Raw genomic sequence first — 276,563 nt, forward strand, 5'->3', positions numbered from 1 at the left:
CATTGTGCTGCAACATTCAAAATGTAAGTTATGTCTGATAGTTTAGTGATTTAGGAGACAGACGCCTGAAGTCAGCGTGTCCCTCATTACTCTATGCTGCTTTCCGAGAGGGTAGCAAAGTCACTGACAGGTTCCCTTTAAGAGGAAACCATGAGCAGGTTCTTTGGAATCCTAGTTAGATGTACAACGCACTCAATAATTCGTCCCATTGTTGCAGATACCTTGTATTATAGGCTTCTTTATTGACCAGGCTCCGTTTGTGACCGGACAATTCCTCCCTAATTTAATCTGTGTATATGACTTGGATGAACTTCTCATTCCCATGTGTTCAATATGATATTACTTGAATAAAACTGCGCCCAACTACAGAAAAAAAAAAATGGAACAAATCTGTGTTCATGAACTTGGCATCCAACATCCAAAGAAGACAAAGTCTGAAAACCAGTAACTCTTAAAACAATTTATTGCACAACTAATAGTTACAAATAAAAACCCAAGGTAAAATTCACAAGTAAATTGTACAATAATAAACAATGTATACAATATCCAAAAGGCATGGCTTAATACCACATAAATACAGGCCAGAAAAAGCCTTTACATTTCCTATGCCATAAAGACTAGTATGAAGAAGCTTTAAAAAGGAGAAATCCAATTCAGGCTCATCGGGTAAGCTGGTCAGAATAATTGGTTTCCCTATCAATAACCAAGGCAACCCCACATCTAAAAAAATAAATTCAATATTTAGACATGTACGACGCATCGTTTGGCACAAGAGGTAACAATGCAAGTGGTTATAGTAGAAAAATGCTCTTCCATTAAAAATACACACTGGAAATGGGGGGGGGGGGGGGAAGAAAGTGCTAATAATACTGAAGAGTTCCTTAGGACCAAAGAAACTGGCAAGCAATGTTTACTGGTGGCATTCCAAAGCATATGACATTAGAATGCAAAGGAAAGAGAATGAGCTCTAATAATTTTTCACAGTGGTTATAAAAGTGTCGCGTACCTTTTATGCATAAACTATGACCTCAGAATAGGAAACTAAAGTGGATAAAATCATCTCGCGGAACTGCTTAATCTACTCAAAGGCATACAGAGGAAGACACGGAAGAGGTCTTGTTGGATGTTAAGAAAAAGGTGGTTCTAATGGCTTTTACTATTGGGGTATGTTCACACAACCTCTTTTCAGACGTAATGGAGGCGGTTTACGCCTGAAAAGACAGCTCCAATACGTCGGCAAACATCTGCCCATTGCTTGCAAAGGGTCTTACGATGTTCTGTGCAGACGAGCTGTCATTTTACGCGTCGCTGTCAAAATATGGCACGTAAAATGACGGCTCGTCAAAAGAAGTGCAGGACACTTCTTGGGACGTTTTTTGAGCCGTTTTCTCATAGACTACTGAAAACAGCTCTAAAAACGGCCGTAAAAAACTCAGCGAAAAATTCCCTTGAAAACAGCTCTGTATTTTCAGACGTATTTTGTTAATCGTGTGAACATACCCTTAAAGTCTTCCTATCGTAGCAATTATGGGGGAAAAAAATAAATAAATCTCTGCATGTATTAAGCATTCAATCTGTAGGCTGGAGCCGCCAGCCACGTATCTCCCCACACACTATTCAGATAACACGCATGATAATGGAGCAGTGGAGGTCGATCGCTGTTGGACAATTGGCTAACTGATATCTGTAGCTGGTTTGATTACAAAAAAAAAAGTGAAAAATCTTTAGCTGGATCCACATCTCAATTGTGGTAACATCTCTTTTAGTCTATAGAGCAGCTGGACGAGTTCACACGTATTCTAGCAGCATTTTACACTTTATTTTTTTTGGGGGGGGGGGGGGGGGTTGGAGAATACATCCTAGAGAGGGAAGAAAAACAATCAATAATACTAATAAACCCAAGATATTGTTCCTTAAACACATGGAAACCCAGTTTTCCCATAAGGTATTATTTTAGACTGCCTAATGAATATATCGGAGGCATACTGCTTAGCAACAGCAGATTCCCCCCACACAAGGGACTGATCCAACTTGGTCACTCACATGAAGAACAGCTCCCAGTAGCTCTGGATCGTGGATTGACAGGTAAGTTCTATTTTATTGGAACATGGCGCAGCTGGGGACTTTTTCCTTGGAAGCGTTTTTATTTAAAGTTTATGTTCAGCTTTGAAAGCCATTTTACGTTTTCTATATAGAAAAGAATCCAAAGAACTGCAATGACAATTCTTCTGACACAATGTCTATACAGAGCTTTCTCCAGTGATATACATTCTGAAAAGTGTCACTGTACTGCAATCTGATGTAGGCAAAACAAACTCTCCCACCAACATTAAAAGGAGCTCAGCTAAACTGTTGGGGTGTAGCTAGTGACTGTTTCCAATAACTAGCAGAATTATGAATGCAGCTCTGGAATATAAGGGTATGTTCCCACACTATCTGCTGTGGATTTTCTGCAACAGAAAATCTGCAGCAGAATGTGGGAAAAAACCCATGCAGATAAATCGGTCACAGAAATCCGCAGTAAATAGTGCGTTTTGGTTATGTATATTGCTGCGGAAACGCTGCAGTTCTAACTGCAGATTTAGTGTTAAACAGCGATCATAGCAAAGTATATGTTGCAAAATTGATGCTTTCCATTAATGTCTATTGACCAAACATGCAGCATAAATTGACATACTGTGGAAATGAAAGTCTGCACAATATTTCTGCGTTGTGTCCCACCACATAGCCTGTCTGCGACTTGCTAAATCTCATTCGCTTTACTGGTACTGTAAATGCTGCGGAATTTATACACAGAATTTCATGGCAATTCTGAAGCCTTTACGCTACATGGGAACCCGGCCTAATACAGAATGTAACTCAATGCATCGTACTTATTCTAACATATTTACAAATGTGCTCATTTAGATGTAAATTAAATCTATATTAGACAGTTAGGCAGGATTAACACGGGACGAAAAATCCAGAGGATTACAGTCCCAGCCATGTGGATTAGTATTGGACAAATCATATCCACTTACTGCAGAACATTATCTGGAGGAAGATCAGAGCATGTTTATTCTGTTCTGGATGGTCTCTGCAGATTTCACCCTTTTCAATGTAGTCGTGTAAAATCTGTAGAAATGTCCGCACATAACGTGCGGATATTGCTGCGTACCCTGCAAAAAAAAAAAAAATCTGCAGCATTTCCGTGCCGTGTAGAAATAGTCACTGTCAGCAAACTTATGTTTCATCACACACAATAGATGTTTAATCAATCCAACCTAATTAGTAACACTTTTAAAGAGTAGCTAAACGTCTGACATGCCATAGTGACATGTCAGAAGTTTGGATTGGTGGGGGTCCGAGCACTGAGACCCCCACCAATCGCTAGAACGAAGCAGCTGAAGCCCTCGTGTGAGCGCTGAGCCACTTCGTGTCTGTTTGGCTTTTTCCGGAGATAAATGTATCTGAGTACGGGCTCATAGACTTTCTATTGAGTCTGTACACCGATACATTTATTTCCGTAAAAAGCCGAACACCAAATGAGCGCCCACACGAGAGCTCCAGCTGTTTCGTTCTAGCGATTGGTGGGGGTCTCAGTGCTCAGACCCCCACCAATCCAAACTTCTGACACTATGGCAGAAGTTTGTCAAACGTTTAGCTACACTTTAAGATACCTCCACACTGCCATACCGGACTGCCAGTGATCATTTGCCATTTTTTCAACATACAATAAATGATTAAAATCAAGTCCTTTACAGAAAAGTTTGATGTAGAATAACAGAATATATAATCTACTAGTGGCATGGAAAGGGCAACACTGTGGACCTGATCATTTAATAAATTAACTGTTATGATCAGAAATGGGACATATTTGCAATGCACAAGAATAGATGCTGCTTGTGATTTATACACTGAATTTTAGATCTGGCTACTGCTGTATGTGACCCCCATATGGAGCTGTAATAGGTATCCCATTCAAGTGCATAGGTCCCCTACTTTGCCTCTAATTTCAGGTTTTTTTTCTGTTAGATTCTGTAAACATCCAATAAAACAAAACCACGAGGTGCTTTATCGCATACCATATATACAGAGGTGCTCATCACAAAGAATAGCAGACACCACTTAAATCATATAAATTAACAAGAGCGCTAGTCAACGTGTATACTAGAATCAGTATGGACTAACACGTGGTTTTCTTTTTATGTCAGATTGCACCTCTCTGGCAATATTGGTGTCTTTATTAGATCAAAAAACAGACCGGATAAAAAATTAAAACTGTATAAAATATGTACTGGACCCAAATCCTAACCCAGGTTAGGCTATAGGACAAACCCCACATGGAAAATAGAATACCAGACCATAGGCTATTTTGCCAGAGAGGTGCAGTCTGACATACGTGTTTTTCATTAGTATGTACGGAGGTACTCTGCCTTATAAGCAATAGCTCTGTACATATGGCGCCCAACTGAGCCTGTACAGCAGCACGTGGAGGCTTGTGTGGCTTTGAGCGCCCATTCATATGGTAGACTTTATAAGTGAAGATTATTCTCAGAGATCAACTCCAAGGGGTGTCTGGTAGCTGCTGCTAGACCCACAACAAAGATGTTAATAGGCATGATCAATTTAATATATATTCAGAGAGTCTATTCATATAACTTATATGTACATCAAATATGGATTATTAGCAAATTGGGATTACACCAATAGTATAGTTACAATTGTGGAAGATTCAGCCTTTTCAACTCTTGTCTAACTTCCTATAAGTTTAGCACATACAAGTTACTACTTTGTCAAAATCCTAACAAATTCTTTTGGTACAAAGTCTACGATTCCACAATTAAAGGGCCCACCAACAGCAGAAAACGGTCATGTTTCGATTGTGACCAATGGTAAAATGCCAGACCCTGGGATGAGGAGAGTCATTACCTGGATTTTAGATCTGGTCATTGTGGAGATCAATGAATGTCCATTTAAAATGCCTTGGCTGCTCTTCTGCAGCCACAAAATTAACGGTTGCGGAGAAGAAACCTTGCTATCTTCTATGGCATTCCTGCAAATCTCCATAGACAAAGTGGATTGCCTCTTATTTCTAATGTGCGTGTGGTATCTCTAAAGTTGTTGGTGTTTTTTAAATAACCGAGTCAGAACCCCACTTTTCACAGCACTCATAAGGCCTCACATACATTACTTTTATTTTCTAGCACCATTTATATGCATCATCAATGCCATTTTAAAGATGTTCTTTTAAAATAGTCCCAAAACGCAAGTTTCTTATTCCTGTATTCTTGTAACATTGAACATCGAGTCATCATACAAGAGGTCTATAAGAAAAAGGTCATCTACTGCCTGCAGTACAAACGTAGTAATAGTGGGGCAGGGGAATATTGCATCATCTTGTTGGATGGATCTCAAAACTTATACCTATGCTTTAACAATTCCATCATCCACCTGCGCAAGTCCTGAATAAAATGCAGCTTCTTAATACAGTACGTCAAGGATGACGTGGGATTTAGGTACCAAGATTCCATACCACAATATGAAAGTTAATATAAAGTACATTATCACTATATAATACAGATGCTCAGTCCTTAATTCGGTAAGTTCACAATAATGGCCACGGATCTGAATGTGTAACCTTATGAGAGAGTCATTGTAGTCAGTACAGGCACTTCTATTTAAAGAGGACCTGTCACCTTTACTGACAGGTTTGTTTTTAGAAAATACTTCCATTCCCCATGAAATAACAATTGTGGAGCATCTTTTCTTAGAACTCTATGTTGTGCGTTAATTTATTCATTTATTTCCAGGAGGAATAATAGACCACAGGGGATTAGCATCTTGTCAAATGGGTTCGTCCCGTCACATGGTCACTGGTAGCATTGATTGACAGTATCAAAGTGTGTAGGGACAACCCACATTGACAAAGGGAATAGTAGCAACCAGTTGTCAGTTTATTCATACATTTCCAGTAGGGATAACAGGGGAACAGCACAATTCAGATTTCCAAGAGTAGATTCCATAATTGCTTGTATTTACTAAAGCAGACATATCAGAACGACGGACAGGTCCTCTTTAAGAGGGCTTGTGACACTAATCCAAGTTCTACGGTACTACTCCTATATTAAATATCAGTGAAAAAAAAATAATCTAAAAAATGTGGTAACGAGTAAAGGAGTAGAAATTATATCCTGCGCGCTTCATGAAGATTATAGTAATCAAAACTCATGACAGCTGGACCAGCAACTGCACAGACCAGCATTACTGGAATCTTTCAGAAGCCAAAATGTTAAATCAGGATCATAAAATGGATATTTAAGTGAAGAGTCCAAATCATAAAGCCAGGATCACAAAGTAGAGTTCCAGCAATATTCTGTATGACATGAAAAAGGAGCCATCATTTTGTCAGCGATAGAAAAACACAGAATTATGTCCTCTGAATAATGGAGGATGGAGTACAATGCTTTTTGAATTGTCAGAAAATCCAGTTGACGTATAAGGCAAAAGGTTAAATGAAGATAGTCCAGAGAAACACTTAGAAGTAAAACATGCAAATAGTAATACTGACAGTCTTACGATGAACCTGCCTAAATATCAAATAAAACCTTTAAAGAAAAAAAGATCAAAGTTCCACTTCAGGTAAAACAAAAAGGTGACCACCATTTGTTAGTTTGTATTTTCTTTGGTTGTGATGGTGACCAATTGTTTAGCCGCCTTGGCGATGTCGTAGGCGCACTGAATGACTTGCTGTGTCACCAGCTGAATGTCGGAGCTTGGACTGGACTCTATCGGCAGGGCCTTTTTGCACTCTGTTTGCAGCCGATAAGCAGAGGACGTAAGAAGTCGTAGCGATGTTCTCACCATGTCGGATTTGGGTTTCTAATAAGACAGAAGGGGGCACAAAATGGTCAGACACAAATCTATTTTTCCAGGAATCTCATTAGCGGTCTGGTATAAACGCTACGTTTGCAGATGAAATGTTCTAACTCCTCAGTGACAAAAATTTATGTTTTGTGTGCAATTGCAGGAAAAACTCTCAGTGCTGGGCCTGAGGGGTGGTGGAGCATGACACGGGGATTCAGAGAACAGCAAGGAGAAAATCCCCGTGTTATGCACCACCCCAGAGGCCCTGCACCAGGTAGAACAGTGTTTTTGCCAGAGTGACCCTTTAGGCTGGATTCACACGAGCATGTTCGGTCCGTAAAGGACGGAACGTATTTCGTCTGCAAGTCCCAGACCGAACACACTGCAGGGAGCCGGGCTCCTAGCATCATAGTTATGTACGACGCTAGGAGTCCCTGCCTCGCTGCAGGACAACTGTCCCGTACTGTAATCATGTTTTCAGTATGGGACAGTAGTTCCATGGAGAGGCAGGGACTCCTAGCGTCGTACATAACTATGATGCTAGGAGCCCGGCTCCCTGCACGGTGTTCGGTCCGGGACTTGCGGCCGAAATACGTTCTGTCCTTTACGGACCGAACATGCTCGTGTGAATCCAGCCTTAGATTGCATGATGGAACAGAACCCTAAGGGTATGTTTATACGCTTAGCAAAAAACATCTGAAAATACGGAGCTGTTTTCAAGGGAAAAACAGCCTCCGATTTTCAGCAGTTTTTTGCAGTGTTTTTTAGGGCAGTTTTTGGAGCTGTTTTTCTATGGAGTCAAAACTGCTCCAAAAATGGCTCAAGAAGTGACATGAACTTTTTTACAAGGCGTTTTTTTATGCAGCCGTTTTAAAAAAACGGCTGCGTAGAAAACGCCCTGTTGGAACGGAACACCGTTTTTCCCATTGAAATCAATGGGCAGATGTTTGGAGGCGTTCAGCACCCACATTTTTAGCAGTTTTTCAGGGCGTTTACAGCCCGAAAACCGGCTGAAAATAGGCCGTGTGAACATACCCTTAATCTGGAGAAAACAAGTACTGGGCAGATATATCCCTCATCGGGGAGGTGTCTGATGTCTATGTGCAGCAGATGTGACATCCATAGTCTATGCAGACCCTCTAAGACCAACCAAAGTGTCCAACAGAATTATTTCTCAGAATCCTAGGTGGTTCAGGATTTTGCCGTACAAAAATCATGTCTGGATGCAAAGGAGTGGACACGGACAGACAATGTATTATGTATCATTTATGATAATATCTTAAAGAGACGGTCACCAGTTTATAACTGCCCTATCTTCTACCTAATCTAATAGGCGCTTTAAAAATAAGTAAGGTGTTTTTTTTAAAGTTTATTTTTGACAAAGCTGTGAGCATTTGTAGTGTTATGCAAATTTGTTAATGTCCAAGTGGGCGCTTTTTTTTTTACACTTGACCAAGTGGGCGTAGTAAGGAGAAGCGTATGACGCTGACCAGAGTAAAAAAAACAAAAAAAAAAAACGCCCACTTGGGCATTAAGAGCAAATTTGCATAACACTTAAAATGCTCATAACTTTGTCAAAAATAAAACGTAAAAAAAAATAAAAATACAAACACATTACTTATCTACATTAAAGCGCCTATGAGATTAGGTAGGAGATAGGGCAGTTATAAAGTGGTGACAGAGCCTCTCTAATATGTAGCTGCCTCTTTAAGGGCAGGATAGAATTGCAGGAGCTGCATCTTGACGTAATTTTTCATGAGTAAAGTGCATAGGGGTATTTTTAGATATAGCAGCTCTACTGACCAATTCATGTGACTCCGTGAAGGAGCAGGATACAGAAGCATTGCATCCTGTGCATTCATTAAGCGCGGTTAAAGCGACAGAACATGAACAAATACGATTCTTTTCTGGTCTTTGATCAGTGACCAGACCAGAAGCTGGAAGAATGTGAATACGCACTGTTTTCTGCAGGAACACGTCACATGTATATGCTATGTGGAGCAATACATTCTTTTTGCATATACAATTATATAGGCACAGAGAGTACTGCCTCCCTGTCTCTCCCGGTGTGAACAGTCACTCATCCACACTATACTTATCAATGGAAGCAGAAACTTCCTGCTAGGAATATGGTTGCTGGGCTCAGAAACGTAAAGATGAATTGCACATGAATATTTAGCTGGCTGAAGTATGAGACGGAGACAGAAATGGTTAACTAAAAGCTTCTCCATCTTTGGGCAGCCAGCAACCGGTTACAATTTGTATTCATTGGAATGGTATAGAAGTATTGTTGGATTCAGACTTCACTTTCAGGGTGGTAAGTTCTGTAATTCATGGCATCACTCCCCTGGTGGGCTGCATTTGGTTTGATATCAGAGAATTGCTTATGTTATTGTGAAGCCACGAGGACTGCAGGGTATATACTGGCAGCTCGAGGATGATTCTAGAAGGGTATATGAACTTTCAGGAGTAAACCGGGGATTTAGCATGGTCAAGATCACCAAGTCCAGCCTTAGACCTGAGATTACAAGTGCACAGCAACAAGCTTACCTTTGGGAAAAGGGCTGCCATTTCTGTCACTGCAACGTGTATTCTTTCTGAACAGGGTATATAGCTGTAAAAACAATCAACGAAATCTATGAAAATCAGCGCTCATTCATGCGGTAGATAGTAGAGGTATAATAAGATCGCGGATATCTGCGAAGCATGGCCATTTTTTTACTTAATTGTAATATAGGAAATCATACACTTTTCTAATATACACGTATTAGAAGTTCTGCTCACATACATTTCTTATAGTGCATGAGGCCCCTGTCACAAAAGAATGGTATAGCCCACAGATTAATCCTATGTAATGTATCCACAGGCTACCAGCATAGGACTAAATATGGCGCCAGTCATGTGACCCCCACATACACGATGTGTTGAGGCAACGTAGGAGGACACATCCACGGGCTAAGTGAATAGGAGTAATGGTGGAATAACGATGACCAACTGCTTCACTGCCTGTATTCACGGTCTCTAGATGGTCTAGAAAATAACTGCCCGTCTCTAAATGATGTTGTTAATAAAGTTACATTTAAAAAAAACAAAAAACGCAACACCACAGAGGAGACTGAGGAGCAGCTCTTACATTCTTCTCACTGATAGTGACACATGATGAGATGTTGCTGGAGGTAGAAATACTTTATAGGGCTCTGTTCACATCTGCGTTGGGGTCCCGTTCCGACGTTCCATCTGAGCTTTCAGTCAGAACGGGACCCTGAACAGACTCAAACTGACACAGACGGAAACCAGAGGTTTCCGTTTCCATCACCATTGATTTCAATGGTGATAGACAATGGTGATAAACGGGTTTCCGTTGGTCTCTGTTGTGCACCAGACCAGTCGTTTTTTCCGGAAGCAATACATGTATATTAGAAATCTGTATGATTTCCTATTCTATAAATTAATTAATAGAAAAAATAAAAAATGTGGACAACCCCTTTAACATATTGCAACCACACTACAGTGCCTTGGCGACAGCATCCAATGTCCAAGCCACACGAGGGCTGATGGCCATCACAACAGCAATTTTGCTCTGTATACGAAGTGAATACAGGCACTGTAAAAGGTCACCTAGGTTCTGTAGATGGGAACATAAATTGGATTTTCCCATATCGGTCCTATTATAGAAGTTCTAATGACCTATGGTTTCCAATAGAAGACATGAGAACTAGATTTACTTAGGATGTTACTTTCTTTCATCCGTAAAAGAAGAGCTCGGACTAGATACATGTTTTGTTATAATCATTTGTGGAAGGCCTTTTAGCAGAGTCGCACCTGGGCAACAAATCACAACATTCACCAGGAAGATTCCAGTATTTGTTGGCAACTATGACATTGAATATTGGGATTTCTTATCATATTCGATAACCTATGTACTTCAAACGTCACACACAAAGGGTGCACTAAATAAAAACATAATGCATTAGATGCAAACACCTCAAACACGTATACACAGCATTAATAGCACAACACCAGCAGAGCCGCACTCCAGGGATAGGACATCTGTCAAACACCAGGATTATTAGTAAAGAAGGACAACAATACGTGTGTGAATAACAAACACTCATGTTATGGTGCGGAGGTTGCATTTTTTTTCTCTGCTCCTAAATGACGTCATGTTCTTATGAGGGCCCGTTTACATCAGCGTTCGGTTCCATCAGGGGAAACCATCAACAGAAAGGCAAACAGAAACCACAGCTTTCCGTTAGCATTACCATTGATCTCAATGGTAACGCTTCCATTGCTAATGGTTTAGTTTGTCTCCGTTCCGTAAGGTTTCCGTTTTTTTGGGCAGAATCAATAGCGCAGTCGACAAAACCGCTTCAGATATCACCCTCGTAAGCCTAGTATCTCTATCCCCCCAAGTCATAATTACTGAGCCCCCCGATTACTTGGGAGGGTCCTCAGGCTCCGTTATGGAAATAAATGATATCACTGATCACCATTGTAAGGTCCCAGCCAAACAACCACTGCCATAGAATAGCAGCAAACAGCAGTGATGTGTGCGTGTAAATTAAAAGGGGGAATCGTGGAGTAACACCCCCTACAAAAGCCATCCCGAGTTCCATATATTGTAATACAGCTTACAAGAATGGACATGACTATACCTCTGGTACCCGCATGTAATGGCAAAAGCTTTACAATTAGTATGTAGTGTTTTACACTCTAAACAATGCATGATGGGAAAACTTCCTCTAACTACTATCTATAGCTCATAATGCAGCAAAACAATGGCGGATAGGTAAAGCCTGCAATTAGTAACCATGGCGAGTAGTACGACGCACCAGTCATAGGCATGCAATGAGTATTCATTAGAACATGACCAGAGGTAGAAGAAAAAACAGGGCAGTGTGAAGAGCAAGACGAAAGCCTGCCATCACATTAAATAGAAAAAGAACGAATGTCGTTACATTTCCATGGAAAAGGGTATGACATATTGGCATTATGGTAATTCGTTTACTTCCACCAATGGGCATGACAGCTTGCAGCAAAGAGAGACAGGCAAAAACAAAAGAAAAAATCGAGAGGTCACTGTGCCTGGGAAACAGGGACAGAGGCCGGAGTACCAGGAGGTAGAGTCTGGCGGCTGGAGGGTCAGTGGCTGCAGTGGGGCTTTCTCTGCCCAAGGAACCAATGTGCTAAAACAACCGAGGCTGTGCCTCAGCCTACGCACACTTTCACGTTCAAAGGGCCTGCGTCAGAATAAGCGAAGGACATGACAGAAAAACAATACAGAAACTATTTAGTGAATAGGTGAAGACTCTTAAAAGGAATAAAATATATAGGATGAGGAGGTAGTACTAGAAGAAAGCAAAACAGCTATAACAACAACCTGGCTCCGAAATGAACCTGGCTAACCCTAAAAAAACATATTCACTGTTCGATATAAAATTATTATTACAGGTTAAATGGCATTCTAGACATTTGGTCTATAATGTGTTTTTTTTATCATTTTGCCACATTAAAATAGGGGACATAACTTTGTCATAGCCATCGGATTGATCAGCCATGTTTGCCAGTAAGCTGCTTCTAGTTATCGTGGCATACAAGGAGCTAATAAAATATTGCATTCCTCCTTAGGCAGTAACAGCAATACACCAGCTGTCAGAGGGTAAAATAATAGAAGAAAAAACAGCAAACGTTAATTATTACTCGTATCCATTAACGTGGATGTCGAATGATGCTAAAGTGTGCACCAACTTGATCCATTGTGGCAAATCGGGTCCAGTCACCACCACAATTACAATAGGGAAAAGTTCAGATTATACCCTGAAATGCTGGATGCGCAAATAAAGCAGACCACTTCTGTCATACAAACCATGTAAAGTCGGGTTCAGCCGCTTTTACATGACTACACCAAAAGTGCACTGTGTGAACCTGGCTTAAAGGAAAACTGCAAAAAAAAATAAAAAAAAATTCGGTTTCCAATGCAATTACTATCAATCTTCTTTAACCCACCCAAAATTTTACTCATCGGGACATGGTTTCTCTCGGGCAGCTATACGGACTGTGCAGAACTAACAGGGAATGGTGTGATGCCTCCATTTTAGTGAAATCTGGAAGGTTTGCAGTGGTCATCCCCTTATGAATAAAACACGTGGGGCTGCAAGTGATGCAATTATTATTAAACCTTTTCAATTTGGTAAATTTTGCGGTGTCTCTCTGCTTGCTGTATTGTAATGAATGAATGTTGACAGTAAAGTCTGGAATTTAAGAAACCGTACAGCACGAGGGAGCTCATGATTCAACAATCATGGGTATTAATACTGCATGTAATATCAAATAGGCAGATTCAAACCACTTGTCCCCTATGCACGGTTGAGAAATGAAATCACAAGAAAAAAAAATACTTTCTATACACTATTTCAGATGTTACTGGGACAGGACTAGACAAAATTGTGTCACCAGGGAGACTAGTGGCTGCGATAACCTGGTTTTGTTCTCTTGTGATCAAAGGCTGAAAAAAAGAACAGTGACTGACATACGACTGTTTGATGCTTCTGTATCTGTCTCTGTGGCTTCTTCCATTGGTCTCTGCTAACATACAGTATCTGGCAATAGGCTGCTTGATTGTAGCTTTCTGCCGGCAGAGGGCACATTGCAGGAGCACCAGAATACGGGTCTACATGTGGGAGGCGCGAAAATCCTTGTTGTGACTACTAGGAGGAAGTTATTGCTGTGACTACAAAGTGGTGTCAAAGTCCTGCTCAGACTACTGGGAGGGGGCAGAGTCCTGTTCCAACTACTGGGAGGTAGGAGCTTGGGGAAGTTCTGCTGTGAGGACTGGAGAAGTAGGAGGTCTGCTCTGATGACTGAGGAAGTAGGGGGCAGAGTGGGGGACAGCTATAACCACCAAGGGGATTTTTTTTTCTCACTACAGGAGGGCTTGGAGTCAAAATCTTAAGTGATGTGTAAGACCAGGATTCCATTTTTCTGTACGTGCATCGACCACCCTACAGTAGGTCATTAGCTAGCTTGGGAAAAGATTTGTCCAGACCTGGTATAGGAAGCCTCAAATACACTATAATAGAGATATCAGTTTTCCTTTACTTTTCTAAAATAAAAGACAGCCACATTTGCCTGCCGCAGCGCAAAATCTAACCATTTGAAAAATCTTTTGCACATCCTTTTTTTACTATGACCATTGACTATTAACGGGTAAACACTGGTCAGAGATATTTGCTCATCCCATTACTTACTACAGAGGGCCAACAAGCTCTCGAAGACGTAACGGGGTATTACCATCTAAGACATCTATGGCATATCCATAGGATATGCCATAAATGTCTGATAGATGTGGGTCCCACCTTTGGGATCACTAGAACAATGTGAGGTGGCCACCGCATCCAGGCAGAGAATGAATTAAGAGGCAGCCAGAAAAATGGAAACAGCCGAGCTAGCTGCGCTACACGGTTTCCAGAACTCCCGTTCACTTCTATAGGCGTAATGGGACCCCTGTTCTAGAGATAGGTGCGGGTGCAAGAGGCGGAACCTGCATCTACTAGATATCATGTGGATATGCCATAAATGTCTTCGATGGTAATTCAAATGAATAGGAGCAGAGATGCAGTACTGCAGCATGGCCGCTATAAAGCTGTCAGAGCCATCTGCTTCCGGCACGGACCACTGCATAACTTACGGCAGCCAGACCAGCTGATCGACGCGGCATCTGGGTGTCGGACCCCCACCGATCATATACTGATGACCTATCCCGTGGATAGGTTATCAGTATGAAAAATAGCCCCATGACCAGATTAGAAGTGCCCTACCTCCTACATAATCTGATCAGCGCTGTGTATGACGCTGACCAATCAGCGTCATGCACTTCTCATTGTTCTAGTGTGATTGTGCAGTGAAAGAAGCTGGGCTGGACCAATGAGAAGTGTATGACGCCGATTGGTCACTGATTGGTCAGCCTCATACACTCCTCTGTACAACGCCCAGTTGGTCAAAAGTAAAAACAAGCCCAGTTGGTCATTAAGAAACTAATTAGCATAAAGCTAAAATTGCTCCTAACTTGCTCAGAAATGATCGTTTTTCAAAATAAAAACCACTGTTATCTACATTACAGCGCCGATCAGATTATGTAGGAGATAGGGCATTTATAATCTGGTGACAGAGCCTCTTTAAGCATATCAAGACATTTTGGACAGTTGTATGCTTAAGCATTAAGATTTCCCTTTACTGGAACTAAGGGGTCTAGGCTAACTCCTAAAAAAAACAACCCCACAACATTATCCCTCCTCCACCAAACTTCACCGTTGACACAATGCAGTCAGGCATTCGCTAAATCCAGATTCGTCCATCAAACTGTCTGATAGAGAAGTGTGATTTATCAGGCTTCCACTGCTCCAGAGTCCAGTGGCAGTGTGCTTTACACCACTCTAGCAGATGCCTGGCATTGTGCTTGATGATGTAAGGCTTGCATGAAACTGCTCGGCCATGGAAACCCAAGCAAATCAAGCCCCTAGCGCACAGTTTTTGTGCAGATGTTAATGCCACAGGAGGTTTTGTACTCTGCAGTTTTTAGTCAGAGCATTGGCAACGGTTATACATTATGCGCCTCAGCAATCAGCAACCCCGCTCTGTAACTTTACATGGTCTGCCAATTCGTAGCCAAATTGCTTTGGTTCCTAAACCCTTCAACTCTGCAATAACACCACTCACAGTTGATTGTGGATCATGAATGACTAATCAAACTGAACTTACCTATCATGTTTGTTTTCTTGTGCTGCCCTTAGCAGCTCTTGGATGTTTTTGGTGATCTGTTCAGTCTTACGAATTACATCCTCGGTGGTGGGCAGAGTGGAGCTTACAACTAAATCAGAGTCATCCATTTCAGGAATGGCGCCTTCTCCATGCCAGGCCATGCTTCTCTGTCTCCCCTTCCTACTTGAACTGTATAGACAGAGGCGGCTTAGAAAAGTTATTACTGTAGAAGTATGAAATTTCATTATATTATGTTCCGATACATTTTAAAGTACTAACTTAGGTGTACCTTACCGACATAGAAATCAGTTTAGATCAAAGGGAGCGAAAATTCAGGCTAGATTCATGTTCTAAATGTAGAAAGCTTATTTCGGACTACAATGGTTTTTAAATTACATTACTCATTTCCTGTGCACACAGGCTAAGCCACACAAGTGATGTACTGACTGTATATGAAATCTGCAAACTTGTGTAATGTATTTGCTGCTGCTACACGGGGAAAAAAAAAAGAACTTATTTGTAGATACATTTTCTTAAAGGTGTTTTCCAGCAGTCCAAAAAAATTCTAAATTAATTTTATTACATAAAATTACAGTCCTTACTAACTTAGGGCCTGTTCACATCAGCGTTGGCTTTCCGTTCCTGGGTTCCGTCTGAGGTTTCCGTCAGGTAAACCCCGCAATAGAAAGTCAAACTGAAACCACAGCTTCCGTTTCCGTCACCATTGATATCAATGGTGACGGAAACCTTGCTAATGGTTTCCGTTTTAACGACGGAATCTTATAGCGGAGTCGACTGCGCTACAGATTCCGTCGGAAAAACGGAAACCTGCCGGAACAGTGACAAACGGAAACCATTAGCAGTGTTTCAGTCACCATTGATATCAATGGTGACGCAAACTAAAGCTGTGGTTTCCGTTTGACTTTCCGTTGCGGGGTTCACCCGACGGAAACCTCAGACGGAACCCCGGAACGGAAAGCGAACGGTGATGCGAACAGGCCCTTAGTTGTATTGTGAAACATGCGTGGATCCACTGTTCCACTGCTCAGTTACATGGTACAGGAAGTTGTGAAGTTTCTTCTTCGGCTGTGGAGTATCGACACAGCACCACGTAACAGAGGGCTGCTTCTCCCTCCTGTTTGTGTGGGCGCATCACCGATCACGTGACCGCAACGGGCTTGAACAGAGTAAGATTGCCAGCCCCTTGCGGTCACGGAATTGATGACATGCCAACACGAACAGAAGGGGGAGGCAAGGGGTTGGCTTCATGCAAGTTAAAGAACAGAGTGCTAGTGCCATCCCCTTGCGGTCACTTGGGTGAAAGATGTGCAGAGTGGAAAGCAGAGGATGGCGGGATATGTAGTTTCAGAGCGTGCCAAAACTGCAAGTCCCGCCTCAGAGCCGAAAGTCAAAGAGTGTTTGCAGCGATATTGGGAGTTGGTAAGTACAGCAAAAAGAAACCTTTTGCAGTACGAATTACTAGTGTGCATGTTGGAAAGTGCATAAAAGTACTTTGGTTATTTTTTTATTATTATTATTCTGGACCACTAGATAACCCCTTGTTTAAGTGATTTTTGTATTGCTTTAGTTTTTAAGACCTGCTTTCTGTGACATGCCTGCTTTCGAGGATGCAAGTTCAGAGCACAGTGGGTGTTCCCTGTGAAGCATGCTCATTATCCCCACATATCTAAATAGTGTAGCCTACAGGGGTCAACAATCTTTTGTATGGTGTGTGGAAAGATAAAAAGATCACAGCTAAAGTTCTTAGCGAGCCTTGCAAACATGATCGTTTTATAAGTGCTAAACACAGGCTTTGCAGGGAGGGGAAAGGCTGCACGCAGGAGAAAGCAGCTACTGAACACCAGCTTGGGGTGGAGGACAGGTAGTGCACACAGGAGAGAGAGAGCTGCCAGAGATTTCCTTACCCAGAAGCTTGATTTCCATGGTAACTTTTTGTGCACGTGAAGCGCATCTTTTTTAGATTTACGTGTGATTTCAATGGCATATTGAAATCAAATGGAACTTACACTGGGTGAGAGCAGTGCTGCATTGTGTGCTTGCCAAGCACACAACACAGCGCCGCCTAGTGTTAAGAAGCAGTGCTGCTCTGTTCCCATGTGATCAGCGCCACCAAGCACATAATGTAGCACTGCTCTTTCCCTGTGTTCCGTGCCGCCAAGCAAACAATGGCGGTGAACATCGGGAAAGGGAAGGGTGCCAGTAAACTATGCCCCACATGCCAGCTGTTGCCCGGGTGCCACATGTCGACCCCTGGTGTAGCCAGTAAGCCTGTGTCACCCCTCCTCTCTCACATGGATATGGCTGTGCGAATATTAAGCTAGGAAGTATTTCTCAGGGATTTAAAACGTGTGAATTATACTAACCTGATCTGATCACAGGTGCCCTATAGTGCTCAAGAGTAGGTTGGAAAGAAGCAGGAGGGCTTAGTACATGACTGCAGCGTCAGACTACATACAGGGCAAGGCCCTATGCACACGACAGTATTTTCATCTATCCCGAAATACTGTCCGTAAATACGGATCAGAAGGCATCCGTATTTCATCTGTATATACGGAAGGGTGTCCGTAAATACAGTCCGTATTGCATCGGTATTCCATCCGTACATACGGATCAGTACAAAAAGAGGGAGGTTGCAAATGATGTCATCAAGATGTTGCCTAGCAATGCTCCAGTAAATACAGACGGTGTTCGGATGCACATCAGTAGCGGTCCGTATTTACGGAAGCTCCCATAGACTTCTGTGGGAGAGTCCTTGCCGTAATTACTGACAAAAATAAGACAGGTCCTATGATTTTTTTTCAGCACGGACACCAATCAGTAAAAATACTGAAAGGTGTCCGTGGCCAATAGAAATGAACGGGTCCATAATTCGTCTTTTTCATCCGTAATTACGGACAGTAAATACTGCCCGTCGTGTGCATGGGGCCTTTGCGTGTGGCCTGTAACGGTTGAGCAGTAGCTGTATGAAGCTGGTGCACATATGTCTGCATAGGAGCTGTATACACAAAACAGTAGGAGATGGTTAACCAAACCTCCATAAAGGGTTATTTCAATCTTATAAAGTGATGGCATATCACCAAGTTAAAAGTTTTCCCTGCACAGCAGTGCTCCCAGCTGTGCAGAGAACTGCAGCTGGCCCCACATCACTTGAATTGGGCCATACTGCAGCTCCCTGCACAGCAGGTGGCCGGGTGTGCCGTTGTGCAGGGAAAAACCAGTGAAGAGCACGCAGCGCTAAATCAGTGCTGCAGCCCCTTCATTCTCAAGATGGGCGAGGTCCCAGAAGTCAGACCCCTACCAATCATATAGGATATGCCATCACTTTATAAGACGGAAATTCGCTTTTAATTCTTTTACTTTCGTTAGGGGAAAAAAAATTGCCAGCAAAGTTGCTTATTACAGTTAAAATATTTTATTAATAAATTTTGGCCTTACCTTGTTTCCTCCAGCTCTGCATCATGAAGCGTATTATCATAGTCGCTTTCTGGTACACTGGTCTGCTTTTCTACTTTTGACCCCTAGAGTGAGCGAGCAGATACTGGTCTTTACATATTTATAGATTTAGGGCAGTCTGTAGGTGCTACTTCATAGACAGTACACAGACTTAATGACCGTATGCATTCCGCAGTAGGATTTACTGTGATTGGATCCCTCCAAGCTTCGCAGATACCTCACGATTGTAAACAGAGCCACGTGAATACATTTTTATTATACTCCCATAACCTTTCATATACATATTTGTGCGGGTAGGGGTAATCTTTACGCAAACTATGAAAACATTTAACACCAGTGTGTGAGTCTGTTGGTTTTGTGTGTTTAAAACACCTATAGTAAAAGCTCCCACCATGTCATTACACTTAAGCGTTCAGGAAGTTGAGGTCTGTGCCTATAGAAATGAAATGAGGGAGCAATGCGCTTACTGGTGCATTTATTTGCAGCTCTGCAGAAATGCTATTTTGTTATTTAAGGAAGGAAATTCACTGATAAATTCAAACAAGCCGTTTTAGGCCTCATTCATACATTGCAGATTTGGTAAGTATTTTTAATCCACTTTTAGCTTCCATATACGGATGCAAAATACTGACCAAATCTGCAATGTGTATATGAGGCCTTACAGTGCGAGGAGCCTACAAACATTAGCATGGGGCTCTACTTTTAGGAGTCCTGTGAGAATTATGCCGTGTCGTCCGGTTTCAGCAAATTAATGTTGTTTTTTTGTATAATTGAAAGTTATACAATTTTCCAATATAGTTTCTGTATTAATTTTTCATGGTTTTTAAGATCTCTGCTTGCTATCATTCAGTAGGAACCTTCACGGTTTACTTCCAGTGGATACAATTCTGTCCATGGTCATGTGACGTCACACAGAGCGGTGTCTTGTAAGGATCCCAGCATCTGATACACATACCACACCTGTGTGTCCATCACATGACCATGGACAGAATCTTATCACCTAGAAGTAAACCATGACTGTTCCTACTGAAGGAAAGTAAGCAGAGATCTTGAAAACCATGACGGATTAATACAGAAAGAATAATGGAAAATTGCATAACTTTAAATATGCAAAAAATAACATTAACTTGCCAAAACCGGACCACCCCTTTAATAATGCCAGTCAAACATTGATCTATTGGGTAGAGTATTTCTTAAACATTCCAGTATTACCATAAATCTAGAATAGTAGCAGAATCTTGAATTGGAGTACTTTTTTGTCGAGATACCATACTCACCTGGTTTCCCGTAGCGACGTGTCCCTGTATAGTCCCAATCACAGTCTGCAGCAGTCACATGGGACAAAACTACGTAAAATCAGGTGGCCACTAGGGACACGTCGCAGGAGCAGTCACATTGCACATAACGTAATCTCAGGACGACGGCAGGGACAATTTGCTACGGGAGACCAGCGGAGGGGAGTATGGCATCTTTTTATTTTAGGGGTGGAATCACAAGTTCCCCGATTGCCCTGTTTGACTCATGCCTTCTAGGACTGTATCCAAGTTGAATACAGTCCTAGAAGACATCAGAAAGACAAAGAGGGGGCAATCGAGGCATTTGTGATTTATCACCCATAGATTCCCAAGTTAAAATAAAAAAAACAACGTATACAGTGAGGTATACTTTTTTTGCGGGCTCTCTCAGGATAGAATAGCCTATACTATTCCATCCTTAAAAAAAAAAAGCAGGAGCCCAGCTGTAATTGACAGCCGGAATCAAATAAAATGCTCAGTGGTTAACCCCTGTTACTGTATTACTACTAAGTATTCCAAAACCTTAAACTGCAATGATTTGACCACTTGCATAAAGTCTCCTAGCATTAATATACTGGGTGCTATACTTCTATCCCTTGAAACCGACTGTTTAGTTTGTCAGATGACCATCTACTGCAAAGTTCTTGTGTAACCCACATTGATAATGTTAAAACTGTATGATGGGTGTGACCACCAGTTTACTTTCTTTGATGGGAACTTCAAAGCTGAATGAAACACTAACACATATAGGCCACAGACATAAGATTAACGTTGCCAGACACTAGCAATTTATACAGGTTTGTCCGACATGAATTGCTAACACCCTTTCGTTGATCTGTTAATCTTAACCTTTATTCAACTATTAATTTAACCTTGAAGGAACATTGTGCAAAATGGATACATTTTACTCATACCTGGTGCAGGGTCTGAGGGTAGTCAATGACATAGGGATTCTTGCTTTAGGGCTCTTTGAATCCCTAGATCATGCACATCCCGATGCACTAGGACAGTGTTTCCCAAACAGAGGGTGGTGACCCGCCGGGGGGTTGCGTTAAGACCTCCAGAGGGTCGCGAGCCACTCACGGATGTGCCGGTTTCAACTGTATCTGCGTCCTCAGGACGCAGATACAGTTGATTTCAATGCTGGAGCTAGGAGCGGACGGCGCAATGTAGTGATGTCATTGCGCCGGTCTGCGCTGAGCCACACTGCACGGACTGGAGAAGAAGGAACTCCTCCACCCGTAGCGGGAACGGGCATAGAAGCTGTGTGGATGCAGCTATGGGGCATTATACTGCGTGGGGGCAGTTGTGGGGCATTATACAGCGTGGGGGCAGCTGTGGGTGGCTTTATACTGTGTGGAGGGCAGGTATGGTGGTGGTTATGGGGATATTTTACTTTGTGGGGGCAGCTATAGGAGCATTATACTGTGTGGGCGCAAGCTTTACGGGCATTATACTGTGTAGGGAGGCATTATACGAAGAGGGGTCAGCTATAGGGGCACTATACAGTGTGTGGGCAGCTATAGGGGCAGTACTGTGTGCGAGCAGCTATAGGGGCATTATACTGTGTGTGGGCCTCTAAGAGGTCATTATACTGTGTGGGGGGCCCACTCCGATGTGTTTCACCCTCTGTGCTAAAGTCCTAGCTACGTCTCAGATGGACGGGTCAGGTCTCATGACCCACCATCAGCAGCCATAGTCGGGCCTCAGCGACAAACAGCAATAGGCTACCTTGAGCCTGCCACATACCCCTCCCACAATTATCATTGTTTTCGATGTTGCAGGGACTTAGTTTTTGAATGGAGCCAAGTACTGGCATCTAGCTACGAATGATGTTGACGTACATCAAATTGCCGCCAAGTACGATAGTGGGGGATCCCAAACAAAAGTCTAGGTCAAAAGTGGGTTCCTGCCTCAGAAAGTTTGCGAACCACTGCACTTGGCATAACGGTGTATAAGTTTTGCTGGGACGGTTAGTACAGATGGCAGACTGCCTTCTGATCGAACATTATAAAAAGAACATGTTTTAATACCTACCTCCAGTGTGGTTAAAAAAACAACAAAAAAACATGTATCTGATTAAATATTTGTAGTAGTACCCGAAACGCATAGACTTTTACCCAATGAGATGATTAGTTGATAATGGTCTGAAATCTGTGTGTGTAAAGCCACTTCCGTATTGCAGTATTTTGCACCAATATTTGTAAGCCAAAATTAAGAATGGAAAATAAAGAGTATAATGAAAGATTTTTCACCTCTTCTGTATTTTGAGACCTGCTACCTGGCTTTGGCTTACAAAGACTGAAGCAATATACGGACATAAAATACTTCCTGTGTGAAAGAGACCTAAAGCCGGGCTTCGTACACACAGAAAATGTTGAATTGTAGCAATAATGAGAGAAACAATTGTTATTATTACGGTCAAACAATTATAGGATGTATATGTATGTGAAAGAGGGTGTTATTTTGTTATTATTATAACTATCTTTCCTCTTTGTTGAAAACAAAGTTGTATATAAAAGAAGAGCTCCTGCCAATGTCCTGATAATTATTGGAACCTTTATCCCAGCTTTAGTCCCGGTCAAAGCCTGTATGGAGAACATGGAGTCTTTATACTACAGAGAATAGGTACTACGTGTGCCGCGTGATGCTTTCATAATTCCCCGTATTAAGGAGAATATCTCCGTAATCCGACATTTAATGGATTAGGCTGAAATTTTGTTTTACGTTTGATCCATACAGAATTTGACAGAAACAACTATGAGTGCCTCTGTATAAAATTGATGTCTAAGGGTGCCTTATTATGCTCATTACAACTCGGAGGTTGTATGAAATGGTAATATGGCAGGGTGCATGAGGCCTTACACAACTGTGTTTTAAAGCTTGGTTGACTTAATTTACATTGCTCTGAAAGAGGAAAGTGATATGTTAATTTTTCATTTATACATTTTCAGGAGGAAGAACAGAGGAATGGCATAATGCAGCGTTCTAATAAGAGATTCTCCAGAATTGTGATTTTATGAGAAATGAACATAAACATGTCAGGAGAGCAGACAGTTCCTCTTTAACATTGATGGCCAATCCTATGATGGCCTATCCTTAGAATACACCAATGTTTGATTGGTGGGGGGGGCGGCCTTCGAGACCCCCACCAATCAGCACAGTGAAGGGTCACTTGAATGAGATGAGCCGCTGTTTGACCCTTCACTGTGCCGATCAGCAGGTTCCCGGAAGTCGGCCTAAAGATACGTTATCAATGTTAAAATACCTTAGAAAACCTTAAGAGTTACAATTTCAGAAATAATGACAAGCAGTCTAAGAAAATTATCTCACGAGATGTGGGAGAGATCAATTCCTACCTTCTATTAAAAAGAAAAAACCTGCAATTGAAAATTGTGATTAAAACCTATGAACGAGGCCTAAGAGCCACAAATACAATTAGAAATATCAGACAGTGTATTTGTCAAATCTTGCAAGTGAGAGAGTGGATATAAGACCTTCTGGTGTGAAGATTAATTATATCGTGCCGGTAGCATTAAATGGTCGTGAACTGTACATGGGTAGAGGTGAATGAAGTTATATGAGGCATCGTTGCTTCATGCAGAGAAAGGACTGTTAGCAAAAAATGAGAGAGATGTGGGGCTCTCATGGAGAAAGTAAGGTCTCCATTGAGCAGAGCTAACTTAGAAGGTACTTAACCCTTCGTGTGCTTTCATCTCTTGACCAGGAAAGCATGGAGGGGAAGGAAGGCAGGGATGAAGAGGAGGTCACATATGCACTCCTCCCGATCTGAAGGGAAAAAGAAAAAAAAAACACTCGAGATCCCCGAAAATAAAAAATACACTTGTATGGAGGGTAAACTTAACACTCAAGATTCGAAAAAATGACAGAGTAAAAGAAAAATAAATCACCAGTAAATAGAAGTTAAACGATTTAGCAGTTTATAATTTAAAAAGGGAAAGATTTTTGATAACCAAAATAGATGCCATTCCCTAGAGCCCTGAATGCTATACAAGAAGCTGGCGATATATCACTGAACAGTTAATCATTCAGGAGTCACGGACGCCTCAGTGACAACCCCTCTAAGCCACTCAAAAATTGTATTGCGGCAAAGAATAACCAAGTGACTTTTCTACAGAGATGTGTGTGTCATTTGCTTATATCAGTATATTTTTTTATTATCATTTTACATTATTAATGTTGTTACGATTTATACTGGCCTATGCACCATGTTCTATTGGCCACAAAAAGTATTGCACGAAGATAAACGTGAATATTAATTTCTTACAGGGTCAAAAAATAAAATAAAATATAAAAAAAAAGTCAGGAAATCATTCCATTTATTCAGGCTGAAGATTGAAAGGGTAACTAAACTTTCAGAACTTCTGACATGTCAGAAATTTGATCGGTGTGGGTCCAAGCACTGACCCGCTTCATTCCGGTTTGGCTTTTTCCGGAAAGCTGATGTGGCAGTGTACGGGCTCATAGACTTTCTATCGAGTCCGTACACCGCTACATCGATCTCCAGAAAAAGCCGAACAGAAACGAAGCGGCTCAGCGCTCACACGAGAACTTCTGCAGCTTTGTTTTAGCTATTGGTGGGGGTCTCAGTGCTTGGACCCCCACCAAAACTTCTGACATTGACATGTCACTGTAACATGTCAGAAGTTTGTTGAACAATTAGTTACCCTTTAATCAAAACCTATATCACCCATGCAAAAAAGCAATTGCCCCCCAACTTTATAACTGGTTGTGTCACCCATGCCAGTAACAACTGCAATCAAATGTTTGCAATAATTTGAAACGAGTCGCTTACATCACTGTGGAGGATTTTTGGCCCAGTCTTCAAGAGTTGTTTTAATTGAGCTACATTGGAGGGTTTTCCAGCATGAATTGCCCAGTTGGTAATTTTTACCATAAATCAATAGTAGAAGCAAATATCAAAAACTTTGTAATATATCTAAGAAGATAAAAATGCTTCTCTTTCTCCACTTAGACTCTGCTCCCTTTTCCTCCTGCACTGATCACTCACTCTCAATTCACTGCTAAAATCCATATACACTGTCTTCATCTCTGCCTCAGAGTATATGGGTTTACAGATTATAATTTCAGTATACGCCGATGATCAACTACCACTGAAAAAGATTAATAGGCATATTGGTGGACAGTACATTTACCTATAGCAACTAGTGCCAAGCAGCTGCTACCAAGGCAAATAAAATCATGGGATGCATTAAAGGAACAGTGTCATCACAAATAATTTTTTTATATGTTAAAGATGTTAGTGCCTTAATATAAACGTTTATTTACATTTGTGTGTTTGTGTTTTACTGTTTCTTATTTTCACACTTTTTCTTCCCTATGGGGGCTGCCATTTTTTGTTCCATTTCTGTGTGTGTCGATTAACGACACACACAGACATGGAATACGGCAGCCACAGTCCCATAGGGACTGCGAACGGCTCCCGTCCCATTGACTGCCGTGTACGGCGTCTGTGTGGGAACTGCGCATGCGCCGCTCCCACACAGTCCTATTCGAAATTGGCGCCGTCCGGCGCCATTTTCCTGTGGACCGGAAGTCGCGGCTGGACAGTAATATTACTACTTCCGGTCGCGGCTTCCGGACAAGTGCACATGGAACAGCGGCAGCAAAGGGAGCGGACGGGCCGCGGCGGCAGGAGCAGGTAAGCGATTTCAATGTATGTTAGTGTTTGTGTGTGTTTACTACTGCATGTAAACCTACTACACTGTGGGTTACCTCAAAAAATGGCGACACACAGTGTAGGAGGTTAAACCTTTCAAACCCCTCGTTTATCCCGGCACTAGCCAGGATAAAGGAGGGGGGGATGCTGAGAGCTCACTAGAGCGATAGCTTTTAACCCAATGTTGCAATGCTGCAATTTTGGGAACTAGCTCCAAACAGCTCCATCTAGTGACCAAAAATGGGTAGTATTATAAATTTGAAAAAATTTATAATATTTCCTGACTCGCGAAAAAAATAAAAAAAATTTGAACAATGTTTAATCACCCACACACTAAATGTTTAAATTTTAAAAAAAAAACATGTTTTTGGGGCGACACCATGCCTTTAAAAGAGGCATATATGCTCGTGACAAGAACATAGTTCTATACAAATCACTAGTCAGACCACATATGGAATATTGTGTACAATTTTGGGCACCTGTGTATAAGAAGGACATGGCTGAACTAGAACGGGTGCAAAGAAGGGCGACCAAGGTAATTAAGGCATTGGGCGGATTGCAGTACCAAGAAAGGTTATCAAACTCTGGGCTATTCCGTTTAGAAAAGAAAAAAAGACGGCTTAGGGGGCGATCTAATTACAATGTACAAATATATAACTGGACAGTACAGAGATCTTTCTAATGATCTTTTTACACCTAGGCATGTAACAAGGACAAGGGGGCATGCTCTACGTCTAGAGTAGAAAAGGTTTCACTACTGTTACAGACAGGGATTCTTTACTGTGAGAGCAGTGAGTCTATGGAACTCTTTGCCACAGGATGTTGTGGTGGTTGATTCATTAAACAAGTTCAAGAAGGGCCTTGATACCCTGCTTGAAAAATAGAATATTACAAATTACTAGATTCTGGAGATGGGATGTTTATTTATTCGGATTTGGAGTCCGGGAGGAATTTTTACCCTAATGAGGCAATTGGCATCAACCTCAGGGGACTTTGACTTCCTCTGGATTAACACGGTAGGATTATAGGTTGGACTTGATGGACTTTGTCTTTTTTCAACCTTATCAACTATATGTAACTAAGACAGGAGACAGAGGCATTAGGTTACAGCTGCCCATAGACACAGAGATGGTGCAGTTTCTGGTGTTTTATCTTCACCAGTGCTCGATCCACAGCTACACTGCTTATTACTGCTGAATAATCTATACATTGCCACTTCTATTGTTTTACGGTCTCACTCAGTACAGATTTACTAGAAGCAGCGGAATCAGTCTGCGTCTCTCTCTCTCTCTGTGTGTGCAGATGCACCCTCCTTCCCATAGACAGCAGCTGTAACCTAATCCTTCAGTGAGCGGTCTTCATCTCTGTCTCACTGAATACATTCAGAGTGAATGATCTAATCCAGGGGTCTTAAGCATGCGGCCCCTGTCGCTGTCATCTGCGGCCCGCAGGACACAAAGCCGCTAGTACAGACTCTGCTCCGGGACTCCGGAATTCCCTGACATCGCTGTTCACATATGAACAGTGTGTCAGGGTCTTCCCCAGAGCGGAGTCCCGGACACAGCGCCAGTATAGGCTCTGCTCCGGGACTCTGCTGTCCATATATGGACATGGATGTCTGGGGCTTCCCCAGAGCTGGAGTCCTGGGCAGAGCGCTAGTATAGGCTCTGCTCTGGGACAGTCCCTGACATCGCTGTCCATACATCGACAGTCATGTCAGGGGCTTCCCCAGAGCAGGAGTCCCAGTGATGTCAGGAGCACAGCTGGAGTCACAGGAAGAGCCTACTAGCGCTCTGCCCGGGACGCCAGCTCTAGGGTTGCCCCTGACATCCATGTCCATATATGGACAGTGATGTCAGGAGCAGAGCTGGAATCCTAGGCATAGTGCTAGAAGCGGTTCAGCTCCGGAACTCCAGCTCTGGGCAAGCCCCTGATATCACGGTCCATATATGGACACTGATGTTAATGGCTTCCCCAGAGTTCCGGCGAAGAACCTATACTAGTGCTCTGCTCCGGGACTCCGGCTCTGGGGTTACCCCCGATATCACATTCCGGTCCAGGAGGATCCTCTGACATCACGGTGTATGGACAGTGACGTCAGGGGCTCCAACAGTAGAGGAATCCCCAGCCAAAGCGTCGGCAACGCTCTGGTTGGGGATTCCACTCCTAGAAGGAGCCCCAATGGAGCTATCTAATTGGGGTGTGCGTGGCATTATCCGCAGATGGCATGGTGGCAGCATCCAAAGGGGCTGCCCAATCTTGACGTGTGTCTGCCAAACACTGCCAACTGAGCCGCCGGACTGCATTTAGCGACACAAACTGGCAAACTGGATTGTTGAAATAAGCATGTGGAGAAATAGCTAAAATTTAAAAAAAATCGGTATTATAGTAATGTAGTATTATTATTATAGTAATATAGTGTTATATATAGTAGATCAAATAACTAATTAACAATAATTTTGTATTGCATCAAATTTGAAAGTAATGCGGCCAGTCAACTTCCCATTTTTTCTATATGTGGCCCACTTACCCGGCCGAGTTTGAGACCCCTGATCTAATCGGTGCAGGAGTGAGGAGAAGAGCCTGATCAGTAGAGAAAGAGGCATTTTTCTCCCGAGATAGATAGATAATCTCAATGCTTTTATATTCGCTTGTACTATTGATTTATGGGGAAAGAAAAGTGAACCGACGATTACATTTTAAAGTAACAACTTTTGACATGTCATAGTGACCTGTCAGAAGTTTTGATCAGTGGGGATTCAAGCGCTGGGACCCAAGGAAAGCTGATCAGAAACAAAAGCGGCACAGTGCTCACCCGAGCACTTCTGCAGCTTCGTTTTAGATATCAGTGGGGGTCTTCGTGCTCAAACTCCAAATGATCAAAACTTCTGTCACGTCAATATGACATGATTAAAGTCTAGAAGTTTAGTTATCCTTTAAGGTCTTTCCATAGCATTTCAATGGGATTCAAGTCAGGACTTTGACTCGGGCACTGGAAACCTTTAAAATTAGTTGTTTTTTTTAGCCAGAGTCGGACTTGCTTGTGTGCTTTGGATCATTGTCCTGCGGCATAACCCAAGTGCTCTCGAGCTTTAGGACACAAACTGACGGGCAGACATTCTCCTTCAGGAATTTCTGATCGAGCAGAATTTATGGTTCCATCAATTATGCAGGTCATCCAGGTCCTGCAGAAACAAAGCAGCCCCAGACCATCAAACTACCACCGCATTTGACCGTTAGTATGATGTGTTTACAGTGGAATGCAGGGTTATCTTTACGCCAGATGTAACGAGACCCATGTCTTTCAAAAAGTTCTACCGTTGACTCATCAGTCCACAGATTATCCCAAAAGTCTTGGGGGGTCATATAGAGGTTTTTTGTAAAATGTGAGACAAGACTGTGTTTTTGGTGAGCAGTGGTGTGCACCTTGCGAGTCCCCCATGGATGCCATTTTCCTCCAGTGTCTTATTATAGAATTATATACAATGACATTAACTAAAACAAGTGAGACCTGCAGGTTTTATTTTAGAGGTTTGTCTGGGTTCTTTTGTGACCTACTGGAGGAGTCATTGACGCACTCTTGGCGAAATTTTTGTAAGCTGGCCACTCCTGGGAAGATTCCACTGTTCCAAGTATTCTCCATTTGTGAATAATGGCTCGCACTGTGGTTTGCTGTAATTCCAGAGCTTTAGCAATGGCTTTGTAACCCTTTAAACATGTAGATTTGAATAACTTAGTTTGGCATCTGTATTGTAGTTTCTTTAGAACGTAGCATCATGTGCTGCTTTTTGAGACCACCTAGCTAGCTTTACATTGCCAGAAAGGTCCTATTTAAGTGATTTTTAGATTCAACAGGTCTGGCAGTAATCATGCCTGGGGGTGGCTAGTGAAATTGAGCCCAACTGTTAATTGCATTTGGTTAGACTGGTTGATTTAGTAGTTAAGGGGGCAATGATTATTTCACATATGTCCAGGTAGGACCGAGCTCCATTTTTCCTTCAAAAAATGAAATCATCATTTAAAAAAACTGCATTTTGTGTTTACTTGGGTTCTTTGGCTATTGTTAAGAAGTTTGAGGATCTGAAACATTCAAGTGTGACAAATATGCAAAAATAGGGAAGGGAGCAAATGCTTTTTAAGGCTGGGTTCACACGACCATGTTACGTCCGTAATGGATGGAACGTATTTCGGCCGGAAGACCCGGACCGAACACACTGCAGGGAGCCGGGCTCCTAGCATCATAGTTATGTACGATGCTAGGAGTCCCTGCTTCGCTGCAGGACAACTGTCCCATACTGTAATCATGTTTTCAGTACGGGACAGTAGTTCCACGGAGAGGCAGGGACTCCTAGCATTGTACATAACTATGATGCTAGGAGCTCGGCTCCCTGCAGTGTGTTCGGTCCGGGTCTTCCGGCCGAAATTCGTTCTGTCCATTACGGACGTAACATGGTCGTGTGAACCCAGCCTAAATGTGTGTGTATTTCTTTTTCTCTTCGGAACGTACTGGGCACATTGAAATACGTATAAATAAATTTGAACATTACTGGAAAAGTAGCAGTGTAAGATTTTTTTAATAAAAAACACGTTTCAGCTATCATATCCATATCTCATACATAAAGCCACTTTTTTATTTTATTTATTCCTTTTATCTTGGACGCATAGACTGGATCTCCAAATATACTTCTATTTATTAGACATGAAGTATCAGAATCTCTCCCTTTTTTAGCTAGAGGAATCCTATAATAGAGTAGGCCATGGGGAAATTAAACTCCCACAGCTTATTCATGAGTTCAGGCTAGACTAGACATTCTGCTGTCAATATTTTTGAAGAAAGATGGTGAGGAACTTAATTTCCCGTCGCAGCCATATTTTACCATCAAATCAAACCTTGTAATAAAGTTAGAGATTCCAATAGAAGCATAGGTGGCAATAACTCATACATACAAATATAAAATACATAGAAAAATAAAGATTTTGGTTAAAACACCTAAAATATTTGAGAAATTAAAGACATATGGTGGTACATCTAGGTGTATACCCAGCAGTGTTTTTGAACATCTGTAAGCTTACCTGCATTGCTTCTGTACTGTAAGATCATTCTTTAACAAGAAGTATACAGTTAAAAAAAAAATATATATATATATATACACACACACACACACACACACATACATATACACACACACACACACATATATATATACACAAATACATAAGGAGACATGCATTAGGTAATTTTTGCAGAAAGGCAAAGCATGCAAGGGGCAAGAGAAGCATTGAATTTACTTACGTGAGGTGGGAACGGCTGTAGTCTTTTAATGCTTTCTTCTGGGCAAGTGACTTCTCCCATTGGGAGGTAGGGCTTCTGTGCAGATCCCGTCTCATACATAGACATGGGCCTACTACCCCGTCCAGAAGGGCGCCTCTTTAATGAAGGTGGGTTGGCGAGGTCTGTGTATTCTGACCCAGTTGGGACCTGATATAGGTTAGTTGTAGCCTGTCGCCTGAGGTTGGTGTTCTCACATTGCAGTGTTTGGAGCTGAAAGAAAGTTTAGTAGTGGAACTTTGCTTTGAAATTTGGTTGCAGGGCAAGTAGGGTGACAAACAATAAGCTCTCGTAGTGTAGGTTTTTGAGCACAGTACTAGTAGACACGAATGGCTGTACTTCTCAGTGACAACTTTGAAAGGTAGAACACGGAATGCAGAATATGGTTACGAGCACAAGATTAATTGACATGGGAAATTAGTAGTCCCCTACAAATGTATAACTAGCCTAAACTAGAATATCTTCTATGGTAAAGAAAGCAAAGCATGCCAAATATATAAATGGTGGTACATAAATTGTCGAAACCTCTAAGAATTATGGCAATACAACTGTTCTGTGTGTTAATGGCAATGTAAAAAAAAAAAAAGCAGACATGCAAAGCAACAAAAGATGGTGCATATGCAAACAACCATTTAACCGGAGTCCAGGCAAAATACTTTCAAATAGGTTTTATTAAAATGTATACAGTTTATACATAAGAAAATTTTTTTTATTTATCTACCAAATATGCATTTAAGATCAAGGGTAAGTGGCCATTAAAATGCCTGGACAGTATGATGGTGTTAAAAAGTAGTTCCATTCGATCATATGAGGGGGGATGTCTGACCAACAATTCCCTTATACACTATTGTTATTATTCGTAATACACCTACCCAAAAAACGGTCTGCGGTAGTGAAGTAGACAGGAAGGAAGGGTTGCAGCTACACCGTCAGCTTTGTTTTTGTGAAACTGTATGCTGTGAGAGGGGAAGGGGAGCATCAGCAGGCAAACATCGGAGTGCTATTCACAGAACTATGGGAGGTGTTGACAAACCGGAAACTACAACAAAGGACAAACATCCCATCGGGAAGTGCCTGCTCACTCTGTAAACGTATTACTCTTGATTTTCACGTTTTCAAAAGGGGGGGCAAACAGACAAAATATGGCAGTTAGACACAAAATTGACTGCGGTGTATAAAATTCACATTACAGTTGCCTAGGGATTGTTTACGGTTTTCTTTTTGTAACGATAGGTATGCTTTAAAACAGCAAAAACATAGCCAAGAGCAGCAGGCTGAAACTCCAGCAGAAAAAGGACTGTAGGCTTCTACATGTAAACGTTAGATTCTAGATTTTCATCTGCAAAGTATAATGTAAAACTGTGTACACGAATAGCTTCAAATTCCGCAAGCACAAATGGTTGCTGGTGAATTGTAAAGTTTACAGAGGTCAACGTAACCAAAATAGGTCATCAACTAATGTCTTGTACGCTTTCCAGTCACTATGTGAAACTAGCCAAGATTGTCCGCGTGTGACTCTCAAAGTTGCATGTTGTAAAATATTTCCAGGTAAAAAAATGGTAACGCTTCAAAAGAAAATAAAAACATTCATGCCAATCATGGAAATGGTGGATGGAGTAATAAATCGCTATGTGTTCTTTTTTTTTCCTCCTCTTTTTTTGTTACAATAGGACTACTTTTGTTGCTTTGCCATTTTTTCTTCCATCCAATTAAAACTGGAAAAAGGCATAACTTTTGGCACTAACTCCAGTCTCTATTAACTCCTTCGTGAAGGATCAGTCTTATATTTCCCAAATGGAACCACCATTTAATAATTGGACGAGACCCATCCATTGCAGAATATTTTGACAGCAGGTATAGCGCCTCCTCTTCTTCACTTAGTCTCTTTTGCCAGTAACTGTGAAAGATTAGACACAGATCATGCTACCAGTGCGACTATGGAGTCTGGCTGAACATTCTCATTAAAAACATCACAGATGCAAGTGTCAAGTGTTCTAGTTCTCAGGTGTTAAAGGAAATTAATAGTAATGTGCTTAAATCGTATAATAACCGGGAGGGGGTTTCATGATCTATTACAGTAACTTTATTTAAAGCAGATCTGTCGTGTTTCCTATGTTACCTTGTCTGCGAGCAGCCTAGAATGGGGAAATGCAGAGCTCGGAGATGTATAGCATTTTATGATTTCAGTATTTCAATATCAGAAGCAGTTTAAATGCCGCCAGGACTCCTTTTGAAACCTATTTGCCCCTCCCACTCAATGATTGACAGCTTTTTCTGAGAGCGTTTGTTCAAAGGGAGACTTGTCAATCACTCTGTATGGGTGGGAGGAAGCAGGACAGTGTCTTTACGAGTCCTGGCAGCATTAAAACAGCCTATTGAATGAAATACTGCCTCAAACAAAAATCTATAATGTTCATGAGGCTCAGATGTACTTACTGAAGTTTCTAATACAAAGATATCTATTCTGAGCAGTTAAACTTTTACAAAACGTGGTCACTGAGGAGCGGCTTTAATTATAGGACATCTATACTCTCCCAAAATGCAAAAAAAACAAAAAAAAAAACAAGACCTCACACAGCAATATCAGCAAAAAAAGTTATATATATATATATATATATATATATATATATAACATTTCAGTACATGAAAATTTGAGTTTAAGGTTACATGAAATTTTTCTTAAGCCGACCTTTCCGCCATTTTTATTCTTTTGTTTAGCCTTAAAATATGGTTTATATTTATCGCATGGGTTGTCACTATTAAGAGGATATATAATGTATTTTTTTTAAAATATTTGATTAATTTTAATAAAAACGTTTATCAAAAATAATTGTGTTAATTCTTAGTCTTTTTGTCCCACAAGGGGACTTTTATATTACATTTCTTTATTATAAGGTATTTGAATAAATGTTCCCAAACGCATTACTGCCTGTGCATACCTGAGTAACCTGCCCTAACCGTGATTAGTTCATTGCAGTCTTAGACCCCATGCACATGGTCATGCCCGTAATCACGGCCCACGATTCCGGGCACGGCCGGCCACCCACATTTTTAGGCCGTGCCCCCATACAAAGTATGGGAGCACGGCCTGTAGAAACATGAAAAAACGGACATGCTCCATAATTCCCGGCACAATTCTACGGCACGGACACCCATCCGTAGCGATATGGAAAGGTGTCCGCGGCCAATAGAACTGAATGGGCCCGTAATTACGGGCGATTTTACGGTCGTGTGTAGGGGCCTTAAAGAGGCTCTGTCACCAGATTTTCAAACCCCTATCTCATATTGCAGCAGATCGGCGCTGCAATGTAGATTACAGTAACATTTATTTTTTTTTTTTAAACGAGCATTTTTGGCCAAGTTATGAGCATTTTTATATTTATACAAATGAGCCTTTCTTAAGTACAACTGGGCGTGTTTAAAGTTAAGAAAGGCTCATTTGCATAAATATAAAAATGCTCATAGCTTGGCCAAAAATCCTCGTTTTAAAAAAAACTAAAAACGTTACTGTTATCTACATTGCAGCGCCGATCTGCTGCAATAGGAGACCGGGGTTTGAAAATCTGGTGACAGAGCCTCTTTAAATGTCTGAAGAGTTGAAACTGAACTTTTTTAGATAAATTAAAGTACCGTATTTTTCGGACTATAAGAACGCGACGGGTTTAAATAACAGAAAATAGGAAAAAAAATTCATTTTACTTTTACAAAGAAAAAACTATTGGTTAAAAAAAATAAAAATTTGTTCGGTTTCACCACATTCTGAGAGCCATAACTTATATTTTTCCATCGTTTGAGCGGTGTGTGGGCTTAGTTTTTGCGGGACGAGCTGTAGTTTTTATTAGTACCATTTTTTTTGGTACATATGATTTTTTTTATGCCGTTCACTGTGGGAGTCAAATAACGTTACATTCTAATACGATAGGACTTTCACGTATGCAGCTATACCAATTTTTTTTGTTTTTACATTGTGCTTGGGGAAAAATGGAAAAAGGTGTTTTTTTTTAACTTAACACCCCTGAAAATGTATCTTTTTTTTTTCTTTTACACATTTTATTAGTTCCCCTAGGGGACTTGAACCAGCGATCATTAGATTAGATCCATATTATATTAGAATAGATAGATCAGCCATAACGTGAAAACCACCTGACTGATATTGAGTAGGTCCCCCTTGTACCCTCTGACTGGTCGAGGCATAGACTCCACAAGACCTATTAAGGTGTCCTGTGGTATTTGGCACCAAGACTTTAAGTCCTGTAAACCACGAGGTGGGACCTCCATGGATCGGACTTGTTTTTACAGCATCTGCCACACATTTTCGATCGGGTCGAGATTGAAGGCAGTCAACACCTTGAACTCTTGTCATGTTGTTCAAGCCATTCCTGAACAGTTTTTGCAGTGGGGCAGGGCACATTATCCTGTTAAGAGGCCCGTGCCATTAGGGAATACCGCTGCAAGTAAGGAGTGTACCTGGTCTTCAACTAGGTTTAGGTAGATGGTATGTATGCCAGGACCCAATGTTACCCAGCAGAACATTGCCCAGACCAAGCCGCCGCCTTCCATTGCTCCATGGTCCAGTTCTGATGTTCATGTTCCCATTGTAGAAGGTGGACAGGGTCAGCATTTCTGATACCTTTCCATCATAGGCAGCATTAACTTTTTAAGTAATTTGCGCTACAGTAGCTCTTCTGTGGAACCTGACCAGATGGGCTAGCCTTCAGTTCTTACGCCATCAATGAGCCTTAGGCACCCATGAACTTGTCAGCAGTTCACCGGTTGTCCTTCCGTGAACCACTTTTGGTAGGTACTAACCACTGCACACCGGGAATACCACACAAGATCTACCGTTTTGGAGATGCTCTGACCCAGTCAACCCATCACAATTTTGCCCTTTTCAAAAACGCTTAGATCCTTATGCTTGCCCATTTTTCCTGCTTCCAACACATCCACTTCAAGGACAGACTGTTCACTTGCTGCCTAATATATCACACTCCTTGACAGGAGCCATTTTCACACGGTAATCAATGTTATTCACTTCGCCAGTGGTTTTAATGACTGTCTGCGTCGTTAGGATGCGGATACAATGGATTTGCCTATCGCTGCCTGGCAAGGCACAGGTTGCCTCGCTATTCGGCGCTTTAGCAATGATGCAGTCGGTGCGATGACAATCGTTCTGCGCGGTGACAGATCAGCATGTAATGTTTTTTTCCTCATTTACAGTGGGCAGTGTTTGGGGCACTATCTACAGGGGGCTCTATGAGAAACACTTTGTGTGGTGCTTTACAATGTTTGACACAATTTTATTCAGGGGCACAGTGTATGGTAGCATTATATTCAGGGGCACAGTGTATGATACTATTACATTCAGGGGCATAGAGTGAGGTATTTTATCTTCGTTTATAGGTGCGGAGATGTTTGAAAAGGGAGAAGCCGAAGACATCTGAGCGGCAAACTATGCAGAAATGGGTCGTGGCCAGGAGTCGTCATGGAGCTCTGGACCGGATGGAAAAGAAAAGAACGACACCAATCTGAGAAGACGTCACATGTGTGTCACTAAATATAAATGTTTATTCTCCCTGTGACTGATCATTACTGTAGTCACTATATGATGTGCAGCGAGATGATGGGTATATAGTTATTTTTTGTGAAACAGCAACTCCACCATATCCTTACCATTGTTCAGGCTATACTGGGAGCTGTAGCTTTAGGTCTTATAAACATATATGGCAGGGGTTAAATTGAATTTGCAAAAGATCTCTGTACTGAGCTTGTTTCTAGTGCTGTATAGATATATACGGAGCTTGGTTCTAGTGCTGTATCGATATGTACGGAGCTTGGTTCTAGTGCTGTATCGATATGTACAGAGTCTGGATTTGGTGCTGTATAGATATGTACTGAGCTTGGTACTGGTGCTGTATATATGTACAATAGCTGGGAGATTTGTTGCGGCTTACTGCGCACGCGGCGCTGTCCTCTACCCTTCTCACAGTGCACAGCCTAACTAAATGGGCACGCTTGGGTAGGTCTGCATGCATAAGCAATCCAGTTAAACATTCTGGACATGGAATTTCTTTAGAGTCCACTTTAATATAGGTTGTATTTTGAATCTCTAATAGTTTTGACTATTCTAAAAATTTTCCATGACGCTATACTACATGAAACACCGCAGCCCCTCCCCACTCAGCACATATGTTTTTGTTGGCAAAACAAAGAACCTGCTAAAAATTTGAAATCCACCTCTGGACAAGTCTATTTTAGTAAAAACTTGTATTTCCATGAAACAATTCTGGAACATAATTTCTCTTAATAGCTCTGTGTAGCGTTGTTCCTTTGTTATTTCTCCTAGAAATGTATTAATAAATTGATAACTGGGTGTAACCATTCCTCGTCAGAGAGGTGTGTCCCTATACAGTCCCACTGTCAGCACTGATTGGACAGTGCCAGTCTATGTAAGGACACACCCCCAACTGGTAACACCCAGCTGTCAATTTTTGTGTCTACATTTTTTTAGGACGAATAAGACTACACAGTTCTAAGAAAAGATACTACAGAATTGTTGTTTTTTTTAATGGGGAATATATGGGGTTATCTATTGGTTAATCAAATTGGTGAAATAAAAATAAAAAAAGAAGGGTATAAGAATACATTCTCCAGTTAGTACATATTCCAGGGACGAATGTTGATGAAAATATAATACCCATGCCTATTAGCCAAAGTCTTGTGACAAACATGAAATAAATGGTGCGGTGCGCATGCAATGGAAACACACTGGTAAGTAGAGTGTTACTGATTGAACTATTTGTATTCAGAAGCAGCATACGGTAAATAAGTTACCTTTTTTTGCGTTATCCGAAGCTCATCACTGAGATTGCTATTGGCTTTCATTAACTGTTGAACTTTTGCTTCTGATAGAGTCAGGGCATTTTTAACTTCCAGAAACTCTTGTACTGTAAAGGTCCCATCAGATAAGTCGGATTCCAAACTCTAGATAAAAAATACATATATAGGAATACAGCTTTAAATCGCAGAAAAAGCCAATTCATTTAAAAAAGAATATTAAAATGACAGTCAACTATTTCTAAGAAGCGGAGAATGAAATGTAATTGGGTTTTTCGAGGAAAGTAAAGGTAGATCTACTGGCACTTCTACCACCCGCTGCAGGCCCCCCCCCTTTAACACAGCTTATATTCTTAATGGAAGGTCAGACCAAAAGGGGAAGCTAAGGATGAGAAAGTTAGGCAAGAACCTCTGTTCCTTTTTTTCGACAAGGATCCCATGGTTCCTGGCATCCACTCGGCAGTAATCCAGTAAAACGGTCAGCATCTTAAAAGCTAAATATAGTTAGCAGATCAGTTAAATTCATTAACTGTAGATCTGTAAACGACATATAACTTAATATGTTACCAGCACCCTGCAAAACTAAATTGTGCAAGATGAATATATCACTGCCTGTATGAACAATTAAAACTTGAATTTTATTATGATAATTAAAGAGTAAAAGAAGGCTTAACAGCCAAACAACTCTTCAGGCGTTAGCACGGCGACCAGACAGGGGGTGCAGAAAAGGTAACACACAACTATGTGCACCTCAAACGGCAACGTATTTTTCCCCCTTATTTATGATATAAACACCTGGTCATCCATGCCAGTAAATTTGCGTCCCTATGCGTTTCCACACCCCTAGTTTACAGGGTGCATCATCAGGGGGTCACACTAAATATTGAATTAAAACACCTAATGGCCGGCGAGCACGTGCTCTAACATTCACCCGGCTCATGCACGACGATGGTCGCCAAGATGCAGCATCGATCAAATAATTCCCTCACACAAAGCGTCGTCAGGGGTCCTCCTGGATCGGAATCCCCGGCCAGAGAGTTGCCGACACTCTAGCCATAATTCCGTTCCTGGAGAAGATAGCACCATTGGGGCTCCCTCTAGGAGCGGAATCCCCAGCCAGAGCATCGGCCATACTGTGGCCAGGGATTCCACTCCAGGACGAGCCCCTGACGTCACGGTCAATATATGGACAGGGACATCAGGGGCTCCCTATAGGAGCTGAATCCCCAGACAGAGTCGGCAAAGCTCTAGCTGGGGATTCTGCTACTAGATGGCGCTGCGGCGCCATCCACAGAGGGTGGGCGTTGCGGCGCCATCCACAGAGGGCGGGCGCTGCGGCGCCATCCACAAATAAAACTCATTCGTTTTTAAAACGGACAGTGAAAAACGGATACAAAACGGGTCACAATCATCCGTCAAAAACTAAAAATACAGAACGGATTCAAAACGGCCGTCAAAAACTGACCAAGATGGCTGCTTTTAGCGGCCAACACTCGGACCCTGTCGCGTGAATAGAAACAGCAATCCCCCGCATGGTGTGGGGGTAGGTAGGAGATGCGGGGTGGGATTGGGTAGATGTAAAGGCACCAAAAACTAGCTACTCTCTGAAATAAGCTAGTGGTGTCTTTGCAGGTTCACAAGGCTGCTTCGAAGATCTGTTCTGAGGCGAGTAGACAGCAGCTGCCTTCTCGGATCTCCCTCTCGGCACCGGCCTAAGCGCTGCACTGAATATGACATTACAATGTGTGTATCAGACTTCAGTGTTGCGCTGAGGCCGGAGCAGAGAAGGAGAGCCCTGAAACGCCAGGATCACGTCAGAAGTTTTGTGAAATGACAAGTACACAACAAGTATCTAATCTATCATGTATCCAATCTATCACAAAGTATGCACCACTCTGATAAAATTGGCACATTTGGTGGACGATTGGATAAGAACCGATGACACTTGATGGGTTTGAAGTAAAAAAAATTGTGAAAAAGCCTGATGGCAACTGATACATTTTTGCATCAGTTTTTGCATCAGTCGTAATCACTAGAGACATAAAAAAAAACAAAAAAAACTGATGCAACTGATATAAGTGAACGCACCCCAAGGCCTAGTTCACACAGTTAAACGCGGTTTTTGACCCAGAAACCATGCCAAAAAAAGACCGAAATTAATATTCAGTGGGAGGCATGGGCGTTTTTTTTCCCCGCGAGCGGAAAAAACGTTACGTGCCATTTCTTCCCGTGGTTCTGTCTCTGACCTCCCATTGAAACCAATGGGAGGCAGAGCAAGCGTTTTTTTGCCCGCGGCACTCAATGGCCACAGCCGAAAAACGCTGCGAAAGCCACGGCAAAGAAAGTGCAGGCAGGTAAAAATCTGCCTCAAATAGATTTTTCTGCCTGCAAAAAGTTGTGTGTGAAGATACCCTAAAGCCTCATGCACACTTCCATCACCGTTTTTCACGGATCCGTGTGTCCGTGATTGGGACAGTGTGCTTCCCGTGTATACCCCATGTACACTTCCGTGTTTGTTTCCAAGAGGAAACTGAAACCCGTTTACACTATGTACACGATATTGTGAGTGCCGCACATGCTATTCCCTGTCCAGCGGTACTCCCTGTCCAGGGTGCTGAAAGAGTTACTGCCGATCAGTGCAGCCCTTTAACTATTTCAGCACACTGAACAGAGACTACCGCTGGACAGGGAATGCCATGCGCAGCGCTCACAATATAGATTAATGGTTCATTAAAAAAAAACGCAACAAAAAGAAAAAAAAGTTACTACTTACGCAGAACTCCCTGCTTCTTCCTCAAGTCCGGCCTCCTGAGATGACATTTCAGAGCATGTGACCGCTGCAGCCAATCACAGGCTGCAGAGGTCACATGGACTGCCGTGTCATCCAGGGAGGTCGGACTGGCTGTCAGAAGACGGACGCGTCACCAAGACAACGGCCGGGGTACGTATGAACTTATTTTTCTTAATATCGCTGCGTTCCAGCACTGATCAGCAGCCTCTTCTCTCTATCAGTGCTGACAGAGAGAAGGGGATGCAGATTAGTGCAGTGCAGTATGTGTCTGTATGTGTACCTCTGCCCGTCCGGCTGTTGCTAGGCAACGGCTCCGTCACACACGGACGGCACACGGATGCCTTCCGTGTGCCTTCAGTTTTTTTGACGGCCCCTTTGACTTGCATGGGCCTCACGGTCACGGAATCTTGAACCAAAGTAGGACATGCTCTACGTTTGTCGGAACGGAGCAACGAGACCGTCAAAAAAAAGTGAAATGTGCATGGCCCAATTGAAATGAATGGGTCAGGGTGCTAGCCGTCTGAAAAACAGCTAGCACCCTGAAGAAAAAAAAAAAAAAAGACTGAAATGGGCATGAAGCCTAAGGCTGGGTTCACACCGAGTTTTTTGCAGGCAGAAAATCTGCCTCAAAATTCCGTTTGGAATTTTGGAGTGAGATTTTGCTCTGCCTGCACGCCGATTTTCACCTGCAGCCATTGAGCACCGTGGGGAAAAAAACGCAGCGAAATACGCTTTCTCTGCCTCCCATTGATGTTAATGGCAGGTCAGAGACGTAAACGCCCAAAGATAGGGCATGTCACTTTTTTTGCAGTCCAGGCTCATAGCAAATAATGCCCGTGGCCATGTGCATGGCCTGTGATTGGCGGGCGGCTCGCGGGCGATACTCCGCTGCCAGCCGACCCGAAAATCACGGCCGTGCACATGGCTACGGTCGTGTGCATGAGGCCTAAGAGTGTCCAATATACAAATGAGGCTTTTCACTGCCAAGTGGGCAGTGTTAACCACCCACTTGACAGTCAGAGGCCTCATTTGAATATCAGGCCCCAAAACATAATGGTACTGATCTCTCAGAAAAGACAGGGAGTAAAACAAACAAAAAAACGCCTTTAGCCGCTGGCAATCTAAGGGGGAGTTCACACTGAGTTTTTTGACGCGGAAACCGCGCCAAAAATAACGGCCGAAAATGCCTCCCATTGATTTCAATGGGAGGCGGAGGCGTTTTTTTCCCGCGAGCAGAAAAATCGGTTCATGGGATAAAGGGGGGACATGCCCTATCTTCGGTCGTTTACGCCTCAGACCTCCCATTGACATCAATGGGAGGCAGAGAAAGCGTATTTCGCTGCATTTTATGCCCGCGGCGCTCAATGGCTTCGGGCGAAAAACGCTCAAAAATCGGCGTGCAGGCAGAGCAAAATCTGCCTCAAAATTCCAAACGGAGTTTTGAGGCAGATTTTCCGCCTGCAAAAAACTGTGTGAACCCAGCCTAACGCAAATGTTAGCTGCAGTGTTTTGGGCAGGTGACAGGTTTTCCAGTGCCTAAAAATGTATGGCCTATCCTCAGCATAGGCCATCATTAACTGATCGGTCGGGGTCAGACTGCCGGGACCCCTGCCGATCAGCTGTTTCGAAGGGGCCGCAGAGCTCGTACAAGCGCTTCTTCGACTTCATTACGATCATTGCGCATATTGTGAATCGCTGACATAGCAGTAGCGGAAGTTCACTGTGTTACAACCTTCTTCCATTGAAGTGAATGAGAGAAGGCTAAAACACTGTCAACCGCCGCTACTGCGGTGTCGGTGATTCACAATATGAGCAGTGACTGTAATGAAGAGGAAGAAGCGCTCGTACAGAAGCTGTGGCCCCTTTAAAACAGCGGATCGGTGGGGGTCCCAGCAGTCGGACCCTGATCAATCAGCTATTAACAGCCATCAATTTTTAGGGACTGGAAAACCCCTTTAAGCTTTGTTTACAGAAGACTGGACAATCCCTTTACATCACTGAGCCTTGTTTAACACGAGGCATGAAATCAGATAAAATTAGGCCCAACAAAATCTAGAGGACCAAGAAATGTCCACATGTAACTTTCTATAAAAAGGTCAGAGCAAATAAAGAAATGGAAAATCCCGCCTAAACGTCATAAATCCTAGTAAAGGGTGTAATAGAGTGAGATTTAGTCCTCCATTATTTATTGCCTTTTAAATGCAAATTCTTTACAATATCGAAATAAAAATAGGCAAAATATACCTTTTCTCTATTAGAATTAGGTGGAACATTCTCCAAATCAGTTTCTTCATCAGATGCGACACTATCGTAGTCAGGCTGGTCACTTTCTTGGCTTTCATTGCTATGTTGATTTCTTATACTTTTTAAGACCAATTCCACATTATCTACAAGACATACAAGAGGATTGCTAATGTTCAATATGGAAAGCACACGTCAAGTAAGTTCACTCTGTGTTTAGAAATTAGATCCTTCAGGTTTAAAGGGTAACTAAACTTTCAAAAAACTCGGGTGAGCGCTGAGCCGCTTCATTTCTGATACACTTTTTCCAGAAAGCCGAGCAATTGGTGTAGGGATTTATAGACTTTCTATTGAGGAAAGCCAAATCAGAAACTCAGTGCTCAGACCCTCACCGATCAAAACTTCTGACATGTCACTATGACATGTCTGAAGTTTTTTTTGAAAGTTTAGTTACCCTTTAAATAAAGTGAGACTACCTAGGAAATAGCCCAGTTCTAAAAATCTAGAATTTAGCAATGCTGATCAAAGGCAGCGCGCAACTGCTATCGCAGGGTGAAGAAAGACTGACAGTGCAACATTGGATTGTGTGCTGCATCCACTATACATTACTCTATTCTGGATTTTGAGAACAACTGGCTATTCCTTAGGTAGATTTGCACCTTCAATTAAACCCATTTGGTCCATGTATCCTGGTCCTTTCACTTATGCAATGTCCAGTTACTGTATTCAAATCCTCAGGTGGGTACCACTATGTTTCTTGGTTTCTCTTCAATGCAGACAAATTGATAAAATGTCGAAAACAAAAATTACAAGTGGTCTCAGAAATGGCAGCCTTAGTGGATACTGATCTCCCTAACAGCCGGGAGAACAGCCCAGCTAGTAGTCGGCGGGATGGTAATGCAGGTAAGGCAAGACAATTGGTAGTTGTAGGGAATTCTGTAATCAGGAAGACGGATAGAATAATTTGTCACCAAAACCGCCTCAACCGAATGGTTTGCTGTCTCCCTGGTGCCAGGGTTCGGCATGTGGTGGAACGGGTGGACAAATTGCTGGGAGGGGCTGATGATGATCCAGCTGTCGTGGTCCATGTCGGTACCAACGACAGAATAAATGGTAGGTGGAGGAGCCTTAAGAATAATTTTAAAGAACTAGGCTACAAGCTGAAGGGAAGGACCTCCAAGGTTGTATTCTCAGGAATACTGCCTGTGCCATGCGCATCACAGGAAAGACAGCGGGAGCTCAGGGAGTTAAATGCATGGTTAAAAGGCTTGGTGCAGAGGAGAAGGCTTTGGGTTCCTAGAGCACTGGGCTGACTTTTCATTGGGGTACAAACTATATTCTGCAGATTTGCACCTAAATGGAAGGGGGTGCGCTGTGCTGGGGGAGAGAATACTAGCTGGGGTGGGGGAGTATTTAAACTAGGGCTAAGGACTGAGGTCAATGTAGAAAATAAAGGGGTAGTTAGGTTAGAGAGGGGTCAGACTATATTGGTGGGGGGAGATACAGACTGTGGGGAGAAGACTAGGCAACAAGATAAGGAGATCCTTTTGTTACAAAACAGCAATGAAAATAAAAATGCCCAAATAATGTCAAATAATCACATTTCCGATACTGAAAGTGAAACATTTAAAAAGGGAATGTGTCGCTAGAATTTTTTATTTTTTTCAGTTAAACAGCTAGTATATAAGTGATTACACATTGTTTTAATTTTTTTACAAGTCAGGAAATATTATAAATTAGATTCTAATTTATAACATTTCCATGTGCTGGTCACTAGAGGGAGCAATTCCCAAAATTGCAGCATTGGCAATGTGGTAAAGCAACCTCATTGCTTTATGCTGCAAATTTGGGGTAGACACACTCGCTCTAGTGTCCTCACACAATCCCCCCTCCCTTATCCTGGCTAGAGCCAGGAGAAAGGAGGGGGTTGTATCGTCAAACCTCCTACACTGTGTGTCGCCATTTTCTGAGCGAATGCACAGTGTAGGAGGAGGACTAGATACTGTGGTAATCAGACAGTATAACACGAACATAATAAACACATCACATACACAAACATAACTTACCTGCTCCTGCCGCCTTCGCTCCTCTGCCTTGCGTCTTCGCTGCCTTGATCATATGGCCGGAAGCCGCAACCGGAAGTCGTCATCTAACTGTCCGGCCGCAGCTTTCGATCCAGATGAAAATGGCGCCGGATTTCGTTCTACCGAAGACCTTCCTTTTGGTCTGTGTGGGAGTTGCGCATGCGCTGTTCCCACACAGACGGCGTACGCTATAATGAATGGAACGGCTCCCGTTCGCATTCTCTATGGAGATGTATGTGCCGTATTCCATCTCTGTATGTGTCGTTAATGAGACATTAGAGGGTGAAGATTGTGAGGAGGTTGAAACCTTGTGGGTGGAATTACAAAGGAAGGTAAACACTGAAAAACATTACTTTTGGTGTAATCTATAGACCCCCCAATATAACTGAGGAGATGGAAGTTCAGCTATATAAAACAGATGGAGCGGACGGCACAGGCAGGTACTGTAGTGATAATGGAAGATTTTAATTACCGGGATATTAATTGGCGTCATGGTTCGGCTTCAACTGCAAAGGGGAGAAATTTCCTCAACCTGTTGCAGGAAAATTTTATGGGCCAGTTTGTGGAAGACCCGACTAGAGGTGAAGCTCTGTTGGATCTGGTCATTTCTTTTTTTTTCTTTTCATTATCAAAGATTTTTATTTTGAAAATATACAAAACATAACAGCATACACATGGTTTCATAAATGTGCAAAATTCACACGCAGTGCAATATAACCACTTCAATATCGCATAAAATACACAAAGACATAGAAACAACAGTAGGAGGTAACCTCCTAATCAGTAAGCAAAAACTAAATAAGAATGCAATGAGAACAACAATACCATAAGTGCAGCAAAGATAGTGCATTATTTAGGGAAGCCAGTCCCCACAGTTGGATAAAAATTATCGCATATAAGTGCACACTATATGTCAGATTAACACAGACACAAGACAACAAGGGGAAACACATACAGACCTAGCACGCAAAAGGTAGGCTTATATAGGTGTTCAAAAGAGGCCATCCAGCCTGAGAGGTAGATCATTACCACCCCGGAATCCAGACCACACTGCCCAAGTGCGGACAAAGAGCTCAGCTTTACCCTGATCAGCAGACATCAACTCCTCCATCCTCATAATTCCGTTCACCTCCGTCACCCATTCCTTCAAGGAAGGTACAGTGCTGGACTTCCAATGACGAGGAATCACACTTCTTGCTGCGGTCAAAAAATGCCGAAAGACACTCTTTTTGAGGTGTGGGAGTGATCCCGGAACCATGGAAAGTAAACCAATGGAGGCCGAAGTCTGAACCTCAGTATGAAAAAGTTTGTTACCAAGATCAAAAATTTTTCTCCAAAAGGGACGAAGCTTGGGACAAAGCCACCAAATGTGCAGCATGGTTCCAGGAGCCTCCCCACACCTCCAGCACTCAGATACATCAGGGAATATCCTATGCAGCAAAGAAGGACAGCGGTACCATCTGGTGAGAATCTTATAATTTTTTTCTTGGGCGAAGCACGAGGTCGGTAGCTTATGCGCCAGGAAGAAAGATGTGCCCCACTCCTCAGCAGAGTGTGGAGTCCCCAATTCCTCATCCCATGCGGTAGTGAATGTCAGCTGAGAGTAATCGTATTTGGGTAGAAGGATCCCGTGCAAATAGGACAACACATGAGGGGGCAGTAGTAAACAACAAATAGTGCTCCAGAGGAGTCTTATCCTGCAGCAATACAAGACGGTCGCCCATGGAAGAAAGATAGGAGCGCAACTGAAAATGGGACCACCAAACCGGACGTCCCCCCGGGCAGGCCTCAGAGACAACAGACTGTGACAAGATTGTACCCTCAGGTGTAAGAGTCTTAGCCAAGAAACCACCGTCCTGTCTCTCCCAACAGAGGAATTAGAGGACCTGGACGGTGAACAACGTCCATCGTAGCAATGATCCGCTCCCAGACTACAAGAAACTGACGTGTGAGGGAAGGCAGAGAAGATGAAGGTCGCTGAAGAGCAGACAACCAAGGCAGAGATGACAGTGCTAGGGGAGACATAGCCTTCTCAATGCGCACCCATTGCTTACCCGCACCTGAGCGGAACCAGTCTACCAATCGCATGAGGACCGCAGCTTGGTGGTAGCGTTTAAAATCCGGCAATCCTGCCCCCCCCCCCCTCCACTTTCGGCCGACTAAGGACAGCAAAACGAACACGAGGCTTAGAGGAGCCCCAAACAAATTTAGTTATGGCCCTATGTAAGGTTTGGAAGAAGCTCGTTGGAATTATGATAGGGACGGTTTGGAATATGTATAGGAATTTGGGCAGAATGTCCATTTTAACCGCGTTAATGCGCCCAAACCACGATATGCGGTTCCCACCATATGACATTAAATCCTTCAAGGTGCGCTGCAGAATGGGTGTGTAATTTAAAGCGAACAAATCCGACTTGTGTGGGAATATGCACCCTCAGATATTTTAGAGATTTAGATTGCCATTTGAACGGGAAAACACGAGCAAGATGAGAGGCTAGAGCAGTATCGAGAGATATATTCAATGCCTCCGATTTAGAATAGTTGACTTTAAAATTACTCAAATGACCAAATCGCTCAAATTCCCCGGTCAAAGATGGCAAGGAAACCATGGGAGTCGTAATGTACACAAGGAGATCATCGGCATACAATGCTAGTTTGTGATGTTTCGCGCCAACACAGACGCCATTAACATTAGGGTTGTTAAGCAGTGCCACGGCCAGGTGTTCCATGACCAAAACAGAGCAAAGGTGAGAGTGGGCACCCCTGTCTCGTGCCATTAGTAATAGACAAAGAGTCAGATAACAAACCATTAACTCGAACCCGGGCCGTAGGCCCATGATATAATGCCATAATCCTATCCACCATAGTGGCGCCAAGGCTAACCTGTGTCAGGACACTGCAGAGAAACACCCAATGTACCCTGTCAAAAGCTTTTTCAGCATCGACCGAGAGTAAACACATCGGTATCTTATAGGATTGGCAGTAGGATGTTAAAAGGAGGGTCTTGTTAGTGTTGTCCCACGCTTCCCTACCACGCACAAACCCCACCTTGTCATCTGTGACCAGATCGTGTAAGAAAGGCCAGAGTCGAGAGGCCAGCAACTTCGCAAAAATCTTAACGTCTACATTTATCAATGATATTGGTCGGAAATTTGCACACGACGTCGGATCCTTGCCCGGTTTTGGTAAAAGGGTAATATGAGCCTCAAGGGACTGAGGTGCAAAGGGACACGAGGAAGACACAGAATTAAAAACTTTCGTCAGGAACGGAGCCAATTGATCCTTAAATGTCTTGTAGAATTTATTATTAAACCCATCGGGTCCCGGACTTTTGCCCAAGGGGGAGTCTCCCATAGCGCGCTCCACTTCCGTTTCCAAAAAATCTTCCTCAAGTCCCAAGGCCTCCCCGTCCCCCAATGACGGCAACGCAGTGTCGTGCACATACCGGTCTATTTTATCCCGCAACGCATCCGCCTGCATATCCTGAAAATGGCCTTTAAGATTATATAATGCCGAGTAATACTGTCTGAAGCAATCAGTGATGCCCACCGGATCATGAACCTCACCGCCCGAAGGAGAAGTAATTTTAGGGATATACGACGCCTGGGTGCGAGGATGTAGTATCCGTGCCAGAGACCTGCCACATTTGTTTGCAAATTCGTACGAATGTTTTCGCATCCGGTCCCTGAATCGAGCGTGTGACTGGTCTATCAGAGAACGCAAGGATTCTCTCGCTGTAGTAAGTTCCGCAAATATCTGTGAGGAAAGCACACGCTTATGACGGGATTCAAGGTCCCGTATCTGAGCAAGGAGCCGCGCAATGGCTACCCCTTTTTCCTGCTTCAAACAAGCCCCATGTTGGATCAGGACTCCCCTTACTACACACTTTAGCGCCTCCCACTGTAATGGTAATGGGGTGGTGTAATGTGTATGTACCTAAAAAAAAAACGGTTAGCGAGTCCTTAAGGGCTGACACACACACACACACACACACACACACACACACACACTGAGTCACGCAATAAATTATCGTTACGTTTCCAAGATTGGAAATTGGGTACCGAACTAGGAAACGTGAGTGTCAGAAATACAGGGGCATGATCCGACCAAACCATAGAGCCCACCTCAGGAGGTAGGATGCCAGGTAAGCAAATGGTGGCTAATAAGAAAGGCGTCCAGCCTACTGTACATATTGTGTAGCGGGGAGAAGTAAGTATATTCTCTTACCTGAGGATGCAGAATCCTCCACACGTCAATCAATTGCATGGAATGCATCACAGTTTTCAAGGTTCCCAAGTGGGACTTCGGAACCGCAGACCTGCCCGAGGAGGGGTCAAGCCTCGAATCGAACGTCAGGTTAAAATCACCGCCCACAATCAAAACTCCCTCCATGAACTCCTCCAATTTCCGCAAGTACCCGCAGCACACTCACGCCTGATCCTGATTGGGGAGGTACACATTAGCCAAGGTGAACAGCTTATTCCGAATGGACAGTTTAAGAAACACATACCGACCACCCGGGTCAACCAGGACATCTACCAGTTTATGAGAGAGTGACTTGTGAATACATATACTAGCACCCTTGGACTTGGATTCCGGGTTGGCACTGTGGAACCAGACTGGATAATAACGATTTATAAACTGTGGTGTGGCCCACCAAAAAAAATGAGTCTCCTGTAAAAACAGGATATTTACACGCTCTTTGTGCATGTTGTACAATATCTGCGAGCGTTTTTCCGGGACATTAAGCCCTCTAGCATTAAAAGGTACAGACTTTCAACTGTGCCATCTCCAACGCGCGTAGGTCTAGCAAGTCAAGAAATGTGCTACCACAATGAAGAGAAGGACAAAACAGACAAGGAAGGGAGACACGACAACAAGGACAAACAAGCGGGTGAAACAAGCACCCACTCCTTGATCTAATCAAGGAGAAACAATCCAATATACACCGGATATAACCAGTGAGACCCTAAGAGGAGAAGTGTCTAGCCAGGACAAGGTCTAGCCAGCGCCCCGCACCCCCTAACCCAGCAATTTTTATATAGCAAATAACGATATAACAGAAAAGAAAGGAAAACCAAGGCACTTAGTGTGATACCCAAAAATAATTAAATAAGAATATACATTGTTAGTAGGGCACTAAAAAAACCCCAGCAGAGAACACCCCTGAATACATTCATTGTCAGCATAAATGTACACACAGGTTAGCAATAAAGAAAATAAAAATAAACATTCACGATTGTGGCGTATTAACAGCAATCAACCGACAACATTAGCCACCAGGTCTCCAACAGCAATCACCTAAAACATAATGCAGACCCACACAGCAATGACCACATGAAACTCCGAATATAATTGCCTCAGCTGATGAACACAATAACCATTGTAATTAGGCTCCGACAGCAGGCTGCAATTAGGAGACATTAAAAGGGCATCACATCGGCTCCGCATGACGACCATCATGACGCCTCATAAGAGAAGCAGGAGAACGACCTCGCCTGCGTGATCGTGGACGCGGCGGCGGGATGGGAACATAAGGCCAATCAGGGAGAGAGACTCTAGACAAACGGAGAGCAGCGCAGAAATCCGGAATATCCCCCGGGTCACGAACACTCAGCAGTGCCCCGTCCCTGCGAACCTGCAACTGAAAGGGGTGACCCCAGGAATAGGAGATCTCATGTTCTCTAAAGACATCCAGCAAAGGACGTAGCACTCGGCGCTTGTCCAGAGTCATCCTGGACAAATCAGACAGCAGCTGGATCTTGACTCCATGTAATAAAACCTCGCCTTTATCCCGTGCCTTCCTCATAATCTGCTCCTTAAGAGAAAAGAAATGGACACGGCATAGCACATCTCTAGGCCTATCAGGATCCGGGTTACGCGGGCCTAGAGTCCTGTGAGCTCTATCCAGCTCCAGAGGATCAGCAGCAGGGCGCCCGAGTAATGAATTAAACAGAGACTGTAGAGCAGGAATGAGTTGACCCGGAGAGATATCCTCAGGGATGCCCCGAAGCCGAATATTATTACGGCGATTCCGATTCTCATGATCCTCAGCAAGGTTAAATAATGTGTGAATCTGGAGTGTTGATCCAATCGGTCGGCATGAGAAACTTGTTGCTGTGTAATACTGGATACATCGCTTTCCATCCGCTGTACTTGATAGGACAATTGAGATAAATTAGTAGTAAGAGATTGTATCTCTGATTTATACGACGTCTCAAGACGGTTTACATAACGTTCCATGTCCTGTTTAGTGGGCAATGCTGATAACTGTCGTCTCAGGCCCTGTAAATCATCCCCTAGGACAGCAGAACCACCTATATGAGAGGAGGGATGAACAGCCATATCTCTGGGAGAGGTAGAAGGCGACATTGCAGGCCCCACCACATGAGGGGAGGATAAGGGAGAAACCCGGCCGCCATGACAGGCACCACGTGGCGAGCAGTCCCGCGCAGGCAGCACCATCTCAGCCCCAGAAGAGCACGGCTCAATCCCATCCAGCAGGGAGGGAAACTGCCCCTGAGAGCCCGATATCGAGGGGAAGGTACTAGCGGTACCTGATGCAGCAGCACCGGCCGCAGATGATAGCCCCTCTGGAAGCAAAGTCCCGGCGCCATCTCACCTCCCCTCCAGCGGCGCCATCTTAGATGATGTTCCAGCTGCAGCGTCGGTCAGAAATCTCTGGATGGAGCCGGCTGAAGACATCTGCCGTGTACAGTAAGGAGTCCCCGTGGAGGCCTTGGATTTCCTGACCATCAGGGTAATAAAATGATGCTTATTAATGTGCTTATGATCGGGTTAGGGAAGTGCAGGAACGGAGCATTCAAGCAGCACGTCTGGTCAGCGCCATGCCCAAGCCACGCCCCCCGGATCTGGTCATTTCTAATAATGCAGAGCTTGTTGGGAATGTCAATGTTCGTGAAAACCACGGTAACAGTGATCACAATATAGTTATATTTTACTTATACTGTAAAAAACAAACACAGGCTGGGAGGGCAAAAACTCTTCATTTTAAGAAAGCCAATTTCCCCAGGATGAGGGCTGCAATTCAAGATATAGACTGGGAAGAACTAAATGTCAAATAATGGTACAAATGATAAATGGGAGATTTTCAAATCTACTTTGTATAATTATAGTGCAAAATTTATTCCTATAAGTAACAAGTATAAACGACTAAAATTAAACCCCACATGGCTTACACCTTCTGTAAAGAGGGCAATACATGACAAAAAAAGGGCATTTGAAAAATACAAATCTGAGGGTACAGCTCTAGCCTTTGTAAAATATAAAGAGCTTAATAAAATCTGTAAAAATGTAATAAAATTAGCAAAAATACAAAATGAAAGGCAGGTGGCCAAGGATAGTAAAACAAATCCCAAAAAATTCTTCAAGTATATAAATGCAAAAAAGCCAAAGTCTGAACATGTAGGACCCCTAGATAGTGGTTATAGGGAGTTGATCACAGGGGATCAAGAGAAGGCAGTTACTAAATGGGTTCTTCAGCTCTGTATATACAACAGAAGAAAGAGCAGCTGATGTAGACAATGCTGTGGGGAAAATGTTTGAGGGGCTATTGAGGGACTATATACAGAATTATGTGACAAATAGTAAAACCATGCTGGCTGTCACTTATAGTACTAAGGACAGAAGTTGTCAAACCAACCTGATTTGCTTTTATGAAGAGGTGAGCAGAAGCCTAGACAGATGGGTCGCTGTGGATATAGTGTTTTTGGACTTTGCAAAGGCATTTGACACTGTCCCCCATAGACGTCTAATGGGTAAATTAAGGACTATAGGTTTAGAAAATATAGTTTGTAATTGGATTGAGAATTGGCTCAAGGACTGTATCTAGAGAGTTGTTGTCAATGATTCCTACTCTGAATGGTCCCCGGTTATAAGTGGTGTACCCCAGGGTTCAGTGCTGGGACCACTATTATTCAACTTATTTATTAATGATATAGAGGATGGGATTAATAGCACTATTTCTATTTTTGCAGATGACACCAAGCTGTAGTATTGTTCAGTCTATGGAAGATGTTCATAAATTCCAAGCGGATTTAAACAAACTGAGTGTTTGAGCGTCCACTTGGCAAATGAGGTTTAATGTAGATAAATCTAAAGTTATGCATCTAGGTACCAACAACCTGCATGCATCATATGTCCTAGGGGGAGCTACACTGGGGGAGTCACTTGTTGAGAAGGATCTGGGTGTACTTGTAGATCATAAACTAAATAACAGCATGCAATGTCAATCAGCTGTTCAAAGGCCAGCAAGATATTGTCGTGTATTAAAAGAGGCATGGACACATGGGACAGGGATGTAATATTGCCACTTTACAAAGCATTAGTGCGGCCTCATCTAGAATATGCAGTCCAGTTCATAGAAAAGATGCCCTAGAGTAACGAAGCTAATAAGGGGCATGGAAAATCTAAGTTATGAGGAAAGATTAACCCTTTCAGGACCAAGCTCGTTTTGGCCTTCAGGACCAGCCCCATTTTTTCAAATCTGATGTGTCAATTTATGTGGTAATAACTCTGGAATGCTTTTGCCTATCTAAGCGATTCTGAGATTGATTTCTCGTGACATATTGTACTTTATGCTAGTGGAAAAATGTGATCAATAAATTCATTGCTTATTTGTGAAAAACACCAAAATGTAAAGACAATTTGCAAAAATTAGGATTTTTCTAATTTTAAATGTATCTGCTTGTAAAACAGATAGTAATACCACACAAAATAGTTACTATTTCACATGTCTACGTTATATTTGCATTGTTTTTTGAACATTATTTTATTTTTCTAGGACGTTACAAGGCTTAGAACATACAGCAATTTCTCACATTTTCAAGAAAATTTCCAAAACCTATTTTTATAGGTACCAGTTCAGTTCTGAAGTGGCTTTGAGGGTCTTATATATTAGAAACCCCCATAAGTCACCCAATTTTAAAAACTACACCCCTCAAAGTATTCAATACACCTTTAGGTGTTTCACAGGAATTAAAGCAAAGTAGAGGGTAAATTTACTAAATCTTTTTTTTGTCGGAAAATCCATTTTAATAAAAAAAATTCTGTAACACAAAAAGGTTTTACCAGAGAAACGCAACTCAATATTTATTACCCAGATTCTGCAGTTTTTAGAAATATCCCACACGTGGCCCTAGCGTGCTACATGACTGAAACACCGGCCTCAGAAGCAAAGGAGCACCGAGTGGATTTCAGGGCCTTCTTTTTATTAGAATATATTTTAGGCACCATGTCAGGTTTGAAGAGGTCTTGTAGTGCCAAAACAGTGGAAACACACCCAAAAAGACACCATTTGGCAAACCACACCCCTCAAGGAATTTATGAAGGGGTATAGTAGAATTATAACCCCACAGGTTTTTTGCAGAATTTCGTGGAATTAGTCCGTAAAAATGAAAAAATCTAAATAAATTTTTACAAGCAATAAAGAAGAAAAAGCGCCCCAAGAATTGTAAAGCAATTTCTCCTGATTACGGCAATACCCCATATGTGGTAATAAACGGCTGTTTGGACACACAGCAGGGCTCAGAAGCGAAGGAGTGCTATTAGGCTTTTGGAGATCAAGTTTACTCAATTGATTTTCGGGTGTCATGTAGCATTTGCAAAGCCCGAGGGACGAAAACAGTGGACAAACCCCCAGAAGTGACCCCATTTGGGAAACTACAGCCCTAAAAAGAATTTGTCTAGGGGTATAGTGAGCATTTTGAGCCCATAGGTTTTTTTGCTGAATTTAGTATAATTAGGCCGTTAAAACTTTTATTGTTTTTTTATTCTTTTTTTTTTTTATGGTGTTCACCATGCGCTATAAATTACCTATTTAATTTATTCTGCGGATCGATTGTTTTTTTATGTTTTATGGTGTTTGCACGATAAAATCACGGTTTTAAAAAAAAAAAATGTTTTTGCGTCGCCATATTCTAAGGCCTGGTTTACACGAGCGTGTGCGTTTTGCGTGATGGTGTGCGTGGGTGCGTAATGAGCGAACAGCGCACAAAGATACGACATGTCGTGAGTTTTTTTCAGCGGACTCACGCTGAGCAAAACTCACGGACTGTCTGCATGCCCCCATAGACTTATATAGGTCCGTACGACACGCGCGTCGCACGTACGTACGTACGTACGTACGTATATCACGCTCGTGTAAACGAGGCCTAAGAGCCACAACTTTTTTATCTTTCTATTAGGAAAGCTGTGTGAGGGCTTGTTTTTTGCGGAACAAACTGTAGTTTTTATCGGTACATGTGACTTTTTGATCCCTATTTATGCAATTATTTGGGAGCTGAAGTGACTAAAAATAGCGATTCCGGTATAGTTTAATAATTGTTTTTATGGCGGTCACCGTGCAGGATAAATTACATATGTTTATAGTTCAGGCCGTGATGGACGCGGAGATACATATTATGCATAGTTTCTTTTATTTTCTAATAATAGAAGGACTTTATAAGGGAAAAAAGGCGATTTTGAAATTATTATTGACATTTTTTGTAACTTTTTTTTTTTTTTAGTCCTACTAGGGATTTGAAGATCCAATTGTTGGATCGTTGTTATAATATATAACAGCTATTATACCTGTGAGTTTCACAGTGACAGGGGGCATATTAGGTCCTGCCTCTGGCAGGACGTAATCGCCTTCAATAGATGGCAGACCCAAAGCCTTTGTTAAAGCTTCCGATTGCCATAGCAATCGCCCCTCGCAACAATCGGCCCCCGCAATCGCGTAGCCGATGCTGCTAGAACAACTTAAATGCGGCGGTCGCTATTGACTGCTGCAATTAAGGGGTTAATCGGTTCGGATCACTGCTGTGATCCGACCCGATGTTTTCCCCCAGTATTAAGGCTGCTAGTAGCAGCCTGTACTGGGAGATGCCGGGCTGCAGGGAGCGCCTGTGTGCTCCATTAGTAGCACACGTAAATCAACGTGCTGCAGCCCGTTAATCTACGTGGGGTGGTCGGGAAAAGGTTAAAAGAACTAAACCTATTTAGCCTTGAAAAAAAGACGACTAAGGGGGGACATGATTAACTTATATAAATATATGAATGGCACATACAAAAAATCTGGTGAAATCCTGTTCCATTTAAAACCCCCTCAAACAAGGGGGCACTCCCTCCGTCTGGAGAAAAAAAGGTTCAACCTGCAGAGGCGACAAGCCTTCTTTACTGTGAGAACGGTGAATTTATGGAATAGTCTACCGCAGGAGCTGGTCACAGCAGGGACAGTAGATGGCTTTAAAAAAAGGCTTAGATCATTCCCTAGAACTAAAAATATTAGCTCCAATGTGTAGAAATTTTTTACTTCCCTTTTCCCATCCCATGGGTTGAACTAGATGGACATGTGTCTTTTTTCAACCGTACGAGCTATGTAACTATGTAAGTAGTGAAGAGTATGTAACTGCGGGAATTAATATAAGTATGTGAACAAAAAACGAGTAGGTATTTGGTGGAAATTGTAGAGTCCTAGCAGCATATGAACAGCTTTTTACATGAAAAGTAACATGTAGCCCTGAGCTTAGCATATTCTCCTCTATAATATGCGGCCTTTGGATGGGATAACATAGGCTTGAAAGATCCCCTTCCCGCAAATGGGAGTTACTGTATGTCCTTCTTAGCGGTGCGTTCCCGCAAATGGGCATACAGTAATGCCCTGAGGATAAGCGGGCACAGGAGCGGGGTGCCGATGGTTGCTATGGCAACCAGGAAGCCTAGCAACAGCTTCCTGTTTACCAGGTACGGAAGCCTATTAGGTCCTGCCCAAGGCAAGACCTAATAATCTGACTGTCTGTTGTAAAATGACAGTTACAATACACTGCACTACACTAGTGCAGTGTATTGTACTGGGAATCAAAAGATCAGATCTTCAGGTCCCCTAGTAAGTGTAAAAAAAAACAAAAACGTTTTTGGATAAATAAAAACTTTTACGTAATAAAAATTAATAATTGCCCTGTTTCCCTGATCAAGTCCTTTATAATTAGAAAACAAAAAAAACCTATACATAATAGGTATCGCTGCGTTCGTATCGGCCTGACCTATAAAATTATTATTTATGCCGCACGGTGTACACCGTAATAAAATAAAAAACCATGGCAGAATTTCCTTTTTTAGTTACGTTGTTTCCAAAAAAATTGAATAAAAAGTGAACAAAATAGGTCGCAAATACCCCAAAATGGTACCAATAAAAACTACAATTTGTCAGGCAAAAAACCAGCCCTCAAGCAGCTCTGTCGAAAAAAAAGATTAAAAAAAAATAAAAATGTTTTGGCTCTCAGGATATGGTGTCAATAAAACATTAGATTTATTTAGAAAAAAAAGTGTTTTTATTGTGCAAAAGTAGTAAAACATCAAAACGATATAAAATTTGGTATTGCCATAATCGTATCGAACCGCAGAATAAAGTAAACATGTTGTTTATACTGCACAGAGAACGCCGCTAAAAATGTATTAAAAAAAAGTTATGACAATTTCTGTTTTTTGAGCTCATCTCCCAAAAAATACTGATTAAAAAAAAAAAAAAAAAAAAAAAAACTTACCCGAAAACTATACTAGTAAAAACTACAGCTCGTTCCATGAAAATCAAGCACTCACACAGCTCGCCAACGGAAAAATAAAAAATTATGACTCTCGGAACGCAATAAAACGGTGGCCCAGACTAATTTATATGTGTAGCAGTTCTTCACCTAAAACCCCACATCATCATTTGCAGCCCCCACTGGTAGACCCTGTAAATGCAGTGGAAACTATGACATTTTGGGGTCTGCGCTACATATGGGGCTAGTGAAGAAGTCAATGATTAGGCAACGCTGGAGTGCGGATATTTTGTACAATACCACGGACACCCTTTAGAAATGCGACTCCTGCACCTAAAAATCCAGCCTGTACATAAAGGATTGGTTCAAAGCATACGTCACTAGCCATGGATAATTAATTTTATTATTAATTTACCCAGGGCCGGCCTTCGGTTGGATGGTGCCCTGTGCGGTACCCTCTATTGCCGCACCTACACAAACCAAACACTAACCACATATATAGACACGCACATACTGGAACATATTTATTGTACATACATAAAAACAGATATTTAGACATACAGGCAAATATACACACATCTGGAATATATGCATAAATATATACGACATACAAACACCGGCAGATAAATACGCAGATAGTAACATATACAAATACATAGAAGGCACATATATATACACAAGCACAAAAGACACATCCACAAACAGACCCATATATACCCAGTAGTAGATGTTACCAGCAGTCCTATGTAACACCACAGATAACACAGTGATAACTCTGAGAACAGACAATGCCGTAGATAACTATACCTACAGCCAGATATAAGACACACACACACATTATATATATATATATAGCAGAAAAAAATATATATAAGCATATATTATGCTTGAGAAAGGCCCCATGGAGTAGGGCTGAAACGTCGCATGTGGTGAATAAATCCACTTTTTTTCACTATCAAGGTGTGCTGTCTCGTATTTTGAAAGGATTTACTATATTATATATATATATATATATATATATATATATATATATATATATATATATATATATATATATATATTAGCAGTGCAGCTACTGGACAGTGCAGAAACTCTGGTTTTAAGCAACCAGGGAGCATGTACAGCAGTGAGGGGTTTTCTCTGTGGCTGCTTGGGTGTAATGCCTGGAATAGGGCCTGGTTTGCTGGAGTGTGAAGGAGAAGGGTGGGCTTCCACTCCATACAGACAGTCCGTGTCTTGGGCTGTCTGATGAGCTTAGTTAGGCTTCACCTGAGACGGCTCTTTATTTCAGGTGTGTACAGTTCACACAGCGCTCTCAGTCTGGGGAAGACAGGCATGCTAGCGTGTGAGAGCCACCACCGTGTGAGGTAAAGCTGTGACGGTTTTGAGGTGCTGGGCACAAGGCCCAGTGTCTCGTAGTGAGGGACACCGAATGTGTTAGAGGCTGGACGGCCTAGGGTTTATTTTGTATGTTTATTGTTGTACCACTGATTGCTGTTGTGAAGACAATAAAGCTAGCTGCGGCTGGTTTAAACATTTTACTCAAGGAGTTGGAGTGAACTTTCTATGTGTGCCAACCATCTCACCTGGGAGATGGCGATCCCATGACATAAGTGGTCCCCAGGTTGTATGTATATGTGTGTGTATATGTGTATGTATATATATATATATATATATATATATATATATATATATATATATATATATATATAGGCAGCACATATCTTTATCTGTTCTACTTTAACCCCTTCCCGACATTTGCCGTACATGTACGTCATGGAAAGTACTGACTTCCCGCATCTTGCCGTACATGTACGCCAAATGTTTGGGACCGGCTCAGAAGCTGAGCCGGTCCCATCATCACCGGATCTCAGCTGTATCTTACAGCTGACATCCGGCTGTAACGGCGGGGACCGAAATTAGCTTCGATCCCCGCCATTAACCCCTTAAGTGCAGCGCTCAAACGCGATCGCTGCACTTAAGGTGTTTGCAGCTCATCGGAACCCCAGTAATGAAATTGCCGGGGTTCCGGTGGCTGCAATGGCAACCGGAGGCCTAATACTGGCCTCCCGGTCTGCCTAGCACCGAAGCCGGTCAAGATCCGCCCGGCGGCGGAGCCTGATCGGCTTCCGTAGCTGTCGGCAAGATGGCGCCGGGTCAGGAGCTGATCCGGCGTCATCAGCGGTGGAAGTCAGCTGTACTGTACAGCTGACAACCACCTGTAACGGCAGGAACCGGAGCTAGCTCCGATCGCTGCCATTAACCCCTTCGATGCAGCAATCGAAAGAGATTGCTGCATCGTAGCGGTTACTAGCAGATCGCCAGCCCTGACAGGCAATCGGGACTGGCGACTGCTGTTATGGCAACAGGAGACACAATGGTCTCCTGCTCTGCCATTACGGAAGCCGATTTAGGCCCCGCCGGGAGGCAAAGCCTAATCGGCTTGCTGTCAGTGAATGACTGACAGATCTAATACATTGCACTACATAGGTAGTGCAATGTATTAGAAAAAAAAAAATCTGACCGTTGGAACTTCAAGTCCCCTAGTGGGACTTGAGAAAAAGTGTAAAAAAAAGTGTAAAAAAAAGTGCAAAAAATAAAAGTTTGAAAACAATAAAAGTTTCAAGTAATCAAATAACACACAATCCCCCTTTTACTCTTATCAAGTCCTTTATTATTGAAAAATAATAATAAACCATATGTATTTGGTATCGCCGCGACCGTAACGACCTCAGGTATCAAAATATTATATTATTTATTGCACGCGGTGAACAGCGTAAAAAAAAAACCGTAAAAAACGTTACCAGAGTTTCTGTTTTTTGGTCACTTTGCCCTACAAATATTAGAATAAAAAGTGATCAAAAAGTCGCACGTATCCAAAAATGGTACCTATAAAAACTATAGCTCGTCCCGCAAAAAACAAGCCCTCATACAGCTCAGTCGACAAAAAATATAAAAAGTTATGGTTCTCACAACTTGGCGACAGAAAAAATACATTCTTTTTACAAAAGTAATTTTATTGTGCAAAAAGTTGTAAAACATAAAAAAGTCCTATAAATTAGGTATCGCCGGAATCGTACGGACCCGCAGAATAAAGTTAAAATGTAATTTATAACGCATGGTGAACGCTGTATAAAAAAAACGAAAAAAGCTGTGCCAGAATTGCGTTTTTTTGTTTACCTGGCCTCCCAAAAATTAGGATAAAAGGTGATCAAAAAGTCGCATGTACCCCAAAATGGTACCAATAATAACTACAGCTCGTCCCGCAACAAACCAGCCCTCATACCGCTACGTCTATGAAAAATAAAATTAGTTATGGCTCCAATAAGTCAGGAAATAAAAAAATATGCAGTTGTGCCCGAGGGGAACATTTCTTCTGTTTGAAGAGGCGATTTTTCAAGGACCTAAAATTAGGGAACCAGGAAAGGGAGGGCCCAAACATATCCGCTGGAAGCGACGGTGCCCGTATTATACCAGGACAACACTTTCCCAGCAAAATTCCCCAAACTACAAAGGCGCGGAGTGTGGACCAAAAGGGGGATAAGAAAGGACGCCAGTTATCAGTGCGACACCGGCCTGTGCAGAAAGGATTGTGTCACAGCGTAACACACATCTATGGATTATTTTATTGTTTTTTTTTAACCCATTATTATACCCCCTGACTATGCCCCTTATATACTCCGCCCGGCTTACATATACCCTACATTATAAACGGAAACACCAGTAAGACTCCAAACAAAACTACTACCAAGCAAAATCCACGCTCCAAAAGCCAAATGGCGTTTCCTCCCATCTGAACCCTACAGCGTGCCCAAACAGCAGTTTCCTTCCACATATATGGCACAGTGATACCCGGGAGAACCCTTTTAGCAATTTTTGGGGTGTGTGTCTCCAGCGTCATAAGCTGGGCACGACATATTTGCCACTGAATGGCATATCTAGGGAAAAATATAAATTTTTAATTTGCACCATCCACAGCGCATTCATTTATGGAAAAGACCTGTGGGGTCACTACACCCCTTAATAAATGCCTTGAGGGGTGCAGTTTCCATAATGGGGTCACTTCCCAGGGGTTTATTTTTATTATTTCACATCTGAGCCTCTGCAGTTGTGAACCAATACTTTGTAAATCGCCAAATTAGGCCTCAATTTTACATGGTACCCTTTCACTCCTGAGCCTGGTCGACTGTCCAGGCAAGAGATTAGGGCCACATGTAGGGTGTTTCTAAAACCAGGAAACCCAGCATAATAATTAGAGAGCTGTCTCGTTATGGTGGCACAAGCCGGGCACCACATATTGTCCACATATCTGTGGAAAAAATCCAATTTTCACTCTGCAACATCGAGTTCACACTAATTTCTACAAAACACCTGCAGGGTTAACATGCTCACTACACCCGTAGGTAAAAGCATTGAGGGGTGTAGTTTCCAAATAGGGGTCACTTCTGGGGGGTTTCCACTGTTTTGGGCCCACAGGCGCCCAGAAACCAATCCAGAAACATCTGCACTCCAAATGGCGGTCCTTCCCTTCTGAGCCCTGCCGTGTGCCCAAACAGCAGTTTATGACCACATATGGGGTATTGCCGTACTCGGTAGAAATTGCTTTACAAATGTTGGGTTCTTTTTTTCCTTTATTTGTTGCGAAAATGAAAAAATTTGCGCTAAAGCTACGTCTTATTGAAGAAAAAGGATTGTTTTTATTTTCACTGCCCAATTCTAATAAATTCTATGAAACATCTGTGGGGTCAAAATGCTCACTACGCCCCTAGATGAATTCCTCAAGAGGTGTAGTTTCCTAAATGGTGTCACTTTTTGGGCGTTTTCATTGTTTTTTCCCCTCAGGGGCTTTGCAAATGTGACATGGCCGCCGCAAACCATTCCTGCTCAATGTGATCTCCAAAAGCCAAATAGCGCTCTTTCCCTTCTAAGCCAAGCCGTGTCTCCAAACAGCCGTTTATTACCACATGTGGGGCATTGTTTTACTCGGGAGAAATTGCTTTACAAATTTTGTGGTGCTTTTTCTCCTTCAGTCCTTGTGGAAATGAGTAAAAATAAGCTAAACCTACATTTTCTTTGAAAAAATTTAGATTGTCATTTTCAGGGCCTATTTCCAATAATTTCTGCAAAAAACCTGTTGGGTCAAAACGCTCACTATACCCCTAGATAATTTCCTCAATGGGCGTAGTTTCCGAAATGGGGTCACTTGTGGGGGGTTTCCACTGTTTTGTCTCCTCAGGGGCTTCGTAAATGTGACCTAGCCTCCACAAACCATTCCTGCTAAACTTGAGCTCCAAAAGCCAAATAGCGCTCTTTCCCTTCTCAGCCTCGCCGTGTCTCCAAACAACCGGTTATTACCACATGTGGGGTATTGTTTTACTCGGGAGAAATTGCTTTACAAATTTTACGGTGCTTTTTCTCCTTTAGTCTTTGTGAAAATGAGAAAAAAAATCGCTAAACCTACATTTTCTTTGAAGAAATGTTGATTTTAATTTTCATGGCCTACTTCTAATAATTTCTGTAAAAAAGCTGTGCGGTCAAAATGCTCACTGTACCCCTAGATAATTTCCTTGAGGTGTGTAGTTTCCCAGATGGGGTCACTTTTGGGGGATTTTGACTGTTTTGGCACCGCAAGAGCCCTTCAAACCTGACATGGTGCCTAAAATTTATTCTAACAAAAATAAGGCCCCAAAATCCACTAGGTGCTCCTTTGCTTCTGAGGCCGGTGCTTCAGTCCAGTAGCACGCTAGGGCCACATGTGGGATATTTCCTAAAACTGCAGAAACTGGGCAACAAATATTGAGTTGCATTTCTCTGGTAAAACCTTCTGTGTTATAAAAAAAATTGTACTAAAAATTTATTTCTGCAAAAAAATATGAAATTTGTAAAATTCACCTCTACATTGCTTTAATTCCTGTGACATGTGTAAAGGGTTAAGAAACTTTCTAAATGCTGTTTTGAATACTTTGAGGGGTGAAGTTTTTAAAATGGGGTGACTTTTTGGGGGTTTCTAATATATAAGGCCCTCAAAGCCACTTCACAACTGAACTGGCCCCTGTAAAAATGGCCTTTTGAAATTTTCTTGAAAATGTGAGAAATTGCTGCTAAAGTTCTAAGCCTTGTGAGGTCATAGAAAAATAAAAGGATGTTCAAAAAACGATGCCAATCTAAAGTAGACATATGGGTGATGTTAATTAGAAACAATTTTGGGTGGTATTACCATCTGTCTTACAAGCAGATACATTTAAATTGAGAAAAATGCTAATTTTTGCAATTTTTCGCTAAATTTTGGTGTTTTTCACAATTAAATACTGAACATATCGAGCAAATTTTGCCAGTAACATAAAGTCCAATGTGTCACGAGAAAACAATCTCAGAATCGCTTGGATAGGTGAAAGCATTCCGGAGTTATTACCACATAAAGTGACACATGTCAGATTTGAAAAATGAGGCTCGGTCAGGAAGGTCAAAAGTGGCTAAAGAGGGAAGGGGTTAATATAGAACACACTTTTACAAAGACAAACATATAGAGAGACACACACACATACACAGAGGTACAAATACTGTATACACACACACACAGAGATACATACGGTATACACAAACACATATATAGACATACACACAGAGACACATACACACCATCTCTCCTCGCTGACATGATCACAGGCTTCTTGCAGGACGGGCTGTGGGCGGAGCTTCCTCCTCGGCTCTTATTTAATCCGTGTGTTTAACTAAGAACAGAGCACATAGTAGAGGCAGAGCCAAGTGGCGCCCCCTACATGCTGGGAGGGTGCAGCGTCCTGTGCACTCGCACACCCCTTAGGCCGGCCCTGCAAATACCCCATTACTACATCATCCTATTATGACCTGATGTACTCTGCACAGCTTACATATATCCCGATGCACTCCGCCCAGCTTACATATGCCGCCACATTATAAACTCAAACACCAGTAAAAGACTAAACAAAACTACTACCAAGCAAAATCTGCTCTCCAAAAGTCAAATGGCGGTCCTTCCGAGCCTGGTAGTGTGCCCAAACAGCAGTTCATGACCACATATGGGGTATTACTGTACTCTGGAGAACCCACAACAATTTATGGGGTGTGTGTCTAAAGTGGCACAACCTGAACACAACACATTGGGCATTGAAATAGCAAATCTGTGGAACATGGCAATTTTCAATCTGCAACATCTATTGTGTCCTAATTTCTGCTCAACCTTTTGGGTCAAAATGCTCACTACACCCCTAGATAAATTCTTTGAGGGGTGCAGTTTGCTAAACAGGGTCACTTCTCGGGGGTTTTCACTGTGCTGGTAGCTCAGCACAATGCAACATGGCGTCAAAAAACTATTTTGTAGAATCTCCACTCCAAAAACTAAGTTGCGCTTTTTCCCTTTAGACCCTTGCCGTCTGTCCAAATAGCAGTTTACAACCACAAATGGGGTATTTCCTTACTCAGGGGAAATTGTGTAACAAATTTTGGGGTGGTTTTTTTCTTCTGTATTCCTTGTGGAAATGAAAAACTGAGCTAAAGCTCCAGGTTATTGTAAAAATCCATGTTCACAGCCCAATTCTAATAAAACCCTGAGGGATCAGAATGCTCACTACACCTCTAACTTAATTCTTTGAGGGATATATAGTCTCCAAAATGGGATCACACCTGGGGAATTTCAACTGTACTGGTACTTCAGGGTCTTCGCAAATGCGACATGGCCCCCAGAAACCAATTCAGCAAAATCTGAGATGCAAAATCCAAATGGCACTCGTTCTCTTCTGAGCCCTGCCATTGGTCCAAACGGCAGTTTATTACCACATATGGGGTATTGTCATAATCAGGAGAAATTGCTTTACAAATGTTGAGGTGCTTTTTCCCCTTTATTCTTTATAAAAATTTGAACATTCTATGTTTTTTCACAAAAAAAAAAGTAGATTTTCATCCACAGAGTAATTCTAATAAATTCAGCATAAAAACTGTGGGGTAAAAATGCTAACTATTTCACTAGATTTCTTGAGGGGTGTAGTTTCCAAAATGGGGTCACTTTTGGGGGGTTTCCATTGTTTTGATCCCTCCAGTGCGTTGCAAACGCGACATGGCACAGAAAAACATTCCAGTATAATCTGTGCTCCAAAATCTAAATGGCGCTCCTTACCTTCTGAGAACTGCAGTGGGTCCAAACAGCAGTTTATTACCACATATGGGCTATTGCTGTAATCGGGAGAAATTCCTTTACAAACGTTGGTTTGCTTTTTCTCCCTTATTCCTTGCAAAAATTCGAAAATGCAAAGTTTTTCCAGAAAAAATAGAGTTTCATTTTACCAAACTAATTCAAATAAATTTCGTAAAAAACCTGTGGGGTCAAAATGCTAACTATACCCCTAGATAAGTTCCCTGAGGGTGTTGTTTCAAAAAAAATAGGGTCACTTTTGGGGGGTTTCCACTGTTTTGACACCACAAGATCTCTTCAAACCTGACATTGTGCCTAAAATATATTAAAAAAAAAAAAAAAAGCTGCCACAAAATCCACAAGGTGCTCCTTTGCTTCTGAGGCCTGTGCTTCAATCCATTACCACACTAGGGCCACATGTGGGATATTTCTAAAAGCTGCAGAATATGGACAATATATATTGAGTTGCATTTCTCGGGTAAAATATTCTGCGTTACAGATTTTTTTTTATCACAAATGAATTTTGGCAAGAAAAAATGAAATTTGTAAATTTCATTTCTACTTGGCTTCAATTCCTGTGAAACGCCTAAAGGGTTAAAACACTTTCTGAATGCGGTTTTGAATACTTTGAGGGGTGCAGTTTTAAAAATAGGGTGTTTTATGGGGATTTCTAATATATGGGCCCCTCACAGCCGCATCAGAACTGAACTGGTCCCTGAAAAAACAGCCTTTTGAAATCTTAAAAATATGAGAAATTGCTGCTAAAGTTCTAAGCCTTGTAACGTCCTAGAAAAATAAAAGGACGTTCAGAAAATGATGCCAACATTAAGTAGACATATGGGAAATGTTAAAGAGGCTCTGTCTCCACATTATAAGTGGCCTATCTTCTACATAATGTGATTGGCGCTGTAATGTAGTTTACAGCAGTGTTTTTTTATTTAGAAAAACGATAATTTTTGACGGAGTTAGGACCCATTTTAGATTTATGCTAATGAGTTTCTAAATAGACAACTGGGCGTTTTTTACTTTTTGACCAAGTGGGTGTTGTGGAGAGAAGTGTATGACGCTGACCAATCAGCGTCATACACTTCTCCCCATTCATTTACACAGCAGATAGTGTTCTTACTAGATCACAATGTGCAGCCACATAAACACACTATAACGTTACTGCAGTGTCTGGACGGTGAATATACATTACCTCCAGCCAGGACGTGATGTGTATTCACAATCCTGACACCTCGCTAACGTTTGTGTGAGATTTACAGCAAGGCAAACAAAATCTCGTTTAAAATGACAGTTTACAGCGTAATCTCGCCGAAGTGTTAGGATTCTGAATAGACATCACGTCCTGGCCGGTAGTGATGTATATTCACTGTCAGGACACTTGAGTAACATTCGTATGTGTGTATGTGGCTGCACATAGTGATCTAGTAAGAACACTATCTGAAGTGTAAATTAATGGAATGAAGTGTATGACGCTGATTGGTCAGCGTCATACACTTCTCTCCACAACGCCCACTTGGCCAAAAAGAAAAACACGCCCAGTTGTCCATTAAGAAACTCATTAGCATAAAGATAAAATAGGTCATGACGCCGTCAAAAATGATCGGTTTTCTAAAAAAACACTGCTGTAATCTACATTACAGCACCGATCACATTATGTACAAGATAGGGCACTTATAATGTGGCGAGCGCCTCTTTAACCCCTTAAGGACGCAGCCTAGTTTGGACATATTTCACTTTATGTGGTAATAACGTCGGAATGCTTAAACCTATCCAAGCGATTCTGAGATTATTTTCTCGTGACACTTTGGGCTTCATGTTCGTGGTAAAATTTGGTTGATATATTCAGTGTTTATTGGTGAAAAATTGCAAAATTTGAGAAAATTTAGAAAAAAATTGCATTTTTCAGAATTTAAATGCATCCGCTTGTAAAACAGATGGTTATACCACCCAAAATAGTTACTAGTTCACATTTACCATATGTCTACTTTAGATTGGCATCATTATTTGAACATTTTATTTTTCTTGGACGTTACAAGGCTTAGAACATAAACAGCAATTTCTCATTTTTAAGAAAATCAAAAGCCTTTTTTTTTTAAGGTACCGGTTCAGTTCTGAAGTTGCTTTGAGGGGCCTATGTATTAGAAACCCCGATCAAACACCCCATTTTAAAAACGACCCCTCAAGGTATTCAAACCAGCAATTAGAAAGTTTTTTTTAAAACTTCAGGCATTTCACAGGAATTAAAGCAAAGTGGAGGTGAAGTTTGCAAATTTCATTTTTCTTGCTGAATTTCAATTTTATTCCATTTTTTTTTCTGTAACACAGAAGGTTTTACCAGAGAAACACTACTAAATATGTATTGTCCAGATTCTGCAGTTTTTAGAAATGTCCCACCTGTGGCTCTACTGCGCTCGTGGACTAAAACACAGGCCCCAGAAGCAGAGAAGCACCTAGTGCATTTTGAGGCCTCTTTTTTATTAGAATATATTTTAGGCAGCATGCCAGGTTTGAAGAGGTGTTGAGGTGCCAAAACAGTAGAAATCCCCCAATCGTGACCCCATTTTGGAAACTACACCCCTCAAGGAATTCATTTATGGTTGTTGTTACCATTTTGACCACAGTTTTTTCACAGCACCTATTTTAATTGGGCTGTGACATAAAAATAAAAAAATCATTTTTTCCAATAAGATGTAATTTGTGATCAAAATTTCCTATTTTCACAGGGAACAAAATACCCCATTTTGTTGCCCAATTTGTCCTGAGTGTGGCAATACCCCATTTGTGGTGATAAACTGCCGTTTGGGCCCATGGGAGGGCTCAGAAGGAAAGGAGCGCTATGTGTTTGTTGGGAGTCCAGATTTCGGGTGAAATGTCGCATTTGCAGAGCCCCAGAGGTATCAAAGCAATGGAAACCCACCAGAAGTGACCCCATTTTGGAAACTACACCCTTCAAACAATTCATTTATGGGTAATGTGACTATTTAGACCCCATAGTTTCTTCACAGAACTTATTTGAATTGGGCTGGGAATTAAAACAAAATTATTTTTTCCCAATAATATGTAGTTTTGGCTGAACATTTCTTGTTTTCACAGGGAACAAAATACCCCATTTTGTTGCCCAATTTCTCCTTAGTGCAGCAATACCCCATTTGTGGTGATAAACTGCCGTTTCGGCCCATGGGAGGGCTCAGAAGGAAAGGACCACCATTTGGCCTACTGGGGATTTTCGTATGCAGAAGCCCCTGAGGTACCAGTACAGTTGGAACCCCCAAGAAGTGACCCCGTTTTAAAAACGACACCCTTGAGGCATTCATCTAGAGATGTAGTGAGCATTTTGATCCGAGACATACACCCCATATACTGTAATGTGGGTTCTCACGGGTATGGAAATACCCTCAATGTGGCTGTTATCAGCTGCCTAGGCACGCAGCAGGGCTCAGAAGGGAAAGACGAGGGGGGATAAGCTGTGCAGAGTGCATCGGGGTAAGTAAAACTGGGGTAGATTAAAAATCAAGGGATGTATGATACATTTTGAAGCACTCTTTCATACGGAGCCTTAGTTTTTCGGGACACGTGTCACATTGATATATTGTGTCCTTCCTTATCCCCCTCTTATAGCAGACTTTGTACCTCTTGACTTTTTCCTTTCTTGCCAGTTTGGGGAACTTCTCCTGGAAAGTGTTGCCCTGGTACAATGCGTGTGGCCCCGCTTCCAGAAGTACTGGGTGCCCCCCCCTTCTTGGTCCCTAAAAATTAGTTTCTTGATAACCACCTCTTGAAATTCCAGGAAAGTTCCCCTCTGGCCTGTCCATCGACGTAGCACGTACGCATTTTACAATGCCATCTGTATGATGTGCCCGGCCAGCTTCTTATACCACACCTCATGGTGCTGTGAGGCTTCAGGACTTGATCCGACATGTCCACCCCTCCCATGTACCTATTGTAGTCCAGGATGCAGTCTGGTTTGGGGATCTCTGTACTGGTACCTCGTCCTGGTACATGGGTACTGGTGTGGCATCTCTCTTGTCCTTGTACTTGACACACAATATGTTGCTGCTAGATTGTGCCCTGCTCTCACCCCTTCTTGTTTGCCCAGGCAGAGTCTTAGGGAGGCCTCATATTTTTTCTAGCAGTGCCGCATTCCGCAGTACTTCTGGAAGCGTGGCAGTTGAAGAGTGGGACGCTGGTATAAAAATTATCCAAGTAGAGGTAGTAAACCTGGTCCAGCAGTGGGTGCACCAAATCCCACACAATTTTTGCATTAACACCCAGTAAGGGAGTCATTCTGGGAGCTGAATACTGGTGTCCTTCAATTCATATATCCTAAATTTGTAGGTATACCCTGATGCACTAGCACAGCTTATACATCTTCACGCCATACCTTGCCCTCTTAACCGGCAGGTACTAGCGGAATTGAACCCTCCCTTTAAAATCCACTAAGGACTCATCAATAGAAATACACTTCTTGGGGGTGTATGCTTGGGAAAACCGGGCACTGAAACGGTCTAATAGGGGTCTCCATTTATACAAACGGTCAAAACTGGGGTAATCTCGGGGTGGGCACGGCTCATTATCAGTATAATGTAAGAAGTGAAGTATTGCCTCATTTATTTATTTAGGTTCCAGTTCAGTTCTGAAGTTGCTTTGAGAGGCCCAGATATTAGAAACCCCTATCAAATACCCCATTTTAGAAACTAGACCCCTCAAAGTATTCACAACAGCATTTAGAAAGTTTATGAACCCTTTAGGTGTTTCACGGGAATTTAGAGCAAAGTAGAGGTGAAATTTACATTTTTTTTTTGTCAGAAAATCCTTTTTATACAAAAAAAATTTAACACAAAAGGTTTTACCAGAGAAACACAACTTATTTATTGCCCAGATTCTGCAGTTTTGAGAAATATCCCACATGTGGCCCTAGTGCGGTAATGGACTGAAGCACCGGCCTCCGAAGCAAAGGAGCACCTAGTGGATTTTGAGGCCTTTTTATTAGGCACCATATCCGGTTTAAAGATTTGTCTTGGTGCCAAAACAGTGGAAACCCCCCAAAAGTGACCCCATTTTGGAAACTAGACCCTTGAGGAATTCATTGTAGTTTTCATGGGGTGAATGCGACTTTTTGATCAGTTTTTATTCTATTTTTAGGTGACGTGGTGACTAAAAAAACAGCAATTCTACTATTCTTTTTTTATAAAAAAAATGTTTTACAGTGTTCACCGTGCGCTATAAATGACATTCACTTTATTCTGCGGGGCGATACGATTACGGCGATACCAGATGTTTAGTTTTTTTATGTCTTATGGCGTTTGCACAATAAAATAAGTTTTGTAAAAAATCATTCACTTTTTGTGTTACCTTATTCTAAGAGCCAGAACTTTTTTTTTTTTCAATCAATAAAGCCGTGCGAGGACTTATTTTTTGCTTAACGAACTGTAGTTTCGATCAGGACCATTTTTAGGTACATGCGACTTTTTGATCTCTTTTTATTCCTTTTTTTGGGAGGTGAAGTGACCAAACAATTGTGATTGTGGTACGGTTTATTATTATTTTCTTTTACGGCGTTCACCGCGCGGGATAAATAACGAAATAATTTTGTAGTTCAGGCAGTTACGGACGCGGCGATACCAATTATGTATAGTTTGTTTGCTTATATATTAATAATAAAAGGACTGATAAGGGAAAAGGGGGGATTTTGACTTTTATTACTTAACTTTTATTTTCTTATTTTTACACCTTTTTTTTTTTTTTACTTTATTACTTTGTCCCACTAGGGGACTTGAGGGCAGGAGGCCCTGATCGCTAATCTAATACACCGCACTACATGCGTAGTGCAGTGTATTAGAGCGGTCAGCTACTCACTGACAGCAAGTATAGTGGGTCCTGACTTAGTCAGGACCCACTAGGCTTCCGTCGATGGCATAGCCGGACGCCATTGTTTGGTGTCCGGTTGCCATAGTTACAATCGCTGGCCGCTATCGTGTAGCAGGCTGGCGATTGTAGCTTAACCCCTAAAAAGCCGTGATCGCTATTGAACATGGCTTTTCAGGGGTTAATCAGCGGGGACACAGCGATCGGTCCCCGCTGTAGGAGCTGCCGCAGCTGCTGTACGAGACAGCAGCTGTCACAGCTCCTGTATGTCGGAAGGACGGCCGAAACGGCCGTTACTCCCGCGACGTACTATTCCGTCGCTGAGCGCGAACGTATTGGTTAGCGCGACGGAATAGTACGTCGCTGAGCGCGAAGGGGTTAATTGGTAACTATTTTGTATGGTATTACGATCGGTTTTCCAAGCAGATACATTTAAAATTAGAAAAATTGTAACAAAGTACATGTCACGAGAAAATCTCCGAATCGCTTTGGTAGGTAAAAGCATTCCAATGTTATTACCACATAAAGTGATACATGTCAGATTTGAAAGAAATGGGGCCAGTCCTGAAGGCCAAAATGAGCTTGGTCCTGAAGGGGTTAAAGCACAATTCCAGGCAAAACTCAATCTGCCTCCATACCAGCTTTATTAAAATCTGCAGCCGCCGCTTTTCTTCTAACGTGGCACATATACAGGTGGCACCAGGGGCGTCGCTAGCACCGAACCGCTAGGGCCCAAGCCCCGGATATTTGGACTGGATCCCTAGACGACTGCCGCTACAGTGGTCGCAATTGCGACTGGGAAGCGGTCGCAATTGTGACCGGGCAGCTCCCCCCGAACCACGTCTTTAGAAACACTATAGTAACTTGGGCCATGATGTCATAAAATGCACGGGCCCATTACTATAGTTAAGACAAAATCTTACCCTCCTTCCCGAGTGCAGCGGAAGTCCTGACGTCTTCACGCCTCGTGACACTGTGCGCGGCGCACGACGTCCCGACGCTGGATGGTGTCGGTAAACATCCGCTGCACCGAAGAGCTGGGTAAGTAACACCATTACTGCCTGCTGGGGTCCTGTATCTAAGCCTGCCTTATGGTAAGCTTAGATACATGGTCCAACAGACCGTATCACACATGGGCCCGGTATCTAAGCCCAGGTGTGATGCTGTCTATTGGACCCTGTATCAAAGCCTGATACCTCAATATGCCCTAACAACAGGAAATATGTTCAGACAGCCCTGGGGTCCTTCAATGGATCGCGTCAGTTATTTTCTGTGACGCGATCAAAGTGCAGTCCCCTCTCGACCGCCGTGATCAGCTTTCATCACGGCATTCAAAGGGTTAACGGCGGTGAGAAGAGGTTTCTCTTCGCTGTCAGAGCGGGGCCGTGGCTGTGTATTACAGCCGTTTCCCCGCTCTCAATCGCGCGCAAAGACGGCTGTCACACAGGACGAGAATGCTCGTCCTAATGCGCCAAGTCCTGCGCATTCTCGTCCTGTGTTGGCAACCAGTTAAATACACATAAGTGGGTTGCTCCATGGCCTTATTCACACGGCAATATTTAAGTTAGTATTTTGCATCAGTATTTGAAAGCAAAAACCAGGAGTGGAACCTACACAGAGAAAAAAAACTAAAAATCGAAAAATGTAGACCTCTTCAATGTTACGGACCCACTCCTGGTTTTGGCTTATAAGTACTGAAGTAAAACACTGGTACAACTTTGTATAATGCCTCATTTAGACCAAAGTTTTTAGCCAAAAACACACACATTGTAAGAAGAAAAAAAAAAGTGACCTCCTGAATACAACAAATGACAGACATTTCAAGAATCCTAATCACCTTTGGGTGCAGCTACTGAATTTCCCTGTTGTCGTCTTTTGGCATCACTTAAAATGTCTATTACCAGGGTGGCAAATTCATGGGCATTGAAGCGGGCCAACTTCTGCCTTCCCTAAAACAAATAGGAGTTAGATAGTGGTAAAAAGTACGACAAAGTATTTGTGTTAAAAAAAAAAAAAAAAAAAAGTGTCTGAAACCTGTGGTTTGTCATCTGAGACTACAACTCATGAGAAAACAAACAAGAAGTAAATAGTGAAAATGTAAGTTAGGGCCTGTTGACATCAGCGTTGGCTTTCCGTTGAGGGGTTCCGTCAGAGGCCCTTAATGTAAAATTATTAGTTTATATACAGCTGTATTACAAAAACAAAAAGCACAATAAATACATCAAACAAAACATTGTAAAACGGTTTACACATTTGCTTACAAAACAGTTCAAATACATTTGCTAGTAATAATTAAAAAAAACAACCATTTAATTTTAAGCAATTACTTGCCACACAGGTTACCTGGTTACGTGTTGAGGAATATTCGGGATTCACAGGAAGGAAAGGTACTACAGTGGTCTCTGTGACAAGGGTACTGTGGTTCTGAGTAGCTAGCCAAACTGTAAGTCAAATTAGACAAATTTCAATCTAAGAAAGTGGTATAATTTGCTACATCATACCATCACATCTTATTTTTTTTAAAAACACAATTTTTTTTTTGTTCACATCATGTATATTTGCCTTATTCTGGATCAACAAAGTGCAAAACAGGATTTTTATACTTGCCAGTAAAATCCCTTCCTTGGTGGGTATACAGTACCATGGGTATAGGCCGCTGTCACTAGGAGGCAGATATTAGGTAAATATAAAAACAAAAAAAATAAATAAATAAAAAAATAAATAAAAAAAAGCGTGGCTATGCCCTCTGCTAGGAACTCCGCTTTATACCAAAAGTACAATGGGAAAAGCAAGAAGCCCAAAAATAGAATAAAAGAAATAGGGTGGGACCTGTGTCCCCCAGTGAATTCAATGAGAAAGGGATTTTACTGGTAAGTACAAAAAAAAAATCCTGTTTTCTCATTAATGTATTCACTGGGTGACATAGTACCATGGGACGTCCTAAAGCAGTCCTTAAGGGTGGGAAAAACAGAATCATAGCCATGCGAGCAGCCTAAACCACAGCTGCTTGCAATGCCATCCAACCCAAACTGGCATCAGCAGAGGCCAAAAAATTGATCTGGTGAAACCTTGAAAAAGTATGTAATGAGGACCAGGTGGCAGCTTTACAGATATGAAGGGCAGAAGCCTGATGCTTCACCACCCAAGAGGCCCTAACTGCCCTAATAGAATGAGCAGTGACCTGGAAAGGAGGTTCCCTACCCTTAGAGTAGGCCTTTTTAACTGCCAACCGTATCCAGCTAGCAATGGTCGCCTTTGAAGCCGGGCCACCCTATCGAGGGCCCTCTGGAACAACAAATAGGGAGACAGACTTCCGGAAGGACTTTGTAGCTGCAATGTAAACCCGAAGGGATCCAAGCAATGTAAGGCACGTTCTCATGGCTTACAAGGTTTAGGAGAAAAGGAAGGACAGTGTCCGCGTTAAGATGGAAGGAGGAAACCTTAGGAAGGATGGTACCGGACGTAGCACCACCTTGTCCCTATGAAAAAACGTAAACGGAGGTTTGCAAGGCTGCCAGCTCAGAACCTCTACTGAAAGAGGTGATCGCCACAAGGAAAACTACCTTCCAGGATAAGATCCGGAGAGGAACTTCCCACAAAAGGTTCGAAAGGTGCAGCCTAGAGAGCGTCATGGATCAGATTCAGATCCTAAGGTTTCAGAGGGGGAACGATGAGGAGGAGCACAATGTGTGAATCCCTGCAAAAAATAAAAAAATCTTAATTGGAGCGTGGAAAGCCAAAATGCGTTAGAAAATAATAGATAGGGCTGACACCTGCCGCTTTAGAGTAGCCAATCAGTCCCTGATCCAAACCGACCTGGAGGAAGGTCAGAATTCGATGGAATGGAAAAACAGAGGGAGTGGAACGGATTGGATTCACACCACTTAAAATAACCCAACCTAGTGCGACTGTAAATCTTTTCGGCTTCAGTCTTCCGGGCCTTAATCATGGCCAGAATAACAGGATCAGAGACACCTTTGAACTTCAAAACCACAGTTTCAACAGCCAATCCGTCAAACGCAGCCAAGGTAAAGCAGTGTGGAACATTGGACCTTGGGAAAGGAGGTTGTGCCGCAGGGGAAGCAGCCACTGGATGTCTGCTAACAGGAGCATGAGATCCGCGTACCAACCTATGCGAGGCCAGTCAGCGGCCAGCAGAAGGGCTGGGATAACTGCATCCTTGACCCTTTTCAGCACTCGAGGCAGGAGTAGAATGGGAGGAAAAAGAAAATAAGGAGGTTGAAGGTCAACCAGGAGAGAACCAGAGCATCGGTTCCTATGGCCCTGTGATGCCTTGTTCTGGTGACATAGTCCGGGCACTTGTGAGCGAGGCGAGTGTCGAAAAGATCCACGTCCAGCAAACCCCACCGAATGCAAATGCAGTGAAAAATCACTGGATGATGACCACTCTCCAGGATCCAGGCGTTCCCAGCTCAGGTAATCCGCCTCCCGGCGTTCTACTCTTGGAATGTGCACAGCGGAGACTTTTTGTTCCGCCCAGCGAAGGATCTTGGCGGTTTCCTTCCATACAGTCATGCTTATCGTACCTCTCTGACGATTGAGGTACGCCACTGGTGTAGAGTTGTCTGTCTGTAGCCACACTGGAAGACCCTGGAGACGAGATGTCCAGTGAGACACAGCAAGGAAGATGGTCCATCGCTCCAAGATATTGATCTGAAGAGGAGCTTCTGGGTCGGACAAGGTGCCCTGGACTGTGAGGCAGCAGAAGAACGCCCCCCCCCCCCCTGCCGGACCAACTTGCATCCATTGTGATGACTGGCCAGCGGAGAGCTGTGAAGGATTTTCCCTGAGAGATGTTGGGGAAAGAAATCCACTACAGAAGCTCCTTCTTGACTGAAGGGGGCAGACAGAGCAGATCCAAGTAGTCTGGAAACGTGTCCAAACAAGAGCGAATTGTCAGCTGTAGAGATCACGAGTGAAATTTAGCAAATGGGACTGCCTTGAAGGTTGAGACTACTGTCCAAGACGGTCAGGCAGAAGCGGATGGAGAAAGAAGCATTCCTGCAGAGTATGGTCACTCCCTGTCTGAGAGTGGAGATTTTGTACCTAGGTAAGAATACCCTGGCTGCATGTGTATCCAGGGCCATCCCTAGAAACTCCATTCTCCGAGAAGTAGGAGAGAGGGATGACTTGGTGTTGTTGATCAGCCATCCGAATCTGCGAAGACAATCCAGTGTAATGTTGAGGCTGTCCAAGTAGTTCTGTTTGGAAGGTGCTTTCACCAGAAGATCGTCCAAGTATGGGACAACCGCTATACCCCTAGATCTGAGGGGAGCCATGGGTGCCACCATGACCTTGAAGACCCTTGGAGCCGTTGCCAGCCCGAAGCGGAGGGCCACAAACTGGAAACGCTCGGAACCTACTGCAAAGCGCAGAAAACAATGTTCTTGAGCAATGGAAACATGAAGATAAGCATCTCGTCGACCTCAAAAGGAAGCAGCCACTGATTCATGGGAGCAGCTCCAATGAGGGCAAATTTTCAGGATGTGGAAGCATGCTGTGCCGGAGCAGGTGAAGCGGGTCTGCTGCAGGGCTGCCAGGAGTTTCTAGACCGATACTCTGCCCGACGTCAGAGGCAGAACTCGCAAGACTCCCAACCCTTCTGAGAGCAGTGACCTTCCTTCCGGTCTAGAAACTCCTGGCAGCCCTGCAGCAGACAAGCTTCACCTGCTCCGGCACAAGCTGGAAGTGGCTTTTGCCATAGACTCCACTTTGGCATCGATAGGATCCTTTAAGGCAGAAGAATCTGCAACTAGTAAGGTAGTATTTTCAGAAAGCCGGGCCATGGGAGCATCTACCTTGGGATGAGCTGACCATTTGGCAATACACTCATCAGGGAAAGGAAACCTACAATCCGCACTCTTGGACACATGCATTTCCATGAATCAGAAAACAATTTGTCAAAACCCTTATGATCTGGAAAGACAGGGGGGGGGTCACCAGTGGCAATGCAATAATGAAATGACTCATTCTGAGGGGATTCAGCAGGATCATCCGCAATCTTAAGCATATCCCTTACTGCCTGAATGAGATCCTTCATAGCAGGAGTGTATTCGCTTCTATTACACTCAAATACTGAATGGAGAGAGAGACGTCCCCTGAAGACGCTGGTTCAGATAGATCTCTGGAAAAAAAAGCTGCAGGCGTCCTTTGTTCTTTTCTTCCAAAAGATGAATCCGGTGAAGAATGAGATCTCCTCGATTATCTGGCCCGCTAGTGGGATGCACTGGGAGAATTAGAACGAGTGCATTCCAGGGAAGAATGTCTGGGGGCGTGAATGAACTGTGGTGTCTGAGGGGAGTCAGACAATTGGGACGCTAATTGATGAGGAAGGCGTTGTAAGGCATCCGCCGTGGCCGGAGAGAGGCGGACAAGATTATCCACGCCTGGGTGAGGGAAGCCGCCCACTGGGGGGTAATATGATCACTAACCGTGGGAGCTGGGGAATCCTGTGTTTTTCCCTTTGAAGACATTATGAGCCTTTTACAAAAAACACTATAGCCAATGGCTATTCTACCAGTCCACCTAGTTGTTGTGTCCCCCGTGAAGCAGGAATGTTTCCGGCACTGTATGACTTCTGTACGCCGCACAGTGTACTATGGCATTCACTACCGGTGATCGAGGGAAGCGTCTCAAGAGAACAGAATAAGCCCTCCCCTCCAGCCAAAAAACCGTGCACCACGCTGGTTGGACAGGGTGGGTATGTGACTCAAGTTCCGCCTGGCGACCAATCAGAACGCAAAAACTGTGGGGCAGTAGAGAACCAAAGCCAGGGCCTAAATTAATGGCGCCGCCGGTGGAGCCCCGGGGCTTGTATTAAAAAACAGAAGATAATGCTGAAGTATGTCCGTCAGCACATAAGGGTTAGAAAAACCATTCATAAGGACAACGCCTCACAACAGCACCAAAGAGGGGGAGGGAGGGACTTACCGGTCAGTCATCTTCAAGCACGGTCTGTCCCTCCTTGGGAAAACATACATGTAACGTGACTGTCCATGATCCTCTAACGCCGGTGCAGTAATAGGGGACTGGATGACCAAGGCATGGGGAACATCCACCACAGAAGTGGGCATCCACGGAGGTGGAAGGAGCATCCGCCAAATGGCAGGCATCCACTGAAAAAAATGTGAATTCCTTCTGCCCAGCACCTGCAGGGGAGTCACCAAGTAGAGCACACAAGGGACTCGCACCCTGCACCTGAAAAAGTAAAAAGAAATAAAATCTGGAATAAAAAAAAAAAATCTAGCAGAATTGACTGCAGTGCAGAACACGTCTGCCTCCCATGGACACTAGGCTAAAACAGAGGAGCGGATTGCTCAGCAGAGGGTATAGCCCACTGGGCAGAACCACACATACTTTTATATTTACCTAGTGTCAGCGGCCTATAGCCATGGTACTGTGTCCCCCAGTGAATTCTTGAATGAGAAACTACATTGGCTTGAACTGATGGACACATTTTTCAGCTTAAAGTGTCCCCTTTATGTCCCCTGCTGCTGCTCGAAAATCAGGCACTTTATCTACATCAAATTTGCACTGTGTGAACAAGGCCTAAAAAGGTAAACATACGTAATGCTACATTGTGTTTAGCGAGTCATCCCAAAACTTTCTATGCCTTTTACAAAAATTCTTCTATCCACATGTACTACTGATTTATGGGGAAAAAAAAAAAATTCTAACAACGGTACACCATTTATATTTAACAAATGGTACTGACAATGCCTGGATTATTTGGACTAATTGTTACATGTAAACAGGCCTTAAGTTAGTTTTCTTTCAGGACCAGAAAGGGAAACCAAAGCAAAACAGCTGCACATTTTACGACTTGTCCTCCTACATCCCTTTAGCGACTACACGTGAAATTATTTTCTAATGCGGTTGTCTGAAGGTAGAAAGTCATAAAAACATTATATAACGGTTAGGACTGTACTGTGTTGTCAGTGAGTTCACTTACCTGCATCTGTTTCTCGTCTGTCAACTTCATCGTAAACATCCATTGCCAATTCTTCAAACAAGTGGTTGCTTAACTGCAAAGAGAAGATGCGTATAAATACCACATACAAAGCCCTAGCTAGTGCTAGTTAACACTACTTTATACTTACCGACTGAAGTTTCTTCTTTGCAGCTTTAGCTAGTTCTGATAAGTCTAGACTGCTAAAAAAAAATAAAAAAAAAAAATGAGCTGCCATGAGTCATTTAAGCTTCACATCAAAGCAAATATATTAAAGCAAGAAATCTAGTGAAAAACAGATCTACCTGTGAGAAGATCATATTGGTGGTATGATCTCGGGCCACCAATGGTTTCCAGAATGAAAAGGTCTCAAAACCCCTTTGGCACTGCTCAAGTTGGTGGAAATTTGACACTACATTCTAAACAAAGGGTAATCCAAGTCAACGCCAGTGTGCTTCGAATTCTGGGTCCAATTTTCAGAAACTTAGATTTCTAAGCAGTTCCAAAGGGTGTTTTAGCTCCTCACAGAGCCCTTTTTTTTTTTCTAGAAATCAGTGGTGGTCTGGGATGACAGACTTCAACTCAAGAGGATCATTTTGAAAGGACTTCCCCTTTAAAAAGGACCCGTCAACTGTCCAGATAGGTCTGTTTTAGTAAATACTTGAATTATTCATAAAAGAAATTCTGGAGCACTTTCTAAGGACTGTGCGTTATGCTGACCCTCAGTTATTGTTCCTGGAAATTTATAACTAGACACCTGCGTGTTACCATTGCCCTTCGCAATGGAGCGTGTCCCTGCACACTTTGACATGGTCTGCTTTGATCTGACAGTGTCAGTGTGTAGGGACACACCCTACTAACAAGAGGAATGGTAACACCCATGTGTCAATTTATTCATGCATTTCCAGGAGTAATAACAGAGGAACTGCACAACGCAGCGGTCTATGAAAAGATGCTCAAGAACGGTTGTTTCATGGGGAATACAAATTATTTACAATAACACACATCAAGACAGCCAAAGGGTACTTTTTAAACAGCTGAATATACAGTGGAGGAAATAAGTATTTGATCCCTTGCTGATTTTGTAAGTTTGCCCACTGTCGAAGACATGAACAGTCTAGAATTTTTGGGCTAGGTTAATTTTACCAGTGAGAGATAGATTATATTTAAAAAAAAAACAGAAAATCACATTGTCAAAATTATATATATTTATTTGCATTGTGCACAGAGAAATAAGTATTTGATCCCCTACCAACCATTAAGAGTTCAGCCTCCTCCAGACCAGTTACACGCTCCAAATCAACTTGGTGCCTGCATTAAAGATAGCTGTCTTACATGGTCACCTGTATAAAAGACTCCTGTCCACAGACTCAATTAATCAGTCTGACTCTAACCTCTACAACATGGGCAAGACCAAAGAGCTTTCTAAGGATGTCAGGAACAAGATCATAGACCTGCACAAGGCTGGAATGGGCTACAAAACCATAAGTAAGACGCTGGGTGAGAAGGAGACAACTGTTGGTGCAATAGTAAGGAAATGGAAGACATACAAAATGACTGTCAATCGACATCGATCTGGGGCTCCATGCAAAATCTCACCTCGTGGGGTATCCTTGATCCTGAGGAAGGGGAGAGCTCAGCCGAAAACTACACGGGGGGAACTTGTTAATGATCTCAAGGCAGCTGGGACCACAGTCACCAAGAAAACCATTGCTAACACATTACGCCGTAATGGATTAAAATCCTGCAGTGCCCGCAAGGTCCCCCTGCTCAAGAAGGCACATGTACAGGCCCGTCTGAAGTTTGCAAATGAACATCTGGATGATTCTGAGAGTGATTGGGAGAAGGTGCTGTGGTCAGATGAGACTAAAATTGAGCTCTTTGGCATTAACTCAACTCACCGTTTTTGGAGGAAGAGAAATGCTGCCTATGACCCAAAGATCACCGTCCCCACTGTCAAGCATGGAGGTGGAAACATTATGTTTTGGGGGCGTTTCTCTGCTAAGGGCACAGGACTACTTCACCGCATCAATGGGAGAATGGATGGAGCCATGTACCGTCAAATCCTGAGTGACAACCTCCTTCCCTCCACCAGGACATTAAAAATGGCTTGTGGCTGGGTCTTCCAGCACGACAATTACCCAAAACATACAGCCAAGGCAACAAAGGAGTGGCTCAAAAAGAAGCACACTAAGGTCATGGAGTGGCCTAGCCAGTCTCCAGACCTTAATCCCATCGAAAACTTATGGAGGGAGCTGAAGATCCGAGTTGCCAAGCGACAGCCTCGAAATCTTAATGATTTACAGCTGATCTGCAAAGAGGAGTGGGCCAAAATTCCATCTAACATGTGTGCAAACCTCATCATCAACTACTAAAAATGTCTGACTGCTGTGCTTGCCAACAAAGGTTTTGCCACCAAGTATTAAGTCTTGTTTGCCAAAGGGATCAAATACTTATTTCTCTGTGCACAATGCAAATAAATATATATAATTTTGACAATGTGATTTTCTGTTATTTTTTTTATATAATCTATCTCTCACTGGTAAAATTAACCTAGCCTAAAAATTCTAGACTGTTCATGTCTTTGACAGTGGGCAAACTTACAAAATCAGCAAGGGATCAAATACTTATTTCCTTCACTGTAGAGTTTCTGATCGTGGTTTACTTCCGGCATAACTTCTCTTTCTGCTGACTATTGTTTAGCAATCCGGAAATGAACAACTCATGTATTCGATGAACGAGGGCCTTTTATGACACCAAATATATGCATGATGTAATCTCAATCTCCTCCCATCTAGAGCTGACAAGCGCCTATTAGTGTCCCTCCCCGCACCATGCTCAAATCTTGCACATGCTCAGTACAAGCTGCAGTTTCCCTGGCTCTGCAGTGGGAGAGCCTGTCTTCAAGCAGCAGTTTTAGTGTGGAACTATAGCTTCTAACTCCATCTGCTGCTTTATTTTACTGCAGAGACTACCATATGTCCCGAGTATGTGTGAGATTTCAGCATTTTAATACCAGGCAGGAAAACTTTAAAAATCCGTGTAAGGGTGCGTTCACATATATCAGTTGTATCAGCATCAGTTCTTTTGTCTCTCAAGTGATTACAACTGATGCAAAAACGTATGCAAAAATGTATCAGTTTCCATCAGGCTTTTTCATGATTTTTACTACAAAACCATCAGTTGCCGTTAGCGGTCATCAGTTTTTACCACAATGGTCCAAAAAATGGTAGTCTAGGCTCTGAAAATGTGCCCCTGTATATAGTGCCACAATACCCCCTGTAGATAATGTCACACAGCCCCCCTGTAGATGGCGCCACACAGATCGTTCCCTGCTTCAGTATTAAGTTCAACTGTGTCTGCATCTTGAGGATGCAAACACCGTTGACAGTGGGACATACCCCCGGCCACACGGAGTAGCGAGACACCGCCCGGAATCCGGGACTGTCCCGCTAAATCCAGGACGGGTGGGAGGGTAGTAGTCAGGGTCTCCGCCTGGAGCGGAATCCCCGGCAATGCTATGACCGGGGATTCCGCTCCTAGCTCACATCCACCTTCCCGCCGGGTGCTGCCGGAAGGTGAATGCGGCAGCATCCGGCCACAATTAAAATAGATAGGATACGACGCCGGACCAAAAAACGCTACAGGTAACGTTTTTGGATCCGGCTCCCAGGCGCCACAACTGATGTCCCCTGTGCCAGAACAGATCCCATAGAAAGCTATGGGATCTGTTCTAGCATCAGTTTGCCTCCAGCTTTTCTTAAACACGCCGGAGGTAAACTGAAGCGGACGCCAGACATAAGAATGGCTGTATAATCTTTTCTCAAAGTAAGTACACTAGTTTCATCAGGTCAAAGAGATCCATTTATTAACCTATGCAGTTTGTATTTTGAAATCTGTTACCAGATCCTTTTTTAGGTTGAGGCCCAGGCCTTTTTTTTTTTTCCTCCAGAGAGCGGTGGACCACAGATTAACTAAATTTTCCAATATAGATTGTAAAAGTTGTATTTTTTTTCTATTCAAAACATGGCTTCCCCTGGTCCATTATATCAACAGGTACATTCAGATTGTGGCGTAGCCTTTATGTAAGTAAATGTAAAATAATCAAATTGGTAAAAAGTGGCCACAGCATTCACAGTATATATTTGCAAGCCCAAAGCTATCTTGAATACACACATATATATATATATATATATAATATTCGAAAAAAAAAAAAAATCTTTACTTACAGCCTCCTTTTTCCACATGAGCAGCCGCAGAACAAAAAGGAGAATTAACATTATGTATGCATATTTAAAATGCATAGGAAAAGAAAAAAATCCACATTACCATGAAAGAGGTCTACACAACAAAGCTGCTATTTACAAGGGCTTTCTGCAGCTGCCCCGCAGCTGTCTCTCTCTTGTATGTTAAAAAAAAGAAAAAAAAACCTTCCTAACAGCTGAAGTTACTGCTTACAAGGACAGCCGCTAGAGGCACTTTGAAGTTAAATAGTTGCTTATAATTATGCATATCATTTCCAGGCGTATTTTGTTACATTAAATGATTGAAGGAAGATCATGGATTTCAATATCTTACTTATGATATATAAAAGAGAAAAGCTATCTACTTTCGCTGTTCTGCTCAGTCAGAGGAGCAGGACAAGGGAACGCCGGAAGCAAAAGGTTCCCTTCAACCAGACACCATCGGCGCCCAACGGAACCCATTTACTAATGGGTTCTGTCTGCTTTTCAACAGGGTGTCCCCATTTTTACATTGTTTCCTGTAAAACTACGAAGAGCTTCAGCACTCCAGTAGTGGTTTCCCTAGGACCGGGGACGTTCCTGCTGCGTGCACCCCCCAAATTGGGGAATTTATTCCTTCCTCCTTTTTTTTCGTTGATTGGTTGTGCTGCTGATATACTTAAGTTTACCAGAAACAATAGCACAGCATCTCTGCCTGATCTTCGACAGAGGCCCCTCCAACACAGATGTGAATACAGCCGTAAATCCCTACTAAATCCATTTCAATGTATGCTGGGGGGGGGGGGGGGGGCAGTCAATGCATACACAAAGCACAATCTTTCAGCAATTTGATCCTTACCTATCTGCCATGTGGGGGATGATAAAGTGCTGTCCGTTTCTGTGGTCTATAAAAAAAAAAAAAAAATTCAATACTTGTTATCTTCTCGAGTAATTACTAAAATGTCTCAACTTTTACTTCTGCTTCTTACCAGGTTTCCTCCCACAGAGATAGAATGCTAATCGGTCTGTCAATTCATGCTGAATTTCCACAAGACGATCCACTAATTCATGGTGGCCACCTTGTCTGTAGAAAAAGAAAAAACAAGGCTCTAATAAGATGGAGGGGGTGTTGACGGCGATTGGTTAGGGTAGGTTCAGACCTGCATTGGTCTTTCCGTATTTCTGCTCAGTCAAAATACCGGAAGAGGCAGTTCCATTGTATTACGCACAACACAGACGGCCGATGGAACCAATGGACTTTAATGTTATTTCCGGGAAAACCCAACGGAACCCAACGCAGCGTGCTGCGCGATGGTTTTCTGTATTTTTGGCCCGATCTGTGACAGAGGCTCCTAACGGAGCCCCCACCACAGACGTGAACAGGCCCTTAGATAATGCCCATAAAAGAAGCTCTATACATACATTATTTTGTAGACATAACCAACTTAATGTAACCAGTTTACCCCCAAGCTCTCCAGCAAACTGTGGAACTCCTCCAAGGTATGGAATAACTGTAGTCTAAGGCTCTGTTCACAATGCCAGTCGATCCCAGTGAATTCCACAGCGTTACGCTTGCTGTCAAAATAATGGAAACTGCTGATTTGCGGCAAAACCACATACTGCTTGGCATTTCGCCGCTACAAATGTCCTTACCCAAAGACAATATAGCTGAACTGCGGTAAACGACCATAGCTGTGCCGTTAATGCAGCCAACAAGGAAGATAATAAATAGCAGGTAGGCATTACTGAAGGCATGGACTTATATAGAATTACTAAGACCACAACTGGACATCTACTTCAAGGAGTTCCACCGACAGCTGAAAGAGAACCTTTCCCCTGCCCAAACATGTGCAGCATGTAATGGGCAGGGCTGCACAAACCCTGGGGCACTTTACATTTTTTTCCTACCCTCTTACGTTATTTAGATATCGGTGCCGTTATATTTGGCGCCCGATATTTAAATAACCCCCTGAACGGTCAATGGGGCGTGTAATGGCAAAGGGGCGCGCAACAGCGGTGTGACACTGTCCAGTCAGCCACGGACAGTGCAACAGCAAGAACAGGACAGAGGAGAGCGTGTGCGCGCTCTCCAGGTCTTGCACTGTCCGTAGCAGTGACACGTCCCCTTGCCAGTTCAGCAGACAAGTACAAGACTGATCTCTCGCGAGAGATCTGCTATCGGCAGACAAGGACAAGACTGAAGAGTGAGAGCGTACGCGCGCGCGCACACACGCTCTCCTCTCCAGCTCTTGCTGTGACACTGTCTGTAGCCGATTGGACAGTGTCACAGCCATGTTACACTCCCCCGTGCCATTACACGCCGCATTGACAGTTCAGGGGGTTATTTAAATATCGGGTCGCCAATATCTAAATAAAGGAGGAGGGTAGAAAAAATAATGTAAAGTGCCCCGGGGTTTGTGCAGCCTGCCCATTACGTGCTGCACATGTATAGGCAGGTGAAAGGTTCTCTTTAATGAATTCAGCCATCCATCTTTCACACATTTCCAGCATGTATCCCATTTTTCATCCATACAACACACAAGCATGTGAAGAATGTGGAATCTGATATGTTTGACATGGAAAAAAAAAACATGACGGCTCCTTTCTATGCATTCATTTTCAACAAAGCAACTAATGACATTTGCTATACATGTAAAGAAGAGAAAAAAAAACTACTATTACCCACATCAGGAATAGAAGGACGATTTTATAAAGCCATACAAAGATCCAAGTAATAAACTAGATTATTTACTAAGTAAAGGACTGGTGGAAATGTGCCAATAATATGGCCATACAGAGAAGGAGTGTATCTAATTACAATTATTTTAAGGAACTCAAATTGTGTGATGTCGGACTAATAATTTGTATTGGGGCCAGTAGCGAGTGTATCTGTCAAAAAACAATAACCAGTGTTTTGTATTTTTTACAGTTAAAGTTGATGGCAGCAGGATCCACCTGTAACAGCCACCCTTTCTTGCAATATACATGGCTTTGTAGTACGAAGAGGACATGCACATGGGAAATTCAAGATTTATTGATTTTATTTTTTTTTAAAGTTATTCACACCCTGCTTAGGTTGCTTTCAAACTGCGTTTGTGGTGTCCATTTTCGCCTGTGCATATATATATACATATATATATATATCCCAATCACCCAACGTTTTGTTAACTTGAGTCTATGGCCAACTGTTACTACTGTATGCCCATAAAGTGGCATGCGAAGATATACGTCAGGAAATCCAAACAACGTATACCTCCGACAGACACTGCAAACGCAGTGTGAGACTAGCTTAATAATAAGGTATACCTCTTCTATGTTGTTTGTAATAGGGCAGCCTGATGTGCGATTCCATACAGAGGCATCCAATAAAAAAAAACACTTATTTTGTTAAATTAAATCTTTTCAACATTGGAGCCTATGGGTGACGGATGCCGCTGTATGCCTATAGAATGCCATCTGTCAGGAAATCCTAACCACGTATACCTCAGACACTGCAAACACAGTGTGAAACCAGCTTAATATTTTGAGAATGTTCAGAATGTACAATTATATAAATAAATAGTAAATACAAAACTTTGATAGGCCATATTCACATTACGTTTGTAGTGCATGTTCAGGGTATACACAGAGAAAATCTCCAGATATATACACTATAGCCTATGGACATGCTCAAAGGGCCTGACATATTTCCAAAGTCTCCTTTTGCTAGACATCAGGTGTATCCCAAAAAATTATTCCAGCGTGTACCCGAAACATGCACCATAAAAAACGTCTACATTATTTGTTTCCATGGGGTTTCATGTATTTTTGACGGCAAGAATTCTGCAGTCTGCAGAGCTATTCTTTCTGAAACCTGAAGGATCTCATTATAATCCAACAGTATCGGTCAGGGTTTTTTGATATTAGTTTGAAAACAGATCCGGAATGGCGGTCATTGCTCTGTCCCTAAACAGAAGCCATGATGTTAATGTAAACAGTGTCTTAATGTATGAAGTTCGGGTCTGTTCACATCTGCATTTAGCATTTCCATTGCACTGCTTCGTCATAGGGGCAGAACAAAAATACCGGAAGTGCCGGATCCGTCACGACGTACACCAACAGTGCCCGAAAGAACTCTGACTTTAACGAATCCCGTCAAGATTCCATCATATTGTGTCGTTTTGCTGGACACAACAGTGCTCCAGCAATCATAAGGGGTCACAGTGGTCGGACCCCCGCCAATCAGACATTAGTGACATATTCTAGCAATGTGCCAATGTTTTTGATGAGACAATACATTTAAATGTGAGAAAGAAATTAGAAGGAAAAGCAAGTGAGAATAAAAAAAAAAAAAAAAGTAAAAAAAAAAATAAAAAAAAAATGAGTCAAGAGCCCAAATTTCATCTGGACATGGCAATAACATATGGTAAGCTGCAAGGTCATGGGATGAAAGAGCAATGTGACCCTGACCTTGCATAGTCAATGGGCGTTTTCCCAGCTGAATCGTGTGTGCCTGGATCTGCCCCATAGATGGCGAGCAGCTCCGCCTGTAGTATCTGCCCGGCTTTTGCTGCCACATGAAGAGGTGTACTTCCCTTTTCCTGGAAAACATTAAAGAGAAACATTACAATTCTAGGACTATTATAGCCATGCAAAAAGTAGGAATTAAAAACAGATGACTAAAAGTTAGGGGGTACATTGATTGTGAAAGTATAAAAAAAGTCAACTCTATCGGGAATTCGTTCACTCCTGATGAATCCTTGTCATAAATTACAAGAACCGCTTGTCTAAAAGAATACAGTATAAAAAAAGCCATTTAAAAGTCGACACGTAGTACTTGTATTGTTTTTCCTCGACTTTCAGAAAAGCCTCATAACATAACCGCAATGTGTGGTCTCTACTCTAAATCCTACACCAAAACAACCAAGTCTTGCCGAAAAACCTAACTTTTCAAAACCATCAGAGAAATAGTGGTCCTGCTGCCCGCTGTAACCGCCACAGCTCTGATTATCTAAACTGTACTACAAAAAAAGTGAAATGAGAACGCTGATTGGTTGACATTGGCAAAGTTTTCTCCAAGACCGTTACATATACACAAATACATAAGGTACTGCATGTTCTTCACGGGGCCACTGGGTACTGAAGTCCTGTTTCTATGGGCCATCAACACTGGGTTACAATGAACACGCACAGAGTGTCCCTGATTGTTAAGAGCTGCCCATACTTTAGGTATGTAAATAAATAATAACCCACTACATCTTGTTATATAACAAATAGAGCCTCTAAATTATGGTAATAAAAAAATAATAAAATATAGAGCCTCTGGCAACACTGGCACTAAATCCTACCCCATCTTAGAAAGTGATGGCATATCGCTAGGATATGCCATCACTATGATCAATGAGGGTCCAACCTCTGGGACGGAGTCTGATCACAGAGCTCGGACTTACACCGATCATACAGTGATGTCATATCCGGTTGTGTTTCATTTGGTATCCATGGGCTTTGTCCTTGAGGAGGATTGTGTGTTTTGGATGGTCACACCACATACCCACTTGGCTACACATGAGCATTTCAATTATTTTAAGAACACACGCAGCAGGTAAAAACACAGTAAACCGTTCTATCAAAAGGACATGTACCTTTGGAGCAGCACGGTCAATCACACAGTTTACATGTAGACGGTCGCTCACTGATATAACAATATAGTAGCAGTGACTAAAGCATTTCTTGTCACTACTCATAATCCTATTTACTTGAAGTGGTTTTAGTCCAAATTACTTAAATATAACACTTTATGTTTAAGTATAGCAACTTACCGGATTAAAAAAATTTGCTTGTGCCCCTAAGGATAAAAGCCGCAGACAGGTCTCCAAATTACCAGTCCTAACACTTGAATGAAGTTGCTAGATAGAAGGCAAAAAATAAAGTGAGTCTTCATAAAGACCGCAGTAAAACAAACATTCACACCAAATGCTGAGCAATGCAGATGAGTCGCCTGTCATTTCTGCCTAAGAGACCCACGCTACAATCTGGTATCCAACTTAAAGAGGCTCTGTCACCAGATTTTGCAGCCCCTATCTGCTATTGCAGCAGATCGGCGCTGCAATGTAGATTACAGTAACGTTTTTATTTTTAAAAAACGAGCATTTTTGGCCAAGTTATGACCATTTTCGTATTTATGTAAATGAGGCTTGCAAAAGTACAACTGGGCGTGTTGAAAAGTAAAAGTACAACTGGGCGTGTATTATGTGCGTACATCGGGGCGTGTTTACTACTTTTACTAGCTGGGCGTTGTGTATAGAAGTGTCATCCACTTCTCTTCACAACGCCCAGCTTCTGGCAGTGCAGCACTGTGACGTCACTCACAGGTCCTGCATCGTGTCGGCACCAGAGGCTACAGATGATTCTGCAGCAGCATCGGCGTTTGCAGGTAAGTCGATGTAGCTACTTACCTGCAAATGCTGATGCTGCTGCAGAATCAAGTGTAGCCTCTGGTGCCGACACTATGCAGGACCTGTGAGTGACGTCACAGTGCTGCACTGCCAGAAGCTGGGCGTTCTGAAGAGAGGTGGATGACACTTCTATACACAACGCCCAGCTAGTAATAGTAGTAAACACGCCCCGATGTACGCACATAATACACGCCCAGTTGTACTTTTACTTTTCAACACGCCCAGTTGTACTTTTGCAAGCCTCATTTGCATAAATACGAAAATGGTCATAACTTGGCCAAAAATGCTCGTTTTTTAAAAATAAAAACGTTACTATAATCTACATTGCAGCGCTGATCTGCTGCAATAGCAGATAGGGGTTGCAAAATCTGGTGACAGAGCCTCTTTAATGTCGGTCTCTAACAATGCTCAGTTCTAACAATGCTCAGTTCTAACAAATTTTACTACGGGCGTGTTCACATCAGCGCCGGCATGGGTTCCGTTAGAACTTTCAGTCGGAGAAACCCATAATCGGAAAGGCAAACGGAAACCATAGCTTCCGTTTGTTTCCATCTTTTTCGCGGAAATAGCGAAGTCGACTGCGCTATTGTTTCCACAAAAATGCAAACCTTACGGAACGTAAACCATTTGCAACGGAAGCGTTACCAAAAATGGAAACCAAATGCAAAGAATCAATGGTAATGCAAACGGAAGCTATGGTTTCCGTTCATGGGTTCCTCCGACGGAAAAGTCTAACGGAACCCATGAATGTAAGGGTGACACTGATGTGAACAGGCCCTAAGCAATTTCGGAAAACATGTTTCCTATAACCAAGACAGCAGGCTCATTGACATTCAGCGGACTACTGACTAATAATCTGCACTGCTGGGAACAGGTCATATTTGGGATCTGGCTTCTGAAGCATCTCTAAAATGTGTTTCTTTAGGACACTGGGTGTAACAGCAAAGCTGAAAACATGAGTACATTTCCTACACAAGAAAAATTACGAAAACCGGACATACGTGAAAGTGTTACATTAAGAAATCTGCTGCCTCCAGAACTTGAAATCAAGGTTCTGGAATGTCTCCACACATATAAATTAATATATTGCAGGACTTTAAAGAGGCTATCCAGTGACCTAAAAACACTCAGGATAGGCCATCAATATCTGACCGGTGGGGGTCCGACTACTGGCACCCCATGCCGATCAGCTGTTTGAAGGGGCGGCGATGGCTGCTTCCCAATCATCGCTTACACCGCTCCGCACTGCAGATCACGTTCGTAGCAGCTGTGCAAAGTATTACAGCTTCCTCCCATTCAGGTCACACGTGGCAGACTGTTCCATTCATCTGTTGAATGGAACATATTTACATTTTTCGCAAAAATTTCTGCAACAAGTCTGCCACACGTGAATATACCCCAACAGGAAACAAAAACAATTATCTGTTCAGGTTCGATGTGAACCGGGAAGCACACTGTACTAATAATTCAACTACAAAGTATGTCAAGAAAGGAATTTCTGAAGTAGCTCAACAATTTTACATCCAAAAATGTTATCGTGGAATTGTGTAAATTGTTGTTCAAAAGTGAACTTTTCCCCTTTAAGGAATTTCAGCCCTGTGTAAAAACAAACTCATTTAGGCGATTTAGCTGCAGCAAGTATTCAGAACAGTCATTTTGCGCATATTATGCTGAATATATTCTTTCACAGATCGCTGAGCCCGAGATCGGAATATTTGCTATAACAAGACAGTACGAGTCAATAGAACGATTACCAATGAGGAAGGTGTTTACCTTACTAAGATCTTTGGCCGTAACACTATCATCATCCCGACAGGGTAAACGGTGAACAAATGCCAGCATTTGATATTTCGCTCTTATAAATTCAGCTTTGTTTGGGCTGTCGGCAAACAAAAAATGTAAATAATAATTTTTTTTTTACAAAGTCACAAAAAACACAATTCGTTCTTCCTTTCTTAGAAGTACCAAGACCGTTCTAGCATTTTAGGACGACATACAAGAGCTGGTGTTTGCGTGGTTTAGTTATAGAACTGCTGCAACTATATGCGCACAAATGTAGTGGTCTTCTATACAGTTGCAGTCAAAGGAAGACCATAAAAGAAATATATACAAGATGTGCGACTCCAACCTCCAAGGCAAATACTTCTATACATTCCAGGAATTACTACAAGCTGGAAATACAATTCCACGCAATAGAAATCTATGGCATAATCAGTATGTAACGATCATCTTTTTTGAGTTATAATCATTGAATACAATATATCCTTTTTTTCCCCCCCCAGGAAACAAAGGGGTTTTCTGGTTTTATATAAAATCAAGCTTAATCACTGTATAAAAGAAAAGTTCCACAACTTTCTAATATTATTCGTTTCAGTTCCTCAGCATTTCAAAATAATTTTGTTTGCCGTCAGTAGATGAGAACACTCCGGTTTACATGCAGATACAGCAAACCCATACCTAGCCCTGCTCTCAGCTGAGAAGTGGATACAATTGTATCCAGTCTGGGGAATTCCCTGTAAGGCTGCGTTCACATCTGCATTGTGGCTTCCGTTCTAGTGTATCCGCCAGAAGACCACAAGAACAGAAGTTAACGTTCACATAAAACAAATAAAAAAAATTGAGGTCAATGGGTTTTATTTTTGCATCAGTTGTGCTCAGTTAAAGAGGCTCTGTCACCACATTAGAAGTGCCCTACCAAGTTATAACCCATTTTAGCTTTATGATAATGACTTTAATAGACAACTAGGTGTGTTTTTACTTTTGACCAAGTGGGTGTTGTACAGAGGAATGTATGACGCTGACCAATCAGCGTCATACACTTCTCCCCATTCATTTACTCTGCACAAAGTGATCTTACTAGATCATGATGTGCAGTCACATACACAAACATTAACGTTACTGAAGTGTCTTGACAGTGAATAGACACCACTTCCAGGACACGATGTCTATTCACAATCCGGACACTTCGGTAACGTTTGTGTGTGACTTACAGCACAGCAAGCGTAATCTCGCGAGATCTCGCTGTAATGACAGCACAGCGTGATCTCTATGTGCTGTGTGAGTAAGTCACACACAAACGTCACCAAAGTGTCGGGATTGTGAATAGACATCGCTTCCTGGTTGGACGCGATGTCGATTTACGGTCAAGACACTTCAGTAACGTTAGTGTGTGTGTATGTGACTGCACATAGTGAACAACGCAGGATCACTATGTGCGGGGCACATGAATGGAGAGAAGTGTATGACTGATTGGTCAGCGTCATACACTTCTCTCCACAACGCCCACTTGGTGAAAAGTAAAACATGCCCAGTTGTCTATTAAGAAAGGCATTAGCATAAAGCTAATATAGGTCATAACTTGGTGAAAATAGATCGTTTTTCGAAATAAAAAAAACCACTGCTGTAATCTACATTACAGCACCGATCACATTATATATGGGATAGGCCACTTATAATGTGGTGACAGAGCCTCTTTAACGTCCCAAGAAGTGACCTGCACTTCTTTTTCGCGGCCCATCGGAACAGAACGCAGTTTTTCCCATTGAAATCAATGGGCAGATGTTTGGAGGCGTTCAGCTTCCGATTTTTCGGCCGTTTACAGCCCGAAAAACGGCCTAAAATAGGCCGTGTGAACATACCCATAGGCTTTGCTTACATCTGCGTCAGGGCTCCGTTCCGACGTTCCGTCAGAGCTTTCCGTCGGAACGGAGCCCCGACTGACACAAACTGAAACCAAAAAGGTTTCCATCTCCATCACCATTGATTTCAATGGTGACGGATCCGGTGACAATGGTTTCAGTTTGTCTCAGTTGTGCAGGGGTTCCGTCGTTTTGACGGGATGAATAGCGTAGTCAACTACGACAGAACGGAGCCCTGACGCAGATGTGAACATAGCCTTATGAATTAAGTTTAACGGACCTGGTTTTTTTTTCTGCACATGCGCAGACTAAAAGTGAAAGCAAGAAAGATGCAAAGATGGATCCGTTAAAAACGGCGTACAACTGATGACAAACTGAAAGAAGTGTCAGTTTTTTTGTTTTGTTATTTTAACGGATGCGGTAAACTGATCAGTCAAAAACAAAACATTTTACCTTCTATTGCATTCAGTCTGGAATCAGTCAGTTTGTTTTTTTTCTTTTTCAACGCATCTGCTAGAACAGCTGCCACAACGCAGATGTGAACGAAGCCTAATCTGGATTTAAGACAGATACATTGTTACAAACCAGAGAGAGTCGTGTAGTTGCTGCTGATGTATTTAATTCAGAGAATTTATGGCAAATTCATTTGATAATTTTTGCCCCTGCCGATCCCAAGAATGAGAGTGCCCAGTGCCCATTCCTGGCAAAGAGACGCACACGTGTGGTCACTCTCCAAAAGACTCAGGTATACAGAAACCACAGCAAATGTTTATTCTGGGAAAACTCCTTTAGTTCTCTATTGCATAAGCCACTTTGTCCATGTGCTGCGCTAGTATGTGCTTGAAGCGGTTGTCCATAATTAAAAGTTTTTTTTCCAATATTCGACAAACCCATTGAGTTTTGAAATAAGTCTAAGGGCTCATGCACAAGGCCATATTAAGGCTCCATACAACCTATGAGTGTATAGGCTCTTACTGTACGGCTTTCACCCAGAGGCAGATCATATCATGCTCCATCTAATGCCGTAAGAACCATAGTCTCCTCTAGAAACATCCCTTGTAGTGGAGAATAGCTCCATACATGTATGGCACCTTACAGAGCATGGTACAACTCCCTACTTGCGGCGTGCACGAGACCATGAAGTGGCTGAATTTATTTGGCTTTTTACGTAATGGAGTACCAACTGTCCCACTTGCTTTAATTTATCTTGAAGGAGGCGTCGATTGTCCAGAGATGCCAATACTAAAACCTGGAGGAGATCTTAACTTATAAAACATAGCCATAAAAGTAGCAGAAAATTGCTTAGACTTACTGCAGTTTATCCTGGGGATTGGCTTTCCGCTTTCCACTCAATATGGATGCCGGGTCCAGCAAAGAATGTTCCCATATTGAATTTGCCCCATTACTATATAAGCTTTGTACCATCTAAATAAAAAAACAAAAATACACTTTATAAGTAAAGTATGGTGTGTATGGCTATGTTCACACAGAGTATTTTGGGGGAGGAATATCTGCCTCAAAATTCCGTTTGGAACTTTGAGGCAGATATTCCTCTCCCTGCACGCCGATTTTCGCGGCAATTATCGCGCCGTTTTTCACCCGCGGCCATTGAGCGCCGCGGGCATAAAACAGCGAGAAATACGCTTTCTCCTGCCTCCCATTGAAGTCAATGGGAGGTCAGAGGCGGAAGCGCCCGAAGATAGGGCATGTCGCTTCTTTTTCCCGCGAGGCAGTTTTACTGTTCGCGGGAAAAAGACGCCGACGCCTCCCATTGAAATCAATGGGAGGCGTTCTCGGGCCGTTTTTGCCGAGTTTTGCGACGCGGTTTCCGCGTCAAAAAACTCGGCAAAATACCCCGTGTGAACATAGCCTTAGTGTATTATAACATTACTGTAAATTCTGGACGAGCAAATAGCTGATGTCACTCATCCCATAACACTCGATATTGGATGAGGAAATGTTTGAAATAACCCTGCTGCCTCAAACAAGAGATAGGAAATGCCCCACAATAACTTAGGACGACAAATTATAGGATTTAGCGAGTGGGGTATACAACCAAAAGCTAAAGCCAGGATTCGGTGTTTTTTTTTTTTTAAATCAACGTTTCCGTCTCTTGTGCCGAAATATAATCCGCCTTTTAATTTAAAAAAAAAAAAAAAAAAAAAAAAAAAAAAAAAAAAAAAAAAAGGGGGTTCCAATTTTATGTAACTTGAGCTTAAATATTACATAATAGAGTTCTGAGAGTTACAAACAGACTGTATTTCTATACTTCACCACTTACAAGATCTGTTTCCGGTCGATGAATGGAAAGATTCATGGTTTACACCCAGAGGCTGAAAACCCTTACAGAACTTAAGGGATTTGTTCATGACGGTGTCTGCCAGAGCGAGAGACCCGGTAAAGTGTTAATGTGCCCCAATGACAACCCTTTTAATACTTTTTATAGCTGATAATTTTCCACAATTATCTAGTCAAAGCAATCCACTATGAGCTAAATACATCAAAATCTGTCTCGTGCCCTGATAGTTTACTACAATTTAATAAGTGTAAGATTACGTTTGCGCAGTTGTTAGAAACTGTTCCATCAGATTTGATGGTAAGATTAGAGCAGCATGCAGCACTTTTCTTGAAACACTGCAGCAATTATTTGGTTTTGCCTATACAGTGCAGCATCGGCTACTATGAAAGAATAACGTAGAAGCTTGTGTATGCCTCATCTATACCGGTTAGTTGATGTGCCTATTTATGGGCTGTCTGCCATCGTGGTTCCTGGTTCCCCTAATGCAGCCTACAATTCCCATGATGCTTCTTGCTTTACAGAGGCAGAGGGGGTGGAATCTCTTTACACTGAACTCGCTCCTGCTCTGAGTCCTAAGTGCAAGAAGTGATAAATGAATGACATAGAACTGCTGTCCCTTAACATTGCAGTGTGTATTCCTATGTGGTGCAGCTTCACACTGCTCTCCCTGCCTTCTGCTTGTGATAGGTTTCTTCATGTCATCTCTTACAAGCAGGAGGAAGGGGAGCGAGGTGTGGACTCTCTGCACACAGTGCACAGGAGACAGTGTGGTCATGTGATCGGGCCAGAGGAAGTGTAGTTCCACGAAACAGGCTGTTGCCCGCTGGGATCATCCTCCCTCACCCCTTGTCTATGGACATTTTATGAGCTGAAATAAATATAGTTTTCTGCAGGATGGTGAATTGCTGCTCCCTTTTAGGATTTTCTTTGTATTGATTTATTACTGCACTCCTGCTCCCTTAGATAGGGCAGAAATTATACCTTCTGCTGCACTCATGGGGGGACATAGAGGAACAAGGAAGGCAGAGCTTGGAGGGGAGGGGTCCAAGTACTGCCAGGAAGGATTTGATAGGTAATGTTATCCTGTAGTTCACAGAAAGTCCTTCGCACAGGTGAAATCACATGACACAGCTGCCCATAATAAAACTGGTTTCAAATGTATGGATGCAACTGAGCTGGGAAGTAACAAAAGATCGTTTTGATTTTTTCTGAGAGCCATAATGTTATTTGTATTTTTCCTTCAACATAGCTATGTTGTGGCTTTTATTCTATGTGGGACATGTGGAACTCTTTTTAACATCACTCTGGAGTAAATGGAATTTAATGATTTAATTTTTAATTCTGTGTTTTTTATTTATTTTATTACATTTTTGTGCATCATTCAATGTGCTGTATAAAGAACATGATAATCTTACTGTACAGGTTAAGATACCAAATGTTTATATATTTTTTTAGTTTTTCAGAATAAAAATATTTTGCAGTGGAATATCACTTTTCCCATCAACTTTCGTTTTCTTGTTTTTAATTTTATTTTTATTTTTTTTGTCCAATTAGGTACTAAAACTTTGAACACCTTTTTTAAAATAATTATTTGCAATGCTCCCGTGTTAAACTGACTGGCAGTCTTTTACCCAGGGCACAATAGGCTCGTGTACATGGTAGGCCTTGGGGCCGGTTTTGGGCTCCCAGTTGCCATGGCAACCAATTGGTACATGGCGAGCGAGTCGTAGGGGCATCGATTTGGCTTACAGAGGGTGCCCCCACACCGCACAGTAAATGCCTTTTTCTAAGAAAATGTAGATAAGCTAATCTTCTCATTTCCACAAAGACTAAAGGGGAATAAACATCACAAAATTTGTAAAGCAATTTCTCCAGAGTAAAACAATACCCCACATGTGGTCATGAATTGCTGTTTGGACACACGGCAGGGCTCAGAAGCTAAAGAGCGCCATTTGGCTTTTAGAGATTACATTTAGCAGGAATGGTTTGCGGAGGCCAGGTCACATTTGCAAAGCTCGAGGGGACAAAACAGTGGAACCCCCCAAAAATCGACTACATTTAGGAAACTATACCCCTTGAGGCATTCATCTAGTGGTGTAGTAAGTATTTTGACCCCTAAGGTGTTTCATAGAATTTATTAGAATTGCACAGTGAAAATTAAAACAATCCCTTTTCTTCAACAAGACGTAGCTTTAGCTCAAAATTATTCATTTTCTCAACAAAGAAAAAAAAAAAAAAAAAAAGAAGAACCCAACATTTGTAAAGCAATTTCTCGGTACAGAAATACCCCATATGTGGTCATAAACTGCTGTTTGGGCACACGGGAGGGCTCAGAAGGGAAGGAGCGCCATTTGGCTTTTGGAGTGCAGATTTTGCTGGATTGGTTTCTGGTCGCTATGTTGCATTTGCAAAGCCCCTGTGGGAACAAAACAGTGGAATCCCCCCAGAAGTGACCACATTTTGGAAACTACACACCTCAAGGTATTTACTAGGTGTGTAGTGAGCATGTGAACCCTTCAGGTGTTTTGCAGAAATTTGTGTGCACTATGTTGCAGAGTGAAAGTTGTTTTTTTCCATAGATATGCCAATATGTGGTGCCCAGCTTGTGCCACCATAACAAGACAGACCGCTCTCTAATTATTATGCGGTTTTTCCCGGTTTTATAAACACCCTAAACGTGGCCCTAATCTTTTGCCTGGACATTTGACAGGGCTCAGGGGTGAAAGAGTACTATGCGAAATCGAGGCCTAAATTTGGCGATTTACAAAGTATTGGTTCACAATTGCAGAGGCTCTGATGTGAAATAACAAAAGAAACCCCTGAGAAGTGACCCCATTTTGGAATAGACACCCCTCAAGGCATTTATTAAGAGGTGTAGTGAGCATTTTCACACCACAGGTCTTTTCCATAAATGATTGCGCTGTGGATGGTGCAAAGTAAAAATGTAAATTTTTCCCAAGATATGCTATTTCAGTGGCAAATATGTCGTGCCCAGCTTGTGCCACTGGAGACACACACCCCAAAAGTTGTTAAAAGGGTTCTCCCGGGTATGGCGATGCGATATATATATATATATATATATATATATATGGAAGTAAACTGCTGTTTGGGCACAGTGTAGGGTTCAGAGGGGAGGGAGCACCATTTTGCTTTCGGAGTGTATATTTGATTGGTAGTAGTTTTGTTTGAGCATTGCTGGTGTTTCCGTTTATGTGGGGGTACATGTAAGCTGGGCAGAGCACATCTGGGGCATAGTCAGGTGGTATAATAATTGGGTTAAAAAAAAAAAAAAAACACTGAAAAATAATCCATAGATGTGTGTTACGCTGTGGAGCAATCCTTTCTGCACAGGCCAGTGTCGCACTGATAAATTACGTCCTTCCTTATCCCCCTTTTGGTCCACACTCCGCATCTTTGCAGTTTGGGGAATTTTGCTGGGAAGTGTTGTCCTGGTATAATACGGGCACCGTCGCTTCCAGCGGATATGTTTGGGCCCTACCCTTCCTGGTTCCTTAATTTTAGGGCCTTGATAATTCGCCTCATGAAACAAAAGAAATGTTTCCCTCGGGCCGCACAACTGTATATTTTTTATTTCCTGACTTACTGGAGCCTTAACTAATTTGATTTTTTCATAGACATAGCGGTATGAGGACGGTTTCTTTGCAGGACAAGCTATAGTTTTTATTGGTACCACTTTGGGGTACATGCGACTTTTTGATCACTTTTTATCCTATTTTTTGGGAGGCAGGGTGACCAAAAAAACCGCAATTCTGGCAACGTTTTTATACACAGCTTTCACCACGCGTTATAAACTACATGTTAACTTTATTCTGCGGTCAGTCCGATTGCGGCGATACCTAATTTATAGCACTTTGTGTTTAACAACTTTTTGCACAATAAAATTACTTTTGTAAAAAGAATGTATTTTTTTCTGTCGCCAAATTGTGAGAACCATAATGGTTTAATTTTTTCATCAACGGAGCTGTATGAGGGCTTGTTTTTTGCGAGACGAACTATAGTTTTTATAGGTACCATTTCTGGATACATGCGACTTTGATCCCTTTTTATTCCAATATTTGTAGGGCAAAGTGACCAAAAAACAAATTCTGGTATAGATTTTTAAGTTTCTTTTTTACGCGGCTCACCGGATAGAATAAATAACATAATACTTTTATAGTTCAGGCTTTTACAGACACGGCGATACCAAATATGTATGGTTTATTTCTTTTTTTTCAATAATAAAGGACTTAAGGGAAAAAGGGCGATTGGGTTTTATTTTATTACTTGAAAATTATATGTTTTAAGACTTTCTTTTTACACTTTTTTTTCAAGTCCCACTAGGGGACTTGAAGGTCCAACGGTCAGAATTTTTTTTCTAATACATTGCACTACCTATCTAGGGCAATGTATTAGCTGTCAGTCATTCACTGACAGCAAGCCGATTGGGCTTCGCCTCCCGATGGAGCCTAATCGGCTTCCGTAATGGCAGAGCAGGAGGCCATTGTTAGGTCTTCTGTTGCCATAGCAGCAGTAGCCAGTCCTGATTGCATGGCAGGGCTACCGATCTGCTAGCAACCTCTAAGATGCAGCAATCGCTGCATCTAAGGGTTTAATGGCAGGAATCGGAGGTAGCTCCGGTTCCTGCCGTTACAGGTGGATGTCAGATGCAACATACTGTGGACATCCACCGCTGAGCCAGTGCCATCTTGCAGTCAGCTATGGAAGCCTTTCAGGCTCAGCCGCTGGGCGGGTCCTGGAAGGCTTCCGTGCTAGTCATAACGGGAGGCCAGTATTAGGCCTCCGGTTGCCATTGCAGTCTCTGGAAACCCCTGCAATTTCATTGCTGGGGTTCCGATGAGCTGCAAACAACTTAAATGTAGCAATCGCTTTTGACCGCTGCATTTAAGGGGTTAATGGCGGGGATCTAAGCTAATTTCGGTCCCTGCCAGTACAGCCAGAGGTCAGCTGTAATACACCGCTGACATCCGGCGATGATGGCCCCGACTCCGCTTCTGAGCTGGTGTCCACCATTTGTCGTATGGATATGGCAAAAATCGGGAAGCACTAGCTTTCCATGACGTATCCATACGGCAAATGTCGGGAAGGGGTTAAAAAAAATACAACTCGGCCCGCCCTCATATGGCTACAACGGTGGAAAAATAAAAAGTAATGGCTCTCTGAATGCGATTAACTCCTTAACGCCGAAGGACGGATATATCCGTCCTCAGCAGCTGCTAGTTCGCGCAGGAGGACGGATATATCCGTGCTGTGATGGCGCGGGTACTGAGACTGTACCCACGCGATCAGCGGCAGGAGCACGGCTGTTATACACAGCCTGGCTCCTGCTGCAACTGCCGGAATCGAAGCGCGCTCCGATTCCGGCAGTTTAACCCATTAAATGCCGCGGTCACTAGTGACAGCGGCATTTAATGTGTTTGACAGAGGGAGGGAGCCTATTCCCACCGCTCACCGTTAAATGCGAATACTTTGCCTGCATAAATGTTTAACGGCAGGATTTTCAGATAACAAAATACTGTAGATCTATGAGGCATAAAGAAAGACTGCACCTTCACAAAGGTCCACACTCCCCATGGGCTCTAATCCAGTCAGGGTTATGCAAGGTTCTTATGGCAACTGCAGTTTCTTTCCAGACTCGAAAAAACATAGAATAAAGATCACACAGACTAGCACTGCCTGAGCTTAACAGCGCTCACCAGAAAACCTGGCCATTACCTGTAGCAGGGTAGGAGGCCATGGCGTGTGCTTAAGATGCCTCACTTGAGAGATATGTCGCCCCAGGCTCCGATGTACACTACAGCACTCATCACATATCAGAACTCCTCTATTAATCGATGCCCAGCGAGGATCTGCAAATAAAAACAAAACATGCAGTAGTACATGCTTCAAAGTAATCAAACACAAAAGGGGTTCCCAGGTACTGTACATACAGGAAATTTAGGGTCCTGCGGAATTGCTTCCATGATTTGTACAGCTCAGGCTTATTCGAGTAGACGTATTCATTGTCCTTCGTTTATTAAACCCATACTACACATTGGCAGATAAAATAAAAGCAAGACCAACTGTCCTAAACTAAACCGCTATGTGATATTGCCAAGTCCTCAACTATAAAAAAAACAAACATTAAATTAAGTTACATTTAACTGGTTCCCGACCGCTGGATGTATTTTTACACCATAGACTTTTTACGGCGTGGGTTTTAACTTGCTGCCCGCGCGATCGGGCAGCTGAATGTCGGGTCTCCGGCTGTCAGTGACTGCCGGGGACCCTGAGGAGAGGATAGAAGCAGCTTTTGCTGCTTCTGTCTTCTCCGATCTCTTGTACACAGCGCTCAATGAACGCTGTGTATAGGAATAGAGACAGCAGCAGCGGCGCTCTCTCTATTGCTCCCGGTGTTCATGTGACTGGTCACATGATCGCCGGGTGCCGTTACTGACAGACTGCTGCTGGGTCTAACTAGACCCAGCACAGCCCTATTAGTGACAATCGTCACTATGAGAGGGCTGATTTCCCCTGTAACTGGGGCTGGTGTAAAAGAAAGAAAAAATATATATATAAAGTTCCCCAAAGGTCTTTTTATAAAAAAAGTAAAATGCAAAAAAACTTTCCCCCCCCGCCAATCATTGTTCTAACGCTAGAGCGGACCCCATTACCCGAATATAGACATGTAATATATTAAAATTTACGGTAGACAATGACGATCACAAATAAAAAGGTCTATTTTAGGGTAAAACTATGTTATTACCAAAAAAAAATAGCTGAAACGTAAAAAAGCTTATTTTTTTTACTATTATTTTAAAATTTTATGAATAAAAATTCTAAAATAGCAAAAAAGGTGTGTATAAAAAGGATAAAAAAAGAAACCTGCATTGTCTACGGAAAAAAACGTTGCAAAAATCACGTCGTTAGCCCAACAAATAAAAAAGTTATAGCCATTTAACGAACATGTGCTAAAAATTGCTATAAACTGTAGCCTGAAGGCGCAAAATAGCCCGGTCCTGAACTGGTTAAAAGTGTAGCTAAACGTTTGACATGTCAGAAGTTTTGATTGGTGGGGGTGCGAGCACTGAGACCCCCACCAATCGCTAGAACGAAGCAGCCTTCGTGTGGGCGCTTAGTGTGTGTTCGGCTTTTTCCAGAAAGACGATGTATTGGTGTACAGGCTCAGACTGTCTATTGAGTCCGTACTCCGTATTTCCGGGAAAAGCCGAACAGACACGAAGCGGCTGAGCACTCACACGAGGGATTCAGCTGCTTCGTTCTAGCGATTGGTGGGACCCCCACCAATCCAAACATCTGACATGTCACTATGAAAGGTCAGAAGTTTGTCAAACGTTTAGCTACACTTTAAGGCACCTTCTCCACCCAAAGAATACAGCTCTAATGAATTTGTTTGCGTTGCAGAGCTGCTCTTCATACGGTAGTGCTTATTCGCATGTCGCGGGATAGTCAAGTTTCTTTGCTTTGATTTTCAAAAAAATAAAAGGAGCTCTAGATACATTCCCTTCAAGGTTGTTCTTAGCAGGAAATCCAGAGCCAGCTTCATGAACACATCCTAGCAACTGTGTGTTGGCACGTGTTTCCCCTTACCCTTGAGATTGTGTAGCAAGTTCTGAAACAAGAGGAAGTTGATAATACGAGACGCTATGCTTGCAAAAATAAATAAAAAAAAGCAGCAATATACAGTAAGTTACAAATGAATGTATTAAATCAGGAGTATACAGGTACTGCATTGGGCAAAGTTCCCAGCAGAACATGGGTTATACATAAGCCGTAAAAGGTTCATGATAAAGATCTACCGTTTCTACAAAAATTAGATAGTCACTGGCTGATAAAAAGTCCAGCAACTCATTCGGATGTTGCCCATACATACTTGCCCTGATATGTATGATCAGCTGGTGCACTTATGTGAAGGACTATAGGAAGACGCAAATTACAGTGGTTTCAAATGACAGCTGCCTGCTGACTTGACTGCATTATACACAATCTCAAGAGGAGGATTTCATCAAGTGGTTTCTAGCGGCATGGCTGAGAGCCAGGAAACAGGAATAGATGCCAATAGGGTACAACATACACACAGCAAATGTAATTGCTTTGGACAGTACAAGGACAAAAACAATGACAAGGACAAAGGATGAGTCATTCACCAGCGTCCTCCCCTACTGACAAGATGTCAAAACTTAGTGAAAGGACATGAGTTCACAGGATGGATGAGTGCCGTTTTCTGTCTATGTTCTCCTGTTATGCTCTTGATCTCTACTTTCTGGAAACAACAAGTTAGACAAGTTACAGCAGCCATGTTTGGCTAATGTGGAGTTATGATTTTGTCACAGGGTCACATATTCTTCATAGAGTTTATTGAAGCATACTTCCCTCCCCTCTCCGGATCATCTTGCTAGGCTTTACCCTAAAAAGGTTACAAAGTTTGATCTAATCTCCTGGTTTGGGTCATTTTCTCACGGCTAGCCCTCATTTTAGATCATACCCAGGAGGTTTCCATCTCAGCTTCAAGAACTAGAAACAGTTCTATGAAGATCTGCAGATTACACGCATACAGCAAATCTGATCAAGATATGTACCCATCTGACGCACAGACTGTGTGCGAAGATATACATTTCTGAAAAACACACCCTTATAAAGAGATTTGCACAAGATAATTTCAGTCGAGCCATCTGCCAGTTATATCTTCTCTTGCCAGCCCCTGTAGACTATATTGAGTGTAGAATCGCTCACAGTAAAAGCCAATCTGTCAATCACATCAGTGAGGAAGGATAGGAACATTTGTTTCTTTCCTAGCAGCAATGGAGAAACCCAATAATGTCAATAAAAGAGGCTCTGTCACCACATTATAAGTGTCCTATCTCCTACATAAGGAGATGGGCGCTATAATGTAGGTGACAGCAGTGCTTTTTATTTAGAAAAACAATCTGTTTTCACCACGTTAGGAGCGATTTTAGTTTTATGCTAATTATTTTCTTAATGCCCAAGTGGCCGTGTTTTTACTTTAGACCAAGTGGGCGTTGTACAGAGGAGTGTATGACGCTGACCAATCAGCGTAACGCACTTCTCTCGATTCATTTAGTCAGCGCATAGTGACACAGGATTAGAAAAAAAATTAAATAAGTGTTCTTTTTTTTCCTGCAGAAACAGCGCCACATCTGTCCATGGGCTGTATTAGGTATTGCTGCTCATCACTATTCAAGCGAATGGGATAGAACTTCAAAGCACATCCAAAAGGATAGATGTTTCTTATCCTGAACACTCCTTTAACAAGGATAGGGTAAGATCTATACGGTGTTCTTTAAGTTACTATTCTCATTCCTACTAATGGTTATGAGGAGGGAGTGATCCTTAAAGAGACTGTCACCACATTATAAGTGCCCTATCTCCTACATAATGTGATCGGCGCTATAATGTAGATGACAGCAGTGGTTTTTATTTAGAAAAACGATCTATTTTGACCACTTTATGAGCGATTTTTAGCTTTATTGATTTTAGTTTTATGCCAATTATTTTCTTAATGCCCAAGTGGGCGTGGTTTTTACTTTAGACCAAGTGGGCGTTGTACAGAAGGAGAGTATGACGCTGACCAATCAGTGACCAATCAGAATCATGCACTTCTCTCCATTCATTTACACAGCACTAGTGATATAGCTATATCGCTATGTGCAGCCACATACACAAACACCAACATTACTGCAGTGTCCTGACAATGAATATACATTACCTCCAGCCAGGACGTCATGTGTATTCAGAATCCTGACACTTCTGAATCTTTTCTGTGAGATTTCCAGCAAGGCAAACGTAATCTCGTTTTAAATGACAGTTTACATTGTATTCTCGCGAGATTACGTTTGCCTTGCTGGAAATCTCACGGAAAAGATTCAGAAGTGTCAGGATTCTGAATACACATGACGTCCTGGCTGGAGGTAACGTATATTCATTGTCAGGACACTGATATAGCTATATCGCTAGTGCATTGTAAATTAATGGAGAGGATTGGTCACCGATTGGTCAGCGTCATACACTCCTCTATACAACGCCCACTTGGTCTAAATTAAAAACACGCCCACTTGGGCATTAAGAAACGAATTAGAATAAAGCTAAAAATCGCTCAAAGTGGTAAAAATCGTTTTTCTAAATAAAAAGCACTGCTGTCACCTACATTATAGCGCCGATCTCCTTATGTAGGAGATAGGACACTTATAATGTGGTGACAGAGTCTCTTTAACTCATATCCTAGGATAGGCTATCAAAATGTCAACCATTTAAGGTTATTTTAAAGGGATTTACGGCCAATGAAGGTGAAATTTACTATATAGCATTCTGCCCTGCATGGTCTCAGCATGTTCCAGTTCCATATTTCTTTTCAGTCAAAACTTGAGAACGAATGTTTTTAGGGGCAGTTTTTAATCTTTTTAGGATTTTATTTTTTCAGACTGGTTAATTGTGCGCGGGGTGACAAGAAGGGAGTGTCCAGATCCAGAGGGAAATACAGGGGAAATGTTTTTTATATCTGTAAACCATACAGAAAAACATCAGTTTATGGCCAGGTTCTGTTGACTGTTCCTCTAGACATATGAAACATTGCAGTGTGTATGGAGGGCTATGCAATAAAACACCTCAGCAAAAACTATGATAAAAACATAAAAAGTAAACCCGCCAGATCACGGTGGGCGTCTTCCTCAACAAGAATGATTTTAAACAGGTCTACATGCAACAAAGAGTCAGGCATTATAAAATTTATTTTTCGGTGATGGTTTATGTATTCAGGCTTGTCCAGACGGAAAAGAATTGCTGCGTATTTTCCGTCCGGAATTGCAGACGGAAAACACTCAGCAGAATACAGTAGCAGCAAAGTGGGTGAGATTTAAAGCGAAGGTGTCATGAAATTTATTTTATCATATTGCTTTTAATATGATATTAACAAATTTTAAAATTTCGTCCACACGCTGCGGAAAAATTCAATCCAGAAATTCACCTGCAGTGCTTAATTTTAGTGCTATCGCATGTAAATTCTTGTTGCTTAAAATGGACTGATTTCCTGCGTTTTTCTGATGTACTGCATAATTTGCTGCTGGAATCTCATGGTCTATGCTGGTACTATAGTACGATGCGGATTTGCCGCACATAATACGCATTGTGTGCATTGACCCTTATAGTGTTCAGGGATGGAATAGACTAGAATACAATTTGGTGGCAAACAGACAACTTTAGGGTCACTGAGGCTTTAGTAGCCCAGAAATAAGCTTTCATACACATCAAGGGCTTGTCCACACGTAACGGAATGGATATAGAAAGTTTCTGCAGAAATTCCAGAAAAACTAGGAGTTCCGCTGCGTTTTTTACTGCAGAAAATGGTGCGGACTTTGCTGCGTTTCTCAGAGGAGATGTCACCGTCTCCCAACATGGAGAAAAACGCATCAAAATCCGCAGGTCAATTTCTGTTCGGAAATTTTACGCAGTGTATGGATGAGATTTGTTAAATCTCTCCCACTTTGCGGCTACTGTGTTCTGCTGCGTATAATCCGTCCGGCTATGTTCACACGGGGTATTTTACCGAGTTTTTTGACGCGGAAACCGCGTCGCAAAACTCGGCAGAAACGGCCCGAGAACGCCTCCCATTGATTTCAATGGGAGGCGTCGGCGTCTTTTTCCCGCGAGCAGTAAAACTGCCTTGCGGGAAAAAGAAGCGACATGCCCTATCTTCGGGCGCTTCCGCCTCCGACCTCCCATTGACTTCGCTCAATGGCCGCAGGCGAAAAACGGCGCGATAATTGCCGCAAAAAAATCGGCGTGCAGGGAGAGGAATATCTGCCTCAAAGTTCCAAACGGAATTTTGAGGCAGATATTGCTCCCCCAAAATACTCCGTGTGAACATAGCCTAAAGCAGCTCTTCAGTTTTAGGTCTCCACAGAAAAGCACCATGTATCTCAGCTTCCCAAACCCCAATCCATTGAAGTAAACCTACGCACAGGTGTGGCACTGTTTGGCATCCCATTCCAAAACCATGAGTGTTTATAGGGAGTTGGGCCCCCTTATCGCAGCTATAGCAGTCTCCACTATTCTGGGAAGGCTTTCCACCAGATTTTGGAGTGTCTGAGAATTTTTGCCCATACACCCAAAATAACTTTTGTGAGGTCAGACAGGGAGATTGGACAGGAAGGTCTGAATCGCAATTGGCGTTCCAATTCATCCTAAAGGGGTTTGATAAAGCGGAGGTTAGTGTTCTGTGTAGGCAACTCCAGTTCCTTCACAGCTAACTCATCAGACCAAGGCGGGAATTTAGCAAGCATCAAACGCCAGTTTTCTGGTGTAGAAAAGTTGAAAAGGGCCCAAGAGTCACTATTAGCGTTGAAAATTTCGACTTTTGGCCATTTTACACCAGCCTTGATACTTTTGTAAAAAAAACTTCACTGGTGTTGAGTGCTGTATCATGTATAAGGCCCTAAAAAAAGAAAAAATTAAAGGAGAAGAGGCAGCACTCCATGTCTACATTTGGGAATCCACAAGTCGGATCCCTGGAGGATTTGTTCTACTGTGCTGCCCATATCTTTTCTGTTTGGACATACAAGGCCCTGGCGCTTGCTGAGGAAGCCTGAGGGGAGAAACGAAGAAAAGCAGTAAGAAGAGTAACAAATGGCGCACACAGGCCATTATCCCTCCTCCAGCAAATTTGACAGTAGGAACTATGCATTCCGGTAGGTAGCGATTTCCAGGCATCCAGCAAACCCAGATTCATCCATCAGACTGCCAGATAGTGAAACGCGTTTCCACCGCTCCAGAGTCCAGTGGTGGTAAGGTTCACAACATTCCAGCCGACACTTGCCATTGGGCCTGGTGATCTTAAGCTTCTATGCAGCTGCTCAGCCATGAAAAACTATTTCTCCCGACTCACTGTTCTTCTGCTAATGTTACTTCCAGTGGCAGCTTGAAAATTTGTGGTCAGGATGAAGATAGGCGATTATCACGTGCCACATGATTCAGGACTCAGCGGCTCCGCTCTGAGTTTGTTTGGTGTTCCGCTTTATAGCTGAATGGTTACCCCTTGACGCTTCAATCTCTAGCAGCTCAGAAATGTCACAAACTGACTTGTGGCAAAGGTGGCATCCTATGAAGGGTCACATTTAAAAGCACGGAGCTCTTCGTATGACCCATACTACGATCAATGTTTGTTTATGGAGTCTGCATGGCTGTGTGCTTGATTGTATGTACTGGTTTGCAACGGGTGTGGATACAATATCGGAGCTCAATAATTAGGATAGATGTCCACATACTATTGGCAATATAGAGTAGATTTTGAATGCCATCAGGGTTATTTCCTTCATTTAAATTATTGCCAAGAACTTCATCTTCATAAAAAATGAATTCTTGTGAATATTCCTAAAGTTGACAGATGTTCCTAAACTCGTCAAACCTGTATTTTCAGGTTTGGCTGGACTTGTCTTAACTATGTGCTTGTCTTCAGCAGCTCCCTGGTGGAAATTAGGAGTGCGCATTCCCTGGACATGACATATATAGATATTACATAGAAAAAGGAATCCTATGTATCTATATAACTAAAGCCAGCCGTTTTTTTTGGGGGGGGACGGGACAAGCCACCGCCAGATCTCGGCGGCGGAAGTGGTTTTTGTCCTTTAAGCCCATTTTGACTAGTGTGAAACACACAACATAGTACAAATGGGTATTGGATAAGGAGAATTATTTTTTTTTAAAAGAATAGATGTAGGCTGCTTATAATGTACAGGGGAATTAGGAAGACTGTCACGAATACAACCATGCATTGTCCAAAACTGAAGAGCTATAAACAATAGCATATCTGAAAAGCTTGCGGCGCAACAGAGATTGAATGTGAACAGCAAAACTTCATGTGTAAAGACTTCTGCAATCTTCTTCCTGTCTTGACCAACAATGGGTTTTATGTGCCACTTTTATCTGAAACTAAAACATAAGCCAATAAAAAAATAAAGCTTCTCAATGTAACAGTATGTCCTGTGCTCACTAACAACATACACAATGGGTCGCTCCGGCTGTATTCTGAATAATACAACAGACCTAAAAAGGGCATATTTGTGGCATTTGCTGTCAAAACATGAAGAAAAGACAGCTACTTCCTGTTGTAGTTCTATCTCACCAAGATTTCTGGTGCTCACCAAGCAGACGTTTACATGTATCCGCTCTCAGCAGGGAGCAATACGCTACCAACACAATACACACACTGTAAGGGTCTCACCTCCATCATGTGTTCTTACAACACTTGAGTAGTCCTCATGTCAAAATGTAAAACCAAAGCCATTTCTCATTTCTCTGGTCCTGGGAGAGCTGGGTGATAACAAAAAGGACTACTATTGATGATGCAGAAGCAGTTGTCACCCAGTTTTCTGAATGGCAAATTTGCCTAATGTTATTTCAGCATTATAAACACATAAAAGATATTTACGAATATACATTTAGTTCCAATATTGTGTCGATGCCCCGTTTGGGAACGCAGTCACATGTCTGGAAGTCCTGTAGTTCTGTCTGCCTTGATGATGCGCCGGCGCATACCCACGTGACAAAGCGGTCTCGCACTTCCATGGTGTCAGCGCGTCATCAAAGCATTCGCTTAAGTAAGCCAGCCCCATCTCCGACTGGCATCTCCCAGCAAATGCGCACTATCAGGCTGGGTTCACACACCCTATTTACGGACGTAATTATGGCGTTTTAGCCCCGAATTACGTCCGAAAATACGGCTCCAAAGCGTCAAAAGACAGCGCGTAAAAAAAGACGCCCGCGTCAAAGTAGTGCATGTCACTTCTTGAGACATAATGGAGCAGTTTTCCATTGACTCCATAGAAAAACAGCTCCAATTACGTCAGTAATGGACGCAGCGAAAAACGCCTGAACATGCCATTACGTCTGAAATGCCAGAGCAGTTTTCTCCTGGAAACAGCTCCGTAATTTCAGCCGTAACGGAGGCTGCTGTGTGAACATACCCTAACTGAGCGGGCAGGGATACAGGCCTGTAAAGGAAAAGAAGGGCATGAAGGGAACTGTAGTTTCAGAGTGCTATGAAACTGCTTGTCGCGCCTACCTGAAAGTTTTGTGAGCGGCTACATCAGAAGCGATGAGTATCGCAGAAGTGTGACTTTGTGCAGGCAGAGTAGTTGTAGTGTAGAAATGTGCTTATACAGATTTGTGGGGTTTTTATTTTTTTTTGCGGACCCCGGATAACCCCCTTTAACCAGCTGACGTCACAGCTCACAGGCTTATACTTACTGGTAATTGGTTGTCGTCGCTTTATTTATATCGTTAGAGATATTTCTCCACCTGCAGACTAGGACAAGATCCTGACACACCGGCAATTTGAAGATCACATGGAATTAGCACAATCCTAACCAAATTTAGGTGTGGTCTTTGCTAGGCATTACAATGGACAGCTGTGATTTGTGAAGACATTTGGAAGAACAGGCCACACACACAATATTATTTCTTGTATGGTCGTGGTGCCATCATTATGGACGTGTATGGAACGTCTTATGACAAAAAGACGTGTCCGAAGTTGTGATTGGTTAGCCAATATACAGTATACGACTGGAGGAAAGCGGAAGCTGAGGGGGCATGGCACCACAGTCACTTTGTTCTAGTGATCAATGGGGGTCTCTGGACCCGGACCTTAACCAATCTCAACTTCTGCCATGTTGCTATGATACATCAGAAATTGAGCAAAATGACAGCGATCCTTTAATAAGTTTATTAGAAAGTTTCTTGTATTTTTTTTTCCCAAAAGTTCCTGGGTTTCTCGAACTCCCCTCCATGTGACAACCAATCTAACATTTATGGCCGGCTAATCAGTATGTGCCCACTTTAAAGTGCAACTAAATGTTCAAACTTCTGACATGTCATAGTGAGAAGTCAGAAGTTTTAATTGGTGGGCGTCCGAGCACTGAGACCCCACCAATCGTTAAAGTGAAGCGGAAGAGGCGCTCGTGTGAGCGCTCAGCTGCTTAGTTTCGGTTTGGCTTTTTTTGGAAAGCCGATGTATCGGAGTACGTGCTCATAGGCTTTCTATTGAGCCCACACTCCGACAAGTTGATTTCTGGCAAAAGCCAAACAGAAATGAGGCGGCTGAGCGCTCACATGAGTGCTTTTCCCGCTTCATTTTAGGGATATGTGGGGGGGTCTCTGTGCTCAAACCCCCACCAATCAAAACTTCTGACACGTCACTATGACATGTCAGAAGTTTATTGAACATTTACAGTTCGGTCAAGAATTATTTGGACAGTGACAAGTTTTGGCACTTGAGCGGTTTACCAAAACATATTGAATATAGTGTTATATAATCAATATGGGCTTAAAGTGCAGACTCAGCTTTAATTTGAGGGTATTCACATCCTAATTTGAGGAAGGGTTTAGGAATTACAGCTCTTTAAAGAGGCTCTATCCCCAATTTATAACTGCCCTATCTGCTACCTAATCTAATAGGTGCTTTAGTGTAGATACGTTTTGGGGATGGTTTTTAAAACATTTCATTTTGACCAAGTTATGATCATTTTTAGTTTTATGCGAATTCTAAATATCGTTCTAAATGCCCAACTAGGCGTTTTTTGTTTTCTTTAACTTTTAACCAAGTGGGCGTTGTAAAGAGAAGTGTATGACGCTGTATGCCCAGTGAGATCACACTGACGGGACTTCCTCCCACAGGTCCCTCACCGGAGCCATGGAAGACTAAACAGACATCGCCTCCAGCTGCTGCAGATTCGGATAAACGTCCTGGCACGGCTGGATGTGAAAGACCGGTGAAAGACCTGTGGGAGGATGTCCCATCACAGCATGATCTCACGAGATCACGCTGCGCAGTGAAACAAGCTGGGAATGAAGAGTAGCGTATGATGCTGATTGGTCAGCGTCATACACTTCTCTTTACAATGCCCACTTGCTGAAAAGTAAAAAACAAACATCCAGTTGGGTATTTAGAACAAAATTGGCATAAAACTAAAAATGATCATAACTTGGTCAAAATTAACCCCTTCAGGACTGAGCCTGTTTTGGCCTTCAGGACGAAGCCGATCTTTCAAATATGACACGTGTCACTTTATGTGGTAATAACTTTAGAATCCTTTTACCTATCCAAGAGATTTTGAGATTGTTTTCTCGTGACATATTGTACTTTATGTTAGTGAAAAAATTTGGTCGATAAATTCAATAATTTATTTATTAGTAAAAAACACCAACATTTTGAGAAAATTAGCAAAAATTAGATTTTTTTTTTTTATTTAAACGTATCTACTTGTAAAACAGATCGTAATACCACACAAAATACTTACTAGTTTATATTTCCCATATGTCTACTTTATGTTTGCATCATTTTATTTTTCTAGAACGTTACAAGGCTTAGAACTTTAGCAGCAATTGCTCATATTTTCAAAAAAATTTCAAAAGCCTATTTTTTCAGGGACCAGTTCAGTTCTGAAGTGGCTTTGAGGGCCCTATATATTAGAAAGGCGTTTCACAGGAATTAAAGCAAAGTATAAGTGAAATTTACAAATTTCATTTTTTTTTGCCAAAATTCAGTTGTAATAAAAAAAAATTCTGTACCACAGAAGGTTTTACTCAAGAAACGCAACTCAATACTTATTGCCCAGATTCTACAATTTTTAGAAATGTCCCACATGTGGCCCTGGTGTTCTACTGGACAGAAACACAGGCCTCAGAAGCAAAGCAGCACCTAGTGGATTTTGGGGCCTCCTTTTTTTTTTAGAATATATTTTAGGCACCAGGTTTGAAGAAGTCTTGTGGTGCCAAAACAGTAAAGAACCCCCAAAAGTGACCCCATTTTGGAAACTAGACCCCCCTCAAGGAATCTAGGGGTATAGTTAGCATTTTGAAACGACAGTCTTTTTGCTAAATGTATTTGAATTAATATGTGAAGATGAAAATCTACTTTTTTTAAGAAAAAAAATAGAAATTTTTACAAGGAATAAAGTAGAAACACCCCAACATATGTAAAGCAATTTCTTCCGATTATAGCAATACCCCATATGTGGTAATAAACTGGTGTTTGGACCCACAGCAGGGCTCAGAACAGAAGGAGCACCATTTGGATTTTGGATTTTGCGGGAATCGTTTTCAGTGCCGTGTCGCATTTGCAATGCACTGGAGGGATGAACACAGTGGAAACCTCCCAAAAGTGACCCCATTTTGGAAACTACACCCCTCAAGGAATTTTTCTAGGGGTAAAGTTAGCATTTTGACCCTACAGTTTTGCTGAATTCATTGGAATTAGTCTGTAAAGGTAAAAATCAACTTTTTTTTCTGAAAAATCGTAGACATTTTTACAAGGAATAAAGGAGAAAAAGCACCCCAACATTTGTAAAACAATTCCTCCCGATTACATAAATGCGCCATATGTGGTAAAGTGCTGTTTGGACCCACAGCGGGGCTTAGAAGAGAGGAAGCGCTATTTGGATCTCAAATTTAGCTGAAATGGTTTTCGGGTGTGATGTCAAATTTGCGAAGCCCCCGAGGGACCAAAATAGTGGAAGCCCCCCAAAAGTAACCCCATTTTGGAAACTACACCACTTAAGGAATCTATCTAGGGGTATAGTGAGCATTTAGACCCCACAGGTCTTTTGCAGAATTTATTAGAATTAGGCCGGATTCACACGGCCGTGCGCGTTTTGCGCGCGCAAAAGGCACTTAACAGCTCTGTGTGTCATCACCATATGATGCGCGGCTGCGTGATTTTCGCGCAGCCGCCATCATTTTGACACTCTGTATGTTTGTAAACACAAAAGCACGTGGTGCTTTTCTGTTTTCAATCATACTTTTTACTGCTGTTGCGCGAAACACGCAGAAGTGCTTCCGTGTGGTGCGCGTGATTTTCACGCACCCATTGACTTCAATGGGTGCGTGATGCGCGAGAAACGCAGAAATATAGGACATGTCGTGAGTTTTGCGCAGCGGACACCCGCTGCGTAAAAATCACGGACTGTCTGCACGACCCCTTAGACTAATATAGGTCCGTGCAAGGCACGTGAAAATCACGCGCGTTGCACGGACGTATTACACGTTCGTCTGAATAAACCCTTAGGACGTGAAAATTAATATAAACATTATTTCCACTAAAACGTTGAGTTTTTTCAATTTCACAAATGATAAAGGGCGGCTTTTTCCTCCCAACATCTGTAAAGCAATTTCTCCCAAGTACGGCTATACCCCACACGTTGTCGTAAATTTTTCATTAGAAAGTAATTAACCCTTTCCGGACTGATCCACGTTTTGCTTTTTGTTTTTCCCTCCCCGCTTTCCAAGAGCCATAAGTTTTTTATTTTTCCGTCAATAGAGTGGTGTGAGGGCTTATTTTTTGCTGGACGAGCTGTAGTTTTTATTGGAATATACAACTTTTTGAGCACTTTTTATTCCATTTTTTGGTTGTGCCAAGGTGACCAAAAAAAAAAAAAACAGATTTTGCAGTTTGAAATTCTTTATTTTTCACGGCGTTCACCGTGCGAGTTAAATAATGGTATATTGTTATAGTTTGGACTTTTACAGACACAGCGATACCAATTTTGTGTATTTTTTTTTACATTACTTTAGAGAAAAATATGTGAAAAGGGGTTTTTTTGGACTTAATTTTTTTCCACTAATAACTATTTACTTTTGTTTTTATATATTTTATTAGTCCCCTTAGGAGACTTGAACCAGCAAATCATTAGATCGCTGGCACAATACACTGCAATACTAATGTATTGCAGTATGTTGTCATTTTTACAGGCTTCTGTAACAACGCGATCGCTGTTCCTGTCCATTAGTCCCGGGTATCAATTTTAATACACAGCTGACACCCGCAGCGTATGGCGCGGGCTCAGCACGTGAGACACTCCATATATCACCCCCCACACCACGACATATTAAGTCATGGTGCGCGAAGGGTTTAATGTGCAGCGGATGGTCCAGAGTGAAAATTACAATTTTCTACTGATGTGCCATTTTAGTGCACTATATGTTGTGCCCAGTTTGTGCCACAAATATCTCATAAAATGTTAACAGGGTTCTCCCAGGTATGGCGATGCCATATCGGTGGACGTAAACGGCTGTTTGGGCACGCTGTAGGACTCAGAAGGGAGGGTATGGAATTTGGCTTTAGGGAGCGCAGATTTAGCTTGGTAGTAGCTCTGGCGTTTTGCTGGTATTTCAGTTTATAATTTGGGGGTACATGTAGGCTGGGCAGAGTACATCAGGACATAATAAGAGGGTATAATAATGGTGTAAATAAATAATAACCCACAGATATGTGGCCAGTGTCGCACTTATAAATGGCACCTGATCCTATCCGCTTTTGTAACGCTCTGCACGTTTTGCATCGTCATATTCTGAGAGCCGGAACTTTATTTTTTCACCACCGGAGCTGTGTGAGGACTTATTTGTTGCGGGACAATCTGTAGTTTTCATTGGTACCATTTTGGGGTACATGCGATTTTTTTGACCACTTTTTATTCCATTTTTTGGAACGCAAGGTAACCAAAAACCAACAATTCTGACACATTTTTTTATTTATTTTTTACGCCGTTCACCCTGCGCTATGAATGAAGGTTTTATTTTATTCTGCGAGTCGGTACAATTACGGCGATACCATATGTATATCGGTTTTTTACATTTTGCAGCGTTTGCGCAATAAATTATTTTTGTCTCCCCATATTCTGAGAGCCATAACTTTTTTATTTTTCAGTCAAAAAAAGCTGTGTAAGGGCTTGTTTTCTGCGGGGCGGGTTGTAGTTTGTATCGGTACTATTTTGGCGTACATGCGACTATATGATCACTTTTTATTCTCTATTTTGGGAGGGGTGGTGACAAACAAAAAACTATGCCAGAATCACTATTTTTTTTGATTTTATTTGCAGTGTTCACCGTGCGGGAAAAATAATATTACAGTTTTATAGTTGGGGTCGTTACGAACGCGGTGATACCAAATATGTGTACTTTTGTTTACGTTTTCATTTTTTCCTATAATAAAAGACATATTATATGAAAAAAAGCAGTTCTTGTTTATGTCACTTATAACTTCTATTTTTACACTTTTTTTAAAATATTTTTATTCTTTTTTTTTTTACTTGTCCTACTAGGGGACACTTAGACTTGCAGCTCTAATCGCTGCTGGAACACATTACACTACCTGCGTAGCGTAATGTGTTCTAACTGTCATTGTGACGTGACAGTCACTCTGACAGGAAGCCTACGGCGACCAGAAGGCTGGTCCTCATAGGCTTCTGTACATGGCAGCCCGGAAGCCATTGTCTAGTGTCCGGTTGCCATGGGTACCATCACCAGCCCTCGTGATTTCACGTGGGGGCGGCCGATCTGCGCTAAACACCTTAAATAAGGCGATCACAATCAAACTACGCATTTAAGGGGTTAACTGCCAAAATCAGCGGCGATGGGCTGCTGATCGGCAACATGGACTGCAGGGCAAAAACATTGCACAGTTAACCGCCGCTGTGGTGTAGCGCCGCGTGACGGTTAACTCTCAAAGCACTGACGTAACTGCACGTCGAGGTGCACGAAGTTACTGCACAAATTGATCTGCATTAACGGCAAGGTGCGGGAAGGGGTTAAACATTTAAAAAACAAACTTATCTACATTAAAGCACCTATTAGATTAGGTAGGAGATAGGTCAGTTATAAACTGGTGACAGAGCCTATTTAATATGTAGCTGCCTCTTTTTCAAGGGACCAAAGGTAATTGGACAATTATCTCAAAAGCTATTTAATGGGCTGCATGGGCTATTCCCTCATAAATCCATCATCAATTAAGCAGGTAAAAGGTCTGGAGTTGATTCCAGGTGTGGCATTTGCATTTGGAAGCTGTTGCTGTGAACCCACAACATGAGGTCAAAGGAGCTCTCAATGCAAGTGAAACAGATCATCGTTAGGCTGAAGAAAAATTAAGGAATCCATCACAGAGATAGCACAAATGTTAGGAGTGGCCAAATTAACAGTTTGGTACATTCTTGGAAAAAAAAAAGAAAAGAAAAAAAAGGGAGCACACAGGTGATCTTGTGATCTCCAAAAGGCCTGGACGTCCACGGAAGACAACAGCGGTGGATGATCGTAGAATCCTTTCCACGGTGAAGAAAAACCCCTTCACAACATCTACCCAAGTGAAGAATACTCTCCTGGAAGTAAATGTATCCGTATCTAAGTCTACCATAAAGAGAAGACTTCATGAGAGCAAATACAGAGGGTTCACCACAAGGTGCAAACCATTAATCAGCCTCAAAAATAGAAAGGCCAGATTAGACTTTACCAAACAACATGTAAAGAAGCCAGCCCAGTTCTGGAACAGCATGAAACTAAGATCAACCTGTACCAGAATGATGGGCGGAAGGAAGTATGGAGAAGGCTTGGAATGACTCATGATCCAAAGCACACCGCATCCTCTGTAAAACATGGTGGAGGCAGTGTGATGGCATGGGCATGCATGGCTGCCAAAGGCACTGGGTCACTATTGTTTATTGATGATGTGACTGAAGACAGAAGCAGCCGGATGAATTCTGAGTTGTTCAGGGATATACTTTCTGCACAGATTCAACCAAATGCAGCAAGTTTGATTGGACGTCACTTCACAGGACAGATGGACAATGACCCAAAACATACTGCGAAAGCAACTCAGGAGGTTAAGGCAAAGAAGTGGAATATTCTGCAATGGCCAAGTCAATCACCAGATCTCAACCTGATCGAGCTGCATTTCACTTGCTTAACACAAAACTTAAAAAAAGTGTAGCTAAACGTTTGACAAACATGTCATAAGTTTGGATTGTGGGGGTCCGAGCACTGAGAACCCCACCAATCGCTAGAATGAAGCAGCTGAAGCCTTTGTCTGAGCGCTCAGCCGCTTCGTGTCTGTTCGGCTGTTTCCGGAAATAAATGTATCAGTGTACGGACTCAATAGAAAGTCTATGAGCCGGTACAACGCTACATCGGCTTTCTGGAAAAAGCCGAACAGACAAAGCGGCTGAGCACACAGACAAAGGCTTCAGCTGCTTCATTCTAGCGATTGGTGGGGGGTCTCCATGCTCGGACCCCCACCAATCCAAACTTCTGACATGTCACTATGACATGTCAGAAGTTTGTCAAACCTTCAGCTACACTTTAAGGCCTTATTTACACTAATGTGTTTAACGTCCGTGATACGCGCGTGAAAATCATGCGTGTCGCATGGACCTATGTTACTCAATGGGGCCGTTCAGACAGTCAGTGATTTTCACGCAGCGTGTATCCACTGCGTAAACTCACGACATCTCCTATACTTGGGTGTTTTTCACGTATCACGCACTCATTGAACTCAATGGGTGTGTGAAAATCACGCGCGGCACGCGGAAACACTTCCGTGTGTCGCGCGCGATTCGCACAACAGTAGATAAAGAAATGAAGGGAGAAATAAAAGCACTTCATTTTTTTCTAAACCTCAAAACCACATGTCATAAGGATGGTATATGCGTGAAAATCACACAGCCACGCAGCAAACACTTATGACACACGGAACTGCAACGCGCACGTTCGTGTGAATAAGGCCTTAGGCAGAAAGAGCCACAAACAAGCAACAACTGAAGACGCTGCAGTAAAGGCCAGTCAAAGCACCACAAAGGAGGAAACCCAGTGTTTCGTGATGTCCATGGGTTCCAGACTTCAGGCAGTCATTGCCTGCACAGGATTCTCTACAAAGTATTTAAAAAAAAGAACATTTTATTTATGGTAATGTCAATTTGTCCAATTGCTTTTGAGCCCCTGAAATGAGGAGGCTTTGTAGAAAAATGGTTGCAATTCCTAAACGTTTCTCAGGATATTTTTGTTCAACCCCTTGAATTAAACCTGAAAGTCTACACTTCAATTGCATCTCAGTTGTTTCATTTCAAATCCAATGTGGTGGCATGCAGAGCCCAAATCATGAAGATGGTGTCACTGTCCAAATAATTCTGGACCGAACTGTAGTTACACTTTAAAGTGAAATGAATGAGCTGCACGAACCACACACAATCCATGACACAATAGATGCCAGTTCCTCTAATAATACTGTATACCATGTCAGGGATCTCTACCCAGCTCATGAACTAGAAGAAGTTCTCTTTGGCTGATCCTGGGGGCACATTACAATACACATTCACAGACAGTGGTGTCAGACACGCAGGGCAGCAGTCTGTGCCAGGGATGACATGGTAAACATGGCACAGCTGTGATGCGCTATAGCACAGGACATATCCTTCCTGCCACGCGTGCCCCCATATAGTACGACCAGCCCAGGCTGCACACAGTACCCACCAGTGTCACGGGGTAGAAGAATCCAACACAAGGAGCAGTGTCATCAACATGGAGCCAGCGCTACACACACACACACCGGCCTCCCCAAACCACATCCCAGATATACATCATCTCCAAATATATCCCCATCTCCACCCCCGCCAGCCTCGGCGCTGGGATATCTTCTAGCACGCCACCGGGCCCGATATCCAAGACCGATGCCCACCGTGACCCTCACCACCCGCTTCGCTGTAGTCAGATGACAGCCGCCCGCTTACCCTGCACGCTGCAGTCCGCGCAGACCTCCAGGCTCTTCAGCCGCTTGGACATGATGGAGAGAGCCCGCGTTTCCGCTGTGAGTAGCGACGCAATGAATGAGGCAAAGACGCTCACACCGCCGCTGCGGTCCCGGGACACAAAGCCGGGCGTAGGGCTGAGCGATACTAAGCGGCGCTACATAGCCCGGACGGACTGTCTGACGACTAGACACGCCCACACAGCACGGCACGCCCCTTCCACTTGACGCGCGTACTAGAAGACGGGCTGCGGATACGCGCACCCTTCCCCCTCCGAGTGCCGCGCAGGAACGTCGAGCCGTTGTTTCAGTGTAAATATAGCGAGTGACGGCAGGATGAGAGTGTCCCCTCTACATTGTGTCACCTCACACACATCCGCTCCAACATCTCACTCACATATGAGACAAAACCCTGAAGAGACTGAAGACTTCACAACAGCCAGTGTCCATTAAAGAAAACCTCCAATGAGATTTCATAGCTGAGCTGTTTCCTAGGCAGTGGCCATATGTTACCTATGTTACCTGTTCACATCACCGTTCCTTTCCGCTGAGGGGTTCTGTCAAAGGTTTCCGTCGGGTCAACCCCAAAACCTAAAGGCAAACGGAAACCTTAGCTTCCGTTTCCCTCACCATTGAACTCAATGGTGACGGAAACCTAGCTGATAGTTTCAGTTTGTCACCGTTGTGACAGGGTTCCGTTGTTCTTGACGGAACCAAAAGCGCAGTCGCTATTAAAGTCAATGAGATCCGTCTGTCCGTGGTGCAATGGAACAGGTGTGTCCGGTATTTTCATTGCTCTGCTCCTATGACGGGAAATATAATGGAAATATTTATACTTTTTCAATTCTTTGTATCCACTCCTGATTTTGGCTTCAAAAGTCTGACCATATCTGCAATGTGTGAATGCGACCTTATTCATAGGAAAATGTAAATGTGTATACGGTAGAGCTTGGGGGACTTGCATACGACCGTAAAACCACGGACCGTGACATGGTCTGCGGTTTTACGGACCCATTCAGTTCTATTGCCCACGGACACCTTTCCGTGTCGCTACGGTAAGTGTCCATGCCGTAGAACGGTGACGGCAATTATGGGGCATGTCCTATTTTTCGTATTTTACAGACGTGCTCTCACGGCTCAAAAATGCGGGCGGCCGTGATTATGGGCACGGCCATGTGCATGGGGCCATAGGCTTCGTTCACATCTGCGCTAGTGCTCCGTTCCGACGGAGATTTCCGTCGGAACAGAGCCCTGAAAGACACAAACGGAAACCATAGGTTTCCGTTTGCATCACCATTGATTTCAATGGTGACGGATCCGGTGCAAATAGTTTCCGTTTGTCTCCATTGTGCAAGGGTTCCGTCATTTCGACTAAATCAATACCGTAGTCGAATACGCTATTGATTCCATCAAAACGACGGAACCCTTGCACAATGGAGACAAACGGAAACCATTGGCACGTTTGTGGCTGTCAGGGCTCTGTTCCGACAAAGCTCCGTCGGAACGGAGCGCTAGCGCAGATGTGAACGAGGCCTAAGACAAGCCAGGCCTAAGACAAGAAATCTCCTTACCATTCCTTGTACGTCTTCTGTCTCTTTTAACTTTGCTCTCTGGAATTCTCAGTCCGTGTACAACAAACTCACCTTTAGGCCTCATTTACACGAGCGTAATATACGCGCGTGCTTTTCACGCGTGTCGTACGCACCTATATTACTCTATGGGGCAGTGCAGACGATGCGTGAATCTTGCGCAGCGCGAGTGCGTTGTGTAAAACTCACGACATGTTCTTTAATCGTGCGTTTTTCGCGCATCACGCACCCATTGAAGTCAATGGGTGCGTGAAAACCACGAAGGTCGCACGGAAGCACTTCCGTGCGAACTGCGTGATTCGCGCAAGAGCTGTCAAACTGAATGTAAACAGAAAAGCACCACGTGCTTTTCTGTTTACAAACATCCGAACGGAGTGTCTTAGACATGAGCGAACCGAACTTTACCGGGTTCGGCCGAACTCGTTTTGACCGAACCCGGCAGGAGACAGTCACTGTGCAGGGTGCTGAAAGAGTTAAACTGGTTCAGCACCCTGGACAGTGACTTCCGATTCCAATATACGTGAACGTGTAAAAAAAAAAAAGTTCTGACTTACCGATAACTCCCGGCTTCTTCCTCCAGTCTGACCTCCCGGGATGACAATTCAGTCCAAGTGACAGCTGCAGCCAATCACAAGCCAAGCACAGGCTGCAGCGGTCACATGGCCTGCCGCGTCATCCAGGGAGGTGGGGCCAGATGTCAAGAGAGGCGCGTCACCAAGGACGCGTCACCAAGGCAACGGCCGGGAAGTTCTCGGTAAGTACGAACCTCTTTTTTTTTAAACAGGTTACTCGATATGGTGATCGGAATGCACTGTCGAGGGTGCTGAAAGAGTTACTGCCGATCAGTTAACTCTTTCAGCACCATGGACAGTGACTGATGTGGACTAGCCTCATCTCTATGATGGCGGATGACACACGGAGCTGTCAAGTGCCTTTTGCGCACGCAAAACGCTGCGTTTTTTGCGCGCGCAAAACGCACACGCTCGTGTAAATGAGGCCTTATTCATGACTTATTCCTTTCTAACTCTCTCAATCTCCTGGCTCTTACAGAAACATGGCTACACCTGTCTGACACTGCTTCCCCTGCTGCTCTATCTTATGGTGGTCTTCATTTCTCTCATGCCCCCAGACCTGAGAACAGGCAGGGTGGAGGAGTAGGTATACTTCTTTCCCCACACTGCATTTTTGAGGTCATTCCCCCGGTCCCCTCACTCACATTTCCCTCTTTTGAAGTCCACACCCTCAGACTCTTTCACCCTTTTTCCCTCAGAGTGGCAGTTGTCTACCGCCCCCCGTACTCACCGAGTCAATTCCTGGATCATTTTGCTGCCTGGCTTCCACAATTTCTATCCTCTGAAACACCCACTCTCATCATTGGTGACTTCAACATCCCCATTGATAACCCAATCTCCTCATCTGCCTCCCAGTTTCTATCTTTAACCTCGTCCTTAGGTCTGTCACAACTTACTAACTCCCCTACACATGAAGACGGGCATTCGCTTGACCTGGTCTTCTTCCGTCTCTGCTCAGTTTCTGACTTTACTAACTCTCCTCTCCTGCTCTCTGACCACAATCTTCTCTCCTTTACTATCAAATATTCTCTGCATTCTCAGGTCATCCCTACGTATCAGACATACAGGACTCTACATGCCATTAACACTGTGAAACTCATAGAGAGTCTACAGTCCTCATTGTCCCCTATCTCTTCCCTCTCCTGTCCCAATCTGGCTGCCAAACTTTACAATAACACTCAAAAATGCATTGGAGGAAGCAGCCCCCCCTACACTCCGAACCCCCCGACAAAGATGACGACAACCCTGGCACACGCCTCAATCCCGCTTTTTTCAGCGGTGCTCGAGATGTGGCGAACGTCTGTGGAGAAAATCGCATTTAGGCCAGATTTACAAGAGCGTGTGCGTTTTGCTCGCGCAAAAAACGTTGCTTTTTGCGAGCAAAAAATGTACTTAAAAACTCTGTGTGTCATCACCATATGATGCGCAGCTGCGTGATTTTCGCGCAGCCGCCATCATTATGACACTCTGTATGTTTGTAAACAGAAAAGCACGTGGTGCTTTTCTGTTTTCATTCATAGCTTTACTGCTGTTGCGCGAATCACGCGCGTCACACAAAAGTGCTTCCGTGTGGTGTGCGTGATTTTCACGCACCCATTGACTTCAATGGGTGCGTGATGCGTGAACAACGCACAAATATAGGACATGTCGTGAGTTTTACGCAGCAGACTCACGCTGCGCAAAAATCACGGACTGTCTGCACGGCCCCATAGACTAACATAGGTCTGTGCGAGACGCGTGAAAATCACGCGCGTTGCACGGACGTATTACACGTTCGTGTAAAAAAAGGCCTTAGCAGCAGATTTCCTCCATTACAAAGCTCGAAGCTTACAACTCTGCCCTTCACCGCGCAAAACAAGTCTATTTCACTTCTCTCATCTCCATACTATCTAAGGGTATGTTCACACGGCCTATTTTCGACAGTTTTTCGGGCCGTAAACGGCCGAAAAACTGGAAGCAGAACGCCTCCAAACATCTGCCCATTGATTTCAATGAGAAAACGGCGTTCTGTTCCGACGGAGCGTTTTTTGCAGGACACTTCTTGGGACGTTTTTGGAGCCGTTTTCCATAGACTCTATTGAAAAAAGCTCCAAAAACACCTGTAAAAAAACGCAACAAAAATAGCGAGTGGCACAAAAAACGTCTGAAAATCAGGAGCTGTTTTCTCTTGAAAACAGCTCTGTATTTTGAGACGTTTTTGACTCTGCATGTGAACATACCCTTATAATCCAAAACGCCTCTTTGATACTTTTCACTTCCTCCTTAGTCCTAAAGTGCAGAGACCGATCACAGATCTCAGTGCTGAAGACGTGGCCACTTTTTCTAAAGTTAAAATTGACAACAAGCCGGCATGATATTATCTCCCAGTCCCCTAGTAACATCGATCCCCTTCCCGCCCGCACTCCCTCTTCTTCACTTTCAGCATTTGACCCAATAACAGAAGAAGAAGTCTCGAGGCTCCTCTCTTCTTCTCGTCCTACTACCTGCTCTAGTGATCCTATCCCCTCACACCTCCTCCAGTCCCTCTCCCCAGCTGTCACTAGTCACCTGACTAAAACTTTTAACCTCTTTCTTTCTTCTGGTATCTTTTCCTCCTCTTTTAAACATGCTATTATAAACCCATTACTGAAAAAAACAACTCTTGACCCATCCAGCGCTGCCAACTACCGACCAGTCTCTAATCTGCCCTTCATCTCCAAACTCCTGGAACGCTTGGTCTACTCTCGCCTTATCCACTATCTCTCTGCTAACTCCATTCTTGACCCCTTACAATCTGGCTTCCGCACTCTACACTCCACAGAAACTGCCCTTACTAAAGTCTCAAATGATCTCTTGACGGCTCAATCAGACGGTAAATCCTCTCTCCTGATTCTTTTGGATCTCTCTGCAGCTTTTGACACTGTAGACCACAAACTCCTACTTAACATGCTCCACTCTATTGGCCTCAAGGACGCGGCTCTCTCTTGGTTTTCCTCCTATCTCTCTGACCGCTCATTCAGTGTGTCATTTGCTGGTTCCACTTCTTCTCCTCTTCCCCTTGATATCGGGGTTCCTCAGGGATCAGTCCTAGGTCCGCTCCTCTTTTCTCTCTACACAGCCCCTATTAGACAAACCATCAGCAGATTTGGTTTCCAGTACCATCTCTACGCTGATGACACCCATTTATATACCTCTTCCCATGACATCACCCCTGCTCTAATACAAAGCACCAGTGATTGTCTGTTCGCTGTCTCTAACATCATGTCCTCTCTCTATCTGAAACGGAATCTTTCCAAAACTGAGCTCCTTGTGTTCCCATCATCTACTAACCTCCCTAAACCTGATGTATCCATCTCAGTGTGTGGCACTACTATAACTCCTAGGCAGCACGCCTGCTGTCTTAGGGTTATTTTTGACTCCGATCTTACCTTTACTCCTCACATTCAATCACTTACACGCTCCTGTCACTTTCACCTCAAAAACATCTCCAGAATCCGCCCTTTTCTTACTGAGGAAACACGACCTATTTTCAGGCGTAAACTAGGCGTATTATGCCTCGATTTACGCCTGAAAATATGGCTCCAATACGTAGGAACACATCTGCCCATTCATTTCAATGGGTTTGCCGACGTACTGTGCCGACGACCTGTAATTTTACGCGTCGCTGTCAAAAGACGGCGCATAAAATAACAGCCTCGTCAAAGAAGTGCAGGACACTTCTTGAGACGTAATTTGAGCCGTTTTTCATAGATTCCAATGAAGAACAGCTCCAAATTACGGCCGTAATTGACGCCTCGCAAAACGCAAGTACATGCAATTACTTCTGAAATTACGGGCTGTTTTCTCCTGAAAACAGCTCCGTAATTTCAGACGTAATGGTTGTTATCGTGTGCACATACCCTTATTGTTGCTCTGATTCACTCTCGTCTTTTTACTACTTTTACTAGCTGGGCGTTCTGACGAGAAGTATCATCCACTTCTCTTCAGAACGCCCAGCTTCTGGCAGTGCAGACACAGCCGTGTTCTCGAGAGATCACGCTGTGACGTCACTCACTTCCTGCCCCAGGTCCTGCATCGTGTCGGCCACATCGGCACCAGAGGCTACAGTTGACTCCTGCAAACGCCGATGCTGCTGCAGAATCAACGGTAGCCTCTGGTGCCGATGTGTCCTCGCTCGTCCGACACGATGCAGGACCTGGGGAAGTGACGTCACAGCGTGATCTCTCGAGAACACGCTGTGTCTGCACTGCCAGAAGCTGGGCGTTCTGAAGAGAAGTGGATGATACTTCTCGTCAGAACGCCCAGCTAGTGAAAGTAGTAAAAACGCCCCGATGTACGCACATAATACACGCCCACTTGGACTTTTACTTTAAACATGCCCACTTGGACTTTTGCAAGCCTCATTTGTATAAATACAAAAATGGTCATAACTTGGCCAAAAATGCTCGTTTTTTAAAAATTAAACCGTTACTGTAATCTACATTGCAGCGCCGCTCTGCTGCAATAGCAGATAGGGGTTGCAAAATCTGGTGACAGAGCCTCTTTAATGCAGCAGCCAGGCTCCTCTTTCTCACCAACCACTACATCAACGCCTTTACCCTGTGCCAATCACTACACTGGTCGCCCATCCCCTTCAGATTTTAATTCAAACTTATTACCCTCACCCACAAAGCTCTCCACAGTGCTGCACCTCCTTACATCTCCTCCCTCATCTCTGTCTACCAGCCTACTCCCGCTCTACGATCTGCCAACGACCTTAGATTAAAATCCTGCATAATCCGAACCTCCCACTCCCGTCTCCAAGATTTTTTTCGTGCTGCCCCAGTCCTCTGGAATGCACTACCCCAGACAATCAGACTAATTCACAATATCCACAGTTTTAAATGTGCCCTGAAAACACATCTTTTTAGACAGGCCTATAACATTCCCTAATCTGACTCCTTTTCTTGGCCCCATTAGTCATCAGAATAAGATTAATAATAACCTATAACGAAACAGAGTCTATGACACTAATTATAAAGGTATACATTTTATTGAATCAAAAAATTAAAAGCACACATACCCTACCGTTCAAAAATTTGGGGTCACCCAGACAATTTTGTGTTTTCCATGAAAACTCACACTTCTATTTATCAAATGAGTTGCAAAACGACTAGAAAATATAGTCAAGACATTGGCAAGGTTAGAAATAATGATTTTTATTTGAAATAATAATTTTCTCCTTCAAACTTTGCTTTCGTCAAAGAATGCTCCATTTGCAGCAATTACAGCATTGCAGACCTTTGGCATTCTAGCTGTTAATTTGCTGAGGTAATCGGGAGAAATTTCACCCCATGCTTCCAGAAGCCCCTCCCACAAGTTGGATTGGCTTGATGGGCACTTCTTGCGTACCATACGGTCAAGCTGCTCCCACAACAGCTTTATGGGGTTGAGATCTGGTGACTGCGCTGGCCACTCCATTACAGATAGAATACCAGCTGCCTGCTTCTTCCCTAAATAGTTCTTGCATCATTTGGAGGTGTGCTTTGGGTCATTGTCCTGTTGTAGGATGAAATTGGCTCCAATCAAGCACTGTCCACAGGGTATGGCATGGCGTTGCAAAATGGAGTGATAGCCTTCCTTATTCAAAATCCCATTTACCTTGTACAAATCTCCCACTTTACCAGCACCAAAGCAACCCCAGACCATCACATTACCTCCACCATGCTTGACAGATGGCGTCAGGCACTCTTCCAGCATCTTTTCAGTTGTTCTGCGTCTCACAAATGTTCTTCTGTGTGATCCAAACACCTCAAACTTCGATTCGTCTGTCCATAACACTGTTTTCCAATCTTCCTCTGTCCAATGTCTGTGTGCTTTTGCCCATATTAATCTTTTACTTTTATTAGCCAGTCTTAGATATGGCTTTTTCTTTGCCACTCTGCCCTGAAGGCCAGCATCCCGGAGTCGCCTCTTCACTGTAGACGTTGACACTGGCGTTTTGCGGGTACAATTTAATGAAGCTGCCAGTTGAGGACATGTGAGGCGTCTATTTCTCAAACTAGAGACTCTAATGTACTTGTTAAGGATCTGCCAGGCACAGCTTCTGTATCCACGCCCATAGGTAATCAGTCTGCACCTGCTTCTATGTCTGTGAGACTGACTCCATCTTTCACCACTCAGGATGACAGGCTTAGGAGTGGGAGAGCCTATCACAGCCTGGCCAGACGGAACTAGCTCCCGCCCTCTGTCTATTTATACCTGCCTTTCCTGTTCCTCCTTGCTTGTGATTCTTCTCGTTTTGTTTCCTGGCCCTGCTGCAGCTTCTTGAACCATTTGACCCTGCTTCATATTGACCCTGGCTTACTGACTACTCTCCTGCTCTGCGTTTGGTACCTCGTACACCCCTGGTTTGACTCGGCTTGTTCACTACTCTCCTGCTCTGCGTTTGGTACCTCGTACACTCCTGGTTTGACTCGGCTCGTTCACCACTCTTGTTGCTCGCGGTGTTGCCGTGGGCAACTGCCCCTTTTCCCTTGCTTCTGTGTACCCTTGTCTGTTGGTCTGTCGTGCACTTATTGAGCGTAGGGACCGTCGCCCAGTTGTACCCCGTCGCCTAGGGCGGGTCGTTGCAAGTAGGCAGGGACTGAGTGGCGGGTAGATTAGGGCTCACTTGTCTGTTTCCTTACCCCCATCATTACATAATCACAAGCCCATATACCTACTCTACCCTGGTCCCACACACTACTATGGACACCCTTGAGACCCTGGTTCAGCAAATGCAGGGTCTCTCCCTACAGGTCCAGGCCCTGGCTCAGAGGGTCAACCAGCCTGATGCTGCCATGGTAGTGCCCCTCACCTCACCTCTTGAACCCCACCTCAAGTTGACTGACCTTGTTCTCAGGGGACCGGAAGACTTTTCTCTCCTTTCGGGAGAGTTGTAGGCTCTATTTTCGTTTAAAGCCCCACTCCTCAGGTTCTGAGAGCCAGCGGGTGGGTATAATTATGTCCTGGCTCCAGGAAGGGCCCCAATAATGGGCCTTCTCCTTGGCTCCTGATGCCCCTGAACTTTCCTCTGTTGATCTTTATTTTTCTGCTCTCGGACTCATTTATGACGAGACTGACAGGACTGCTTTTGCCGAGAGTCAGCTGGTGACCTTACGTCAGGGTAAGTGACCTGTTGAGGAGTATTGCTCTGACTTTAGGAATTGGTGCGTAGCTTCTCGGTGGAATGACCCTGCCTTAAGGTGCCAGTTTAGGTTGGGTCTGTCGAACGCCCTGAAAGACCTGCTAGTTAGCTATCCCTCTTCTGACTCCCTAGACTAGGTTATGGCTTTAGCGGTACGACTTGACCGACGTCTCAGGGAACGACAACATGAACGTTTTTGTGTTTTCTCCTCTGACTCCCCCATGATGCCTCCCGAGGTTCCGTTGCTTCGTTCTTCCACGGAAGACTCGGAGGTACCTATGCAACTCGGGGCCTCCGTGTCCCCCCAACAACGTAGAGAGTTGCGCAGGAAGAATGGTCTCTGCTTCTATTGTGGGGATGACAAGCATCAAGTGAACACCTGTCCTAGGCGTAAGAGTAAGCAGCCGGAAAACTTCCGCGCCTAAGTGATCATCGGGGAGGTCACTTGGGCGCACAGGTATTTCCCGTAAATATGAAACGTAATAAAATCTTGCTTCCCTTTCAGGTCTCTTTTGGTGGTAGGTCTGCTACCGGCAGTGCCTTCATGGATTCAGGGTCGTCTGCTAATATCATGTCTGTGGAATTTGCTATGTCTCTAGCTATGCCTTTGATTGATTTCCCTAAACCTGTCCCGGTAGTGGGCATCGACTCCACTCCTCTTGCTAATGGTTATTTTACACAGCATACCCCTGTTTTTGAACTCCTTGTTGGCTCCATGCATTTGGAGCAGTGGTAGAAAACAAGGGGAGGAATCCTCCAGCTCACCTGACACACTGAGTGTCGCTGTCTGCGCCTGGATTCTGTCCGTGTCGGCACACGTAGCAGAAGCAAAAATAGAAAGGAAGTTGGATCCAGCGCTTGGATAGGGGTAAAACGGAAGGAATTTCCAAGTTTAATTAAATTCTATAAAAAGTCCATTGAGATATGGTCCTGGTGTGTGGGTAATAGAAGGAAGATCCTGTGAAGCCTACGCGTTTCGGACGATAGCGACGTCCTTAGACTTGGCTGTAATAAAATTTGAAACTGGCGCCCTAGCCTTTTTGTACTGTGTCCGGTGAGAAACAGCTGAGTTCTGATTGCGTTCCACTGTTTGATACGTCACATGGAACGCAATCCGGAAGTAGGAGACGTCCGTATGCATATCTGGTAAGTACTGCTCATGTATATGCTATATGTATGACACCAACTTCTAGTTGTTATTTATAGGTAATATTAGAGATTAATATCTTATTTGTGCAGTATTACAGTATAAGTAAGATTTTGAGAAATAAACATGATTAATGGTCACGTGTGCGTTCCAGATCTTGTGGTCACATGGAACGCAAGATGCCGGACGAATCACTGGGAGCCGTCTGATCAAGCAGAGGTCATCCCATTTCAGCTGGCATGATGGGTAAGAGATTAATTCATTAATAGCGAACATAACTGATGATTAAATGATGTTTTCTATAATACATTATTCATAATGTGACCGGGAGTGTAAATATTATGATTTGCCGTGTGTGACGGAATGTATCATAATATAGGTACAATAAGGGAGAGCCAGTTGGAGATATTTGGCATCTTTGTAGTTCAATTATCACTGATTTACATCATAGGATCATGAGTGCATAAGTGAGGAAAAGGGAAAAAAAAAAAATGAGGTGAAGGCTAAAATCGGGGATGTGGGGAAATAATGCATGTCATTGAGCATATGTTGTACATGCACTACGGAAGGTGATGGTTAAAATTACGGGTAAATGGAGACTTTCTGGTTGGAGAGAATATCGGATGTATTTTTTTTATATATTATAAAAATATTGTGATGCAGTAATTGATGCCATATACTCTCGAATCATAGTGCACTGGTGGCTTTACATGTTCCTTAATACTGGAACATAAGTTCCTTTTTTAAGTTAAGGCCATCCGGAAATCTTGTTCTTAATCTATATATCCAGAAAGCTTCTCTGAGGTGGGTTTTATTGATTATATCTCCTCCTCTTTTCGGTAAATGGATTTTTTCTATAGCATAGCAACAAAAACTTTTAGTTGTTCTATTGTGTTTATGTATGAAGTGTTTTGATGCATTTGAAATATTGACAATATTCGGATTCCTAACATAACTGAGATGCTCCAATATTCTGGTTTTAAGTTTTCTATTTGTGCAGCCCACATATTTCAATTGGCAATCTCTAACCAAGGAACAAAATCAAGTATTATCATTAGGCCTAAATTTTGCACCAAGAAATAATTTCAACTTGTTTAATACAATACTTGATATTAATAAATTTATCCGTAACTTAACGGTCAAAAAACATTTCCTTGCATCAGGAATAACCAAGGAGGACTCTGACATTACGACATCTTCACCAAATACCACTAATATGACTGAAGAATCACCAACAGGTGCATCCCACGTCCAGTCTGAATTCTCATTCCAGGAACTTTCAACCATCGTGTGCCTAGAACATCTGTGCGCTGAACAACCTAATCAAACAGTGATGACTGCTGCCAATTTTGAAACATCAAATCCGAAGTTTTACCCAACCAGTTCACGGACAAATTCAATGGACGAATTCCAATTGGTACTGGAAAAAGAATTACAAACTCTAGCAGATGGACTTAAAACCCAACAACAACAAACCAACATGACTATGGGTTTGAAAAAAGCGGTCAAATCCTTACAGGATAATAAAGAAATAATTATCAAAATGTCGGATAAAGGTGGCAATGTCACGGTAATGAACAAACATGACTACAAATCATCAATCATGACTATGCTATCAGATGAAACAACTTATAAAAGTCTAGGAAAAAATCCAGTGGAAACAATTAAAACTAACATGAAAGAATTACTTAATGACGGTCTAATACAAGGATTTATTACTCAAAAACAGTTGGATTTCATTTATATCGAACAACCCATAACTCCGATAATCCACGCTTTGCCTAAAATACACAAAAATATTCTTCCTCCACCGATGAGACCAATAGTTTCAGGCATCGGATCAATACTAGAGAGATTATCGGAATGGCTCGACACACTGTTACAACCGCTAGTACAAAGAACACCAGGTTTTCTCAGTGATACTAAAAATGTTCTCAACTCACTGTACAACTTACGGTGGCAAGAAAATTACACATGGCTCACGTGTGATGTGGTCTCATTATATACTTCTATTCCCCATCAAATAGCCTACACTGCTTTGGAAGAATATCTATCCACACATAGCAGTTATGATAAAAAATTTCAAATATACATCTTAGAAGTCCTAGTATTCTTAATGACAAACAACTACTTCCAATTCGATGAAAAATATTATCTCCAATTAAGAGGGGTATCCATGGGGGCCAAATTTTCCTCCTCAGTGGCAAATTTGGTCATGTCGTGGTGGGAAGAGTCCCACATTTTCTCCAGTAACAACCAATATGGCATCTACATAGAATGGTACGGTAGATACATTGATGACATCTTACTTATATGGAAAGGGGACATTAATATCATCCCTGATTTTGTTGAGAGTCTAAATCACAATCAATGTAACCTCAAATTCACATATAATCATGACACCACTGAAATTGTTTTTCTGGACCTGAAGCTAAGCGGCATAGCAGGTCAAACCATATCCACTGAAACATACCGCAAACCCACAGCATCTAACAATATACTCCATGCCAAAAGCAATCATTCTAAACAAACCATTCGGGCCATACCAGTGGGAGAAATGCACCGCGCAAAACGAAATTGTAGCGCACATGATCAGTTCAAACTAGAAGAAGAACAAATCAAATCCAGACTCTCAAAAAGAGGATATCCCCAATGGTCACTCAAACGAGCGAGTGACATTATGTCTAAAAAATCCAGAACACAGTTACTCCAATACCATAATAAGACCCCCACCAAACAAACCACCAAAAGTCAGCCTACATTAATCCTCCAACAGAGCAATCAATTCTCCCAAATTAAGAATTTAGTTAACCAATACTTACCGATTCTTATGGAGGACGATAGTCTGCGTACCATCTTAGCGGGAGGTATTAGGGTGGTAGCTCGCAAAGCTCCATCCCTGGGTAGCGTCCTTTCTCCATCATATTTCAGCTCTAAAGACAAAACGAAAACAACATGGTTAGAAACAAAAGGTTTTTTCAAGTGTGGCCAACACCCCTGCAAAGTTTGTACCTATGCACACCCTACAAAAAACTTTTGCAACTCCACTCAAACAGAAACATTTATCATACAAAATTACATTAATTGTAACACAGAATCTGTTATTTACATAATTGAGTGTACAGATTGCCAATTGAAATATGTGGGCTGCACAAATAGAAAACTTAAAACCAGAATATTGGAGCATCTCAGTTATGTTAGGAATCCGAATATTGTCAATATTTCAAATGCATCAAAACACTTCATACATAAACACAATAGAACAACTAAAAGTTTTTGTTGCTATGCTATAGAAAAAATCCATTTACCGAAAAGAGGAGGAGATATAATCAATAAAACCCACCTCAGAGAAGCTTTCTGGATATATAGATTAAGAACAAGATTTCCGGATGGCCTTAACTTAAAAAAGGAACTTATGTTCCAGTATTAAGGAACATGTAAAGCCACCAGTGCACTATGATTCGAGAGTATATGGCATCAATTACTGCATCACAATATTTTTATAATATATAAAAAAAATACATCCGATATTCTCTCCAACCAGAAAGTCTCCATTTACCCGTAATTTTAACCATCACCTTCCGTAGTGCATGTACAACATATGCTCAATGACATGCATTATTTCCCCACATCCCCGATTTTAGCCTTCACCTCATTTTTTTTTTTTCCCTTTTCCTCACTTATGCACTCATGATCCTATGATGTAAATCAGTGATAATTGAACTACAAAGATGCCAAATATCTCCAACTGGCTCTCCCTTATTGTACCTATATTATGATACATTCCGTCACACACGGCAAATCATAATATTTACACTCCCGGTCACATTATGAATAATGTATTATAGAAAACATCATTTAATCATCAGTTATGTTCGCTATTAATGAATTAATCTCTTACCCATCATGCCAGCTGAAATGGGATGACCTCTGCTTGATCAGACGGCTCCCAGTGATTCGTCCGGCATCTTGCGTTCCATGTGACCACAAGATCTGGAACGCACACGTGACCATTAATCATGTTTATTTCTCAAAATCTTACTTATACTGTAATACTGCACAAATAAGATATTAATCTCTAATATTACCTATAAATAACAACTAGAAGTTGGTGTCATACATATAGCATATACATGAGCAGTACTTACCAGATATGCATACGGACGTCTCCTACTTCCGGATTGCGTTCCATGTGACGTATCAAACAGTGGAACGCAATCAGAACTCAGCTGTTTCTCACCGGACACAGTACAAAAAGGCTAGGGCGCCAGTTTCAAATTTTATTACAGCCAAGTCTAAGGACGTCGCTATCGTCCGAAACGCGTAGGCTTCACAGGATCTTCCTTCTATTACCCACACACCAGGACCATATCTCAATGGACTTTTTATAGAATTTAATTAAACTTGGAAATTCCTTCCGTTTTACCCCTATCCAAGCGCTGGATCCAACTTCCTTTCTATTTTTGCATTTGGAGCAGTGCTCTGTACTGTTGATGCAGGGATTATCGTACGATTTGGTTTTAGGCCTTCCCTGGTTGCAGTTGCATAATCCCACGTTTGACTGGAATACTGGGGAGCTTACCAAATGGGGTAATGAATGTGTAATGACGGGGGTAGGGAAAGGGACAAGTGAGCCCTAATCTACCCGCCACTCTGTCCCTGCCTACTTGCAACGACCCGCCCTAGGCGACGGGGTACAACTGGGCGGCGGTCCCTACGCTCAGTAAGTGCACGAGACAAACAGACAAGGGTACACAAAGCTAAGGGAAATGGGGCAGTTGCCCACGGCAACACCGTGAGCAACAAGAGTGGTGAACGAACCGAGTCAAACCAGGAGTGAACGAGGTACCAAACGCAGAGCAGGAGAGTAGTCAGTAAGCCAGGGTCAGTATGGAGCAGGATCAAAAAGTCAGAAGCTGTAGCTGGGCCAGGAAACCACACGAGAAGAATCACAAGCATAGGAGGAACAGGAAAGGCAGGTATAAATAGACAGAGGGCGGGAGCTAGCTCCATCTGGCCAGGCTGCGATAGGCTCTCCCGCTCCTAAGCCTGCCATCCTGAGTGGTGGAAGATGGAGTCAGTCTCAGAGACATAGGTGCAGACTGATTACCTATGGGCGTATACACAGAAGTTGTGCCTGGCAGATCCTTTACAGAATGCTTGACGTCATGTTTTTCTGTTAATTCTATTTCTCCCCCTGAGGAGGTGAACACGCTACCTGAGTTTGTTCAGGACTTCGCTGATGTTTTCTCTAAGGAGGCCTCCGAAGTGTTACCTCCTCATAGAGAATACGATTGCGCTATCGATTTGGTACCAGGAGCTAAGCTCCCTAAGGGTAGGATATTTAATCTCTCTTGTCCCGAACGTGAAGCCATGAGAGAGTATATCCAGGAATGCCTGGCCAAGGGTTACATTCGCCCCTCTACTTCTCCGGTAGGTGCTGGCTTAGTCTTCGTAGGGAAGAAGGATGGTGGTCTTAGGCCATGAATTGACTACCGTAACTTAAATAAGGTCACTGTAAGGAACCAGTATCCCCTTCCTTTGATTCCTGATCTCTTTAATCAGGTTTAGGGGGCCCAATGGTTCTCTAAGTTTGATCTACGGGGGGCGTATAACCTTATCCGCATCAAAGAGGGGGATGAGTGGAAGACTGCGTTTAACACGCCCGAAGGTCATTTCGAATACCTCGTCATGCCCTTTGGGTTGTGTAATGCTCCCGCGGTCTTCCAGAATTTCATAAATGAGATTTTAAGAGATTACCTGGGGGTATTTCTTGTAGTGTACCTTGATGACATACTTGTGTTTTCCAAGGACTGGTCCTCCCACATTGAGCATGTTAGGAAGGTGCTCCAGGTCCTTCGGGAAAACAAACTGTTTGCGAAGACCGAAAAATGTGTGTTTGGGGTGCAGGAGATACCATTTTTGGGTCAAATCCTCACTCCTCATGAATTCCGCATGGACCCCGCCAAGGTCCAGGCTGTGGCGGAATGGGTCCAACCTGCCTCCCTGAAGGCGTTACAGTGCTTCTTGGGGTTTGCTAATTATTACAGGAGATTTATTGCTAACTTCTCGGTCATCGCTAAGCCTCTTACGGACCTCACTCGCAAGGGTGCTGATCTCCTCCGCTGGCCTCCTGAGGCTGTCCAGGCTTTTGAGGTCCTTAAGAAGTGCTTTATCTCGGCCCCGGTGTTGGTTCAGCCCAACCAAATGGAGCCATTTATCGTGGAGGTTGACGCGTCCGAGGTGGGAGTGGGGGCTGTCTTGTCCCAGGGTACCAGGTCCCTCACCCATCTCCGTCCCTGTGCCTACTTCTCCAGGAAGTTTTCGCCCACTGAGAGTAACTATGATATTGGCAACCGCGAACTCTTAGCCATTAAATGGGCATTTGAAGAGTGGCCCCACTTCCTGGAGAGGGCTAGGCACCAGGTAACGGTCCTTACCGACCACAAGAATCTGGTTTTCCTAGAATCTGCCCGGAGGCTAAACCCGAGACAAGCTCGATGGGCGTTATTTTTTACCAGATTAAATATTTTGGTTACCTATAGGGCTGGGTCTAAAAATATTAAGGCTGATGCAATGTCACGTAGCTTCATGACCAGCCCTCCTTCGGAGGAAGATCCTGCTTGTATTTTGCCTCCAGGTATAATCATTTCCTCTATTGATTCTGATTTAGTCTCTGAAATTGCTGCTGATCAAGGTTCAGCTCCCGGGAACCTTCCTGAGAACAAGCTGTTTGTTCCCCTACAATTCCGGCTAAGGGTACTTAGGGAAAATCATGACTCCGCACTATCTGGTCATCCAGGCATCCTGGGTACCAAGCACCTCATTGCCAGAAACTATTGGTGGCCTGGGTTGCCTAAAGACGTTAAGCCCTACGTCGCCGCTTGTGAGGTTTGTGCTAGGTCCAAGACTCCCAGGTCCCGACCAGCGGGCTTACTACGTTCTTTGCCCATTCCCCAGAGACCTTGGACCCATATCTCCATGGATTTTATCACCGATTTGCCTCCATCTCAAGGCAAGTCGGTGGTGTGGGTTGTAGTAGACCGCTTCAGTAAGATGTGCCACTTTGTGCCCCTCAAAAAACTACCCAATGCTAAGACGTTAGCTACCTTGTTTGTCAAACACATCCTGCGTCTCCATGGGGTCCCTGTCAATATTGTTTCTGACAGAGGGGTACAATTTGTTTCTTTGTTTTGGAGAGCCTTCTGTAAAAAGTTGGAGATTGATCTGTCCTTCTGCTCTGCCTTCCATCCTGAAACTAATGGCCAAACCGAGAGGACTAATCAGTCTCTAGAACAATATTTAAGGTGTTTTATCTCTGACTGTCAATATGATTGGGTCTCATTCATTCCCCTCGCCGAATTTTCCCTTAATAACCGGGTCAGTAACTCGTCAGGGGTCTCCCCCTTTTTCTGTAATTTTGAGTTTAATCCACGATTCTCCTCCGTTTCACCTGGTAGTTCCAACAATCCCGAGGTAGAGGTCGTTCATCGGGAACTGTGCACAGTCTGGGCCCAGGTTCAGAAGAACCTAGAGGCGTCCCAGAGCATACAAAAAACTCAGGCAGATAGAAGACGTTCTGCTAACCCCTTGTTTATGGTCGGGGATCTGGTGTGGCTATCGTCAAAGAACTTGCGCCTTAAAGTCCCGTTCAAGAAGTTTGCTCCCCGGTTTATAGGGCCGTACAAGGTCATTGAAGTCCTCAATCCTGTCTCCTTCTGACTGGAGTTGCCCCCATCTTTTCGAGTACACGACGTGTTTCATGCCTCCCTCCTTAAACGCTGCTCCCCGTCCTTGGCTCCCTCGAGGAAACCTCCTGTCCCCGTTCTCACCCCTGAGGGGGTAGAATTCGAGGTGGCCAAGATTGTGGACAGCAAGATGGTCCAAGGCTCCCTCCAGTACCTGGTCCATTGGAGAGGATACGGGCCTGAGGAGAGGACTTGGGTACCCGCCCGGGATGTTCACGCTGGGGTATTGGTCAGGAGGTTCCACCTTCGTTTCCCCAATAAACCAGGTCCATCTAGAAAGGGTCCGGTGGCCCCTCATAAAAGGGGGGGTACTGTTAAGGATCTGCCAGGCACAGCTTCTGTATCCACGCCCATAGGTAATCAGTCTGCACCTGCTTCTATGTCTGTGAGACTGACTCCATCTTCCACCACTCAGGATGGCAGGCTTAGGAGTGGGAGAGCCTATCACAGCCTGGCCAGACGGAGCTAGCTCCCGCCCTCTGTCTATTTATACCTGCCTTTCCTGTTCCTCCTTGCTTGTGATTCTTCTCGTTTTGTTTCCTGGCCCTGCTGCAGCTTCTTGAACCATTTGACCCTGCTTCATATTGACCCTGGCTTACTGACTACTCTCCTGCTCTGCGTTTGGTATCTCGTACACTCCTGGTTTGACTCGGCTTGTTCACTACTCTCCTGCTCTGCGTTTGGTACCTCGTACACTCCTGGTTTGACTCGACTCGTTCACCACTCTTGTTGCTCGCGGTGTTGCCGTGGGCAACTGCCCCTTTTCCCTTGCTTCTGTGTACCCTTGTCTGTTGGTCTGTCGTGCACTTATTGAGCGTAGGGACCGTCGCCCAGTTGTACCCCGTCGCCTAGGGCGGGTCGTTGCAAGTAGGCAGGGACTGAGTGGCGGGTAGAATAGGGCTCACTTGTCTGTTTCCTTACCCCCATCATTACAGTACTTGTCTTGTTGCTCAGTTGTGCAGCGGGGCCTCCCACTTCTCTTTCTACTCTGGTTAGAGCCTGTTTGTGCTGTCCTCTGAAGGGAGTAGTACACACCGTTGTAGGAAATCTTCAGTTTCTTGGCAATTTCTCGCATGGAATAGCCTTCATTTCTAAGAACAAGAATAGACTGTCGAGTTTCACATGAAAGCTCTCTTTTTCTAGCCATTTTGAGAGTTTAATCGAACCCACAAATGTAATGCTCCAGATTCTCAACTAGCTCAAAGGAAGGTCAGTTTTATAGCTCCTCTAAACAGCAAAACTGTTTACAGCGGTGCTAACATAATTGCACAAGGGTTTTCAAGTGTTTTCTAATCACCCATTAGCCTTCTAACACAGTTAGAAACACAATGTACCATTAGAACACTGGAGTGATGGTTGCTGGAAATGGGCCTCTATATACCCATGTAGATATTGCATTAAAAACCAGACGTTTGCAGCTAGAATAGTCATTTAGCACATTAACAATGTATAGAGTGTATTTCTGATTTATTTAATGTTATCTTCATTGAGAAAAACTGGGCTTTTCTTTCAAAAATAAGGAAATTTCTAAGTAACCCTAAACTTTTGAATGGTAGTGTGTATATATATATATATATATATATATATATATATATATATATATAAAAATATGATGTACAAGATACATATTTATGTATCAACACAAGTTACAATCTTGTTCTCACATAGTTATTTTTTATATGCTCACTTGGTAGTAGTTTTATATATATATTTTCATTGATTCCATGCACTTGGTTTGTTTTTGTTATTAATGCTGCATAGTGGACTCACTATTTTTTGGTGACTCTAGGATATTTACTTTTATCAGAGGTATATGTATACTCAAAGCATATAAATAAATATCTTTGATTCTTTTCATACTGTATACACATATTTTGTTGTATTTCATGTATACACACATATAAAGCTTTCATTATTCTCATCATTTTTCCTTTTTTAGTTTTGCTAACACACTTAGCACATATTCTCTTTACATTTGTCGCATTTTTTCTTTATTTCTTTATTTTACACATCAACACATTTTCATGCACATTTATTTGGATCGACTGTCTCATGTATCATCATTTTTTGGCATGAGAGTTCTTATACTTATCTGCATAGGGATGATTTTCTTTTGTATAATATAGCTAATTCAAATATGCTTGTATTGCTACCATTTAGCAATATTGATGGTAGTGTAGAGGTTAGCACATTTGTTTTGCTCATGCCATGTCCTTGGTTCAAGGCCTGGTTGAACTTTCAACTTTTACCATTCATACCCTCACACATTATGGACTTATTTGTTTTGTGAAATATAGTCTAAGGCATATAAACCTATATTGCCTCACAGTTTGGTGTTGTTATTCGAAGTGTAGTGGTTAACACGTCAGCTCTACATAGTGACTGTCCTGGGATGATGTGTTTTTATTTGTTATATATATTTTTTTATTTTTATTTTTTTATTTGCTACATTATCACTTTTTTTACACACACAAACAAATTTTTATGTATTTACACGTGGATCGATTGTTTCAATTTTTGGCGTGAGAGTCCACATACCCACTGGCATGGGGAAAATTCCCTCCATGCATTTAATTCACCCTAGTTTCCGTTGTCTCACATTTTAGCAACACTATTTGTAGTGTAGTGGTTTTAGCACAGTTGCTTTATACATGCAAGGTCCCTGGCTATTAGCCTGGATGATTTTACAAAAAAAAAATTTCACTTATATTTTCACCTATGGGTTTATTTCTTTTGTTACAACACAGTTTAAGTTATATAAGCTTATACTGCATTATAGTTTCGCAATACTACTTGTAGTGTAATGGTTTGCACTATGTTCTATATAGTTAAAGTCCCTGGTTCGCGTTCCGGGAGAATGTAGCAACACGTATGCTTTTATTATTTTTACACATCATTATCACTTTATCAGGTTCTAATATGGTATGATTTTATTGAAATATGTATATCCATATTGTGTGTTTATGTATTATATAGAGAGGGAAAGATTAGGGACAGGTTACATCATGTATGTTTCTGAATGTGTGAAAAGTGTTTTGTCACTCCTACGGAGTTGTATATAAATGTGCTGATCTTGGGCTGTTAAATAGAGATACATATGGACAATATTACTCTTTTACATGTTGGTAAGTTTTTGGCAGATGCAGAGTTAGCCATGGGGTCATGTGACCATTATATGGTTGCTCCCCCTGCTGGAGAGACTGGCACAATTCTTTTGTGCATTTTTTTCTAGGAGGTGGGGTTGACACATGCGTACTCGCCGGCTAGCGGCGGTGGCCTCCATTGTCATGGATACGTCTCACGCATGACGCTTCGTTGCGTTTGACATCATCGGTGTCAGCCGGATGTCGCACCCCTGGGTACGGCGAGGATAACATGCGTCTCATACTGGCTACCTTCTCATTATACTCTACAGCTGCTACTTGGTAAGCCAACCACTTTTGATTGGTCTACGGACCTTTAAATAGTTTCCCGTGACTCTCTGGCACCACCCCCAGACGAAGGCCTGGAGCCGAAACGCGTGTCAGGGTGTGACGCCAGGTAGCCATCACTATTTTCTATGGGTAAGTTACTATTATATTACAATATATTGTAACGTCTATGGCCGCGGCCCGTCGTTCTGACTTACCCTCTGACGGCCGCGGCCATGGACGTGTGAGTTCTCGGCGGCATCTTCCTCCTGAGAGACGCCGGCACTCACTTCCTGGTTCAGAGACTGTATCCCACAGGGCGTGCACGGTCTTAAAGGGCCAGTGCGCGTCCAGTTGCAGAGAATCTGCAATGAGCCTAGAATGCTGCTGGACTATAAAAGGGGCTCCGCCCTGTTGATCAATGCCTGAGCGTTGTTGTGTTTCCTGAAGTTTGTTTTGCAAATGGTCTCCTAGTGTTTTCCAGTTCTCAGTGTTACCCGTTCCTGCTGCCTGTATCCCGTGCTACCGAGCCTCTGTGCCGTCTAGAGTTGAAGTCGAGTTGTGTCTCTCGCTGCATCTATTGTGTCACACCCGCCAGGTGTCTGTCTACTGCCGGAGCCTCATCTTAAGCCTGAATCATCGCTACTGTCTACATTGCCTCAGGTACCCTTTCTGGACTATAGACGTTGTATCATACCTGTTTGGCCAGCTGCTATCCCGCTACGCAGTACGGCCCAGTGGGTCCACACCCCGCACAGTGACATATATGCCATGTATACATTGTTATAGTTTATGAAAATGCCATTTAAATGACATTTAAGCTTCATCTAACAACTACAAGTTAGATGTAGAAGCATGCATGGAGATTGAGATGACATTATCTCTCACTTTGCCTCTGTACATGTTTTATTAATAGGCAAAAAAAAAATTTGTATAAAAGATGGCTGGCCATTGTATTGAACAAACACTTTTACACTTTGCGTCTCCCTTATTTCCTTTATAGATTGTAAGCTCTTGCGAGCAGGGTCCTCAATCCTCCAGATTATTATTATTCTTACTAGCTCCTGTTCATGCACCACAACAGAACGTGAATTTTATGCAAACAACTCTGCATTTGATAATGATTTCTCACAAGGAACTCACCTCTCTTTTTTGGCTCCTGCGCAGACTTTTTTTTAGCCTATAGCACAGACTTACTATAGTAGGGTATGTTTGTCTGTAGGTGCATGTTTTTTTTACAAATGAGGCCGAGTTCACATCGCGTTTTTGCCCTACATTTAGCGTGTGCATCGGGAAAGCTCCTAACGTACACGCTAAACGTGTCCATAGGGCTCCAATAGCTCGACGGAGACTAACAGAGCGTCCTTTTGGTCTCCGTCAGGCTGGTATACGACAGTATACCTTTTTTTTCAAGGATGGAATAGCGTAGTAGACTACGCTATTTTATCCTAAAGGATCTCTGAAAAAAAGTATACTGTTAGTTTTACGTTTTTTTTTTTAACATGGGAGCCTATAATTGATAGATGCCACTGTATGGCATCCATCACAGGAATATAGTATATGGATTCCCGAGCAGAGTATCAGGAGCACTCTGCCCATGGACTTTGGCCCTGGGGAAGCTCATGACATCTCTGTCCATATATGGATAGTAACATTAAGGGGAACCCCAGGGCCAGAGTTCCCAGCCAGAGTACTTCCAAAGCTTTGGCCGGGGACACTGCTATTGTAGTTCCTGACATCACTACCCATATATAGACACTGATGTCAGGGGCTTCTCCAGTTGCCAACCCTCTGGCCGGGGACTTGAGCATCACAAAGCTCCTGCTATCACTGTCCATATAAATCCATTTAATATGTTTAATGTTAAAACTTGATTGAAACAATATGACATTTCCTGATAATAGCGAAGCAAGTAAAGTTCATATTCACTTTGCATGATAAAAGTCGTTTTCCACTGTTGATGTGTATTTCTTGCAAATCACCAGCTTATCATTAAGGCATATTAAACTGGTCAACTTCTGTAATACTATTTTATTAGCTGTGGCAACTTATGACTGCTTCTAAGTGTAACTTTCTGGTGGCTCTTATTCGTGATAAGGGACCTTTTTATATCACTCAAGTCATGAAAAGCTAAAAAAAAGCCCATGACGTATACCTGTGACATATACCATATACTGGTCACGCATAGGCTCCCATGTTTAAAAAAAACAACACCTTTTTAAGGGATTCTGTTGTATGGAATAGCATAGGCTACTACACTATTCCAGATCTAAAAAAGGTATACTGACGTATACCAGCCCGATGGTGTCCAAAAGGACACTCTTTTGGCCTCCATCGGGATAATGGAGCCATATGGACACGTTTATCATGTACGCTAATAGCTTTTCTGACATAAACGCTAATCGTAGGGAAAGAAAGTGATGTGAACGGTGTATTCTGACCATAGACATTCAGGGCATCCGTAAGATAACCCCCCCCCCCCCCCCCCCCCCCCCCCCCCCCCCCCCCCATTGAAGTAATAAGAAGGAGGAGCAGGTCAAAGTGTGGCAACCATTCCACCGGGACCATCTCTAGCGTAAAAAGTCTTTAGGTTTTCCTGGCCCCAATCATCAGTTTGGGATTCGAGTTTCAGAGAACTGACTTTAGCAATGCCTTGTACTTCTGATTTCTAGAAAATGGTGGTTCTGGAAGCTAGAAATGATGCTTTAAAAATCTACAAAACCTCTGCACTTCAAAAACTACATGTAAAAACATACGATCAGAGCTTCTATACATAACCGCATTGTGGTCCAAAAACCGCAGTCGTACAAGTGACAGACTGACTACACTTATCATAGCAATCCTACACAGTTGACCTCCAGACATACCAGTTCTAACCAATCACTTGGGGCTGAAAGGGGTGGGCGTGGTTTGAATACTGTATAGCGAATGGAAGCTCAACGCAAGAACTGCAATGTGTCACGCTGTTGCTCCGCCTACAAACGGCGTCCGCACGTACAGCGAGACGTGAAACGCAAATTTTGGAACGCAAGAGGTTCTAACTTCCGTATGTGTCTTTGCTTCACCAAGCTGTGAAGGTAACAGAAGCTTGACGGTTGTAACGTTACATCGCTGCCGCCGCGCTGCTTATAGCAAGTGAAATATATGTGGGTGGGGGAAAACCTGCTGTGTAGGGCTTCTCACAACTGCGTATATTACTGGGGCCACACCATTACCAGGGATGAAGCTATGGCTCATGGAAATGACACCAGCACCTTGTAACCATATCGCGCAGCGTCGACATGATAGGTCGCATGCAGTGTTGCCTCTGGTTAGTAACGGTGACGACCGGCGCTTATGAGATTATGTACGAGGACGGGACAGCTCCTCCCCTGCACTATGACAATGGCCGCGTCCATCCCACGGATCGCACCATCTGCAGCACCTCCCAGCGGGGGCTTCCAGCTGCTGCGCTAGTATGCCGGCTGATGTAGGGGACGAGTGACGGTGGGGTGTGGCGCACTCCTGTGTGTACTTCTCAGCATCCTGCTATCTGCGCTCTGTGCGCCTGCGCCGACTATATGGTTATAGAGTGATGTCCCTGTTCTTGTGTCCCCCCTGCAGCTGTCACTTGAGACTCCCGGCACTTCCCTGTTTTGAAAAGTTGTATTGGAGAGTCCGGTGTCGCCAAGGCGGCCCGATCCGGGGGTGTTATCCGAGGGGGGTGATCCAGTCAGGCCCAAGAGCTCAGCCTGTCCTATAGGATGAATGCCGGAGAGGAGCCGCAAGCCGTGTATCCCCTGCATGTACTCGTCTGGAATAATGACTTCCGTGCCCTGGAGAGGGAGCTGGAAGGGAGGGTAAGCGCATCCTGTCTGTATCCTATATGTAGCAGAGTTGTCACGTTGTGGCTATTGTTGTTCTTTATCAGTACTGATCTTGTACTAGGTTACCCACATTAATATATATGAAGACTGGAGGTGACGTGTGTATGTATATATGTGTTTCTAGCCTTCTATGTAACCGAACCCATCCCCCGCTTTAAGATCCATTTTTTTTTTTACCCAATAGATGTTTATTATTCACACCCTATGGCATTTAATCCCCTTGTAACCCTTTTTGTCTCCCTAAATCTAACGTGTCCATATGTTACTCTATGGTTTCCCCATTCTCTTTATGCTTTACAGCATTGCTGATAGGATAGTGGTTTCTTGATGGTAATACCAGGTCAGCTTTTTCTGACACCCACTTGTGTTCTCTGAGCCTGGTTTTATTATTAGTTACTAGTTCTGATTTTTATCTTTTAAAACGTGGACAGATCCAGGAGGGAAAGTCTGATCTTCCCAGGATCTATTTATGCGTTTAGAAAAAAAAATAGCATTAATAACCTGGAGTGTGATCCCTGTTATGACAAACCCTATGATCTGTTCGTAATGGAGGAGGGGAGACCCGATCAACCGACTTGGTGGTTATGACAATGAATGAACAGTCTGCGTTCTCAAATCTGCACACTATAGGGCCTGTGACTAAGATGTGACCTGCGTATATTGCCGCTAGGTGTTTTTATAAACGGCGCGTTCTAAGGTCAGAATCTTTGGACATTGGAGAGTCCTAATTATCACTAGATATTTTGTGCTGTCCATGGTGTTGAAACCTTATTTTTACTGTTTCTTTTAGGCCTTGTTCACACATAGTATTTCATTGCTGTTTTTTTTTTTTTTTTCTTTTAAAAAAAATTATTTGCTATTTAAAAAAAACCATTGTCCACATGTCACTCACACACTTTTTGCATCTGAAAACGTTTATTTTTTTTTTGTATATCATATCCTATGTGCCACAGCTTTGTTTTGTTAGGCTGGGTTCACACGACCTATTTTCAGGCGTAAACGAGACGTTTTACGCCTCGAATTACGCCTGAAAATACGGCTCAAATACGTCGGCCAACATCTGCCCATTCATTTCAATGGGTTTGCCGACGTACTGTGCCGACGACCTGTCATTTTACACGTCGCTGTCAAAAGACGGCGCGTAAAATAACAGCCTCGGCAAAGAAGTGCAGGACACTTCTTGGGACGTAATTGGAGCCGTTTTTCATTGACTTCAATGAAGAACAGCTCCAAATTACGGCAGTAATGGACGCCTCGCAAAACGCAAGAATGACCAATTACGTCTGAAATGCAGGAACTGTTTTCTCCTGAAAACGGCTTCATAATGTCAGCCGTAATTGTCGATATCGTGTGCACATACCCAAACATTAAAACACCCGATCGCTGTTATCCGTACGCACAACCGGTTTGTTTCTGTAGTTGTGGCGCAGCTTTGTAAAGCAGTGCAATGTGTGAATGCTGTATTTTCCACTACTGTTCCAGAAACGAAATTAGCGGAAAGCTAAAATGGAATATCCCTGAATAAAACTGTATAAAAAGCTTGAAGCATGTGACATGGCTAGAATTATTTCAGGAGCCATGGTGGCCAAAGCATTATCTCTGGTGCCCATGTGCTTGGAGCCATTTCAGACGTTTTTTATGAAAATATGTTCTGTTTTCCAGTCTTTTAGAATTAGTGTTGGCTTTTACTTACCCCTTTTTTTTTTTTTTTTTTTTTTTTTTTTTTTTTTTTTTCTCCGATCAACCAAGACTTATTAAAAAAAGATGAAAAGTAAAAACTTGTCCATGAATAATTGCTAGTTTAGCTATAGTCTGCTAGGCTACATACGTACATAATATTAATCTTTATAGAGCGCCAACATGTTGCACAGCACTTTACAATTCAGAGGGAACGTGTACAGACAATATCAGACATTACATAGTGACAAAACGAAACTACAATTCAAGCAAGAGGAGTGAGGACCCTGCTCACAAGAGCTTACAATCTATGAGGAAATAGTAAGAGATACAAGAGGAGTGAGGACCCTGTTCACAAGAGCTTACAATCTATGAGGAAATAGTAAGAGATACAAGAGGAGTGAGGGCCCTGCTCACAAGAGCTTACAATCTATGAGGAAATAGTAAGAGATACAAGAGGAGTGAGGACCCTGTTCACAAGAGCTTACAATCTATGAGGAAATAGTAAGAGATACAAGAGGAGTGAGGGCCCTGCTCACAAGAGCTTACAATCTATGAGGAAATAGTAAGGGATACAAGAGGAGTGAGGACCCTGCTCACAAGAGCTTACAATCTATGAGGAAATAGTAAGGGATACAAGAGGAGTGAGGACCCTGCTCACTAGAGCTTACAATCTATGAGGAAATAGTAAGAGATACAAGAGGAGTAAGGACCCTGCTCACAAGAGCTTACACTCTATGAGGGAATAGTAAGAGATACAAGAGGAGTGAGGACCCTGCTCACAAGAGCTTACACTCTATGAGGAAATAGTAAGGGATACAAGAGGAGTGAGGACCCTGCTTACAATCTATGAGGAAATAGTAAGAGATACAAGAGGAGTGAGGACCCTGCTCACAAGAACTTACACTCTATGAGGAAATAGTAAGAGATACAAGAGGAGTGAGGACCCTGCTCACAAGAGCTTACAATCTATGAGGAAATAGTAAGGGATACAAGAGGAGTGAGGACCCTGCTCACAAGAGCTTACAATCTATGAGGAAATGGTAAGAGATACAAGAGGAGTGAGGACCCTGCTCACAAGAGCTTACAATCTATGAGGAAATAGTAAGAGATACAAGAGGAGTGAGGGCCCTGCTTACAAGAGCTTACAATCTATGAGGAAATAGTAAGAGAGGAGTGAGGACCCTGCTCATAAGAGCTTACAATCTATGAGGAAATAGTAAGAGATACAAGAGGAGTGAGGACCCTGCTCACAAGAACTTACAATCTATGAGGAAATAGTAAGCGATACAAGAGGAGTGAGGATCCTGCTCACAAGAGCTTACAATCTATGAGGAAATAGTAAGAGAGGAGTGAGGACCCTGCTCACGAGCTTACAATCTATGAGGAAATAGTAAGAGGTACAAGAGGAGTGAGGACCCTGTTCACAAGAGCTTACAATCTATGAGGAAATAGTAAGAGATACAAGAGGAGTGAGGACCCTGTTCACAAGAGTTTACAATCTATGAGGAAATAGTAAGAGATACAAGAGGAGTGAGGACCCTGCTCACAAGAGCTTACAATCTATGAGGAAATAGTAAGAGATACAAGAGTGAGGACCCTGCTCACAAGAGCTTACAATCTATGAGGAAATAGTAAGAGATACAAGAGGAGTGAGGACCCTGCTCACAAGAGCTTACAATCTATGAGGAAATAGTAAGAGATACAAGAGGAGTGAGGACCCTGCTCACAAGAGCTTACAATCTATGAGGAAATAGTAAGAGATACAAGAGGAGTGAGGACCCTGCTCACAAGAGCTTACAATCTATGAGGAAATAGTAAGAGATACAAGAGGAGTGAGGACCCTGTTCACAAGAGCTTACAATCTATGAGGAAATAGTAAGAGATACAAGAGGAGTGAGGACCCTGCTCACAAGAGCTTACAATCTATGAGGAAATAGTAAGATACAAGAGGAGTGAGGACCCTGCTCACAAGAGCTTACAATCTATGAGGAAATAGTAAGAGATACAAGAGGAGCGAGGACCCGGCTCACAAGAGCTTACAATCTATGAGGAAATAGTAAGAGATACAAGAGGAGTGAGGACCCTGCTCACAAGAGCTTACAATCTATGAGGAAATAGTAAGAGATACAAGAGGAGTGAGGGCCCTGCTTACAAGAGCTTACAATCTATGAGGAAATAGTAAGATACAAGAGTGAGGACCCTGCTCACAAGAGCTTACAATCTATGAGGAAATAGTAAGAGATACAAGAGTGAGGACCCTGCTCACAAGAGCTTACAATCTATGAGGAAATAGTAAGAGATACAAGAGGAGTGAGGACCCTGCTCACAAGAGCTTACAATCTATGAGGAAATAGTAAGAGATACAAGAGGAGTGAGGACCCTGCTCACAAGAGCTTACAATCTATGAGGAAATAGTAAGAGATACAAGAGGAGTGAGGACCCGCTCACAAGAGCTTACAATCTATGAGGAAATAGTAAGAGATACAAGAGGAGTGAGGACCCTGCTCACAAGAGCTTACAATCTATGAGGAAATAGTAAGAGATACAAGAGGAGTGAGGACCCTGCTCACAAGAGCTTACAATCTATGAGGAAATAGTAAGAGATACAAGAGGAGAGAGGACCCTGCTCACAGGAGCTTACACTCTATGAAGAAATAGTAAGAGATACAAGAGGAGTGAGGACCCTGCTCGCAAGAGCTTACAATCTATGAGGAGATCGGAGTGACACACGAGGTAAAAGGTGCTTGTTCAGTACAATGGTCCGGCCATCTTTTATACACATAGGGTATTACACATAAAGCTGCATGAGCCGGTCACCAGCCAGTATCCGTGTATGACGGATATGAAGTGTATTAGCGTGTGGGGGAAACTGCTGAATGAAGGGGTCAGGTTCTGAGAACTTATGTAATGGGCGGCAAAAAAAAAAGGAGTCAGATTAGGGAATGTAATAGTCTAAAATGTTTTTCCAGGGCATGCTTAAACTGTGGATATTGGGAATTAATCTGATTGTCTGGGGTAGCGCATTCCAGAGGACTGGTGCAGCATGAGAAAATCTTGGAGACGGGAGTGGGTGGTTTGGATTATGGAGGATTTTAATCTAAGGTCGTTGGCAGAACGTAGAGCACGAGTAGGCTGGTAGACAGAGATGAGGGAGGAGTTGTAAGGAGGTGCAGCACTGTGGAGAGCTTTGTGGGTGAGAGTTAGGCACTGTTCACACAGTTTTTTGACGCGAAAACCGCGACGCAAAACTCCATAAAAACCGCCCGAAAATGCCTCCCATTGATTTCAATGGGAGTTGGACGAGTTTTTTACCGCGAGTAAAAAAAACGCGTCGCGGTAAAAAGAAGCGTCATGACCCATCTTGAGGTGGTTCCGCCTCCAAAACCCCATTTCAATCAGTCAGAAAGCGGAAAAAAACGCCTCGACGAGTGTTTTGACGAGTTTTTGTCAAACCACTGTGCAAAAACCATCTGGAGCAGTTTTTGCAGGAGGAATTTTCCTCCTGCAAAAAACTCAGTGTGAACATAGCCTAATAAGTTTACATTTTATTCTGAAGGGAATGGGTAACTAGTGCAGTGACTGGCACAGGGTAAAGGTGTTGATGTAGCAGTTGATCAGAAAGATGAGCCTGGCTGCTGCATTGAGGGTAGATTGGAGAGGCGAGAGTTTAGTGAGGGGAAGACCAACTAATAATGAGTTACAGTAGTCAAAAAGCAAGTGAATCCGAAAGATAATGAGAGTTTTGGTTGTTTCCTCAGGAAGAAAAGGGCGTATTCTGGAGATGGTTTTTGAGGTCAGGTGACTTGAGTGTCCAGGGCATTGAATATGAGGGTATGTTCACACGCAGTGAGCAAAAACGTATGAAAATACGGAGCTGTTTTCAGATGAAAACAGCTCCTGATTTTCAGATGTCTTTTTAACAACTTGCGTTTTTCGCTGCGTTTTTTACGGACGTCAATGGAAAAACTCCTCCAAAAACGTCCCAAGAAGTGACCTGCACCTCATCGTTCCCAGCCAGCTTCTTTCACTGCAGACACACAGCGTGACGTCACCCACAGGTCCTTCAACCTTGGCATCGGAAGAGAGAAGACACATCGGCTCCAGGCGTCCGAGAGAGTACAGTTGAATCTGCAGCAGCATCACCGTGTGTAGGTAAGCATAGTGAACTCCCTAGAGACGAGCATATTAACTTCTCGGACGGCTGGATCCCATGTATCTTCTCTGTCCGACGCCAAGGTTGAAGGACCGGTGGGTGACGTCACGCTGTGTGTCTGTAGTGAAAGAAGCTGGCTGGGAACGATAAGTGCATGACATTGTTTTGTCAGCGTCATACACTTCTATTCACAACGCCCAGTTGGTAAAAACACAATACACGCCCAGTTGGTAAAACGAGAAAGCGCGCCCAGTTGTCCATTGAAAAGCTCATTTGCATAAATATAAAATTACTCATAACTTGGGCAAAAATGATAGTTTTTTAAAAAAGAAATAAAAAACCTTGCTGTTATCTACATTGCAGCGCCCATCACATTCAATAGGAAATAGGGATTTGATAATCTGGTGACAGAGCCTCTTTAAGACCAGGCTTTTCTGCTTGAAAATAAGGCGTGTGAACATACCCTGAGACAGCGCCGTGCTGCCTAGGAGTTAATGTAGTGCCACACACTGAGATGGAAACAACCGGTTTAGGGCCGGTTCACATCAGCGTTCGCTTTCCGTTCAGGGGTTCCGTCGGAGGTTTCCGTCGTGGAACCCTGCAATGGAAAGTCAAACGGAAACCACAGCTTCCATTTGCGTCCCCATTGATATCAATGGTGATGGAAACCTTGCTAATGGTTTCCGTTTGTCACTGTTCCGGCAGATTTCTGTTTCTTCAGCGGAATGAATAGCGCGGTCGACAAACGGAAACCTTTGACGGAACACCTGAAGGGAAAGCGAACGCTGATGTGAACCGGCCTTTAGATAGGTTAGTAGATGGTGGAAACACAAGGAGCTCAGCTTTTTTTTAAGGATTTCATTTCAGAGAGCGGACAAGATGTTAGAGACAGCGGACAGACATACATGCATGTTTTATTGCTACCTAAAGATGCATGTGGATTGATTAAAACAGGTGAAAAGGAAAAGTGAAGTACTGTGTCAGGTGACACATTTTGTTTCTCAGACGCCCTTTGAAAATTAAACCAGCAACCTGATTGGTTGCCATGAGCAACTTCTCCATTTACCTTTGCACCAGTTTTGATAAATCTAAACCATAGCCATAATCTAAATCATAACCATAACCTAAGTTCATAACTTAGATGTGATAGTTTACAGGTGGATCCTGCGTGTCAGTCACGCAAGACCCGCTGTCACTGAACCTGTCAGGTCACTGGGACTGACGGATTCAGTGAATAACGCTAGATACAGCTGCTCTGTATAGAGAATACAGAGCAGCTGTATCTAAAAAAAAAAAAAAAGTTAAGCACATTTTTAATAAAAAGTATTTGTTAGGCTATGTTCACACGGAGTATTTTGCCGAGTTTTTTGACGCGGAAACTGCGTCGCAAAACTCGGCAAAAACGGCCCGAAACCGCCTCCCATTGATTTCAATGGGAGGCGTCGGCGTCTTTTTTTCCCGCAAGCAGTAAAACTGCCTCGCGGGAAAAAGAAGCGACATGCCCTATCTTCGGGCGTTTACGCCTCTGACCTCCCATTGACTTCAATGGGAGGCAGAGAAAGCGTATTTCACGGTGTTTTATGCCCGCAGCGCTCAATGGCCGCGGGCGAAAAACGGTGCGAAAATCGGCGTGCAGGGAGAGGAATATCTGCCTCAAAGTTCCAAACTGAATTTTGAGGCAGATATTGCTCCTGCAAAATACTCTGTGTGAACATAGCCTAATACACCTTTTCTGTTAAAAACAACAAATAAAAATTTGCCTTTCAAAGGTGTACATAGCCTTTAATGTCCGGTACGTTGTGCTTTGTGATCCAAGTTAATATAATGCTAAATCTCCAACTGAAAAATTTGCAAGCAATGCCAGAGTTATAAATACTGGGTAAGCACAGGGCTGGAACTTCGGCCATTTTAGTTGTCACGTTTTGAATAAAGCAGCAGTGTATCGTTACGAGCATAGCCCCATCACGGTGCACAGATGACATGGCTCATAGCTCTGGTGATATACGTTGCGCTCACTGAGTTGTTAATAGTGTATTATTAAATGAAAAGTTAGCGGGTCCTATAAGTCCAAAAACGTGGACACCTCAGATGCATCTACTTCCTAGATGTGTTCTGTGGAATATTGCCGATTTGGTAGCGAAAATCTCTTAGATCACGGTGCATGGTAATAAACATTTATTTTATTAAAGTATTTCATGTAATATATTTAAAAAATGTTTTACGTTCATTTCTTATATTTAATTTCTAGTATTGACTGGTAATGAGCACACAGGTTGCCGCGCTTTCACTGCTGCATTGGAGGAATCCTGACGGGAATGGGGTTTCATATGGCAGCTGTGCGGATAATAACCATTAATATATTGGCAGGAATCCTATAATGTGTATACCAACATACTCAGGCCGGATTTACACGAACGTGTGCGTTTTGCGCGCACAAAAGGTACTTAACAGCTCCGTGTGTCACCCTCGTATGATGCGTGGCTGCGTGATTTTCGCGCAGCCACCATCATTATGACACTCCGTTTGTAAACAGAAAAGCACGTGGTGCTTTTCTGTTTTCATTCATACATTTTACTGCTGTTGCGTGAATCACGCGCGTCCCACGGAAGTGCTTCAGTGTGCTGCGCGTGTTTTTCACGCACCCATTGACTTCAATGGGTGCGTGATGCGCGAACAACGCACAAATATCGGACATGTCGTGAGTTTTACGCAGCGGACACACGCTGCGTGAAACTCATGGACAGTCTACACGGCCCCATAGAGTAACATAGGCCCGTGCGAGGCGTGTGAAAATCACACGCGTTGCACGGACCTATTATACGTTCGTCTGAATAAGCCCTTATACTAAAGATTTTTCCTCTGAAATCTTCTTATGTGTAATATTCCTAATTATTGTAATGCTCTTACTATTTACAAGAATTTAAGTGCGCCAGATTATACAAAATGAATCTCTCTTTTGGTTTTATCGTGCTGGAGGATTACCCAGTGATTTTAAAGAAAAAAGGGACATAAGATAATTAAAGGGGTATTCCAAGACTGCAGTGATTCTTGGTCTGTGGACTGCCGTAAAGTTTGCAATATACTTTCTGTCCCAAAAATCCCTTGCTTCGCTGCCATGACGGCTGCTAAGTTGCCACTAATAGGGTAAGTTCACATGGGTTGGATTTGCTGTGGAAAGCTCTGCAAGAAAATCTCGCTCAAATTTCATGTTTGGTTTGGTGCAGATTTTCGGTCGGATTTGCCGCTGAGAAGAAAGGATTTAAAAAACAAAACCTAAAAAAAAAACATACTTCCCTCATGTCCCTGCTCCCATTGGGTTGTCCCTGAGCTGGCTTTCTCGGATGACATCTTGCCCCACGTGACGCTGCAACCTATGCTTGGGTTCAGCGATCACATAGGGCCAAGATCAGCCTGGGGAGCAGGGACGTGTCGTTACGGGAGCGTCGGGATTGGTGAGTATGGTCTTATTTTAAAGTAGAAAAAGGGTTTTGTGTTTTTTGTTTTTTCTTTTCCTTCTAGTTGGAAATTTTTGCTGCATAAATGCATGCATTCCAAGCAAAAAACTCAACGTTTGCCATTTGTTGCAGATTGTTTTTCTTTCCACACAATGAACTTAATGGAAAAAAATCAGACAAATGCGCAAACATTCCGCAGCATAAATTGACATGCTGCATTACGGCTGGGCGATTTTGACAAAAAATTAAATTAGATTTTTTTTCAACCCTATGGGCGATCTTCAATTTTGAATCTCGATTTTCTTATTACTGATAAATAAACTGAAAAAAATACCAAGAGATAATTTAATAAATGATTTCCTTTTATATAAGTAACTTGTTATCATATATTACTATAATAATTCTATGTAACTTCATAACTTTTAACCAGTGCAAATACTTCATCAGAAATACTATTGGAAAAATGTTTATCTAATTGATTATAATTTGTGCTCCCCGGCAGGGAACAGGTTAACATAATCTATAATCCATGTTGCACTGTGTGCACGAACATCCCTCTCTGCCCGTCACCACCTCAGCCGGTCTTCGACATTGCAGATGAGAACAGTGTAAATTGCAGCAGGGCCAGGCAGATAGCGCCGAGCGGGCACTCTGCGGAGAGATTACATTATAGTGTCTGAAGTGTGTGCGGGACCCTGTGCAGTACCGGCCCCACCATGGAGGGTTACGTGGCATTAAGGCCGGATTAACACGACCGTGAAAAATGGTCTGTGTGTCAGCTGGATTTTCCCGACCCAAACACGGTACATGTGAACGGGACTTCTGGCATCATAGTCATTTAGGCTACAATCACACGACCGTGAAAAAAAATTGCCATTAATAACTGATCAACTGTCCGTTTTTCATGTCCATTTTGCATCAGTGTCTCCAAATAGATTTCCTTTGTCAGGGTTATTTTTTTATTTTTTTTTGTCCCAATCCCCTGAAAACCCCACAGTGCCCATGTAGATAGTGCCGCAATGTCCCTGTAGATAGTGACACCGTGCCCCCATATAGTGAGATAGTGCCACAGGCCTCCATATAGTAACCGTGCCACAGGGCCCCCATATAGTGCCACACACCCTTGCAGATAGCAGCCCCACCCCCTTCCTTGTAGATCGTAGCACCCCATCCTTCATGTAGATAGCGGTCATTGTAGCTGCCACTAGGGGCTGAACCCCCGGCCAGAGGTTTCCGACACTTTGACCGGGGATACAGCTCCTAGTGGGAGCTACAGCAGCGCTATCTACTGGAGGTGGTGGGGGGGGGGGGGGTGGTGCGATCTACAAGGGGGGGGTGGTTCTATCTACGGGGCGGTGTGGCTATATACTAGGAGTCTCTGCTTCCCCACGGAACTGCTGTTCCATACTGTATCATTTTGTCCACTACAGAACAGTTCCATGGGGCGCAGCTTGTCGGATGGGGTGAACAAGGTAGTGATGAGGTGGCGGGGCGGAGCTTCTTCCTCCAGCACGGCGCCACTACAAAAATCGATTTAACGATTCTGTTAAAAAAAACAAAACAGAATTGTCAGAGGCCTTAAGGGCAAATGAATCAAATTAATTTGGTTAATCGCCCAGCTTTATGCTGCAGATTCAAAAATCCACACCGCAAGTCAACTTCTGCACAAAAATTTTCTGCAGCGTATGGATGAGGTTTGGTTATTCCACATAAATGTCCGATAGATGCCCCCTGGGACCCGCATCTATCTTGAACGGGGCCACCTGAACACCGTCCTACCTTCTCCCACTATCGCTGGTCCCCTGCCACTGCGTTACGAGGTGGCACCTGAGCTCTGCGGTTTCCGTAACTCCCACAGCAGTGAATAGGAGTTACAGAAACAATGTAGCATAACGAGCCACTTTGTTTCGGGATCTCGGGAGAAATTACTACAACAAATTCTGCCTCCTGTAGATCCACACTTAGCCATAACCTGCTTACAGGTCTTAGTTGTGATGTGACATCACGTGACCGCAACAGTCAGTCTTGGCTTGAAAATAGATTACACATTTTTTTATTACCCTATTCCCAGCAAAAGTAAAGACGTTGCAGATTTTTTTTGTTGCAGACTTGCCGCAGATCTTACCGGTTTGCACTGCAAAGGGTAAAATCTGCAATGAAAATCCGCTACGTGTGAACTCCGCCTTAGTCTCGGAACACTCCTTTAATGGAGGAGATTTATACGTCAGGTTCTATCATTTCTCTATCTCATGTATATTGGAGTCTTCTCTACCACTAAGCCACTATAAATTAGAAGAGGGTTTCTTAATCGTCAAGGTGTCGTTCAGTAAAATAAGCTTTAAAATATGACCTGAATTATTCATACAGATGGTTTTGTTGGCGTATAATATGTTCAGTCGGGTCAAATAAAGAATCGGCCTTGATTTATATTTATGTATTGTTTTTTTAAGTGTACCTCTGGTTTTAACTTCCTTCTGATATGTTGTTGTTGAGAGCTGGAAATTGATGTTTAGAACCATTCGTTGAAACCGTATTTACATGCACATTAGTTACATCAAACTGGATAGAACTGCTGTCAATCTAGCTGTAGAGAGGCCAAAATATCCAAGCTCAAAGCAAAATGGACATAGAGAATGGTAGCAGTTGCAGTGTGTGCCAGCTTATAAACCCTAATAATGCTATATTCTATATTTAATTGAATGTATTGTTCGTATGAAGGAAATAACCATATTTTTCTAAAGTACTCAATCACATATTTCCTAACAGGATATTGAAGAGCTCGATCCACGGGGCAGGACACCATTACACCTTGCTGTTTCCTTAGGACATCTGGAGTCTGCTAGGGTTCTTCTCAGGCATAAGGCAGATGTCACAAAAGAAAACCGGGATGGCTGGACTGGTAAACAATCATTCATACTTCTTAATATTTTACACTGCTCTTCTCTCAGGCTAACAGAGAATCTCCCACTCTGGAGAACTTGATGCCGCCATGTTTAACATGGTTCCCCATTCATTTCAAGTGTAATATAAAAGTGCATCCACATGTAATTTCTTCAGCAAATCCGGTGACCGTCACAAGGAAATCCGCACCAAATCGTGTGGGTTTCCCTGAAGAGAATAGCCAAGGTCCACGCAAAAAAACCAAAAAAACATTCTCTGACGCAGGATCAGCATAAAAAAAAACGCCAGAAACCGCCGCCCATAGATTTTCAATGGAAGGCAGAGGTTTTTTTTTTTTTTTTCCCGCAACAGTCTTTAGCCACTAGCGGTAAAAAAAAAAAAAGCACATGCCCCTGAAATCAATGGGAGGCAGAGAAATAGTTTCTTGCGACGTTTTTTGCCTGCGGCGCTCATTGGTCGTGGGTGAAAATCACGGCAAGAATTTGCAGGCAGGTCAAAATCTGCCGCAAAAATCTTGATAATGTTAGGGCCGTTGTCATTCTTTCCTTCACTGGGCTTGGGTGAAGGGAAAAGAGTTTCTGCTTGGCTTATCTATTCATTAAAGCTGTAACACCGATGCAAAGCAGTCATCCAAACAAAGGATGGGTTTAGTAAACCTGGGCCTTAGACCTTGCACCTAAATCAAACATGGCACCTACGGTCCTTTTACGTGCTCGACCTATATACTGTAGAAAATATATTTAACTTTTATTGATATACATTGAAAACATGCATAATGGTTATAACAGACCAGGTACAGGCCACATAAACACAACGGGTGAGTATGATGAGCCAATATTTGGCCACATAAAGTGGGGGAAAAAAACAATTTTTTTTACCTATTCACCTATGACAGCACCCCTGGAGAGACGTCCCATCCGCTGGACAGGAAACCTGAGGATATAAAATGGACACACCTCTCCACACACCCAGTCAGATTTCCTGTCCTCCGGATGGAAGATTCTCCTGAGGAAAAAAGCACTTCTCCGGGATTGCAGACCCCCTAGATAGGTTTACCTTATTCCACTAGGGGTGCTCTGGAAAGGTATAAGTCTCCCCCCTGGGAGCAACCTTAGTCTGGGATAGGTACTCCCGCCTCTCCCGGTCCATCGTCCCCCTCCTGCGGCAAAACAGGTGGTGGTTTAAGGTCCACAGAGTGGGCCTTCCTCTGGCAGGGAGCGGATCCCCGGGGCTCGTTAGGCTTGGGGAAGGGCCGGACCAGACCCAGCGTTGGCGGCTTCCCGGCGCTCTCACTAGCATGTCCGGTCGCCGCGACGCGTCGCTTCCAGGCGCGTCCAACACTCCAGGGGGGCGGTGTTCCGGTGGCCCACGTGGGGAGGTGGTGCTGCAGCGTCCGGAGCGAGGGCCTCCCAGCCAATCCTTGGCCTATTTTAGCCCACTAACAGCAGGACTCGCTCTCCAGCTTCCACAGTCATGGAGTCGCCAGGAGAAGCTCCAGGACGCACTGAACGCTCGAATGCCAAGTCCTCCAGCCCGGTACTTAAGGACGCCAGAGTGGGGTAAGAGAAGGCCTCTCCCTTACTTAATGCTGTTCCCCTTTCTCTTGTACATTTTTAGGCCAGGGATTGTCCTAGGAAAAAGCAGGATAAGTCCCATAACAAGGAATGTGCGATATGCAAAAAGAAACTCGCATCTTCCTATAATAAAAGACTCTGTCAGAAATGTCTAGATAATATTATATCAGAAGAGTCCACAAATTTAGCCACAAGCATTAAAGATATTGTAAAGGCTGAAGTGAGGAGCTCACTAAAGTCCCTTAGAAAGAGAAGAGATTCTCTGGTCGCCTCTTCTAGCAGGTTGGATTCGAATTCCTCAGCTTAAGGGGACCCCCAGATAGGCGAAGAAGGGGAGTACAGCTCCTACGATTCCTCAGGTGAGGAAGAGGGAGAGAGAAATCTATTCCCAACGGAGGATGTTGACCTACTCCTAAAAACGGTCAGGGCGACTATGAATATAGATGACCCCAAAGAACCACGGTCCATCCAGGACATTGTTTCAAGGGCTAGGACCTAAAAAGAATAGAACCTTCCCCATCCATAGGAACATATCTAACCTTATTAAAAAGGAATGGGAAACTCCTGATAAAAAGACAAGCATTCCCAAGTTTCTCAAAAGGAAGTATCCCTTTGAGGAAGACGCATGCAGGGACTGGGATAACATCCCCAGGCTCGACCCTCCAGTAGCCAAGATCTCAAGGAAACACTCCCTTCCTTTTGAAGACCTAGGCTCCTTGTCTGACCCTATGGATAGAAAGGCCGAATTCTACCTTAAGAGAACCTGGGAAGCCTCTACGGGGGGTTTCAAACCAGCCATCGCAGCCACCTGCGTGGCCAGATCCCTGAAAGTGTGGCTCGCGCAACTGGAGGTACATCTGAAAGACCAGACCCCTCGGGATCAAATCTTAGCCTCCCTCCCAACACTTTATAAAGCAGCAGACTTCTTGGCAGACGCCTCAGACGCAGTACGCCTTTCCGCCAGATCAGCGGCCCTGGCGAATTCAGCTAGACGAGCTATCTGGCTAAAGACCTGGAAAGGGGACACTGGATCCAAAGGGAAGCTGTGCGCTATCCCCTGTTCAGGAGATTACCTTTTCGGGCCCCCACTTGATGACATGCTAGAAAAGGCATCAGACAGTAAAAAGGGGTTCCCGTCACAAACAAGGCCAACAAGAGAGTCCTTTCGTCCCAGAGGGCCAAGTAACAAAAGAGGGGGGTACGCTAACCCTAGAGCACAGGAATTTAGACCCTCGAGATTTCCAAGAAAAAACAAGTCCTTTTCAGGCCCCAGAAGGACCCTAAAAATAGGGACCAACAATGACGCCAAGGGGGCAGTGGGGGGTCGCCTTTCCCTGTTCCTCAAACATTGGCGGAAGATTTCATCGAATCCTTGGATTCTGGGAATCCTAAAAACAGGATACACACTAGAGTTCACAACCCTCCCCCCAGACAGATTCCTTCCCACAGGGGTCCTAAGGAACCCAATCCAACAAAAGACCCTAGAAGTAGAAGTTCTGTCACTTATAAAAAAAGAGGTCCTAATACAGGTTCCAGACACAGAGATAGGTCAGGGCTTTTATTCCCCCCTCTTCCTAGTGAACAAACCAGGAGGAAAACACAGGGTCATTATAAACCTAAAAAAACTAAACTGCTATCTGACCTACAAAAAATTCTGCATTGAGAGTATCACGTCAACTATAAACCTCCTCTCCAAAGACTGCGTGATGGCCTCAATAGACCTAGAGGATGCCTATTATCACGTACCCATATGTCACCGTCCTCAAAAGTATCTAAGGGTAGAAGTAACACTCAACGGGTCTGTATGCCACCTACAATACAGAGTCCTTCCCTTCGGCATCTCTCAAGCCCCAAGGGTATTTTCCAAACTGATAGCGGAAATGACCTCCTACATCAGGATGAACGACATTCTCCTTATTCCATATCTAGACGACTTCCTGGTGGTAGCAGAAATGGTTCCAACTCTGACCCTACACATACAGATAGTCCGGGATATACTGACAAGATTAGGATGGAACATAAATTTAAAGAAATCAAATTTAAATCCATCGAAAAGATGTATATTCTTAGGAACCCTGCTGGATTCCTCCAAACAGATGACCTTCCTCCCAGAAGAAAAAATGGGGCCCCTGATGAACAGGATATCAGAGATCTACCTGAACCATACGACCTCTTTCAGGGAAGCTATGTCCGTCTTAGGCTTCATGACATCATGCATCCCAGCCGTACTATGGGCTCACTTCAGGTCCAGACCACTGCAGTGGGACATCCTAGACCAGTGGGACAGGAGCAGTTTCTCCCTGGACCAACCCTTTCACATCTCTTCCACAGCAAGGCTGTCCCTCAGATGGTGGTTAAACAGGGCAAATCTCACATGGGGTATTCCATGGAGGTTAACCCCTACTCTCAATATGACCACAGATGCGAGTCCCTGGGGGTGGGGAGCCCATTACGACTCATCTTTTCTTCAGGGTCAGTGGGACCAGCAGACTGCTTTCAGATTCTCCAACTTCAGGGAACTAGCAGCAGTTCTTCAGGCCCTGAAGGGATCCATACAGGCAATCTCAGGTCAGCACCTAAAGATCTATTCAGACAACACAACTACAGTATCCTATATAAACCGACAAGGGGGTACGAGATCGGCCTCACTGATGGGCCTAGCAGCACAAATATTTTCTCTAGCAGAACACCACCTGTTGACTCTATCAGCTGTTCATCTCAGAGGGAAGGACAACCTGGTGGCAGATTTCCTAAGCCGGGAAAGGCTTCACCAATCAGAATGGTGCCTGAACACCACAGTATTTCAGGAGACCATTCTCAGATGGGGAACCCCATCCATAGATCTGTTCGCATCCAAAAGAAACAGAAAAACCCAGAGGTTTTTCTCCCTAAATCCCTCAGATCACCCAACAGCAATAGACGCACTCTCCCAGTGCTGGAGTCTAGAGACAGGCTACGCATTCCCCCCCCGAACCTACTCCCAAGAGTCTTAAAAAAGATCAGAGAAGACAGGGCCAGCGTGATACTGATAGCCCCCTTCTGGCCAAAGAGACCATGGTTCACGTGGCTAAGAAAAATGTCACACCAACCATTGGTTCTTCCAGACAGGCCAGATCTTCTATATCAGGGCCCAGTATTACACCCAGATATTCAGAAGCTCCACTTGACAGCATGGAAACTGAAAGGATAATCCTTAGGCAGAGAGGATTTTCAGAATCCGTCATCTCCACCCTACTAGCTAGTAGGAAACCGATTACCTCAAAGATATACCTGAGGTCATGGAACGCATTCTTAAACTTTGCAGGCAGGGAGGTTAATCCTTTAACCAATCCAGATATTCCCCTAATATTGGATTTCCTCCAGGCGGGACTAAAGAAGACCCTTAGGCCTACTACATTAAAAGTTCAGATTTCGGCTTTAAGTTCCTTTTTCAATTTTAAATTAGCAGAACACCCCTGGATCAAAAGATTCCTAGTGGCCGCCTGCAGACTTAAACCCCAGATAAGATCCCCTGTTCCCCCCTGGGACTTAAACCTCGTTCTACAGGCTTTGATAAAACCACCCTTTGAACCCATAGACTCTATTTCCTTGAAGATGCTAACACTCAAAATGACCTTTCTATTAGCCATTACATCAGCCCGTATATATTCGTACAAATTGATAGGTTGGTTTTCGTTCTATTAAATTATAAATTTACTGCCTGGTCGGAACGATTAAAAACAATTTTAATAAGTATTCATTAAAATGGGCTTATACAGCCAAATATAACCGGCTCAGTTATAAGATCAGCAGCAGAGAAGTGGCGCATATGGTGATAGTTATCATTCACCCCTAGACCCTTCTCTCCTCTTATTTTATATTAGCTGATACAAATTAACTGAATGGTTGTTGCGCTGTACCACGCTACTCCTTGCGCTACTCCGGCTTATTCAAAGCCAAATACAACAGGCTAAGTTTTGTAACCAGCAGCAGAGACAGAGCCTTTAAGGTGATAGGTAGCATTCACCCCTTCACTCTCCCCTACTTTTGTTTTAAATTTGCTGATACAAACTACCTCAATAATTATTTGCGTTAAACTACGCTCTTCCTTGCGCTATGTGGGGCATCATCAGGGATTATTAGTATGTTAAATTATTGTTCCACATCTGCTGCTGATCTTATAACTGAGCCTGTTTATATTTGGCTGTATAAGCCCATTTTAATGAATACTTATTAAAATTGTTTTTAATCGTTCCGACCAGGCAGTAAATTTACATCAGCCCGTAGAGTGAGCGAGATCCAGGTCCTCTCTGCCTTTCCTCCACATACCCTACTGCTAGACGATAGAGTCATCTTAAAAACCCTGCCAGAATTCCTTCCTAAAGTGGTTTCACCCTTTCACCTAAACCAAGACATTTGTCCTTCCCTCCTTTTGCGACTCCCCAAAGAATCAGAGGGAGCAACAGTTTAACTGCCTAGACGTAAGAAGATGTCTAGTCCAGTACCTAAAGGTTACCCAAGATCTGAGATCATCACAAAATTTGTTTATCCAGTTTCAGGGTCACAATAAGGGTTCAGCAGCCAGCAAAGCTGCCATAGCGAGGTGGATCAAGCAGGTCATACGGCTAGCCTACATAAATCAAAAACTCAAACCCCCAGAATTCTTCGGGGCACACTCCACTAGGGCCGTATCCACTTCAGGGGCAGAAAGAGCAGATGCATCCCTGGACCAAATATGTAAGGCTGCCACATGGAGTTCTCCTCACACCTTCTTTAAACACTACAGATTACAACTACATACAGCCTCTGACTTGGCCTTCGGTAGAAAGGTGCTACAAGCTGTGGTCCCCCCCTAGAAATAATTTATATTTTACATCTCCAGGGGTGCTGTCATAGGTGAATAGGTAAAAGATCGATTACTTACCGGTAATCTGTTTTTCAAGAACCTATGACAGCACCCCGCTGTTACCCTCCCATGTCTGTAGCACATGACCCTCATAAACCGGATCGCTACCCTTAATTTGAGCGTCCCTGTAAATATTGTACATATTAAGGTGTGAGAAACTTTCACCCAAAAAAAAAAACACACATACAAACTAAACTACTTCTCATCCTGAGTTCTTCCTAAAGACTGGGTGTGTGGAGAGGTGTGTCCATTTTATATCCTCTGGTTTCCTGTCCAGCGGATGGGACGTCTCTCCAGGGGTGCTGTCATAGGTTCTTGAAAAACAGATTACCGGTAAGTAATCGATCTTTTTACAATCCACAACACCTAAAAATAACAAAACGCGCGTCAGGTGTGGTGGGTATGGCCTTAGACATTTGCCTTCTAAATTTATTGTTTTGCTGGTAGGATTTCCAGGCTACTTTTATGTATTGCCTTGATATAGTTTAACTTTCTACTTCATTGGCTTTTGCATTCGGTCATCCTGCTCCTACTTTCACTACTTGATTTTTAGGTATGGTGGATTGTAAAAAAAAATATGATTATTTTTTCCACTTTTTTATGTGACCAGATATTTGTCCATCGTATTCACCCTTTGCTTCTCTGTGGACTGTACCTTGCCTGTTTTAACCATTATGCATGTTTTTATTGTATATCAAAGTTAATTTTTTTAATTTATTTTTTTACCGTATATGGGTCAAGCACGTAAAATCTATATCGGTGCCATATCCATTAAAGCTAGTTAAAGGGAATTCCTCACGGTTGTATCATAGAGGGATTCCCCTACTTGGAGTCCCCCGTCTATAAGCTAGAATGGAGAGTCGCTCTGTAATCCTCTGAACGGCTGTCACGTAATCCTACATTCCCCCTTTAGGAGAAATGCCTGGCGGACTATGGCTTCCCTCGGCTGTTTTCCAAGGATGCCAGGATCTAGGTATTCATATTGTAATGCAAACAGACTACCCATTCCTTTTTTTTAAAAGGGCATTCAGGCCAAGGCAAGTGCCCTAATTCCTTTGTTCTCATGGTCTAACTCCCACCAATCAGCAAGTGACAGTATATCATAGCGATATGCTGTCACTTACCATGGCCAGAGTGCCCCTTTTAGGTCTTATGAATTGAAAAGGTTTCCATCACCAGACAGGCCCCTTTTTTTAGGGCATACAGTACATAAGATACAGATACCTTTTTAAAGGTATTGATATACAAAAGAATGTTTAGGGTATTTTCACACGCAGAGTCAAAAACGTCTCAAAATACGGAGCTGTTTTCAAGAGAAAACAGCTCCTGATTTTCAGGCGTTTTTTGTGCCACTCGCGTTTATCGCTGCGTTTTTCGCGGCCGTTTTTGGAGCTTTTTTCAAGTCTATGGAAAACGGCTCCAAAAACGTCCCAAGAAGTGTCCTGCACTTCTTCTTTTTACACAGTGACCTGCAAGGCTATGTTCACATCTACGTTGTAATATTTCGTTGTTCTGCTCAGTAGGAGGATCAGAACAAGGGAATGTCAGAAGCAACGGTTCCAATGCGTGATGGACACCACCGGCGGCAGACAGAACCCATTGACTTTAACGGGTTCTGTGAGCTTTCTGTTGGGGTGTCTGTGATTTTACTAGAGGCAATAGCGCAGCATGCTGCACTATTGTCTTCGTTAATCTCGGCTGGATCTGCGACTGTGGCCCCCAATGGAGCCTCGGACGCGGACAGATGTAAACGAGGCCTAGAACACACTGGCTTGTGAAATTAATGTTGTTCATCAACCTCATTAAATGTGTTTTCAGAATGTCTGATCTTCTAAAGCGCCTGTACCTATATATGTAGTAGGTTTACAGTACAATGTTATGTCTTACAGTTTTGCATGAAGCAGTCAGCACAGGGGACCCAGAGATGGTGCAGATGGTTCTGCAGTATCGGGAATTTCACAAGGCATCCACGGCCCTTGGAGGAGTACCTGAACTTCTTAATAAAACGCTGGAGGTGACCTCATCTCATTCTTGCAACTCTACCTCATATAACTGCAATAATGAACCTGTTTTTACGGCATCTCTGCTTTTGCATCTAAAAACCATAAGGCTTTTTTTGTGTAACCTGTCTAGAACGTTACTTCTTAAAGAGGACCTGTGAGCTCTCTTGACCATTCTGTTTTAGTAAATAGTTGTATTCTGGAACATTTTTTCTTAGGGCCTGTTCACATCAGTGTTGCCCTTCCGTTGAAGGATTAACCTGACGGAAACCTCCGACGGAACCCCTCAACGGTTTTCCGTCAGGTTAACCCCTCATCGGAAATGTAAACTGAAACGTTGGCTTCCGTTTCCCTCACCACTGATCTCAATGGTGACGGAAACGTTCTTAATAGTTTCCGTTGGTCACGGTTGTGGCAGGGTTCTGTTTTGACGGAATCAATAGCGCAGTCGACTGCGCTATTGATGCTATGGACACTTTTTTCTTCACTGAAATTTTTAAATTGTTAATTTGTTTTCTAAATGCAAAACGAAGTAGTTTTTATTAAGATTGTGCTACATTTTGTTGCTGTAGAGTCTGTGCAGCTCCTGTACAAAGCTGGCTGTGCTGCTGCTTCTGATCTAGATCCGGCAGCACACTGCTCCTGGTTGCTGTTGGCTCAAGGCTGATATCTGCTCTCCCACTCCCCTTTTTCAGTGTTAGGGCATAGATAAGGAGTAGAAAACCACAGCAGAATCTGCAGGGGAAGAAGGTAGGACATAGGAGAGAACCCAAAGCAGAGTGTTCAGAAGAAGTACACAGGCTGTACTGTATAACAGTGAAGATAGAGAGGGGAGGACATAAAATAATCTTCAGGCAAAGGAGGTAGAGATGACCCACACAGGCTGCAGCAGTGTCTGTATAAGGCCTAGTTCACGCAGAGTATTTTGCTGGCAGAAAAAAACTCCCTCAAAATTCCATCAGGAATTTTGACCTGCCTGCACTTTGTGCTGCAGTGTTTTTCGCCCGAGGCCATTGAGGACTGCAGGCAGAAAACACAGCAAAAAACGCTTTTTCTGCCTCCTAATGATTTAAATGGGAGATCAGAGGCAGAACCGTGGCAAGAAAGAACAAGTAAATTTTTTTTTTTCCCCTGCTAGTGGCTAAAAGCCGCCACTGAAAAAAACGCCTTTTGGTGCGGCTTCCGACACTGTTTCCGCATCAATATCGGCACCAAAATACTCTGTGAACTGGGCCCAAGTGTCTCTAGAAGTAGAATACCGTACAGAAATGAAGCTGTGCTAAGACATGAAGGCATCCTAGACACACAGACCTCAGATTAAGCGTGCATTAGGCTATGTTCACACGGTGGATTTTGCTTAGTGGGTCCTGTCGCAAAATCCACTGCAGAATTTTTCCTGTTTTCAGCAGAAATTTTCCTACCCATTCACTTCAATAGGAGGTTTCGGCGGAATTCGTCCAAAGATCGGGCAGTACGCTTCTTTTGTCTGCTAGCTAAAAAAAAGACTCGTCCTCCTCCCTTTGAAATGAATAGGAGGCGGAATTTTGCGGCGGATTCCACGTGTGAACATAGCGTTGCTGGAAGGGAGACACGCACAGGAGAAAAGTCTGATGCTAGGAGTATGTTGCAAACTATATATCAGTGGGTCTGATAATCCAATCAAGTAATGAAGATTGCAGCTTTTAACTCCAGGTAACCACTAACATATGTAAAAATATTTTTTCTGTATCAAAGGTGTCCCTAACCTCCTCAGTCCTCAAATGATAATAAACCATAAAAGCAGCAAGGATCCAAACCCTAAATGCAAGTGTACGGCATAAAGTCAATAAACACATCAATCAATATATATCCAACCTACAAAAAATTTTTATGCTACCAAAAGAAGTTTAGAGAAATTGAAAAAAATCTTTATTGAAATGACCAGTAAAGCTACGTAACAATACAATTAAAAAGAATCCACAAACCTACAGAAAAAAAGGACAGCTCACTGTGTGACTCACAAGGGAAATAATGATTAAATAAGGCCCCATGACTGCACAGACCTGTGTATTATACGTAATATATAAATACCAAATGGTATGAAAAGACTACTATACAATGCAAAAAGCAGTCAGTGCAAAGGCCAGTCAAATATTCAAACCAGTATGGAGGGACATAACATACCCATAATAAGTTGTTCAGGAGTACCAACACAGGGAGCGTCCACCCGGACACGTGTTTCGGCGCAAGATGCCTTCGCCCCACCCCCACAAACAGTGAGCTGTCCCTTTTTCCTGTCGGTTTGTAGATTCTTTTTAATTGTATTGTCATGTAGCTTTTATTGGTAATTTCAATAAAGATTTATTCAAATTCTCTATACTACTTTTGGTAGCCTCAAAGAGTAATAGTAGTATAATAATAGTATAAAACAATAAATGGCAGACCGGGATGTAGCTGCAGCTTCTTACTCCGTTATTGATTGAAACCGGGCGTCAGGGGTGAAACGGTGTCGACCTTACATTCTACCAGGAAAAGCCCGCCTGCAAGAACGAAAACCATCAAAGGGAAGGAAAAAGCCCAAATATGCAGATATTATTTCTGGCAGCACTGTATCTAATATTTATCTACAGCTGCCCAAGTAGTGATTGGGGTTTTTGTTTGTAGTGGTATGTACTCTTTCAGTCTCTGGGTGTGTTTTCATTCACTGAGAGCAAACGGAGATCTTAAAAATGGTGAGGAGTTGAAATTTAAAGAAGCACTCCAGCAATGTTTTTATTTCGCCTATATAGTGCAGAATAAACTATTGTTAAAGAATAATGTAGAGGCTCCTGTATGCCTGTTTAAGTTGATGTGTCATTATGAGTTGTTTGCCAACTTGGCTTCTTCTATCCCTCTGATGTGGTACCCCTAATTCAGCCCACATTTCCCATCATGCCTCTGGCTTTGCAAAGGAAGTGAAGTCTTCTAATGCTGGGTTCACACGACCTATTTTCAGGCGTAAACGAGGCGTATTATGCCTCGATTTACGCCTGAAAATAGGGCTCCAATACGTCTGCAAACATCTGCCCATTCATTTGAATGGGTTTGCCGACTTACTGTGCCGACGACCTGTCATTTACGCGTCATCGTTTGACAGCTGTCAAACGACGACGCGTAAAATGACTGCCTCGTCAAAGAAGTGCAGGACGGAATTTGAGCCGTTTTTCATTGAATTCAATGAAGAACAGCTCTAAATTACGGCCGTCAAATACGCCTCGCATAATGCGAGGAGGAGCAATTACGTCTGAAACGACGGAGCTGTTTTCTCCTGAAAACAGTCTGTAATTTCAGACGTAAAAGGAAGCTAGCGTGTGCACATACCCTTACACTGCACCACACTGCTCGGAGCCCTATCTAAGTGCAGCAAGAGATAGATCAGTGACCCAGAACCTCACTGCAGAGTCTCGGTGTATTTGATGTGATAGATTTACAAGCAGGATGCAGGAGAGAGCAGTGTGAAGATGCATCTCATAGAAATACACTGGAGATTCTGCACTCAAAGATGGTATAGACAGTGTGATTCAGGGAAGGCTTATAACTCTGCAGCTGGTCATTGAATGGACTATATCACTGCACTCCTGCTCCCTTAGATAGGGCAGAAATGATCTCTTCAGCAGGTGTGTGTGTGTGTGCGTGTGTCCTTCCGTGTCCTTCCCCTTCCTGTCTGTGAGGGGACTCAGGGCTGCCAGGAAGGATTTGATATGTGATGATGTAATCCTGCAGTTCACAGGAAGTCAACCACACAGTAGACTTGACCTCCTACTGCGTTTTTTTTTTTTGTATTTTTTAATGTGGAAAATAGTGCAGATTTTTGCTGTGGTTTTCTTGGTACCTTTTTTTTTTTTTTTTTTTCAAGGGCTGTGTGATGGTGATATTTCTTCTTCGTGTGATGATCCACAGCACAGTGTGATTGTGCAGTGAAAGAAGCTGGGCTGGAACAATGAGAAGTGTATGTCGCTGATTGGTCACTGATTGGTCAGTGTCATACACTTCTTTACAACACCCACTTGGTCAAAAGTAAAAACACGCCCAGTTGGTCTTTAAAGAGGCTCGGTCACCAGATTTTGCAACCCCTATCTGCTATTGCAGCAGATAGGCGCTGCAATGTAGATTACAGTAACGTTTTTATTTTTTAAAAACGAGCATTTTTGGCCAAGTTATGACCATTTTTGTAGTTATGCAAATGAGGCTTGCAAAAGTCCAAGTGGGTGTGTTTAAAAGTAAAAGTCCAAGTGGGCGTGTATTATGTGCGTACATCGGGGCGTTTTTAATACTTTCACTAGCTGGGCGCTCTGAAGAGAAGTAACATCCTCTTCTCTTCAGAACGCCCAGCTTCTGACAGTGCAGATCTGTGACGTCACTCACAGGTCCTGCATCGTGACGGCCACATCGGCACCAGAGGCTACAGTTGATTCTGCAGCAGCATCAGCGTTTGCAGGTAAGATCGACTTACCTGCAAACGCTGATGCTGCTGCAGAATCAACTGTAGCCTCTGGTGCTGATGTGGCCGTCACGATGCAGGACCTGTGAGTGACGTCACAGATCTGCAAAAGCCTTTTATTTAAGGTACCTGTTCAGTTCTGAAGTGGCTTTGAGGGGCCTATGTATTAGAAACCCTGATAAAACACCCCATTTTAAAAACTAGACCCCTCAAAGTATTCAAAACAGCATTTAGAAAGTTTTTTAACCCTTCAGGCATTTCACAGGAATTAAAGCAAAGTGGAGGTGAAATTTGCAAATTTCATTTTTCTTGCTGAATTTCAATTTTATTCATTTTTTTTTCTGTAACACAAAAGGTTTTACCAGAGAAACACTACTAAATATGTATTGTCCAGATTCTGCAGTTTTTAGAAATGTCCCACATGTGGCCCTACTGCGCTCGTGGACTAAAACACAAGCCCTAGAAGCAAAGAAGCACCTAGTGCATTTTGAGTCCTCTTTTTTATTAGAATATATTTTAGGCAGCATGCCAGGTTTGAAGAGGTGTTGAGGTGTCAAAACCGTAGGAATCCCCCAATAGTGACCCCATTTTGGAAACTACACCCCTCAAGGAATTCATTTAGGGTTGTTGTTACCATTTTGACCGCACAGTTTTTTCACAGCACGTATTTGAATTGGGCTCTGAAATGAAAAAAATGTCATTTTTTCCAATAAAATGTCATTTGTGATCAAAATTTCTTATTTTCACAGGGAACAAAATACCCCATTTGGTTGCCCAATTTGTCCTTAGTGTGGCAATACCCCATTTGTGGTGATAAACTGCCGTTTGGGCCCATGGGAGGGCAAAGAAGGAAAGGAGCGCTATATGTTTGTTGGAGTCCAGATTTTGTTGGATTAGTTTTCGGGTGCCATGTCGCATTTGCAGAGCCTCAGAGGTATCAAAGCAATGGAAACCCACCAAAAGTGACCCCATTTTGGAAACTACTCCCCTCAAGGAATTCATTTATGGTTGTTGTTAGCATTTTGACCCCATAGTTTTTTCACAGAACTTATTTTAATTGGGCTGGGAATGAAAACAAAATTATTTTTTTCAAATAGTATGTAGTTTTGGCTGAAAATTTCTTATTTTCACAGGAAACAAAATACCCCATTCTGTTGCGCAATTTGTTCTGAGTGCCGCAATACCCCATTTGTTGTGATAAACTGCCGTTTGGGCCCATGGGAGGGCTCAGAAGGAAAGGACCACCATTTGGCCTACTGGGGATTTTCTAGTGCGAAGTCATGTATGCAGAAGCCCCTGAGGTACCAGTACAGTTGAAACCCGCAAGAAGTGACCCCGTTTTAAAAACTACACCCTTAAGGCATTCATCTAGAGGTGTAGTGAGCATTTTGACCGGAGACCTACACCCCATAAACTGTAATGTGGGTTCTCCCGGGTATGGCAATACCCTACATGTGGCTGTTATCAGCTGCCTCGACACACAGCAGGGCCCAGAGGGGAAAGACGAGGGGGGATAAGCTGTGTGGAGTGCATCAGGGTAAGTAAAATTGGGGTAAATTATAAACCAAGGGATGTATGATAAATTTTAAAACACTTTCATACAGAGCTCTGGTTATTCGGGACACGTGTCACATTGATATATTGTGTCATCCATTATCGCCCTCTTATAGCAGACTTTGCACCTCTTTTGACTTTTTCCCTTCTTGCCAGTTTGGGGAACTTCTCCTGGAAAGTGTTGCCCTGGTACGATGCGTGTGGGCTCGCTTCCAGAAGTACTGGGTGCCCCCCCTTCTTGGTCCCTAAAGATTAGGTTCTTGATAATCACCTCTTGAAATTCCAGGAAAGTTCCCATCTGGCCTGCACATCGACGTAGCATGTACGCATTGTACAATGCCATCTGTATGATGTGCCCGGCCAGCTTCTTATACCACACCGCATGGCGCTGTAGGGCTTCAGGGCTTGATCTTACAAGTCCATCCCTCCCATGTACCTATTGTAGTCCAGGATGCAGTCTGGTTTGGGGGTGGCCTTTCCTTCATATATCCTAAACCTGTAGGTATACCCTGATGCCCTCTCGCACATCTTATACATCTTCACGCCATACCTTGCCCTCTTACCCGGCAGGTACTCGCAGAATTGAACCCTCCCTTTAAAATGTACCAGGGACTCATCAATAGAAATACACTTCTCTGGGGTGTATGCTTGGGAAAACCGGGCACTGGAACGGTCTAATAGGGGTCTCCGTTTATACAAACGGTCAAAACTGGGGTAATCTCGGGGTGGGCACGGCTCATTATCAGTATAATGTAAGAAGCGAAGTATTGCCTCATTTATTTATTTTTTTAGGTTCCAGTTCAGTTCTGAAGTTGCTTTGAGGGGCCCATATATTAGAAACCCCTATCAAATACCCCATTTTAGAAACTAAACCCCTCAAAGTATTCACAACAGCATTTAGAAAGTTTATGAACCCTTTAGGTGTTTCACAAAAATTTAGAGCGAAGTAGAGGTGAAAGTTACATTTTTTTTTTGTCAGAAAATCCTCTTTATACCATTTTTTTTATAACACAAAAGGATTTATCAGAGAAACGCAACTTAATACGTATTGCCCAGATTCTGCAGTTTTGAGAAATATCCCACATGTGGCCCTAGTGCGCTAATGGACTGAAGCACCGGCCTCCGAAGCAAAGGAGCACCTAGTGGATTTTGAGGCCTCTTTTTTATTAGGCACCATGTCCGGTTTGAAGAGGTCTTGTGGTGCCAAAACATTGGGAACCCCCCAAAAGTGACCCCAATTTGGAAACTAGACCCCTTGAGGAATCCATTGTAGTTTTCTTTGGGTGCATGCGGCTTTTTGATCAGTTTTTATTCTATTTTTAGGTGGCATGGTGACTAATAAACAGCAATTCTACTATTGTTTTTTTATTCTATTTTTTTTACAGCGTTCACCGTGCGCTATAAATGACATATTCACTTTATTCTGCGGGGCGATACGATTACGGCGATACCAGATGTTTATAGTTTTTTTTTATGTCTTATGGCGTTTGCACAATAAAATACGTTTTGTAAAAATCATTCACTTTTTGTGTTACCTTATTCTAAGAGCCAGAACGTTTTTATTTTTCAATCAATAAAGCCGTGCGAGGACTTATTTTTTGCGTAACGAACTGTAGTTTCCATCAGTACCATTTTTAGGTACATGCAACTTTTTGATCTCTTTTTATTCCATTTTTTGGGAGGTGAAGTGACCAAACAATTGTGATTGTGGTTCGGTTTATTATTATTTTATTTTACGGCGTTCATCGTGCGGGATAAATAATGAAATAATTTTGTAGATCAGGCCATTACGGACGCGGCGATACCAATTATGTATAGTTTATTTGTTTGTTTATATATTTTTATTAATAATAAAGGACTGATAAGGGAAAAGGGGGGATTTTTACTTTTAAAAGTTTTAAATCTTTTATTTTCTTGTTTTTACACATCTTTTTTTAACTTTTTTTTAACTTTATTACTTTGTCCCACTAGGGGACATGAGGGCAGGAGGCCCTGATCGCTATTCTAATACACTGCACTACATGCGTAGTGCAGTGTATTAGAACTGTCAGCTACTCACTGACAGCAAGCATAGTGGGTCCTGACGTTGTCAGGACCCACTAGGCTTCCGTCTATGGCATAGCCGGACGCCATTGTTTGGTGTCCGGTTGCCATAGTCACCATCGCTGGCCGCTATCGCGTAGCAGGCCGGCGATGGCAGCTTAACCCCTAAAAAGCCGCGATCTCTATAGAACGCGGCTTTTAAGGGGTTAATCAGCGGGGACACAGCGATCGGTCCCCGCTGTAGGAGCTGTGACAGCTGCTGAACAAGACAGCAGCGTCACAGCTCCTGTATGTGTCGGGAGGACGGCCGAAACGGCCGTTACTCCCGAGACGTACTATTACGGCATGGAGCGCGAACGATACAGCTGCCATGACGTAATAGTACGTCAAGGAGCGGGAAGGGGTTAAGAAACTAAATCTAAAATTGCTCATAACTTGCTCAAAAATGATCGTTTTTCAAAATAAAAACCACTGCTGTTATCTACATTCCCGCGCCGATCAGATTATGTAGGAGAAAGGGCACTTATAATCTGGCGACAGAGTCTCTTTAAATAAAAACCTATTAACCCTTTCACTACCAGGGAAGTGTAAGGCTATGTTCACGCACTTAGCAAAAAAATGTCTGAAAATACGGAGCTGTTTTCAAGGGAAAACCGCTCCTGATTTTCAGAATTTTTTTATTTTTTTTTGGCAACTCTCGTTTCTCGCGGCGCTTTTTACGGCCGTTTTTTGAGCTGTTTTTCTATAGAGTCAATGAAAAACGACTTAAGAAGTGACATGCACTTTTTCACAGGCGTTTTTTTACACGGCCCTTTTTAAAAACGCCCACGTAAATAAAACGGCCCGTTGGAACAGAACGCCGTTCAATGGGCAGATGTTTGGAGGCGTTCTGCTTTCAATTTTACAGCCCAAAAAACAGCCTAAAATAAGCCGTGTGAACATACCCGTATACTAAATGACTTTAAACGCTTGCTGCTACTAGAATGTGAGTGCTAGAGCTGGTATAATATTAAACATCAGAATCTCCGTTATTAAATGATACCAGGATGACTAAAGCTGCCGCTGCATTTTTTAGGGAGGAAAAGTTGGGGAGCAGGATGAAAAGTTGTGCTTCCTGGTTGTGTCACTGTAAGGCCATGTTCACATTGGTCGGATTTGCTACAGTCATATTCAAGACATTTACTACAGAATCTGCGGCAGAAATTTGAGACTTCTCTGACTTTTGCTGTGGATGTGCCACGGATCCGCACGTGGATTAACCCCATTCAAGGGCTTATTCGGCGTGTGAGATCTGTTTTTCTATGCATAATCCGTGGGAATAAGTAGTATTGCTAGTTATTCTCTGGGATTTTTTTATGCACTTCAATTCACATGCATGGAATGCAGATTGTGTTCAGAATTGATGCAAAGTTCGGTTCGAAATGTTCGCCAAAATCCGTGTCAAAGCCAACAAGTGAACACGACCAAAGGGAGGGATAAAAAGGGGAAGTAAGAAAGAATACACCCTGTTACTTTAATCTTTCCCTGTGTAGCCCATCAGGTGACCCCAGGAAGTTCTGTACATGTTATCACCCTTTCACTTGGGCCCCAATGAGAGGACGTCTTTTTTTTTTTTTTTTTTGTTTTCCGACTGCAGGGGTGAGAATCTGAATGAGCAGTTGCACATCTAATCACCCCCTGCAGCTAATTTGTGACTCGGATGTTTACTACCATCTGGATGACAATTATTTGTGGTCTATTCTGTTCTGGTGAATATGTTAAGATATGTGCGTGCTGACATAGGCTTGTTTCAACTGCTTGGGTCAGAGTATTCGCCTAAATTCTTATGCATCTTTTAACAAAATTGCATGAAGGCGCACATGAGTGAAAAAGTTCTAATTGAGATTTTCACAATGTGCCATGTCTCTACTTACAAAAAAAAATGGTTATGTGGTTAAAATATTATATATTTTTGTTATCATTGAATATATCAAGTTAAGTTTGTGTATGTCAAGTGTGAAAAGTATCCCAGCAGTGAAAGGGTTATGGGTCTGCTATGGAAACTCTACTTTACACTCTAAATAAAGCAGGAATCCTATAAATATTAAATGTTTCCATTTATTTCTTACATTAACCTCTAGTAATTAAAACGTCAATCTGTTTATCCCGTATTGTGGCATAATTTTATTTTTGTTTTTTTCATCAGGCTTCTGATTTTTATGTGGAAATGAAGTGGGAGTTCACTAGCTGGGGTAAGCTGATACCAATTTATACGTGTTAATAAATTGTGGACTGTAAAATTGTATTTGTATTGTTTTGTCTTGGTTTTAGCCCCTTTTATCCAATCCCTAATTGAAAGCCTCTGTTCCTGATCCTTCCTTTTGTAAGTTTGGGAAGTCCTCCATTACTTGATCACTTCCCACTGATAACGTGATCAATTCTTAAAGAGATATTCCCATATCGAAGGATTTATGGCAATCCAATGGGATATGCCGTAAATGTCTATTAAATGCATGTCCCAGTTCAGCTGCTGCATCCAGACAGAGAATGAAACTAGAGCTGGCTGCGCATGTGCGTTGTTCTTTTCATTCATTTTTATGGGGGTTATGGAAACAGCTGAGCATGCGCTAACCTCTCCATTCATTCACTGCTTGAATCCGGCGACCGCTTCTCGACATAGGTGTGGATCTTAGAACTGGGACCCACACCTATCAGACCTTTATGCCATATCCTATAAATGTCTAACGTGGGAATAACCCTTTTAAAATAAGTCTATATTAGGGAATTATTGTAAATGCAGTATCCCATTATACAACCATAGGTTTGCCATAATCCACGGTAAGTTCAGATGAACCTATGCCTTGTTATGAGGGAATATATCTTTCATATATTGCATTTGTAGATGTTCTTAGTGTCTTGGGAAACCCAAATGTTTCATTTTTGTACTTATTACATTAAACCCTAAATCTTTCATAGAATGCGTTCTTAGTATTTAGTTATTACTGTACTCCTTCTTTTTCTCCCCCCCGTCCTTCCATCAAATTATCTTCACCCTTCAGTGGGTACTCCATTTAAAGTGTACCAAAAACATCTTTTTAGCAGGTCCAAAATTCAGTGCTGATTCGTTTCATAATTTATTTTTATTAGGTTTGTTGCGTGTTTTCTGACCCAAACCTTTAAATCCCCTGCGTCTTTCAACGCTGTCATAAAGTAAGATAATCCATTTGTTTGCCTGCAGTCACCACTAGGGGGAGCTTGCTGCATACACATTTCTCATTTAGTTCCCTGGCATCTTAATAAATCTATATTCCATAAGCTCCCATAGTTGTATTTGCAGGCATCCAGAATTTGATCATTTATGGCTGTGCGAAGGATATTGAGGATACAGGAAGCTAATGGTCACATTTCATATACAGCAATTTTGCTGACCTTATTTGTCCTAAGAACAAAATTTTGTGCTTTAGACTCTAAAGTGTAGATACATTTGTCCCTTCTCTCGCAGTTCCATTGTTGTCCAGAGTGTGCCCCAGTGATAATTGTCGAATATGGAAAAGTGGTGCCAAGCTTCGAGTTGATGCGACTCTGCTAGGTTTTGAGAACATGAGCTGGATCCGAGGGAAGCATAGCTTTATATTTAAAGAGGAAGGTGAGATCTGACTTTGTATTCACACGTTCTCTATATTGGTGTAAATTTAGTTTCAAGAAAGTTTCCCTTTTATGGTCAAAACATTACTTATAAGGGCTAGTTCACACTGAGTATTTTGGTGCTTTTTTTGATGCGGAAACAGCTCCAAAAAACACCGGAAATCGCCTCCCATTGATTTTAATGGGAGGCAGAGGCTTTTTTTTTTTTTTTTTTACCCCACGAGCAGTAAAATACGCTTGTGGGGAAAAAGGAGCGACATGCCCTTCAGGCGTTTTTCCGTCTCAGAGATCGCCTTTTTCACGGTGGTTTTTGCCCTTGACGCTCAATTCCTGAAGGAATTTTGAGACAGATTTTTCTGCCTGCAAAAAACTGTGTGAACAGGGCCTAAGAGTTGGGTTGACCATGTCTGTCAGGTTTAAAAAAATATTGTGGTGGTTTTTTTTTCTCCCACTGTTACTGGGAAAGCTAGCTAACAACCTGTATAGCTGCCATAACAGTTCAGGAACATTGCCATGTCTGTAAGAAAATCCATCTATTTATGCAGCGTTATGAGTGCATGGAGTGTATTGGTGCGTAACTAAGCTTTCCAGAAAAAATAGATAGTTTAAAGGGGTTGTACTGGATTCGAAAAACATCGATTTTATTTCAACTGCAGCTGACATCTCAGATTGCATGCGCCTCAGATTCTGACACTTTTTTTTTTTTTTTTTTTTTCTTCTAGTCCCCACCATTCATGAGATATCGGTGCTGTTAATTTTAGTCCCAGATATACAAATGAGGCCTTTGACTGGCAAGTGACTGGTGTAAACTGCCCACTTGACAGTCAAAGGCCTCGTTTCATATCGGCACCGATATCTTGGCAACGGTAGAAGAAGAAAAAAAGGCACCAGAATCTGTCTGAGGCACCGGCAATCTGAGATGTCAGGTGCAGTTGTTTGGGCAGGTTACAGGTCCTCTTTAACCAGTTAGCGACCGCCGGTTGTATATAAACGTCTGGCGGTCGGGGTCCTTAAAACCTGCGCCATAGAGTATTTATGGCACAAGTTTTAGCTTGCTGACTGAGCGATTGGGCAGCTGAATGACAGGTCTCCGGCAGTCAGTGACTGCCGGGGGGCCTGAGGAGAAGATAGAAGCAGTTTTTGCTGCTTCTATCTTCTCTGATCACTTGTACGCCGCACTGAATGAGTGCTGTGTTCTGCCTCTATCGGTCCTGATGATCATGTGACTGGTCAGGCTGATGCTGGGTCTAACTACACCCAGCACAGCCCTATTAGTGACAGTAGTCCCTATAAGAGGGCTGATTTCCCCTGTGGAAAGAAAGTGTAAAAGATGAAAAAATACAGTTTCCCCCCCCAAAGGTCTTTTCTGACCTTTTGATGGACAGACCATAATAATAAAAAGTAAAATCGTGCAAAAAAAAAACCTAATAATTACACACAAAATACCCGCCCAAAAAAACAAAACGTTCCAACCCCGCCAATCATTGTCGTAACGCTAGCCCAGACCCAATTACCCTAAAATAGACATGTAATACATCAAAATGTACGCTAGATACTGAGGATAACAAATAAAATGTCTATTTTAGGGTACAACTAAATTAACAGAAATTTTTTTTTTTTTTCCATTTTCAAATTCTAAAATATCAAAAGAAAAATGTATAGAAAAATGATGATAAAAAAACATGCATTGTTTACGAAAAAAAACCATTGCAAAAATCACGTCGCTAGCCCAACAAATAAGTTTTTTTTATAGCGGTTTAACGCATGCTAAAAATTGCTTACACTGTCTGCTCCTGAAAGCTCAAAATAGCCCGGGCCTGAACTGCTTAAGGCCTGTGATGGTTATGGGTGCAGCAGTGTCCTATTGGACTAGAAATGTTACGTTATTTATGATCAAAGTTTTAGAATAAGAGTCAGACAGTGGGTACTGCTGTTAGTCTATGGAAGAATTTGTTATACGGTGGTCTTTTCAGCTTAAAATCACACATTTTAGACATATATTTAAATGAGCAAATGTAACTTTACTATCGGTACAAGGATCATTTGTTATAACTTAAGCCTTAATGATCAGCTTTTCACGGCGGCCATTAAGTGTACTTATGCCAGAGCGCCGCCTTTTCACAGCGCTCTGACATAAGTCCGGCACAGGTGTCGGGCGGTCTAAAGATAGCCGGACACCTGCACTAATGAGTAGGATCGATTTCAACATCGATCTCACCCGTTTAACCCCTTAGATGTGTCGCATCCAAGGGGTTTTGGAGGGAGGGTGCTCCCTCTCACCCCATCGGCCACCTGCGATTGTGATCGCAGGGTGCCAATGGCTTCTATGGCAGTCGGGGGCCTAACAAAAGCCCCTAGGTCTGCCTGTAGTGGATGCCTGCTTTGCAGTGTATTATAAAAGCGATCAGGAGATCGCATAGTGAAGTCCCCTAGTGGGACTAGAAATAGTTATCAAAAAGTTTACTAAAGTTAATAATTAAATAAATAAAAATCCCAAATAAATAAAAAAAATAAATGCAAAACCCACTTTTTTCCTTATAAAATACATTAATATGAAAAAAGAAACCAAAAAAATTAAAATATTACACGTATTTGGTATCGCCGCATCCGTAACGACCCCACCTATAAAGCGATTACGTTATTTAACCCGCACGGCGAACGCCGTAAAAAATAAAATAAAAAACAATGCTAGAGTTGCTGTTTTCTGTTCATCCTGCCTTTAAAAAAAAAAAATTGATAAAAAGTTGCATGTACTCTAAAATGGTACCAATGAAAACTAGAAGTCGTCCCGCAAAAATCAAGCCCTCATACAGCTGCATCGGCGGAAAAATAAAAAAATGATGGCTCTTAAAAGATGGCGACACAAAAAGAAAGAATTTTGAAAATAAGTGTTTTTACTATGTAAAAGTAGTAAAACATACAAAATCCATATAATATTGGTATCGCCACAATCGTAATGACCCACTGAATAAAGTTATTATATTATTTATGCCACACAGTAAACTGCGTAAATCGAAGAAGCAAAAAAGTGGCGATATTTATGGGGTTTTTTCTATTCCCCCCCCCCCCCAAAGTTAATCAATAAATTATATGTACCCCAAAAGGGTGTTATTAAAAAATACAACCTGTCCCGCAAAAAACAAGACCTTATACAGCTGTGCCCACGCAAAATTAAAAAAGTTATAGCTCTTGGTACGCGACGATGGAAAAACGCAAAAAATAGCTTGGTCATTAAGGTTTAAAATAGGGGTTAAAATCTAATTTCCCAGTCAATGCTATGAAGAAACAAACAGACTTCCAATGTCCACAGATAACTGGGCAGAGCTGATGGAGATCAACCATGATGACCGGACCGTCACAAAGGAACGCTTTGATATCTCGCAGGAAATAGAGGGCATTACTTTGGATTCCATGCAGCCAGCAGATCGGGAAGTCAGCAAGAGACTCACCTCTCCCGTTATTAACACCTCCTTGGATACAACTTCAATTGCCTTTGAAAGGTAGTCCAGTGTACTCAAATATGCACTTGTCCATTTGTAGGATACCAGAAATGAAGGGGTTTGAAAATTGTAGTGAGTTTTGAGTGAGAAGTCCTCCACACCTTTGTTGTTTTTTATTGGGTTCCATCATGTTCTGAACACATTTAAGGTTCAGAAAAATTGTCACTTGTCTAGGGCATAAAGTTTGAATATATTCTTCTGCCTATCGATGCAGACCGTTTTAGGGCCTGTACTATTCTCCTTAAAGGGGTTGTCCACTTAAGACAACCCTTGTTAAGAAGGTCCCTTCACAATAGGCAGATCACAAAGTGCCCCCCAGCGATCAGCTGTAATCTGTAAAGCAAACTGGCAGTAAGTGTTCAATTTCCCTGCAGCGCCATCACTGGAGAAATGAAGTGTTACACAGTGCCCATTCTAATTAATGGATTGTTTGTTTGTGTAATGCAGGACAGGATCGGTCCTCCAGAAAGAGGAAGATGTTCTCTCCACTCTGGCCAAGGGATTAGAATCCTGAAGAACGGACCCCCTTTATCAACTCAGAATTCCCTGTTTTATAAAGCTGGACAATCCCTTTTAAGTCCCTGTTCACACGGAATTTTTTTTTGCATGCAGTAAAATCTGGCTCAAAATTTCTTAAGGAATTTTGAGGCAGATTTTTGACCTGCCTGCACTTTCTTGCGCCGTTTTTTACGGCCTTTTTTGCCCGTGGCCATTGAGCTTTCTCTGCCTCCCATTGATTTCAATATGAGGTCAGAGGCGCTACCACAGCAAGAAATGGCATGCCGTTTTTTTTTTGTTTTTTTTACCGCGAGCAGCTAAAAGCTACCGTGGGAAAAAACTCTGTTTTCTGTGCGGATTCTGACGTGGTTTCTGCATTAAAATCGGCCTAAAATAACTCTGTGTGAACTGGGCCTCAAGCTGACCAAACGCCATAGATAATTGTAGATGGAGTCTTATGTGTATGAGGGCAGCCTGAATGTCCCCTGACAACTGGAAGAGGGGAGAGGAGTGGGTGTGTTTGCTTTTAAAAATGAGAAAATTAAAAAGTTATGGCTCTTGGAATGCACCGATGAAATAAACAAAAAAATTGCTCAGTCCTGAAGGCCCCAAATAGACCTGCCTATTTAAAGGGTTTATTCTCCACCTTACCAGGCAGGATGGGGTTGGGTGATCCCAGTTATTGATAGGACCCGCCTCTATCTCATAGTTGTGGCATATCCTGTGGATATGCCATAAATGTCTATGATGGGAATAACCCTTTAAGGGGTTAATGGAGCCAATAATAACTGAACAGAGACCAACCAGATAAAGCGAGTGTAAACACAATATTTGTATATTCGGGTGCGGACACAGACAGCTGAGAGCGCCCATGCAAGAACTGTAAATGGGCCCCTTTCTCTGCACTATATCATCATCATCGATTGCCCCCTTATGTCTCCCTAACAATCCATCAGTAATTGTTAGCCATACAATTCATTATCTCAGGCTGGCGATCTACTAGACAGAAGAAAGCTTCTTTAAGGTAAAAGTGAGCCCCCGTATCTACTAAGCCCCTGTGCAGCTGCACAGGTTGCACCAATGGTATGTCCACAGGTCGAAATAAAATCTGCAGTGCTTTATAAAGCGGGTGTTTGTGAACATTTCAGGCGTTCCTAATACAGACTGCCTACTGTTTTCTTCATTGCCAATGATTAATTTCTTGCCAGTGGATAATCCTTACAACTTTTTGCAATAATTCCCCTTTTAGAACGAAGTCTGGATTCTGGGGATGGAGGACTGACAAAGCAGAATCCGTTAATACGTATGAAGCAAAGGTAATTTCCGTGTGTGTTACTTGTGTGTTGTCCATATGTATCTCTACAATGGTATTCGCAAGCTTTTCCTTAGTTCAGTTGTGTAAATAATAATTTTCTTTTCGTTAGGTTTACTCTGCAAATAATGTCAATGTTGTTACAAAAACGCGGACGGAGCATTTGACAGAAGAAGAAAAGTCTCGTTATAAAGGTAACGGAATCTGTTTTCCTTATACTAAGGTGCTGGAATTATGCCCATTATTTATTGCCTTTTATAAACCAGGATTCATCTTATTGTTTGACAATGTTATGTAAAAAGACAATCCCTGTATTAAATTCTTTTTAATATTAGTCTTGGGACAATTCGTATAGAATTCCTATATTGGCTGAACCGTTTTCTAACTTTTTTTGTTATGATGCTCCTCTTGCTGTACTAGTAATCTGCTCTCCATGCACAGCCTTCCTGGCAAACTAGTGGCGCGTGTTTGCTTATAAATAGCAGCCGATGGCTGCAGTGTAAAGCATCTGGGATACAGTAGCCTGAGCATCTGATAAAGTGGGTGCATTTCCGACTATTTAACACTCCCATTACAGTTTAGCTGTAATCGCTGCTCTTCGCTCTGACCCAATGGAGCACCGCTAAACGGCAGCCAAGACTGCCTATGATTGTATAATGTGTTTATAAGGACTGGATTGGTAAATCTTTATGAATTTTATATATATTTTTTTCTTTTTCTGTATGATCTGTTAGCTGACAGAAATTTCTTGGAGTCCTTATTGGGGACTGTAGAGCACCAATTTGGAGCACAAGGGGTGAGTAGTAAAGTCATTGTGTGTTGTATTGATGATTGCTTTGTTGCTATATGGATTTGAACAGCCTTACTATGCAATGATGCTCCTGTCTTATTTCATATTTTGTCTTTTTATTGTATAAGCCCCATGTCCTGAATGACATATTTTTTGTTTAGATCTCAAGAATTGCGGGCACATTGATCAAAGGAATTTTCTGGGACTTTTAAAAATCTTTTCTGGGGCAAGAAATGCTATAAAATAATTTATCCGATACTCACCCCATCCCAGAAGCTCCTGAAGCACCCATTGATCAGCCAATCACTAACCTCAGCGGTGATGAATGGCACATGACCGCTGCAGGTGCTTCCGGGAATGGAAGGCGTGCCGATGGAGTGGCAGAGGGGGCTTAACCCTCTTAATAACGGCCTAGATGCCGCGGTCACAATGAACTGCAGCGTCTAAGTGGTTAAACTGGCGGAGTCAGTTTTCTTCAATCCTGGGCCATTACAGTATGGTGTCGTCTGTAACATACATCCAATACCAGCGCTGTATGGAATAGACTCCGCCTCTAAGAACGCTTCGTACTCTTCCCCCCCCCCCCCAATCCCCTACTGACTGTCATGTACAGTTACGTACATTTGTTTCCCCTCTTTTTCTGCAGTCATAACTTTTTAATCTTTTTTTTCAATGTAGCTGTATGAGACCTTGTATTTTGTGGGACGAGTTGTAGTTTTCATAGGCACTATTTTGGCATACATATAATGCAAGTTTTTTTTGAGGGGGGTTGGAAAATAAACCGCAATTTCTCAATTGCTCTTTGGGATTTATTTTTACGGCGTTCACGCTGTGGTATATAATAATAACTTTATTAGACGAGTTGTCGCTATTACGACGGGTCTTTACGGATGCAGCAATACCAATTATGTATTTTCAATAATAACATTGTGTATACAAGAAAATTATTATTATTTTTTAACTTTTTTTCATCTTCACAATCCTTTTCTGCAAAAAAGAAAAGAGCCTTTAAGGTGTGGTGATAACATGAACAAAGTTACCACTCCCCTGGGGTCATATGAAGCGATACAGGGACAGGGGGAGGATCACGTTGTTGTTTCCTGCTGGTCTCCCTTCTGCTCTTTACACAGGCTGAAGTGAGTGCTGCAAATGTGTGCTGCTCTCACTTCAACTTGCTGGAGCTGGACTGCTGCTAGAGCCTTGATCCACATCTTGTGTTGAAGCAAAGATTCTTGGCCATTAGAAGCATCTCCCCCTGCAGTTACACTGCAGCTCGAGCTGTGTTTGGCAAAACAATAATGACCTTTTCCTCTTCCCCAAGCACCGTTTGAGATAAGCAATAGGGGAGTTGCTTAATATGCTCAGTTAGGCTTTCAATCTCCAATAAAGTATAAATATGTGGCTTTATTTACTTTGAGGCTTTTTTTTTTTTTCTTCTTCAAATTTTTTTATTGAGTTTTAGAACACAAACTTACAAAACATAGTGGAGGGAAGGCCTCCACACCTTAAATAAAAACGACAAACTAGGTCAGTGGACCAAAGCAAAAACAAAAAATCAATAATGGTCATCACATCTCCATATAAAGGATATTGGTCAGTATACAACAGTAGCATGAATAAGCCTAGAAGCAAAACATCAGGAGGTACAGAGAGGCCACTTAATACAAGCGGAGAAGGAGAGGCACCTTACCCTAGACAGGGGAAGAGAAAGTATAGAAAAAGGCCCCAAGAGAGGGAGGAATAGGAGGGAGGGGAGAGGACAAGGGGATCCTGGACTCCAGTTCCGGGGTATTATGAGTGCAAACAGCAGCTAGCAAGAACCGCAGTACACTTCACAGGGGCATAGGCCGACTCAAGTTACAGCCGTGAGGTAGGAAGGAGAAGAAAGGAACACTATCCAAGGAGACCACGTAGACGTGTATTTTACCACAGCTGCCGGGGAGTGAGCCACCAGGTGTTCCATTCGCTGTATCAAGGCAACCTCCCGAAACCACTCCTCTAATGTTGGGGGTATTGCCGTTTTCCACCTGCGCAGGATCACTGACTTTGCTGCCTGAAGGAGATGTCTAGTTAGGGAGCTTTTATAAACGTGTATTGGCATCGGGAACATGAATAAAAGAGCTGCTTCCGGAGAGTTGGGGACAGAGACTCCAGTAACCTCCAATATCAATTTAAGTACTGCATCCCAAAAACTCCTCAACAAGGGGCAGCTCCACCAAACATGAGACATGGAACCTCCTACAGCACCACAATGCCAACAATTGTCAGGCACAGACGGATACCATTTATGAAGAGCAGCCGGGACCCGGTACCATCTAGAGACAATTTTGTAACTAGTTTCCTGGGCCCTAATGGCTATAGAGGCTTTTTGAGAAAGGGAGAAACACTGCTTCCATTGTGCATCAGTAAATGTAGTATGTAATTCTCTCTCCCAGGCCCCGCAGAAAGAAGGGAGTTGTTGGGAACGCTGTGAAAGGAGTAATTTATATATTGTGGAGATGGTATGGGTAGGGGGCTGGGTGGAAACACATAGGCGCTCAAAGTCAGTCAACAACCGATGAAGATGTGCGCGTCGATTAACCGCTCCATAAAAATGCTTTAACTGGGCGTATTTATACATATGGCGAGTAGAGGGCACAGCATCGGGGCAGATGGAGGTTAGAGGGAGAAGAGCGGAAGCGGAGAGGACTTGGGCAAAATACATGGGGCCGGTGGACGACCTACCTAGGAAGGAGCGACTAGCCTTACCAGCAGGAAAGGCTGGATTATCCGTAATAGGAGTTAAAGGACCCAGGGGGTCTATAAGCATACTTCCAGGCCCTAAGGACCGCAACGCCAGGAGGGTATGGTAAACAACAAAGGAGGCTTGGGTCGGTCTGTTCCCGGACAGGGTCCACGGCAGGGATGATAGGGTACTGGAACATAGTTGTTGAGCCAAACAGACCCATAGTTTTGATTCATGGTTATGAAAAAAAATCGAAAACACGTGCGTGAGTTGATGCCAGATAGTAGAGCCGACAATCCGGCAGACGTACCTCTGGAACGAGTCAGAAGAGCCCGGCTCAAACGTGGACGACCAGTCGGCCAAATGAAGGAGCCAAAGCACCGCTGAAGCCGCAACCAATAGGAGGATGGAAAAGAGATGGGGATCGTCTGCAGGAGATAAAGTAATTGGGGATGGAGAGACATCTTAATAATATTGATACGGCGAAACCAGGAAAATTCAGTCTTATGCCAGGAATTAAGATCAGTACGAAACTTGGCCAGTAGGGGGAGAAAATTATTTGTAAACAATTGTGTAAGGTCACTACCTATACGGGCACCCAAATATGTAATACCCCTGGAGGGCCAAGAGAAGGGGAAATTACTTTGGAGAATCGACACTAACAGGACCGGGAGAGAAACATTTAGCTCTTCAGACTTCGAGAAATTGATCTTGAAATTAGACCATGTTCCAAAACGGGACAACTTGGACATCAATGAAGGAAGAGGGTCTGTGAGATAGACCTATAGGTCATCCGCAAATGCCGAGCACTTGTATTCCATCCCTCCAATGTTAATACCCTTAATATCCGTGTTGTTCCGAATGGAGGCCATGAGGTGTTCCATGACCAGAACATACAACAGGGGGGATAGGGGACAGCCCTGTCGTGTGCCATTGTGAATAGGGAAAGGTGCCGAGAGGGAGCCATTTATTTTTATTTGGGCCGAAGGCGTACGATATAATGCCATAATTTTTGCCAGGAGAGAGGGTCCTATTCCCACATGCCGAAGGGTTTGGTAAAGGGCAGGCCACGATATTCTGTCAAACGCCTTTTCAGCATCTAGGGATAGGATCATGAGCGGGATGTGGTTAGTCTGGGCGTGGTGAATGATATCAAACGTTTTAAGGGTGTTGTCACGGGCCTCCCGACCAGGCACAAACCCCACCTGGTCCGGGTGGACTAGACCAGGCAGGTAGTTATTCAATCTATTGGCGAGCAATTTGGCGTAAATTTTTAGGTCTACATTGAGCAAGGAGATGGGATGATAACTGGAGCATAGTTGAGGATCTTTGCCCGGCTTAGGGATAACCGCGACATGGGCCAAGATGGAGCTAGAAGGAAACAGGACCTCCAGGGAAATAGAGTTAAAAGCTGGCAGTAGAAGCGGTAGCAAACGGTCAGCCAACACCTTGTAAAACTTGGCAGTATAGCCATCCGGGCCAGGACTCTTTTCCCCCAGGAAGATCGGTTATAACCGCAAGGAGCTCCGGGGAGGTGAAGTCCATATCAAGTTCCTCAGCTATCTCCCTAGACAACGGTGTGAAGGGAGAGGAGAAAGAATCCCAGTCCGGCAGATGGGAGGGGGCAGGGGTGGGAGGGTCAAGGTTGTAAAGATCAGAAAAAAAGCTATGGAAGCAATCCGCTATCTCTGGGGTCGTGTGAACAACCTGGCCAGAAGGAGATTTAGTGTTTGGTATGTGTGACTGGGCAATCCTAGCCTTTAAAGCTCTGGCCAACATGCGTCCGCTCTTATTACCAAACTCATAGAATTTACTACGACAGACTTGAAGAGCACGCTGCTGGGCCATCTGGCGTCCTGTCGGGCAACCTGTAACTCCCGCAAAATCGGAAGAGACAGCGCACGCTTGTGAGCCAGTTCAAGAGCGCTAATTTTTTGGAGAGCAATTTTAAGGGAGTGGGCCCTTTCTCTTTTAAGGCGCGCCCCGTGTTTTATGAGGACCCCCCCCTGAGGACACATTTAAGGGCTTCCCAACGAACCAAGGGAGATGTGTCATCCTGGGCGTGATCAAGTGTGAAATGCTCCACTGTTTGAAGCAAGTCAGCATGGCATACCCCATCCAGGAGCAGGGACTCGTTTAGTCTCCAAGTCCAGGGGCCCTTAGTGATGAAGAGGAGATATAAGGTACAATATACCACAGGATACTGCCAATGGACGTAGAGGCGACCCAGGGGAGAGCATGTTGCTGAAGAAAAATGTAATCCAAGCGACTGTAGGTGCCATGCGGATGGGAGTAAAAACTATAATCCTTTTCAGTGGGATGTTGTAGGCGCCATGCATCACAGAGTTGAAGCTGTAGGAGAGCACGTCTCGCCCGCCTAATAGCACCATATGCAACACTAGGCCAGTAGAATTATCCACCGTCGGATCCAAAGTAAGGTTAAAGTCTCCGCACAGCACCACAGTCCCCCGGACCACCGGAAGGGCAGTTTCTATAAGTTGGAGAATGAAGGGCACCTGACCCTGGTTAGGAGCATAAGCATTAATCACCGTGAATTCCCTCCCACCAATATTAAGCACTAAGACGATGTATCTAGCGTCGGGATCTACAACAAGATTGAGAACCTGATGGGGGAGGGACTTGTGGAGAGCTATGGCAACTCCACACGATCTGGAAAGGGGATTATTATTGAAATGCCAAGTAGTGTAGTGTTTATGCTTAATGGTAGGGGTATGTCCCTCCTTAAAGTGTGTTTCCTGGAAGCATGCAATGTGTACCTTACGCTTGTGTAGATGATGTAGGAACCACATTGAAGGAGGCAATAGTAAGGTCAGCCATGGATGCAAACTAAACGGCTCGCTGAGGTATGCCGGCTAACGCACGAAGGGCCGGAGTCCAGGATCGCCAGGAGGGAAGAAGAGGAAGGAAACAAGCTAGGAGTAAAAAAACAGGGCATTAGAGAAAAACACAGACACATAGTCAAACAAAAAAGGCAGTAAGAAAACAACTACCGCACAAGCTAAACGCACAATTGCGGTAGACCAAAAATTCGGTCACTTTGAGGCTTTTTAACCCCTTCCAACATTTGTCGTATGGATACGTCATGGAAAGCCAATGCTTCCCGCATTTTTCCGTATCCATACGACAAATGGTGGACACCTGCTCAGAAGCTGAGTTGGTGCCAATATTCCCCCGTGTCAGCTGTATGTTACAGCTGAAAACCTGCTATAAAGGTGGGGACCGAATTAGGTCCGATCCCCGCCATTGACCCCTTAAATGCAGCTGTCAAAGGCGATCGCTGAATTTAAGGGGTTTGCAGCTCATCGGCACCCCGGCAATGAAATTGCCAGGGTGCCGGTGGCTGCAATGGCGACCGGAAGCCTAATACTGGCCTGCCGCTCTGCCTAGTGCGTAAGCCTTCCAGGCCTTGCCCTTAGGCGGGGCCTAAAATGCTTCCGTAGCCGACGGCAAGATGGCGCCGGCTTAGGAGCTGAGCCGGTGTCCTCAGCGATAAATGTCAGCTGTATGTTACAGCTGACATCCACCTGTAACGGCAGGAACCTGGGCTAGCACCGATCCCTGCCATTAACCCCTTAGATGCAGCGATCGCTGCATCTTAGAGTTTGATACCGGATCGGTAGCCCTGCATGCGATCGCAGGGCTTCTGACTGCTGCTATGGCGACAGGAGGCCTAACAATGGCCTCTTGCTCTGCCGTTACGGAAGCCGATTAGGCCCCGCCCGAAGGCGAAGCCTGATCTGCTTGCTGTCCGTGAACGACTGACAGATCTAATACATTGCACGACATAGGTAGTGCAATGTATTAGAAGAAAAAAAATCTGACAATTGGACCTTCAAGTCCCCTAGTGGGACTAAAAAAAAAAAAAGTTCTAAAAGTTTCAAGTAATAAAACAAAACACAATCGCTGTTTTTCCCTGATCAAGTCCTTTATTATTGAAAAAAATAAACCATACGTATTTGGTATCGACGCGACCGTAACGGCCTGAACTATAAAATTATGTTTATTCCACGCGGTGAAGGGCAAAAAAAAACCTATTCCAGAATTTCTGTTTTGTGGTCACTTTTCCCTAAAAATATTGGAATAAAAAGTAATCAAAAAGTCACATGTATCCAAAAATGGTACCTATAGCTCCGTCGATTAAAAAGTTATGGTTCTCACAACATGGCGACAGGAAAAATACATTCTTTTTACAAAAGTAATTTTATTGTGCAAAAAGTTGTAAAACATAAAAAGTGCTATAAATTTGGTATCGTCGGAAATGGTACTGACCCGCAGAGGAAAGTTACCATGTCATTTATAACACGTGGTGGTTACCTGGCCTCCCAAAAAATAGGCTAAAAAGTGATCAAAAAGTCGCATGTACCACAAAATGGTACCAATAATAACTACAGCTCGTCCAGCAAAAAAAAAACAGTTCTCATACCACTACGTCTATGGAAAAATAAAATTTAGTTAAGGCTCCAATAAGTCAGGAAAGAAAAAATATGCTGTTGTGCCCGAGGGGAACATTACATCTGTTTCGAGAGGCGATTTATCAAGGCCCTAAAATTAGGGAACCAGGAAGGATAGGGCCCAAACATATCTGCTAGAAGCGAGGGCGCCCGTATTATACTAGGACAACACTTCCGACAAAATTCCCCAAAGTGCAAAGGTGCGGAGTGTGGACCAAAAGGGGGATAAGAAAGGACACCGTTTATCAGTGCGACACTGGCCTGTGCAGAAACTATTGCTCCACAGCGTAACACACATCTATGGGTTCTTTTATTGTTTTTTTTACCCCATTGTTATTCCACCTGACTTTGCCCCTGATGTACTCTGCCCAGCTTACATGTACCCCCACATTATAAACTGATATACCAGTAAAACTCCAAACAAAATCCACGCACCAAAAGCCAAATGGCGCTACCTTCCTTCTGACCCTACACTGTGCCCAAACGGCTGTTTACTTCCACATATATGGCATCGCCATACCTGGGAGAACCCTTAACAATTTTTGGGGTGTGTGTGTCTTTAGTGGCATAAGCTGGGCACAACATATTTGCCGCTGAAATGGCATATCTAGGGAAAAAAATTGAATTTGTTACTTTGCACCATCCGCAGCGCATTCATTTATGGAAAAGACCTGTGGGGTGAAAATGCTCACTACACCCCTTAATAAATGCTTGAGGGGTGCAGTTTCCAAAAAGGGGTCATTTCTCAGGGGTTTCTTTTATTATTTTACATCAAAGCCTCTGCAATTGTGAACCGATACTTTGTAAATCGCCAAATTAGGCCTCAATTTCACATGGTGCTCTTTCACTCCTGAGCCCTGTCAAATATCCAGGCAAAACATTAGGTCCACATGTAGGATGTTTCTAAAACCAGAAAACACAGCATAATAATTAGAGAGCTGTCTTGTTATGGTGACACAGGTTGGGCACCACATATTGTCATATCTATGGAAAATAAATCCCATTTTCACTCTGCAACTTTGAGTGCACACAAATTTCTGCAAAACACATGCGGGGTTAACATGCCCACTACACGCCTAGGTGAATACCTTGAGGAGTGTAGTCTCCAAAATGTGGTCACTTCTGTGGGGTTTCCACTGTTTTGGTTCCACAAGGACTTTGCAAATGCGACAGCGCCCAGAAACCAATCCAGCAAAATCTGCACTCCAAAAGCCAAATGGCGCTCCTTCCCTTCTGAGCCCTACTGTGTGCCGAAACAGCAGTTTATGACCACATATATGGGGTATTGCTGTACTCGGGAGAAATTGGTTTACAAATGTTGGGGTTCTTCTTTTTTTTTTTTTCCTTTTTTATTTGAGAAAATTAATAGATGTTGAGCTAAAGCTACATCTTATTGAAGAAAAGATTTTATTTTTATTTTCACTGCCCAATTTTATTAAAGAGGCTCTGTCACCAGATTCTCAAATCCCTATCTCCTATTGCATGTGATCGGTGCTGCAATGTAGATAACAGTAAAGTTTTTTTTTTTTTTTTAAAAACTTTCATTTTTGGCCAAGTTCTGAGCTATTTTTATATATATATATATATATATATATATATATATGCAAATGAGCTTTGAAATGGACAACTGGGCGCGTTATTTTTCGTATGTCCAACTGGGCTTGTATTGTGTTTTTAACTGGGCGTGTTTATGTGTATGACGCTGACCAATTAGTGACCAGTCAGCGTCATACACTCTGTGAGATTTCCAGCAAGGGAAACGAAATCTCGTTTACCTCGTAATCTCGCGAGATTACGCGTGGCTTGCTGGAAATCTCACAGAAAAGATTCAGAAGTGTCAGGATTCTGAATACACATGACGTCCAGGCTGGAGGTCATGTGTATTCATTATCAGGACACTTGTGTATGTGGCTGCACATCGTTCTAGTAAGAACACTATGTGCTGTGTAAATGAATGGAGAGGAGTGTATGACGCTGACTGGTCACTGATTGATCAGCGTCATACACGTAAACACGCCCAGTTAAAAACCCAATACACGCCCAGTTGCACATACGAAAAAAAACACGTCCAGTTGTCAATTTCAAAGCTCATTTGCATATATATATATATATATATATATATATATATGCTAAAAATGAAAGTTTTTTTAAAGAAAACACGTTACTGTTATCTACATTGCAGCGCCGATCACATGCAATAGGAGATAGGGATTTGAGAATCTGGTGACCGAGCCTCTATAAAATCTAGAACACCTGTGGAGTCAAAATGCTCACTACACCCCTAGATGAATTCCCCCCCCCCCTCCCCCTGCGGAAGCATCCGCCGAGGGCACTGCGGCAGCATCTAAAAAGGGGCTGCCCAATCTTGACGTGTGTCTGCCAAACGCTGCTAACTGAGCCGCCGGACTGCATTTAGCCACACTTAAATTGGAAAACTGGATTGTTGAAATAAGCATGTGGAGAAAGATCTCAAATTTTAAACCTAGCGGTATTATTATAGTAATTTATTATTATTACAGTAATATAGTGTTATAGTAGTTTACAAAATTGTTAATCAATTAGTTATTTGTTGTATCAAATTTGACAGTAATGCGGCCCGTCAACTTCCCATTTTTTCTATACGTGGCCCACTTACCCGGCCGAGTTTGAGACCCCTGCTCTAGGTGCTCCTCTGCTTCTGAGGTCTGTGTTTGTCTATTAGCACAGTAGGGCCACATGTGGGATATTTCTTAAAACTGGAGAATCTAGGCAATAAATATGGAGTTGCTTTTCTCTGATAAAACCTCCTGTGTTAGCAAAATTTTTTTATTTCAAATATGAATTTCTGCACACAAATTTTTTTTTTTATAAATTTAACCTCTACTTTGCTTTAATTCTTGTGAAACGCCTAAAGGGTTAAGAAACTTTCTAAATGCTGTTTTGAATACTTTGAGGGGTGCAGTTTTTAACATGGAGTGACTCATGGGGGTTAGTATTGTATAGGCCCCTCAAAGCCACTTCACAACTGGCCCCTGTAAAAATAGCCTTTTGAAGTTTTCTGGAAAATGTGAGAAATTTCTGCTAAAGTTCTAAACCTTGTATCGTCCTAGAAAAATAAAATAATGTTCAAAAAACGATGGCAATCTAATGTAGACCTATGGGGATGTTAATTAGAAACAATTTTCTGTGGTATAACTCCCTGTCTTATAAGCAGATACATTTAAATGTTGAAAAATGCAAATTTTTGCAATTTCTCGCAAAAGTTTGGGTATTTTTCACAATCGAATACTGAATGTATCGAGCAAATTTCACCACTAACTTTAAGTCCAATGTGTCACGAGAAAATCTCAGAATCGCTTGGATAGGTAAAAGCATTCCAAAGTTATTACAACATAAAGTGACACGTCCGATTTGAAAAATAAGGCTCTGTCAGGAAGGTCAAAAGTGGCCAAAGCGGGAAGGGGTTCAAGTCTGGTTTGTCTGCCTGCGTGTTGTAACTGTAGAGAATGCTATACAAGCTGTAATATAACTTGAACAAGATCTCTTTACTCCGACGCACTGATGAATTTATTAACTTTTCTCTACAAGTATTCTGGCGTTTGAAAAGTTGCAAATGCATCAAAAGTCGCAGTTTACGTGAACATATTTTACTTTTGATGCATTTATGCCGCCCAGCTATCTTTTATATTAAGACTGGCGTATGAAACTCCAGTCTTCATAAATCCTCCCCACTGGGTTCCCTCTGACTACCAGGTTCCAGATAGATTATTTTTTTTTTTCTCCTGCATGCAGTAATAGCTTCTAACAGAATTTTCACTCATGGGGCATTAAATTTTGCTAATGGAACATGAGCGACATGGAATTAGGGAGGGGGAAGTAAAACATGGTATGTAAAGTGCTTGAGAAACAAGTGGAGAAGAGCTATGGGAATAATCTAATCGTGGCACACAGCTCTATAAACTACAATTACTAGCCTGCCAAATAAAAACAAAAAAGGGATCTTTGAGGCAAAACACCATTTTATTTTATAATAAATTTTTTTTCTCCCAGTTCATTTTTTTTTTTTTCAATATTTTTTTTAATTTATTTATTTAAGTTTTCTTTAAAACTAACAGTAATTGGGCCTCTGAGGCCACATGTACAAAAATACAAAGAGACTCTGATTTACCTTTTTAATTTCCTTCCGTTATTGGTGCTTTTTAGGATCTTACCACAGAATTTGCAACCGCCAACAATCCAACCGCTATCACTCCAGAGGAATACTTCAACCCTGATTTTGAACTTAAAAACCGGGACATTGGAAGACCTAAGGAATTGACCATAAGGACTCAGAAGTGAGTAGATGTGAATGAAGATTTGCATTCTCCCAACTGTGTACTCTAAATAGTGGTACTGGGGAGTTGGTCACAGGGGATCAAGAGAAGGCAGAGTTACTAAATGGGTTCTTTAGCTCTGTATATACAATGGAAGAAAGAGCAGCTGATGTAGCCGGTGCCAGTGCTGTTAATATATCCGTTGATCTACTGAATTGGCTGAATGTAGATATGGTCCAAGCTAAGTTAAATAAAATAAATGTACACAAGCCCCCGGGACCAGATGGGTTACACCCAAGAGTTCTTAAAGAGCTTAGTTCAGTTATTTCTGTCCCCCTCTTCATAATATTTTGAGATTCTCTAGTGACTGGTATAGTGCCAAGGGACTGGTGCAGGGCAAATGTGGTGCCTATTCTCAAAAAGGGCTCTAGGTCTTCCCCTGGTAATTATAGACCAGTAAGCTTAACATCCATCTTGGAGAAAATGTTTGAGGGACTATATACAGGATTATGTGACCAAAAATAGTAAAACCGGGCTGACTGTCGCTTATAATACTCAGAACAGAAGTTGTCAAACCAACCTGATTTGTTTTTACGAAGAGGTGAGTAGAAGCCTAGACAGAGGGGCCCCTGTGGATATAGTGTTTTTTGACTTTGCAAAAGCATTTGACACTGTCCTTCATAGACGTCTAATGGACTATAGGTTTAGAAACTATAGTTTGTAATTGGATTGAGAATTGGCTCAAGGACCGCATCCAGAGCGTTGTGGTCAATGATTCCTACTCTGAATGGTCCCCGGTTATAAGTGGTGTACCCCAGGGTTCAGTGCTGGGACCACTATTATTCAACTTATTTATTAATGATATAGAGGATGGGATTAATAGCACTATTTCTATTTTTGCAGATGACACCAAGCTATGTAATATAGTTCAGTCTATGGAAGATGTTCGTAAATTACAAGCTGTTTTGGACACACTAAGTGTTTGGGCGTCCACTTGGCAAATTAAGTTCAATGTAGATAAATGTAAAGTTATGCATCTGGGTACCAACAACCTGCATGCATCATATGTCCTAGGGGGAGCTACACTGGGGGAGTCACTTGTTGAGAAGGATCTGTGTGTACTTGTCAATCATAAACTAAATAACAGCATGCAATGTCAATCAGCTGCTTCAAAGGCCAGCAGGATATTGTCGTGTATTAAAAGAGGCATGGACTTGCGGGACAGGGATATAATATTACCACTTTACAAAGCATTAGTGAGGCCTCATCTAGAATATGCAGTTCAGTTCTGGGCTCCAGTTCATATAAAGGATGCCCTGGAGTTGGAAAAAATATAAAGAAGAGCAACTAAACTAATAAGGGGCATGGAGAATCTAAGTTATAAGGAAAGATTAAAAGAATGAAACCTATTTAGCCTTGAAAAAAGACAACTAAGGGGGGACATGATTAACTTATATAAATATATGAATGGCACATACAAAAAATATTGTCAAATCCTGTTCCATGTAAAACCCCCTCAAAAAACAAGGGGGCACTCCCTCCGTCTGGAGAAAAAATGGTTCAATCTGCAGAGGCGACAAGCATTCTTTACTGTGAGAACTGTGAATCTATGGAATAGTCTACCGCAGGAGCCGTCACAGCAGGGACAGTAGATGGCTTTAACCGGTTAAGGACTAGGCTGTTTTACAGCTAAATGACCAGAGCAAATTTCACAATTTTGCTATGCGCTTCTTTAGATGACTATAACTCTGCAGGTGAATAAAGTTCATCTTTGAATTTTACACTCTTTTTAAAGGACAGATAGGGCTTTGTTTTAGTGGCATTTGTCAGTATATATAATTTTTATTTTTTTCTCTAAAGTGGGCAAAATTGGAAAACAATGCAAGAATTTAGCAATTGCGTCAGTTTATGCCAGCATTTTTCACACATAGAATGGACCACGGACAAAATTCATCCCATTTCACATTCTTCCACTTCTCCTTTGCATGGGGATACCAAATATGTGTGCTTTATTCACTGTGCGGGCATGTGCCAGGGCTCGGCATAAAAGGAGGCTTTTTGGCCTTTTCGGTCCAGGAATTTTGCATTTGATTTTATAGCAGCATACTGTTTTCTGGGGGGTGTAATGCTGCTGAAACATTAGAAACACCCCATAAATGACTTCATTCACACAAGTAGACCCCACAAGGTTTCCTTCAAGGGGTTTATCATATTTTTAGACAGTCCAGTTTTCTTCTGAAAGTCTCTTGAATAAGATGGAACAAAATAAAATTAGCTTTTTTTTAGCAAATGCGTCAGTTTATACCAGCATTTTTCACACACGGCATAGACCACGGCCAAAATTCATCTCCTTTCACATTCTTCCACTTCTCCCGTGCATGGGGATACCAAATATGTCGGCCTTATTATCACATAGAGATGTAGAAGGGCGGATGATAGAAGCTTATTTCACAAATCGCTTTTTTTCAAAGCTGGTTTTACAAAACTCAACAGAGTTTCTATAACACTTCCAAAATATCTGCTCTTGAAGCAGAAATCCCAAAATATTCATCTTGGGGTATAATGGGAATTTTATTTTTTTGGGGTTTTCTAAAATAAGAAATTGCAGGTTTATGCAAATGGAGCTCTCCAGCAGATGAACTTTAGAGAACATGCAAACATGACATCCACCCCCCACCCATTCCCTCCCTCACCCTTGGAGTAAAATCAGGGGAAAAATAAAAAAGTAATGTAGGGAAAATATATTTTCAACGAATTAACTAAAATCTAATAATTCAGAACAGTGTGGTATTTTTTAAAACATGGCTCAATGCACAGGCCTGGTTATGAGGGACAGAAATATCGGGAATCTTTGCGGTGCCCGTCTTTTCTGCAGACGCGGCACTTTTTCTGGGGGTTGCTTCTGGTTGGTGTTGGGGGAATCCGACTGATGAAGTGTCTTTCAGTCAGTCGCGTGACATCCTCAGACTGGGGGCATTCTTGGTTGTCCTGAACATCAAATATGAGGCCTTCAATAATTTTTTCCTGGAAATCCAGGTATGTGTCTCTGCCTCTGTTTTTCTTGTAAGGCACAAATGAGTTGTGGATGGCCACCTGTAACAAATAAATGGCCACTTTTTTGTACCAGGTTTTAGTTTTTCGTTTTACTAAATAGGGCTGTAAAACCTGGTCGCTTAAATCAACCCCCCCCCCCCATCTACTGGTTATATTCGGACACGCTCACTGGTTTGTGCTTGTCCCCCTTTCCCTCACTGCCACTGTTCCTGCGGTATGAATCGTGCTTAGCACATACACATCTTTGCGATCCCTGAACTTGACCGCCAGCAATTCTTCAGATGCATAAGCACAGGAGTCCCCCTTTACCATGCGCTTCCCCACTAATTGCTGTGGAAAACCATTCTGTTTTTGCGCATGGTACCACATGCCCCAGTCCTTGCAGCATGCAAATGCCTAAACAGGGGCACACTCGAATAAAAATTATCACAGTACAGGTGGTACCCCTTGTGAAGCAGAGGCTGCATTATCTCCCACACAATTTTGCTGCTGGTGGAAAGATCAGGGGGGCATCCAGGAACATTTATTGAGCGGTCCCGCCCTTCATAAATTCTGAAGGCGGTGGTATATCCTGACCCGCTTTCACACAATTTGTAGAGCTTAAGGCCATATCTTGCCCTTTTGGAAGGTAGATATTGGCGAAAGCTAAGTCTTCCATGGAAGTTGAGGAGGGATTCGTCCACGCTTACATTCTGCTCAGGGGTGTAGAGTTGCAGAAATAAATTATTCAGGGAATTTATCAGTGGTCTAATTTTGAACAACCGATCCCGGTTTGCATCGGTACTTGGGGAGGCCTGTGCGTTGTCATTGAAGTGGAGGAACCTCATTATTGTCTCATAACGAGACCTGGGCACTACTGCAGAATATACTGGGGTGGCTTGGGCGGGTCTTGTTGACCAGTAAGACCTAATGGAGGGCTTTTTTACAATACCCGTATTTAGAGTGAGCCCCAAAAATTTTTTTTAATTCCTGCAAATTGGTGGGCGTCCAATATCTGGCATGGGTGGATGAAGGTTTCTGCCTTATATATTGAGTGGCATATAAATTAGTTTCGTGGACTATCAGATTTAGGATGTCGTCCGTTATAAATAAATGGAAGTAATCCATTTGGACAAAATTTGTATTGTCCACGGTTATGCCAGGAGTGGCAGTAAATCCGTGGATTCTAGGCCCAAAAGATGGGGCAGGTGCCCATACAAGAGCCTGGACTGGAGGGACCAGGCTGTCCCGTGCTACAGCGCTACTTGGCCCTGCGCTTTCATGTTCTGCAGTTTCAACTGCATCAGGGACAACGTCCCCTGAAGATGAACCTGAAGTGACGCTGTCATCGTCACTGCCCAAAACAGGTTCCATCTCTGACGCCATCTCCGACTTAGACCACAGCATGGCGTATGCCTCCTCGGCGCTAAACAACTTCCTCGCCATAACGTCACTAACACTAACTGCTATAGATATCTACACTACCGCTAACAAAAAAATAAACTGCTATTGCTATATATATTATATATATGTGGATATATATATAATTATATACTCCCTACCTGCCTATTCTAATAGAATAAAAGAAAGAAAGGTAGATAGATAGAAAATAAGATAGATGGATAGATAGATTTCTATCTATCTATACAGAGAATCTTTTAGAGTGTAACTGTATTTTTTTTCACAGTATTCTTCTGGCAGCGATTCTCCCGAGTCTCTTCTTCTCCTCAAACTGAAACAATGTTTGAGGAGAAGAAAAGAGGCAGGAGATTTACTGCCAGAAAAGTCAAAATAAAACAAATGTGGTCGCTGTGATAGGTTTTCACAGAGACCACATGTTCAGGGACCATCAGATTGGTCCCTGATACTCTGCCCAGTGCCCAGAGCTGTTGGTAACAGCGTGGGCACAGGGCTGTGTGCACGCGATCGCGTGCACACTGTTTTATACGTACAAATGCATGTGATCGCTGTGATTGGTTGTCACAGCAATCACATGTTCAGGGGCCAAAAGATTGGCCCCTGACATTCTGCCCAGTGCCCATGGCTGTTAGCAACAGCCAGGGCATAGAGCTGTGTGCACGGGATCGCGCGTGCACAGTCTCTGAAGTGCCGCCGTAATTAGTCTATACGGCGGACTTCAGAGACCGTGACCGCTGGCCGTATAAATACAGCCAGTGGTCGGAAACCTGTTAAAAAAGGCTTAGATAATTTCCTAGAACTAAAAATATTAGCTCCTATGTGTAGAAATTTTTCCCTTCCCTTTTCCCATCCCTTGGTTGAACTTGATGGACATGTGGTGTTTTCAACCGTACTAACTAATACTAATAACCTATGTTAGGGCCGGTTCACATAAGTGTTCGATTTCCGTTCTGGGGCTCCGTCGGAGGTTTCCGGCTTGGAACCCTGCAACGGAAAGTCAAACGGAAACCACAGCTTCCGTTTGCATCACCATTGATATCAATGGTGACGGAAACACTGCTAATGGTTTCAGTTTGTCACCGTTGCGGCAGGTTTCTGTTTTTTTCCATGGAATCAATAGCGCAGTCGACTCAATGATGATGCAAACGGAAGCTGTGGTTTCCGTTTGACTTTCCGTTGCAGGGTTCCACGACTGAACCCTTGAACGGAAAGCGAACAGTGATGTGAACAGGCCCTAACTATGTAACGGTCTGTGTTCGTAAATGATAGTTTTACAAAATATGTTCTCATCTGCGTGTATGTGCGTAATATTTCATACAAGAATATCTTCTAAGTTTATTCAGAGTGATGTCATCTAAGGCATGTCTTACTGCTAATATTAAGAAAGTTGGAATTGATATTGGATTTTTGCTGTCACTAGCATTTATAGTGAATTATTTATGTAGAAAAGGTGACATACATGATCTGATATATACATTAGCATTAGCTATTCTAATTCTTCAGTTATTCCTTATGACAGAAACAAATAGTTTTATATAACCTGTGTGTGTGTGTGTGTGTATATATATATATATATATATATATATATAATGTCTTCATTCGGCTTTATTGCTATATTCTGTAAAAAAATAATGTGACTTATTTACAGATTTAAAGGCACTCTGTGGATGTGCGAAGATTTCCCTCTTTCCCTAGCAGAGCAAGTCACTCCCATCATAGACCTAATGGCCAGGACAAGTTCTCACTTTGCTCATCTTCGAGACTTCATAACACTTCAGTTCCCCCCTGGCTTTCCAGTGAAAATAGGTGCAACTTTATATTCTATGTGTATTAAAAAAGAAAATGAACTATCCACTTAAATGGGTTTTCTGGTTTTATGTTGGTAAGGTTCAGTCATTGCATAATGAAAGGTTCTTCAACTTTCATATATATTTTCTGCTGCAATTCCTCAACATTTTCAAGATCTCTGGTTCTGTCAAAGAATAGGAAAGTTCTGGAGTCTAAAGACACGTGGATACAGTACCACTTTGCTCATAGCTGAGAGATTGTGACAATTGCTTTCCAGTCTAGGCAAGCCTCCGTGAGCTAAATACATCAGCAGGAGCAGAAATCTCTCTCCTGTCCCAGCGGTTTAAAGTGGCTCTGTCATAGTATTTCATATTCTAAATCCAGGTCCAAGGGTCTACTGTGAAAAATGGCCCCTTAAATATTGTGTGGTTTGTTTAATAACCCCATAGAAAAAATATAATAAATTGCAGCTCTAATCGTGAGAATAGCGCCACCTTTTCCCTACTGAGTAACTGCAGCCCTTGTATACAGCAGCCGTCATTGGAAAAAGATCAAGTGAGAACTAATGTGCATAAACCCAAAGCAACAATCCAAAGAACCTCGTTTAGGTCATGTTCACAAGCAGTCGTTACTTTTTCACAGCTGGTGAATGAGGATTTGTAAAACCCTATTTACAAACGTTGTACTAAGTTGCAAATTTTGGATTGAAATCCGCTTTGAAAATCTGCAACAAAAAAGTCTTGTGTGAACATGGCCTTATACAATTGTTGTTCTGCTCGCTGACTACAGTCACAAGAAAACCTTTACAGAGCCTTATTCTAATATGTATATGTCTTTTCTTTTTAATATTTTACTATATTGCAGTGTTATATGGTTTAATCCTTGTAGGTTAAATACCTTGTTTCTTACCACAGAAATCCCCTTATTTCATGTGCTAAATGCAAGAATTACATTTGGGAATGTGAACACTTGCTCCACGGCAGAGGAGAATTCTCCAACCACTCCAAAAGGAACACCAGATGAAGGTGAAAGCTCATAGCTGATAACTTTGTGCCTTTTTTTTTTTTGATATTTTGGTTGTATTTCATGTCGTTTGTCCATTCTTTCTTTACAGCCACTGCTGTTCCAAAATTTGAAGTAGATCAATCTGTTTTTGATATTCCGCCGTCCTACCACATTCAGGAAAATGGAAGGAGCCTACATATTCGTGATGAAGATGATGAAATCATGCAGTTTGCTATTCAGCAAAGTCTTCTAGAGTGCAGTGGAAATCAGGTCAGCTTTAGGCTGGAGCTACATGGCGACTTTGGCCGGGAAACTGGTCACATGGGCAAAGATTGCTGTGTGCCCCTGCGTGCATCGCCGATCACATTATGTAGAAGATAGGGTACTTATAATGTGGTGACAAAGCCTCTTTAATAAATTGGGCGCATCTATGGCGGCCAATTTTCAGAACATCTATTCTACAGCAGATGTGAGCTGTGGTTGATTTGCTCTTTAAATTACGTCCGTTTCTGGTGTAAATTATAGTAAACTCATCGGGCCACGGATGTCTCAGTCCCCTTTTATGAAGCCCCATCTACTTTTTGGTAAAGTGGCGTGCGAGGCTTTTGTGCTTTTTCTACGCCAGAAAACTGGAACCAATATGTATACAAATTTAACAGCAAAAAGAAGAACCCACGGAGTCTAGAAGTCAAAATGTAAAAAACAGTCTTTTTATTCCAGAAAATTATTACAATGGTTACAAGTTTCCTAAATGATAGAGATGGTTGTGAAGCCTCCTTTTGAATAGATCTCTTTAAATATCCATACTATAATGTCAAGGTTAGTCAAATCATACCACACTGGAGATAATGTACCTCGATCAAGTGCGCAGGCGTCCTTAGCAACTCACTACGAGCCGGTATCTTGATGTGCACGTGATCAGAGGCGCTGCCGTGATGTAATCACGCGCGCTCATCGCGTATCACATGACGCCCTCATCACGTGATGAAGGGCTACGGGCAAATGCGGACATGACGCCAACAATTGATCGAGGCATTTATCCAGTGCAATGTACACCTGGCCAATCGGTATGTGATTGGCTCTTATACAGGATAAATAGGAAGGATATACTTGTAAGTGCCACACCCAGACGAAGGCGGAAGCTGAAATGCGTTGGGGCAGGTCGCCATTACTCGAGTTTCAGCCACATGGGTCAGTACCTTATCCTCCATCTTTCGATTTTTTTTTGATCCTTTCCGGTCAAACCGTTTGCACTTTATTTATTGGTTTGTTGGAAATTTTATGGTAATTTATAGTATGAGCTCTATATTCGATTCTTGATTGTTTTTTACATTTTGACTTCTAGACTCCGTGGGTTCTTTTTTTTGGTGTTATATGATATAATAGGAGTATAGTCCTGTTACCTGGGAGGATTTATTATGTAAAATGATGCATGTGTATGCCCTTTGTATAGGTTCTATGTATACAAATTTGTGATTCACTTGAGATGGCAGAATTGCTGCAGTCCTGCATTGACTGTGAGAAACCGTTGCTGTAATATATTTATCTCCAATGTTTTCTCTGAAACACCATTACTATATAAAGTATATTAATTGCCATATTCTGTCTTTATTTTTATAGCAAATGTCACAAAGCCATTCGAATGGAAGTATCTCTTCAAATCAGGTGTTTGATGCTCAGTATGAAAGGTAAACTCATGAACTACAACTACCGTATATGTCGGCGTATAAGACGACTGGGCGTATAAGACGACCCCCAACTTTTACCCTTAAAATATAGAATTTAAGATATACTCACCATTTCGTGCAGGAGCGCTTCACTATGGCCATCGGCGGCAGGACCCAGGACTCTGTCTCTTTGAACTCGCGCATTCGCAGATAGGCGAGGTACATGATGGGGTTAATTACTATTAATGTGAGGAACATGGAGGGTAAATTCATCGCACCTCGCGCCTCACATTAATAAGTGAATGAAAGCCGTGTTTATTTCATTTTTTTACAGCGTACACATCATAAATGATGCAAAAACATTGTTGTCCGCGCCATTACTGAATGTGTGTATTTTATGTATTGAGACTTATTTTAATGTTTATTGTAAAAAAGGTGAATGTGTATTTTTTTTAAAATGTAACCATACTTTGTTTTTACTTTATTTTTAAACTTTAATGTACTGACATATATCAGATATGTGCCAGTACATTAGCCTGTGGACGGATAGCAAACAGGCTGTTGTTAGGACATACTTGGGTATATCCTAACAACAAGAGATATGGTCAGACAGCCCTGGGGTCCGTCAATAGACCCTGGGCTGTCTGCCCATATATGGTATGGCCCTCGATCGCGTCACAGGAATTCCCTGTGACGCGATCCAGGGGCATCCCCCCTTCTCACTTTCCCCTGAATGCTGCAGTCAGCTGTGATCGCAGCATTCACGGGAATAACGGCGGAGATGAGAGGTTCTCTGATCTCCGGCGTTATAGAGCGGGGCTGCGGCTGTGTAATACAGCCATTGCCCCGCTCCTGACAGGAAGTGCGCGCGCGGTCAGCATGAGGAGATGCGGCCGGCGCTGCACTAATGAGCGGCAGTTCAGGCACTGAAGACAGAACATGGGGGTGTTTTGTAGCGCGCCCGCCATGTTCTGTCTTCAATGCCGCAGATCATTAGTGCAGCGCCGGCCGCATCACATGATGCTGACCCCGCGCGCATATGTCAGGACTCAGGAGCGGGGCTGTGGCTGAATTACACAGCCGCAGCCCAGCTCTCATAGTCATGTGTACTATACTGAGCTGTGCGGCTGCAACGTGCATCCCTAATATCCGACAATATCCGGCATATAAGACGACCCCACACTTTTGACATTTTTTTAAGGGTGTAGAAAGTCGTCTTGTACGCCGATATATACGGTATATCTTTAAAGGGCATTTTCCCACGGAAGAGATTTTATGGTCTTTACACAAGATATGCCATAAATGTCTGATGTGTGGGACCCACTTTTTAGATCCCCCTTATTGGGAGACCCCCATTTGCCTGCTGAGATGGTGAGGGGGTTATGGAAACTATCGTATGTTAATTATTTTTTTTAATGATTTCTTTGTTTTTTCTGTTTTGTATCTACTCATGGTGTTTGGCTAAAAATACATCAGATGTGCATGGGTTACTGAAGCAGCTTGCAGTGTGTTGATCCATTACCAACGATGCATTTTGTCTCCATGCCAATGCACTGTAGTGACAGATTTTTCTTTTCAAAGAACTTTATATTTTGGCTATTGACCTTTTGTAATAAAAAGACGTTTCATCTATATCCATTAGGGCTCTGCAGGAAAGCCTACTTGCCAACTCTCAAAGTGCCCACTCGAGTCTTAGCAGCCATTCTCAGAGCTTTGACAAAGACTTACAATTTGCTATGGAACTATCTTCCAAGGAGCTAGCAGAACAGGAAAATATGCGACTCCAAGAAGAGGCTGAGCTGGCGGAGATCATACGGCTCTCTCTTTCGGAGAAATAAACTGTGAATTACAAAAAATATCACACTGGCTTGGGAACCTCTTATGATACGGGTCTAGCCTTCACCTTTCTAATGCCAGCAGTGAAGATGCCATGTGCGAGGGAATAAAGGTCACTCCACAGACTCTGTATCTACCAAAGAACTGTACATTTTTGATACTTATGATTCTTTTTTCTGTTCTTTTAAAGACTTGCAAACCGGGGACTCTGCCTCCTTATTTCCAGTAGTCCAATAGACCGTTTGTAATGAAGAACTATTGATATAAATGGCATAAATTATCTTACAGGTTTTCCCTTTTCAGGAAGCAGTACAGCAAAAGTGTCCTTTTTTGAATTTATAAATACAGATGTATCTAAAGTGAATGCAGAGCAGTGTAGACCCCCATGTGGCGTGTCACTGGTATGTAAATACTGTATACCTGGTGAGTCTTTTTGTTGAGCTAGAGCTTTATCAGAAGTTGGCACCAGTAGCTGCCACGTCTAGTTCATTAAAGTGCTATATAGAAATGAATTCATCGAACAAAAGGTTAAGTACTTTGTAACAATGGAACAAAAACACATTTCCTGGTCAGCTCACAAAGCCTGTATTGAAGGATTTTTGACAATGCAGACTTTTTATTTTGTACCAATAGACTTTTCTAGTTTCAGGCAGCCTGTACACCTTCTGATGTTACGAAACTGTTTCCATAAGGCCCCGCAAGCTAATAGAGGGTAGAGATCCTGTGGACGACTAAAGTTGCCTTTCCCTGTTGACTTTCGTGGTGCTATAGAGAAGATATTTTCATCACTCCTTTTAAAAATTTGAACAAATGTCACAAATACCTTTTGATTTATATTAATTTTTTTGCATTTGAAAGAAATTTACAGCTTTCCATGTAGGACTTTGCAGTTTATGTATGTCTGATTCCATTGAAAACGCTATATGCGCTCTCTATTAACTTTTACGGTATAGTTTCTATATTGTAGCGCCTAGTGGCTTTTATTTATTGTTTTAGACAGATGTTTTCACTCCACCAGAAAATGAGTCATTTGTTACCTATCCCTACGCAGGCATCAGGTGCATATAGTCATGTTCAAGCTAAACTCTTCCCTCAGTAGGAGACGCTTTGATTCACACATCATAGTAAAAATGTGCTTCTGCTGCAAACCGTGACAAAACCGCATCATTTTGCCGTAAAATCTAATCGCAATGGTGCCGTTTTGATGCGGTTTGTGGCAAAAAATGCATTTTGACCACAAGGTGTGAATCCGGCCTTTGTCGTAGCTGGAAATGATGCATCATTATGAGGGATTTTATATTAACACTCCAAAATTTTCAAGCTTGATTATCACTGATATCCTTTTAGGGTTTTATCATTGAAAAAAATATGATTGTGGTCTTTCTTTAAGACTATTCAATAGTTGCAAGACTCACTGGGGTTCATGTGCCAATACTGTCATTTTTACGACATGGATGACCTTGGAGAAAGCGGTGTTGTCATGTGACGTGAAAATATAACCCAATAATATTATTATATCTTGAAGTGACTTTGCTAGATTTATTATTTATTTCAGTTCCTTATATAGCGCCACCTATCTGTACAGAGGTCCTCCTTTTTTTTTTTTTTTTTTACACTGTCCCCATTGGGGCTCACAATCTAAATTCCTTATTGGTATGTTTTTGGGGTGTGGGAGGAAACCCATGCAAACACAGAGAGAATATACAAACTCACTGCAGATGTCTCCTTAGCTGGATTTGAACCCAGGACCCCAGTGCTGCAAGGGAATAGTGCTAACCACTGAGCCACCGTGCTGCCCTTGATGAGATTCTTTATGGTGTACATACAGTAACTAACATTGTATACGTATGACTATGTTGTAGTATTGTGACTGTCAAGTCTAAAGAACAAATGTCACATTTTCACCACTATTTTTACAAATTGTGGTCATTTTTGTATTCTATGACATGTTGATACATGACCCCAATGCATCTTAACCCATTATATGTAATATGATCAATGGGTAAAAACAACATTCAAAACATACAAGCTTTGTTCCAAACCTTTTTTTTTTTTTTTTCTATATTTCATTATTTTTGAATAGGTGGTGTATATATAACTTTTATTTTTTATTTTTTTGATCATTATTCTTGTAGGGTTTTTGTTTTTCTGAAAGTAACGTGACTCATACATTTCTTAATCTATAAATATATGCAAATGATTTACTGCTGATTTTGTTCAGCCCAGATATTTATGACCATGGGTTCGTTTCCTGTGCAGAAAGCTTTGGGGCCCACTCCTTCCAGAGAAGGAGATGAAATGGTAGGGGCTTCTGTTGTGTTGTATATGGAGTGCACGCTGTAAGAATAAAGCAGAACGCATAAAATCTTTTTATCCAATACCTGATGATGTGCTGTATTCTCTGTAAAAACCTATTTTACATTAATATTTTCTTTTTTTGTAAATTTATTTATTTTGCAGTTTTCAATTCAAAAGCGTATGAATCAGGGGTAGAAAAAGGGGACGACAACAAGAATCATAATAATAACACATATGCCAAATAGACACACAGGTCCAAAATATTGCATCAATACAACAGGCAAATTAACAGCGAGGAGAGGGGAAGGAGAGGAAATAGAAAAGAAGTGGGAAAAATAGAGGGGGGGAGTTTGGGAAGTAGAATGGGAGGTTTTGTGCACACACATGGTCCACTGCACAACTAAGGAGGTATGAAATCTATGCTGGTCCTATATTCTGGGGTGTCTTGATAGACAAGCCAATGATGCCATGTTTTAGAGAAAATGTCATGTCTATTAATAAATTGAGAAGTGAGGTCCTCCATGCATTTAATTTCCTCAATCTTGAGAAACCTGAGTCTGAGAGAGAGGGGGGGGTTACATGCTCTTCCACATAACTGGTATACAAGCTCGTGCACAGTTATCCAAATGTTGGAGAATAGACTTCTTGTATGATGGCAAAGGAATGTTGCTTAAATGAGGCAGGAAAAAGGGTGAGTGAAAGGTATGGTTTGGTCAGAAAAAGAGGAGGTAATTGTTCATACTTTCTGCCAGAAAGGGGACAACACTGGACAGTCCCAAAAAGTATGTAGAAGGGTACCTTCAGCAGACCGGCATCTCCAACAGTGCGTTGAGACATTAGGGAACATATCATGCAGTCTGGATGGAACATAGTACCATCGAGATAAGTTTGTATCCTGCTTCTTGGATGCGACTAGAGATTGATGACCCATACGTTAGATAATATATTCTTGTTAATTGGAAATCAGAAAAAGACAAATTCACATCATGCTCCCATTTGCTCACAAAAGGAGGTGGTGGTTGCGTAGAAGGGGACACAAATATGGCATAAATAGCAGACACGGCATGTTGAACCGGCCCTTTTTCAGCGTGGAGAGTTTCCAATGGCGTGTTGGAGCGGGAGAGGGAGGTTGGGGATGGAAGGGAGATATGGAAGTGATGAAGTGGATTCGCCCTCCAGAATCCCAATGGACAAGGATCAGGTGCGGAAATAAGAGATTCCAGGGATGGGCAAGCATCCCCCACCAGAAAATGAGTAGCTAGATATCGGCCAGAGGATGCCCATCTCTGGAATACAGGATCCGAAAAGCTCGGTGTAGAAGAGGGATGGCCCAATATCGGAAGAAGGATAGGGTAGAAGTTGATTCCCAGTGGACTTTTTGAGTATTGCGAAGGTAGGGGAAATGGTGGGGAGGGTAAGGAGAAGTTAGGTAACCAGGGTAATATGTGAAGAGGCGAGGAGCAAAAATGTGTTTCCAAGGGGACCCATAATTTCGTATCGAAATTACAATGCCAGTCCACTAACCTATTAAGGTGAGAGGCTCTGTAGTAGGCATAAATATCGGGTAACCCAATTCCCCTCTGTTGTTTAGTTCTATACAGTAACAACTTTGAGATTCTGGCTGGTTTGTTATTCCACACAAATTTGAAGAGGGAGGCAATTGCATTGAAGAAAGAGTGGGGAATATGAATAGGCAGGGTCTGCAACAGGTAAAGTATCCTAGGGAGAACATTCATCTTGAATATTGAGCAGCGACCAAACCATGTAAAGGTACCATGAGTCAATCTATCGAGATCTTTCTTAACCGAGGACAGTAGGCGAGGAAAGTTAGCTTGATAAAGTCCAGACGCATGCGGGGTAAGGTGAACCCCCAGGTAAGGTAGGGTAGAGGAAGACCATTTGAATGGAAAGGAGGATGATATGGATGTAAGGGCTGTGTGCGGCAAATAAATATTAAGGGCTTCTGACTTCTGTAGATTGATTTTGTAGTTTGATGATATTGCGTATTGAGAAAGTTCAGACATAAGGTTCGCAAGAGAGACTAATGGTCTGGATAAAAAAATAAGGTCATCGGCGTAAGTAGCAATTTTATGTGAAGTATCCCCGACTTGAACTCCCGTAATATCAACATTCTGCCGAATATGTCTAAGGAGGGGTTTTAATGTGAGGATAAATATAAGAGGGGATAGGGGACATCCCTGGCGGGTACCATTCAGGATAGGGAAGTTGTCCGAAAGAACACCATTAATACTAACTGCCGCAGAGGGGTGTGAGTACAAACTACCAATACACCGGAGCATGTTGGATCCAAGCCCTATGTGCTTCAAGATCTGGGTAAGAAATATCCAATCCACTCGGTCAAAGGCCTTTTTGGCGTCCGTGGATAGGAAGACAGCCGCAATAGAGGAGATGGAGAGGTAATGTAGGATATTAATAGTCCTAGTGGTATTATTCCTAGCTTCTCTGGTGGGCATGAAGCCAACCTGGTCACAATGGATATGTTGCAACAAGGGGTTAAGGTGGGTGGAGAGGATTTTTGCAAATAGTTTAAGGTCTACATTCAGGAGGGAGATGGGTTTATAGTTTGAGCAATGAGAGAGATCTTTACCTTCCTTGGGGATAACTGAAATGTGGGCCCTAAGAGTGCCCCAAGGAAGAGTAGTATTTGTAGTAAGGGAATTATACGCAGAAAGAAAATGTGTCTGAAGGTCTGGTAAGAATGTTTTATAGTAAATTAAATTGAGACCATCTGGGACTGGGGCTCTGCCCATTTGCGAGTCTTTAATATCAAGTTCAGAAAGTGTGATAGGATCCGAGAGACTCCTGAGGGAGAGTGGGAAGGCCGGCACGTTGCAAATAGTTATCTATAGAAGTTAGGCGCTCAGTAAGGGCTTGTGGATGGAGGAGCGGACTCCTTATAAAGCTTAGTGTAGAAAGACGAATGTGTCTGCAATGCGTGAAGAAAGGATATGTTTATGACCGTGATCATCCGCGATATGAGGAATAAATGAGCGTGCTCTCTGCAAACGCAGGGCCCGCGCCAATGTCTTCCCCAGCTTGTTCCCAAACTCAAAAAAGTGACAGCGACATTGAGCCGGGCACCATGTTTAATGAGAGTTCCTCGAATAAAACATTTATGCGATTCACAAACAATTGGGGAGGAAACATCTGGTGTTGCATTATTCGTAAAGAACTCCTGAAGGCTGTTACGAACACAATTCAACACTGTTTGGTCTTGCAAAAGACCCACCTCCAAGAACGTGGTTGAGAGGACAAGAGGGAGAGTGACATGGATACAAGGGCATGGTCTGAAAAGGAAATGGTATCAAGTATCAGCCGATTGCAACAGAGAGGGTAGTGTGGGAGAGGAACAAGTAGTCAATACGCAAGTAGGAATCATGTACATGAGAAAAATGTGAGTAATCTCGGGTGGCATGCGCCACGTGTCCATTAGTTGAAAATGCTGTAAGGTAACTTTAGCCTTTCTAAGGGAGACATACGGTAGATGAGGAACCAGACGAAGTGTCCTGTAAAGTGTCCAGTGTCATGTTGAGATCCCCAACCCCAAAGACAACCACCCCCTCCAGAAAATCCTCCACATCCCTGAGCATGCCATCTAAGGACAAGGGGAGGGAGAAAGGGGTGTAATGGGGAAAGAATGAATTGCCAAGTAGACAGGGAGATATAGACATTTCTCTGCAAATAAGATACCAGCTGCATATTACATCTAAGCCCAAGGTAGCTGAAATATGAGACCAACACCTATGTTAGACATAATAAAATTGTTCAAGAATTCACAGAGCAAGCGAGGCAGCTAAATCCGAGTACATTATCAACAGGAAAACACAAGATCTACATCCCAATAAGGAGAAAGTGCCATTGAAAAAAATACAACAAAAACTGTCCATGGGTGGAGGACATAGTACTCACAAAGTTCCATCGAATCTGAGGGGGAAATGTTAGAGTTCAGGCTGTAGGAGGGGTAAGGGGTTCCCACCCGGGGGGTCCCCAGCCATAGCACTGTCCACAGGATGGATCATGTCAACTTGTCGAGGAAGGGTCGGCGGTCTGTCCAAATTAGGACGTTGAGGGGCACGCAGAAAAAGTCCAGGGACTGTCCAGTCCAGGATTGGATACGGGGTCCGTCCCCAGAAAGGCAAAAGCGTTGTGTAGGTCTTCTAGTGATCCCACAGCAAATTCCGTGCCTGCCTTGCTTATAATGATGTGGAAAGGATGGCCCCAGTGATACGAGGCACCCTTCGTGTGTAATGGGACCCAAATCCCAAGCTTTTCGGAGAAGAGTCTCGTTTTGCTGATAGAAATGGACGCGGCAGAGGACATCACGCGGGCCACTTCTATTCCGATCCTGCAGCCTAGGGCTGTACAGCCTATGAACTCTATCGAGTTCCAGATCGTCGTCATCAGTTAAGTCCAACATCTTACAGAATAAGAGAGAAACAGAGTGCCACAAGTCAGCACTAGAGATCTGTTGAATGGTGTGCTGAATGGCGGAAATGTCTCTGGCGTGGAAACTGGGCCTCCAGCTCCACCCGGGTAGGGAGGGCCTGTAGCATGTCCCTGAGCTCCGAAAGCATGGGAACATCCGCCGCATGGTCCTCAACACCACTGGCTAATAAATCCCGGCTTTGAGTGGAGCAGAGCCGGTACAGGCTGTGCTTAGGGTGCAGGGGCTGGGCGGCCCTCGTAATGAAGGTTGTCTGCTCGTTGCCGGGAAGGGCGCCAGGACGGGACAATGAGAGGAGGGAGGGTAATATCCTGCAGTGTGACGGGAGAAACGCGCCAGCAAAGTACCTCGAGGAGCCGGAGGTTTAGGGTCCAATTTCTTCCCCTTTGGTGAGAGAATGAAAAGTCTCTGTAGGTAAGCTGTGATCTCGGAGCTCCAGAAGAAAGCAGCCTCACTCCGCCATGTCCAAGCCACGCCCCCCACATTAATATTTTTTGAAGGGTAGACCTAAGAAGCCAGTACTCGTGGAAAATTATTCAAATGATATTTAATTTAGCATTTTGAATCTTTATTACTTGTATATACCAACAAAGAATAAATTGGGCAAATACATGCCTCCCCCCCTGAGGTAGAGGGGGATTATGGTCGGTGTTTTGATATAGTATACCAACAAAGAGGCTCAATGTAAACAAATTAGCTGGTCATTTGTATCAAAAGTCATAGTATTTCCCATAGCAACCAATTAAGCTGCTTTCTTTCCAACCTGGTGTTTGTTCCCCTCCTCCTTGTTAACCTGTTCAGAATTGGGTGGGTTGATTATAGTGTCTTTGTAATATAGTAGATCTTTAACGAGTACAGCCAGCAGGTGGCAGCATCACCCACAGATAGTGTCATCTTTTCTAGTGATTCTTCCTTTTGCTCATACAGGTTTCATCCATGGGTCATAAGTGGAGTGCGTGAGAACCTATACTTGGGGTGTGATTGGCACTGTACCTGGGGGTCTTGCTGGAGGATAGATGTGGATAGACTGAGTGCTCCTCCTTCAGCACCACCTACATGTCCTTTTCACTTTAGATACCCTTGTTTACAGCCGCACTCTGAAAGGGAGTTACGGAAATAGCATAGCACAGTGAGCTACGCGGTTTCCGGATTCCCATCCTGTTGTGGATCTTTGCTGCCCCTGGTTGCGACGGCTAGTGGCCGCCTCACCAGTTAGGTGCAGGTCCCAGAGATAGACAGATGTTTATGGCATCTCCTGTGAATATAACAAAGGTTTGTGGTGACCCTACCCCTTTAACCCCTTAACGATTGATGACAGATGTCTTTGTCATGAGTGGGTGCTAGTTCATGCTCTGTGACGGATATATCCATCATAGGCATCTCGTGGGTACTGCTACACCTCAACTGCAACATCTGAATGGACCCACGTAGCGATACCCTCATATGGCCAAAACCCTGTTCACTTGCGCTGGCTAATGGCCCACGCTATTTTGCCGGGTAGTACTGGCAAAAATCGCACTGCCACTGGCCACTGCAAGTGAGTGGGATTTTGGCTGTATTCGGGTGCGGGTTCATGGGACTGTACTGTTAATTACCAATTAATTAACCTGTGTAAGTAGAAACGTGATGTGGGTCCCAATTTGGAAGATCTATGAAGGAGTATAATAAAAACGTTGAATGTGCTCATGCACATTCCTGTTATTAGGAGCTGTCCACATCTGCGTTGGAGGCTCCATTATTGGCCTCCATCGCAGATCTGGCAGAGATTACCGGAAACAACAGTGCAGTATGCATTTCAGGTAAAACCGCAGACACCCAGTCAGTACCCTTTAACCCCTTCCCGCAAATGGCCGTTACTGTACGTTCTCTTTAGCGGTGCGTTCCCGCAAATGAGCGTACACTAACGCCCTGAGGATGAAGTGAGCGCAGAAGCTGTGCTCGCTTCATCTTCAGCGGGTGTCGGCTGTAATATACAGGCGACATCCCACTGCTACGGCAGCGATAACAGTTCTCTCCAATCACCACAGTTTAACCCCTTAAATGCCGCTGTCAATAGCGACTGCGGCATTTAGGTGGTTGACACAGAGGGAGGGGGCTCCCTCTGTACCCCATTGGCCCCTGCGAAAAATTGCAGGGTAACTATGGTTGCTATGGTAACCAGGAAGCCTAGCAACGGCTTCCTGGTCGGCCAGGTACGGAAGCCTATTAGGTCCTGCCAGAGGCATGACCTACTAATCTGACTGTTGTAAAATGACAGTTGAAATACACTGCACTACATAAGTAGTGCAGTGTACTATACAGGGGAGCAGAAGATCAGATCTTCAAGTCACCTAGTAAGTGTAAAAAAAAAAAGTTTTTTTGTAATAAAAACAATAAATCTACATGTTTCCCTGATCAAGTCCTTTATAATTAGATTTTTTTTTAAAAAAAAACTATACATACTAGGTATCGCCGCGTTCGTATCGGCTTGAACTATAAAAATATAATTATTTATCCCGCACGGTGAACACAGTTAAAAAATAAAATAAAAAACAATCGCAGAATTTCCTTTTTTGGTCAAGTTTTTTTCCAAAAAAATGAAATAAAAAGGTGTTCAAAAAGTCGCAAGTATCTATCCTCCCCTGGTGATACCTTTCCTCACGTACTCTGGCTCATTCAGGAATTTGGGGAGATTAGTCACTACAAAGTTAATACATCTAAATCTTTAATTCTAAATATGGGTGTTCCCAAACGTACACAGTTGCAACTACAAAGTGAGTTTCCTTTTAATTTCTAAGGCTGGGTTCACACGACCTATTTTAAGACGTAAACGAGGCGTATTATGCCTCGTTTTACGCCTGAAAATAGGGCTACAATACGTCGGCAAACATCTGCCCATTCATTTGAATGGGTTTGCAGACGTACTGTGCAGACGACCTGTAATTTACGCGTCATCGTTTGACAGCTGTCAAACGACGACGCGTAAATGGACTGCCTCGGCAAAGAAGTGCAGGGCACTTCTTTGCCACGTAATTTGAGCTGTTCTTCATTGAACTCAATGAAGCACATCTCAAGATTTACGAGCGTCTCAGACGGCTCGCAAAATGCGAGGAGAAGCATTTACGTGTGAAACGAGGCAGCTGTTAACAGTCTGTCTTTTCACACGTAAATGCCTCTCATCGTGTGAACATACCCTTAAGGACGCAGCCTAGTTTGGACATATTTCACTTTATGTGGTAATAACGTCGGAATGCTTAAACCTATCCAAGCGATTCTGAGATTGTTTACTCGTGACACATTGGGCTTTGTTAGTGGTAAAATTTGGTCGATACATTCAGTGTTTATTTGTGAAAAATTGCAAAATTTAGAGAAGATTTAGAAAAAATAGCATTTTTCTGAATTTAAATGCATCTGCTTCTAAAACAGATGGTTATACCACCCCAAATAGTTACTAGTTCACATTTCCCATATGTCTACTTTAGATTGGCATAGTTTTTTGAACATTCTTTTATTTTTCTTGGACGTTACAAGGCTTAGACCATAAACAGCAATTTCTATTATTTTTAAGAAAATTTCACAAGCCTTTTTTTTAACCGGTTAAGGACTAGGCTGTTTTACAGCTAAATGACCAGAGCAAATTTCACAATTTTGCTATGCGCTTCTTTAGATGACTATAACTCAGCAGGTGAATAAAGTTCATCTTTGAATTTTACACTCTTTTTAAAAGGACAGATAGGGCTTTGTTTTAGTGGCATTTGTCAGTATATATCATTTTTATTTTTTTCTCTAAAGTGGGCAAAATTGGAAAAAAATGCAAGAATTTAGCAATTGCGCCAGTTTATGCTAGCATTTTTCACACACGGTATGGACCACGGACAAAATTCATCTCCTTTCACATTCTTCCACTTCTCCCGTGCATGGGAATACCAAATATGTGTGCCTTATTCACTGTGCGGGCATGTGCCAGGGCTTGGCATAAAAGGAGGCTTTTCGGTCCAGGAATTTTGCATTTGATTTTATAGCCGCATACTGTTTTCTGGGGGGCGTAATGCTGCTGAAACATTAGAATTACCCCATAAATTACTTCATTCACACAAGTAGACCCCACAAGGTTTCCTTCAAGGGGTTTATCATATTTTTAGCAAGTCCAGTTTTCTTCTGAAAGTTTCTTGAATAAGATGGAACAAAAAAAAAACAGCTATTTTTTAGCAAATGCGTCAGTTTAGGCTAGTATTTTTCACATACGGCATAGACCACGGACAAAATTCATCTCCTTTCACATTCTTTCACTTCTCCCGTGCATGGGGATACCAAATATTTGTGCCTTATTCACTGTGCGGGCATGTGCCAGGGCTTGGCATAAAAGGAGGCTTTTCGGCCTTTTCGGTCCAGGAATTTTGCATTTGATTTTATAGCCGCATACTGTTTTCTGGGGGCGTAATGCTGCTGAAACATTAGAAACACCCCATAAATTACTTCATTCACACAAGTAGACCCCACAAGGTTTCCTTCAAGGGGTTTATCATATTTTTAGACAGTCCAGTTTTCTTCTGAAAGTTTCTTGAATAAGATGGAACAAAATAAAATTACCTTTTTTTTTAACAAATGCGTCAGTTTATGCTAGCTTTTTCACACACAAAATGGACCACGGACAAAATTCATCGCATTTCACATTCTTCCACTTCTCCTGTGCATGGGGATACCAAATATGTGTGCTTTATTCACGGGCATGTGCCAGGGCTTGGCATAAAAGGAGGCTTTTTGGCCTTTTCGGTCCAGGAATTCTGCACTTGATTTTATAGCCGCATACTGTTTTCTGGGGGGCCTAATGCTGCTGAAAGATTAGAATCACCCCATAAATTACTTCATTCACGCAAGTAGACCCCACAAGGTTTTCTTCAAGGGGTTTATCATATTTTTAGACAGTCCAGTTTTCTTCTGAAAGTTTCTTGAATAAGATGGATCAAAATAAAATTAGCAATTTTTTAGCAAATGCGTCAGTTTATACCAGCATTTTTCACACACGGCATAGACCACGGCCAAAATTCATCTCCTTTCACATTCTTACACTTCTCCTGAGCATGGGGATACCAAATATGTGTGTCTTATTTATCACATAGAGAAGTAGGAGGGCGGACGATAGAAGAAGCTTATTTCACAAATCGCTTTTTTTCAAAGCTGGTTTTACAAAACTCAACAGAGTTTCTATAACACTTCCAAAATATCTGCTCTTGAAGCAGAAATCCCAAAATATTCATCTAGGGGTATAATGGGAATTTATTTTTTGGGGTTTTCTAAAATAAGAAATTGCAGCTTTATGCAAATGGAGCTCTCCAGCAGATGAACTTTAGAGAATATGCAAACATGACATCCACCCCCCACCCATTCCCTCCCTCACCCTTGGAGTAAAATCAGGGGAAAAATAAAAACGTAATGTAGGGCAAATATATTTTCAACGAATTAACTAAAATCTAATAATTCAGAACAGTGTGGTATTTTTTAAAACATGGCTCAATGCACAGGCCTGGTTGTGAGGGACAGAAATATCGGGAATCTTTGCGGTGCCCGTCTTTTCTGCAGACGCGGCACTTTTTCTGAGGGTTGCTTCTGGTTGGTGTTGGGGGAATCCGACTGATGAAGTGTCTTTCAGTCAGTCGCGTGACATCCTCAGACTGGGGGCATTCTCGGGTGTCCTGAACATCAAAAATGAGGCCTTCAATAATTTTTTCCTGGAAATCCAGGTATGTGCCTCTGTTTTTTTTGTAGAGCACAAATGAGTTGTGGATGGCCACCTGTAACAAATAAATGGCCACTTTTATGTACCAGGTTTTAGTTTTGCGTTTTACTAAATAGGGCTGTAAAACCTGGTCGCTTAAATCCACCCCCCCCCATGTACTTGTTATATTCGGACACGCTCACTGGTTTGTGCTTGTCCGATGTTGCCCCCCTTTCCCTCACTGCCACTGTTCCTGCGGTATGAATCGTGCTTAGCACATACACATCTTTGCGATCCCTGAACTTGACCGCCAGCAATTCTTCAGATGCATAAGCACAGGAGTCCCCCTTTACCATGCGCTTCCCCACTAATTGCTGTGGAAAACCATTCTGTTTTTGCGCATGGTACCACATGCCCCAGTCCTTGCAGCATGCAAATGCTTAAACAGGGGCACACTGGAATAAAAATTATCACAGTACAGGTGGTACCCCTTGTGAAGCAGAGGCTGCATTATCTCCCACACGATCTTACTGCTGGTGGAAAGATCAGGGGGGCATCCAGGAACATTTATTGTGCGGTCCCGCCCTTCATAAATTCTGAAGGCGGTGGTATATCCTGACCCGCTTTCACACAATTTGTAGAGCTTAACGCCATATCTTGCCCTTTTTGAAGGTAGATATTGGCGAAAGCTAAGTCTGCCATGAAAGTTGAGGAGGGATTCGTCCACGCTTACATTCTGCTCAGGGGTGTAGAGTTGCAGAAATAAATTATTCAGGGAATTTATTAGCGGTCTTATTTTGAACAACCGATCCCGGTTTGCATCGGTACTTGGAGGGGCCTGTGCATTGTCATTGAAGTGGAGGAACCTCATTATTGTCTCATAACGAGACCTGGGCATTACTGCAGAATATACTGGGGTGGCTTGGGCGGGTCTTGTTGACCAGTAAGACCTAATGGAGGGCTTTTTGACAATACCCATATTTAGGGTGAGCCCCAAAATTTTTTTTAATTCCAGCAAATTGGTGGGCGTCCAATCTCTGGCATGGGTGGATGAAGGTTTCTGCCTTATATATTGAGTGGCATATAAATTTGTTTCGTGGACAATCTGATTTAGGATGTCGTCCGTTATAAATAAATGGAAGTAATCCATTTGGACAAAATTTGTATTGTCCACGGTTATGCCAGGAGTGGCAGTAAATCCGTGGATTCTAGGCCCAAAAGATGGGGCAGGTGCCCATACAAGAGCCTGGACTGAAGGGACCAGGCTGTCCCGTGCTACAGCGCTACTTGGCCCTGCGCTTTCAAGTTCTGCAGTTTCAACTGCATCAGGGACAACGTCCCCTGAAGATGAACCTGAAGTGACGCTGTCATCGTCACTACCTAAAACAGGTTCCATCTCGGACGCCATCTCTGATGCGGTCTCCGACTCAGACCACAGCATGGCGTATGCCTCCTCGGCGCTAAACAACTTCCTCGCCATAACGTAACTAACACTAACACTAACTAAACAAATTGTTTTGTTTTTTTTTATATAAAACACACAAACTAACTGCTATATATGTCTACACTACCGCTAACAAAAAAATAAACCGCTATTGCTATATATATTATATATATGTGGATATATATATAATTATATACTCCCTACCTGCCTATTCTAATAGAATAAAAGATAGAAAGGTAGATATATAGAAAAAAAGATAGATAGATGGATAGATAGATAGATTGTATAGATAGATAGAAATCTATCTATACAGAGAATGTTTTAGAGTAACTGTATTTTTTGTGTAACTGTAACTGTAATCTTCTGGCAGCAATTCTCCCGAGTCTCTTCTTCTCCTCAAACTGAAACAATGTTTGAGGAGAAGAAAAGAGGCAGGAGATTTACTGCCAGAAAAGTCAAAATAAAACAAATGTGGTCGCTGTGATAGGTTTTCACAGCGACCACATGTTCAGGGACCTTCAGATTGGTCCCTGATACTCTGCCCAGTGCCCAGAGCTGTTGGTAACAGCGTGGGCACAGGGCTGTGTGCACGCGATCGCGTGCACACTGTTTTCTATGCAGAAATGCATGTGATCGCTGTGATTGGTTGTCACAGCGATCACATGTTCAGGGGCCAAAAGATTGACCCCTGACATTCTGCCCAGTGCCCATGGCTGTTAGCAACAGCCAGGGCACAGAGCTGTGTGCACGCGATCGCGCGTGCACAGTCTCTGAAGTGCCGCCGTAAATAGTCTATACGGCGGACTTCAGAGACCCTGACCGCTAGCCGTATAAATACGGCCAGCGGTCGGGAACCTGTTAAGGTACCTGTTCAGTTCTGAAGTGGCTTTGGAGGGGCCTATGTATTAGAAACCCCCATAAAACACCCCATTTTAAAAACTAGAGCCCTCAAAGTATTTAAAACAGCAGTTAGAAAGTTTTTTTTTAACCCTTTATGCATTTCGCAGGAATTAAAGCAAAGTGGAGGTGAAATTTGCAAATTTAATTTTTCTTGCTGAATTTCAATTTTATTCAATTTTTTTCTGTAACACAGAAGGTTTTACCAGAGAAACACTTCTAAAAACTGCAGAATCTGGACAATACATATATAGTAATGTCCCACATGTGGCTCTAGTGTGCTGGTGGACTAAAACACAAGCCCCAGAAGCAGAGAAGCACCTAGTGCATTTTGGGGCCTCTTTTTTATTAGAATATATTTTAGGCAGCATGCCAGGTTTGAAGAGGTGTTGAGGTGCCAAACAGTAGGAATCCCCCAAAAATTACCCCATTTTGGAAACTACACCCCTCAAGGAATTAATTTATGGTTGTTGTTACCATTTTGACCCCACAGTTTTTACACAGCACGTATTTGAATTGGGCTGTGAAATTAAATAAAGACATTTTTTCCAATAAAATGTCATTTTTCATCAAAATTTCTTATTTTCACAGGGAATAAAATACCCCATTTTGTTGCCCAATTTGTCCTGAGTGCGGCAATACCGCACTTGTGGCAATAAACTGCCGTTTGGGCCCAAGGGAGGGCTCAGAAGAAAAGGAGCGCTGTGTGTTCTTTGGAGTCCAGATTTTGCTGGATTGGTTTATAAAAGCAATGGAAACCCACCAGAAGTGACCTCATTTTGGAAACTACACCCCACAAGGAATTAATTTATAGGTGTTGTGACCATTTAGACACCACAGTTTTTTTCACAGAATTTATTTGAATTGGGCTGTGAATTAAAAAAAAAAAATTTTGCCAATAAGATGTCGTTTTGGCTCAAAATTTCTTATTTTTACAAGGAATAAAATACCACATTTTGTTGCCCAATTTGTCCTGAGTGCGGCAATACCCCGTTTGTGTTGATAAACTGACGTTTGGGCCCATGGGAGGGCTCAGAAGGAAAGGACCACCATTTGGCCTACTGGGGATTTTCTGGTGCTAAGTCATATATGCAGAAGCCCCTGAGGTACCAGTACAGTTGAAACTCCCGAGAAGTGACCCCATTTTAAAACTACACCCCTTAAGGCATTCATCTAGAGGTGTAGTGAGCATTTTGACCGGAGACATACACCCCATAAACTGCAATGTGGGTTCTCCCGGGTATGGCAATACCGTACATGTGGCTGTTAACAGCTGCCTGGGCACACAGCAGGGCTCAGAAGGGAAAGATGAGGGGGATAAGATGTGCGGAGTGCATCAGGGTAAGTAAAACTGGGGTAGATGAAAAATCAAGGGATGTATGATAAATTTTAAAACACTTTCATACAGAGCGCTGGTTTTTCAGGAAACGTGTCACATTGATATATTGTGTCCTTGCCAGTTTAGGGAACTTCTCCTGGAAAGTGTAGCCCTGGTACGATGTGTGTGGCCTCGCTTCCAGAAGTACTGGGTCCCCCCCCCTCCTTCTTGGTCCCTAAAGATTAGGTTCTTGATAACCACCTCTTGAAATTCGACGTAGCACGTACGTATTGTATAATGCCATCTGTATGATGTACATGGCTAGCTTCCTATACCACACCCTAGATTTCCGCATGGCGCCGTAGGGCTTCAGGACTTGATCTGACAAGTCCACCCCTCCCATGTACCTATTGTAGTCCAGGGTGCAGTCTGGTTTGGGGGCCTCTGTACTGGTACCTCGTACAGGTACATGGGTACTGGTGTGACATCTCTCGTCCTAGTACTTGACACACAATATGTTGCTGCTAGAATGTGCCCTGCTCTCACCCCTTCTGAGTGTTTGCCGAAGCAGTATCTTAGGGAGGCCTCTCGGATCTCTTCTAGCAGTGCCGCATGCCACAGTACTTCTGGAAGTGAGGCACTTGAAGAGTGGGACGCTGGTATAAAAATTATCCAGGTAGAGGTGGTAACCCTGGTCCAGCAGTGGGTGCACCAAATCCCACACAATTTTTGCATAACTCCCAGTAAGGGGGGGGGGGGGGCATTCTGGGGACTGAATACTGGTGTCCTTCCCTTCATATATCGTAAATTTGTAGGTATGCCCTGATGCACTCTCGCACAACTTATACATCTTCACGCCATACCTTGCCCTCTTACTCGGCAGGTACTGGCGGAATTGAAACCTCCCTTTAAAATGTACCAAGGACTCATCAATAGAAATACAATTCTCAGGGGTTTATGCTTTGGAAAACCGGGCCACTGATTGGTCTAATAGGGGTCTCCGTTTATACAAGTGGTCAAAACTGGGGTAATCTCGGGGTGGGCACGGCTCATTATCAGTATAATGTAAGAAGCGAAGTATTGCCTAATTTATTTATTTTTTTAGGTTCCAGTTCAGTTCTGAAGTTGCTTTGAGGGGCCTATATATTAGAAACCCCTATCAAACACCCCATTTTAGAAACTAGACCCCTCAAAGTATTCACATCAGCATATAGAAAGTTTATTAACCTTTTAGGTGTTTCAGAGGAATTTAGAGCAAAGTAGAGGTGAAATTTAAATAATTTTTTTTTGTCAGAAAATCCTTTTTATTTCATTTTTTGTTTGTAATACAGAAGGTTTTATTAAAGAAACGCAACTCAATACTTATTGCCCAGATTCTGCAGTTTTGAGAAATATCCCACATGTGGCCCTAGTGCGGTAATGCACTGAATCACCGGCCTCCGAAGCAAAGGAGCACCTAGTGGATTTTGAGGCCTCCTTTTTATTAGGCACCATGTCCGGTTTGAAGAGGTCTTGTGGACCCCCCCCCCCCCCCCCCCAAAGAAAAAAAAAAAAGTGACCCTATTTTGGAAACTAGACCCCTTGAGGAATTCATTGTAGTTTTCATGGGGTGCATGCGACTTTTTGATCAGTTTTTATTCTATTTTTAAGAGGCGTGGTGACTAAAAAACAGCAATTCTACTATTCTTTTTTTATTCTTTTTTTTTTTTTACAGTGTTCACCGTGCGCTATAAATGACATTCACTTTATTCTGCAGGGCAATACGATAAGTTAATAAGTTTTTTTTTATGTCTTATGGCGTTTGCACCATAAAATACTTTTTGTAAAAAATAATTTACTTTTTGTGTTGCCACATTTACTTACTCATTTACTTTTTGTGTTGTGTTATTTTCTTTTATGGCGTTCACCGCGCGAGATAAATAACGAAATAATTTTGTAGTTCAGGCCGTTACGGATGCGGCGATACCAATTATGTATAGTTTGTTTATTTTTATTAATAATAAAAGGACTCATAAGGGAAAAAGGGGGATTTTTACTTTTATTACTTTTAAAACTTTTATTTTCTTATTTTTACACAACTTTTTTTTACTTTATTACTTTGTCCCACTAGGGGACTTGAGGGCAGGAGGCCCTGATCGCTATTCTAATACGTAGTGCAGTGTATTAGAGCTGTCAGCTACTCACCGACAGCAAGCAGTGACTTTGTCAGGACCCACTAGGCTTCCGTAGATGGCATAGCCGGACGCAATTATTAGGCGTCCGGTGGCCATAACAGCCATCGCTGCCCACTATCATGTAGCGGGCCGTCGATGGTGGTTTAACCCCTAAGAAGCCGCGATCACTATTGAACGCGGCTTTTAAGGGGTTAATCAGCGGGGACACAGCGATCGGTCCCCGCCATGGGAGCTGCGGCAACCGCTGTACAAGACTGCAGCTGTCACAGCTCCTGTATATGTCGGAAAGACGGCCGAAATGGCCGTTCCTCCCGTGACGTACTATTCCGTCATGGAGCGTGAACAGGATGGTTACCATGACGGAATAGTACGTCACTGAGCGTTAAGGGGTTAAATGGGCTGAAGGAGCAATTTCTTACTTAGGTGTCTCTCTTACCTATCCTTGTAGTAAGTTGGTGTTGGTCAATTATAATACTCTGATGCAGACTTTAAACAATGACACTATATCCTAGTCCAGGTTTCCTTTGTCCTGGATGGGTCGTATTTCTGCCTCTAAAATGTTACTACCTCCAAAGATGTTGTATTATTTTCAAAAACTTCCCATCCCAGTTCCCAAATCTATTTTGAGAGGTATTCAAACGGTGTTTACAAGGTTTATCTGGAATGGTAAGAGGGCGAGGGTTGCAGCGAAATTATTACATTTGCCTGTAGCCAAGGGAGGTTTGGGATATCCGAATATTGCTGCTTTTTATAATGCGGCCATTTTGGACCAATTAAAACAATGGTGGTTATATGATACAACTAGGCGTTGGGTGGAGGTGGAAGCGCATATATTACATAGCTCAGACTTAAAAGGTTGTGTTGGGCTCTTTAACCCCTTCCCGACATTTGACGTATCCATACGCCAAAGTCGGGTAGGGGAAGTATGGAGCGGGCTCACGGAGTGAACCCGCTCCATACGATGCAGGTGTCGACTGTTTGTTACAGCCGACACTTCAGAGTAACGAGCGGCATCCCACTCGTTTAACTCGTTAAAATGTTGCGGTCAATACCGACCGCAGCATTTAAATCGTTAGAAAGAGGGGGGCGGCCCACTCTAACAGATCATCGCGCCCCCCCCGCAACGAAATCGCGGGGGCATGATGATTGTTATGGCTGCCTGGGGGCCTAATGAAGGCCCCCAGGTCTGCTATCTTTGTGCACCTCCGGCAGGGCTTAATAAATGCCTGACAGAATCACGATATACTGCATTACATTAGTATTGCAGTATATCGTGCAAGCGATCTAACGATCGCTGGTTGAAGTCCCCTAGGGGGACTAATAAAAAAAGTAGAACATCTATCTATTTACCAATTATTACCTAGGAGAGGTTCACCACTATTTTAGACACATCTGCTATAAGGACTACCAAAAAAAAAAAAAAAAAAAAGGGGTAGGAGGGCAACTGCCCTACAATTTTTATATTACCCTTATATGTGGTCCATGCAAAGGAGAGAAATGTGGAGGAACCCCCTGAAGATAATAACCATAATATATCACAGATTAAGAAACCTTATAAAAGGTGGACTGATTTTTTTGCTGTCTCAAAAACCTTGATAGAAATGTAAATCACAGAAAATATATGAGAAGTTGCATGCAGCACTGGCACATGATATCCTCATCTATACATATTATATGTTACGTATGTTTTAAACAAAGCGAAGTAAAAGTTATATTTTATACATACTCCGGATCTATCTCTTTCTAATAAAAAAAGTAAAAATTAGTTAAAGGTTTTTTTTTGTCTAAAAAAAAATATATTAAAAGTTCAAAAAAAAAAACCTTTTCCCATTTTCCCCCTAGAGCATAGTAAAAAAATAAATACACATAATTGGTATCGCCGCGTCCGTAAAAGTCTGAACTATTACAATATACCATTATTTAACCCGCACGGTGAACGCCGTAAAAAATAATAATTTGTAAGCGCCAGAATCTCTATTTTTTGGTCACCTAATATCCCACAAAACATGAAAATAAAAAGTGATCAAACCGTCGCATGTACACCAAAATGGTATTATTAAAAACTACAGCTTAACCCGCAAAAAAATAAGTCCTCATACCACATAACCGGCGGAAAAATAAAAACGTTATGGCTCTCGGAATTTGGCGACACAAAATAAATTCTTTTTTACACTTAGGTTTTTACTTGTAAAATATAGAAAAAACTATATATATTTGGTATCGCCATAATCGTATTGACCCACAGAATAAAGTTAACATGTTGTTTTAATTGCACAGTGAATTCCGTAAAAACGGCGCGCAAAAAACCATGGAGGAATCAGTTTTTTTTCATTTTCTACCCCACAAATAATTTTTTTCCCGTTTCCTAGTACATTATATGAAAAAATAAATAAAAACTACAACTCGTCCCGCAAAAATCAAGCCCTCATAGTACTATATCGACGGAAAAATAAAGACGTTATGGCTTATGAAAGGTGGGAAGGAAAAACCGAAAATGAAAATCTGAAAAAGGGCTGCGGCGGGAAGGGGGAACGCATACTGGGTAAACTATCTCCTATAATGAAAGCATCTAGCCAGATCTGGAAGAGCGTGTCTAAGGGTATGTGCACACGATAACTGCATTTACGTCTAAAATTACGGAGCTGTTTTCAGGAGAAAACAGCTCCTGAATTTCAGATGTAAATGCATGTACTGGCGTTTTTCGCCGCGTCTTTTACGGACGTAATTTGGAGCTGTTCTTCATTGAAGTCAATGAAAAACGGCTCCAATTACGTCCCAAGAAGTGTCCTGCACTTCTTTGACGAGGCTCTTATTTTACGCACCTTCTTTTGACAGCGACGCGTAGAATGACAGGTCGTCTGCACAGTACATCGTAAGACCCATTGAAAGTAATGGGCAGATGTTTGCCGACGTATTGGAGGCGTTTTTTCAGACGTAATTCAAGGCGTAAAACGCCTCTATTACGCCTGAAAATAGGTTGTGTGAACCCAGCCTTATAATGCCTCTATTCTCCCTCTTAGGCGTAGCATGGTTTCTTTAGCTATGGTGCAACTTTGTATACCTAAATCTAATTTCTCTCACTGGATTACCAAAGGTATTGTGTCATTGGAAGTATTATAGGACAATAATCTGCTGCTACCCTATTCTATAATATCTTCCAAATATGGTCTAAGTCCTAGAGACTTTTATAAGTATCTTCAGTTGAGGCATTTCCTTTCCTCTGTTAAATTTACAGCCACTGGCTCTGTTTCCAGTTATGAACAATTATTTTATAACCCTAAACGAACATCTAAAAAGATATATCTAAAGCTTATGAGGCCATCCACCAGCATGAATCTTCCCGGTTTACCCTTAATTTCATACAAAAGTGGGAAGTGGAATTGGGGAGTTTATTTAGTGCTGGGCAGTGGGAGGCGGCATTTCAAATTTGTTCCAGGTCATCTCACTGTGTAAATCATTTGGAAGCTTCCAGGAAGTTGCTCTACAGATCGTATATGACTCCATACCGCCTATCTAAATTGTTTCCTAATGTGTCTCAGAACCGTTGGCGATGTCAAGCCTCCATTAGTACTCTATTACATGTCTGGTGGAGATGTGATCTCATAGTTCTCTTCTGGGCAGCGATACAATTGTTGACTAGTATAATTGGCTTCCCTGTTCCTTGGGGACCGGAGGTACCGCTGCTTTCCTTGACCCTGGAGAATATAGGCACTGAGAACAGTGCGATTGTGGCTCATGTGTTGACTGCAGCAAGAACAAGTATTGCTCAGAGATGGACGAGTGCTTCTATTCCGACTAAAGCAGAAATTATGCGTAAGGTTCAGTATAACGGTGTTATGGAACATTTAATCTCCACAAGACTACATAGGCCACAGGTATTTGCTCATAAATAGTCCAAATGGCTCGCTTTTAGTGGTTTACAGCTTTCGTCATAGATAGATAGTGACCTTCTAGAAGCTCATTAGGTTTCACTTGTACATTTCTAAATCCTAGAGCAGGGATTGTATGTTTGTTCTGTTAAATTTGTTAAAACAATTTTCTTGTTTTTGATAAATCTTTTTGAGTATTGGATGTCTGTAACCCGGCGTAATTAAGTCCTTGGAGGTTATGCCTTTTGTCTCTGTGACTTCACTACTCTGGTTACATTACCATTTACAGATACTATGCTTATTTCATTCTGTATCCAGTGTGCTTTTAATGCATGTATGTGTACATTGATTTTGCATTCCTATGCTATTGTGATCTCCTACTTCTGTAAGATTCAATAATCTTGTTTATTTTTGTATAACCTTGAAAACTTTCAATAAAAATTATCATAAAAAATAAAAAAGTCACAAGTACCCCAAATTGGTAACAATAAAAACTAGTTTGTCACGCAAAAAACAAGCCCTCACACAGCTCCGTTGGCAAAAAAAAAAAAAAGTTAGGGCTCTCAGGATATGGAGACATTATTTTAGTAGGGAAAAATTGTTTTTATTGTGTAATAGTAGTAAAACATTTAAAAACTATATAGATTTGGTATTTCTGTAATCGTATGGAACCGCAGAATAAAGAAAACTTGTTGTTTATACTGCACAGAGAACGTCGTTAAAAATGTATTTAAAAAAAAACCTGAATTTGTTTTTTGGTCTCACCTCCCAAAAAGTTGTATAAAAACTGATCCAAACAATCGCATGTACCCCAAAATGATACTAATAAAAAACGCAGCTCGTCCCATGAAAATCCAATGAAATATATAAATCAATATGGGCTTAACCCCTTCCCGACATCCGCCGTATATATACGGCGCACGCCGGGTGGGGGAATATGGAGCGGGCTCACGGGCTGAGTCCACTCCATAGAGCGAGTGTGTCGGCTGTGTGTTACAGCCGACACTTGCGGGTTACGAGCGGGATCGCGCTTTAGCGCGATCCCGCTTGTTTAACCCGTTAAATGCCGCGTTCAATAGAGATCGCGGCATTTAAATGACCAAAAACAGGGGGGCGACCCCCTATAACGTCTCAACGAACCCTCCCCCCGCGGCGAGATCGGGGGGAGCCGTTGGTTCACACGGCTGCCTGGGGGTCTGACGAAGTCCCCCAGGTCCGCCATCTTGGTACTCCTATGAAGCTCTGCCTCCGGCAGGGCTTCATAGGAGACTGTCAGAATCACGATATACTGCAATACATTAGTATTGCAGTATATCGTGCAAGCGCTCCAACGATCGCTGTTTGAAGTCCCCTAGGGGGACTAATAAAAAATTTAAAAAGGAGTTAAATAAAGTTGTTTTTTTTTGTGTAAAAAAAATAAATATTAAAAGTTCAAAAAACCCCCCTTTTCCCATTTTCCCCCTAGAGCATAGTAAAAAATTAAATAAATAAACAGAATTGGTATCGCCGCGTCCGTAAAAGTCTGAACTATCACAATATTTCATTATTTAACCTGCACGGTGAACGCCGTAAAAATAAATAAATAATTGTAAACACCAGAATCTCTATTTTTTGTTCACCTAATCTCCCACAAAAAATGAAATAAAAAGTGATCAAACCGTCACATTTACACCAAAATGGTATTATTAAAAACTACAGCTTATCCCGCAAAAAATAAGCCCTTATACCACTTAATCGACGGAAAAATAAAGACGTTACGGCTCTCGGAATTTGGCGAAACAAAATAAATTTTCTTTTTTACACTTAGGTTTTTACTTGTAAAAGTAGTAAAATATTGAAAAACTTACACATATTTAATCGTATTGACCCATAGAATAAAATGAATATGTTGTTTTAATTGTACAGTGAATTCCGTAAAAATGGCGCGCAAAAAACCATGGCGGAATCGCTGTTTTTTTCATTTTCTACCCCACAAATAATTTTTTTCCCGTTTCCTAGTACATTATACGGCAAAATAAATGGTGCTACGAAAAACTACAACTTGTCCCGCAAAAATCAAGCCCTCAAAGTACTATATCAACGGAAAAATAAAGGCGTTATGGCCTTTGTAAGGTGGGGAGGGAAAAACTAAAATGAAAATCTGAAAAAGGGCTGCGGCGTGAAAGGGTTAAAGTGCAGATTCCGCTTTAATTAGAGGGTATTCATATCCTAATTTGAGGAAGGGTTTAGGAATTACAGCTCTTTAATATGTAGCCGTCTCTTTTTCAAGGGAAAAGGTAATTGGACAATTCTCAAAAGCGATTTAATGGGCTGCATGGGCTATTCCCTCATTAATCCATCATCAATTAAGCAGGTAAAAGGTCTGGAATTGATTCCAGGTGTGGCATTTGCATTTGGAAGCTGTTGATGTGAACCCACAACATGAAGTCAACGGAGCAGTCAATGCAAGTGAAACAGACCATCGTTAGGTTGAAAAAAATTAAGAAATCCATCAGCGAGATAGTATAAATGTTAGGAGTAGCCAAATCAACAGTTTGGTACATTAAACAAAACTTAGAGAAAAGGAAGCCATGACGCCACAATTATTTGAAAATAGCTACAAACAATTTTTATTTTATTGAAACATACACAACATAACAACATTAGTTAAAAATTTAAAAAGGATCTGGAATAACAGTGTGTGCTATTTGAGGTCAGTAAAGATACCGGATAATTTGCATACAGAAGTTGTCAGTAGATATGTATACCAAAAATGAGCAGTCAAAGTATCTATATTATATCCTACCCGCATCAGTGCCTCCAAATTAGTGAGAATAATATTCTCTACAGAAGGTTAGTATAAAACTAGTGCTCCTAATATCCAGATTAGGGAGGTTTGAATAGGATGCGTCATAGGAAAAACAGATCAGAGAAGTTCAGAATACACAATAGGTATACAGGGGAACGAGTCCCAACAGTTGGAGTAATATTGAAGCAAAAGGTGCTCCAAATGGAAGGTATGTATGCAGGCTTACCCATGAAAGTAAATCTGTCTAATGACACCACACTGTAGCCTGATGTAATTGCGCCCCAAATTATCCGGTATCTTTACTGACCTCAAATAGCACACACTGTTATTCCAGATCCTTTTTTAATTTTGAACTAATGTTATTATGTTTTGTATGTTTCAATAAAATAAAAATTGTTTGTAACTATTTTCAAATAATTGTGGCGTCATGGCTTCCTTTTCTCTAAGTTTTTTCATGATTCAATGAAGCTTTGCTATAACCTTAATTGGAGGTGCATTGACATTTATCAGTGGCACCTAACCTGTGACTTGACCTGTTGAGTTTATATAGTTAAAGTTTGGTACATTGTTGAAAAAAATAAAAAAAAAGAGCGCACTGGTGATCTCGTGAACTCCAAAAGGCCTGGACGTCCACGGCAGACAACAGTGGTGGATGATCGCAGAATCCATTCCATGGTGAAGAAAAACCCCTTCACAACATCTACCCAAGTGAAGAACACTCTCCTGGAAGTAGGTGTATCAGTATCTAATTCTACCATAAAGAGAAAGTGAAAACCATTAATCGGCCGCATAAATAGAAAAGGTCAGATTAGACTTTGCCAAACAACATGTAAAGAAGCCAGCCCAGTTCTGGAACAGCATGAAACTAAGATCAACCTGTACCAGAATGATGGGAGGAGGAAAGTATGGAGAAGGCTTGGAACGGCTCATGATACAAAGCACAGCACATCCTCTGTAAAACATGGTGGAGGCAGTGTGATGGCATGGGCATGCATGGCTGCCAAAGTCACTGGGTTACTAGTGTTTATTAATGATGTGACTGAAGACAGAAGCAGCCGGATGAATTCTGAAGTGATCAGGGATATACTTTCTGCCCAGATTCAACCAAATGCAGCAAGGTTGATTGGACGTCACTTCACAGGACAGATGGACAATGACCCAAAACATACTGCGAAAGCAACCCAGGAGTCTAAGGCAAAGAAGTGGAATATTCTGCAATGGCCAAGTCAATCACCAGATCGAGCATGCATTTCAGTTGCATTTCGACTGCGCTATTGATTCAGTCGGAAAACCGGAAACCTGCCGGAATGGTGACGAACGGAAACCATTAGCGATGTTTCCATCACCATTGATATCAATGGTGACTGAAACGGAAGCTGTGGTTTCACTTTCCGTTGCGGGGTTCACCTGACGGAAACCCGGAACGGAAAGCGAACGCTGATGTGAACAGGCCCTTCGCCTTGTAATGTCCTAGAAAAATAAAAGGACATTCAAAAAAATTATGCCAACATAAAGTAGACATATGGAATATGTGAAATAGTGATACCACACAAAATAGTTACTGTTTTACAACAAAACCACAAAAAAGGCCATACTTACTAGGTAGGTGGGTGGGTGGGTGAAAACCCGTTCCCATCAGGACGCAGACGGGTCAAAGAATGCTGCTGAAGGAGTGTGCATTAAATAGTGATAACCCCTCCCACTAGTCTTGAGGGGAGTGGCGGACTAAGTGCTCAAAGGTGTGCGATAAATGAGTGTCAGTGTAGTGCTAGGGTGTGAATGGATGGTAAAAAATAAATGTGTATGTATGAAAGTGTCAGAACTGTGTAATAATGTAATAAAAATAAATAAATAAATAAATGTGATGAATAGGGGTCAGTGCTGTGAATAGTACATGGGGTGTCAGTACTATGTGTAATACGTGGAGGAATAATGTGCTGGTCGTCAGGCATGGCGTATCTTGCCGAATAACAGCCTATTTGTAACGCCGCTAGTGTTAGCTAAAGCGGGCTGCTCTGCATTCCAAACCAAACGCCAGCACATCATGCCCTCCCAGCATATAAGACCCGGCTGCGTCCCGGAAAAAAAAAGTGTAGTATACGTAGTAAGAAATATCCATGAAACATGGGGTATTAGTTGTTATTTTGGCCAAAATACGCAAAGCTCGCAACCCAACGTCAAGGGTCCCCAGTGCCTTGCGAGTCCCTAACCAGAACTTTTCGTTCCTAATTTAAAAACACAAACAGAAAAAATGGGACATAGATATCATCAAAACCACAAAAAAGGCCATACTTACTAGGTAGGTGGGTGGGTGAAAACCCGTTCCCATCAGGACGCAGACGGGTCAAAGAATGCTGCTGAAGGAGTGTGCATTAAATAGTAAAGTTCTGGTTAGGGACTCGCAAGGCACTGGGGACCCTGGACGTTGGGTTGCGAGCTTTGCGTATTTTGGCCAAAATAACAACTAATACCCCATGTTTCATGGATATTTCTTACTACGTATACTACACTTTTTTTTTTCGGGACGCAGCCGGGTCTTATATGCTGGGAGGGCATGATGTGCTGGCGTTTGGTTTGGAATGCAGAGCAGCCCGCTTTAGCTAACACTAGCGGCGTTACAAATAGGCTGTTATTCGGCAAGATACGCCATGCCTGACGACCAGCACATTATCCCTCCACGTATTACATAGTACTGACACCCCATGTACTATTCACAGCACTGACCCCTATTCATCACATTTATTTATTTTTATTACATTACACAGTTCTGACACTTTCATACATACATATTTCTTTTTTACCATCCATTCACACCCTAGCACTACACTAACACTCATTTATCGCACACCTTTGAGCACTTAGTTCGCCACTCCCCTCAAGACTAGTGGGAGGGGTTATCACTATTTAATGCACACTCCTTCAGCAGCATTCTTTGACCCGTCTGCGTCCTGATGGGAACGGGTTTTCACCCACCCACCTACCTAGTAAGTATGGCCTTTTTTGTGGTTTTGATGATATCTATGTCCCATTTTTTCTGTTTCACAAGCAGAAACATTTAAAATGAGAAAAATCATAATTTTTGCACATTTTCTTTACATTTGTGTTTTTCACAAATAAGCAATGAATTTATCAACCAAATTCTTCCACTAACAAAAAGCACAATATGTCACGAGAAAATCTCAGAATCGCTTGGATAGGTAAAAGCATTTCAGAGTTATTACCACATAAAGTGACACGTCAGATTTTAAGAAAAATGGGTCTGGTCCTGAAGGGGTTAAAGTCAATAGGTTCCATCAGCCGCCGTTGGTATCCGTAGTGCAATGAAACCGTCGCTTTCAGTTTTCCCTTGTTCTGCTTCTCTGACAGAGCAAACCAGTGGAAACCCACAAGGCAGATGGGAACAGGGCCTTAGTCTGCAGTGTTTCATTTGTGGAAGCGGGTGTTTGTGCTTCAGTTTTGCATTTTCTCGCTATCTGAATCAGGAAATGCATACGTTCTGCAGTTCATGGGGAATTATCTTGGTCATCTTATCACAGAAGCTGCATACAGATATAGACCTACACTTAAAGGAACAGTGTCACAGAATATTTTTTTTTAACATCAGTTTGATTTTAGTCTTTTATTAAAAACTTTTATATTTGTGTGTTTGTGTTTTACTTTTTTTTATTTTTACACTTTTTCTTCCCTATGGGGGCTGCCATTTTTTACTCCATTTCTGTATGTGTCGATTAACGACACATACAGACATGGAATACGGCAGCTTACAGTCCCATAGTGAATGCGAACGGGGCCCGTTCCATCCACTATGGTGTACGCAGTCTGTGTGGGAACGGCGCATGCGCCGCTCCCACACAGTCCAAGTTGAACTGAGCGCCGTCCGGCGCCATTTTCCTGTAGACCGGAAGTCGCAGCCGGACAGTAAGATTACTACTTCCGGTCGCGGCTTCCGGACTTGTGCACTTAGAGAAGCGGCAGCAGAAGGAGCGGACGGACCGGAGGGAGCGGCGGCAGAAGAAGCAGGTAAGTGATTTCTATGTATGTTCGTGTTTCAGTGTGTGTTTACTAATGTAAACCTACTACACTGTGTGTTAGCTCAAAAAATGGCGACACACAGTGTAGGCGGTTTGACCATTCAATCCCCTCGTTTCTCCCGGCACTAGCCAGGATAAAGGAGGGGGGGATTCTGAGAGCTCACTAGAGCGAGGGATTTTTTTCCAATTTTGCAGCATAAAGCAATGTGGTTGCTTTACCACATGCAATGCTGCAATTTTGGGAATTGCTTCATCTAGTGACCAGTGCTGGGAAATATTATAAATTAGAATCTACGAAAGTACAAATCTAAGTAGCATCTAGAATGCAGAACAACACTTTCCCATGGGAAAGGGCTGTTCCCATCTTACGCATTTATGGCACAGTCACTGATTATGTCGTAAATGCTTGGTAGGTGCGGGTCAAATCTCTGGGCTTGTAGACTCTGTTCGCCAATCCCTGGGGCGTCGCAATCTCAATACACTTAAATGGAGAGGTGGCTGTCTTGCGCAAGGCCCTCGCTATTGAAGTCTGCGGAAGTTACGGAAACAGCTGAACGCTGGGACCTGCACCAATCAGGCATTTATGGCGTATCCAGTAGATATGTCAAAATGGGAACAGCCCTTTCACTAAAAAACGTTAAGATATGCTAGAGGGAAAAAAATATTGGTTTTACATCCGAAAAAAAAAAAAAGTTAATATAATGAGTTATCCCTTCAACACCAGGCCTGTTTGAGCCTCAATGACCAAACCAATTTTTATCCTCACATTACAAGACCTAGGATTTGTTATATCGATAAAACTGTATGTTGGCTTGTTTTTGGGGGATAAGTTGTAGTTTTTATTGGTGCCATTTTAAGATACATATAATTTGACTACTTTTATAATTTTGCTGGGGGAAGTGAGATATGCCAGCCTTTTTTTTATCGTGAACCATTCTTGTAAAAAAAATAAAAATGGAAAGGGTGGTTTTTCTTTTTGGGGAAATACTTTTTTTAAAATCGAAATTTATTTAAAACAATAGTACTTTTTTTTTTTTTGTACCACTAGGAGACTTGAAGCAGCGAACCTTTGATCGCTCGTATAATACTTTAGAATACCATCACTGACAGTTAACCTATTAGGCCATGCCTCTGACATGGCATAATAGTCATATCTATGGCAGACATTGCCACCTTGGTTAGGCCCCCAGCTGCCATGGTAACCCATCAGCGCCTAGCAACACACTGATGAACTGACGGAGGGATCCTCCTCCCTCTGTCAAACCCCTTAGATGACTTGGTCGCTATTGACCGAAGCATCTAAGGGTTTAACTGCCGAGATGGTAGTGATCTCCGATACTGGCAGTTGCGGCAGGAGCCAGGCTGTATCTTACAGCCAAACTCCCGCCGCAATCGCTTGGGTATACTGGACAATATCCATGAGATTCCAGTGATTGATGTATCTGTCACATGGTGCTAAGCAGCACTCCACTGTGATGGATATATCCATCATTGGTCGATAAGGGGTAAAAACATTTCCTGAGCAGAAGGGTTTGGAGCTAGCTATCATCAGCAGTACTGTGCACTCTCTGCAGGGTTTTAGCACAGCCAGCCAGCCGCAGCACAGACTGTGTAGTGATGATGTAACTTTGAAAATTGTCCCACCCCCAACTGCCAACTCACCAAAGAGCCTGAAACCCGCCCAACTAGGCTTTGGGAGGGTTGACCTGAGAAAAGCCCCCCCCGGCTCCAAAAGGTACAGTTAACATACAATACACATTTAGGCCTTCTGCACACTGAAGGGAAATGCTGCAAAATTTCCATCTGGAAACTTGTCCGTGTATTTTTGTAGTAGCAAAGTGGATGTGATTTGTACAAATCTTATCCACGCGTTGCAGAAAAAAATTCTACAGAAAGCATGTGTGGAAATAGACTTGGAGAGCGGATTCTCAATGTATCTTGAATAAACGCTGCATCATTTCTGTGCCGTGTGCAGGAGGCATTAAAGGGCTTTTCTGCGTTCTGACAACTGATGACCTATCCACCGGATAGGTCATCAGTATATGATCGCTGCGTGTCCAACAACCGGACCCCGCACCGATCCGCCACTCTGGGCGATATTGACGGAAGCAGATGACTCCGGTCAAATAGCGGCCAAGCTGCAGCTCTGCTCCTATTCAAGCGAATAGGAGAAGAGTATCAGTTCTGCCGAATGGCCACTTTGCAGTGGTCGGAGACATCTGCTTCTGGCTCCAACTACTGCATACTGTCCAAAACATCCGGTGACCGGAGGCAGCGGATCGGTGTGGTGTCCGGGTGTCGGACCCACACAGATCATATACTGGTGACATATCCGGTGGATGTTCATCAGTTGTCAGAACATGGAAAACCCCTTTAAAGGGAACCCGTCAACATTATGCTGCCCTCACTGAGGGCAGCATAATGTAGTGACAGTCTTTTCTGAAAATGTACATGCAGAGCCGGGGCAGCGCTGCCAGAGAGGAGTCCGACATATTCATGAGCTGCTTCTAGCTCTGCCCATTCTCCACCGATTGACATGTCTATTATTGTGCATAGGTAGACCTAGAAGGGGAGAGAGTAGAAGGGGAAAGTGTTTCAGGAGGGGAGATCACACAGGCTGTCAGTATCACAGTGTAGATAGGGCAGAGAGCAGAGTGTGAAATCACACAGGCTAGTGTAGAGAGAAAGCCATGCAGATACATAAGAGTTAGTGAAGGCAGCAGCGTCCTGGAGTCACAGAACTCATAACCACCATGTATTTCCATATGAGAAAAGTCTGAAACTAGGAGCAGGTTGCAAACTGAATATCAAGGGGTCTGAACATGAAAGAAGGAAGATTGCAGCCTAAAATGCAGTGCAACTTTTTGTCCATGTCAAAGGTTTACATATGCTTTAATGTTTATTTCAAATAATACATAATAAACACATAATTTAAAACACACTCCCTCAAAAGGAAGGAAAAATAACAGAATGTTAACAAATAACAATGCATTTCATATAAACTACAAAAACTTTAACCAATGTTCTCAAGAAATATCAGGCCTTTTCTTTAAGTTATAAAATCTTAAACTCAGATAAGGTAAGAAATCATGGCAGGACAGCAAGCAGGTTTAAAGAGGCTCTGTCACCACATTATAAGTGGCCTATATTGTACATGATGTGATCGGCGCTGTAATGTAGATAACAGCAGTGGTTTTTATTTAGAATTATGACCTATATTATATTTATGCTAATGAGTTTCTTAATGGACAACTTTTACCTTTTGACCAAGTGGGCGTTGTGGAGAGAAGTGTATGACGCTGACCAATCAGTGACCAATCAGCGTCATACACTTCTCTCCATTCATTTACACAGAACATAGTGATCTAGCTAGATCACTATGTGCAGTCACTTACTCACATATTAACGTTACTGAAGTGTCCTGACAGTGAATAGAGACCAATACCAGCCAGGACGTGATGTCTATTCAGAATCCTGACACTTCGGTAACGTTTGTGTAAGATTACAGCACAGCAAGCGTAATCTCGTTTTAAATTACAGTTTACAGCGTAATCTCTCGAGATCACGCTTGCTGTAACGTTAATATGGGAGTATGTGACTGCACATAGTGATCTAGCTAGAACACTATGTGCTGTGTAAATGAATGTAGAGAAGTGTATGACGCTGATTGGTCACTGATTGGTCAGCGTCATACACTTCTCTCCACAACGCCCACTTGGTCAAAAAGTAAAACATTCCCAGTTGTTCATTAAGAAACTCATTAGCAAAAAGCGAATATAGGTCATAACTCCGTCAAAAATTATTGTTTTTCTAAATAAAAACACTGCTGTAATCTACATTACAGTGCCAATCATTATGTACAAGATAGGCCACTTATAATGTGGTGACAGAGCCTCTTTAAGCCAGGGACTAGTTTTCACTGCCATTGGCCTCACGTTTTGCTCCATCTACCTATTAGGGTATGTTCACACGGCCTATTTACGGACGTAATTCGGGCGTTTTTGCCCCGAATTACGTCTGAAAATAGCGCCTCAATAGCGTTGACAAACATCTGTCCATTGAAAGCAATGGGCAGACGTTTGTCTGTTCACACGAGGCGTATATTTACGCGCCGCTGTCAAATGACGGCGCGTAAATAGACGCCCGCGTCAAAGAAGTGACCTGTCACTTCTTTGGCCGTAATTGGAGCCGTTATTCATTGACTCCAATGAATAGCAGCGCCAATTACGCCCGTAATTGACGCGGCGTTCAAGCGCCTGCACATGCCGTTACGGCTGAAATTACGGGGATGTTTTCAGGCTGAAACATCCCCGTAATTTCAGCCGTAACGGACGCCCTCGTGTGAACATACCCTTAGAGCCATAGCGCAACTTATGTTCACTACACTTGTAATAAAGTAGTTAAAAAAAAAAAAAAAAAGGCAGTACCCACAGAATTGGTGCTACACCAATACAATTGTACCTGCCGCCAGAAGACAATTTCAGCCCTTGTAAATACTTTATATCAAACCTTAATACTGTACCCCAAAACTACTTCTGCATTCCTGATCATAAACATTCAAGCAGAGCATTGCTGTAAGGAGCAACAAGGTAATAACATTCTCATAAAAAGAAAAAAAATAAGTCAGAAGCAGCATAGGGAAGAGTATCAGAAAACTCTTATTCCGTCATGAAGGAAAAAGAGCAACCAATTCCTGGACCCCCAGACTGATAACCTAAGGATTGTATTAATTCTTCTGTCCTAATCTTTAGTCCATATTTCTGTTACCGTCTTCTGATAGGTTTATACACACAGACAGCCAGGAGGATCATAGCAATAAACAGGACACTTAAGACGCTTCCGAGGAGCACTGAAAGAAAACAAATCATGTTTAGTCTCACTGTAAAATAAAATCCCTATTGTAATGCCACGTTGGTTCATTTTTGATTTGTTTGTGTTCATTATACAGTATGTTTTGATGTTTGACAGGGTCACACTGGACAATCAGAAAACCTTATGGTATTGCTAGGTCCTTATTGCTGGTGTGCACAATGTCAACAAGTTATGTATGGTTGTAGGATGGATCAAGGTATTCCAGCCCAAAACTCAGCGTAAAGCAGATCTGTCATCAGAATAGGAAGTGTTACTTAAAGTGTATCTCCAGTTGTATCCTCCCACCCAAAATGACATCGGGTGTGGGAAGCGATGCTGCTGAACGCTGGGCAGTACAGTTGCAGTGGCTATTGTACAACGCCCATAAAGTACAAAAAAGGCCATACTCACTAGGTAGGTGGGTGGGTGGGTGAAAACCCGTTCCCATCAGGACGCAGACGGGTCAAAGAATGCTGCAGAAGGAGTGTGCATTAAATAGTGATAGCCCCTCCCACTAGTCTTGAGGGGAGTGGCGGACTAAGTGCTCAAAGGTGTGCGATAAATGAGTGTCAGTGTAGTGCTAGGGTGTGAATGGATGGTAAAAAATAAATATGTATGTATGAAAGTGTCAGAACTGTGTAATAATGTAATAAAAATAAATAAATAAATAAATGTGATGAATAGGGGTCAGTGCTGTGAATAGTACATGGGGTGTCAGTACTATGTGTAATACGTGGAGGGATAATGTGCTGGGACCCTTGACGTTGGGTTGCGAGCTTTGCGTATTTTGGCCAAAATAACAACTAATACCCCATGTTTCATGGATATTTCTTACTACGTATACTACACTTTTTTTCAGGACGCAGCCGGGTCTTATATGCTGGGAGGGCATGATGTGCTGGCGTTTGGTTTGGAATGCAGAGCAGCCCGCTTTAGCTAACACTAGCGGCGTTACAAATAGGCTGTTATTCGGCAAGATACGCCATGCCTGACGACCAGCACATTATCCCTCCACGTATTACACATAGTACTGACACCCCATGTACTATTCACAGCACTGACCCCTATTCATCACATTTATTTATTTATTTATTTTTATTACATTATTACACAGTTCTGACACTTTCATACATACATATTTATTTTTTACCATCCATTCACACCCTAGCACTACACTGACACTCATTTATCGCACACCTTTGAGCACTTAGTCCGCCACTCCCCTCAAGACTAGTGGGAGGGGCTATCACTATTTAATGCACACTCCTTCTGCAGCATTCTTTGACCCGTCTGCGTCCTGATGGGAACGGGTTTTCACCCACCCACCTACCTAGTGAGTATGGCCTTTTTTGTGGTTTTGATGATCTTTATGTCCCATTTTTTCTGTTTGTGTTTTTAAATTAGGAACGAAAAGTTCTGGTTAGGGACTCGCAAGGCACTGGGGACCCTTGACGTTGGGTTGCGAGCTTTGCGTATTTTGGCCAAAATAACAACTAATACCCCATGTTTCATGGATATTTCTTACTACGTATACTACACTTTTTTCAGGACGCAGCCGGGTCTTATATGCTGGGAGGGCATGATGTGCTGGCGTTTGGTTTGGAATGCAGAGCAGCCCGCTTTAGCTAACACTAGCGGCGTTACAAATAGGCTGTTATTCGGCAAGATACGCCATGCCTGACGACCAGCACATTATCCCTCCACGTATTACACATAGTACTGACACCCCATGTACTATTCACAGCACTGACCCCTATTCATCACATTTATTTATTTATTTATTTTTATTACATTATTACACAGTTCTGACACTTTCATACATACATATTTATTTTTTACCATCCATTCACACCCTAGCACTACACTGACACTCATTTATCGCACACCTTTGAGCACTTAGTCCGCCACTCCCCTCAAGACTAGTGGGAGGGGCTATCACTATTTAATGCACACTCCTTCTGCAGCATTCTTTGACCCGTCTGCGTCCTGATGGGAACGGGTTTTCACCCACCCACCTACCTAGTGAGTATGGCCTTTTTTGTGGTTTTGATGATCTTTATGTCCCATTTTTTCTGTTTAACGCCCATAAAGTATTGTGCATGGGTCCTATTAACCCCTTAGTGGCCACCAATACACCTTAGGCTAGGCCGTTGCCTTTTCACAGCCGCCCAGCCTAAGTATTGCATGGGTGTCCCGTGCAGGCTGGAACGGGTGCTCAGCTGTCTGATGACAGCCAGGCCCCTGCTCCAATGCTAGTGGTCGAAGTTTACTTCGATTGCGGCCGTTTAACCCGTTAAACGCTACGGTCAATAGTGACCGCAGCATTTAACTTGTTTACAAAGGGAGGGAGCTCCCTCTCTCACCCATTGGCGGCCCACAAAACGCAATTGCGGGCCTCTGATGGGGTGCCATGGCAGCTGGGGACCTGATAAAGGCCCCCAGGTCTGTCCTGGGTATATACCTATTAGGACGTGCCTGAGGCACAGCCTAATAGATGGTGTAAACCTGATAGGCAGACAGGCAATAATGCTCTGGTATACTAAAGCATTATAGCAGCGATCAAAAGATCGCATAGTAAAGTCCGAACGGTAAATAAAAAATTAATAATAAAGATTACAGTAAAAAAAAAAAAAAAAAAAGTGGTTTTAGTCAGTAAAAGTGTAAAAAAATAAACGTACACATATAGGGTATTGCCGCAGCCGTAATGACCTAAACAATAAAGTTAACATGTAATTTAAACCACAAGGTGAACGCCATAAAGAAAACAATGGCAAAATTGCTAATTTTTTGCCAATGCACCCCCCAAAAGTCGTAATAAAAGTTAATGAATAAGCCCCATGTACCCCTAAACAGTACCAATCAAAACTGTGCCTCGTCCTGCAAAAAGCCCACATATCACTACATTGACGGAAAAAAAAAAAAATACGGCTCTTGGAATGCGGCGATGCAAAAACAAATAATTTTAGTTCAAAATAGTTTTTAATGTGCAAAAAGTAGTAAAACATAAAAAAACCTCTACATATGTGGTATCGTCGTAATTGTACCGACACATAGAATAAGGGTAACATGTTATTTACGCCGCACAGTGAACGGCGTGAATTTAAAACTCTTAGAACAAGGGCAAAATGTCAGGGTTTTTTCTATTCCCCCCCCAAAAAAGTTAATAAAAAAAATATGTACCCCGAAATGGTGCCATTAAAAAGTACAACTAATCCCGCACAAAACAAGTCCTCATTCAGCTATGTAGACGGAAAAGTAAAAAAAAGTTATAGCTGTTTCAATGCGACTAAAGAAAAACGCAAAAAATAGGTTGGTCTAAAATAGGCTGGTCACTAAGGGGTTGATTGGACTTGTGCGCGACACTCTCCGGGCATCGTACGGTTGCCAACTGTACCGATCAGCGTGTTAGGTGCGTCTCTTCCCATGCCCGATGTCCGTTCGGACTGGAGAGTACAACTGGAGGTACGGATAGGTCCACTGAGCTATTTTACCAAATGGCATAAAGACATATGATGTTTGGTTAGTAGCCAATAAGAAAGAATACAGTGAAGTCGGCTGTATTTATAAGCCCGATGCTTCCCCCCCGCCCCATACCAAAGACTGATGGCCACTGAGTTAAGTGGCTGTATATAGTCAGGGAAAATCCATGACACTCCAGAATATATAGATGCAAATTAACAATTTTTATTGCGGCGCCACAGACATCATTTAGTAATTTTCCCTTGCAGTGATTTGTGAACCTAAAAAAGGATCATAGGCACGCGTTTTTAAACCGCATCTGCAAAAACCCCACACACACATTTTTTTCTAAATTGATTCTTAGTAAAAACAGCGCTTTTTTTTTTTTATAGGCATTTTAACGTAACAGAAAAAGGGGAGAGCCCCTCCGATGACCAATCAGCACCCCCTGCTATGCGATCGCTGGTTGTCATGGCAGCCATCCTTTGGGTCCAATTAAGCCGTGCAAGAGGCAGGGCTTTATAGGGGCTGGTAAAAGCCACAGTATACTGCAAAACATTAGTATTTCAGTTTATTGTGCCAGCGATGCAAAGATCGCTGATTGAAATAAAAAAAAAATTATATTAAGGGCGGATTTACACGAACGTGATATATGTCCGTGCAACGCGCGTGATTTCACGCGCCTCGCACGGACCTATGTTAGTCTATGGGGCCGTGCAGACTGTCCGTGATTTTTATGCGTGAGTCTGCTGCGTAAAACTCACGACAGGTCCTATATTTCTGCGTTTCTCGCGCATCACGCACCCATTGAAGTCAATGGGTGCGTGAAAATCACGCGCACCACACGGAAGCACTTCCGTAGGACGCGCGTGATTCGCGCAACATCAGTAAAAAGTATGAATGAAAACAGAAAAGCACCACGTGCTTTTTTGTTTACAAACATACAAACAGTGTCATAATGATGGCGGCTGCGCGAAAATCACGCAGCCGCGCATCCTATATGATGACACACGGAGCTGTTAAGTGCCTTTTGCGTGCGCAAAACACCGCCTTTTTTGTGCGCGCAAACCGCACACGCTTGTGTAAATCTGGCCTAAAAGTGAAAAAAGACCTTTTCCCATTTTTCACCGCAAAAATAAACAAAATGGTATCTCACGCCCGTAAGGGCGGGTTCACACATGGCGGAATTTCACTTAAATTCCGCTGCGGACACTCCGCAGCGTTAATCCGCAGCGGAGCCGTTTCTCCATTGACTTTCACTTTAATTTAGCAGTGTTCGTTTACACGATGCGTACAATTCCGCTGCGGAGCATAGGCTGCGGAGCGGAATTTGGTGTCCGCAGCATGCTCTATCTGTTGCGGAGCAGTGGCGGACTGGTTGCGGACTCATGGCGGAATTTCTCCATTGACTTCAATGGAGAGTCAAAATTCCGCAATGAAGTCCGCAGATCTTATGTGTGCTGCGGAGCGTATTGTTTTTACTACCATGACATTTCTTCATTCTGGCTGGACCTATGTATTTCTAGGTCTACAGCCAGACTGAGGAAGTCAATGGGGCTCCCGTAATGACGGGAGCGTTGCTAGGAGACGTCTGTAAATAGTCACTGTCCAGGGTGCTGAAAGAGTTACGCGATCGGCAGTAACTGTTTCTGCACCCGGGACAGTGACTACCGATCTCAATATACATGTATCTGTAAAAAAACATATAAGTTCATACTTACCGAGAACTCCCTGCGTCTGTCTCCAGTCCGGCCTCCCAGGATGACGTTTCATTCTAAGTGACGGCTGCAGCCAATCACAGGCCAAGCACAGGCTGCAGCGGTCACATGGACTGGAGCGTCATCCAGGGAGGTCGGGCTGGATGCCGAAAGAGGGACGCGTCACCAAGACAACGGGCGGTAAGTATGAATTTCTTTGACTTTCACTAGGGAAAGTGCTGTCCCTTCTCTCTATCCTGCACTGAATAGGGAGAAGGGAAGCACTTTTCCTGCAGTCCGCAGCGGCCAGTCCGCATCAATTTTCTGCACATTTTGTGCAGATCCGCAGCCGTAATCCGCAACCCGGATTAGGTGCGGCATTGATGCGGACAGTTGCGGAGGAATTCCGCCATGTGTGGTCATGCCCTAAAAGTCTGAATTATTACAATATAACATTATTTAACCTGCACGGTGAACGCCGTAAAAAATAAATCAAAATGCTAGAACTGCTGTTTTTTTGGTCACCTCCAAAGTGATCAAAAAAATCTTATGAACCCCAAAATAGTACTAATAAAACCCACAGCTCGCCACGCAAAAAAACAAGCCTTCAAACCGTTCAAATTGTGTGAAAATTAAAAAGTTATGGCTCTCAATATGGCGACCCAAAACAAATTTTTTATCTTTAACAATTAGCTTTTTTGTAAAAGTAGAACAAAAAAAAAATATATAAAAATTTGGCTTTGCCGTAATCGTATGGACCTGCAGAATAAAATTAACATGTTGTTTTTACTGCACGGTGAATGCCATAAAAACTAAAACCAAAAAATAACCCAAAATTACTTTTTTCTTTCCCATTCTACCCCACAAAGCATCTTTTTCCGGTTTATCAGTAGATTATTATGGTACAAATAAAAAATGCAGTGAAAAACTGCTACTCGTCCTGCAAAAAAAAAAAAAAAGCCCTCATATGGCTACATCGACGGAAAAAGAAGCAAGTTATGGCTTTTGGATGGTGGAGAGGAAGAAAAAACGAAAATTATAAACCGAAAATGGTTTTGGCAGTGACCTGTATAGTTATATAGTTAGTACGGTTAAAAAAAAGACACATGTCCATCAAGTTCGAATCCCACGCTTCAGTTTTTCCTGTTATTCTGTTCCCCTGGCAGAAATCGTAGCACAGATGTGAACATAGCCTAATGTACTGATTTCCTGACTTGCCGTTTTTACAGTCTAAGAGAAAAAAACGCTTAAGCCTCATGCACACGACAGTGTGCGCCGGCCGGGTCCCGTCAGCGATCCATGGAAAGATTGGACATGTCCTATCTTTCCATGGGCTGGAGAATTGGGTCTGTTTTTACGGACTTAATTCACCCGCTAACGCCTCATGCACGCGACTGTTGTGTCACTCGGGCCGTTTTTGGCGGCATCCGAGTGGCACCCGATAGTCTTCACGGACCCATTCACTTTAGCGGGTGAACCGGGTCCGTGAAAAATGATCCAAGTCTCCGATCTGAGAAAAGATAGGACACGTTCTATCTTTCTTCGGATCACTGACGGGACTCGGCCGGCGCACAGTCATGTGCATGAGGCGTAAAGCGAATGGGTCCGTGAAAACTATCGGGTGCCACTCGGATGCCGTTAAAAAAGGCCAGAGTGGCATATCGGTCGTGTGCAACTGGCTTTAGAAAACGACATAGCCCAACATTAGCCATTGCTCTGCTGCGGCTCCACAAAAACAAACGCGGGTGAAAAACACAACACTGTAGAAACCCAGCCTTGCTCTTAGACACCATAGATAAGTGTCCACAGGTAGGACAAGTATTTGGATGTTATGGGTGGCATGGTTTGGCTGCCACTCATTTGGCCAGAACTGTTCCTGTCGGTTTTATATACGAACCCTGACTGTGACTGAGGAGAGTGAGTGTCCATGCCACATCCACTTCACTATCTACTCAGGACCACATTTTCTCAATAACTGGCCCTATAATAAGTGAGTACGGGAGTAATAATATTCTCCTGAACGAGCAGGGCGCTTCACGGATAGATACCGCTTTATTAGATAACTGGTTCTTTCTACATACCCCCTGGCACCCCCGAACAATGACTCAAGACTCCGCGCACTTACCCAGGTTTTGCTTGAGTAGCACATGATACGAGAGGCTGTGCTCTGGCGTGCCGTCAGTCTGTGCATGGCCGCTGGATACGAACAGTGACAGGTGTAACACGAGGAACAGCGGCGATAGCTGGTGTACTATCTCCATCCTCCTCAGCATCCGGCCTCTATCCATCTCTCCATGCAGCAAGAGGGGAAGGGCCGGGATACTGGGAAGGGGAGGAGGAGGCTACGCTATGATGTGACTGGGAGGAGCCACGGGCGGCAGGATGACTGGACCGGGCACACACAAGTGATTACCTCAGGTGAATGACGAGTCCTGCAGGTGGCGGGAGACTCGCGGTCCTCTGCATAGTATACAATGTATTACAGAGATAGACAGGAATATGGTATACTGTGAGGTGCTCAGCAAAGAAAAATATACACATTTTTAGTCCAGGTTTAGGCACATTTCTTTCTGGTTTGTAAATGTGTAATCCTAGCAAAAATGTGTCAGTCTTTAAAAAAAGATGGCGTGCAATTGCCGCAATTACAGAGATTGCGCCAAAAACCGCCACAAAAAAAGACTGATGTAAACAAAGTCTTAGGCCGTGTTTCCACGTATCGTAAACGCTGCGGAATTTCTGCAGTGGAATTCTGTGCGGAAATTCCGCAGCATGTACAGCAACAGCAAAGTGGATGAGATTTAGAAAAAGTCATGCCCACTCTGCAGAAAAAAACTGGAGCGCAAAAGTTAATAAATTGACCTGTGGTGCCGAATTTAAATCTGCAGCATGTTAATTTATGCTGCTTTTTCTGTTGCGGGTTTTCCCCATAGAATTTAATGGGGATGCAAAACCCACAACAGAAAGCCTAGTGTTGCGAGTTTTGTGGCAGAATCGCAGCAGTTCTGCCTCAAAAATCACAAGTAAGAAGAAAAATTAATCATGCTTACCCGGAACTCCCTGCTTCTTCCTCCAGTCCGGCCTCCTGGGATGACAATTCATTCCACGTGACCGCTGCAACACAAATCTGGACTCCAAAGAACACTTAGGTGGGTTTCCATTGCTTTGATACCTCTGGGGCTCTGCAAATGCGACATGGCACCCGAAAACCAATCCAGCAAAATCTGGACCCCAAAGAACACAGCGCTCCTTCCATTCTGAGCCCTCCCATGGGCCCAAACGGCAGTTTATCACCACAAATGGGTATTGCGGCACTCAGGACATATTGGGCAACAAAATGGGGTATTTTATTTCTGGTGAAAATAAGAAATTTTGAGCCAAAACTATATATTATTGGAAAAAATTGTTTTTTTTAATTCACAGCCCAATTCAAATAAGTTCTGTGAAAAACTGTGGGGTCTAAATGGTCACAACACCCATAAATGAATTCCTTGAGGGGTTTAGTTTCCAAAATGGGGTTTTGGGGGATTTCTACTGTTTTGGCACCTCAACACCTCTTCAAACCTGGCATGCTGCCTAAGGCGGAATTCACACGACAGGGATTCCCGGCCGGGTGCCGGCCGTTCATAAATCGGCCGGCACCCGGCTGCATTAGGAATAATAGACCCCTAATGGGGCTATTCACACGACCGATTTTTTGACGGCCGGGAAAACCGCCCGTCAAAAAATAGGACATGCTCTATTTTCAGCCGGGTGCCCGGCCGCCCGGCTCCCATAGAAGTCTATGGGGCCGGGTAATACACGGCCATCACCGGAATGTGTTCCGAGTGATGGCCGGGTCTACCGTCGCTCGCGCACTCTCTCTCCTCCTCCTCACAGTGCAGAGTGCATGTGAGGAGGAGGATCTTTTATTGCTCGCTGTAGGAGTCGGAATCCCCAATCCCCGGCTGGGGATTGGGGATTCCGCTACAGGAGAAGTGAGTGACTACACTGTCCATATATGGACACAGCGAAGTCACGCACTTCTGCAGCGGAATCCCCGACTCTATGGCCGGGGATTCCACTACAGGAGAAGTGAGTGACTACACTGTCCATATATGGACACAGCGAAGTCACGCACTTCTGCTGCGGAATCCCCGACTCTATGGCCGGGGATTCCGCTACAGGAGAAGTGAGTGACTACACTGTCCATATATGGACACAGCGAAGTCACTCACTTCTGCAGCGAAATCCCCGACTCTATGGCCGGGGATTCCGCTACAGGAGAAGTGAGTGACTACACTGTCCATATATGGACACAGTGACGTCACTCACTTCTGAAGCGGAATTCCCGACCTGTGGCAGGGAATTCCCCTTCAGGAGAAGTCAGTGACTACACTGTCCATATATGGACATTGAAGTCAGTGACTTCTCCTGGAAGGGGGGGGGGGATGGGTGCAACCTACAGGGGACTGTGTGGCATCACCTACAGGGGGCAGGGTGGCATCACCTACAGGGGGCAGGGTGGCATCACCTACAGGGGGCAGGGTGGCATCACCTACAGGGGGCAGGGTGGGTGGCATCGCCTACAGGGGGCAGGGTGGGTGGCATCGCCTACAGGGGGCAGGGTGGGTGGCATCGCCTACAGGGGGCAGGGTGGGTGGCATCGCCTACAGGGGGCAGGGTGGGTGGCATCGCCTACAGGGGGCAGGGTGGGTGGCATCGCCTACAGGGGGCAGGGTGGCATCGCCTACAGGGGGCAGGGTGGGTGGCATCGCCTACAGGGGGCAGGGTGGGTGGCATCGCCTACAGGGGGCAGGGTGGCATCGCCTACAGGGGGCAGGGTGGCATCGCCTACAGGGGGCAGGGTGGCATCGCCTACAGGGGGCTGTGTGGCATCGCCTACAGGGGGCTGTGTGGCATCGCCTACAGGGGGCTGTGTGGCATCGCCTACAGGGGGCAGGGTTGGCATCGCCTACAGGGGGCTGTGTGGCATCACCTACAGGGGGCTGTGTGGCATCACCTACAGGGGGCTGGGTGGCATTACCTACAGGGGGCTGGGTGGCATTACCTACAGGGGGCTGGGTGGCATTACCTGCAGGGGGCTGGGTGGCATTACCTACAGGGGGCTGTGTGGCATCACCAACAGGGGGCTGGGTGGCATTACCTACCAGGGGGGCTGTGGCATTATCTACAAAGGGCTGTGTGTGGCAACAAATTTAAATGAAATTCATCCGATTTTAAAACGGACAGGGAAAAAAACGGATGCAAATCGGGTCCAAATCGGCCGGAAAAAACGGCAACTCGGCCCGGAACGGAATCGGAACGGATGCAAATCGGATGCAAACCGGCCGGGAAAATCGGCCAAAAACGGCCGATTTTCCCGGCCGACACTCGGACCCTGTCGTGTGAATGAGGCCTAAAATATATTCTAATAAAAAAAGAGGCCTCAAAATGCACTAGGTGCTTCTTTGCTTCTAGGGCTTGTGTTTTATTCCACGAGCACACTACAGCCACATGTGGGACATTTCTAAAAACTGCAGAATCTGGACAATACATATTTAGTAGTGTTTCTCTGGTAAAACCTTCTGTCTTACAGAAAAAATGGATTAAAATAGAATTTCTGCAAGAAAAATGAAATTTGCAAATTTCACCTCCACTGTGCTTTCATTCCTGTGAAACGCCTAAAGGGTTAACAAACTTTCTATATACTGTTTTGAATACTTTGAGGGGTCTAGTTTTTAAAATGGGGTGTTTGATAGGGGTTTCTAATATATAGGCCCCTCAAAGCAACTTCAGAACTGAAGAGGTACCTTAAAAAAAAGGCTTTTGAAATGTTCTTAAAAATATGAGAAATTGCTGTTTATGTTCTAAGTCTTGTAACGGCCGAGAAAAAAACCATAATATTCAAAAAATGATGCCATCTTAAAGAGGCTCTGTCACCAGATTTTGCAGCCCCTATCTGCTATTGCAGCAGATCGGCGCTGCAATGTAGATTACAGTAACGTTTTTATTTTTAAAAAACGAGCATTTTTGGCCAAGTTATGACCATTTTCGTATTTATGCAAATGAGGCTTGCAAAAGTACAACTGGGCGTGTTGAAAAGTAAAAGTACAACTGGGCGTGTATTATGTGCGTACATCGGGGCGTGTTTACTACTATTACTAGCTGGGCGTTGTGTATAGAAGTGTCATCCACTTCTCTTCACAACGCCCAGCTTCTGGCAGTGCAGCACTGTGACGTCACTCACAGGTCCTGCATCGTGTCGGCACCAGAGGCTACACTTGATTCTGCAGCAGCATCAGCATTTGCAGGTAAGTAGCTACATCGACTTACCTGCAAACGCCGATGCTGCTGCAGAATCATCTGTAGCCTCTGGTGCCGACACGATGCAGGACCTGTGAGTGACGTCACAGTGCTGCACTGCCAGAAGCTGGGCGTTGTGAAGAGAAGTGGATGACACTTCTATACACAACGCCCAGCTAGTAAAAGTAGTAAACACACCCCGATGTACGCACATAATACACGCCCAGTTGTACTTTTACTTTTCAACACGCCCAGTTGTACTTTTGCAAGCCTCATTTGCATAAATACGAAAATGGTCATAACTTGGCCAAAAATGCTCGTTTTTTAAAAATAAAAACGTTACTGTAATCTACATTGCAGCGCCTATCTGCTGCAATAGCAGATAGGGGTTGCAAAATCTGGTGACAGAGCCTCTTTAAGTAGACATATGCGAAATGTTAATGTGTGACTATTTTGTGTGGTAGAACCGTCTGCAAAATTTTGCTATTTTTCACAAATAAACACTCAATGTATCGACCAAATTTTACGGCTATACGGCTAACATAAAGCCCAATGTGTCACGAGAAAACAGTCTCAGAATCGCTTGGATAGGTCAAAGCATTCTGAAATTATTACCACATAAAGTAAAAAATTTCAGATTTGAAAAATGGACTCTGAGCCTTAATGCTTAAACTAGGCTGCGTTCTTAAGGGGTTAAGGACGCAGCCTAGTTTGTGCCTTAAAGAGGCTCTGTCACCACATTATAAGTGCATAAGGAGATGGGCACTATAATGTAGGTGACAGCAGTTCTTTTTATTAAAAAAAACGATCTATTTTCACCACGATATTAGCGATTTTAGCTTTATGCTAATTACTTTCTTAATGGACAACTCTGCTGTAAGAACCACAGAAACGTTAACAAAGTGTCGGTATTGTGAATAGACATCGTGTCCTGGCTGGAAGGAATGTCTATTCACTGTCTATACACTTCAGTAGCGTTAATGTGTTAGTATAAGACAGCACATAGCGAACAACGCAGTGTCACTATGCGCTGACTAAATGAATGGAGAGGAGTGCATGACACTGATTGGTCAGCGTCATACGCTCCTCTGTACAACGCCCACTTGGGCATTAAGAAACTAATTAGCATAAAGCTAAAATTGCTCCTAACGTGGTAAAAAAAGATTGTTTTTCTAAATAAAAACTACTGTTATCTACATTACAGCGCCCATCTCCTTATGTAGGAGATAGGGCACTTATCATGTGACCCCACAGTTCTTTCACAGCGTGTATTTGAATTGGGCTGTGAAATTAAAGAAATGTCATTTTTTTCGAATAAGATGTCATAATTTATTATTTTCACAGGGAACAAATTGCCCCATTTTGTTGCCCAATTTGTCCTGAGTGCGGCAATACCACATTTGTGGTGATAAACTACCGTCCATGGGAGGTCTCAGAAGTAAAGGAGCGCTATGTGTTCTTTGGAGTCCAGATTTTGCTGGATTGGTTTTCGGGTGCCATGTCGCATTTGCGGAGCCCCAGAGGTATCAAAGCAATGGAAACCCAACAGAAGTGACCCCATTTTGGAAGCTACACCCCTCAAGGAATTCATTTATGGGTGTTGTGACCATATAGACTCCACAGTTTTTTCACAGAATTTATTTGAATTGGGCTGTGAATTTAAATAAAATTTAATTTTTTCCAATAAGATGTAGTTTTGGCTCAAAATTTCTTATTTTCACAAGGAATAAAATACCCCATTTTGTTGCCCAATTTGTCCTGAGTGCGGCAACACCCCATATGTGGTGATAAACTGCCGTTTGGGCCCATGGGAGGAGGAAAGGACCACCATTTGGCCTACTGGTGATTTTCTGGTGCGAAGTCATGTATGCAGAAGCCCCTGAGGTACCAGTACAGTTGAAACCCCCAAGAAGTGACCCTGTTTTAAAAACTACACCCTTAACTCCTTAAGGACTCAGCCTAGTTTTGGCCTTAAGGCTCAGAGCCCATTTTTCAAATCTGACATATTTCACTTTATGTGGTAATAACGTCGGAATGCTTAAACTTACCCAAGCGATTCTGAGATTGTTTTCTTGTGACACATTGGGCTTCATGTTCGTGGTAAAATTTGGTCGATATATTCAGTGTTTATTGGTGGAAAAATTGCAAAATTTAGAGAAAATTTTGAAAAAATTGCATTTTTCAGAATTGAAATGCATCTGCTTGTAAAACAGACGGTTATACCACCCAAAATAGTTACTAGTTCACATTTCCCATATGTCTACTTTAGATTGGCATCGTTTTTTGAACATTATTTTATTTTTCTTGGACGTTACAAGGCTTAGAACATAAACAGCAATTTCTCATATTTTTAAGAAAATTTCAAAAGCCTTTTTTTTAAGGTACCTCTTGAGTTCTGAAGTGGCTTTGTGGGGCCTATGTATTAGAAACCCTGATAAAACACCCCATTTTAAAAACTAGACCCCTCAAAGTATTCAAAACAGCATTTAGAAAGTTTTTTAACCCTTCAGGCATTTCACAGGAATTAAAGCAAAGTGGAGGTGAAATTTGCAAATTTCATTTTTCTTGCTGAATTTCAATTGTATTCATTTTTTTTTCTGTAACACAGAAGGTTTTACCAGAGAAACACTACTAAATATGTATTGTCCAGGTTATGCAGTTTTTAGAAATGTCCCACATGTGGCCCTACTGCGCTCGTGGACTAAAACACAAGCCCTAGAAGCAAAGAAGCACCTAGTGCATTTTGAGTCCTCTTTTTTTATTAGAATATATTTTAGGCAGCATGCCAGGTTTGAAGAGGTGTTGAGGTGCCAAAACAGTAGGAATCCCCCAATAGTGACCCCATTTTGGAAACTACACCCCTCAAGGAATTCATTTATGGTTGTTGTTACCATTTTGACCGCACAGTTTTTACACAGCACGTATTTGAATTGGGCTGTGAAATGAAAAAAATGTCATTTTTTCCAATAAAATATCATTTGTGATCAAAATTTCTTATTTTCACAGGGAACAAAATACCCCATTTTGTTGGCCAATTTGTCCTTAGTGTGGCAATACCCCATTTGTGGTGATAAACTGCCGTTTGGGCCCATGAGAGGGCTCAGAAGGAAAGGAGCGCTATATGTTTGTTGGAGTACAGATTTTGCTGGATTGGTTTTCGGGTGCCATGTCGCATTTGCAGAGCCTCAGAGGTATCAAAGCAATAGAAACCCACCAAAAGTGACCCCATTTTGGAAACTACACCCCTCAAGGAATTCATTTATTGTTGTTGTTAGCATTTTGACCACACAGTTTTTTCACAGCACCTATTTCAATTGGGCTGTGACATTAAAAAAAATGACATTTTTTCCAATAAGATGTAATTTTTTATCAAAATTTCTTATTTTCACAGGGAACAAAATACTCAATTTTGTTGCCCAATTTCTCCTGAGTGCAGCAATACCCCATTTGTGGCAATAAACTGCCGTTTTGGCCCATGGGAGGCCTCAGAAGGGAAGGAGCGCTGTGTGTTCTTTGGAGTACAGATTTTGCTGGTTTCGTTTTCGGGTGCCATGTCACATTTGCAGAGCCCCAGAGGTATCAAAGCAACGGAAACCCATCAGAAGTGACCCCATTTTGGAAACTATACTCCTCAAGGAATTCATTTATGGGTAATGTGACCTTTTAGACCCCATAGTTTCTTCACAGAACTTATTTGAATTGGGCTGGGAATTAAAAAAATATATATTTTTTCCTATAATATGTCATTTTAGCTGAAAATTTCTTATTTTCACAAGAAACAAAATACCCCATTCTGTTGCGCAATTTGTTCTGAGTGCCGCAATACCCCATTTGTTGTGATAAACTGCCGTTTGGGCCCATGGGAGGGCTCAGAAGGAAAGGACCACCATTTGGCCTACTGGGGATTTTCTAGTGCGAAGTCATGTATGCAGAAGCACCTGAGGTACCAGTACAATTGAAACCCGCAAGAAGTGACCCCGTTTTAATAACTACACCCTTAAGGCATTCATCTAGAGGTGTAGTGAGCATTTTGACCAGAGACCTACACCCCATAAACTGTAATGTGGGTTCTCCCGGGTATGGCAATACCCTACATGTGGCTGTTATCAGCTGCCTGGACACACAGCAGGGCTCAGAGGGGAAAGATGAGGGGGGATAATCTGTGCGGAGTGCATCAGGGTAAGTAAAATTGGGGTAAATTATAAACCAAGGGATGTATGATAAATTTTAAAACTGACTTTCACACAGAGCTCTGGTTATTCGGGACACGTGTCACATTGATATATTGTGTCATCCCTTATCGCCCTCTTATAGCAGACTTTGCACCTCTTTTGACTTTTTCCCTTCTTGCCAGTTTGGGGAACTTCTCCTGGAAAGTGTTTCCGCCTTGGTACGATGCGTGTGGCCCCGCTTCCAGAAGTACTGGGTGCCCCCCCTTCTTGGTCCCTAAAGATTAGGTTCTTGATAATCACCTCTTGAAATTCCAGGAAAGTTCCTGTCTGGCCTGCACATCGACGTAGCACGTACGCATTGTACAATGTCATCTGTATGATGTGCCCGGCGAGCTTCTTATACCACACCGCATGGTGCTGTAGGGCTTCAGGATTTGATCTGACAAGTCCACACCTCCCATGTACCTATTGTAGTCCAGGATGCAGTCTGGTTTGGGGGTGGCCTTTCCTTCATATAGCCTAAACCTGTAGGTATACCCGGATGCACTCTCGCAGCTTATACATCTTCACGCGATACCTTGCCCTCTTACCCGGCAGGTACTCGCGGAATTGAACCCTCCCTTTAAAATGTACCAGGGACTCATCAATAGAAATACACTTCTCGGGGGTGAATGCTTGGGAAAACCGGGCACTGGAACGGTCTAATAGGGGTCTCCGTTTATACAAACGGTCAAAACTGGGGTCATCTCGGGGTGGGCACGGCTCATTATCAGTATAATGTAAGAAGCGAAGTATTGCCTCATTTATTTATTTTTTTAGGTTCCAGTTCAGTTCTGAAGTTGCTTTGAGGGGCCCATATATTAGAAACCCCTATCAAATACGCCATTTTAGAAACTAGACCCCTCAAAGTATTCACAACAGCATTTAGAAAGTTTATGAACCCTTTAGGTGTTTCACAGAAATTTAGAGCAAAGTAGGGGTGAAATTTACATTTTTTTTTTTGTCAGAAAATCCTTTTTATACCATTTTTTTTATAACACAAAAGGATTTATCACAGAAACGCAACTTAATACGTATTGCCCAGATTCTGCAGTTTTGAGAAATATGCCACATGTGGCCCTAGTGCGGTAATGGACTGAAGCACCGGCCTCCGAAGCAAAGGAGCACCTAGTGGATTTTGAGGCCTCTTTTTTATTAGGCACCATGTCCGGTTTGAAGAGGTCTTGTGGTGCCAAAACATTGGGAACCCCCCAAAAGTGACCCCAATTTGGAAACTAGACCCCTTGAGGAATGCATTGTAGTTTTCTTGGGGTGCATGCGGCTTTTTGATCAGTTTTTATTCTATTTTTAGGTGGCGTGGTGACTAATAAACAGCAATTCTACTATTGTTTTTTTATTCTTTTTTTTTTACAGCGTTCACCGTGCGCTATAAATGACATATTCACTTTATTCTGCGGGGTGATACGATTACGGCGATACCAGATGTTTATATTTTTTTTTTTATGTCTTATGGCGTTTGCACAATAAAATACGTTTTGTAAACAATCATTTACTTTTTGTGTTGCCTTATTCTAAGAGCCATAACGTTTTTATTTTTCAATCAATAAAGCCGTGCGAGGACTTATTTTTTGCGTAACGAACTGTAGTTTCGATCAGTACCATTTTTAGGTACATGCGACTTTTTGATCTCTTTTTATACCATTTTTTGGGAGGTGAAGTGACCAAAGAATTGTGATTGTGGTTCGGTTTATTATTATTTTCCTTTACGGCGTTCACCGTGCGGGATAAATAACGAAATAATTTTGTAGTTCAGGCCGTTACGGACGCGGCGATACCAATTATGTATAGTTTATTTGTTTGTTTATATATTTTTATTAATAATAAATGACTGATAAGGGAAAAAGGGGGATTTTTACTTTTAATACTTTTAAAACTTTTATTTTCTTATTTTTACACAACTTCTTTTAACTTTTTTTTTACTGTATTACTTTGTTCCACTAGGGGACTTGAGGGCAGGAGGCCCTGATCGCAATTCTAATACACTGCACTACATGCGTAGTGCAGTGTATTAGAACTGTCAGCTACTCACTGGCAGCAAGCATAGTGGGTCCTGACGTTGTCAGGACCCACTAGGCTTCCGTCTATGGCATAGCCGGACGCCATTGTTTGGTGTCCGATTGCCATAGTCACCATCGCCGGCCGCTATCGCGTAGCAGGCCGGCGATGGCAGCTTAACCCCTAAAAAGCCGCGATCTCTATAGAACGCGGCTTTTTAGGGGTTAATCAGCGGGGACACAGCGATCGGTCCCCGCTGTAGGAGCTGTGAAAGCTGCTGAACAAGACAGCAGCTGTCACAGCTCCTGTATGTGTCGGGAGGACGGCCGAAACGGCCTTTACTCCCGAGACGTACTATTCCGTCATGGAGCGCGAACGATACAGCTGCCATGACGTAATAGTACGTCCAGGAGCGGGAAGGGGTTAAGGCATTCATCTAGTGGTGTCGTGAGCATTTTGACCGGAGACATACACCCCATAAACTGTAATGTGGGTTCTCCCGGGTATGGCAATACCCTCAATGTGGCTGTTAACAGCTGCCTGGGCACACAAAAGGGCCCAGAGGGGAAAGACGAGGGGGATAAGATGTGCGGAGTGCATCAGGTTAAGTAAGATTAAAAATCAAGGGATGTATGATACATTTTAAAACACTTTCATACAGAGCCCTGGTTTTTCGGGACACGTGTCACATTGATATATTGTGTCCTCCCTTATCCCCCTCTTATAGCAGACTTTGCACCTCTTTTGACTTTTTCCCTTCTTGCCAGTTTCGGAACCTTTCCTGGAAAGTGTTGCCCTGGTACGATGCGTGTGGCCTCGCTTCCAGAAGTCTTGGGTGTCCCCCTTCTTGGTCCCTAAAGATTAGGTTCTTGATAACCACCTCTTGAAACTTCAGGAAAGTTCCCGTCTGGCCTTCACATCGACGTAGCACGTACGCATTGTACAATGCCATCTGTATGATGTGCACGGCCAGCTTCTTATACCACACCGCATGGCGCTGTAGGGCTTCAGGACTTGATCTGACAAGTCCACCCTTCCCATGTACCTAGTGTAGTCCAGGATGCAGTCTGGTTTGGGAGTCTCTGTACTGGTACCTCGTACTGGTACATGGGTACTGGTGTGGCCATGTATTGTTGTCAATACAAGGACATCTCTCTTGTCCTTGTACTTGACACACAATATGTTGCTGCTGGATTGTGCCCTGCTCTCACCCCTTCTGAGTGTTTGTCCAAGCAGAGTCTTAGGGAGGCCTCTCAGATTTCTTCTAGCAGTGCCGCATGCCGCAGGACTTCTGGAAGCGAGGCACTTGAAGAGTGGAACGCTGGTATAAAAATTATCCAGCTAGAGGTGGTAACCCTGGTCCAGCAGTGGGTGCACCAAATCCCACACAATTTTTGCGTTAACTCCCAGTAAGGGGGGGGGGGCATTCTGGGGGCTGAATACAGGTGTCCTTCCCTTCATATATCCTAAATTTGTAGGTATACCCTGATGCACTCTCACACAGCTTATACATCTTCACGCCATACCTTGCCCTCTTACTCGGCAGGTACTGGCGGAATTGAAGCCTCCCTTTAAAATGTCCCAGGGACTCATCAATAGAGATACACTTTTCAGGGGTGTATGCTTGGGCAAACCAGGCACTGAAATGGTCTAATAGGGGTCTCCGTTTATACAAACGGTCAAAACTGGGGTCATCTCGGGGTGGGCACTGATCATTGTCAGCATAAATTTAAGAAGTGAAGTATTGCCTCATAACGCATCCAGGATATGGCCATGCAGTACATCGGTGTGTGGTATAAGATGTCTGTGCTCCAGTAGGTTCTAATGGATGGCTTTTTCAGAAGCCCCATGTTCAAGTGAAGTCCCCAGAACTTGCCCAACTCTGCTGCGTCTACGGGGGTCCACCTGTTGGATTGGGCATAAAATGATGTGGGGTTCTTAGTAATATACTGTTGGGCATATAAATTTGTCTGGGAGACCATAAGCTCTATAAAGTCATCAGTGAAAAAGAACTTGAAAAAGTCCATATCACTGAGCTAGGGATGTCACGATACCAGAATTTGGACTTCGATACCGTTACTTCGTTTAGTATTGTTGTTTCGATACTTTGCCAACAGTAATAAAAAAAAAAGTTCTTCCGTATTCTGATGTGAGGCGTGATGAATTTTGAATGTGCCTCACATTAATAGTAATTAATCCCATCATGTTTCTCAGTCATAATGGGTTAATGTGTAAGGTACATGATGGGGTTAATTACTATTAATGTTAGGCACATGGAGGTTAAATTCATCACACCTCGTGCCTCACAATAAGTGAAAGAAAGCAGTTTTTATTTTATTTTTTTACAGTGCACACATCATAAATGATGCAAAAAAATTGTTGTGAAGGTTATTACGGCCGCGCCAATACCGAATATGTGAATATTTTATGTATTGAGACTTATTTTAATGTTTATTGTAAAAAAGGTGTATGTGCATTTTTTTACATTTAATATTACTTTATGTTTTTACTTTATTTTTAAACTTTAATGTACTGGCTTATATCTACAGGGTGGGCCATTTATATGGATACACCTAAATAAAATGGGAATGGTTGGTGATATTAACTTCCTGTTTGTGGCACATTAGTATATGGGAGGGGGGAAACTTTTCAAGCTGGGTGTTGACCATGACTGCCATTTTGAAGTCGGCCATTTTGTATCCAACTTTAGTTTTTTCAATGGGAAGAGGGTCATGTGACACATCAAACTTATCGAGAATTTCACAAGAAAAACAATGGTGTGCTTGGTTTTAACGTTACTTTATTCTTTCATTAGTTATTTACAAGTTTCTGACCACTTATAAAATGTGTTCAAAGTGCTGCCCATTGGGTTTGATTGTCAATGCAACCCTCTTCTCCCACTCTTCACACACTGATAGCAACACCGCAGAAGAAATGCTAGCACAGGCTTACAGTATCCGTAGTTTCAGTTGCTGCACATCTCGTATCTTCACAGTATAGACAATTGCCTTCAGATGACCCCAAAGATAAAAGTCTAAGGGGGTCAGATCGGGAGACCTAGGGGGCCATTCAACTGGCCCACGACGACTAATCCACTTTCCAGGAAACTGTTCATCTAGGAATGCTCGGACCTGACACCCATAATGTGGTGGTGAACCATCTTGCTGGAAAAACTCAGGGAACGTGCCAGCTTCAGTGCATAAAGAGGGAAACACATCATCATGTAGCAATTTCAGATATCCCGTGGCCTTGAGGTTTCCATTGATGAAGAATGGCACCACTATCTTTATCAGAAACTTGTAAATAACTCATGAAAGAATAAAGTAACGTTAAAACCAAGCACACCATTGTTTTTCTTGTGAAATTCTCGATAAGTTTGATGTGTCACATGACCCTCTTCCCATTGAAAAAACTAAAGTTGGATACAAAATGGCTGACTTCAAAATGGCCGCCATGGTCAACACCCAGCTTGAAAAGTTTCCCCCCTCCCATATACTAATGTGCCACAAACAGGAAGTTAATATCACCAACCATTCCCATTTTATTTAGGTGTATCCATATAAATGGCCCACCCTGTATATACTGATAGTACACAGGCAGTTGTTAGGACATACCTAAGTATGCCCTAACAACAGGAAATATGGTAGGACAGCCCTGGGGTCCTTCAATGGACCTTGGGCTGTCTGCCCATATATGGTATGTCCCTCAATTCCTGTGATGCGATCCAAGGGGAGAATAATGGCGGAGATGAGAGGTTTCTCTGATCTCCGCCGTTATAGAGCGGGGCTGTGGTTGTGTAATGCCTCGCTCCTAACATTAAGTGCGCGCGTGGTCAGCATGAAATGATGCGGCCAGCGCTGCACTAATGAGCGGCAACGCAGGCACTGAGGACAGAACATGGGAGTGTTTTGCAGTGCGCCCGCCACATGTTCTGTCTTCAGTGCCGCCGCTCATTAGTGCAGCGCTGGCCGTATCACATCATCCTGACGGCGCGCACTTGTCAGGAGTCAGGAACGGGGCAATTGCTGTATTACACATGTATTACACAGCCGCAGCCCTGCTCTCATGCATTCATGTATTACAATACTGTGCTGTGAGGCCGCACAGCTTAGTATCGAAATACATGAAATAACGGTATCGAACCATTTGGGAATGCACAGTATCGAAACAGTATCGAAGTTTTGATGCATCGTGCATCTCTACACTAAGCCCTGCGGTGTTAAATTTCATCCCGGACTGCCCGTATACTCCAGATTTGGGGCTCATAATTGTCTGGTGTGTGGGTCTATATGCGGTCACTTCGCTCGGGGGTTTCAACTGCGACTGGGTCACTTTTCTCGGGGGTTTCAACTGTCGTGGTGGTCCTGGGACGTCTCCTCTTCATCACTAGATGAGGAGGTTGACAAATTGAAAAGAGTCTCAGCATCCGACGAGTCTGTGTCGGAGGCAAGAAATGCATAAGCCTCTTCGGCAGAAAATTACCTTTGGGACATTTTTTATTATTTATGTGTGACACGTGTAAATTGTGTGCTTAGACACGTGTTTTGTGTATACAGCAAAAAAAACAAAATGTTAGAAAACTTGAAAAGAACAAAATAAAAATCTAATCCCCTAACTAAAAGCAATAGACTGCTACCCAAAACGTTTTTTTTATAGAATGAGTGGACTTCCCTACACTAAAACTAACTAGGGCAAGGGTTCCTAACACTAAACCTAACTAGATTTTTTTTTAACTTCACTAACGCTAAGTCTAACTACGGCGACTATTCCCTGACACTAAATCTAACTAGATTATTCCGAGCTTCCCTGACGCTAAACCTACCTAGATTATTCCGAGCTTCCCTAACACTAAGGGCGGATTTACACAAACGTGATATACGTCCGTGCAACGCTCGTGCTTTTCACGCGCGTCGTACGGACCTATGTTAGTCTATGGGGCCGTGCAGACAGTCCGTGATTTTCACCCAGCGTGTGTCCGCTGCGTGAAACGCACGACTGGTCCTATATTTGTGCGCTATTCGCGCATCACACACCCATTGAAGTCAATGGGTGCGTGAAAATCACGCGCACCACACGGAAGCACTTCTAGGGACACGCGTGATTCGCGCAACAGCAGTAAAAAGTATGATTGAAAACAAAAGCACCACGTGCTTTTCTGTTTACAAACATACAAACAGAGTGTCATAATGATGGCGGCTGCGCAAAAATCACGCATGGTGATGACACATGGAGCTGTTAAGTGGCTTTTGCGCGCGCAAAACGCTGCATTTTTTGCGCGCGCAAAACGCACACGCTCGTGTACATCCGGCCTTAACCTAACTACCGTAATGGATCCCTAACGCTAAAACTAAATACGATGACGGATTCCTGACGAAAAATTCCCTGACACTAAACATAACTACACTATTTGACGGTTCCCTAACAATAACTTATGTCGGGTTTACACGAGCGTGTGCGTTTTGCGCACGCAAAAAACACAGCGTTTTGCGTGTGCAAAAGGCACTTAACAGCTCCGTGTGTCAGCCCCGTATGATGCGCGGTTGCGTGATTTTCGCGCAGCCGCCATCATTATGACACTCCGTTTGGATGTCTGTAAACAGAAAAGCACGTGGTGCTTTCTGTTTTCATTCATAGTTTGATAGCTGTTGCGCGAATCACGCTCGTCCCACGGAAGTGCTTCCGTGCGGTGCGCGTGATTTTCACGCACCCATTGACTTCAATGGGTGCGTGATGCGCGAAATACGCCCAAAGAACGGACATGTCGTGACATTTTTGCAGCGGACTCACGCTGCGTAAAAATCACGCAACTGTCTGCAACGCCCCATAGACTAATATAGGTTCGTGCGACGCACGTGAAAAGCACGCACGTTGCACGGACGTAATATACGTTCGTGTAAACAAGCCCTAAGGCTGGATTTTACACGAACGTGGCGTTTTTGCGGACGCAAAAACGCGGCGTTTTGCGGACGCAAAAACGCGGCGTTTTGCGCGCGCAAAAATCACTTGCCAGCTCCGTGTGTCATCCGTGTATGATGCGCGGCTGCGTGATTTTCGCGCAGCCGGCATCATAGAGATGAGGCTTGTCGACGCCCGTCACTGTCCAAGGTGCTGAAAGAGCTAAATCTTTCATCACCCTCGACAGTGAATGCCGAACACAACAGCGAAAAACCTGTAAAAAAAAAAGATAAAGTTCCTACTTACCGAGAACTTCCCGGCCGTTGCCTTGGTGACGCGTCCTTGGTGACGCGCCTCTCTTGACATCGGGCCCCACCTCCCTGGTTGACGCGGCAGTCCAAGTGACCGCTGCAGCCTGTGATTGGCTGCAGCCTGTGATTGGCTGCAGCCTGTGCTTGGCCTGTGATTGGCTGGAGCTGTCACTTGAACTGAAGTGTCATCCCGGGAGGTCGGACTGCAGGAAGGAGACAGGAGTAATCGGTAAGTTAGAACTTCGGGTTTTTTTACAGGTTCATGTATTTTGGGATCGCAAGTCACTGTCCATGGTGCTGAAACAGTTTAACTCTTTCATCACCATGCACAGTGAATGTCTCCCGATTTCGCGGACCGGAAATTTTTTTGCCGGGTTCGGCCAAAACGAGTTTGGCCGAACCCGGTGAAGTTAGCTTCGGTTGTCGGGGTTCGCTCCTCGCAAAGACACTCCGTTTGAATGCTTGGAAACAGAAAAGCACGTGGTGCTTTTCTGTTTCCATTCATCCTTTTGACAGCTCTTGCGCGAATCATGCAGTTCGCACGGAAGTGCTTCCGTGCGGCATGCGTGGTTTTCACGCACCCATTGACTTCAATGGGTGCGTGATGCGTGCAAAACGCCCAAAGAACGGACATGTCGTGACTTTTTTTCAGCGGACTCACGCTGAGGAAAAACCACGGACATGTCTGCACGGCCCCATAGACACATATAGGTCCGTGCAACGCGCGTGCAAATCACGCGCGTTGCACGGACGTTTTTCACGTTCGTCTGAATAAAGCCTAACCCTAATACTAAACTAGCTAGATTCTAACTTTCTAAACCAACTTTTTTAAAATTGTAATAAAGTTATATATATATATATATATATATATATATATTTTTTTTTTTTTTTTGTATTTTATAAAGAAAATTAAATAAATAAATAAATATATATATATATATATATATATATATATATATATATATATATATATATATATATATAATCCACAGGGACAAATAAATGTGGCCCTGAAGACTAAGAAGTGGTCAGTGATAGGAGATCACTGACCAAAAACGGGGGTGACAAGGGGAACACCAGGAGGACAGGAATGGGAAATGGATGGAGCAGGTGGGAAGCACAAAAAAGTAACTTTTTTTATTTATTTTTATTTAGCACAATTCTTCTGACACAACCGCTCTGAACTACTCTCTAACGCCAACAGAGAAGTTCAGGGCGGGTGCGGGAGGATGTGAGATCTGGGGCAGGAAATGATGTATGCGAACGCTGCTATTGGTTAGTAGTCACTGACTAACCAATAGCAGCGATTGCCGGGGCGGGACCACCGCAATTGTTCCCGGAGTATTGAGCTGTGATAGCCTGCTGTCGGAAACAGCAGGTATCACAGCTCAAACACGCGCCGGGTTTAAATGGCGCCTTTATACTCTGGTCAGTACATTTACTGATCTGAGCGCGAACGATGCACTCAGCTCGACGTAATAGTACTGAGCTGAGCGGGACGGGGTTAAAGGGCTATTCCCAGCTCAGTGTATCCACAGTATATGCCATAAATGTCTGATATATATGGGTCCTATCTCTGGGGCCCTAACTGCGTCCTACCTTCTGCCCCTGTCGCTGGGCTGCACTAGAATGGAGTGAGAGTTATGGAAACAGTGTAGTTATGGAAACCGTGTAGCACAGCAAGCTATGCTGTTTCCATTGCTTCTTAGTCCCGGAAACAGCCTTTCCATAACTTCTATTCAGTTCTATGGCAGTTCCGGAAACAGCGTACCAAAACATGCTCATCTGTTTCCGAAAAACCCGACTATCTCGTAACTCAGTGGCTAAAGCCGAACGGCAGAATGTAGAACGGGGGTCAGGGGCTCTAGAGATAAGTATGAGTCCCAGAGGATGGACCCTCCTCTGTTGGACATTTATAGCATATCCTGTCAAAGATGGGAATAACTCTTTAAGATTGACCAGGTGTACAAAATCTCGCAACGTACTGAAGTGTAGGGTCGGCTTCACGGCTGTGGAAACTTAAAGGCGTTGTACAGGCTGGGGGCTGCTGGAACAGCTGATCACTGCAGGGTCTGGGTGTCGGACCCCCATGATCATATACTGATATCTTGTGGATAGGTCATCACTATAAAAAAACAGCCCCAGCCTGGACAATCCATTTAAATCGACTTTCCAGTTGTGTGTATAAAAGTTAAATGTAAGTAAGTACCTATAGGTAATGCATACCTGCTGTTCATTTTCCTCTGTGCTTCCTACCTGGCTACTTTATACCTCAGCTCCCTTAGGCCGGGTTCACACGACTTATTTTTAGGCGTAAACGAGGCGTTTTACGCCTCGAATTACGCCTGAAAACACGGCTCCAATACGTCAGCAAACATCTGCCCATTCATTTCAATGGGTTTGCCGATGTACTGTGCCGACGACCTGTAATTTTACGCGTCGCTGTCAAAAGACGGCTCGTAAAATAACAACCTCCAAATTACGTCCGTAATGGACGCCTCGCAAAACGCGAGTACATGCAATTACGTCTGAAATTCAGGAGCTGTTTTCTCCTGAAAACAGCTCCGTAATTTCAGCCGTAATTGACGTTATCGTGTGCACATACCCTTACAGCAAAGCTGTGATCTGTGACTACAGCTGAAAGGGGTTGTCCCACAATATCCCCTATCCACAGAATAGGGGATACATGTGTGATCGCTGGGGGTCCGACACCTGGGACACCCAGCGATAAGGAGAACGGAGGACTGAAAGTCCCCTGCAGTGCTCTATGAAAATGGTGCACTAGTGCGCATGCCCGACCAGCACTCCATTAATTTCTATGGAGCTGCAGGAGACAGCGGTCCCGGAAGTCCCATAGTTCATACGCACTCGACTGGCGAGTCTCTTCATTCAGCACATCTTTCGCTTGCATGGCTTGCCTCTACACATCGTGTCAGATCAGGGTGTTCAGTTTACCTCTAAGTTCTGGAGAGCCCTCTGTAAACTCCTGGATGTGAGTTTGGACTTTTCCTCAGCCTATCATCCCCAGTCCAATGGGCAAGTTGAGAGGATCAACCAGATCATGGAAAATTATCTCCGCCACTTCATCTCTTCTCAGCACGATAACTGGGTACAGCTTCTTCCATGGGCCAAGTTTTCATACAACAACCACACAAGTGAGTCCACCACTTCCACTCCGTTTCACATCGTGTACAGTCAACATCCCAGAGTCCCTCTTCCTGTGTCGACTTCATCTCAGGTACCCGCTGCTGACTCTGCATATGGGGACTTCCTGCAAATCTGGCAACAGACCCGGTCCTCTATTTTGCTGGCGGTAGATCGCATGAAGCGAAAGGCAGATACTAGGAGAGGAGACCCGCCTCAGTATCTTCCGGGGACTAAAGTCTGGCTGTCCTCTCTGAACATTCGCTTGAGGGTGCCTTCATACAAGTTTGCTCCCAGATTCCTTGGTCCTTTCGAGATCCTGCAACAAATCAACCCTGTCTCCTATAAGCTGCGGCTGCCTCCTACCCTCAGAATCCCTAACTCCCATGTGTCCCTCCTGAAACCAGTGGTCCTGAACCGCTACAGCAAGACTTCTAGTTCCACAGTTGCTCCCAGCGGTCCTTCTGATGTATTCGAGGTAAAGGAGATCCTGGACTGCAAAAGGATAGGAGGAAGGACTTTCTATTTGGTGGACTGGAGAGGGTTTGGTCCTGAGGAGAGGTCCTGGGAGCCAGAAGGGAACCTCAGCGCTCCTGCTCTTATTAAAAAGTTCCTCTCTCACTCTGGCCCCAGAAGAGGGGGCGTAAGAGGGGGGATACTGTAGCATCCATGGCCGCGGGCCGTCGGGTTTACTCACCTCCCGACTCCCGCAGCCATGGATCTGTGAGCGCTGGTCCCCATCTCCTTCCTAGGAGACACCAGCGCTCACTTTCGCTCCGTTCGGCTGTGTCCCGTAGGGTGCGCGCGCACGCTCGTGCCCGGCCTTAAAGGGCCAGCACGCGCAAATAGGAGGAAGTCATCATCATCAACTGCCACGATTTCCTCGTCTATAGAAGGCCCCTGGCCTTCTAATCCTTGCCTGAGCGTTGTTAGTTTTCCCAGTCTGTCTTGCAAATGGTCCCTTAGTGTTTCCCGTTCCTGTTACCCGTGCCTTGTTCCCCGTTCCTGTTTCCCGTGCTGTGCCTTAGTATCAAGTCGTGCCACGTACGGAGGAATCAACCACGTCCTGTGTCATTGCCACGTCCAGAGGAATCTGCCACGTCCTGTGTCATCTGCCACGTCCAGAGGAATCTGCCACGTCCAGAAGAATCTGCCACGTCCTGTGTCATCTGCCACGTCCGGAGGTATCCGCCACGTCCTGTGTCATCTGCCACGTCCGGAGGAATCCGCCACGTCTGGCGCAACTTGCGGCTCCTGTGTCATCCGCCACGTTTGGCGCTGTCTGCTGCAACCATCTCCATCTGTGCCAGAGCTGTGGCCACCGTCTGGACTATTCAGGTACCCTTGTGCGGGACATTGTATTTCTGGGGTGTCCTGTTGTTTGGCCAGCTGCCTCCCCGCAACGGCGGTACGGCCTAGTGGGTCCACTAACCCGCCCCGTGACACTATGCATCTTTCATGAAACATCTATGGGGTCTAAATGCTTACTACACCCCTAGATTAATTCCTCAAGGGGTGTAGTTTCCTAAATGGAATCACTTTTTGGGCATTTTCATTGTTTTGTCCCCTCAGGGGCTTTGCAAATGGGACATGGCCTCCGCAAACCATTCCTGCTAAATGTGATCTCCAAAAGCCAAATAGCGCTCTTTCCCTTCTGAGCCCTGCCGTGTGTCCAAACAGCCATTTATCACCAAATGTGGGGTATTGTTTTACTCGGGAGAAATTGCTTTGCAAATTTTACAGTGCTTTTTCTCCTTCAGTCCTTGTGGAAATGAGAAATAATTAGCTAAACCTACATTTTCTTTGAAAAAATTTTGATTGTCATTTTCAGGGCCTACTTCCAATAATTTCTGCAAAAAACCTGTCCGGTCAAAACGCTCACTATACCCCTAGATAATTTCCTCAGTGGGTGTAGTTTCCAAAATGGGGTCACTTGTGGGGGGGTTTCCACTGTTTTGTCCCCTCAGGGGCTTTGTAAATGTGACATGGCCTCCGCAAACCATTCCTGCTAAATGTGAACTCCAAAAGCCAAATGGCACTCTATCCCTTCTATGCCCTGCCGTGTGTCCAAACAGCCATCTATGACCACATGTGGGGTATCGTTTTACTCGGGAGAAATTGCTTTACAAATTTGGTGGTGTTTTTTCTCCTTTAGTCCTTGTGGAAATGAGAAAAAAAAATGCTAAACCTACATTTTCTTTGAAAAAATGTAGATATTAATTTTCAGGGCCTATTTCCAATAATTTCTGTAAAAAACCTGTGCGGTCAAAATGCTCACTACACCTCTAGATAATTTCCTTGAGGTGTGTAGTTTCCCAAATGGGGTCACTTTTGGGGGATTTCCACTGTTTTGGCACCGCACCTTCAAACCTGACATGGTGCCTAAAATATATTGTAATAAAAATAAGGCCCCAAAATCCACTAGGTGCTCCTTTGCTTCTGAGGCCGCTGCTTCAGACTATAAGCATGCTACGACCACATGTGGGATATTTCCTAAAACTGCAGAACCTGGGCAATACATATTGAGTTGCATTTCTCTGGTAAAACTTTCTGTGTTATAAAGAAAATTGGATTAAAAATTAATTTCTTCCAAAAAATATGAAATTTTTAAATTTCACCTCTACTTTGCTTTAATTCCTGTGAAAAGTCTAAAGGGTTAAGAAATTTTCTAAATGCTGTTTTGAATACTTTGAGGGCTGAAGTTTTTAAAATGGGGTGACTTTTTGGGGGTTTCTAAAATATAAGGCCCTCAAAGCCACTTCACAACTGAACTGACCCCTGTAAAAATAGCCTTTTGAAATTTTCTTGAAAATGTGAGAAATTGCTGCTAAAGTTCTAAGCCTTGTAACGACCTAGAAAAATAAAAGGATGTTCAAAAAAACTGTCAATCTAATGTAGACATATGGGTGATGTTAATTAGCAACAATTTTGTGTGTTAGAACTGCCTGTCTTACAAGCAGATACATTTAAGTTGAGAAAAATGCTAATTTTTGCAATTTTTCGCTAAGCTTTGGTGTTTTTCACAATTAAATACTGAACATATGGAGCAAATTTTGCCAGTAACATAAAGTCCAATGTGTCACGAGAAAACAATCTCAGAATTGTTTGGATAGGTAAAAGCATTCCGACGTTATTACCACATAAAGTGAAACATGTCAGATTTGAAAAATGAGGCTCTGTCAGGAAGGTCAAAAGTGGCTAAAGAGGGAAGGGGTTAAATCATGGGTTTGACACGTTTTTGCAAAAAAAGAAAAAAAAACCCGCGGCAAAACCACAGTGTGAATACACCTTTAGGCTCAATACCTACGATGCGTATTACGTGCGGCAAGTCAGCAGCGTAATATAGTTCCAGCAAAGTAAATTAGATTTCAGGAAACCTCATGTACATGTTGCGATTTCTTTCTGCACGTAAATTGACCTGCGGTGTGTATTTTACAATCCGCAGCATGTCGATTTATCTTGCGTTTCTTCTTGCAATTTGCATCTGTCTAGTTGTAAGAAAAATGCACCAAAACCCGCAGCATGAAATTGCACTGATTTCCACATCAAAATGTAAAAACCGCACCAAGAAACGCATTGAAAAACACGATTAGGTGCAATTTTTACCTGCGAATTTCCTGCAGTTTTTAAGCGTATTTACACAGCAAAATACGCAACGTGTGCATGTAGCCTTACTCTTCTTCCATCTTGACAGCCTGCAGCACTGGGTGGTCTCTGGATGAAGCTCTGTGATACAGCTGTCTATAGACAGCTGTATCAAGGAGCTTCTTACCGTCGCAGGTGCCACTGGCAGGAGCATTGTGATGGCTGTGACAAGCTGTCACAGCAAACACATGACCGGAGACTGGGTCTCTAGATGAAAGCTCCGTGATACAGCTATTTCATGACAGCTGTATCACGGAGCTCCTTACAGTCGGCGCGTAAGCGCCGCTGGGAGGAATAATGTGATCGTTGTGACAGGTTGTGACAACGATCAATTGACCCGAGACCGCACTGTGTGGTTCCTGGTTGAGACAGCTGTATCACGGAACTGTATGCCACTGGGGAGCGGCAAACCAGGTAACTCTGCAGGACGTTCTAGTTATGTGCGGTATGCCCCGACATTTATAGTCTATGGGCGGTCCGGAACTGGTTAAAGCAGAGGTAGAATGATTCTAAAGTAAGATTACTAAGCCACGATTGAGAAAAAGATGACCTTCAGGTAATTGTTGCACATGTAGGTCTCGTTCACACGGTGCTAAATAAAATAAATGTGTAAACGTGTCAACAACACTAGCATTTTTGTAAAGCACTTTTTAAAGTACAGGCTTTTATGATGTGTTTTCGTCGTTTTTTTGATGCGTTTTGCACGCACTTTCTGCATGTTTTTTTGGTGCGTAATTAGGACTCCCATTGACTATGGGAATTAGGTGCTTTTTTGCCATATTTTACGCGCCGCATTTTTTAAATATGCTCGTGTAATAATACGCGTCAACGCACTTTCTCATTGATGTCAATGGAAAGATTATATCATGCTTATTACACAGTGTTCAAATTATTATGCACATTGGATTTAAGTGTCATAAACATTTAATTATTAGTTTTTCAAGTAAACTCATGGATGGTATTGTGTCTAAGGGTATGTTCACACGTAGTCAACCCAAACGTCTGAAAATCCAGAGCTGTTTTCAAGGGAAAACAGACCCTGCTTTTCAGACGTTTTTTACCAACTCGCATTTTTACCAACTCATTTTTTTACCAACTCGTTTTTGGAGCTGTTTTCATTGGAGTCTATGAGAAAACAGCTCCAAAAACGTCTGAAAGAAGTGTCCTGCACTTCTTTTGACGAGGCTGTATTTTTACGAGTCGTCGTTTGACAGCTGTCAAACGACGACGCGTAAATAACAGGTCGTCTGCACAGTACGTCGGCAAACCCATTCAAATGAATGGGCAGATGTTTGCCGACGTTTTGTAGCCATATTTTCAGACGTAAAACGAGGCATAATACGCCTCGTATACGTCTGAAATTTGGCCGTGTGAACATACCCTTAGGGCTCTTTGGATCATTGTAATCAATCTCAGACACCTGTGATAATTTGTTTTCCAGGTGTGCCCAATCAAAGGAAAACTACTTAAGAAGGATGTTCCACATTATTAAACAGGCCACAGGTTTCAAGCAGTATGGGAAAGAAAAAGGATCTCTCTGCTGCCGAAAAGCGTGAAATAGTGCAATACCTTGGACAAGGTATGAAAACATTGGATATTTCAAGAAAACTTAAGCGTGATCATCGTACTGTGAAAAGATTTGTGGCTGATTCAGAGCACAGACGGGTTCGTTCAGATAAAGGCATGAAAGGCATAGGATCCTCCAGAGATTTGCAAGTGTGCATAAAGCTATTATTCGGCCACCCCTAAACAATGCTCACAAGAAGAAACGGTTCCAGTGGGCTCAGAAATACATGAAGACTAATTTTCAAACCGTGTTGTTTACTGATGAGTGCCGTGCAACCCTGGATGGTCCAGATGGATGGAGTAGTGGATGGTTGGTGAATGGCCACCATGTCCCAACAAGGCTACGACATCAGCAAGGAGGTGGCGGAGTCATGATTTGGGCTGGAATCATGGGGAGAGAGCTGGTAGGCCCCTTAAGGGTCCCTGGCGGTGTGAAAATGACCTCTGCAAAGTATGTGGAGTTTATGACTGACCACTTTCTTCCGTGGTACAAAAAGAAGAACCGTGCCTTCGGTAGCAAAATTATCTTCATGCATGACCATCTCATGCTGCAAAGAATACCTCTGTGTCATTGGCTGCTATGGGCATCAAAGGAGAGAAACTCATGGTGTGGCCCCCATGTTCCCCTGACCTCAACCCTATTGAGAACGTTTGGAACATCCTCAAGCAAAATATCTATGAGGGTGGGAGGCAGTACACATCAAAACAGAAGCTCTGGGAGGCTGTTCTGACATCCTGCAAAGATATTCAAGCAGAAACTGTCCAAATACTCACAAATTAAATGGATGCAAGAATTGTGAAGGTGATATCAAAGAAGGGGTCCATGTTAACATGTAACTTGGCCTGTTATGTTTTTTTTGATTGAATGAGCTTTTGATTTCTGTAAATATGACCTCCTGATGCTGCAAATTCAACAAATTACCATTTTAGTTCTCTTTACAACCTTTAAAATGTTTTGATCTCTGTTGTGCATAATAATTTGAAACAGTGCATTTTGAGTTTTTTACTTCTAAAAAAAAATCTGTTATCATTAGGAGATTTGTTCAATAAAATTCGCATTATACTCCAACGGTTGATGGCTTGAAGATTATACTGACTGTCATTTGCATCAACTATTTAGGAAAATCAGCGAAAAATAACATTTGCATAATAATTTGGAACGCGGTGTAGATGTGTTTTTTTGGTAAGATGCACCGAAAAACGCGTTAAATACCCGCCGTGTGAACCGGACCATACTGAGGTAAATGAGTCCTAGTAAGGGTATGTTCACACAGCTTATTTTCGGCTGTTTTTCGTGCCGTAAACTGACAAAAAACGGTCGAAAAATCGGAAGCAGGACGCCTCCAAACATTTGCCCATTGATTTCAATGGGAAAAACGGGGGTCTGTTCCGACGGGGCGTTTTTTTACGCAGCCGATTTGAAAAACAACCGCGGAAAAAAACGGCCGCGAAAAAGAAGTGCATATCACTTCTTGAGACGTTTTGGAGCAGATTTTAATTGACTATAGAAAAACATCTCTAAAAACGGCCGTAAAAAACGCTGCGATAAGCGCGAGTTGCTAAAAAAAATGACTAAAATCAGGAGCTCATTCCCCTGAAAACAGCTCTGTATTTTCAGATGTTTTTTAGTAAGCGTGTGAACATACCCTAAGGCCGGATTCACACGAGCGTGTGCGATTTGCGAGTGCAACAAACGAGGCGTTTTGCGCGCGCAAAAGGCACTTAACTGCTCCGTGTATCATCCCCGTATGATACGTGGCTGCGTGAGTTTCGGGCAGCCGCCATCATTATGACACTCTGTATGTTTGTAAACAGAAAAGCATGTGGTGCTTTTCTGTTTTCATTCATACTTTTCACTGCTGTTGCGTGAATCACGCGCATCCCACGGAAGTGCTTCCGTGTGGTGCGCGTGATTTTCATGCACCCATTGACTTCAATGGGTGCGTGATTCGCGAAATATGCAAAAAGAACGGACATGTCGTGAGTTTTACGCAGCGGACTCACGCTGCGCAAAAATCACGGACTGTCTGCACGGCCCCATAGACTAATATAGGTCCGTGCGAGACGTGTGAAAATCACGCGCGTTGCACGGACGTATATCACGTTCGTCTGAATAAGCCCTAAGAAGGAGCCAGGGGGAACTCACTTTAGGGTAGGAACACACACAGCGTAAACACTGCAGATTTTCCACAACGGATTAATTGCTGGAAAATACGCAGCGTATTAGGCTGGATTCATACGAGCACATTACGTCCGTAATGGACGGAACGTATTTCAGTCGCAAGTCCCGGACCGAACACACTGCAGGGAGCCGGGCTCCTAGCATCATAGTTATGTACGACGCTAGGAGTCCCTGCCTCGCTGCCGGACAACTGTCCCGTACTGTAATTATGTTTTCAGTACGGGACAGTAGTTCCACGTAGAGGCAGGTACATAGTTATGTACGATGCTAGGAGTCCCTGCCTCTCTGTGGAACTACTGTCCCGTACTGAAAACATGATTACAGTACGGGACAGTTGTCTGGCAGAGAGGCAGGGACTCCTAGCATCGTACATAACTATGATGCTAAGAGCCCGGCTCCTTTCAGTGTGTTCGGTCCGGGACTTGCGGCCGAAATACGTTCCGTCCATTACGGACGTAATGTGCTCGTGTGAATCCAGCCTTACAGTACCAGCAGTGTGGGTGACATTTCAACAAATCTCGTCCCCGCACTGCGGTAAATATCCGCCTAAAAAACGCACATAAATTGACTTGCAGTGTGGTTAGTTCAACCGCAGCATGTCAATTAATTCTGCGGATACGCAATTCTTCTTTTGCGGGTTTACCCATTGAATTCAATTGGGTGCTTAAACCCGCAACAAAGCAGTGTGTGTTGCGATATTTGCGGCGGAATCACATGTATGCGCGGCAAAAATCGCAAGTAAGAAAAAAATAATAAAGTTATACTAAGGGCTTATTTACACAAGCGTGTTAAACTTCCGTGGGACGGCCGTTGAAACAGCGGCCGTCCCACGGACCTATGTAATTCAATGTGGCCGTTCACACAGCCATTGTTTCAACGTCCCGTGTGAAGGGTCCGTGCGAAAATAGGACATGTCCATTCTTTTCACGCATCCCTCCATAGACTCTCAACTATGGGGGATGCATGACATCGCGTCCCGCAGCGCTGAGCACGGATGCATCTCGGACGTGAAAAACGGCAGCGCTCTTGTCTATCAGGCCTTACCCAGAGTTCCCTGCTTCTTCTCCAGTCCGGCCTCCCTGGATGACATTGCAGGC

At 43.0% G+C, this 276,563-nt stretch overlaps 2 protein-coding genes across 7 annotated transcripts; one reads left to right on the top strand and one right to left on the bottom strand.

Moving 5' to 3' along the window:
- Positions 1 to 3,597: 3,597 nt before the first annotated feature.
- Positions 3,598 to 121,296, bottom strand: GIT2 (GIT ArfGAP 2). 3 transcript variants are annotated; one of them, XM_075830672.1, is made up of 20 exons: positions 121,068 to 121,296; positions 102,229 to 102,362; positions 95,509 to 95,621; positions 92,332 to 92,437; positions 89,923 to 90,009; positions 88,574 to 88,704; positions 85,114 to 85,208; positions 84,984 to 85,029; positions 80,053 to 80,104; positions 79,905 to 79,977; positions 74,276 to 74,373; positions 73,770 to 73,881; positions 43,272 to 43,414; positions 38,234 to 38,383; positions 31,367 to 31,615; positions 24,072 to 24,161; positions 19,060 to 19,142; positions 15,604 to 15,792; positions 9,397 to 9,460; positions 3,598 to 6,861 (listed from the first exon to the last, which is right to left on the bottom strand). In XM_075830672.1, exons 1-20 carry the CDS (start codon positions 121,117 to 121,119, stop codon positions 6,649 to 6,651), a joined length of 2,280 nt encoding a protein of 759 aa, XP_075686787.1. In that variant the 5' UTR covers positions 121,120 to 121,296; the 3' UTR covers positions 3,598 to 6,648. The 3 variants fall into 3 exon arrangements, with proteins under 3 accessions (XP_075686787.1, XP_075686797.1, XP_075686806.1); XM_075830682.1 differs by lacking the exon at positions 24,072 to 24,161; XM_075830691.1 differs by lacking the exons at positions 3,598 to 6,861; positions 9,397 to 9,460; positions 15,604 to 15,792; ... (1 more) ...; positions 24,072 to 24,161; positions 31,367 to 31,615 and adding an exon at positions 32,891 to 33,299.
- Positions 121,297 to 143,234: 21,938 nt separating this feature from the next.
- ANKRD13A (ankyrin repeat domain 13A) lies at positions 143,235 to 207,530 on the top strand. Of its 4 annotated transcripts, none has more exons than XM_075830723.1 (16): positions 143,235 to 143,360; positions 146,301 to 146,536; positions 158,618 to 158,750; positions 167,101 to 167,225; positions 177,453 to 177,498; positions 178,749 to 178,892; positions 182,202 to 182,391; positions 184,139 to 184,205; positions 184,314 to 184,395; positions 184,936 to 184,997; positions 196,371 to 196,501; positions 202,581 to 202,738; positions 203,635 to 203,745; positions 203,835 to 203,995; positions 205,346 to 205,413; positions 207,035 to 207,530. In XM_075830723.1, the coding sequence occupies exons 2-16, from the start codon at positions 146,441 to 146,443 to the stop codon at positions 207,228 to 207,230; spliced, it is 1,770 nt and encodes a 589-aa protein (XP_075686838.1). In that variant the 5' UTR covers positions 143,235 to 143,360; positions 146,301 to 146,440; the 3' UTR covers positions 207,231 to 207,530. The 4 variants fall into 4 exon arrangements, with proteins under 4 accessions (XP_075686838.1, XP_075686820.1, XP_075686848.1 ...); XM_075830705.1 differs by lacking the exon at positions 143,235 to 143,360 and adding an exon at positions 145,678 to 145,774; XM_075830733.1 differs by lacking the exon at positions 143,235 to 143,360 and adding an exon at positions 146,066 to 146,183.
- The last annotated feature ends 69,033 nt before the right edge of the window (positions 207,531 to 276,563 follow it).

Source organism: Rhinoderma darwinii, chromosome 1, assembly GCF_050947455.1.
Source record: "Rhinoderma darwinii isolate aRhiDar2 chromosome 1, aRhiDar2.hap1, whole genome shotgun sequence".
NCBI classification, from domain to species: Eukaryota; Metazoa; Chordata; class Amphibia; order Anura; family Rhinodermatidae; genus Rhinoderma; species Rhinoderma darwinii.

What these genes read in the sequence shown, in the direction of transcription:
- ANKRD13A (XM_075830723.1), top strand. Translation starts at nt 146,441, where the DNA reads ATGAATGCCGGAGAGGAGCCGCAAGCCGTGTATCCCCTGCATGTACTC. An exon ending in AGAGGGAGCTGGAAGGGAGG is followed by an intron (nt 146,537 to 158,617) that starts GTAAGCGCATCC and finishes ATTTCCTAACAG; the next exon opens with GATATTGAAGAGCTCGATCC. An exon ending in ACTTCAATTGCCTTTGAAAG is followed by an intron (nt 182,392 to 184,138) that starts GTAGTCCAGTGT and finishes TTCCCCTTTTAG; the next exon opens with AACGAAGTCTGGATTCTGGG.
- GIT2 (XM_075830672.1), bottom strand. Translation starts at nt 121,119, where the DNA reads ATGTCCAAGCGGCTGAAGAGCCTGGAGGTCTGCGCGGACTGCAGCGTG. An exon ending in AATCCCCAGGATAAACTGCA is followed by an intron (nt 92,438 to 95,508) that starts GTAAGTCTAAGC and finishes GTTTGCCGACAG; the next exon opens with CCCAAACAAAGCTGAATTTA. An exon ending in TCTCTGTGGGAGGAAACCTG is followed by an intron (nt 85,030 to 85,113) that starts GTAAGAAGCAGA and finishes TTTTTTTTATAG; the next exon opens with ACCACAGAAACGGACAGCAC.